Genomic DNA, 284381 nt, shown 5'->3' on the forward strand with positions numbered 1-284381 from the left:
AAATAGTTAAGGTTTATAAAAATCAGGCACACTTTGACAGGAGGAGAATAAATAGTTCTGAAAGAAATTTATAGTAAAAGATTGGGTCAGGGTTGGGAAAACAAATTTGTAGTGGTGCTGGTCTGTAGCACAGTAGGGGGAGGGGGTAAAGTGTGTCCAAGATCACCACTCCAAGAAACAGCCTATTTGAAACAGCTATTTAAAACTTTTCCTGATTGTTACCTTTAAACCGATTAAACCAGCAGGCAAGTGCTTGAGCAATTTTTCAAACTCGGGCAGCACCCAATCCTCCTTCAGCGAATTCCTGATGGACACTAGCTATGTATTTGCAATGTATCTACTCTCTCCCTCTTCAATGGTAGCGTTAGACAAGGTTGTTCACATTTTATTTACATAGATTTTTTTAAGGTGGGGAGAAAAGAGGAGAATATGTAGTTTATTTTCAAACACTTTGCCCTAACGTGCTATGTAACTGGTAGAAACTTTCTAGTTTCTGGCTTTGATTGAGCTCAAATCCTTCAAGAAAACGAACTTTGTAAGGAGGTTTGCTTGTGAAACTACTAACCACGTCTTCTCTAGATTAGGGCGATGGAAGGGAATTGGGATACAGGTATCACCCCTTTGGGAATACAAGGTTGCTTCCCCACCCCCTTCCTCCTGCATTTCTCCGGATAATTGCCCTCCCTCCCCTCACTAAATTGCTATTCTCAGGCCACCCCGATCCTGCAAGCCCCGCTGCCAGTTGGGATGCTGCTCTGTGTTCTTTTGGGGGTTCTCCACCTCTCTTGAGTTCAGGACAGGGCAAGGCTCTGCAGGTCTGGGCACTCACGCAGACAGAACTATTTTCCACTGCCGATGAAGCATTTGAAAAGCTGCCGGGGAGGAGGATGCGTTCCCTACCCTGCAGATCAGCTGGGTCAGAGGGACCCTGGGCGGAAAACTGACTATTGCACTGACTTAGCAGAAATCCACAAGGCAGAAAATAAAAGTCTTTGGCGGGATTTCACTTTTTAGATGAGAGGAGGGACACTCGGAGAAAAACCAAAACTAGTAAAAAATAAAATTAAAAAAAAAAAAATCCTCTAGTGGAAGAGCGTAGGAGGCAAGACCTAGAGTACATGCAATCCCATTCTCATATTGATCCGGAAAGACCCGGAACCTGGGAGGGAGCGCAGTGTAGACTTCCTGCCTGGAACTAAAATACAAAGTAGCAAATTTGAGCAGAGGGAGTTGGCGCTGATTTTCCGGGGCGATCTGCCGCTGTCCTGACTTAGGACGTTCGGAAGAGGAGGCGGGGTCGGCTCCCGGCCGCGCGGGGCTGGTGGGCGGCGCGGCGGGGGCACCCCCAGCCTCCCCAGGCCGCGCTCCCTGCCCGACCCGGCGCCATGCGGTGCAGCTCCCACCCAGCCGATCCCGCAGATCCTATCTCTAGTCCTGCTAACACCTATCATTTGAAGCCATCTTCGCTCTGTCTTCCAAATATCTCGAGCATTTTTGATTCCGCTCGCCGCTCCTTCTTATTGAGTTCTCCGTGTCTCTCTGCAACTTGTCATAACCTATAATAAAATGCCTTTTCCGTCGGGAGTTAAAGTCCAGAGGGCAGCGGTTCTATTTTCAACTGACAGCCGGGAAAAGGAGCCGCGGCGGCCTCCCTTTTGTCTGCCTCGGGGTTTAACTCCTGCGGGACCGGCCGTGGAGATCGCGCCCAGTGCCGGCAGCAGGCTCCTGGGTCCGGGGTCGGGGGAAGCCGCCACCCTAAAGACTACCCCGTCCCCAGCTCCCCGGCTCTGCTCCGCGGGGATTACAGCGCTCCGGGCACGGTTGCGGGAGAAAGTTCTGGTCCTCTGGGGCTGCATACACACGTGCTGCTCAGGCGCGTTCCTCAAAACGAGAGGCGCCTATTTGCACTTTTCCTTTTCTTCTTCTTCTTCTTTTTTAATTGGAGGGGGCCTGACCGAGAGCAACACAGGGGATAAGTGAAATAGAAGACTGATACCAAGGTCACGTAAGCCAGCCTCCCGGCAGCTTTTCACTGGGCTAGTGATGTAACTGGTTCAAACCATTTTCCTAATTAGCCAAACCCATCCTGTTATTATTTTCATAAACCTGGAATTGAAACATCAGTATTTGTTGGAGTTTTTCTGTCCCACGTGTGCAGGTGAAGGGCTAACTCAGGTGACTCTCTAATCAGATGGCCCGGGTTGGGGAGTGCGCAAATGCGGGGTTCAGTATCTCTCCCCCACCCTTGCAAAGGGATCCCGAGCTCAGGGTGTCCCGAGCTCAGGATGTCCCGTGGACCGCGTAGCCCAGGTGCGCGGTCCTCAGCACGGCCAAGTGCCCCTGAGCTGGAAGTCTGGCTTGGTCTCCTCCTGACCAACACCCCTCTCTCGCTACCGTTCCCCATTTAGAAGTTCCCCACCCCCACTTTCTTCTTACCTGACCACCTGCAGAGAAGTCGCCTTAGAATACACTAAGGTCTCCAGTGGGAGCCTGCGAGTCTCCCAGGCTTTTTTCATTTGTCTTCAACAGTTTGTGACAGAGAAGCCATGGCTTTGATGTCACCCGATATTTGGGAGTAGGCGGGTAGGACGTGGGTAGGAATAAAGAGGCAGGCAACTTGGAGAGGGAAACCAACGCAGAACCCGGGCAGCTGCCTTCCTACTGCTTTATTTTGTCCTTGGTTTATTTAAAGAAGGCGGTGGGGGCGGGCGCGGTGGCTCACGCCTGTTATCCCAGCACTTTGGGAGGCCGGGGCAAGTGGATCACCTGAGGTCAGGAGTTCGAGACCAACCTGACCAACATGGCGAAACCCTGTCTTTACTAAAAATACAAAAATTAGCTGGGCGCGGTTGCGTGCGCCTGTAATCCCAGCTACTTGGGAGGCTGAGGCAGGAGAATCGCTTGAACCGGAGAGGTGGAGGTTGCAATGAGCTGAGGTGGCGCAATTGCACTCCAGCCTGGGTGACAGAGCATGACTCCGTCTCAAAAAAATAAATAAAAATAAGAATAAAGAAGGAAGTGGGGCAGCCTCTGATGGAGATAGTGTCAGAGTGTCTCCTCCCTGACCCTTAAGGCCTCACATCCAACCCGGGAACTCCTCTTGGGGGGTTCCAAAACGAGGAGAGAGGCTAGGAGATTGTTCTCATTCAGTCAGCCATTGAAACGGAAACAGCCTACCCTGACCTGGCTTCATGGCCGGCCACCCTCCCTTCTCAGGGCATCTCGCCCCAAGAGAGATGCTCACAGTTTCCACCCAGTGCCCCCAATTCAGACTGCCTGCCTCTCACACCTCCTTGCCCACGCCTCTTACCCAATTCACACACTTTCTGCAAATTTCTTTCTGCGCTGGGAAGCTAGAAAACCTTAAGAAACAATACTTTCAAAATCCAAAACACATTCTATTCTCTAAAGGAAACCTGGAGAAATTGGCCAGCTGAATTCCGCAGATGACTTCCATTGAGGGGTAGAGTGGGAATTGGGGGCGGTGGGAATTTTGTGTCATGAACTGTGATAAGAGAGGGAACATAGAAAGATTCGATTTGAGAGTTGTGGTTATTTCACATTCCTCCACAAAGAAGTCAATTCTGCTCAGTCAAAAAGAAAAAACATTTCTGTCTTCTGCATCTGCAGACAATGGTGAGATATAGTAAGGAGAAGTTTAATATCTGGAAAAATAGGCAGAAGAGGTTTTTGTATCCGCCAAAGAAGAAAAAATTAGAAAGAATATAGAAAAAAATGCATTTGTGTTGGAGCAATCAGTTTAGAAATACTATATATACTTCATCGTTTATTGTGATCTCTCATTTCTCTTTTTATTTTATTTCTCAAGGTTGATCTCTGGGTCTCAAGCTGGGCTCTTATGAACATCTTAAAGTGGTATTTCATCATCAGTTGTGCAGGTGCTACTGACTTTATAAAGATGATTATTTCTGTCCTCTTTAATCTCTGGAAAAAGCCAGAATCCCCTTCCCCTGTGAGACCTACTTTTGGAGAAACTATGAAGCTGCAGTTACTGAAAACGGTATTCTTTTAAAATACTGGTCAGAATTACTCAGGATATATTTGAGGATCCATTCTCTCCCATTGGCTTATAGGTTCTATTCAAAGAGAAGCTATTTAGGGACATGTAAAAACCAGTAAATTTCCTGATGCACAAAAGAAAATGGTGCTTTTTGCCCACTGCCTATTTCCACTCGAAAGTGAATAATGCCCCAGTTACCACCAGGCCTGACTTGATTTATCTTGGTTAATAGGATTAACGTGTCAGCCTCTCTCAAGAATTTCTAAATGCAGATCCAGAGTGTCACTGACTCGCTGGTGTCTTTTTTCCTCTCTGATGGGCATAATGACGCACCTACAAGCAGAGGGGCCTTTGTCCGGTGGGAGCAGGCAGATTATCTGTCTCCAGTGAAATAAGGCGTGATGCAGCCACCTTTGCCAAGACTCAAAGCCAGAACCCAGTCACTATAAAATAATTGTGTCACTACCTCACCACTGTACTGTCTGTGTTTCATTTATCTTTTGACTGTAATTGAATGGTTGAAAAGCAAAAATGTAGACAAATTCCAGCTGTACTGAGATCTGTTTCTTCCTTTACTACCTCGGCCCATCATTAGATACTTTCCCTCTCTGCACAGGAGGTCAGAGTGTATAAATATAAATTGCATTTTGCATTACTTCTAGATGAGTGAAGCTGTCAAAGCAATAATATGAGCTTTCAGTCCCACATTCTACCATTTCTTTCCCATTTTTTGGCCAGGAGGTCATGTGCAAATTGAACGTGACAACCCAGAAGACATGTCCAACAGACTTGTATTGTTACTCAGTTCAGCCGCCTGGCTCATAACAACATTAAATCCACATTAGTTCCCAGTCTTCCCCAGACAGGAGCTCCTAAACACAGGACTCAGGCTTCTCAGAAAGTTTGCTTCAATGGCAACAATTCATTTCACCTGAAAGTAATAGGTGGCACTGACCTAAAATATGTTTTGCCCAAGATTCATGAAGATGTCAGACTTAGAGGGACCAGGGCAGTATCTTATTAAACAAGGAACAAGGTGAAGGGCCAAAGAGCCCTGCAACACACACACATACACACACACCCCGCCCCCCACAAGCACACACATGCGCACAGGGGAGGAGAGAGGAAAGTATACTGGCTTCTATTTGAAAGTATGAAAAATTTTGCAGTATCTGGTAGCGATGTGGTTGGAAATCATTTTTGTTGTTATTACAACAAGGAAAATGTTATTTGGGAAGCCATCTTAAAATATGGATTGGCCGTGTACTCTCATTAGCAGGTTCTTGATAGTATTGTTTTAAGAACTCACTTGCATAACAAAAAGAAATAAAGTTTTAGCAGCTTATTATCACTGTCATTAAAAGATACCCTTTCTAAGACTACATTGTAGGGAAGGGATCAGAAACTTTCATCAATTTGAAGAAAGCTGAATGACTTGGAGGATCAGTAATTGTCTATCCATGTGACCCATTCATGTCTTGCCCAGATTGCAGTGAACGGAGAGCTGTTGTTCGCTGACAGGGTGTTTGATGGTTTCTAGAAAATGAGTGGCTGTTTTCATTCTTGTTCCAAATGGACAGGTGTCTACATCAGAATTGGCAACCTGGTTGGCAGATTCAGAGTGGCCAAGGAGCAAATTGTTTATGGAGAATAAACTTCCCTCCCTCCTGTGATGACTGTGCACACGTGTGAGTGCTGGCAGTGGGGAGGAGGGAAAAGGGGAAACGTTGGAAATGGAAAGATGGATACAGGTCCGTAAAACATAAAGAGGCTGAAACCCCTTGGTTCTGAGTGGCGCCATATGCAATTGCACCTCTCTGGGAGCCCAACTTTTGCTTATCCACATTGTGATCTACGTGCATGAATAAAAGTTTGTGAAAGGCACTTAGTTTCCCTTCGGATGCTCATAACAATCTCAACAAATAAAACTAAATGAGATTTTTTGCACTTGGTTAAATCAGCAATATTTTCATTCATCTTTCTTGAAGAAAGTATCTTTATTTTCATTCCCTCAGATGAACTAAAAGTGCTTAAATACTGAATAGGAAGAAGAGGTAACTGTAAGAATCACACCTGGGAATGCCTAATCCAAAGAAGGAAATGGCCCTCTTGTCCTCAGTGGTTAAGGCCGCATGTTATCACATAATACCTAAGGGTGACCATTAGATATATAAACGTAGTTATCTCTTCTTTCACATTTACACATAATCCTTACAATCTCAAGTTATCATTCATGCTAATGGTTTTGGCTTCCTGAGTGTTATTCTAAAGCAATATATGATAATACTCTTTTAAAAAAGAAGTCATTGTAATACCCCAAGATCTGATATCTTTTATTGTCTAAGCTCTACTTTCACATGTATTAAAGTTGTGTTAAATTTTGGAAAATGTTAACAATAATAACAAAAATCTCCATGACTATGAAACTACTGCTGTCAGTATTGTTGACACTGAAGAAAGTTGCCCTTAATTTTGTGCAACATTTTATGGATATCTGTAGTTATTAGGAATGTTTAATTTTTCAATACTTATGATTGATAAACTTCCAGTCATAAGATTTTATAGTTCTTCTCCTTTGTCCTAACATTTTTCTTCTCTTCTTTTTTTTATTTTTTATTTTTTTTTTTTTTGAGCTGGAGTTTTTGCTCGTCACTGAGGATGGAGTGCAGTGGCACTATCTCGGCTCACTGCAACCTCCGCCTCCCGGGTTCAAGCAGTTCTCCTGCCTCAGCCTCCCGAGTAACTGGGATTACAGGTGCGCACTAACACACCTGGGTAATTTTTGTATTTTCAGTAGAAATGAGGTTTCAGCACATTGGCTAGGCTGGTCTTGAACTCTTAACCTCAAGTGATCCACCCACTTCAGCCTCCCAAAGTGCTGGGATTATAGGCATGAACCACCACATTTGGCCTCTTTTCTTAATAAAATAATTTGTGTAAACCTGACATCAATTTTCAGTTCATTTCTACTCTACTACACGGCCAGAAATTTTAACAATGAAGATGAAAGACTTTGGAGTGAAGCTAACTCCTCCTCCACCTCTGTATGATGCATTCTGTGACCTTGGGCACATCATTTAATTCTCTAGGCCTCAGTTTCTTCAACTGTAAAATGGGAATGTTAATAGTCTTATTTTACAAACTTGTTTGAAGATTTGTGACATGCTTACCCAGTTGTGTGAAGATTTGTGACATGCTTTCCATGTTTTAGGAGCAGAGTAAATTCTCAATCAGAGTTAAACACCGTTGTTTCTGTTGATGATGGTGATGGTTTTGTAACCTCAAAGTGTCGATATCTTCATCTTCATCCATGAAACAGAAACACCACCACCCAAAGGGTTATAGACCATATTTAAGTTTAGTTAAAGAGTGTAACGCGTTTGACATAGTGGCTGAAGCAGAGCCTTCAATAAAGAAGTGGTGAGTTTCTTGCTGCTTTATTCAGGGAACCAGTGAAAATCAATGAAGTATTCACTGTGGAAAGAAAGTCCATTCTTCAAGAGTTCCACTTGATAGTTCTTCAAGTTTGACTCTAGAGGCTTAACTGGTAGAAAATGGCATGAATGAAGCCAAAGTTGAGAATCATGCCCGCTTAGCCTCCTTTGTTCTGTGACCACAACTCATACCAGCTGTCACATGAATTCACACGTCTGGGTAGTAGTGAGACACCTCAGCAAGAGTGGTGGGGGTGGACAGCCCAAGTCCACTTCTGTTCCTGAAAAATAAATTACATGAAATAAAACTCCAGGTACATGGTTTGCTGATCCAAAAAACGTGTCTTAGAATCAGAAGGAGGATGTAGAGAGTTTAAGTGTAATGCTTACTTCCTCATATGATTAATTTACTTGTAGAGATAGGATCACACCTTTTTTATATTTGCATTTGCACAGAAACTTTGGTGCCATCTAAAGATTCTTCTTAAAGGACCCCAAAGGCACACTCAAGTCAACAGCCTTCAGCCCCTGCAGGAAGAATCAGCACTTCTCTGAAAGCTTTCTCTGCCTGGAAAAGAGCCATCAGTTTTGGCTCTTTGAGAATTTTACATTGAGCCAATAACAAAATTGTATCAAAGCCTTTGGGGGCTCCATATATCCCAAATGCAATTCATGTTGAGAATAATATTCCATAGCTTCAGAAATCCCTTTGTAGATCAGAGTTCATGAATATAACCTCCTCTGGGGAGAAAAGAAGAACGGAAAGTTTCCAATCCAAAACTGTGTGTAACACAACTAAATAAGATTCTTGTCATGACTTATTCTGTATTTAAAACCAAGGATTCCTCAACTGATTAGATAGAAAAATGGGTTGTTCAGAAAGCCCCAATTGCATCAGATTTGTGTGTGTGTGTGTGTGTGTGTGTGTGTGTGTCACTTGCATCAACACTGTTCAGTGATGTTTAAAACCTCTAATGTCTTCAGTTCAGCAAGAAAGCCAAATGGAATTGGGTTTGATCCATTTTCTCTAAACATAGTTGCCTCATTCTCTAAGAGTAAATTGGATTTGGTGAAGATTAAAAGGAAGGCAAAGAGAAGTAACTTCTCTACCAGTTATCACTGACGACCCACACAGCCAAGTGTTTGGCATGTGCCTGTTGTCTGTTTTTCTGACCGTAGGGAGCAGCTCAAATGACAGGCACACAGATGGACGCGTTGTGTGATTAATGGCGTCTCCCAGGCCTGGTGGAGGGGATGCAGGAAATGGTGGCATATACAAGCGAATCCTCTTTTTGGTTTAGTGCTCCCTCCACGGTTGGAAGTAGAGAAGAATCAGGAGAAATTCCAGCCTCATTGTTTGCTAGAAAATATGAAGGTACCCTTCTTTCTTTTTCAGGAATCACTTGCCAAAACCAGGACTTTAATGGGATACCACACCGGCTTCCTGATTTGCCATCAAAATTATATTCTCTCTCCCTCCCTCCTCCTCTTCCTTTCATCCTTTGTTCCTTCCTCTCTCTTTCTTTGTTCTTTTCTTTTTCTTTGCCTTTTTTTTTCTCTCTCTCTCTCATACACTACCTCACCTCAGCAGCCTCAAAGTGGATCACTAGAGTTAGCTCTCTGTAAAGTCTCTGAGGAGTGAAACAAAGTGTGTGGAGCTGGCTGGGTGTGGGGGCTCACGCCTGTAATCCCAGCACTTTGGGAGGCCGAGGTGAGCAGATCACCTGAGGTCAGGAGTTCGAGACCAGCCTGGTCAACATGGCGAGACCCTGTCTCTACTAAAAATACAACAAAAAATTAGCCAGGCGTCATAGTGCACAACTGTAATCCCACCTACTTGGGAGGCCAAGGCAGGAGAATCACTTGAACTCAGGTAGCAGAAGTTGCAGTGAGCCAAGATCGTGCCACTGTACTCCAGCTTGGGTGACAGAGTGAGATTCTGTCTAAAACAAAACAAAAAAAAAAGTGTGTGGATCTGGGAAAGGCAGGAGCAGGCGGCATGAAGGCCTAGGGACCCCCAACCTCATCAAGTAGATTCCCCTACCACTTTCTCACCAAGGGGATCATTCTTGGGTCTGGTGCTTCTAATGTGTCAAGAACAAGAGATCATAATTTCATCATTAAAAATGGGTCAAACACAAGGCCATATCCTCAGGATCATGAAGATGAGATTCTTTCCTTGGCTTTACATTTTAATTTATTTTGTTTTTATTTTTATATTTTGAGACAGTGTGTTGCTCAGTTGCCCAGGCTGGAGTGCAGTGGCAAGATTACTGCTCACTGCAGCCTCAGTCTTCTGGGCTCAAACAGATCCTCCTGCTTCAGCCTCGAAAGTAGCTGGGGTTACAGGTGGGTGCCACCATATCCAGTTAATTTTTTAAAATTTTGTGTAGAGACAGTGTCTCACTATGTTGCCCAGGCTAGTCTTGGACTCATAGGCTCAAGCGATCCTCTTGCCTCAGCTCACAGCTGTGAGCCACCTCTCCCAGCCTAATTTATTTTGAATAGCAAATATTAATAGAGACATTGAAATGGCTTTTTAAAAATTAGCTTCTCTTTGAAAAGATAATAAAAACATGCAAAAAGTAGAAAGGGGTGAAAATATTTTTCCAGTCCTATCTCCCAGCCCCTCTTACTCAAGTTCATCAATGTCCCTTTTAAAAAGTCAATAGGCTTTTTTTTTTTTGGTAAGGAGTTTTAGGTTTATAGAAAAATTGAATGGAAAGCACAGAGATATATATTTCCTCATCAGTTTCCCCTGTTGTTAACATTTTCCATTAGTCTTCATTTGTTACAACTGATGAGCCAATATTGATACATTATTATTAAGGAAGGTTCATAGTTTACATTAGGGTTCACTTCTTGGTGTTGTACATTCTATGGATTTTGACAAAGGTATAGTGACATATATCCATCATTACAATATCATAGAAAATAGTTCTACTGCTTTAAAAATCTTCTGTGGGCCAGACGTGGTGGCTCACACCTGTAATCCCTGGCGCTTCGGGAGGCTGAAGTGGGAGGATCACTTGAGGTCAGGAGTTCGAGACCAGCCTGGTCAACATGGTGAAACCCTGGCTCTACTAAAAACACAAAAATTAGCCAGTGTAGTGGTGTGCACCTGTAGTCCCAGCTACTCGGGAGGCTGAGGCAGAAAAACCGCTTGAACCCAGGAGGTGGAGGTTGCAGTCAGCCAAGATCGCACCACTGCACTCCAGACTAGGTGACAAAGCTAGATTCCATCTCAAAAAAATAAAAAAAAAAAAAAGAGAGAGAGAGAGAGCAAAAAATCTTCTGTGTTCTGCCTGCCTATTCAACCCTCCCTTTCCCTAAAACCCCTGGAAACCACTGGGTTTTTGTTTGTTTGTTTGTTTTACTGTCCCTATAGTTTTGCCTTTTCAAGGCTGTCAGAGCTGGGATCATACAGTATGTAGACTTTTCATATAGGCTTATTTTACTTAGCAATGTGCTTTACTATTATTATTATGCCTAAGCTGTGCAAAAGCTCATCTCTTATTATTGATGAATAATATTCCATTGTCTGGATGTATCACAGTTTGTTTATCCATTTACCTATTAAAGGACACCTTGGTTGCTTCCAAGATTTGGCAATTATGAATAAAGCTGCTATACACATTCATGTGCAGGTTTTTCTGTGGACATAAATTTTCAACTCATTTGAGTAAATACCAAGAAGTGTGATTGCTAGATCATATCGTAAGAGTATGTTTAGTTTTGCTTTCCACCCCAATGTCCCTTTCGGTAGTTTGCAAGTGCGTGTTAGCACAATAGGTACTTAGCGGAGATGGAGATGCAGCCCCTGCCAATAGCTCCAGATGGACACCAAGGCAAGCGCTGCCTCCATCTAGAGGAACATGGGGTTCACTGTGAGGAGCATGAACTCCATCAGGCTACAGGGGAGGTTTGCGATTTACTTGGTCTGCGACCTCAGGCAAATTGCTTACCTTTTTCATGCTTTTGTTTTCTCAACAGTAATTAGGCTTGGTAATAGCACCCAGACAGTAGGTTCTGAGAATTACCTGAAATATTCCATGCACATCTTAGTGCAACACTTGGTACAAGTAAGTGCTCAGTAAATGTTAGGCATTTTTATTTCACATGACGTAAACCAGCATCTTTTCTCCCAAAACAGCCAGTACGTTCTTTAGAGATAAATTCATGTGGCAGTGCATTCGGGAACACCCATGACAGAACAACTAGACACACTGAGGAATCTGGTGAGAAACAAATGTGTAGCAGTTAAAATAAAGGAAAATTAAAACTAGGAAGAAAATGTCCTTAAGTGAAATTGCTTCCTCCTCGGAGGTTTTGGTCCACGGTATAAATTTCGCACTCCACTCTCAACCCTGGTTCCCGTTACTGACTTGGTGGCTCAGGATCCCCTACGATCAGTTCTGGACTGTGAGCTGCCCTGTCTCTGGTGGTCTGACAAAGCCTGACCCCAGACACCCAGGCTAGCCTGGCACCCCCACAAGGTGAACAGCATCCTCATCCCAATGGCCTGGCTGATGTTCGTGCTTTTTCTTTTTTCAGGCAACTCTGCAGGCAGGTGGGAGAAAGGGCATAAAGCCATCCATGTGATTTTAAAACAATTTATTTGAGTGGTTCTTATGCAATGACATAGCGATAGGTGCTAACAATGCAAAATAAATGCGCCATGACTGTATCTTCTTTGTACTGGGTTCATTTTGAAAATTAACAAGTAAACAAAAGAAACAATTTTTCTCCTGAGCATCCCTGATTAATAATCTATGGTTCCCTACATTGCAGACACTCCAGTGGAAATGGAAACATTTGAGTTTGTCTACCAGCTGAATTGCCTTCATGATATCAAATAACTAGTTTTCCTGTTTTAACTGCACAGGCAGGGCTTAGGTGTCAGGAGGTCAGAGCATACGGAATTTTTTTTTTTTCATCTAAGATAAACAGTGAAACCCAATAACTTATGCAGGGCAAGTGGCTCCAAAACAGACACTCACTAATATGAGTTATATCGGCATTAATAAAGCGTGGCACCAAGGGCATATTTGGATCAAAATATTTGGAATAAGTGCAAAACTAAAAGATGACAGCAGAGCTCAGAATTCTGCCTAGGAATTACAACGTAGGCTTGACAAGTTGAACTGTAGGAGACAGGGGTCTTCAGGAGTCCCCCAAAGACATGACTATAGTCATGTTTTAGGATTGTTCAGCTCATTAGTCCCGTGGGAAGAAGGATGGAAAGAGGGCAGGGGATCTGAATGAGCAGAATCTTTCTTGTTTAGCCTCCTTACCCCACTCAGGTGTCCGTCATAATTCCTGGTACAATTCAATAAAGAGTTGTGAGACAAAGGAAAGGAAGAACAAAGGAAACAAGAAAATAATCAATCCCAAGGACAGGACTCTCACGCTAAATTTGCTTTGAGTGTAATACAGCCCAGAAAAATTTCTTCATTTCTAGAACCTTCTGTGCCTTAAGGTCCAGGCTTGTGAGTCTGGGTAATGACTAACGACACAGTCTCCAGAATCAGACTAACTTGACGTGGGGTCTGGGATTCATATTTCACTAACCCTGTGACTGAACAGTTCTTCCCTAAGGCTCAATTTCCCTAGTTTTGAAATAGAAATAAGAAATGTGAAATAGGAACATATTGCCTCCAGATTCTGTAAGGATTACATACAATAATAATGCTTAGCACAGTCTGATGCATAGTGAGTGCTCGGTCTAGGTCATTATTACATTATTGTTGTCATCATAGCTATTCTGAATTGACTACCCCCGTTATGGAATTTTTTCTATCTGAAACTGGAAATAAGAAAGGGATTAGGCCGGGCGCGGTGGCTCAAGCCTGTAATCCCAGCACTTTGGGAGGCCGAGACGGGCGGATCACGAGGTCAGGAGATCGAGACCATCCTGGCTAACACGGTGAAACCCCGTCTCTACTAAAAAATACAAAAAAAAAAAAAAAAAAAAAAAAAGAAAGGGATTAGAGGCAAGGTTCAGACATGGACACTGGGGCTGGATATTCGGGCATCCTTAGATGCCCTCAGCTGTGCTGGATCAGCCACTTAATTCAGTTTTGAGGACTTTCTCTGCAAAAGACTCCAAAAGGGGTTCTGGGGAATATGTAGGGATCCAGAGGAATATAGTGTTGTCCAGGCCTGATAAGCGCATTATCTGCCCAGGGTGATTCCACAAGCATTGCTGTCCAGTTCAAGTTGCTGTTATGTAAAGTTCACTTCAAAATAAATGATGGGCCTCTTTGAATCTGAATTAACACATATCATCCTGACCCTGAGATCAGCCTGACCAACGTGGTGAAATCTCATCTCTACTAAATACAAAAAATTAGCCAGGCATGGTGGCACATGCCTGTAATTCCAGCTACTTGGGAGTCTGAGGCAGGAGAATCACTTGAACCTGGAAGGTGGAGGTTGCAGTGAGCTAAGATTGCACCATTGCATTCCAGCCTGGGCAACAGGAGTGAAATTCTACCAAAAAAAAAAAAAGTGCTAAAGTCCGAAACCGGATGATGACTGAGGAGCCTACACTGACTCCCTCAACCGAGCCCCAGAATATATCCCTACCTTTGCAAAAAAGAATCTGCATGTTTGATAGTCCTTCTAACCATTTGTTTTTGTTAGCCCAAACAGAAAAAGACATTGAAGGCTCAACCAAGAGAGATAAGCAGATAGTTAATTAGACTTGAAATTGAAATGACTCAGCAAGATTTAAAATGATTTGGGAAAAGGGGATGGACCCAGGCCGCACTCTTTTTAGAAGCAAGTCAGGCCTCCATCAGGCAGAGCTATGCCCAGCTCTGAGGAGGCCTTTTCCAGCAAATTTTCTTCCCCATTTGAAGCCAAATGTCCCTTGATCTGCTGTCAGTCCTGGAGACGTTGTGAACGAAGAGTGGAGGGGTATTGGGCTTTTATCTCTCCATGCAATCAGAGCCATGCAATTATCTTTCTGCACTAATAGAAGGATGGGCAAAGAGAACATGACCCCAACCTTTAATTTCCTCTCATTGTCAACATAGTGACCCTTCCCCTGGGTGGGAAATCTCAAATTGCTTAATTTTTATGACTTTTATGGCTTCGGCTACCAAGTGAGAAATCGAGAGAGAGAGATGGAGAGAAAGTTTAAAAGTATTCAGGCCAGGTGCAGTGGATCACGCCTGTAATCCCAGCACTTTGGGAGACCAAACAGGAGGACAGCTTGAGAAAGGGAGTACGAGGCCAGCCTGGGAAACCCCTACCTGCACAAAAAAATAAAAATTAGCTGGGTGTGGTGGTACATGCCTGTAGTCCAGTCTACTTGGGAGGGTAACACAGGAGGACTACTTGAGCCCAGGAGTTTAAGGCTACAGTGAGCTATGATTGTGTCACTGCACTCCAGCCTGGGTGACAGAGTAAGACTCTGTCTCTAAAAACAGTTATTTTAGTTAAAATTAAAATTTAAAGTATCAAGTACCTGAAAAAGTGTTTTATATGGTATCCCTAAATTGTATGTCCCTAATGCTGAGAGGAGAGCCCTTAAAGACAAATCTCTCTGCACCTGGTGAGCCTCTTTGCCAATTCACAACCCTCGTAGCCTCCAGTGCACTCAGCTCACCCCACTGGAATGCCCATGTCACATGTTCATGTCCTCATTTAGGGAGAGGGGACAGGGATGCAGACATTTAGTATATTCTTGAATTTCTAATGTTCCCCTCTTTAGAGTTCTGTAGCTATGTCAGATAATTTTATTATAATGACTCCAACTCTACCTAATCTTCGCTAGATGTAGGAAAAAGAACACCCTATCTCCCCCAACTAGTTCTGGCATTAGTTTTGTTTTCAAAGTAATGACCAGCACTCCAAGCCTGGATAGACTTGCTGGAGAACTCTCCACCTGGAGCCCTGTCCATCAGCCTTGCTGGAATTCCTTCAGCTCCTCTGTGATGAACACCTTCTGGTTTGAGGATGATTTTTTATTCTTCCCTTACTTCCTCCCCCTGGCCACTTCCACACATCTTTCACACATTAGCTTTAGCATCATTTCCCACAGGAAACCCTCACAGCCACACGTGCTCCTTGTCCATGCATCTATGGCTCCTCCTGGATGACTCCTAATACAAATGCTTTTGGCTGCCTGGTTTTGCTCTGCAAGTTCAGGGATCATGTCTATCTTTTCAGTGTGCCTAGCACAATAACCTTTGATGAAAGTGAAAAAAAGAAGGAAAAGAGGGAGAGAAGGAGGAAGGCAGGAAAAGAAGAAGGAAGGGAAGGAAGAAGGTAGAGAGGAAGGGCAGAAAAAGAGATCAGAGTGGGGCGCAGTGGTGGCTCAAGCCTGTAATCCCAGCACTTTGGGAGGCCGAGGCAGGTGGATTAACTGAGATTAGGAGTTCGAGATCAGCCCAGCCATCATGGTCAAACCCTATCTTTACTAAAAATACAAAAGAAAAAAAAAATAGCCGGGCATAGTGGCATGCACCTGTAGTCCCAGTTACTTGGGAGGCTGAGGCAAGAAAATTGCTTGAACCCGGGAGGCAGAGGTTGCAGTGATCCAGGATCATGCCACTGCCCTCCAGCTTGGGTGACAGAGTGAGACTGTGTCTCAAAAAAAAACAAAAAAGAAAAGAAAAGAAAAGAAAAAGATCACTGCAGAGCCATTCCCAATTTGTCATACCCTAAATATGCTATCTCCCCCTTCCCCATTTTTCTCTCTCCTCATTCTTCTCACAGAAACTCCAAAATTAAAATAAAATTAAAATCAATCTGTCTGTGAGTACCCCAGTTTGGTCTGTATTGTGGGGATTTGTTTGTTTTTGTCATTCTACACCCTGCCTCCACAAATTCAAGTGTATTTCAAAGCCAATGTACTGGACGAGTGTGAAGCAGCAGGTCCCTCTCACACACATCCCAATAAATAAATGACAAGATCTGTTTTATTGAAATATGATTTTTTAATTTAGGGCTTGAAAATCTTACAAAAGTTGTCTTAAGCCATCAAATACTTCTATCTGGACAGTGACATTGCAAAACTAATAAAATGAAAAACACTAGAAATATTATTTGGAGGTGCAGGGAGATGAGGCACATTTTGGGGCAAATGTAAAGAAAACATAGTACTTGGATAGTTAGATGTTTTATTTATATTTTTGTTTCATTAGCAACTAATGGTTGAGGTGCCTATTTATTTAATAAAGTAGACGTGTATTTCATTTAATAAAAAGAAACTTCTCCCCCTCCCCAAGGAATGTAGAAATTGGAACAAAGATACACCAAAGCCCTGTTAGGACATTTTCCACGGGATTAAAAACAAATCCCAAACTGTACAATGCTGTAAGAGGGGGACATTACACTGTATGTAAGTGTGACTAGATAAAAATCTTTCATCATGGGGAGGGGGGAGGGGGGAGGGGGGAGGGGGGAGGGATTGCATTGGGAGTTATACCTGATGTAAATGACGAGTTGATGGGTGCTGACGAGTTGATGGGTGCAGCACAGCAACATGGCACAAGTATACATATGTAACAAATCTGCACATTATGCACATGTACCCTAGAACTTAAAGTATAATAATAATTAAAAAAAAATCTTTCAAGGAAACTTTCCGTTGCTTTGGATGAATTTCCCTCTTTTGTGCAGAGAAATCAAGAGAATGAAAAAAAGAGGGAATATAATACAATAGCATTATAGAAAAGAATAATACATGTTCACTTGGATTGGTGTCTTCATCTTTCACTTCTTCACCTTAAGAAATGTAGTGCAGGAATGGCTGAATTCCAGGGCAGAGCAAGAAATAAAGTGCAGTGTAGATTTGATCATGACAGGAGATTTCAAAAGTCAGAATTACTAAGCCTGGACTGAAAAATAAGAGAGATTTACTTAGGCATTAAAGGTATGTACTAGGCAGTAAAACCGATAGATCCTTATTACATTGTGCCATAAGAGACTGGGCCACTCAGAGAAGTTAATGCTAAGGAAATTTAAAGCAAGTTATAGGCAATACTTCTTCACTTGGTAGAATTCATGCTGAGGAATTTGCTGCCACCGGCAGCCATAAAATCAATCACTGAGTTGGATTTTTTCAAAGGGCCAGGATAATGTATGACCTACTCTTCTGGCTAGTTGGGGAGGACAGAAGCAATCAATTTGCCTGCTTCTAGGATATCACAGTTGATTACAAGTGGGGTCAGCAAAAGGATGTCCCCCACACTTGATCAGGATAATTAAAAAGTGTTTGCCCATGCTCACAGGTCCTAGAAGAAGACTGGAAATAGGATAGGATCAAATGGCCTGATCCAACTTGACAGATTTTGACCAGAACAAAGAATTAAGCAACACACACACAAACACACAAATCAATCCCAGCAACAAATTAAAGATGTTCCTCAAATATTTTTTCATAGAAGCAATTTTGTTCCTGGTAATAGAAATATTACACAGTGTTTTTGTTTTTATCTCACTCTCCAGCAAGTATTTTCAAAGTTCATCTGCTAAACTTGAAAACAGCTAGCATGCATAACTTTCTTTTCCCCAAAAGAGAGTAGAGTGTAGTTGAAAAGTTGTGAGTAAACTACAAATATCAGCAAGATGATGTTAATTTTGAGGTTATGTTGAATGTCAGTAGGAAAGTCCTTTGATAAAGTCATCACAGTTTGAATTCAGATTTTTGTTGTTGTTTTTTAGCTATTATCGTCCCCATCTCTTTAACTTTTTTTTTCTTTTATTAAAATAGGATAAAGTCGCCAGGACTTCACTTTGTGCTACTGCAAATGCATCAAAACCAATATTGTGTCTTTGGCATTCTAATCCATGAACTCCTGAAAGAGAAACCAAAAAGCATGTCAGGTATGGTTAGAGCCCACATTTTCATTTGGGGGCAGAAGCATGTCACACAGTCTTCTAAAAATATAAATTTTGCTTTAAAAATGACACAACAAAATAAAATCCTGACTAAGTCGTGGTAAAAAGTAGTCTTTGAATTTGAATAAAGTGTAGCAGTGCTGCAAAGGCAAAGAAAATGTTTCATTTTCACTTCTTGAGAACCAGGAAGCGTTACAGACTTTAACGGACAAAGACCTGTCTGATTTCATTACCTATGTTAAAGATAGAGCAAAAGTAAAGATAAGGGGAGTCTGAAATCTCTTCCATGGTAAACCACCATAATTTCCAATAGCTGTTATAATTTGTAGCTTAAATACATGCTTATTTTGATAAGCATGTTTTAGTGAAACATTGTCCTGACTACTCCACCGTTGCCTTCCACCACCCTTCCCACCCCACAAAAAGAGATGAAAGAGTTGCTGTCTTCATGTAAATGTCAGGGGAGTGCTCTATAGTTGCCATGGCACTGCAATAGAAGCTCTGCAGGGCATTCCTGAATCAGCTCACAGGACACCTAACTGCTACAGCCTTTTTTGTGGAGGGGGACTCTCTGGAGCCAGACCACCTGGGATCCAGTTCTGCCTCTGCCTGTCATCAGCTGGGTTTCCCTGTGGAAGTCATTTACCTCCCCTTGTCTCAATATCCTCACCTATAAAATGGGCAGAACAATACTGCCTACAGCATAGGATTGTTAGACGTTTAAATCACTATAATATAACTAGAATTGTGCTTGGCACGTCGTGAAGTGCTGAGTCATTGTTGCTTTCATTTAGTCCCCAGAAAGCCTGGTGCTAAGGGAATTTATCTTTCCACTGGGAGACAGAGGAACAGTGGGGTCACTTCCACTTTCATGAACTTACGGGTAGGCATGGGAGAAGTTTTCACTGTTATACTCTCTTAGGCATTAAACATATGTACTAGGCAGTAAAACTGATAGATCCTTATTACATTGTGCCATAAGAGACTTGGCCACTCAGAGAAGTTAACGCTAAGGAAATTTAAAGCAAGTTATAGGAAATACTTCTTCACTTGGTAGAATTCATGCTGAGGAATTTGCTGCCACCAGCAGCCATAAAATCAATCACACAACCAGCAACCTATTTTGGCCCTAATTCCTTATGCCCCTCTCCTGTCAGGTTTCTCCTAGAATTCTGCACGCCATAAACCAGCGAAGTTCATTCCATCCTCACAGCCCTTGCATCCTCTCTTTGGGCCTGAAATAGTTACCTCTTCCCTCCTCCCAGCAAACACTGACTTGCTAATCCACAGTCATTGGTCAGCCCTCTGCTTAGATGTCACCGTCTCTGAGAAGAGTTTCCACAGTCTGAGTTTGGTGCTCCTCATGCATGTGCTCACATTCTCCCTATACTTCCATCACCATCCTTCATTGCCTGTTTACTTTTCTGTATCCACCATGAGAATGCAAGTTCACTTGGCAGGGATTTGGTCTTGTTCTTCCACACTTGTTCTTATTCATTTCTGACAGGCTGTTCAATGGTCCTGAATGAATGAAAGAATCAACCACAGTCAACAGGAAAGACTGCACCTTCCCAGAACATGCTATTTTCATTTACCTTTACTCTACAAAACCACCAGGATCTACCGAATGAAACTGATGTTTTGACCATTACTATATTCAAAGCCAACCTTACAGAAGAACCAGTGTTGGAGGTATATGGAAATAATTGGTTCATCTCTAATAAAACTAACACTGGGAAAAATCTGTAATGCACTAAAACTGAGGAAAGTTCAAAACAAAGTAAAATAGGAGAAATGCTTTCATTGGGGCTTATTTAGTCTAGGAAGAAAGACTCAGATGGTTACTTTTGTTTCACTGTTTTTAACATGGCTATATACTTAATTATTTAATCAAATTGTAGAGTTCAGATTTATTTCTTAGAATATACCAATTACTCTTACTCTTACAATCTTTGGAACATATATAACATATACTTGGCTTTGTGATGGACAATCAGAATGGGGAGAAAAGCTATTAGAAGTTTAGCAAGGTAAACAACTGATTGGGGCAATTCACCCTTGCCCCCTACCCATGCTTGAAAGATGTGGTTAATAGAGGCAGAAGCTTGGCACAGTACAGATGAATGATTCAGTTCTTCATTTCTCTTTGTGAATGCAGGTTGAATCTGGATTTGGACATATACAACAAAAATGACATAACTGATACATTCAAGCAGGAGAGATATACGAGGCCCTGCCAAGTGCCATTCATGTGTTACTTCGTTTAATCATCACAAAAATCCTATGAGGCAAAGAATGATTTAACAATATAGATGAGTAATCTGAGGCTACATGATTAAGAAATCTGCCTGAGGTCACACAACAAGCAATCAGCAGAACCAGCCTTCAAACCCTTAGTCTTTGGATTCCAGAGTTTTTCCCAGTCACTTCTAGCCAACACTGCCACCCTCACCCAAACTCAGGCACCTTGAGAACAACCTGAGGTCTAGAATCTGAAGACTTACATTAATTATTGCTCATATCAGCTTGAGTAGTTCACCTCATCTCTCTGGATCTCTATTTCATCACCTATGATATGAGAATAATAATATGATCTGCCCTACCTGCCTTCCAAAGCTTCCATGAAAATCAAGTGAGATGGTTTACATGCCAGAAGTTAGAAAACAGGAATGTGTTATACAAATATCAGTTGATAAATTTTATTTAAAAGCATAGTCTGGGCCAGGCACAGTGGCTCATACCTGTAATCCCAGCACTTGGGGAGGCTGAGAAGAACAGACCACTTGAGTCCAGGACTTTGAGACCAGACTGAACAACATGGCAAAACTCTGCCTCTACTAAAAGTATAAAAAATCCCTGGGCACGGTGGCACATGCCTGTAGTCCCAGCTACTTGGGAAACTGAGGTAGGAGGAGCAATGGAAGTCGAAATTGCAGTGAGCCATGATCGCGCCATTGCACTCCAACCTGGGTGACAGAAGTGAGATCCTGTCTCACAAACAACAACAACAACAACAAAAAGCACGGTCTGTTGGGTTTGTATGAATTTAGCTGGTTTGTAGGGAGTATTTTACTTGTGACAGTTGAAAATCTGTTCCACCTAAGCCAAATATGGTCAAGAGATGATAGTGATGGACTTTGCCCACACAGATTAATGGATGTGATTTGAGGGAGGAAGTGGCTGTCCCATAACCATACACTCCAGGCTTGAGGAGACAGTAATTGCCACCTGTAGAAAAATAGGACAGAAAGACAAGGTTCCCATTGTAAACATAGTTGTGCTTGGAATCAACACTGCAGATTAAGCAAAGGTGAATCACAGGGATTTCCCGGGAGTTAAAAAATAATCTTATCTAAAGAACAGACCAGCATCTTTACATTCATATATTAGTAAATATACAATGATTATCTATTTGGAGAATACTGATCACTTACAAGGTTTAAAAATTTTGTTTTATAGCCTACATAACTTCTCTCCACCAATATATTTTTCTGTAAAAAATGCAAAAGCAAAAGATGTTGTCTAATCCTACTACATGTGCAAAGCTCTGGGGAAATGTAGTGTTAAAGAGAAGGTAACTTGAAAACGTTTAATCTATCAGATTTTTCCACCTGTCCTTAGCATCATAACCCTCTTTGCTTTCAGTTAAGCAAAGTCAGGTCACCCTTGACTATAATAATTTATGTTGGCCGGGCGCGGTGGCTCAAGCCTGTAATCCCAGCACTTTGGGAGGCCGAGACGGGCGGATCACGAGGTCAGGAGATCGAGAGACGATCCTGGCTAACACGGTGAAACCCCGTCTCTACTAAAAAATACAAAAAACTAGCCGGGCGAGGTGGCGGGCGCCTGTAGTCCCAGCTACTCGGGAGGCTGAGGCAGGAGAATGGCGTAAACCCGGGAGGCGGAGCTTGCAGTGAGCTGAGATCCGGCCACTGCACTCCAGCCTGGGTGACAGAGCAAGACTCCGTCTCAAAAAAAAAAAAATAAATAAATAAAAAATAAATAAATAAATAAATAAATAATTTATGTTCCCTCTTGCATTTGTTGAGTACTAAAGCATGTAGCTGAGTACTAGAATAGGTATGTGTAATTTTTCTCTGTCCAGTTCTTTGATTTTTCCTTTAGGATACCATTCCCTTTCTCCTTTTTTGGTCCTTAAGGTTTAAGTGGTGCTAACTCCACTCATTGTTTCCAGCAGTTGGCAGGTGACCTAAGCCCAGCCAATCAGAATGATGGTGATTTTTTTTCAAGGCTGGATATGTTACCCAATCAAGACCTATGGATATCAACTCTGAAATGTTTAATGCAACTATTGAGAAAGAGGCTAAACTAGTAAGATATAACTTTTGAAATGCTAGTAGCCATCTGTGCTGACATTTGAAGAGAATCTACTGGAGAATGAAGCCAACACAAAGAAAAGCAGAGCCAAGAGATAAAAAATAGTGTCCTATTGTATTTACATACTTAGCTCTTCTCTGATCTTTTCTATTATATAAGCTAATACATTCTTTATTAAATTAGGCCAGTCTCTGGTTAGGTTCTATTACTTGCAACTGAAGGCAATCTCACTAATCTAAAATAATTTATCAGTTGTGCAAAATTTACAGTTGTTACATTTATAGTCTGTCAGCACTCGGATAGTTTCTAAGGACTGGGGAGTAGAAATATAAAGAAAATATGTAGATCTGGATTCACTCCTTTTGTTTCACTACCTTCTCTGTTCCTGATCATCTCATTATGTTGAGTATTTTATACACAGAGCACATGCAATATAACAACTTCTTTCCATTGATTATGGCAAGAAATCCAAGCTGGAGCTCTCCATTTACCCAACCCCACCGCACCCCAGGTTTCCACAGCTGTAGCTGAGCCCTACAACTTCATCCTCACCACTCACACCACCCTAGAGCACTCTGATTGTGCTTCATGGCAGACAATGAGGCCATCTATGACATCTACCGTAGAAATCTCAATATTGAGCACCCAACCTACGTTAACCTTAACTGCTTTATTAGCCAGATTGTGCCTTCCATCACTGCTTCCTTCAGATTTGATGGAGCCCTGAATATTGATCTGACGGAACCTCAGACCAACCTGGTACCCTATCCCCACATTCACTTCCCTCTACTCACATAGGCCCCTAATGTCTCTACTGAGAAAACCTACCATGAACAGCTTACTACAGCAAAGATCACCAGTGCTTGCTTTGAGCCAGTCAATCTGATGGTAAAATGTGAGTCTTGCCATGGTAAATACATGGCTTGCTGCCTGTTGTACCATGATGACATGGTTCCCAAATATGTCAATACTGGCATTGTCACCATCAAGACCAACCACAGCATTCACTTTGTGGATTGGTGTCCCACTGGCTTCAAGGTTGGCATCAATTATCAGCCTCCCACTGTGGTACCCGGTGAAGACCTGGCCAAGGTACAGAGAGCTGTGTGTGTAAGTTGAGCAACACCATTGCCGTTGCTGAGGAATGGGCTCACCTGGACCACAAGTTTGACCTCACATATGCCAAGTATGCATTTTTTCACTGGTACATGAGTGAGGGGATGGATGAAAGAGTATCTCAAAGTAAAGGCTTTAAGATTTTTAAAAAGGAGAAGAATCTAGAAAAAGCATTCTAGATTAAGAGCCAAATTGTTCTTGTTACCCTGTTACTAAAGAGCTCTTGGTGCTTGGAAAACGTCATCCAACTATTTTCATTCACATCAAGAAGAAATCTACAATCCCAGGAAAAGGGAAGAAAATGACTGGCTTATGCTCTAGCATTGGTCTTGAAGATCAAAGTTCTGGATTTATTTTTTTCTAATATCAACTTATTTTAGACTCGGGGTACATGTGCAGGTCTGTTACATGGGTATATTGCATGATGCTGAGGTTTGGGGTATGATATGATCCCATTACCTAGATACTGAACATAGTACCCAACAGTTAGTTTTTCAACCCTTGTCCCCTTCTCTCTCCCCTCTTTATAGTAGTCCCCAGAGTCTAATGTTGCCATCTTTGTGTCCATGAGCACCCAATATTTAGCTCCCACTTATAAGTGAGAATATTCAGTGTTTGGTTTTCTGTTCTGGCATTAATTCACTTAGGATAATTGCCTCCAGCTGCATTCACGTTGCTGAAAAGGACATGATTTCATTGTTTTTCATGGCTTTGCAAAGTTTTGGATTCTAATCCTACTGTCACTATTGGCTGGTTTTGTGAGCTTGAGCACATTGTGTCCTTGCCCTGGGTATCTATAAAATTAAGTCAGTGACACCGAACCTGCTTATCTCAGATAAATTATGGGGCAGCAAGGAAGAAAATATATTTAAAAATGCTTTGAGAAGTTTAAGGTTCTGAGTACATGCACGATATTGTTACTAGTAGCAATAGTAGTAGTAAATGTCAATGTTTCACATTTGTCTGAATAAGAGAGAGAAAATTTCCCTCATCATGGCATTAGAGGATATGGCCTGGAAATCACAGTGAGGTCATTCTTCTTCTACTATTTTTTTTTGTTTGTTTTTGACAGGGTCTCTCTGTGTCACCCAGACGGGACACAATCACAGCTCACTGCAGCCTCAACCTCCGAGGCTCAAGTGATCCTCCCACCTCCTCCTCTAGTTCTTAAAAATGGAGAAAAACTAACCCTATTCATTTACTTAACAATGTTTTTTGATGCTGAGGACTTTCTGCTTTAATAAGGTATAATTTATATTTTTATATTTAATTTTTATTTTTTAAAACTGTATTTATGTTCTGCCTGAAAGAACTTTACCTACCCTATGTTCTTAAAGATATAGTCCCTTTTTTACTTCTAGAAATGTACAATTTTTGCTTTTATTTTAGATCTGCAGTCATTTGAAATTATTGTTTCTTCATGTGAAATATAGACGCCACAGTTTTTACTTGGATAGCCAATTGCTCCAGACCATATATGGCACACACACACAAAATTCACTGAATCACCTTGTGTGGTTGTTGAAAATTAACTGACCAGGCTGGGCTCGGTGGCTCATGCCTCTAATCCCAGCACTTTGGGAGGCCAAGGTGGGTGGATCACGAGGTCAGGAGATTGAAACCATCCTGGTCAACATGGTGAAACCCCATCTCTGCTAAAAATACAATAATTACCTGGGCTTGGTGGTGCGTGCTTGTAGTCCCAGCTACTCTGGAGGAGGAGGCAAGAGAATTGCTTGAACCTGAGAGGCGGAAGTTGCAGTTAGCCAAGATGGCACCACTGCACTCCAGCCTGGGCGACACAGGGAGACTCCATCCCAAAAAAAAAAAAAAGGAAAAGAAAATTAACTGACCATGTATGTATGGATCTATTTCAGAACTCTATTTGTTGCATTAGTCTACTTGTCTAACCTTGCATCATGCAACACTGCTTAATTATTGCATTGTATTGTATTGTATTGTATTGTATTGTATTGTATTGTATTGTATTGTATCGTATCGTATCGTATCGTATCGTATTGTATTGTATTGTATTGTATTTTGAGACAGGGTCTCACTCTGTCACTCAGGCTGGAGTGCAGTGGCATAATCACTCAGGCTCAGGCTCACTGCAGCCTCAAACTCCTGGGCTTGAGTGATCCTCCTGCCTCAGTTTCCTGAGTAGCTGGGATTAGAGGCATGCACTACTGTGCCTGGCTAATATTTTTTATTTTTTGTGGAGATGGGGTCTCACTATGTTGCCCAGGCTGGTCTCCAACTCCTGGATTCAAGTGATCCTCCCACTTCAGCCTCCCAAAGTGCTGGGATTACAGGTATGAGCCACTGCACCTAGCCAAGGTCATCTTTTCTATTCATGTTTAAGGATTTATCTATAGCTCTGCAACATGTCTGTGCCATCAGTTCCTACACAGAAAAGAGCAACTACTATACAACAACAAAAAACCTTACCTATTACCAAAAGAACTGGGTTCTAGTGCTACCTCTGCCACTAGCTTCCTTTGTGACCTAGTGTACCAGCTTTCTCTAGCCCTCAGTTTCCTTTATCTACATAATAAAAAGATTAAATTATGTAATGTGGTGGCCATCAAGAATGCTCACCGATGTCTGGCTCTCCTCTTCCTTTCAGGCACACAGAAAACTATATTTTTCATACCCCATTCTAGTTATGCCTAGCCAGGTGATTAGTTCTGGCCAATAGGATATAAGTAGAAGAGACATGTGTTATTTCTGGGTATTTCATTGCCCATAAGAACTATTCCAGTGCTCTCTTCCCCTGCGATTTGATTTGGTCCAGTTATTGATAGCATTGTCTCTATCATCTTGGGCCCTTTAGTGGGTATGTGAAATAGAATCACCATGTCAACATGAAATTGATATGTAGTGTGACTGAGAAATGAGCCTGAGAAATTGTTTTGTTAAACTATAAATATTTTAGTGCTAAGTTGTTACAGCAGCATAATCTGGCTTATCCTAACTAATACAGGTAATTTCTGTATTTTCTCTCAATTTTCATATACTGCAATGTTATGCATATTTTTTCTATACTTAATGAATTTAAAGCAAAAAGAAGCTGCAAACCTCATGGATCTGCTAGGATATTTTTTTAATAAGTGATGTGAGAGACGAGAGTAAGGAGAGGCACCATGGAGTTTGTCTACCGCTGTGAGAGGAGGAGGACATTCTACAAGATCTTGTTAAATATGTCTTCTAATTCTTCCCATCAGGACTTTAAACAATAAATTAAAAGATGTACTCTATATTACTAAGTATTGGAAAATAGATGTCAAACATGAAAGATACATGTGCTAATACAAAAATGTGCAGAATGTAAATGTAGGCTTAATATAGACATTGTATTTAATGCATTAGTCATATTTATTTGCAGATGTCATCCAAAGGACTTAAATCATAAGCACACTTTAATAAATCTAGCAAATAACATCATACTCCTAACTGTGCTCATTATATCTTTACCCTCCTACCAAGGAGTATGTTGAAACTGACTGATGTAAAATAAATTTCATGTATTCATGCTTTTTGAGGTATTTCGTTTGTTTGTTTGTTTGTTTGTTGTTTGTCTGTTTTTGCCAAAAGATGAGAAGACCGATTCAAGGAAATGCCAAATAGATGAGAATAAGAATAATAGTGTGTTTGTAGCCAAATAGCAAGCCAAACAAAAAGGATGTTTTGTTCAATTTATCCAAAGACTTACTTTATTTTTTTGAGCCCAAATAAGCCCTAGACCTCTACTCAAATATAAACGGATTCATCTGAAACAAGCTCATTCGCTTGGCAATTTCCAAAGTGCCTCTGCTATGGAAGTATGTGACATGAGTAAGAAAAAAGAAGAAAAGAAAGGAACTAAAATGGTTACAGTCCCTCTTGTTTTCTTAGCTCCTACCTCACCATGAGTGAGAGATGGACAGAGTAGAAAGGAAGGGGAAAAAATGAACAAAACTGGCTAAGAAGGCAGGAGGATTGCTGGACCCCAGGAGCTCAAGACCAGCTTGGGCAGCCCAGGATGACCTCATCTCTACAAATAATTTTTTACGAATTAGTTGGGTTTTGTGGCACATGCCTGTGGCTCCAGCTACTCAGGAAGTTTAGGGAGGAGGATTGCTTAAGCCTAGGAGGTCGAGGCTATAATGAGCCATAGTTGCACCACTGTACTCAGGCCTGGATGATAGAGTGAAACAGAAAGAAAGAAAGAAAGAAAGAAAGAAAGAAAGAAAGAAAGAAAGAAAGAAAGAAAGAAAGAAAGAAAGAAAGAAAGAAAGAAAGAAAGAAAGAAAGAAAGAAAGAAAGAAAGAAAGAAAGAAAGAAAGAAAGAAAGAGAAAGAAAGAAAGAAAGAGTAAGGAAGGAAGGAAGGAAGGAAGGAAGGAAGGGAGGAAGGAAGGGAGAGAAAGACAGAAAGAGAAAGAGAGAGAGAAAAGGAAGGAAAGAGAAAAAAGAAAAGAAAAGAAGAAAGAAAGAAAAGAAAGAAAGAAAAAGAAAGGAAGGAAGGAGGGAAGAAAGAAGGAAGGAAGGAAGGGAGGGAGGGAGGGAGGGAGGGAGGGAAGGAGGGAGGAGAGAGATTGAGGTGGGTGAAAGTAGAGGAAGATATTGGCAAAGCGAGAAGGGTTAGTAAGATTAACAGAAAGAAGGAAAATGCGGAGAGGCTCACAGTTTGAACCATGGTCAAGTTAAGGTAAAGCAGCCAACTAATGAACAAGAAAATATTTCTTGACTCTTTTACTAAATGGCCCTGAAATGTTTTAATTGAGCTATTTCTGCAATGGCCCATATACCTCACCTCTCAGAAGTGTAGGTTAGAAACATGCAGGAACCACCATTAAGGTCACTTTGGTACAAGAGGAGCCTCCAAATGGTCTCTTAAGAGAGACCAACCAACGGGCGGAAACACCGTGGGATGGAAGGCCATGTGGAGTGTGAGGACGCAGCATAGAGACTGCCCTTGTGTCCATGTTGCCTTTATCCCATCACATCAAGCTCCTCCTAGAGCAGCTGAGAAGGCCAACAATACTCCAATCATTCCTCCTGACTCTAGATTTTCAGACAATTCTGCCATACTGATGTTTAGCTAAAAGGAGGGAGGTGCACATAAGCAGGAAAGTGTTCTAACAATGTAGGAGACTTGAAAACCTCCAAACCCAGCCCGGCCAACATGGTGAAACCCTGACTCTACCAAAAATACAAAATTAGCTGGGTGTGGTGGCGCATGCCTATAATCCCAGCTACTTGGGAGGCTGAGGCAGAATTACTTGCACCTGGGAGGGAGAGGTTGCAGTGAGCTGAGATCACACCATTGCACTCCAGCCTGCGTGACAGAGTGAGACTCCATCTCAAAAAAAAAAAAAAGTAGCTAAATTTTTTTTTTTTTTTTTACAAGATAGGGTCTCACTCTGTTACCCAGACTGGAGTGCAGTGGCAGGATCACAGCTCACTGCAGTCTTGACCTTCCAGGCTCAAGTAATTCTCCCACCCCAGCCCCTGAGTAGCTGGGACTACAGGAATGTGCAACCATGCCTGGCTAGTTTTTTGTGTTTTTTGTAGAGACAGGATTTTGACATGTGTCTCAGGCTGCTCTCAAAGTCCTGAACTCAAGCAATGCTCCCACCTCGGCCTCCCAAAGTGCTGAGATTAGAGTCGTGAGCCACCGCGCCCAGACTTTTTTTCTTTTTTTTTGAGCTAACAATTTTTCAAGTACCTACTATATGCCAGGCAACAAGCTAAATCTTTTGCATGCTTTGTGTAATTTAAAATCTCTACAACTAGTCAGTCATGGTGGGTGTGCCTCTAGTCCTACTTACTCAGGAGACTGAGGCAGGGGGGATCACTTGAGCCCAGGAAGTCTCAAGGCTGCAGTGAGTCGTGATCGCACCACTGCACTCCAGCCTGGGTGGGACGGAAAAAGACCGTGTCTCAAAAAAACCCAAAAAACTCTAAATCATAGTGTTTACCTGATCAATTTATAGATGAAGAAAATAAGGTCAAAAGGATTCAATGAGTTCTACAAATTCTCATAGTTTGTAATGGCAGCGGTAGAATGCTAACCCAGATCTGACCCCCAAACTAACTTTGGCCACACTTCACACTGCAGAGACTATGAGTGAGCTACATTTTCCCCAAATTGTTCCAAGTAACTGTTGAATGCCTTGCATTATTTACACCCATCCTTATTATTCCTTATTAGTTCAGTGATGGATCTCATTCTCACCCATGATTACTTTAAGTATGTCAGTATTAAAATAACTTCTCTCCTTTCACTAACCCTTCACCTCTCTTGGTCATCTGTGTCTAACTCACCTGACAACTGGGTTTTAACCTCTATAGCAGAGAGTCTTTCAGGGAGAGATTCAATAAATGTATTTTTATGAAAGCTTGGCAGATACTTAACTGGGCTCACAAGTATTTCATAGTTGAAGAAAGTGGTTCATTGACAAATAATAGCAGTAATAAATATTTGTTGAATGATTGAATGTTTAATAATTAAAGAGATCCTCTCTCAGAAACACTCTTCTGTTAAGCTACTTTCAAAGAGGCTATACAAATGAGAAAGGTGTAGAAGGACATAAATTAAACTTTTTATTTATTCATTTTAATTCATGCCTTCCACAAATATTTATTAAGTGCCTTTTCTAGTCAATACCAGACACTGTACTAATTTCACTCATAGGGGTGTACTAGTTGTCTATTGCTATGTAAAAAATTAACCACAAGTTTGGCAAGTTAAAACAACAAACATTTATTTTCTCCCAGGTTCTGAGGGTCAGAAATCTGAGAATCTCGTAGCTGGGTGGTTTCAGTTCAGGGTCTCTCTGGAAGTTGCAGTCAAGCTGCCAGGTGAAGCTGAGGTCATCTCAAGAGTTGACTGTGGTAGAAGGACCTGGTTCCAAGCTCACTCTCACAGTTGGCAGGCCTCTGTTCCTTGTGGTGATTGGCAGAGACTTCAGTTTCTCACCATGTGGGCCTTTCTGTAAGGCTTCCCAGAGCCAAGGATCCAAGAGAGGAAGAAAGAGAAAGAGCATGCACCCACACCAGAGCCAGAATGGATGTTTTATTACCCAGCCTTTTATTACTCAGCCTCCAAAGTTGTACAATGTCACTTCTGGGACTCAGACCTCACCTCTTGAAGTCGGGAGAATCAGGGAATTACTGGATACAATTTTAAAACTGCCAAGAGGAAGCCTGGTCCAGTGACTCATGCCTATAATCCCAGTACTTTGGGAGGCCTAGGCAGGAGGATTGCTTGATGCTAACTGTTTGAGACCAATTTGGGCAACGTAGTAAGACCTCATCTCTTAAAAATTTAAAAATGGCTGGGCGCAGTGGCTCACGACTGTAATCCAGCACCTGGGGAGGCTTAGGTGGGTGGATCACCTGAGGCCAGGAGTTCAAGAACAGCTTGACCAACATGGAGAAACACCATCTCTATTAAAAATACAAAATTAGCTGGGCATGGTGCAGCATGCCTGTAATTGCAGCTACTCAGGAGGCTGAGACAGGAGAATTGCTTGAACCCAAGAGGCAGAGGTTGCAGTGAGCTGAGATTGCACCATTACACTGCATCATGGGCAACAAGAGCGAAACTCCATCTCAGAAAAAAAAAAAAACAGTAAAAATTAGTTGGGCACACTGCATTGCCAAGACACTCCTAAGCCAAAAGAACAAAGCTGGAGGCATCACACTACCTGACTTCAAACTATACTGCAAGGCTACAGTAACCAAAACAGCATGGTACTGGTACCAAAACAGAGATACAGACCATTGGAACAGAACAGAGCCCTCAGAAATAATACCACACATCTACAACCATCTGATCTTTGACAAACCTGAGAGAAACAAGAAATGGGGAAAGGATTCCCTATTTAATAAATGGTGCTGGAAAAACTGGCTAGCCATATGTAGAAAACTGAAACTGGATCCCTTCCTTACACCTTATACAAAAATTAATTCAAGATGGATTAAAGACTTAAATGTTAGACCTAAAACCATAAAAACCCTAGAAGAAAACCTAGGCAATACCATTCAGGACATAGGCATGGGCAAGGACTTTATGACTAAAACACCAAAGCAATAGCAACAAAAGCCAAAACTGACACATGGGAGCTAATTAAACTAAAGAGCTTCTGCACAGCAAAAGAAACTACCATCAGAGTGAACAGGCAACCTCCGAATGGGAGAAAATGTTTACAACCTACCCATCTGACAAAGGGCTAATATCCAGAATCTACGAAGAACTTAAACAAATTTACAAGAAAAAAATCAAACAATCCCATTAAAAAGTGGGCAAAGGATATGAACAGACATTTCTCAAAAGAAGACATTTATGCAGCCAACAGACACATGAAAAAATGCTCATCATCACTGACCATCAGAGAAATGCAAATCAAAACCACAATGAGATACCATCTCACACCAGTTAGAATGGCAATCATTAAAAAGTCATGAAATAGCAGGTACTGGAGAGGATATGGAGAAATAGGAACACTTTTACACTCTTGGTGGGACTGTAAGCTAGTTCGACCATTGTGGAAGACAGTGTGGCAATTCCTCAAGGATCTGGAACTAGAAAAACCATTTGACCCAGCCATCCCATTACTGAGTATATGCCCAAAGGATTATAAATCATGCTGCTATAAAGACACATGCACACATATGTTTATTGCAGCACTATTCACAATAGCAAAGACTTGGAACCAACCCAAATGGCCATCAATGATAGACTGGATTAAGAAAATGTGGCACATACACACCATGGATACTATGCAGCCATAAAAAAGGATGAGTTCATGTCCTTTGTAGGGACATGGATGAAGCTGGAAACCATCATTCTGAGCAAACTATTGCAAGGACAGAAAACCAAACACTGCATGTTCTCACTCATAAGTGAGAATTGAACAATGAGAACACTTGGACACAGGATGGGGAACATTACACACTGGGGCCTGTCATGGGGTGGGGGAAGTGGGGATGGACAGCATTAGGAGATATACCTAATGTAAATGATGAGTTAATGGATGCAGCACACCAACATGGCACATGTATACATATGTAACAAACTTGCACATTGTGCACATGTGCCCTAGAACTTAAAGTATAATAAAAAAATAAACAAAAAAAAAATTAGTCAGGCACAGTGGCATATGCCTGTAGTCCTAGCTACTTGGGAGGATCTCTTGAGCCCAGGACTTCCAGGTTGAAGTGAGCTATGATTGCACCACTGCACTCCAACCTGGGTGACACAGTGAGACTCTGTTTCCAAAAATTAATTATAAAAAAAAAAAAAAACTATGGAGGGGAGGTTGATTAGAAGGGGAAACTGTTGAATTTTATTCATATACTTTTAATATCTTAACCAATTATAATTGTAACCTAATTTTCCATTAATAGACAATATATAGCTGTATACTTAGGATGAGAAAGGAGATAATTAGACATGGATCAGGGGTGGGGTTGATCTTCCTCTACTTTCTCACACTCTCCACAGAAGACCAAGAAAGCTTCCATCTCTCATAGAGATCTTTGTTATCTTTTGATAAAGGATGTTATTTTCCATTCCTATGTCAAGGTATTGCGTAGACACAAAATTCCAGCAAAGTTGCATATCTTAGTAGTGCAGAGAGAGAGGAGGAAACTTAAGATGATACAGAAAAGGCCATCAAAATGATTATCAGGGAACCTAGAAACTGCCATATAAATGTATTTCCCAATGAATTTTAACATCCAAATTCATTTAACTTTTAGTGGTCTGACTATATTTTGACCTGCTGAACTGTTTCGCAGATTCAAATTTTCATCATTGTCCTTCACATCAAATAATGAATTCGGAAGCAGAATTTCCATCTGTCAGTTTAGAGAATGCAGCATCTCATCTCTGTATTGAAATCAAGTCCCTCTCACCTTTCAACAGCCAAAGAACCACTTCATCGTCAGCAATGTGGAAAGCCACAAATCAATTAAACTTACCTCGCGTTTATGAGTACCCATGATTTGCACTTACAATGGTTGTACAAAAGGGTATGGTAGTGCCGGGTTCTCAACAACGGCTCCCAAGTCAGGTAACAGCACATCTGGGGTCAGTGATACTTTCCCTATTTGTCCTGTCTGTGACTCAAGCAGAGTTCTTCAGTTTTTTTCTTGGGCTCACCGCCACATCAACATTGCAGTGTTCCTTGTCGCCGTATTTAAATCTAAGAAGAAAACCGCATGCAGGTTTTTGAAGAGCCACATGTGGCTAAGAAAGCCTCAGGTTGGAATGCGGCCCTGTAATCCTCTCACAGGGGTGGAGAGGAAACAGCTCCAGAGAGGGTTCCAAATGCACACCAATGCCCCTTCGAGCTACATTTTGCATTTCGTTTTCTGCTTTAAAATCTCTATTGGCTTCACATCTGAGAAGGCTTAAGAACATAATTTATTCCATATAAGGTTCCCAGTAATTTATGCTCAGTAAATTGGCAACATAGGAAGAATTTTTTCATTGACTACCATGGAAGATTATTAAAGGCCATCTTGTGCAAGTAGACAGTTCAAGCAGCCATACGTCATACAAAAGGAAATTTCCTAGCATCCTGTGTTTTAAATGAAAATAATTTATATCTTTTGAATTTATAAATGTGTAATTTTAGTTTTTACACAATTGCCCATTCACACAAAATTCTTCTCTAGACAGTCCAACTCCAGGATACACTTCACCTTTTATAGTCCCTCTCCCTCAAAACCAGGTAAATCCAAGAAAACCGCAGGTCTATAATTCACTCTACTTCTGTAATTTTTTTTTTGCAGTTTTAGATTTATGTCAAGATAATAGCTCACTGTCCTAAAATGCTGGTTTTCTGGACAGGTAAATATTAACTCTTTGTTCTCAGCTTTGTCTTTCTCAGCAAATGATAGAATAGTACCAGCTCTTCCATTGTTTTGTTCCTTGATGAAAAATGGATTGAATTTGTGTGCACAAGGCCAGGTTCTATGGTTGTAAAGTAGGAACTGTGTTCCATTATTCAGGCACAAACTCGCAAACATTTAGATATTTATAGTTTTTATTCCAATGGTTAATGAATGTTTCATTTTCCTCTCTTTTTGCTTTTGTATCCAATAAATACGGCTATGGGTTGAAGGATGTTATTTGTAACTATTCCATAATGAAGTAATAGAACTTCTGTCCTTATTATTTCTTAGGAATGTTTGCATTGAGAGTATTAAATTGATGTGTTTGTTGTAATAATTATTTAGATTCCTAGATATAGGCATCTGTGCATGAACATAATTCTCCAAAGTGGCAAAGGGTACTATATTGGTTTCATATTAGAATCATGAAAGTGAAGTTGTCAGCCAGGCACAGTGGCTTATGCCTGTAATCCCAACATTTTGGGAGGCCAAGGCAGGAGGACTGAGCATGAAGTTTGAGACCAAACTGGACAACATAGTGAGACCCCATCTCAACAAAAAATAAAAAATTAACTGGGTCTGGTGACAAGTACCTATAGTTACAGCTACTCGAGAGGCTAAGCTGGGGGGATCACTTGGTCCCAGGAGGTCAAGGGTGCAGTGAGCTATAATTATGCCACTGCATTCCAGTCTGGGCAATGGAGCAAGACCCTGTGTTAAAAAAAAAAAAAAGAAAAAAACGAAAAGAAAAAAAGAGGAGGGAAAGAAGGAAGGAAGGAAGGAAGGAAGGAAGGAAAGAAAGAAAGAAAGAAAGAAAGAAAGAAAGAAAGAAAGAAAGAAAGAAAGAAAGAAAGAAAGAAGAGAAGAGAGAGAGAAAGAAAAGTTAGTCATTTTTTTAAAGAAATTTTAGACATGGGGTCTCACTATGTTGCCCAGGCTGGACTTGAACTAATGAGTTCAAATGATCCTCCCACCTCAGCCTCCTGAGTAACTGGGACTACAGGAGAATGCCATGGTACCCAGGTAATCTATTTTTCATAGACTTGCAACTTAGTGCAGGAGGATTGCCAATTGACTGAAAGCTAGATTTCTCATATTTGGCATTTTTGTCATTCAATCTCATCTGAATTTCTTACAACAGGCTTTCAGGAGTCATATTTTAGTATTGATAATAAGAGAGTTTGATTCTGTCCTTGTCACTGGAGTCCCATAACCCTCAAAATTTGGCCTGTCTTTGAGTCATCTGTTGGTAACTGGATGATATTTGTACAGTACCTCAGCTGTCTGGATACAAAGACACAAGCCAGTATCTCTGAAATGATTAGCAAGGCTAACATGGTCTTTTCAACTCAAAGCAAACAAAAGTTATAAATTTCTTTACTGAAAATGTTTACTGCTCCCTAGAGCTATGAACAGCAGTAAACATAATGCTCAAAAATGTATTCTATTTCACTTGTGAAGTCCTCCGCAATTTGAATTTTTAAAAGAGAAATCACAAGAGAGACAAAGTGGTGAGGAGAATTTTTTTTTTAATGAAGAATATATTTAGAAAAGAAGAATGAGAAGATGTCTTGCCACTGAGCCAGTGGGAATTTGAAATTACTCCAAGCCAGGGAGCCAATAGAGTGTCTAAAACATAAGGTAGAATTCAGAGGGAGCTGATCGTGTTTTGATCTCATGTAATGCTTTTCTTCACACTTGTTTCCAAGATCCAATTGGTGGCTACCTTGGAAAATGTTAACTAAGGCAGAGCCATGGTGAAAAGAAGAGAATCAGAACTTCTTGGGTGAATTCCTCTACCTACGTAGATCTTGACCTTTCCCTGGGACGGTAACCATAAGATCCTAACTATTAAGAACCCAGGTTGGCAGGGCACACTGGCTCACGCCTATAATCCCAGCACTTTGGGAGGCTGAGGAAGGAGGATCACAAGGTCAAGAGATAAAACCATCCTGGCCAACATGGTGAAACCCCGTCTGTACTAAAAATACAAAAATTAGCTGGGCATGGTGATGCGTGCCTGTAGTCCCAGCTACTCCAGAGGCTGAGGCAAGAGAATCACTGGAACCCGGGAGGCAGAGGTTGCAGTGAGCTGAGATCACACCACTGCACTACAGCCTGGTGACTCCATCTCAAAAAAAAAAGGAGAACCCAAGTCATTGCCATTCCCTAAGTTTTCTAAACTTTATATGGAAGCCATGGGGCAAAGAAAGAGTGCAGTGGTGAAATCATATGTCACTGCAGCCTGCAACTCCCCACAACTCCCCAGGCTCAGGTGATTCTCTCACCTCAGCCACCCGAGTATCTGGGACTACACATGTATGCCACCATGCTAATTTTTGTATTTTTTGTAGAGGTGGCATTTCATCATGTTGCCCAGGCTGATCTTCAACTCCCGGGCTCAAGCAATCCTCCCACCTTGGCCTCCCAAAGTGTTGGGATTACAGGCATGAGCCACCTTGCCCAGCCAGATATTGTCTTCTTAACCCACTCTTTAGTCCAATTAAGAAAACATCTTGACTAATGCTCAGACTATACATAAAATGACAAATAACAACTACGAGAAAACATACACATACAGATTATGTTGCGGCCGGGCGCGGTGGCTCAAGCCTGTAATCCCAGCACTTTGGGAGGCCGAGGCGGGCGGATCACAAGGTCAGGAGATCGAGACCACAGTGAAACCCCGTCTCTACTAAAAATACAAAAAATTAGCCGGGCGCGGTGGCGGGCGCCTGTAGTCCCAGCTACTCAGGAGGCTGAGGCAGGAGAATGGCGGGAACCCGGGAGGCGGAGCTTGCAGTGAGCCGAGATCGCGCCACTGCACTCCAGCCTGGGCAACAGCGTGAGACTCCGTCTCAAAAAAAAAAAAAAAAAAAAAAAAAAAAAGATTATGTTGCGTTTCAGTCCTGTAAGATTCTATCATGCCTCTGAATGGTAGAACAACCAATATAAAGAGCATGATTGAGACTTTACTATCCCTCTGAGAAGTGACTAAAGCAACAAATGTGATGATATTGATTTAAAGCCTCTTGGCCAGTGATTTTCACATTGGGTGCTCTTGAGTTTCTTGGAGGTGACTGTCCAAGGTCAATGGAGAGTACACAGTTTAACATCTGCATTCAGGCCCTTCAGTTCTGCCAACCTGGTCCCGCCATAAATAATAGCCAGTTGGACAATGGCTACTTTATGCAATCCCAACTGCAAAACCCCAAATGCAAACATAAAAAGATATTCAGATGCTCCAGCTATCATTAACACAAATTAAAAAACAATATTCTTAAACTTGCATCATGAATTCATTCACAATGTACGGAGCTCTTATGTGACTAGCCCTATTCCAGGGGCTGGGAACATGAGTGAATCAGCCATACACCCAGCCTCCAAGGAGCTTCCAGCCCGGAGGGACAGAGAGACACATAGGGAACTAACCAAAACAGCATGTTTCATCTGTTCTGATAGGCACAAGCACTGAGGAGGAAGCCAAAGGTACCAATACTTCTGGCATTTGTGCAAAGTTAGGAATACATTCTGGCAGGAATTTTTTTTTTTTTTTTTTTTTTTTTTTTTTTTTTTTTTTTTGGCCGTAGTTCTCCATGTACTAATCTCCTCTGATATTTTCACAACCTCGTCTACTTTTGTGTGTCCTTCTCTCTGCCTTAAGCCTTCAGGTAAATGTCCAGGACACAAAGAGCTGAATTTACTCACTCTAAATGGAAATCTAAAATTTGACAAAAAGAAACTCTATCTTCTTGGAAACCATTTCAAATCTACTCCTGTCTTTATTCCCCATAAAATTTGACAGAGATAAGACACACCCTAATGAAGAACTATGTGACAGAACTGACAGGATGGCTCTCACGCCTGTAATCCCAACACTTTGGGAGGCCTAGGTGGGAGGATCACTTGAGGCCAGGAGTTCAAGACCAGTCTGGGCGACATAGTAAGACCTGGTCTCTAACAACAACAACAACAAAATTAAATTAGCCAGGCATGATGGTGCGTGCCTGTAGTCCCATCTACTGGGGAAGCTAAGGCAGTCCAGGGATCTCTTGAGCCCAGGGGTTTCAGACTACAGTGAGCTATGATCATGCCACTGCACTCCATCCTGAGCAACAGAATGAGAAACTGTGGTGGTGGCGGGGGTGGGAGGGAACCTATAAAGAACAATGTGAGAAACCTATAGCTTATTTGCACAAATGCCAACATCTTTTATTGTCCCCCCCAAGAGAAATAAGAACATGGTCTGGGCTGGGCATGGTGGCTCACTCCTGTTATCCCAGTACTTTGGGAGACCGAGGCTGGTGGATCACCTGAGGTCAGGAGTCAAGACCAGGCTGGCCAACATGGTGAAATCCCGTCTCTACGAAAAATACAAAAATTAGCTGGGCGTGGTGGCAGGCGCCTATAATTCCAGCTACATAGGAGGCTGAAACAGGAGAATTGCTTGAACCCAGGAGGCGGAGGTTGCAGTGAGCCAAGATCGCGCCACTGCACTCCAGCCTGGGCAACAAAGAGTGAAACTCCATCTCAAAACAAAAAACAAAAAACAAAAAACAAAACAAAACAAAACAAAAAAGAACGTGGTCTGATATCCTCCACCTTTGCTTTGTGCTTCCCTCCAGTGGGATTGCCATCTGTCTCTTATCTCATCCTTGCTCTGCTCCTACTTCACCCATCTTCTGAGATCCAAGTCAAAATCATCTGCACTGTGAAGTCTTTCCTAGGCAGTTATTCATGGCAGGACAGACCACTCTTTCAAACTTCCAAAGCTCTTTGTACTAATTACCAGGGTGTATTATATTAAATCATATCAGCTTTCTTGCCTCTCCCTCACTGATCTAAAAACTCCTGGAGGCCAGGGACTGTGACTTATCAATCTTTGTATCCACAAGTGCCTGGTACCATGCTGGCCACATCTTGCCTGCTTAATAAGTGGAGGTTAAATAAATGCACAAATGAGAAAGTTTCCATTTGTGTAGAAGAATTATTGTTTTTCACCCACTCGATTCCTGCATTCTCCATGCTGTACGTTCGGACTCATGGCTCCACCCACATTTCCATCTCCTCCAAATTTCCCATGACCCACTTCCCAAACCAGGAAGGTCTAAATCTGGAATAGGCCTGGGGCATAACCAGGTAGACACAGCTGATCTTGTCTTTGAATATTCCCCTAGGACAGGCTGACCATCTCCAGATGGTCACACACTTAAATGGCCAGATGAGTAACACACACTTGAATGGCTTATTTTTACAAGCTGAAGATTTGAATGCTGTCTCTCACTCTGTTGCTTTGAGTCAACAAAATAATAATTAACTAGGTACAATGATTTCTGCTTCACTGTGGCCTCAGGAATATTAGATGCTTAGCCTCATGGAGAGCTAACTTTTGTTTGCATCCAGCCACCAAATTTGAATCTGAGTCACCAGTTTACTTTGTTTGGAATTTTCCCTTCAGTTTCGCTGAACGTATACTTTCAGGTGGCTTCCAGTACTCTACTGACCAAAACAAAGAAAGTTGGGGTTTTCTCAACTTTGTGAACCAAGCTTCAAAATTCTGGTTTGCATCAATAGGCTCTGTTAGAACCAGCCTGAGCCAGCTACCAAGGGAACAAGGCGTTGACTCCTTAGCATCCTGGCATCTATGTAGGTCCCAGTCATCAAGGATCCTCTCCCAGCAAGGCCGGTATGAGCAGTAGCATACCTGTGAGGAGCAGGCAAAAATCCTTCTCACAGAGGAGAAAAAGACCCCAAACAGGCAGCAAAACAGGTAATAATTCAGGCAGCCTTCTGAACATTTGTGAAAACCTATGCATGTGGCATTACACCTGAGACAGAAAAGGCATTTGAATATTTTAAAGCAGTGAAAATTTTGAAGACAAAGTTATGGAATGAAGAGTTGAGGCAATTTGGGGTGGGAGAGGGAATACAACTATCTTCACATTCCTTGCCTTTCGATCCACCTAATCCCCACCAAAAGAACGTAATTTTGAAATAAATGTCTTTGCATATAGCTTTCCCATGGACTTGATTGAAATGTAAAACTTTGTGATATGGATTTTTTTTTTTTTTGAGACAGAGACTCTGTCACCCAGGTTGAAGTGCAGTGTCATGATGTCAGCTCACTGCCTCCTAGGTTCAACCGATTCTCATGCCTCAGCCTCCAGAATAGCTGTGACTACAGATGCACGCCACTACACTTGACTAATTTTTGTATTTTTAATAGATATGGGGTTTTGTCATCTTTGCCAGGCTGGTCTCGAACTCCTGACTTCAGGTGTTCTACCCGGCTCAGCCTCTGAAAGTGCTGAGATTACAAGTGTGAGCCACTGTGCCTGGCCTGTGATATGGATTTTATGAGCAGAAACTCTGTGGTCAGACGGTTTTGATTCAAACCTTGTCTCTGCCACTGACTAGCTGTGTATGACTGTGGGCATGTGAGTTTTCTGTGCTTCAGTGTCCACATCCGTAAGATGGGGATAATACAACTAGCTGTGTCATAAGTAGTTGCTAGAATTAAACTATATGACAAATAAATGAAGTAGGAGCCTGCCTGGATCACACAGCTGAAAGGTTCTTCAGATAAGAGATAATACTTGATGCTATAGGTTTTAATATGAGAAGTGATAGGATACAGATATAATTGGCCTGATATGGCTCACTTGTTTCCAGTTGCTTTTCCTGGCTCTACATGGCTAATATCAGAATAGCCATGGGCTTTGTTTGTTATTTGAATGAATATATATATATATACACACACACATACACACACACACACACCCCCTAAGACACACCCTATTTATACACACTTGTAGGGTATTTTAATATATGTGTGTGTGTGTGTGTGTGTAATATATAGATAATATAGAGTTCAGTCTGGGACCAGAGCTGGCAGGAGCCAGAAGGCCTAGCCCTGTTTCATCCAGACTTGGCCTGTTCCTAGCTGGCTGGGCTTGGTCAGGGCTCTTAACCTCACTGAGCCTCAGCTACCCCAGCAGCAAAAAGTTGACTATAGAAGTGTTGTGAGGCTATAAAAGAGATAAAGCAAGTAAGTGCCTTAACATTTTACACAGTTGCAGGGTATTTTATATATGTGTGTGTGTGTATGCGCGTGTGTGTGGTGGCTTAGCATTTTACACACTTGTATGGTATCATATGTGTGTGTGTATATAAGATAGATAGATAGATAGATAGATAGATAGATAGATAGATAGATAGATAGATAGACAGACAGACAGACAGCTGATAGGATATTCTCTTAAATTCACTAAACATGAACCTTCTTAGCATAAGAAACCACCCACATAAGAAAGGTGAAAAAGGCAAAACTAAAAAAGACAAAATTTTAGGGTGAACACTATCCATACCAATTTTGTAGGATAATTAGTGGTTTTCTGTCCTTGCTACTACACAAATCTGTTGTTACCCAAAAGGCTTAATCTGCTTTCCTGGCTGAAAAAAAAAAAAAAAAGTTTAAAAGTCTTTAATTCCTCATAAATCTGCAAAAACAGCATGAAAGTAGATTAAAAGAAAAAGTAGAAAGATGCCTTCTTTGCCATTTGTCCCTCCATTAGCACCTGCAGACAGGTAGTTATAAATGGACAGCACTGTGCCCCACCCTGAGAACATTCCTTGGGTCTCTTAAGGAAAATGGGATGTCTTAAGACAAGGAAAATTCTCCTGTGTGTGTTTCCATCAGTGTCTCTCCCCATCATAAAAGGGGGCATGTTGGAGTGTTTGAAATGTGCTTGTTTCCATGGGGCAGATTGCACCGTTAGCCATTCACCAACCTGTCTTCATCTCCCAGGAATAATATGTTGCCCTGTATTATAGGTGCTTTCCTTTATTTTTCTCTCTCCCCCTCTTCCAAATGCAAGTGGTCTTTTAATGGGGTTTCACAAAGGGATAATTTAATGGGGACATACTTGTTTAAGGGGTACAAAGCACAGCAAGTACCCCCTCGTTCATCTCTAAGATGCAAAAAGGTCACACTGACTCAGTACCCTGGAAGCAGCAGGTTGTGCCATGGATGGGGATCACTTGCCCTCCTTCCTCCTACCTCTCAGAGCAGTCAAGGAACTGGAGACTGCTAGGAAGCCTCAGTCCGGCTCCCTGCAGGCTGGGACAGCTCTCCTGGGATGAGCTCTGCTCTGCCTAGGAGAGAATCTGCATTTAGCCATCCAAATGATCTGATTTGTCTCCTGAGTCCTGTCTGGGACCACAGCTGGTGGCCAGAAGGGCCAGCCCTGTTCCATCCAGGCCTGGCCTATTCCTAGCTGCCTAGGCTTGGTTGGACAGGGCTCTTAAATTCACTAAGCCTCAGTTTCCCCAGTAGCAAAAAGTTGACTATAGGAGTATTTCTGTCTTGTCAGTGTTGTGAGGCTTGTCGGTGTTGTGAGGCTGTAAAAGAGATAAGGCAGGTAAGTGGCTTAGCTTTGAGCAGGGATCCTGACTTATGTCAGTTCTCCTTCTTTCTATTATTCTTCCTATCTTTTCCAAAAGAACTTTTGTAGCTGTTAACAATCGACTTTGTTGGCAAACATTAGGACTAGGCAAAATTTGCTCCAGAGGAAAGTCTAGAGATAGGAAGGTCAAAACTGGAAGGGCAAGGATTCTGTCAGGACCGGGGGAGTGGAAATGGGCAGCCAGGATAGATGGAGCGGTGCAGTGAGGTGGGAGCCGGAGCGGCTGGGCTTCCAGGTGATGAGGTTCCAGGTGAAGGGGTTCTCAGGTCAGCCAGACCACCACAGCCTTGCTATTGACCCAATGCGAGCTTGAAGCTTGGTCCTTGAGTCCTTAACACACTAGGAAGCATTTTCTCCCTCTGGTGCCTGCTAGTGCTGGCCACATTTCAAAGAGGCAGCTGCCAGCCTGCCTCACCTCTCAGACATCAACGTGCAAATTGAAGACTCTGGGGCTCCCTACAGAGAAAACCGAGTCCAGATCATTTGGGTAGGACCTGCTTTTTCCCTGCCCACAGGTGAGCCTTAAAGCAATCTACCTCCAACACGGCCTCAAGGCCTCCCCATCAAGCCAGAGCTTTGCTTTCCTGAATTCTTGCAGTTATTACCGCCCTCTCCAACTCCACCTCCAACCTGTTCCACTCCGCAGGAAGCCATGGATGGACCAGACAGCAGGGAATCCTCCCACACCCCATCTTCCGGCACACAGGAAAGGAACAGAGCTTTGTTTTGCAGAAAAGTGGATGTAGGTGTAGGTGTCTGGGAGTGGGTGCTGGGGTTGCTGCATGCCCTCCAGCTCTCAGGACCCAAGAGCAATGCTTCAGTTGCCGGATGCCTCCAAGAGCCATGGGCTTTTTGGGTGCAAAAACAACCTTATGTCTAGCAAACCCTATAGGAAGCTGAACAATCCCCTAGGAAAAGGGATCAACTGGTGTCATATTGGAGTGTGATGGATGCCAACCCCTCCCCAACCATCTTCCACCCATCTTCCCGGCACCGTCGCCCCGGCGCCCCGGGGCACACACACCCTATAGGTGAATCCCAAAAGACCGTTATAAGGGCCAGGCCCCACGCTGTTTCCTCTTCTCCAGGACTGTTTGCTCCTTCTCCCCACGTCCTGTCCTTGGATTGCAATCTCAACTCCCCTGGACAGTACTTTTGGGTTTTTGTTTGTTTGTTTTGTTTTGTTTTGTTTTTTTGAGACGGAGTCTCGCTCTGTCGCCCAGGCTGGAGTGCAGTGGCGCGATCTCGGCTCACTGCAAGCTCCGCCTCCCGGGTTCACGCCATTCTTCTGCCTCAGCCTCCCGAGTAGCTGGGACTACAGGCGCCCGCCACCATGCCCGGCTAATTTTTTGTATTTTTAGTAGAGACGGGGTTTCACCGTGTTAGCCAGGCTGGTCTCGATCTCCTGACCTCGTGATCCGCCCGCCTCGGCCTCCCAAAGTGCTGGGATTACAGGAGTGAGCCACCGCGCCCGGCCTGGACAGTACTTTTGAGACACACTTATTTCTACCACGAACCTTGCGAGTCGCTGGGGGTCCAGCGTAGTCGTGGAAGTCTCTGCCTTCTCCACCAGACCTGCGTGGGCAAGACTGAGCATCCCCAAGTCCATGGAGTACCCTCTGGGTCCCGTGCGCTCTTCTCAGCGGCACTCTGGACACCCTCCCAGCACTGGTGAGGTGCATTCTAACCTCTAATTATTTTATTTCCTTTGTAGATTAGTTTTGTTGTTGGTGGTAATGGGTTTTGTTTGTTTTTGAGACGGAGTTTCACTCTTGTCACCCAGACTGGAGTGCAATGTCGCGTTCCCGGCTCACTGCAACCTCCGTCTCTCGGGTTCAAGCGATTCTCCTGCCTCAGCCTCCCGAATAGCTGGGATTACAGGCGCCCACCACACGCCTGGCTTGTTTTTGTTTTTGTTTTTAGTAGAGATGAAGTTTCACCATGTTGGCCAGGCTGGTCTCGAACTCCAGACCTCAGGTGATGCGCCCACCTCGGCCTCCCAAAGTGCTGGGATTACAGGGGTGAGCCGCCGCGCCCGGCCTCCTTTGCAGCCTTTTTAAGCTGGACTTCGGGACCCGATTCAGGACGGCGGGGTGGGAAGACCGTCTTCCCTCTGCCACCCAGCCACTTCTTTCACCCTGTTGTGCCCCTGGAGACCGCATCCAAGGTGGTGCTGAAATTCAGAAGCCCGTGACTGCCCTGGGGAGCGTCAGAGTCTACGGTTTGCTCTCTGTGCCTGTGGAGCTCTGTGGAGCCGAGAAGGGCCTACTAGGGGCGAGAAGTAGCAGAGAAAAGGATTGGGCCCTCTTGTCCAAAGGAGAACGCTGCTGAGGGATAGAGGAGAGGAGACAACGGGTGGGAGAGGTGAACAAAGGTTTGGCAGGCCAAGAAAAGCGGCCGGAGGCTGTGTCTGAAAAACCGAGGTGGCGGATCCTGCAGCTCCCAAGTTCTTCCCCGACTCACAGAGTGGGAAACCGGCGCTGAGGAGATGGATTCCAGCGGGACTGGGCACCTGGGGCAGGGCGGGGAGCACAGGACTGAGCGTCACACTCAGCAAGGAGCCGCAACCTCGGGCTCCTAGCTCCAGGCCAGGAAGCTTTCCTAGTTCCTTAATGCGAGTATGTTGCCGGAGAGATCCTGCCAAGGCTGGGCAAAGGGGGTGGCAAAGGTGGCGCTGTCCAACCATCCCCGCGGCGGGCAGCTTCCCAGCGTTCAAATCAACGGAGAGAGGGAGGGCAGAGCCCTTGGTCGCGCGCAGTTTACTCCCGACCACGTATTGATTTTCTATGTCTCTGCAATTTCCGGTCCTACCCCATTCCTTATTCAGGTTCAGCTTCGGGTTCTGGCCCTCTAAGGGACCCCAGTACTCCTAGGCAAGCCTAGGGACACCGAATGCCCGGAACGAATTCGCCTGAAACCAGGCTCCTCGAGCCCCACCCGACGACCCACCGAGCCCTGTGTCCCCATCCCCGTGGGGCAGCTCTATCTAGCAGGCGCAACTGCTGGCCGCGCACGCAACTTTTTTTTTTGAAACGCATTGCTGTCCCTTTGCAAGGTGTTATAACAGCAATTCAATTACAGTAAATGGCGCGCATCGTCCTCGCAGCTGGAAAGTCGGTAACTAACTGTGACCGAGCAGTGTAAAAGACTCCGGCTAGACAAACGTTACTTTTATTTCCCCCCTTCCTTCTGAATTTTCTCCCTTCTGTCTTCGCTCCGTATTAATTGTGGCTCTACCACAGGTTAATTAACTCCAAAGAGCTTAGTCTATCTGGACAGAACACACTGGGAAATTGGCAAGAGATCCTAAAAAAAATGGAACGTGGCGTCAAAAAGATTGCCCAAAGTTCCTCGCGTTCCCTTCCGTGGCTAAAGTCCTTGCCTTCAAGGAACACAGCTTCAGTCCTCTGTGGCAAAGACTCCTGGGGGTGTGGTCATTCAGGCTTAGATCTGGGCTTAGATCATGAAGCCTCCTATGGGGAGATGGTGCACACTAAATCCCACTTGGCATGGTCTGCAGGCATCCAAGAAGAGTTCAAGTCTGCTCCTGATGTGTTTCCACTTCTAGTTCATTGACGATAACTCGCCACTTGTGTTATAGCACGTGCATTTCATGCTAAACTTTAAATAGCATTCCATGAAATTAATATCAACCAAAGGGGAAAAAAAGCAAGATGGGGATTGGGGAGGTGGCGGCTGGCTTTCCAGAGTGGCGGTAAATCGTGACTGTACTCCATATGTTAAAATCCGGAGGGAGGGCTGGAGGAAGGGGAGAATCCCTCACCAGTCAGCCTCCGCAATCATTTAAATAAAGGTAAAATTAACATTCGCTCTTTTGAAGTTGGAGTGAAGATGGCTTAGAGGATTTTATTTAGTGGGTGTCATATCAAAACGAGAAGAAAGGCGATGCCTCGCCTGCAGTTTTTAGTTTCATAATATTTTTTAAAACATTATTTTAGAAAAGGCCAAAATGGCAACTCAGGTATCCCACTGCGTTCTCACGGCCCCCTAGGGCGGTGGACCTCTCCCTACAGACACAGAATGCTTAGTTTTCTCGCGCTGGGGGTAGAACACCCAGAAGATGCCTCGCAGGTTCCTTTCTCCCGACTCTACATTTGACTAGGACCCGGAGAATGTTTGTGTCTGACTCCTGGAGGGGGCAGGACCCAGGACACCGCACTTGGGACCTGGCGGCTGCCCAGCCTCTAACCCCCGCTTGACGGTCCACCTGCGCCTGGCGCGTTTCTTGCTACCAGTGGCGCCCCCCACAACCAGCGTGTCGGGTCAGGAGGGGCAGAGCAGATGAGAAGGTTGCATTCGGGGTGTCCTGACTCGGGGCCAGCCAGACAGGAGCGAGCTGGGGCCGAACCCTTGATATAGCTCCTGATGGGGCCGAGCCCTTGATATAGCTCCTGACGGCCCCGGATCAGAGTGTTTGGCGACTGCCCTGCCCCAGGAGCACCGGAGGAGCTCTGGCCCATGCGTAGCCAGACTAGTTAGGGTTGTTTTCGGCTTTGTTTGCTTTTAAATCTACAGGCGCCGTTTCATCTCAAGCTCTGCTCAGCCTCTGACCTCCTGTTGGCAATTCTCCTCTGGACCCTGACTTTTTTGGAGGGGGGCGGGTTAAAGTGAGAATGGGGTGGAGAGAGAAATGTTACTCGCGTGTCCTTGGCTCCCAGGGCTGGCGATGGCAGGAAAAGAGGACTCATCACTATAACCGGAGGTCGCCGGCCGCCTGTGATCTGGCGTTGCCGCCCTCGTCCCCCTGAAGTTCCCACTCAGCACGCCCGCGGTGGCGTGCATCCCAGCGAACCCTAGCCAGGCTGCGAGGCCTTCCTGCTGGGGCCAGTTCTCAGCTCAGGCTTGGAGGCGGCACTGTCCCTATTCGGTCGAGAGTCCCCTCCTATCTCTCCCTGCTCCCTTGCGGTCATCCCGTCGCCCGTTTTTCTCTTCTAGAGCTTCTCCTGGACACCAGGACGGGCCCCATCGTATTTACTGCACAAAACCCCGCTTTTAAAGCCCGGTTAGGGGCCTCTGTCCTTTGTAGGAGACTTAGAAAAAGTGAAATTGAGCGCCCTGTGGGTGGCCCTTCTAAGAAGAGAAGACTCTCCTTCGTTTGCGTCTCTGCTCAAGTGCTTTAAAGTTACACTAAGGACCTGCTCTCTATTCCTTTACTGTGGACGGAGTGGGGTGGGGGGGCGCGGCGGAGGGGGGAAGGAGAAGGCGATCTGAGGATAGTAGCTGCCCTGTAGACATTGGCTGCTCTCCTCCAAAGCTCCAGGGTGGGAATTTCTCCACCAGAATTGCAATGTGGGTGTCTGGAAGGTTTTTGAATGTAGGACTTTAGAGGCACTCCTACTCCATTTCACCTCCCCAGCCCTCCTCCTGGAGTCACCAAACTCCCTGTCAGGGCCAAGTTGTCCTCCCTGGCTTTGCATACCAGAGCTGTTCATCTGGGACCTGTCCAGCCTGCCAAGCAGTTTTTGAGGTTCTGCCTCTGCCTCCAAGTCCTGGTGTTTTTGGTGGCTGCCCCAGCCTGCAGAAGTGAGAGGAGTAAAAGCTTTGAGCTTATAAATCCACTTAAAGCAACTATTACACTTTTCTCTTTCTGACCATGTGTGAAACAACACATATTATTAATGATTTGAGTCTATAATTCAGGAAACAGGAGATATTTTTTATACAGGTCTCTTCTTTCTCCACTGTGGGGTCCCTCCTCAACAGAGATCCCCTAATATATGCAGTCAAGGAGAGGTTTCAGGAATCCAACATCTGTTCCTGTTGGTTTGAAAGTTAATGAAACTCGACTATAATTCCAATTATTTCCAAAAGTATCTTGTTCATTTGTCTGAAACAGCCAGGTAAAAATTACAACCTGCAAACTGATGCTAAATTGGTCCTTTTTCTGCTCACCCTAAAGTTGGCCAAACTAATAGCAAATAATTTTAGATGATTCACATTTTGGCGTAATTGCCATCACATCTTGTTCCCAAGGTGTTCTCCAGTTGGTCGGCTGACTGTCTAGCCAGGTCTTCTGCATCTACTCAGCCTGGTTCTCTTCCAGAGTTCCTTAATTTGATTTGGTCTCATAGAATCCCCATCTCCAGGTCCCCTTATTTCCCACCCCGCCCCCCGCCACCAACACCACCAGATCAATCGCAGAGACAATTGATTTTTTTGTGTCCTGTTCAAACCAAAAAGTGCTGACATCTTGGGAAGTGGGCAACAACTCTCATGGACTATCAGACAAACAGGCCAATGTCCAGATTTAGGGATTAAAGTTGTGTGTGCACACATATATGTTGAAGTACATATGCATGTAATCATGTTCATACACCTGACTGTGTATACAAATGATAGTGTTGAGAAATTGAGACAAATTTTCAACGTAATGCTAGAATGTAAACAGAGTGAGAAATCATATTAATCTGGACAAATGAAGAGGTGAATCACACCTAAATGTCTAGGAGTAGATCATTAATTATGAAATCCGAGACTCTTTTGAGCATCCTATGCTTGCTAGAAATGAATCATCTTTTTTTCTCTCTCTTTTATTGAAAATAAGACCCTAAATTCCTTTTGACTGAAAGGAAGTTACCAGACAAGATGCAATTTTCTCTTTCTTTTCTGACAACTCTGTCATCCAAAGGATCACAGCCATGTCAGGGTGTCTGTCTTGGAAAGAAAAAAAGAGAGAGAGAGAGAGAGAGAGAGAGAGAGAGAGAGAGAGCTAGTGAGAGAAGCCCTGAAGCCCGTGGCCATCTTTGCATCAAAATTTTCCAGACCTCTATTTTTGATTGTGATCCCACTGATCTGAGTTTGAAATGCGAACGCAGTGAAGCCCCTAAGCCTTCAATCGTGTGAAATTTTCAAAAGATCTCTAGAAGCAATCTCAGGCTGCCTGACCCCTGACAGGCACCGATCTCTTTATTCCTCTCTCTGCCAGCACTTCATTTGTCGGAATATCTTTCAGATTTGCACCTCCAGATGACAAACCTGAGTGTTTATTATGTGTACATGAATCGGAAATCTTCAGGCCCGCACAAAAGCACCATTTTAAACATAATATTTAATTTCCCAGCCTAAGTGTCTGCTTCTTTATTTGCTTTTCATTAGCTTAAATATTTTTTCCAGGTCTCCCCACGTGTCACTTTGATATTTAGATGATTCTCTCTTCTAATCATCATTTCCCCCTTGAAAAATCCCCGGTTGCCCGCGACTGCTGGGCTCACACGGCAACGTCACCGTGTGGCGGATGGCGAGGACTCATAGCTCGAGGCACAGCAGTTCAGGGAGTGCGGGGTGGGGGGCGCGTCTCCAGACAAGGTAAGGGCCAGTGGGGTGCCAAAGAAAGACTTGCTTTTTAAGCCAGAGGCCAGGACTGGGGCCCAAGGCAGTGAAGACCCTCCCATCTCACTCCATCCTTCTGCTTCAGGCCTTTTTAATTCCCCATATTACTTTTGAAAAAACAAAACAAACCCTCAGGTGTCTTGAGAAAGTGCTGGGGGCAGCTTTAACTGATTCGCGTGTGCTCCGCTACTGGTCCTCTGAGCGTGGGCGTCAGGTTTAGCCATTCCACCCGAACCAGTTCGACTCATTCCTGTCTCGGGACTTGTTTTTCCGCCTGCCTTTCTGTGGGCACCTAAATCCTGGGAGCTTGAGGGCACTAGAGGGCAAGGGGATGGAGGGCGCTTCTTGAAAGAGGGCTGCTTTGTTAAAATGTCCCATGCCAAATAATTTCAGGGACAAGCCTTTGGGGTCGAGATGCCGCCCACCCCTCCCCCAACCTCAGCCCCAGATCGGGGCTTTAGATCCCAGCCTGGCACCCAGGTGGACTGAGTTGAGACAGGGACGAGCTCCAGCTCTGCAGAACCCAGAGGTGACTCGCCACTCTCAAGCACAGTCCCAGGTCGAGAGGTGGTGGGCTGAAGCCTGAACCCCCCTCCCTGTGCGTTTGGATGGGCCATGTTGCTATGATTAACTTATTAAACCCCCTGATAATTATTTTAATTTGACTCGAAAAAATACTTTGGGCGGCGTTGTGATGTGTTTGTATTTATCCATCCCCCCTATAAAACCTGTGTTAAAACAAATGTTACTTTTCTCTCTCTGTACATAGACCCTCCCTTTTTGAAATAGACCGCAGGGACTGCCATTAGATCGAATGGCAAGTCTTTATGGAAAGTGTTTTGCATAATTACATACCAAAGCCAGAACAGTCACCTCCACATTTTATGGGTCACAAACCATCAACAATTGCCACATTATTGTCCACGAAACCTTAGTCTCTTCATTGATGGAGCGGACTCCACTGCCTAATCTAGAACCGGAGAGGATGGAAATTTCTTCTAATAAGAACCTGAGAAGATTATGTCCCCACTGACAACGTGTTTACATGTAGTTATAAAGTTCAGAGGACCGACCAAGAGAGGAAAGGAAATCGGACTAGGCCTGATTAAGAACGGCGCATCGGTCTAATATAGATAGCGCATCAAAAGGAGCGGCTGAATGCCTCTCCCCTTTTCAGATCCGACCCCTTTTCTACCTTTGTGATGCAGTAATTAAGATATTCTTATTTAGACAGACAGCTTCTCTGGTAACTGAATAATATTAGCTCCTTTGATGTCAAACTTTTGACAGTTATCACACCAGCACTGGGCAATTTAGCACAAATGCCCTCCTTAAAAAAAAAAAAAAGAAAGAAAGAAAGAAAGAAAGAAAACCCCCATCGGCTTTGAAGAAATCTAATAAGTGTGATCCTTATCACCAAATGATCTAAATCGCCGCCGACAGACCGCCTAGCTATAATTTACATTCGGTTGTACATAATGAAGCCGAATTTGGGTTTTAACTCATTGAGGCAGCATTGGTGGAAAGTGGGGTCGGAGCCCCACACTTACAGCTCCCCCATTCCAGACACCCAGAACTGCTGACGAGTGCAATAGAAAAACCCCACATTCTACCCGGTCAGGGCGGGGATGGGGCAGAGGTGGGGGCAGGTGCGGGTAGAGTCCACCGCCCTTGCCCCAGCTCCGGAGAGTCCGGCAGGACCAGCCACCTACTCCCGGGATGAGCCGTCGCTGTTGCTTTCCGAGCTTGGTCGCCAAATTTGGGATTTGCCAGATGGCAGGATTATCTTCGCGTCTGTTATATTATGTGTGCGTTGCGGGGGGAGCGGGGGTGGAGAGCGAAGACAGGGAAGTCCAGAGACCGCGCTGATCCCTTTAAAAATACACGCATGTTCCCTCTTTGCCCACTCCCGGGCTGCAGCCGCCGGGACCCTTACCGGAGTTCCTGGCACCTCGGAGCGGCCACGGCAGGCAGCAGGCGGAGCCTCTGCCACCCCTGCCCTTCGGTTCCGGCCCCCTGCCCGCATCTCTAGACCTGGGGCCCTGTGCCCAGATGCGAGGAACTGGGGGTTGGGAGTGCGAATGTGAGAACTTACCCCAGAGGAGAAAGGGGGGAGGTATGAGAGTTGGAAGGGAAGGGGGCAAAGAGGGCGGGTTAGGAAGGATGGGACTGTGACAGTGGCACCTGGAAGGCATTGTCCTAACGAGCGACACCTGTCAATCTCCGCTCCGGGGTCCCGGGGCCGGGGGCGGGGAGGCCGCGGGTCTCTGTGGTGATGTCATCTCAGAGTCCTTTCCCGGCTAAGGGCGGGAAGGCTGGGAGGGGCGCGGAGCTAGGAGAAGGATGGGGGAGGAAAAGAGAAAATAAACAGAAGTCGCTCTCACTCGCCACATCCTCTGTTCGCAAATTACATGGAAATCAAAAATCCAACTTCAATGTTATTTCTAATTTTGATTGATCGTCTTGCCTTTTCACTGGGGGAGGAGAAATAGGGTTGCTGCATCTCATCCCACAACCCACACAATCTGTGGGGAAGTCTTGTTGCCCGAAAGCTCGGAGGTGACCGACTCTCCTAGACCCAGCTCCCCTATTTCCCTGGCGGTTGTTCCAAGCTTTAGGCTTAAAGAGGAAACACTTGGAGATGAGTTTTGAAAGTCTTCCGATATTGCAGGGGGCAAGGAGGGGGAGTTAATTAACTCTGGGTTTGTTCAGCGAGTGGGAGAGGGGGACTCGGCGTGGGTGGGCGGGCCAGGTCGAACGCGGGGGAGCGCAGTGCGGGAGGCTTGTGAGCCCAAAGCCCCTGCTTGCAGGCCCAGATTGGGGGGAGGAGGTCTACGGTGGCCTGGGCCGGGGGTGCGGGGCGGGGGTGTTGCTGAGGTACCCCAGGGAGTCTCCCAATGGTCCTAGAGAAATTCTGATCTCCCACCTACTGAGTCCCCACCCCCACCCCACAGTGCGCTACCGAACTCTCCCTCTTTCTATTCTTTTCCGCCCGAGCTAATTAGCAGCCTGCCAGCGGCCTGATTTATGGAAACGCTCGGGCGGGCGGAGACCCGCCGCTAGTCTAGCCGGGCTGCCTCGGGGCGGAGTGGAGGAGGAGTCTCGACCGGCCCCCTCTGTTGAGTTTCCCTTCTCGGGGTCGGAAAATGGAAGTTGTCGGTCCCCTACTGCCGTCACCCGGGCTGGTCTAGGAGACCCCCACGCCCTCGCTTCCCCCGCCTGGGGTGCAGAAAGCCCTGGCGCTAGCGGAGCGGGCGGAGGCCAGTGGCCGCACAGCGTGCTGCGGACACCCGAGGCCGCCAGGTTCCAACTCCAGCTAACTCCGAAGGCGGGCTGGACGCCGATGGGGTCCGAGCCGCCTATGCCCAAGTTGGGGGCCTAGCTTCCCACCTCCAGGTCCCCAGAGAAGGGAAATTAGACCTGCAAGGGGAGGGGCGCTGCCCAAGATCGGCTTCACCTCTCCGCACCCCTCCAAGGCCGCAGAGAATCACTAGGCCAGGGTGGGCCCGAAAGGAGCCACTGGCCCTGCTGGCCCGGGAGTCGCTGGCTAGCGCCTGGGGAGGGCGTGGTTCTCTCCACTTTCCCTCTGGTGCACTTTCTCCAGGGGCGTATCCTCAGAGGGCTCCTCTAAGTAGGAGTCTTCAAACAAGAGTTGGAATTTCTCCGAGGTGAGTGCAGGTCACAGGCCATTTCTGGAGCCACCCGGCGGGGCATTTGCCCGAAGACCCGGCACAGTCTCCTCGCCATCTTCGGGCTGCTTTGGATAGTCAAGGGGGTAGAGGGGTCGAGGAGTATTCCCTCTTTCCCATTTGATCCCAGAAATGAGGATGGAGAGCAAGCGGAGTGAACGAGCCGGGCAAGAAAGTGCAGCAGGACCTGTTGCTGGCGCTCAAGCAGCCTCACCTCGGAGGGAATGTTGGACACCTTGATTTCTCCAAGGAGCACCAGTGCTCTCCCCACCTCGGGGAGTCTTGGGGGAAAGAGACTAGCAGACGCAGAGGGCCAGAGGCCCGGGGAACTCTCCCGGGCTTAGGTTTGGAGTGCAGACAGGGACAGAGTGGGGTGAAGTCACTGTGAAAAGGATAGCGTCCCTACACCCGGCTAAGACTGAAATTGCAATTGTAGGGAACTGAGATCTCCAAAAGAGTGTGTAAGGTTTACTTTAAAACACCCAACCAGTTCATGTTTTTCAGAAGGCATTCTGGATGCCCTGACGGGGGCATGTCGGGAATGGGACCCTTCTTCCCTCCCCACAAGAACTTCAGACACCTGCTCTATCCTGCCTTCAGCCCCCAGGCCCCCAGGACCCCTCCTTCCCGGGTTTCCCTCACATAAGAGAGTCATTTAATGTGATAGATAACTCAGCCCCGGCTCAACTCACCCACCCACACCCTGGGGAAGTTTAGTCTCCTCATCCTCCTCACCCTGCTGCCACCATTTCTAAAGGGTTAGTAAGAGTCCAGGAGTCATGCAGGCCCTGGGCTTTCCCCAACCGGCTAGAAGAAGGAAGTAGACGCCCTTAGCCAGCTGGGGAGCTGGGCTGGGCGCCGATCTGTATTTCGGGGTTCAGTCCCATGGGTGGCAGCCTGGCTGAATTCCCAACTGTGCTAAGGGCTGGGGTCACCTGCCCAGATACGTTGCATAGCCCAAACCCATGACAAAAGTCTGAGTGGAAATGGAACCCTCTTTCTCCCACACACCAAAATGTCGCCTTTTGGCAGTGCGGCCCCTAATCCTGCATGTCGCCTGAGGGTCACACTGCAGGCGCAGGGCTTCGCTGGGTCCTGCCTCCTGGAAGGTGCTCACAGACCAACTCCAGGGTCGACAGCCGGCACAGCAAATGCTGGCGGTTAGGTGCTCAAATAACATTCTTCATTCCTCTTTTTCAAAGTTGATTTATAGCAATCGACAGGTTAAAGCCTCATCTGACTTCATTACTTTTAAAAGCTGTCTATTTCACAACTGTCACTTTTCATCACTTAGCTCAAATAAATACCTGAAGAAATGAATTGGAAGAGACTTTCAGATCATGTTTATAATTCTTGGTCGCTGCGTTAACATTCCTAATGACCTGACCCTCTGAGTTTCTGCAGCCTTCTAAATTGGGCCGAAAATTCCTCCTTATATACTAGAAAACTTCAAGGAAGGTGAGGTGGCCGGAAATGCGGCTCAAGGGAGAAGTGCAGCGGCTGCATGTCGAAGGCGCAGCAAAGCATCCCAGCAGCTGCGAGAGCCCAGGCCCGAGACCCAGGGCCACAGACAGAGGGACAGCTCACGGGTCAGGGGATTCCCTTGGAACCAGCTGCTGACAGGAGGGCCCCAGCCTCCCAGCCGCGCCGCCCGCCCGCGTTCCTCGGGTACCGCCAACCAGGCTGCAAAACCACGAGAAAATTCATACCAGAAGGAAACGCTGTTCATTGGGACTATTACTATTATTATTTCTATCACTGTTTCAAAAATGATTTTAAAGGGCCCCCACGACCGCAGATTAGGAGTGGCAAAGTGAGAGCCATTTTCTCCCAGTCATCTTTGACTCAGAGTTTGTGAGACACCCAGAAAGAGCAGAAGCGTGGAAACGAAATCGTACGCACTGAAGTCCGTTCAATAAATTGAAATAGTTTCTTCAATTTTGCCACCATTTGCCCAAGCCTTCTAGTATTACCAGCGGGTGGTAATACTTTCACTTTCTCTCTCTCTCTTTCTCTTTCAAGCTCTATCTCTGTCTCTCTCTCACACACACACAGACACACACACACACACATACACAGAGCTCTAAGAAAATAGGGGGAAGAATACAGAAAAAAATAAACGAAAGGAGAGGTAAGAAAAAAACTACAGAAAATAAAAGGAAAAGGAAGGGAAGAAAAAAGAAATGAGAGAAAAGAAGAAAGCCAGGAAAAACCAAAAACTATTTTTTTTTCTTTTTTAGTTTGGGGAACAACTATAGAACACATATTTTCCTTCTTTTATTTTTTTCTTTGAAAAAGAACAACAACAACAAAACCCTAAGCTGCGTCTCTGAGCTTTTAGTGGATTGGGCGCTTGCTCGGTGTGCCTGGGCCGAGGCTGACTCCAGCGCTCCGCTCCCCGAGCCTAGGGACCTGCAGCCCCAGCGTCCGCCCCGCCCGGGAATTTCGAATATTTCCCCCGAGCGGCGGCGCGCGGAGTGTGCCTCGCGCCTCTCGCCACCACAGCTCTCCTCGCCGCCGCCAACCTTCCCCAGTCGTGGCCTCCGACCTTCGCCCACCCTGCGGACAGCTCGGCCTAGGTGGGTCTGAGCGCTCCCGACTTTCCGCTCAGAGGCTTTAGGAACCCGGAGTTAAAGCTGCTCGGTGGCCGCTGCCTCGCTGCGGGGACGCGGCGGCGGATGCGCTGGGTGGCAAAAACCTGGGCGCGCTGCCGTACCTTGGAGCGCCACCTAGCCGCAGAAACTGGAATGACGCCGCCGAGCCTCCCAGCCTGCTGCAGCCTAACTTGAACGTCACCCGGACTTTTTCCCTAATCGAAACCCTCAGAGAAGTGCAACGCACAGGCCTTCTGACGGGTTAAAAACCATTATCTGTGACCGACAGATCCCACAGTGGCTGCATTGGGATGAAGGGAAAATAACAGGAGAAGGAGAAAAATATATAGGCACAATTTCACCAAGTCTAAAGTAGTCACTCAAGCTGGGGAGCTGCTTTCCTAGAAAGGATAAAATAAATGAGACATGGTCTTTAGGAAGCCACTAGTTCGGGCCGCCGTGTATTTCGGGTCACGCAGTTGCGGCCAATGCAGATATCTCCCATGAGGTGGTGCCTATAAAGTCATCCCTTCCCAATTATGATTTCCACCAAAATTCACTTATTCTGGTCAGTCCAGCATTAAAGGCGTTCTGCAGTGCCAGTCGCCAGCCTACTGGGACACTGCACCCACAGCTTTTGGCTTTGCTGACTAACTAACCTAAAATATAGCCCCCAACATGTACACCTATCCGCTGGTGAAAGTAGTAACTGACAAGAATTGCAAATTACACAGCCTTTCTTTCCAAGGTGCAACTGGGCATTTGACACTATTTTATCCAGTTGATGACAGGTTTGCCCCGATCTTACATCCACACGACCATAAAATACACAGAAAACTTAATCCACTTACATGGTGAGCCTTTGCTTCAATTTGTCTTCGAAGTGCACCATCCCAGAGATGGGTGTTTTAAGTTAAAACAAATGTTACATGCCAAAAATGGTTTTAAAGTAGAGCATCTCTCTCACAGTCCAGTGAGGATTTGTGTGGTTTCTTTGTTTTGAAGGAAGGTGCAGAACCTTTATTTAATGTAGTTTTTATTACAAATTTCAAATCTTTTTATTTTTTAAGGACCTCTGTGGACCCTACAAATAATAGGAACTGAACTGGAGACTATAGGGTGGGGTTACAGTTTATTTGGTGGTGTGTAAGCCCCTGTATTTCCCTGCCCGAGCAATCCCAACATAGAGATCGCTTCTTGAACCTCCGCAGTCCCCTGAGTTAGCGGAGTGAGCCCCCAAAGGGCAGGCAGGGTATAGACTGAGTGCCCCTTCTCCCTGTAACCAGGGCTCCTCCTTGCTGATTAGGAGCTCTCAGATCTTGCTCAGAAATTACGCCAGAAAAACAGCCAGGTTGGCTTTCTGGCTGGCTTGTCTCTTCTCCATCAGGCTAGGAAAGATTCCTGTAAGACCACACAGAAGAAAGGCCCCAATTTCCTAGCAGAACTTGAATGAGCATTCCTAATAACTGCCAGCTAAGGAGGGGTGGCCCGGGCCCTGGGGGTCTTGAGGCCTGGGCATGGGGGTGGGGGTTGGTGCTAACATGGGGAGAAGGCAGCTGATGAAACATAATAGGAGCGCAGGGGGAATTCCCAAGAGGGTCCTGGGGCCCACTGATGGCCAGCAGTGAGGAACTAGGACAAAAACGGAGGAGAGGAAAGCATAGAAAATGGTATGTGTGAATCTGCATGCCTACAGTTTGGAAAAGGAGTTCTGAACTGGAAAAGGTCTTCTCTCTCTCTCTCTCTTCAAACCCCCACCCCGCCTTCTTCTCTCCCTTCATTTCTCTCTCCTCCAACCCTTCCTCTTCTCACATTAAGGTTTTCTGTTTGTTTGTTTTTTTTTTCACCCAATAATGCCTGGAGATGAAAAATGATTTTTATTGCTATTACACTTCCTACCGCAAGATGCAGTGCAAGGCGGCCGAGTTTGTATTACAACTATGTCACAATGTTTCACTGATGCAAAACATGTAGCCAGAGGGTGTTGCTAATGACTCCTGGATTAGAGTGAGATTGAGACTGGGAGAAAAAGAGAGAACAAGAGACAGAGGAAGGGAGGAGAGAGACGAATTTCATTAGAGAACGGGGAAAATCACTGTATAATCAGCTCTAATAATCTAATCAGGATATTTTCAGATTTCCAGGTTCTCTCCACGCTTAAGAGTGTGAGCTACAGAGAGACCATTATCCTTTTAAACACCACAAAGGTTTTTTTGCATGTTAATAACTATTAATTATGTTTACAGCCAGTTAAGTGAAGAACTCTCCTTTGGAAAGAAACTTCGGAAAACGCTTAATAGCAGACTAAAGCTTTTTCCTGGAGCCAAGGTCGCTTGGAGGGAGGTGGGGGCAGGGTAATCACCCAAGGGTGTGCCGAGCCCCAGGCAGCTAGCAGAGGCTTAAAGCCCCTGCCCGTGGTCGTGCACACAAATGTGCAAACGCCTGTGACGGCCTGTTGGGGTCCAGGGTGCCCCGTCGGACCCGTGGCGGAACTCATAGGCGCAGCCAGCCGCCCGGGCTCGGCTTCCGCTTGGTCTTGGCAAAAATGTCCCTCCGGGCTCCGAACTCCCCGGCGCCCTCCCCCGAGACCAGCTCTATTTAGGGAAACGGGAGGTTTCGCGGTTCCTACCGTGGCCCAGGCCGGTCCCACCGCCCAGCAGTCCGCTTCTGCCCCCCGGGGCACAGCAAGGAGGGCGTTCCCTCTGGGCTGCGGCCCTTTGAACCCGGGAAGCCCTCGACTCCCGCCAGGACTCGCGGAGCTCGCTCGGGGCCCGGCTGCGGAGCCGAGTGTGGGTGGCGGGTGGCGTTGAAGGGGAGTGGGGGAGGCTGGAGGGGATGGAGGGGCGGGGGCGGGAGCCGGGCGTTAAGCCTGGAAGCTTGGCTGTTTACCCAAACGATTTTCCTTTCAGACCCGAGACGCCAATGAGACAAGATCAAACTCCCCTTCTCGTAGTGCGTGTGTGGGGGGTGTGTGTGTGTGTGTGTGTCCTCTTCCAGGAGGGGTTTTGTGAATGGGGGCTCCAGGATGTCGGCTGGGAGGGACCAGAGGCCGGCCCGGGCACCAGCGCCTCCTCCCGGGGACTGGGAGAAGCCGGTCGGAGGGCTCGAGGTCTGAGCGCACCGAAGGGCGCGGCGCCCCAGTCACAGTGGTCCTCTGGGAGAGAAGGGAAAAACAGGAACACAGGCCACGGAGAGCGAGGGGCCGCGTCCCCAAAGGCCCAGCCAGGAGACACACGGTCGTGTGCAGGAGGGGGAGGGGGAGAATAATATGAATCACATCCTCCTTCCAGTCCCTTAATTTCCGATCCCTCCAAAGCCACTGGTTTCTTCCCGACTCCCTCGCTCGAGATCTATTAGCTGCAAATTAGGCCAAGGTTTTGGCGATTACGGTGCAATTCAGGCCGAGTGACACGCGCCGCCTGGCCTGCGCCTGGGTCTCTCTTCGCACTGCAAAATGGTTAGAAACGAAGAGAGGATGGGTAGCCTGTACTGATAAGACATTGGTCATTTTAAAAAGGGCCCCGACCGAAGAATATCCGTCAGCCTGGGGGATCTGGGGAAGGGGGAAGAGGGAAGAGGAGCCGAGCAGGCTGAAGTCTGAGCTGCGGCGCAGCAGGTGACAATAGTCCTGGGCATGGCTCCTGCAGTTGCTCTGGGGACGAACCGGGACTAAAATCTCGTTTAAACAACAACAACAACAACAGTATTAATATCACTGATAAAAAGAATCAGAAGGCAGCATATTTATTAAGATCATAAATGATTAAAATCTGGTTACATGAACATTGTATGTATAGTTAATGGCACTACCTCCCACAACTCATTGCTCACCGAAGATCGATTAAAGGCTTAACTAAAGAATTCTTTCTGGAAGAAAAAGGTGTTATTGCGATGCTCTGACTCACCCTCTATTGCTTCTTCTGCATCAGCCTGGCCCTAGTGCCCCCCACTCTTCCCACATATGCATCCCTTACTGAAGGATTCTCTCTCTTTTTTAACTGACCAACCACCAACTCCCTGTCCAGAATATTCTTATTTAACCAGAATTCCCCTCCGCTGGTGCTGACATGGATGGGGCATATTAGGGACCTGCTAACCCTTCTTCAGGCCTCTGTGTCTTCTGCTCAGGTGTCCCAGGCCTGGAAAACACTCTAGGGGGGACTCTAGGGGCCTCTGGCTTTCTCCCACATGTCAGGGGTGGAGGGCTGCAGCTCCAAGGCTCAGAGGGAGCCGAGGCAGCTGATGGGCCTCTGAGTATGAGTAGAGGTGCTTAAGGACCTAGCTACGCATGTTGTTGGCCTGGAATAAATGTGTGTAAGAGGGGAGATGCTCATGGAGGAAACCGGATGTGCCTAATAATGATTGACACCACCATCTAACATTTATTAAGCGCTTACTACGTGCCAGTCACTGTGTCCACATCTCTGGGGCCTCCAAGCCTGAGGACAAACCACTGTGGCCAAGGGTAGGCCTCTGAGCCGGGTGGCTGGGCCAGGGCAGCCAGCCAGCCAGATAGGTGTCCTTGTGTGGCTGAGGTCAAGGTTTCCGCTTCCCCGTCCGTCCTGGGGTGGCATCCAGGAGCCAGACCGAGGCCTTCTCCCCACCTGCCCGCCGTCGTCCCCTGACAACCAGTCCGTAGCGTGTGGCCATGAGCTGTGCGGGCTTCCAGGCCAAAGGGGAGGTCAACAGGTTCTAGCCACGTTCGCTCTTCTTCGAGCTCAAGTCCTTAAAAGAACGTAGACCGGGCCGAGAGGGCCGCGGAGGCCAGGCTCGGGCAGATGGGGAGTGCTCAGTGCGCCGAGGCCAAGTCCACAGCCAGTCCAGGAGCCCCGCATCCTGTGCCTCCTCCCGCTCAGGTCGCGGCAACGCTGCACCAGGAGAGGTGCGCCTCCCTCGCGGTGCCAGAGGGCGCTTGACTGACTCCCGGGCTTCAGCAGCCGCGAAGGCGGCCCCCGGCTTTCGCGGCCTGGTGCGCACCCAGGGCAGGGGCCAGGCGCGGCACTCGGGCCGCTCTCCACGCCCCACCCCGCCGGGGTGTTCTAGCCTCCAGCTCCAGGCAGCCAGAACGGGAGTTTTCCTCCATTCTCCGACTCTTCCTCCCATCCCCCTAACGCAGGAGGCTGAGACTCGCCGGTGACCCAGTGCCGCGCCCCGTGAGAATGGAAAAAAGCAGGCGCTGCTCTCTGTCTGGAGACAAAAGGCCTCTGCTTTCAGGCTCCCTCGGGCTTGGCCACTAGGTCTTTCGCACCGGCTTCCACCTATGCAGAGGAGGCAGGAGCAGGTGAAAGCGGCGATGCAGCGAGGGCTCAGCCAGCGAGTCTTAATTGATCCCAGAAACTGAACACCTCCGAATCCACGGGCATAGGTACGACCAGGCATCTGCTGCAGAAATACACAGTCTGCCCCCAGCACCCCTCAGCAGCCCCCATCCAGCCATCTTCTTATAAAGGGGCCCCTGGTTGCCGGTGTTTTCCTTCTAGTCTGATTGCAAATCACCTGGCAGCTAGAAACCCTCGCCCCCTGATATCGACCTGCAGAGGTTACTCCTTTCCCTAAAAACGACTCTGGCTTGCTTTCTTCTACTAGACCCACGGGAGAATTCACTGGTTTTTACATTAAAAAACAAAAACAAAAAAAACTTTAAACGCTCTCTGGGTGTGAGATGTGGTTGGAACTCTCCGAGTCTCCTGGTTCACCACACTAACTCTCTGCTGCTCCTGAAAAGCTAGTCCTCTGAAGAAGAAATAGTCTTTTCCTGCAGTCTATCATTTCGGTATTACAAATAACTACCGTGGAGCGAGAAATACCCACGGCTTGAGAATATTGATAGATGATAGTAGCGATATTCACAATCGATCCCTTAATAGGCAGACGTCATAAATCATGTTCAATGCCCTGACAGCAGAGTACTTCACATAATAATATTATTAAGATTAAAACTCGAGAGGTATTGGAGGCAGCGGGTATTGATAGCTTCAAAAATTACATTCTGGATATGACGATGGCACGGAAAAGGACCTTGGGAAACTATAACCCCATTCCCCAAAAGTGGAGTCTTCTGGCTGCTCCTGTCTTGTGCTGAGCCCCTCCCGCCCTCCTGTCCCTGCACACACTCTTTTTCCCCACCAGTAACCCAAATCTCCCATAGGTCTGAGCAGAGAGTAGGCCCACTCTTTCTCAGAAATGCTATCCAGTAGGATAAGAATTAATAGGGTTTGGATGAGTTTCTTGGATTTAGGAACTGTTTAAAAATTCATTCCTTCAGCCTTGAATATTAAGTTTTAAAAAAATGTTTGGCAGACCTAGGAAATGATGCGTTTGTTCTTTCAATACAATTAGGTTCCTGAACAAAGTTTGCAAAATTACATATAAATAACTGAATATATGCAGATATGCCAATCTACTTCATCCCTGAAACTCAACTGCCTGTACACCTTCCGGGAACCTCGGGCCTCAGGACAAAACCCCAAACTTCACATTAAGAGTAAAAGCAGAGTGGTCACATCCCATGCAGCAGTGATAGTCTGCTCTTTGCTTCATGAGTAGAACTGATTATAAGTGCAGCTGAAATTATTTCAGAGTGGAATATTAATCAAATCAATCAGAGCTGACAAATGAGAAATATTTGAAAGTCAGTGGCAATTTACAACTTTGTTATTGGTTAAAAATCTTTTGCCTTGTAACAGTAATTAATAATGCTTAGAAAAGAACGATTTGGAAATCCCCTTCCCATTCTTTTTATTTTTCTCTGGCTCTTAAAGAAGGAAAGAGAAAGGAAGCAAATGAGTGATCAGTAGAAACAGGAAAAACACTGAGTCGTTTGTGGGGAGAACAAAACTGGAAAATATAAAAGAAAGGGAAAAAAGATTAACCCCATGGGAGGCCATCAGGAAATAAAGAAAATACAGGAGGAGGGGTAGTAAATCAGAAAATGAATTCTGTAACCATACCCCAGGAGCAGGCTGGCTAAAGGTTGAATTTCAAATGGCCCAGAAACCCCATCAAAATGAACAGTGCTGCTAAAATATCTTGAAAGTAGCTCAGCTCTGAATCCAGGCAGAGCTCAGGGTATTGTCTGTTTTGTTGTTGTTAACAATGTATTTCTTTATGGCCCAGGAGCAGCCGTGTGCAGGCTCTTTCCCAAATTCAATCTCTGGAGACCAGACTGGCTTTCATGTTTCTGGTGTTAACTCTTTCTTTTGGTCATAGCCAATCCCCCCACCCACCCATCTTACATTGATTATTAGATTGTCTCAGCCCCACCTAAACAAAATACCCAAATAATGACTTGTTGAATAACTATAAATCATTTTGGCCTCTGAGTTTGGAAAATCATTTCAGTGAAAAGGCTTTGCTGTGAAATGCTAAAGAAATTCCCAACCTTCTGCTCACTGAGGAAGAGCTGCTACTTTTATTTGTTGAGCTTTAATTTGTTGGATGTGGAAATTTTTCAGGTTGGTTAAAAAGGATGGAGGGGAAAAAACAACTTTGGCAAACTTTATCTGGACTTTACTATAAGCCCCAGTTTTGTCTCATTGAACCCAAGCTGGGTCTACAAAAAGTAGCTTGAGATTGAGATTTATTGGACTCTAAATGAAAAGATTCATTTGATATAAGAGGTTAACTCAAAGTTCCTACACCGTGACTAGCTTCAGCAAATGCCTTTGTTGGGTCAGCACAAAAGCAGTTCAAAGAAATCTTAAAAACACACCGAGATATAGACACACAAACACATTCTCCCAGTTAAGCCACAAATGCAATTCTCTTTTCTTTGTCATTTTTTTTCTGTCATTACAAACCTCCAGCTTCTTTCTAAATGGCTGGGATGGTCTCCCCTAACTCATCAAACTTTGCCATTTTGTATCTTTTGCTTTTGCTAGAACTCAATGAAAGAATGAGGGGGTATGAGAAAGTAAAAGGGGGGAAGTGAACTAATTTGGATAAAGCAGAACACTTTGTAAATGAGGTACATGGAGGATAGAGAGATACAGATGGAGGAGAGGGGCTCTAGGATTAAAAATAGGCATACTGGTTGGAAACTGATGAAATGGGTTTTCAGCGATCAGTCTATGGATTCAATAGGAACCTGGCAGAATGTAAGGATGCGATGAGGAGACCATGAGTGAGAGTGAATTCGTCAGAGAGAGTGAGAAGGGAGAAAATAGCAGCAAGGACCTGAGATCCCTTGCAAGGAGCAGACTATGGAGATGCTAATGAGGGAAAATTAACCTTGGGGTTGGGTCTGTGACATGGGCCTTCCACTGAATGTCTGATCCAGGGGCTGCCAGCAGCTTCCCTCTGCACCAGCGAAATGAGATAATCACTCTGAAACCTCCCAACCTTGGTGCAAGCAAGCTCTGAGACTGTTGTGGAGAGCAGCTAACTAACAGCTCCTTCCAAAGAGACAAACAAATAGCAACTAGGACCACAACCAGGCACCAGAGCAAACCTGTAGCTGTGGGTACATTTGTTCAACTCTAGAGCCCCTCTATGCTGGCACATTGAAGGAAGGGAGGAGCAGGTGTGGAAAACGAAAAAAATACCTTCATCTCTGTTTGTTCCAGTCTGCCACCAAAGGCCCTGGATAACCGGGCCTCAGTGAGGCAACACAAGGGATAAATGGATTTTATCTCCAGGAGCGTGGCCACTGGGCCAGGGGATTATTGCCTAGCCAGAGAAAATGTAGTGGGGAGGGGAATAAAGAAAAGAGAAGTTGAGGAGGACAGACACAAAAACAAACAAACAAAAAAGAAATTCAAAGGGAAATTCTGAAAGTGGTTTCCTGTCACATACACTGAGACATTAAAACACACACACACACACACACACACACACACACACACGGATTTTATTAAACAAACAAGCCAACAACCAAACGCACATCAAAACCACATTTGCTCCTGCTGTCATAGGAAAAGAGGGTTTGGAATGATTGTAGGGTTCTGGTAGGAACCCTTCTGGCCTTCACTACTATCAGTACCTCCCCACCGCCCCCACCCCCACCCCTCGCCCCACCATTTTCATAAATGCTCTGAAGTCCCCGCTGGAGAAGGGGCCGCACTAAGGGCTGCAAGCAAGGGGAGGACTCCCTGTTGGAGGCGAAGGGGTCGGGTTTCCAAGTAGAGACATCAGCAAACCACAATCTTAGTGACAGTGACAGCGCAAAATTATGTTTAATGTTGCAAGGGGAAAGGGGAAATATAAAATTAGCGCAAAGAAAATGTTTCCCAGACCTTCCTCACAATTAGGGCAGCAGCATATGGATGGGCACAACGGCGGGGTTGACAGCGGAGAGGGTGGGGCCTAGCAGGGCGACTGTGTTGGAGGGAGGCAAAGGCCGGAGTCCTCACTCCCCAGGAGGAGAAGGAAAGCTTCTAGAGAGAGATTAATGACAGGCCGCCCAATCACTTCACTGGGTTCGGAACCTTTTTTTGCAGAAGAGGGGATGTTCTAGATTTCCCATCCTGGTGGAGATGACAGTTCAACGACCGGCCTACTCAGTCCCAAAGCCACAGGGCGTTTTAATTAGTGATGAGGCTGGTGAAGGGGCTGACGGAGCCTGGAAGGCGGAGAAGGAAATGCGGAGGGGGAGATTCGCAGCCCCAGACCCCTCCCCCTCTTCGCCGGAGCCTCGGGAGCTGTAGGGAGAAGATGCTGAAGCGAAGTAAGAATTACTTAATAAATTAGCTGCCCCTCTTTAGAACTTGCTGTCAGCCCCGCCTCGGCAGACACACGCCGGCGGGCGAGACCCCATTGCCTTCTCACTACGTCCCTGGATCTCCATAGGCGCACCCCCACCCCCAACCAGGGCCTTGGACAGGCAGACAGCCGACAGCCCAAGGGATTGGCCCAGAGAGGTGGGAACGGTGGCATTTTCAAGGAGGAAGCAGTTTCTCTTCAATGCGGGAGATTATTTCCTAAGCTGCTTACTTAAAGAGACAGAGATGACAGAGAGAAAGAGAGGTTGATTCCCTTCTTGTGGTTAAAAAAGAAATTTTAATTTTGCCTTTGTCTAGAAACCACTGTATTATTGTGATTATTAAATAACATAGTTTCCCTTCTTACTGCCAGGCGAGGGGAGGGGGAAGAAAGAGAGAGGATAAGGAACAATTTATTTTAAAAATAATACATATTATAAATAAATTCATTTTTAAAATCTAAACCAGGCAGATAAAGGCAGATGAGAAACTGCAATGAGAGAAAAGGGTTGGGGGGGGGGGAAACAGTTTGATTATTTAAAGGCTAATCTATGCAGAAGAATCAGAAAAAAGAAACTTGGGGAAATAAGGCAGCTGCCATTTCCTATGTGATAGCTACATGACTTGAAAAAAATAGGAAAAGAAGCTATTCTTAGGTATAGCCAGGGTTGTAGTTTTATACTTTGATTTTAGCAACAAGTATCAAAAGATCTAAAGTAATTGATTGCTGAGTTCCTTGGCCCTTTTCCAAAGAGCAATATAGATTTAATTGTATGTTGCTTAAAACTCCATTTCTCGAACAGTGTGAAGCATGTAATAAAAGTCATAAACCGTATCGGAGATTTTTTTTTCCTCCACAAGCATAAATACCCAACTGACACTTGGAAATCTTAGCTAATATTCCTAATGGGTTAAAATAAAACAACAACAAGAAAAAAGGCATCTTCGAGGGGTAGCCACATAATAAATTCCAAACTGTTAATCCATTTTAACTCATTCAAAAGAACCTGCAGTTGCGGATGGATGTTTTGCAGAGGCGGGGTTGGGGTGAAGAGACCCCACATCAGACACTTGATTTGCTCAAATTTGGTCCATCTAAACCACACTCCCCCAAAGGAAAGAAGTCTGGCCTACAAAAAAGACACCAGAAATATCTCCACCAGAGAAAATGGATCTGAAAGTTGCAGCCGAACTGCCTGGCCAGAGATTTCTCTGGCCAAGAGACAGGGAAACCACTCCGCGGCTTTCGCTCTCCGCTGCCCCTAGCCTGGCATCCCCCAGGGAAAGAGACCGGCCTGGAGACGCCGCGGGAGCGCTCCAAAGCGGTGCAGCAAAATCCACCCCTCTCCTCCTCCTAGGCAGCTCTCCCTTCCCCATCGTCCTCCGTTATCCCTGACCCCCAGTTGTTGTTGGGGTCCAAAACCACCCTCGGCTCCCCCTCGGCCAGCTGTATCTTGGAGAAGCGAAGAGTCCCAGCCACGCCTGCAATTTGGTCGGAGATCTGCCGCTGCAGCCAAGTTCGCGGCCGCCATCAAGCTGGCGGCTGCGCGCGTCGCGGGCAGTGCCCTGGCGTGGCCAAGCGGGCCGGCTGCAGGCGGAGATCTGTAAAAATCCACGTGAGCCGCCCCCTCCTCCTGCTGCCCGCGGCCCCTGACACTGCAGCACTGAAGCCTGCCCGGAGGTCCCCGAGGTCTCCGAGTGTGACAGTACTCAGCATAGCGGGTAGATGGCACAATTTTCTAACATTTAGAGAGAGGAACCCACGCTGGGAGCAATAAGTCCATTTAAAAGCCCTTTATTTAAAAGGAACAAAGATAACTGACAAGCGAAGTACAGAGACATCTCAATGAAATTTCCAAAGAAGAAAGAGAAATCAGAGGCTAAAGCAAATGCGAACTGGGCTTGATGGAACAGGCCAGCACTTTCCTCCCCCTCGAAAGGAGAGCAGATAAAAGATAAAAAGAAAGAGGTGGTGGTCACTGGGTCTGTGCGGTAAGTATCACAGCCCAAACCAAATTCTGAAAGTCCACAGCCACTAAACTTTAAAATGGCCGGGTGGCCTCAGTGGGGGAAGGCAGGGGAGAAGCCAGATCAGTTTTGGGGAAAGAGATATGGAAGTTTTGCCCCTGCCTTGGAGGCTCTTTCCCAACCTTTGGTAACAGGCACCTCTGCTTTGGCTTGGGGTCTGGGGAGCCGCAGGAGGATGGGCATGCAAGGCACTCGCACTGGGCACACTTGAGCCCTTCCAAGGGGCGGGGCACCAGAGGCTTCTGTCCTACAGTCACCTTTCCTACAATGGGGCCCAGGGCTGGGCCGGGTCAGCCACGATCCCAGACCCTAACATTTGGTCAAAAGCAGGGCACTTAAGCTCACATTCAGAGACATGGGTACAATTGTGCCCCTTCCAAACTAAGAAGGCCACGATGGCACCCACTGATGTCTCCTGGCAATGCCAAGACAGCCCACACTTCATCTTGTGCTCTGGCACCGCCACCACCCTCTCCCTCCCCACCAAATCTACGCGCCAGATCCGATCCCCTTGGCCAGGAGAGCCTCAGGCTGAGAGGAGGAAACAGAGGAGGGGGCGAGAGGCCAAGGGATCCGTGAGGCCACCTCTCTGGTCGTCCAGGTCGGTCTCTGTCCCCGAGCGACCCTGGCCAACCAGGACCAGCGGTGGGAAGAGGCGCCCAGCTATCGCCCGCAAGGGGTCAAATGATTGCATTTGGGTGGGTGCTCGCCGACATATTTGCTGAGTAAACCTCCCTCGCTGGGCTGAAGGCGAATCCCCGTTGATAAATCCATCATTACTGTTCGGATTCAGGGAAGCAGCCGCGCCACTAAATTCATCTTACATTTGTAGCGCTTTAATAGACATTTATTAAATGCTTTTAGAGAGAGGCATGGGGCGCGTGATTACATCCTAGTTATAGACAGAACATAAAGACCCACGTTAACACCCATTTGCAGGAAGGAAGGAAAAGGTGGGGAGGGGGTGGTAAGGCAGAGAGATGAAGTGAGGAGAGGCGAGGAGAGATGGGGCGGGCAGGGACACGGTGTCCAGGCGTTATTAACGAGGGCTGCCTGGCGGGAGTAAGGCTAGAGCCTTGGGAAGTTGCAGGCTCTGGAGAGAAGTACTAGCTCCCCTCGCAGTTCCTGGGGCTTCCCTTCCCTTGTCCCCCACCCACAGTCCCCGCGTGGTGGACTCTCTCTGCCAGGGAACAAGGGACACCGCATTGCCGACCCTTTCTGTCCCTCCAACCCCCACTGCTTCTTCACTTTATTCCAGGCCTCTCCAACTTCGACCCTTTGGAGTGGCCAAACCAGAAAGAGAAGAAAGGAAGTCCCCACATGCCCAGGACTCCAAGAACCCCTTTAAAGCAACCTCTTCACCCGACATCACCCCCAACCCAGACAGCAACAGAGCTGGGCCAGGCCTCCTGCATCACAAAGCAGACGCCCAGGCCACCGGGCGGTGTAGATCTGCTTGCTCAGAGGGCTCCTTGGCCTGGCTGTCTTTGCGGAAGGGCCCCCTGCTCTACGCCAGGAGGAAGCCATGCCACTTTCGTGCCTTCGATCATCTCGTGCCTGGGAACTTGCCCTGGACTTGCCCCGCGCCCCCCGACCTCATCCTCAGTGAGCTAGTCCTGTAGGGATGCCTGGGCCTGAAAGGGCCTAACGCCTTCCTGAGGGCCCCATTAGCTTCGCCTAAAAGCCCAGTCCCCGAGCTCTGCCGGCTCTGCGTGCGCTCTCACCGCGCCCTCGATCCCCCGGGACGCAGCCACCAACCCTGGCCGGGACAGCAGGACTCCGGGCCCTCCCTGGCTCTTGGTAAAGAACACTTCCGCTATCTCAAAGTTGCCATAAGAAAATAAATACAACTGACATTGTACTGGGCCAAAGCTCATTAGTTCGTTGTCCAGGCCTAATAAAGGAACAGAAGCGCAAATTATAGAGTTCAGCTTCAACACACGCTCTGTCACCCGAGATCAGCGCACCGCGAGCCTGATTCCAATTGCTCCGAACTTGCTGCGCAGTTCGTCCCCCACCCCCTCCTCTCAAGCAGGAGGTTGGGTGGAAAAATATAGTTCCAAAGGGGGTAATGATCAAGCTTTTCCTCTCGGAAGCCTGCGCCACCTCATTTCCCATCAGTAATCCCAATAAAATTAACGTCGTGGCTGCAATTGAAAAGAGGAGGGCCCGCAACACTCCTGAAATAACACACTCTCCCCAGCAAAAGGTAAAAAGCAAAACGGCCCTTTGTTCAGCTAATTAACGAAGGCCCAACTCCGAAAGCAGATGTGTTTGCTTAGCTAATCACAAGCATGTTTCTTTCAAGGAACGTCATTTCGAGGGGGCCGCTCCGGGGGAGATGGGAGAGAGGGACACCACCCCTCAGGCCCATTCTGCCTCGGGTGTCTCACCCCAGTTTAAGATCCAGAGGCTGAATCCAGGCAGCCCGTCTTTCACACCTTTCTTCCCCTCAGCCCTACCCCAGAGGCCCCAGAGGCAGAGACTTCAGCGCTAGCCCCAAGGCCAAACCTGCAAGACACGAGGGGGAGAAAAATAAAAGTTTTAATGACACAGATGCCATATTAAATGAGGCAGTTTTACAATTCACTTTGAATAGGACGCTAACTTATTACAAGTGTGTTATCAGAAGGACGATAAGATTTATAACTCCAAGAGTCAGCTTTGCGCCTTAATGACAATGGATGTTAAGAGGAGGAAATCTGTTCTCTATTAGAGGAGATGAGAATCCCTTCCCGGGTTTGGGGGCATTTACAGAGGCCTCCAGGACCAAGCTCTTTGTGTCTCCATATGAAAGATTCTCCCTTTCCCCTTGGACTATGAAATAGGGTCTCCTTGTTGGGTTAGCACCTTGCTCAGCTTTTTAACGTGTGCTTGGGATAGAAAAAACAGAAGGAAAACGAGATAGAATTGGGGATAGAGATAGAGGTGGGTGGGGAGCGGTTCTTAGCCCTCTGGTTCCTACAGTAGAACTATTTCCCGGTCTGTCTTTACCATACAAAAGATAGCTTTCCCCTAAACCAACACAGTAAGCAAACTTTAAAAAACTGGGGTCCTATTACAAACCAACGCCCAGCACTAACTGCTTTAAAATTACTGCATAATTAGATTTAGTTGAATTTCACCATTAATTAGGCAGCCGCACTGCAGGGAGCCTTTGAAATCTGAGAAAATGGGAAAAATCATCTGAAGCACGTTTTTTAAACCCAACTTCAATAAATCTTGACGAGGCCTGGAATTCAGAGAGTACCTCGCTCCCCTCCCAGGCGGCTGAGGGATAGGGTTGTCCTGGCCGGCGCTGGGGATGGAGCTGGACGTAGCGGGGCGATTTCCCCATCGGCCCGAGAACGGGGCCTCAGCCCGGATCCACTGTCTCTGCAGAGGCCCTCGGAAGACCCTCTCTAGGAGGCCAGGTCTGTCCCACGGCCGCCCTTGCCCACTCTCAAACCTATTAGAGAAAGAGGATCCTCCGCTGCAGTCGCTCTCCTGCCAGGGGCACAGTCCACGCGGGCTCACACATTTCTAGGGTCTGCGACCACCCGCCTGGCACCGGCCCTCAGCCCCTGCTAGATCCTCCCACCTCCCAATCAACCCTCCTCCCGGAAAGCCACCTTTCCCACAACTCGGACGTGCAAGCAGCAAGTTCTGCCCAAGTCCAGCGGGGTTCGCATTCCGCCCTCCCCCCCACCGCCGCCCCGCGTGCCCCAGCTCCGCTCCGGCCCGCGCAAACCCCGGCGCAGCCCCTGCATTAATGAGCGCGAGAACTGACCGAGGTCTGTAAAGACCGTCCTCTCCCCCTCCCCCTATATCATTCAAACATTTAAGATCATTTGCGGATACAGACTTTTTATTTTTCTAATTTGGTTCTTGGAAGGAGAGGAGACAGGAAATCAACTCTCCTGAATATGGGAGGGGGAGGGGAGAGGGTACAGCGTTACCAATATTTTCCTTACGAATTCTGTTGCTTTAATTAAAGAATCGAGGATCGGACTCACTTGCCAGCAAGAGTTTAAAAGAGGGTTTTCGTCCTGCAGACGGAATGGCCTTTAGCGCCCCCCGCCCTCCTTTTTTCCTTTTTGGTAACCAATGTGTTTTCTATTACCCGGCCCTGCCGTGCCTGGCAGCTCGGCGCTCACGGTGCAATGGGAGACGCCATGTTGGCTCAGCTCATAGGACCAAGTCAAAAGCGAGCTTCGAGGCAGAGTTTCACACGCTCGAGCTCCCCCTGACCGCCCCCCGCCCCCGCCCCCGCCCCCCCCCCCCCCGCCTGTCGCCGCTTAATGCACATCCCAGGAGTGCAGCTCCGCGCGCTCGGCACCCCGGACTTTCCCGGGGCGCTGGCGGAATTCTGCCGCACGTAAGTGGGGGCGGGGGCTGGGGGGCAGGCACTTTCCCGCAGCAGCTGCCAACTCCAGGCCCCCGTCCCTACAGCCGGCTGGATGCTAATCCAGCCGTCTCCGCGGAACCAGCTTTGGACGTCGCCTGCTAACTTTGAGCCCCAGCTCCTCGCGGCCCAGGGAGAGCTAATGGTGAAAGGCCGAGGCAGGGCGACCGCGAGCCGAGCGAGCAGGCTGGAATCCCCCCCGGGCGCAATCTTCCCCTAGGTTTGTTTGAAAGTGGCGAGAAGCAGCGAGCGCCCCTCTCTCTCCTTGCACTATTGTTGCATTTCGCGTCTAACTGGGTTCTCTCACACCCCCGAGCGCCACGAGGAGGAGGGGGAGCGGGGTTGGGAAAAGAAATAAAGCGAGCTCAGATCAGATGAAAAAAAAAAAAAAAAAAAAAAAAAAAACCCAGCAAGGAAAAAGAGACACTTAAAGGGAAAGAGTCGCCATGTTTAGCAGCTTTTTTAAAGATCTCGTCAATTTCACACAGAACGCGCTCGCTGGGTCCCAGCCCTGGTCTTTTGTCCAATTCAGTCGCAGCAAAGATCTTTTGTTCTAACTCAGCGTGAAAAGAAAAACTTTCTTTAAATGCAATAAACTTAAACCGAACTCAAGACTCTAAACAGATCCTCCTCCGGCCACTCTAAACATATACAAGGGGGTTTGTTTTAACCGGTTGAAAAATTTTGGGTCCTGTTTTTCTGCCTCGCAAATCCCAAGCTCATTGCTGAAACTTAAGAGTGTGAGAGAGATTTCCAACGTCTAGAACACATGCTTAAAGCATAATAAAACAGGGATTGTCTTTTGCTTTGAAAATCATAAATTATAATTTAATGCCAATAATAATTTACAACAAATGGCTGTTTACAATAAACTAACACAAAACAAACAAGGAAAAGGGCCTGTGTTTTACTTATTAGAGAAACTTCACACACTCACATGGATAGCACTTGCAAGAGGAAGAAAATAAACAACAACCGACAAAACCTCGAACTAAAGGTCAGCAATACTGTGCCGTAAGAACAGACTTGTATTTATATATGTATGTATCTACAGAAATAAATGAGAGTCAGATGGAAAACTCTGCACAAATCAGATTTTACTGGTCTGCATGTATTGACTGGATCTGAATATTAACGTTTAATACACTTTACAAAATGATCCCTTTTCTTTCACCTCTCTCACTAGTTCCCCCCCCCCCCTTAAAATTAAACCGCAACATGAAGTACTGGCGGTGGGGGGTGGGTTGGAAACCTTGAATAAGAACAAAATTGCAAGCTCCCAGCACTGAGCTTCCTCCAAACCAGGAAAAGATAAAGAGGAAAAATGAAAAAAGACTCCAAAAGAAATAGTTACTACTTCTAAATCAGCACACCCTGTAAACTTTCCTTCCTTCCTTCTTTTTCTGTCCTGCTTTCTCTTCCTTAACTTGGCTTCTAAGGACAAAGGATCCCAAGAGCAGTATAGATTGTAGCTACACAGTCTGAAATGTCAAAATGTCGATGTGTTTTTATGTACATAACTCCAATGGAAAAGATTCCCTTGACCCTGTGGTTATGCTCTCACAGACTGAAGGTAAAGGGGGGAGGGGAGAGGGAACCCAACTGCAAGTTATCATATATACATTAAAAATAGACCCTTCAGTCTTATAACCTATATCACTGAATTTGAAACTCTATCAACAACCACGCTAGAGTAGAGCCACAGAATATTTTTAAAAATCGCACCTACTTAAGGAAAAACTCATTGCAAACAACTGTCCTCTAATTACAATGCTGTGATTAGCTTGCTTGAACGATCTTCTGAGTAACTGTCAGAAATGTACAAAAGAGTATTTTTTTTCTGATCATAAAATAGATACTGATCTCAAGATTTCTAATACTTTTTCACAATACCTTCCCTAAGCAGGCACTTAAGTGTGACAAATATAAGGGCCTTTTTTTTTTTCCTGGAAAATCCATTTTTAATTAAAAGGAGGATTAGGTGAATGGGGGTGGTTTACCATATCAGTATGGCACTTCCTAAACCATAGATAAACCATTAACTTCAGCTCCCCCCACCCACACACACACCCAAATTAAACAGGCAAATACACTAGTCCACCTTTGAACAAACTGACTGAGGGGAGTAAACAAATGCCCCCCCCCACTGCCCCCCGCCCGGCCAGCTAAGCGAGAGCTCACAGGGGCTCTTCTAGATGTAAAGACAGTGAGTGGGGACAGCCAGGTTTCAGATATCAAATAATATTTTAATTTCTGAATACTTTCAATTTTCCTTGGAATATAACACACAAAGACTCGACCAAACAGTTCAGTTATTATAACTTTTACAGTATACAGAAATGTTGCACTTAAAAAAAAAAAAACCTTCAGTTTTTTTAAAACACAAACTGTAAACTCTAAGATACTGAATCAATCACGTTACCTATAAGTGCCAACAGTGTTATTTTTGTCATGCTGATTTCAATGGTATTTTTTAAAAAGGGAAAATATCAACAATTATAATACAAAGGGTTTGCAAATATACAAACAGATATAGGATTTTCATAACAATTCAAGAACTAAGCGGGACCCAATTCAAATTACAAAAGTTCACTTTTTATTCAAAACCTCAGCATGTGTCTTGGACACATTCCTTGGCTGCCAATAAATTCCACAGTTCATTCTCTTTCTTAAAATATTTTTTAAAAGCTAGGTTTGTCATGGTGTCTTTTGGGGAAGGGCAGGGTAGGGGAAGTTAAGTGTTATATGTGGTTCCTCCAGTTCTCTAATTAGAGTGCTCAACTTCACCTAAAATTTTTGGTCACCACTTGTAAGTGCGTTTCCATCATCTTTGAGTTGCCTTTTAAAGTTTTATGTCTTCCTATGATATTTTCATGGACTCAGTTTTAATTCTTGCAGAACATATATTTTAATGATACACAGTTTTTAAGAAGCCAAGATTATATCAAAACTTATTATAGAACCACAGAATAAACTGGTTTGGAACCAGAAAAGTACAAAAAAGAACAGCTAGAGGTACATAGACACAGGACAATTAATAATTTGGAAAAAAAAAAAAGACTTACTTTCTCCATTCTGCTAATTTTCTCCCAATCTCCTTAAATGCACTTTTAGCAATGTTTTTCAAAAATTTAGCAAAAAAAGAAAAAGACTAATTTCCTTTTTATACAAAAATGATAAGTAGCAAGTTGTTCTGACCGACACAGGAGTTTTTTTTTTTTTTTTTAATGCATTCTGTAAAAGTTCATTTGACAGTCTTTTTTTTTTTTTGAAATTCACAGTCCATTAAATTCTTCCCCTCTCTTCTTTTAGCAAACTTGTAACATCCTTTTATATCCTTTCTTAACAGAAGGAAATTAAGCAAACAAACCAGTCTTTTGCCTTTTCTTTCTCTGTTTCACTCCCCCTTCTTATTTTATTTATTTATTGAATTGCCATATACGGCCAGTTAAAACTGCTGCCGGACAGTAACATATCCCGGATGAGGGTTTCGATGGGGGTTTTACCTACCAAACGGACGAAAAACAATTGCTCTATGACTGAGGAGGAGACGGTGCGGAGGGAAGGGAGGCGAAGCAAAAGCTTTCCGAATCGCGTCGGCTGGTTGGGGTACTGGCTCCTAACGTATTCTTCCAAAGCACACTGAGACTTTTCCTGCAAGCTTTCCACATGGGCTACATCAGAGAGACCACAGGCATCTGGAAGAAAGTTTAAAAACAGAAGAAGAAGAAGAAGAAGAATTCAGTCATCAGATTAAGAGGTTTGAATTGGGTCACATGAGGTGTGTGCACAGAGCTCTGTCAAACTGCCCCAACCGGAGTTGGAGCAAATGTCTATGTACTGAAAACTTAAGGAGAAAGAGCAAGAGATGGTCCTGAAGAAGTGTTTGCTTTAAAATAAAACATAGCTCAGTGTGCTAGAGGCTTTCACTGCCTGAGTCCTTAGCCTGGGTCATTGAGAGGCCCAAGCAAAAGTGCAGTGGGTCTATCTGGCCCAAGTCAGTAAACAGAAGAAACCAAAACTACCAGCACTCTTTCCCCTCCTCCTCTGTAAATAATAGTTTGGCTTATAATTATATAGGGGTTTGTGGGGGTTGGGAGTGGACAACCTGGCCCAGTCCCGAGTAATGGCGTCCACGATCCAGCCTCAGATTCTCCCCAAAGAGGGCGACTCATTTTTCTCCAGTCTTTGAAACTGATTTAAGTGGCCCTTTAAAACTGATCTTGTCAGTTTAGCCTATTGAAGGGCAGCCATGCAAACTGTGATCTCTCTGTTCATTTGAGCTGTTTCTTTTTCCCCCTTTTCTTCTCTCTCCCTTTTTCTCCCACCCCCCTTTATTTTTTAAAACCCAGGTCCCTCCAAGAAGCATCCCCCCTCCCTGTTATCTTCAGGAAAACACTCTTCTTTTTTGATATGTGAAAATACAATAAGTGCCTTTGAAATGAGAAGCTTCTTGGTAAAGGCGGTTCAGGTTGTGACCTGACCTTTCAGGGCTCCCCAGACAAGACTGGGGTTAACACATGCATATTGTGAATCATTAAAACAGATACTCGAAAATCAGCACCACCACCTCCACCCCAAGAACAAGAACACACATGCAACCTCCTCATATGTATATCTAGGACTCTGCATGTCTACAGAATGTAGAGGTGTCTGTGGACAGGAACTAAAAGATCTGTTTGCATAGGACTCCTTCCCTCTGCATCCTCGGAACTGTGTGTCTCCCTCTGAATCAGATAACAGGAACCTTTATCTCTTTGTGAGGCAATTTGCATTCTCCACACAGGCCTCCACATTTTGCAAATAGTCATAAATTAAACTGTTAATGACAGTATCAGGCATTTTTTTTTTTCCTTGAAAGACCAAGGGTAAGGCTAAGAGCTAGCAATGATATCAAGAAATTAACAACTACCTCCATCATCCAAGAAGGTGGGCTGAGTGTTGTATTGTGGGACAGGGATGAAGGTGGCTATGAGGTAGGGAAATATCTTGCCTGCATATCTGCAGCAGGCAAACGTTCTAGATATGAGGGGCTCTCGAGAAAAATAATCCCCATCCAAACCTCTGCAAACAGCTTCCCTGCCCAGACACTGGCCTTTAATTGATTACCTAAGGACTTCCAAAGGCAGAATTTGGGGTGGCTGTGCAGGGAGATTTTATGTGGAAAGCAGCAATGTACAAGACTTAGCAGTTTGAAGACTCAGAACCTGCAAGCCGTTCAGCTGATGACTTAGTTCCCCAGACTTCTTTCAAATAAAGAAGAGATTGTGGACCTCCTTTATGTTTGCCACATAAACTACACATTTCTCCTCGTTTCCTGTTACAAGCTTAAAATATCGTAGTGGGTGACTAGGTTCCAAGCCCTGCTAATGTCCAAATGTTTGTTATTCTTAATCTGGAACCCCTTTCCCCTCTCAGCCATGACAAAGGGATCAGCTGACAACTTAGTACAAGGATGTGAAAAGGGGTTGGTGATTTCCATCCACCTGGGCTATGCTGAACTCAACCTGGAGGCAGCCAAAAAGCTCAGGTGTGGCCCAAAATGGAAAGCCAGACACTTTCAAAAGTCATTTTGCCTCAAGAGTTAATTAATATCAGATCTATTACTCACACAGGTTAAACTACATGCAAACTAATTAGATTGCATAATGCAGTCAATGATGGTTTTATATCTCTAGCAACATCCATATCCAGCCCAAGTTGGCATACACTTTGGGATGTTTGAAAATTGCCTTAAGTGTTTGCTTGGGCAGGGGAAGCAAGAGGCCAGAGTCTTCAACCTCCTGCAGACATTCTAAAGAGTTATGACAGTCCCTTTCCTCCTCTTGCCCCCTTCCTGACAGATCTTTTCCCCTCTCCTGGCAGTCTGCATTATTTCAATAAGAATATGATTTTGAAAATTGCTGCCCTCAGGTTGGATTTGCCTGGAGCTCCAACTCCTACTGAGTTAGCAGGCAAACTTTTCCCCTGCAGGGGCAAACTTGCCCCTGTAGAGACACTGTCAGGGCTGCTCCAGTGTCCAGGGGCATCTCCTGGAGGCCCAGCCAGGGTGTTAGAGAAAACCCAGGTCTTGAAAAGATTCCCCGGGGCCCAGCAGGCCCAGGGGGCCTGGGCTCAGGAAAGGGAAGAGGAGAGGGCATCCCAATCTGGATACTGCAGGTAGGGGAACTAGGCAGCAGAGGCTGCCCTATGGCCCATTTGGGGAATCTATCTGAAGCATCCTTCCTGCAGTCCAGCCTTCCTCTCCTCTCCCCAGGACAGGCCTGGTGGTGCCCAACAGCTATACAAAGTTCCCACTTCAAGTTGCACTCAACAGTTTGGCCTTTCAAGGAGCAGTATGGGTTTGCGCTGGGGACTCCCAAGTTCTCTGGGCCCCACCTCTGGGCTAGGAGCCCGTGGGCACGAGAAGACAGGGCTCCTTCCTACCTGAGGTGAACAGGACTATGGCCTTGAGGCAGCTGTACTCGGCTGAGTCAACGTGCAGCGCCTTGAGCTTCTCCACTTGCTCTTGGAAGATCCGTATGTGGTCCATAAAGGCGACCACCCGGTCGGCAGACATGGGCGAAGCATGCAGGCCGGCGGCGGCCAGGAGCGGGGCGACATGGAGGGGCATGGAGCACTGCGCCGCATTCAACACAAACAGCTCGCTCCAGGTGAGGCGAAGCAGGGCCACCTGGTCCGTGATCTGCAGGTCGGGGAAGAAGGGGATGTTCCGGGCCCACTCGACGGCGCTGAAGAGCATCCTGGCGGCCAGTTCGCAAATGTTCTCGATACCCATGATGTTGTTGGGCTGCATGCATTGGCTGCCGAAGCGCGACGTGGGATAGGGCTCGGCGCGCAACAGCAAGGAAATATATCCGGACAGGTACGAGTGGCAGTTGAGGGGGTCCCCGTTGGTCAGCGCGAACTGCCCGTGGGTCGGCTGGGTCGGCGGCATCCTGCCCCTCTGCACCGCTGCGGGGAGGAAAGGAGACACTCCACAGTTAATGACCAGCCTCAGTCCCCAGGTTCCCCGGCGGGGTCTGCCCCAGTCCGACCCCCACCTGACCCAGGCCCTGAGCAGCGCAAGAACCAGGCAGGCCTGCCACAGACCTGGAGTCGCCAGGCTTTTGGCACCATTCCTTTGAAACCACCACCCAGGCGAGCTCTGAGGGTCAGAGGGGCACACTTGCCTCCGAGGCCCGCTCAGGGCTGGTCCACCGAGGACCCAGAATTGGCCACTTTGCCTCGGGGTCCCCGGCGCTGTGGGCGGGATGTAGCATTCTGAGGGCATCTTTCTTCTTTACTGCTAAACAGCTGATATTTCTTATTGATTGGAGGAGAGGGAGCGGGAGGGGCGAGTCTGGGGGGAGGGTGAGACGCTTTTGCAAAAGGCACGAGGGTTCACCCCAGACGGCCTGTGGCCACTCCGGAACGACTCTCCCACAAACCCCAAAGCCCCAGCCCCAGCCCGGCGGGGAACCCCCAGTGAGAGACAAGCAGAGAGCGGAGATCTGGCGTCTGTCTAATCAGTGTGCTCGGAGAAAGAGACCGAGGGAGAGGGCGGAGAGAGAGAGAGGCCGGCTTAAGGAGAGAGGAAGCCGGGAGAGACAGGGAGCAGGCGGCCGGCACTAGCGGAGCCTGAGCAGGGCCTGTAAGGGCCGGGGAAAGCCGGCGAGGCTTGGGCTCAGGCTGTTATCTGACTCCGGACCTGGAGAGTCGCTCTCGCAGAAACACAAAGAAACCCCGGCGTTGGCTCGCCCCAACCCGGAGCCCGCGCCCCGCGCCGAGCGCGCCATTGGTAAAGCACGGCTCGCGGCGCTCGGCGAATTTTATATCACAAAGACCCAACTCGCGCAGAGCGAAAGCAGCCGCCCAGGGCCCCTCGCCCACCCTTTCCTACTTCCTATCGCGCTCTCTTCGTTTCAAAAGTGAAAGGAAAAAAGCAAGCAAAGGTGTTTTTTTTTGTTTTTTTTTTTTTTTAGCAGAATGTTAATCCACGGAGGGTCACATGAGCGCTGCCCGGGCAGCAGCGTTAATACGGCGAAGTGCATAAAATTGCCATTTGTAATTTGAACCTCCTGTACAAAAGTACAATCTCAGGTTGTGTTTTTTTTTTTTTTTTTTTTTTGAGAGGGTGGGGGCTGGGGAAAGGGGTGAAGGGGAGGGACATGTTGAACATGCAGGAAAAACAAGGGGAGAGAGAGAAGTAAACTAGGCTTTAAAACAACAACAACAACAACAAACACCCCATCCCTTGCAGAAAGGCAGACTCCAGTGAACTCACAATCAATGCAAAGCAAATGAAAACAGCCCAAAGACAGAGTAAAGAAGGAAATCAGTCGGCCAAAGCATGCGGATTTGGGGTTTGGGTTCCAATGCAGAACTCGCTTCTAGTATAAAACCCCTTTCCGCTGCAATACGAAGAGAAGAGCTTGGGGCTTCTTGTCCTTACCCAGAGCAGGCTAGCCAAACGTACCCAGGACCCCGGGACCCAGGACGAGGGAAGGAGAAATGAGAGGCCGATACCTTCCCGTCTCATGCCCACTTTGAGGCACTTTTTGAGGCGGCAGTACTGGCACTGGTTGCGATGGTGCTGGTCGATGGGACAGTTCCGGTTGGCGCGGCACGTGTAACTCAGGTTCCTCCGCACGCTGCGCTTGAAGAAGCTCTTGCAGCCCTCGCACGTGAACTGGCCGTAGTGCTTGCCGCTCGACTTGTCCCCGCACACCACGCACTCGATGTGTTGCTGCTGCTGCTGCTTGTCGCTACCCGGGCCGCCAGGGCCGCCCTGGCCACCGGCTGCCGTCTGGGCTGGCGTGCTGGCTGGGCCCCCTTGGCCGGGCGTCTGTGGCGTGTGCGGGGCGCCGGGCGGCGGGCCGGGCACGGGCGGCGCCTGCGAGGCCTGGCTGCCCTGTGAGCCGGGCACCTCGTCCTGGGGGTCGCGCCACGTGCTGACTACCATTGCCATATCTATGGGGGCCGCGTCCGGACTTCCTGCTCCCCTGGCTGCGGGCGGCGGCGGGGCGGCGGCGGCTCCCCGGGTCTTGGGCTCCGGCGCGCCGCCTTTTGTGTGTGCGAGGGTGCAAGAGGGCGCGGGAGGGAGCCCCGGGTGGCTCGGGGGCTGGTTGGTTGAGGTTGGTTAGTTTTTCCTTTTTTGTTTTTGCTTTTGCAAAGTTTTGTCGATTGCTTGTCTGGCCCGGTGTGTTTGTTTTGTTTGTTTCCCTCGGCTCAGCTTTGTTGGTTTCGGGGGGCTTTCCGCCGGGAGGGGAGGGGAAGGGGACAGGATAGCGAGTGGGAGCAGAACGTGGAGAAAGAGGGAGGGGAGGGAGAGCTGAAGTCGATTGTCTGGCTTCAAGACAGAAGTAGGAGGCAAAAAAAAAAAAAAAAAAAATCTCTCCAAAGATCTCGCTCGCTCTCACTCTCTCCCTCCCTCTCTCGTTCACTCTCTCGCTCTTAGAGCTGGTGTGCAGCCGAGGAGTTGGCGGAGGAGGAGGAGGAAGAGGAGGAGGAGGAGGAAGAGGAGGTGGTGGTGGAGGAGGAGGTAGAGGAGGAGGAGAGGCGACTGTCCGGGGGCCAAGTCCAGGGCAGCCCACAGTCAGCCATTCAGGAAAGCCATCGAAATCAGGAGGACTAGGAGATCGGAGGCGCCGGGTGCGGGCGCGCCCAGGGAGCCAGGCAGGCCGGGGCGGAGGCCGGCGGCCCGCGGAGTGGCCGGAGCGCTGCCCGGGTCCGGGGGAATCAGCATGAAAGTGGTCCGCGTCGGGCGCTGCGCAGCGTCGTCCTGGCGCTGGGCCGCCGCCGCCGCCGCCGCCGCCTGCCCCGGGCGTCCGGCGCGCGCCTCGCTCTCTCCGGCCGCCGCTGCCCGCAGTCGCTGGGTGGAGGCCGCTCGCCGTTCCCTGCGGGCCGCCCGGGCCGCCGCTGCCGCCGGAGCCGCCGCCGAAGCCGCCGGGTCGGGCCCGGAGCCGCCGCGTCTAGCGCCGCCGCCGCCGCTGAAGTCGCTGCTGCCGCTGCTGCCGCCGCCGGAGCCGCTGCTGCTGCTGCTGCCGCCGCCGCCTCACACACATAGGGAAAGAGTCAACTCGCCGGCGGCGGGGGAGAAATGATAAAAGAGAGAGAGGAGGGCAGATCACCACCTAGAAGCACATCCTTCGTGCGCAGAGGGGGGAGAAAAAGACGGAGAGAAAGAATGAAAGAGGGGAAAAAAGGCAGCACGGCACCCGGAGAAAGGAGGCAACTCGGAGACAGGAGGAGGAGGAGAAGAAAACACACGCGCGCACGCACACACACACCGCGGAGAGAAAAGAACAGAGAATCAAAGTGATCAAATATGCTAAAAAGGGGGGCGCGGGAGGGAATGCGATTTATAGGCGCCGGGGCTGGCAGAAGTGGCTTCTCCGCGATCAGCTCACTGAGCTCTCTATATAGTGAACTTTGACACGACTGCTGCAACTTAGCGCACGTTGCCATGGCGACGGCGCGCCTTATAAGGCAGCAGCCGGGGTTGGCCTGGCCAGGCGCGCGCGCGCCGCCCCCTCGCCGTCATTGGCCGGACTGCGGCGGCCCCGCCATGGCGGCCGCGGGCGCAGCCCGGTCCTAGCGCGAGCGGCGTCGCCGGCGCGGCGCGGGGCGCCCGGGGGACCGGGGGTTGGGGGGGCGGGGGCGGGGGCGGGGTGGCCGCGCCGCCGCTGCCGCCGAGCGGGGGATGGGCCGGTGCTGGCCCTGCGAGCGCTGCTTCTACTCTCCCCACATCCCGCACCCGAGGTTCCGCCCCGGCGGGGAGACTAGCGCAGCGCGCACACACAACGTCTCTTAAAGGCTCCGCGAGAGGCTTTGGATGGAATCGGGGACTTTGCCTCTCGCAACTTGGCGATGTCATGAAATCCGCCGCTCGCGCACCACCCGGGATTCCTGGCGCATCTTAGTGCCCACAATGCCAAAGAAAAGTTCCCTGGTTTCTTTCCAGAGGGGTAGGGAGTGAGGGTGGGAAGGTGCCACGAACTGAGCTTGTAGGCATTTTCCAAACAAAGATTTGGCCAAATCCGGGTGATGGCAAACCCTTCTCTTAATTGACTCTGATCACTTGTTCGGTTTGGTGGCTCATGTGTATATATATACATATATATGTGTATATATATATGTGTGTGTATATATACATGTATACACACACACACACATATATATATTCTTTTCAGAGGATAAAAGCCGTTCTGTTTCTGCATATTCCTTGTAGGGTTAACATTTCACAGGTATGTGGCCTGACATTTTAATTGCCCAAATAAAGCATCTCGGATGCTGAGAAGCAGAAGTAGACTTCACCTCATTGTCATGACGCAATTAAAATCAATTTTCCTCAACTTTACCCTCTCTCGCTGGTTTTTGCTAACTGTCCAGCCAACATCCTGCCACACACCCAGTCATGGTGAGAGGGGAAAGACCTCTGCCCACTGATGGACAGGAGGAGGCAGCCGCCCAGCCTCCCCTGTGCACACCCTCTGTACACACATGTAAGCGCACATGTATCAGATGCACATTTGTCAATGTACACAGACAAAGACTTCACCGACTATGCTTCTAGGTCATAGAACAGTTGAGTACGGACTTCATTGTTCCTCAAGTTCCTTTTAAGCATTCATATAGTCATTAAAACGCACCCAGAGATTCTACCCCAAATGGGAAATAATACTAATACAGGTCACAAGAACCAAACACAAGTCGTATTCTACCTCAAGAAGTCACTGCAAAAAGAACAACTTCATAGCCCATTGCCATCCTGCTCCATGTGCTAAAATAATTGAGACAGTTGTGTCTTTGAATTCCAGGGTGTCTGGTTTTAAACATCAAACATGTAGAATTGCTCTCAGAACACACTATATTCCAACACAGTAAACTTGTTGTTTGATTATGACCAGTTAGTGAATTACCATTATTCCACATTTATACAAGAAAATTGTGTCTCCTTTGTACACACTTTGCACCAAGAGAAAACCTTATGCCGGTAAACCAACCAGGTTTGTGAACAATTAAAATATTTTACACAAAAGACGCTGAGCTCCAGGAAAAAAATGAACACATATGAAGAGTAATTTGACGACCACAGAAAACATCCTTGGTAGCTGAAAAAAAAATTGACAGGATAAAGATATTTTAAAAATAAACCATACATATAATTGACATGTATATATTACATTTTACATTCAATTTTCTTTACACACATAGGCAGAATATGAGGTAAGGACTAAAGATCTGGGCAGATAAGGACGGTTTTTAGGAAAGGAAAAGTCTTTTAAGCTTCATTCCTGAAACCTCCTCAACCCTCACTCTTTCTCCGATGAAATCACGTATTTCACTAAAGCTGCAGGTTCTCGGTTTATTTGAAAGTTGTTAAATAAATTTTTTAAAAGCCCAACAAACCTACAGTGGACACTGAACTATCATAAACCTGGTGTGTAATAAGATTGCCACAGAGTGAAGCCAAGTTGAGAATTTCAAGTTGATTAGAGACACAATATAACTTTCTCCTAAAGAGGATAAGAAGGATGGAAAAGAAATCATTACAGAGGAGAAGGTTTTTGGTTGTTGTTGTTGTTTTCCCTTTCAACCTCTTTGATTCAGGAATTGCTAATGTTACAAATGTCAGTAGATTAGGGACAAGCTCAGCTGAGATGTGATGAGACTGGGGTTGAGATAGGAAATATAATGGGCATTCCCATCTCAATAGAGGATGAAAATATTTGATTATAGGGAAATCTTAATCTCACCTCCTGAATGAGGAGACTTCCATAGCAGATTACCTTTTACAAACATGGGAAGGGACAAAATCGAGGAGGAAGAACTTCCCCAGTCCACTCAGAGATTTTTGGAATTTGAAGTACGCTCTGATGGCCTTAGATTGAAATGGAAGAATTTCCCAACCATATCTTAAAAAATTGGAGCCTGCTAGGCAAATGATCACAGGGCTGCCATAAAGTCAGCGTATATCACTCTGCATTTTAGGACTCATTCAGTTATGAAATGCTGTTACAAGGGGTAAAAACATCACCATATGAATTATACTTAATTTTAATGCATAGAAGAAGAGACAAGACTACAGACTGAGAAGAAAAAAGGCAAAAATATTTCAAATGTCTTCGCCAGAGATGCTCACTTGCTGTGCATCTAAGGTTGAAAAGCTCTGAGAAGACAAAATCAATATATTATTGTTATTTTTTTAAAATCCAACTCAGTCTTTTTTTGCAGATGTAAATTTATTTTAATGAGAAGAATGGCAAGCTTTAATTTGCCTAGAGAAAGGTGGGACAACATTTGCCCTAATCTAAAAAAGAAAAGAAAGAAACTCAATACCCAGCAATATAATTTTCTTGCAGAAAGCGGCCTGATGGGATGTATTTCTTTACAGATTAAATCACAATATGAATACAGAGCCCAGCAAATGCCGAGTTTAACTCTGAACTCAGTAGAAACCAGTTCCGTCCTCCAGGATTCATTGAATTCCTCCTTTCCCTCAATCTAGTCCGTGTGTGTTTTTCTCTTCCACCACACTGGAGCTCCATGAATAGGGAAAGGGGCTTCCATTGTGTCCCTCTGAACTTCCAAGTCAATGCAATTTTTAACCACTGGCTTGTGGTACTTTGAAAATCACCAGGGGCTGTCAGAGTTGGGTCCTCTGAAAAATTTACAGTGCTAAATCAGAGCATATGCTGGGAGGGAAAAAATTGCTTAAGATTGGAGCAAGTACAGTATCTGTCTGCCCCCTAGTGTAAGAGTCCTGGCTGCCTAAAATTCAACTTTAAAAGAAAAGGAGCTCTTAAAGGGAAACGACTTTGGACTCACGTAGGCATAGGAGAATGAAACTTCTGTACATTTTAATCTGAATAATTCTTCAGGATTTAAAATTAATTGGCTCTGGCTTGGTTGGACCGTACTCGGATCTCGCCACCTCTGCGTTTCCCGAGCCACTGGCGAAGAGGTGATTTTTTTTTTTTTTTTGAACTGGGTTTATGTGCGTCCCCCTCACCCCCTCCTCTCTTTTTCTTTCTCTCTGTCTCTGTCGTCTCTCTCGCTGGCTTTTTTAAAATGAGGAACCGCTCCTTGAATGTTCTGGACAGAGCACAGAATTGCTTCTTAAGTCAGCCCGGCGCGGTTGCAATAGACAGCAAAAAGGTAAACGTTTGCCTGAAACCCGCACGCCAGCTCCACCACCCCGCCCGATGGTGAGTACCCTTCTCGTCGCGATTCTCCTCCTAGCTTAACCGAGCGCTCGCCTACCCGAACCGTGGCCGAGGGCGCCGGGCTAGGCTTTTCTCCCTCCCTGCCTGCCTGTCAGTTGCACAAGGTTGCAAAATGAAGCGCAGAGGCAAAGCGAACAGTAAATTCTTATACTTAGTGCGAGCCTGGCAGCTCCTTTGCTAGAAAACCGAGTCATCTGCTGCTTGGAAAACCACGCTTATAGGACTGGTTTTTAGTTTGTTCTATGGAAGGAAATGAGTTTGAGGAGACAGGACGAGGAGATAGGAGGCTCCGCAGTCTTAACGCTTCGGTTTAATCATATTTTGGCAGCTTTGCAATTGTATTTCCCCCCTCTCCCCCCACCATCTCTCCTACCACACACATGTAATAAAATATGGCAATGCATTGAATTGACTCTGTTCCCCCCTTCCCCGAACCCCTTAAACCACAGTCCTCGGCATTTCATACACGTTAGCAAACCGATATTTTGAAAAACCCCAAGTCATCCCCAACCCCACACAGCACAAGGAGAAAAGTGAGAAAGGAAAGAGAGAGAAAAAAATACTGTAAGTAAACATACCAAAACCATATTTGCCTTGTTCAAGATCCCAAACCGCTTGCATCTTCCTCCTAAACTGGAATAACTCTCCTTTAGTTTGGCGGGTGAAATAAATGCTTTGTTGGCCCCCTGAAAAGATGTGTCTTTGATAATTAAAGAGAATCTCCTCCTCGGTGTTTATCTAAGCGATTGTGCAAACTGATAAAAAGTAGGCACTAGCCTGCAGGGAAAAAGAGGAAAGGTGAAGGGAGAGATCTTCCACCTCAAGGAAGTGCTTCCCCATGTATTAGGCTCTCTCAGCCTTGGAAAACCCTGCACACTAACTTTAGAGAGACAAGGTTTCAGGGAGCTTTGTACATAGCTGCTGAGGAATGCAAGCCTCGCCTTTAAGAAAAAAAACCCCAAACCGTAGGTAGGAGATGTCTGGAGTGATCCTTGTCTCTCATCTCATTCCTTAGAAGGAAGAGTGCGTTGTTACACCTTGTTTGGGGCTGGAAAGACGAGACTTTAAAAACACCCGTCCAATTGAAAAAAATCTCCCAACTTAATGAGTTTAGTCGGAGGCTGGAGCAAACGGCTCAGCCTCAGCAGAAAATCGCCAACAACTATAGGCGATATTGCAAAGCAAGACGACCCAAGGCACAGCCAAATTCCACTGTTTGGGGTCGAGAGGGATGGAGGCTAATCCTAAAGCAAGTTGGGAAAAAACAGAGGTGGAAGAGGAGGGGGAAAAAGCATCAGCCTCGCAGACTGGCAGACAGGCTTCCCTCATCCTGGATCAAAGATAGAACTTGAGACAGGAGGGCAACATTTTTCCTAGGAATCCGTTGGAATCCTCATTTTCTACTTTTAACTCAAGTCTCCCCAAGTGATTTTTTTCCCCCTCTCCCCTGTGGATTTCTGCCTCCCCCCTTTCCGGTCCTCATTCTAGAACTTTCCTGAGAAGGAAATCTATTTCTTTTGGGGGGAGGGGTTCCCCATTCCATGCCTTCAGATAATGAATGCTTGATTCACCCCCTCCCTTTCTCTACTCCCCAAAACGAATAAAGGAAGCAGGAATACGGTAACTAGTGAAAATTGAATATAAACTATGCTGCCTCTCACAGTTTAATACAGTTTTAACTAATGGATTTCTGTTTTGTTTTGTTTTAAGAGAAGAATAATGGGGAAACACGGATCTTTTATTTTAGGAAACTGTTATGGTAAGATGTATGTCAGACTTGACAAATGGAACTAACGCTCTTCGGCTGCTTCTTGTCCTTGTCTTAAACAGGAATTAAGTTAAACACAGTGCTGAATGTTAATTACATGTTTACTGGCTAATGAAAATTACAAATGGTTTTGCCACCTCAAACAATGATGAAAACTCTGAAGACACTGTAATTATATACTTTGAGCAAAATAACTCAGAATATTGATCATAAGAAGTGTAAATCTTTTTAAACTATTCATTAATACCATAAATATGGGCTACAGAAGTTTTTCCTTGCGGTTTGTCTCATCAGTTATACTGAGTGGATGGATGGTGAGGCTCCTCTGGGGAAGAGGTGAACTCATTCTCTTAGTAGAAGGAGGCCACTTGTGTAACTGGGGGGTGCCCCCTCCCTTTCGCCCCCGCCCCCTTCATCCCCAGCAGAAGGTCGAGGAATAGTTGAACAGGAAGGCCGAGCTCAGGGCAGGTGAAGGTGATCACAGCCTGGCCTTTTCCCTCCCCTCCCTGCCCATCTCACTCCTCTCCCTTCTCCCTTTCCTGCCAGTTCTGATCGATGACTGCCTTCCCCACCTCGGGCACCAGTGGGATAACCTGGCATTCGGGGGTTCCTAATGGAGGACCAGTTGGACCAAGAAGGTCACCCCACCCACAACTCAGCCATGGAGCCCTGACAACTTAAATTCCCTCCTTCAGAGATGGCTCAGGCAGTTCTTTGCAAAAGAAGGAAAAAAAAAAGTTAGGGATGGTGGTTGCTATTGGGTAAGGTGGCTCAGGCGGCTGAACCAGAACTGGTTTCCCTGGGTTTGGAAGCAGAAAACTTTTTTGTTGTGGTTTTCTTTTAACTTTGGCCAGAGTTGTAGTGCTGGCAGCCACTCCGATCTCGGAGGTCAAAGGTGAGGGCTACATTAACCCTAAAAGGCTGTCCTGGCCTGGCCACAAGGCCAAACAGGCAGGGGAGAGGGGGTTTGTCAGCCTTGCAACTTGGCACTTCGGAGGGGACATCTGTGGAACCCACACTTGGGGGGCACAGCATCAAGTGTGGGTTTTCAGTGAAATATTGAGGATTTTTTAAAAAAGTGCCCTAGGCTTGCGGGACTAGAGTCCTCTTTTTCCCTGAGAATTCCCAAGGCGCTGGTCTTTGTCTTAGAAGGAATGGAGTTTCTGAATGGTGTGAAAGGGACAGAGAGGGTCGCTTCAAATCGATTTTACTTGTCCTTTCTGTCTTTTCGGATCAACGCCCTTCAATGGGCACAGAGGTGCTCTTTCAACCAAAAACTTGTGCTACATTTTCTGCCTGTATTGGTGCTAAATACAATAAGCACTGGGCAGGGTTTTTTTTTTTTTTTTTTTTTTTCCTTTGCTCTCCAAAGCAAGAAAGCACCCTAATTAAATTGTTTTATATGGACAGTCAAGACGGACCAATTAAGTATGCATTAGTATAAAGATATAGTCTGCAGATAAGGTTGTTTAGAAAATCAAGTGTAGGACAAAGGAGAGGGCGCTAGCATTTTGGAGAGGTGCCTAGACTCAGCAAGGTCATGCCCCTTCCTCCTTGGGCCCCAGGAGAATTGCAAAGGCCCGGGCCCCAGGTGAGAAGGGAACAAGCTCGCTTACAGGTGGGCGACATTGCGGGAGACTTTCAGGCCCGAAGCCCCGGCCCAAGAGTAGTGGAGTCCGAGGATCGGGATTCCTCACATCTTACTCGGGCAACGTAGCAGACCTAGGTAGCGGGTCCTATAGGACGCGGCGGGACCCTGCAGTGCCCTACTCCAGGTCGAGCCTACTGCACGATGTCCCAGGTCCAGGGTGGGCCCTGCACTAATGAAATCGTCTGCGCCCGGGAAAGGCCAGGAGGGCCAAGGGACACCGACAATGTCACGGCCGCAGCCCTCTCACAGCCAATATCAGGGCAGGAGGCCTCCACCTAACACCTCCAAGCTAGGAGTTTTTTCTCGTCTAAGGAAAGGGGAGTTTTTCTGGGAGGAAAGTAACGTTCCCACCCGACGCCATCCGGCCCAATGGAAGTCGAGGATCAGTCTCTAGAGTAGGGGAAAGGCCGAGGGGTCGGAGAAAGGGTAGCAGGGAGAGCGGCTTGTCGTCCAGCTGATGCAGCTCTGGGCTTCCCCACCCCCTCTCCTCCCTCAGAGGTGTGGGCGGGCGGAGAGCATCTCTCCTCTAAGGAGGCGACCCCCATAGCAGGGGCCGGGGCCTCCCCGCGTCGCGGCTCAGGGCTGTGATAGGTGGTCCCAGGGCCGGGGGGCGCGAGCGCCGCGCGTTGCCGCTGGCAGGGCTCGCAGGGCGCACAGGGCACCCCTTAGTAGGGCGGGAGGGAGGAGTGGGGGCGAGAATTAGAGCCTGGGGAAGTGGCTGAATGTCAAAAGTAAAAGGTTGAAAAGCCAATTTTCCAGGCGCGCTTTCGCCCCCCTCAGCTGGTTGCAGGGGCCGTAAATCAGCGGCCGGTGGCGAGGGCGGGAGGAGCCCCCTTGGCGAGCTCGGCGCGGCCCCGCCCGGACCGTGCGCACCTCCCGGTGGGCCCCGAATCGATCCGAAGCCTAGCTGAGGATGTCACCGCACTAAATATTTACTGATCACACACAAATAGCCGGGGCTCGAACGATTTTCCTCTGTGAGGAGAGCGCGGAGAGAAGGGTAAATCATTTTATTAGTGTGGATAAAGCCCAGAGCACACTCCGGGCTGGAGTGTTTTAAGATGTGTCTTCAACAGGATGAAAAGAGTTAGGGAAATCGATACCGAGTGATTAGAAGCCCCCGGGGTGACGAAGGGGGACTGGGCTTTCAGGGATTTGGTGAGGCTGAGAGGGGGGAGCAGGCCTCAAGGGGGGCGGCCCGACCACCGCCAGGGAGCTCCCCGGCTCAGGCCTCAGTCCCTCCCTACTCGACGGGAGACGCGAGGGCGCAGCAAGCTGCAGGGAGTCCGCTGCGGCCAGGCTTCGTGGTGCCGGCGCCGGGTGAAGGTTGCGCGGGCCGCCGCGGGGCCGAGGGTTTGGGAGCCACTGGCTTCTCGCCGCGAGTGGCAGTGGCCAGGGGGCCGCGGGAGTGGATTGCAGGCGTGGTGTGGGAACCCCGGGAAGTCCCCCACACGCAGTCTCTCCAGACAGCCTCGGGGATTAAAGGTGTGGCCTAAACGGGTTGCATTTCTCCTTCTGGCATTTCGGGTACTCCTCCCAGCCGCGACCCGATGCACCCTCGAACTTTCTCCCGGAGAAATCTCTACCCCATCCTGTCTTTTAATATTTTTCAAGAGATCCAATGGCCCATCCCCTCCAGCTGCCTCTTCCTCCCACCCACTTGGTGTCAGGGGCGGCCGCCGGGTGGCAGAACCCGCTGGGGACTGCCGGGAGAGTGAATTCCAGGTTCCCTGCTCGTGGGCAGGTGGGACGACATCTGAGGCCGAGGAGGAAGGCGGGGGCAGGGTGATAGACCCCGAGGAAGCCCCAGGACGTCTGCGTCCTCTGCTAGGCGGGAACTCAGCTTTGGGGGTATCAGGCCACCCCCAGCGATGGAAACCCATCCGGGGCCCTTGGCTGGGTACTGCGAACCCAAGTGGCCAAGGAGTAAAGGTTGGCAGGGCTTGTTGAAGTTAGCAAGGCTTTGAGGGGAGTTTGCTGGGAGGGAGAGCAAAACCCCCAAACTCAAGCAGCGAAGTCCTGGCGCGAAAATGGCTTTTCACTTCTCCAAGCGCAAGTCTCGCTCGCTACTGTGAACAAACCTTGAGGTTCGAAACAGCTGCAAATAATCTAGTAGGCGCAAATTTCGGGAGGGGAGAGGAGGGGCGAAAGGTAAGAAAAGGGGAGAAGCTTTTTCGTTTCTTCTTCCTTTTCCCGCTCCTGGCCTTTTCCTAAATATCTGCGCTCCCTAAAGCAACTGATAGCGACCTACGTTTGTTTATTTATTTAGAAAGGTTCACCCCCACACCACCCTCCAATTACTCGATTTTCTTGGCAGCTTGAGGGATCCAATCCAGGCTGCCCGCTTGGCTCTTCGGTGCAACAGGAAATATAGCTGCAGATCCAATTAACCATTTTCCAGAAGAGAATTTATTTATTTTTTAAAATGAATCCCAGTGGATTGAAGCGACCGTGTTCAGGTGTGAGGGTATCGGGTACCTCGCATTCCTTCCTCGGTAATCCTCTAATTCCTGCGTTGGAAGTTCGCAAGCCAAGCTGACCTGGAGGGTGTCAGGAGTCGGGTCTCCATTAACCCTTCTTGGTCTTGGCCGGAACGAAGGTTAACTACACTAATCTACCAAAAGGAGACGTAGCAAAAAGGAAGCGAGGAAGGGAGGGAGTGAAGGAAGAAGGAAGAAAGGAGGAAAGGGTATATTCACTGTAGTTGCCAGAATTTTAGAGCTCTGCCCTTCACTGGTCCTCTCCCACCTCCACCCTTCCTATGAAAGCAGGTTTCCATTCAGAGAGACAACAGTCTCATCCATCACCCGCAGCACACTCCATGGAGATGGACTTTAGGGAATAAGAAAATATAATATAGTGAAATATTTTCTTGTATTTAACTGACCGCCTAGTCCATTTAAAAAATATTTCTAACCATGTATACAACAGTAGATTGCTGTGCAGGGAGTTTTAAAAACTAAAAAAAACTAAAAAAAAAAAAATACATGGTTTATTTCATTTAAATAAAAGCTAATTTTAGAATCTTGTCAGTAGCCAAATTACAGCCATAGAATCTGGATGAGATTAGAAAAATATATTCTGCTGGTTTCAAACCTGGTGGCATTCTAATGGGTAGTTGTATGATAGTTACATGCATGAAGGTGTATGCATGTGGGTGTGTATATTCTTATGGTGTTAGAAGTTCCTTGATGGATTAAAGGTTCATATACTCAAGCACTAGATAGAGGCTGTCACTCATGTGTACTGGCAAAAAGGCAGAAGGCAGTGCAAAAAAGAGTTTTGAATGAGCTCCTTAGAATCACCATTGTTGAAATACAAGCTGAAGCAACTTAGCTATGGTAGAGCTTTTGTGGCTTGCAAAATCACAGAAAGACACTTCAAAGTAAAATCATCAATTTTGCAGTTTGGTAGCTTTGGCAGGGCATTTAAATAAAAGGTGAGCATCTTTTGCCTAAATATTTAAAAATTCAGGGATATGCTACTCGGTCTATTTTACTTTTCAATGGATTGAAGAATTAAAGGAGAATAGGCTATAGCTAGAGATGATGGCATAAGGGGGCTCTCTGCCCATTTAATCAAGTGTGATGTGGCTATACATGCCTTTAATACCAATATTATATTGTAAGGCAACTCCTGCTGAGAAAGTTCCAAAGGCATCTAAAGCCATGTGGACATCAGTTCATACTTAGCAGTGGACAGAGTGAGGAATTATTGTCTGGTTCTACATTTTTCTCTTTCTCAAGAGCCTGGTAATGAAATCTTCTAAATGGCAGTTAATTTTTGGTATGTCAAGAAAAAGCATTAATCAAATGGTATCAAGTGCCAGTCATTTAAATGTGAAGGTGTTAGTAAGGCAAATACCCAGATAAATTAATATGGTTAATTAGCTGCATCAGTAGTACTTAAAGAAAATACAAGCAGAACAACAAAAGGGATTTAATTAAATTTTCTTAAAACACAAACTCAAGGTGAATTGTAGTTGGAGAAAAATAGTTTAAGGAGTGATTTCCATTCTATTGTTTTTTATAAGGTTTTTTTTGGGGGGGGACAGTTTCAATATAAAGAAGTAGGTGGACAGAGACAGACATAGTGTCATAATAGGAAAACATGCACAAGCTAGTTACAACCTCATTTCTCCTCTTAAAAGGCTGATTTCTGGAAAAGTTGAAGGTAAATGTTAAAAATAAAGAACTTCTGTGTAAAATTAAGAGAAGGCAGTTTAACATCACATTCAGCTTCTTGACCATAGGAAGTATTAGCTTGAGAGTTTACAAAGTGTATTGTTTGAATAAAATTTATACTTTTCTTTTTAGTTTGAATACAAGGTAGATAAAGATATTTTTCCTATCCGTCTATTATAATTCATAATAAATTAATCAACCTTATCTAGGAGATTTCTATGTACTTGCCTGAGGTAAATTGATTGAGAGGAAGTCGCTTCAAATAGTTTAAAGCAAAACTGAGAACCTTAAAGGAAGGGAATATTGAATTTAGTGAAAATGTCACATTGGTTATTTCTTGGCAGGACCACGTCACATCGCATCAGGGAGAAGTTAGCAAAATTGGGGAAGCCCATTTCTTTGTAGAATGTATGTTAATAACTTATTTACTTCTAAAGATATGTTGCAATTTCTTTGCATATACTTTGTTGCCACATTACCAAGTAATCAAAAAGATGGTAGTATTGTGATATTTAAGTAGTGGGGATTTTAAAGGTACTTTTCTTCTTAGCCTCCTCTGAGTGATAAAGACTGATGTTTATTTACTAATTTTAATTTAATGGCTTTTAAAATTAGATAATATTTTGCTAAAGTCTACATTGTATATAAATTGAAAACAAATTCAGAATATCAAATCTTTTTCAGGAAGTGCAATTTGAATGTTCAGTTATTGAAGAGCTACTACTTCAACCCCCCAGGTTCTATTAAAAACAAACAACTAAACCTGTTCTTCTTTCCTAACAACTCTTAAAATTGCAACTGGCATGGCTGTGAATGAATGAATATTTAATATGAGTCTTTAACCCTCCTTTCGCATTTACCCTGGAAATACCTTTAATTTGTCTTTTATGAGTATGTATTTTAAAAAGCATTAGTCAGTATACAAGAATTATTCACTCCCTTTTTAAAATCAGTGAATAAAAATTCTAATTATAGAAAAGAGGTGCGATGTTTATTCTGAAGTTTCAGTAACATACTAAGTTTTTTAAAATAAACTAGAAGAAACACTATCCTAGATAAATTAAAATAGGGCAGCTGTTGGGTAAGGTTTACATTCATATCCTTCTGCCTTTTGCTTTTGGTACAAAGGTATTGGGTTTTTGTCTTCACATACTGTCTATTGTTAACAGAGTGAATTTTTGAAGTTAAAAATATTTTCAAATTGTCTCGCCTTAAAGTCGAATGCATTGTTAAATTGAAAAACATAATATTCACTTTTGTGTTCAAGTTGGTATGTCCAGGCAGTAATGAGAAAGGTATGTTCTGTAAAATGTCTCCTCCCCTAAAAAACAAAACACATAAACATCACATAAACTAAGCCCAAGAGAAAAAAACAATTCTTAGGATTCAGTGTGTTTGAACAATGGAGCTCTTAATAAGTTTTAATTTCTTTTATTTTGAAAATCTTAACTATCTACTAAGATGGGACACTTCGCTTTTACAGTTTCATATACTTTTTGAATTTAAAAGCAAATTTTAACATTGCAGGATTTTTGAATTGTAGAGAGATTTGAAAAATAAGCCTCCAAAATAAAAGACAGACAAGTCACAGGGCATGATGTCTTGCCTAAGTTTTTAGGGATATTACAAAAGTTTTCTTTTAAAAACTACAATAACATGCTTTTTCATCAAGTACAAAATAAGATAGGAAGAAAAAAATGAAGAAAAAGTCTCCCTCTCACTCTCTCTCCCACCAAAAGACCCCAAACAACAACAAAACAAAATAAAAAGACACCCAAATCCTAAACCCCATAAATGAAGCCCCTTACCATGTTGGGAAAGTTTCTGCGCAAACTGAACTGTTTCTGTGGGTCCTGCCAAGCTCCTGGCTGGTCAACTTTTTAAACGCGGCAGGCAATGGTTAGAATGAGGTGAGCAGCCTGGCAGCCTAGAGAAGGAGGCAGACTTTTAGAGCTCAGCTCCAGAGACCTACCACTTAGGGGGAAAGTTGGGAAAGCAACTGTTGAGAGTTAACCTCTCCTTTCCAAAGGAGGTTTGCAGAGGCAGGACAGTGAGAGCTGATACCACCAATTTTATTATTTTCTCAGGCATTCCTAACTTTTATGATTTCCCCCCTCCTTCCTTTACTATCTGTCTTTGTGCCTCCAGGGCCAGTGAAAGAGCAGGGCAGATTCTAGATTGCTTTCGGAGTTTGCCTTCTCTGATGATGGATTACCATGTCAATTTAAACAGCATAGGATTAATTTGTTTCAATGATTTCTCTTTAGGCTGAATGCCAGCCGTTTTTCTATCTTTCTCTTTGCTCTTCAGAACAACAACAACCAAAAAAAAATAAAAAAAAAAACCTTCTTTCCATATTCTACGTTAAGACACAATAATAGAAATAGACAAGTTAGGTGTAATGTTGCAACACAGTTATAGGTCTGAGTGTTTTTTATCTCTGCCTAAGAGGCTGAAACATACAGTCAGTCACATTAAAATGAAATTGGACTCAACATTTATTCAATAAATACTTGTCTTGTAGATAATCCAGTGCCGAGTGCTTTTGACACATAAGAACTTAATTTGTCTTGGATAACAAGTTATTAATATGGCACATTTAAACTTGCCACCTACAATAAGGTTACTGAGCTCTACAACAAACTCAAATGATCATTGTGAAAAATAGTTTGTGTGAAGGAGGGAGACATTTTTTGAGAATGCTGATATTATTATATGTAAGTATATTCACATACAAACCAGTAACATATAGGGGCACACGTGCATGTGTACACACTCTCCCCAACATATGTGTGTGTGTATACACACACACACACACACACACATATATTCAGATCACATATGACAAAAAAGTTCAGTGAAATTAAAAAAAAGTCCATCCATTATGCAGATGTATCTAACCTTTCCTAAATAAGAATGTGTCAGAGAATTTTCTCTTTTGAAAGATTTCTAAAGTGCACAGGAAAAATGCTGTTCAAATCCAATTTTTTTGCAAGACCAAGCCCATTATGAGGTTGAAAATGGCACAAAAAAAGCACTTAGGTGCAATCCAAAATCAAACAACCCCTCCCCATTTTTCACCTAGTCTGAACTTGCAGACAGCCAGAGCATGTTGCTGGTAGAATAAAGGCAATTTAAGTGAAATAATCTATTACTAAAGTGATTATTTTATTTCCTGCTCTAACAGGAGGTCCTCCAATGATGCAAAAGGACAGGAGAGAGATTTCATCCTATGGACTGAATATATTAGGCAAACATATTTTGAATTATGGGCTTCTTTTTCTCCACCCTCTTCAAATTGTCTCTCCTTTTCCCAGCATTCCCTCACACTGAAATTTACATCATAGTTCAGAATAATAAAGTGCATTTTGAATATGAACACAAATGGATTCTAGAGCCTTCCCCTTTTCCTCAGTCTTCTCGATGCACAGGCGGGCTTTATTTGAACAGGTTCTACTTTCTAAGGACATGCATGATCAGAGGCCAACGAGTGTCAGAACTGGAATCTATGCAATTTTAATTTGTAAAAAATGTTGTTGGTTGCTAACCTTGGGGGAGATTGTGCATCTCTAAGAAACCAAATCTTTGAGTGCTCTCCCTGGAAAATGACGTTACACATGAGCAGAAAAATCCAGGCAAGAAAGGCTAATTGAATGAAGAGAGAGAATTAGGTTAAAAAATAGAGTACAATCTAGTATCACATTTTCACTAGTGTAACTTGAAATGAAGGTGTCTTCAAGTCGCCAGTGTTGCCAGAGTGTTTAGATGTTGGCCACAGATGGGAACACCTATTGAAATGTGTCTGAAGAAGATTAATAGGGCTTGTCACTGTTGGGAAAGCACTGTTTTGCTGTAAATTTCTACCAGCACAAGATGAATTACCGATGAATGCTCACTTATCAACCCCATCACTATCGTTCGACACTAAATCAAATTGAGAAGTTATCTGCAATCAGAAAATTTCTTTTTAAAATAGACATACACTTTTAGGCCCCAACTCTTTACTAATCCCACGTACAAAACAATTCCCCATCCCCTGATGCTTCTTTAGCTTAAACAAAATTATATCTCAATAATGAATATATTTTTAAGTTTATGCACAATAAGCAGCTGGTCAATAGCAAAGGTTGGCAATATTTTCGAGAGGTATGAAGGCTTCTTGGAGGTCATCATTTAACATTTCATAAAATGTTTGTGTGTGTGTGTGTGTGTGTGTGTGTGTGTTTTAACTTTTAGGTCTTTCTCTCCCTTACTTGGAAGGCAAAGAAGAGAGTGAGTTTACTGTTGTAAACCCTGTGACCTAATAGTCCTCTGATGCTCTGGTAAGATCTAATTCTAAGAGAACTGCAAGTTTAAGTAGAGAACAGTAGAATTGAATTCAATAGATGGCAGTGATACTTGGGGACATGCATTTATTTTATGATTTAATGGTATTTTTAGATATCTATTTTTTAGTTTATTTATTTGAGCAGGATTATCTCTTTATTATTATTTATTCAAATAGTCTTTATCTCTTTTTATTATTTTATTAACCAAACTCTGAGCATCCAGAGGCTTTCCAACCTAGGGATAATTACATTTTGATAAAACCATCAACACTTGTATTGTTATAGGGCTCTACCTGTTTAAAAAATGTGGTCATATGCATGATTCATTTGATTTTTACTAAAGTCCTGTACAAGAAGAGATTTTGAATTCCCATTTTGCTGATGAGTAAACTGAGGTCATGGAGCCAATAGGAGCACAGACGGACTTTGAACCTATTTAACCTATTTCTCCTGGGTTCCTTTCAGGATTTTTTCACTCATCATTATGTAAATAAAGGAGAAGATGGCTGGGCGAGGTGGCTCACACCTGTAATCTCAGCACTTTGAAAGGCCAAGGTGGGCAGATCATGAGGTCAGGAGATCGAGACCATCCTGGCTAACACGGTGAAACCCTGCCTTCACTAAAAATGCAAAAAATTAGCCGGGTATGGTGGCGGACACCTGTAGTCCCAACCACTCGGGAGGCTGAGGCAGGAGAATGGTGTGAACCTGGGAGGTGAAGCTTGCCATGAGCCAAGATGGCACCACTGCACTCCAGCCTGGGCGACAGAGCGAGACTCCGTCTCAAAAAAAAAAAAAAATTTATGATCATACTAATAACAGCTAACATTTACTATATACCAGAACTATGGTCACCATTTATTTATGTAACTTTATTTAATCTCTATACACCTCTCTGTGGTAAATACTGCTATTATTTCTATTATCCAAGAGAAAAAAATGAAAACCAAACAGAATGAGACTTACAGAGTTTAAAGACCTGCCTGAAATTCACATTGTTAATAAGGTGGAGGCATATTATTCAAATCCAGGAAGTCAGAATTCAAAGCTACTGCCCTATCCTATGTTCCTGTTTCCAATTACAAGAAGTCTTAAATTGTATTGAATGCTCACAAGAAACCCCACTTCTTTTCAGAATATAAAATTCTTTAGACTCTGCAGCAGTGTGCCATGGCAGAATAGGCACTGGTTTGGAAATAGGGAGACCTCGGCTTAAATTCTAGCTTTACCAGTTAACTAAGTAGGTGACCTCAACCTTTATGGCCTTGACTTTCCTCATCTCTAAAATGAATTCCTTGGGTCAAATGGATCTACAGACATTGCACTTGTGTACTTCTTTCACTTACGGTTCCCAAGAGGAAAGAAGAGGAACAGAGAAGCAACAGCCATCTCTGCAGAGGTGAGTAGGGGGCGCGTGACACAGTGCACTGTGTGAGGGCATGGCTCCTGCTTCTTGGAGACTGTCTTGAGGACACTCAGCATTAGAGGAAGTGTCCTTTTTCTTTTTCTTGCCTCCAGAGAGTACTGAATACTTAAAACAACGATGGTTCTTTAGAAAACCATAGAATTTAAAACTTGCAAGAAAATCCTTACCTCCATTATTTTCCAAGTAAGAGAAAGAAAGAAAGAAAGAAAGAAAGAAAGAAAGAAAGAAAGAAAGAAAGAAAGAAAGAAAGAAAGAAAGAAAGAAAGAGAAAACTGAGGTCTGTAAAGGTTAGAGGACTTACTTAGGGTCATTGACCTGGTTGGTGATGCAGTTGAAACTGGACCGCTTTCTTTTGGCCCCCAAACCAGGAATCCTCATCCCATGAAAGCATCTTCCTTACGCTATGCTCCTTGCTCAACAAAAAAGACACTTTAGATTATCTGATCATGTCCCTATCATAACCATTTCTCTATTTTATGATGTGATACTTTTATTGGGTTATTATTGGCTGTAATATAAAATTTTTCTAGGTCTCTCTCACAGTAGTTTTTCATAAAACCTATTAAACTCACCAGCTAAATAGTGGAGGCTGCAATGAAGAATCACACAGTAATAAGAATATTCTGTCATCTCCATTAAGTCACAATAATACTCCAATCTGTATTTATCACACTGGTCCTCTGATGCCTCCATCACCCAAATTGTTAGATTTATATTCTCTAATGGTTCCCCAATGGGAAAAACCTGTATTTTTTATTTTTCTTTTCCTGTCCCAAATCACCCTTTCATATCCATTGCCTGTTTTGGAACCCCCGTCTGGGTTTAATCAGAAGTTGCAAGACAAAATGTGCATTATTAAGAAATATAAATATTTTCAGAAGCAATCAAAGGGATGAAAGATTGATTCAGCACGCAGATTGGACCTAATTCGAAGCAGCTTTGTTCTAATGAGGGCTACTGGGATACAAAGTCAGGAGCCGTTGTACCACCAGTTAGTTGGAAATTCCAATGCATTAGAATAACCTGTCGGGGTTTTTTTTTTCTTTGCTAGATAGGCTGAAAACATTTTTTGCAAGCTATGTTCCCCAGTCGCTGGGCAAAACCACCTTCCGTGCCACCCTTAGGGACTTGTAATAGGTAATAGTCATCTTTGAGAAATTATGACTAATTTGTTCTTCTCTTTAGAGTTCAGATCAGCAAGTACCTCCCTTTTCCCAACTCAGAAGCTGGCTTAGCATTAACTTTCATAAGAACATTTTGGCCTCGAGGCATCTGTATTACAATTTCTTTCTTGGCATAATAAAAGGTATCACATTATCTACCTGGTCAATCTCTATTGGCTTTCAAAATAGAGACATGGAAAAACCTAATAAGCCTCATTAGGATATCTGCTTTAAAAACAAGGCTGCTTCATTTAGCACATTGCTGTGAAATGTCCCAGCAGAGCTGGGTGGTCATTGCTTGAATACAGGTATTGCTAATTTGGGATCTTTGTTAGTCTGGTAGCTCTGAAAAAAATGCCTAATGTGTAGGTGGAATTTTAATACACAAGGGATCAAACCCAGATCCTTGTATTTTGTTTTTGTTTTCTTTCTTTCCTTTAATCCCACTTCTTGTCCACATGGCCATGTGTGAGAGATGGCTTGATTTTCTTGATATGGTTCACCCATCCACAGCTGGAATTCCAAAGACGACTGAAAATGTCTTTAAAATCAACACAACTCAGGGAGCCTGAGAGAACAAGTTTTCCTTTGTTGTAGGGTATAGTATTATTTGCTGTAGGTTTTTTGATATACATTCTAAATTAGGCCTGCAAAGGCATGCTTCATCTTTAATTCATCACTCTCAGCTGAAAGAGATTAGCAATGTCTAGCACGCACCCCTCGTATGGTGCTGACCTCATCAAGTATGGCCTGAAATTAATTAGCCTCATTCATTCAAAATGGAAAAGGATAATGGAGCCGCATTTTAGAGATGACCATCACAAATTGTATGCAGCATATTTAAAAGGCCCCTATTTTCAAACCATGTAGATTGAAATTCTTTCCAGGGCTTACAATATGCCAGAGTTATCAAGGATCCAGAGCAGAGCCTGGTCAGGTTTCGTGTATATATGTTTGTGTGTGTGTGTGTGTGTGTGTGTGTATGCAGAGTCATATGTTCCATGAATATTAGTGCCTGTGTATGGCTGAGTCCATAGCTGGCTTGTTCTCTAGGATGACACCCAGAATATGTGACCAACAAAAATCTGATGTTTCATACTGTTTTATATGATCCAGTAGTAGAATAGGTTAAGTGAAATTTTTTGTTGCTATTAAGTGGAATATGCCAGCACAAACTTTGCTGCTATTTTTCAGATGCTATTCATGCTTTAATTTAGAAACAGAAAAGCCTCTTAAAGAAATGTTCAACTTTTCTATTTTGAGTTATTTTTAAAGTTTCTGTCTTTTCCCAGTCTCTACTGTTTGATCATATTTTGAAACATGATTTAGGACTATGTTAGATTACAGAATCACTTAAATTTACCATCTTGCTAAGATTAGCTGATTTTTCCCTTTTGGGGATTGACTAAGAACAGCCAAATTTTTGAATATCAAAACTGCTTTCTTTTCTAGCCAAAAAAATCTTGACCGGAGTTCTTTTGGATTCTCAAAGATGTTGTAAAGTTTATTTTTATGAGCAGTAGTTTTGGGACTACAAATTCGAAGAAAAAAATGACTTTTATGTTTCCAGGTTTTAATTTTTAAACTAGTATAAAATATAGTTAACTTACGAAAAGATAGTAGTGGTGTTTGAAGGGAATTTTACATAGTATACATTTCTAAAGGAAAAAACTTTATCCCTGTATAACTTTGTTTAGTTAAATTAAAAAGCAGGCATTTAGTGTAATGAAACTACAGAGCTTCTACTTAACTGTTGTAGTGAAACAGGCAGTTTTAGGCAAAATAATGTTTTCAGAGCTCATGGTTATACTAATCTCCATATGTAAGTTATTTAAGATTATTTTGCATTATAATAAAACAGAAACTGGAAGCATGTTGCCCATGTCTCTGCAAACTTAGGATTTAGAAACTTCTCTAAGCTCACTTTTGCTTAAGCTCCTTATCCCAGAAGACCCCTGTGTCTAATGGGCATATATCATTTATATGTACAAGATCATCAATCAGGAACTGTGAACCTATCATTTTGACATAAAATATCTGTCCTTAAATCTGCCCAAACCTCTAGCATATAATTTTAGGAAATTAGCTAGCTTAAAGTCTGGGCTTCTGACTTCTGGGGGATGAAATGAAAAAATGAAGAAAGCTTAAATCATACAAATTTGATTTTAAAATCACAGTTTAACTGAGCCAGGGATAAAACTGATCTGCAAAATGCAGATTTTTAAAAGTTGATGGAAGCAGACAATTTTGCTAATTATTATCTGATCAGTTTGGAATTTCATGGCAAGTAAATGTCATAGTAGATAAAGAAAAATATTCTCCAAAAATGGTTTGACTCATTGAAGCACATTTTACCAATAATATGACACTTTCTCCATAATTATTTATCATTGAGACAAAGGAGCATATGCATTCTGTAATATTGTAATTTGCTCACATACTGAACAGCATGTCTCAATTTTTGTTTAATTTTTTTATCAACTGAGGTGAAAATGGCAGAAAAACTGTAAATATGAGGATTAAGCTGTATGAAATTTGAGTTCATTCAAATGACAAACTCAAAGTAAAACACAGATGAACTTACCAAATTTCATTTGGTATCCACCTGAAACTGTAAATCTTCTCTTGACATTTGAGAGTAGACAGGAGGTTCACCTAAAATTCAAACCAGGTTTTCTTAAACCTAACCCAGACTTACTAACTTTGGGGTAAACTACGGTTGCATTTTGGGTTCATAATAAAACTTTCATCCCACTTTAGCTGATGATAAATAGATGATGGGCTGCATGGAGTAAACTAGAAGATGTTTTTGGAATTGCTATTTTGTCTCATTTCATAATGTTCTGAATTAGGGAAGAACAGTATATAAAGCACATTTTCAATGATGTACAGGGAAAGATGACCACATAAGACTGTCTGAAAGAGAAAATTAGGCCGGGCGCGGTGGCTCAAGCCTGTAATCCCAGCACTTTGGGAGGCCGAGACGGGCGGATCACGAGGTCAGGAGATCGAGACCATCCTGGCTAACACGGTGAAACCCCGTCTCTACTAAAAATACAAAAAACTAGCCGGGCGAGGTGGCGGGCGCCTGTAGTCCCAGCTACTCGGGAGGCTGAGGCAGGAGAATGGCGTAAACCCGGGAGGCGGAGCTTGCAGTGAGCTGAGATCTGGCCACTGCACTCCAGCCCGGGCTACAGAGCAAGACTCCGTCTCAAAAAAAAAAAAAAAAAAAAGAGAAAATTAGCAGCATTTGGATGTTAAGTATACATAGGGTTTTCTAAAAAGCAGAATGAGGGTGAAATATTATTAACTCACATTTCTTGGGTGCTTATGATAATCAGGCACTGTTTTAAGCATTTCACGCGTATTAACTCAGTTTGGTTTACCATAGATAGTACTAGGCAAATACTATCACTTCCATTTTGTAAAAATGAGAAAGACTACTAGGCATAGGGAAGTTACGCAACTGGTCCAAGGTTATACTGCTTGTAAAAGTGATGTGAGCCCCAGATGTCTGGTTCTGGAATCTCTGTACTTAAGTACAATGCCATACCTCCTCTCTAGAGAAAATGCTATTGCAATGTTGTTGGAAAACAAATTGCTGCAGACTGTGAATGGGAGGCATGCTTTCCCATTTTTTAATGACTGAGGGCAGTAGTAAATTTAATGGAAAAAGCCAAAGTAGACAAGCTCATTCTTGTCTAATCTTCTTATCCCAGAAGTAGGAAGGGAGTTGGTTTCCCAAATCTCCTGTAAGTCCTTGCTGAGCTTCCACTTGGAAAACTACATTACGTAGGATGCCTCAGTGCTGAAGAGATAGAGATAAACTGAGTGGAATTCAAAGAAAAAAATACAAAATTGACAGGGTGAGAGGGGAAGATAAAAAGAACTAGACAAGTAGAACGTTGGCCAAGTAATAGTTAATAGAGAACTCAATAGTGTTCTAGAAGTATTTAGAAGAAAAACAATGGCCTAAGAACGTCACTAGGGCGGTTGGAAAGAGGCAAAGAGGAAGGTCTAAGAGAAAAACAAATTAAGAGAACACTGTTAGATTTTGTCATTGTCTTGCAAGACCCACAGTAAAAGTTATATTTTCTTGGAATGCTGAAGTCCAAGCCAGAGATTTCACAGGAAAAGAAAATTTTGTTCCTTTCTTTGTGTAGGTTGAAGCAGAAGGATAGGCTTAAAAAATATAGTTTAAAATGCTTTACATAATAATAATGTGTAGAATGTCCCCCTAAAAGTAATAACCTTTACATTTACTATCTCATTTAATCCTCATAATAAATTTACAAGGTATATATTATTATCTCTGTTTTACAGATAGAGAAACAAAGGTTTGGGGGACCCAGGCTCAGACAGTTGGTATCCCTAGGAATCCTTCCCAAGCCTGGTCTCTTCCCAGAACACCATGCTGTCTTCTCTCACATGATGTCCCCAGGATTTTGTTCAGGAGATGATGTCACAAAACAACTGATTTTAGGCCAAATTCATTACAGCACATCACCCTCAAGGAATGTTTTGATAAGAGCACATTATGCTGGAATCAGACATAGCCCTGCTTCTGAAATCTGGCCGACATCTTCAAGAGGTGGCCGAGTCTGCTCAGCTCTTTCAGAAGCTGTGCATGTTAAGTAAACACACAGTGGTTGGCTTGAATGTGGGAGCTAAGGAGAGCTGGATGGACATGGGAAAATGGAGTGGAACTCTCAAAGTAGGCCCCAAGCCTCCTGTCTGCAGGCCCCCAAATGAAATCACTTAGCTGTTTATAAGAGTCTTAGTGCTGATGAAAAGACTGAATTACACTTCAAACTTTTCCCTGCCAATGGAGAAAAGTTCCAGATTCTTTAAAAAGTATGAAAACCATCGATCCGAAAAGTGGCAACCGCATTTGGGACCAATTATCCAGATTAAGAGGCAACAATGATCTGTTTACACTCTGTAGCCAAGAGCCCTTTGGCTCTGGTCCACAAACTGGAGATTGTAATTTACAGGAATTTCAGCCTAACATTGACTTCTCTTTTGACCTGTGTGTCTAAGAATAGAGGAAGGCATGTAGCAAAAGCCCTGTGTTACCTTCCCTAAAATGTTAATGGATGGGGAACTGAATATCATCTTCTAGGTAACACAGCACATAGATCCCCTGCCATGAAGGCATGGGTTTTGTCAACTCAGGAAGAGTCTAATTGACTGTGTCAGAATATAGCTTTTCAACTTGCCACTCCTCAAAAATGATATTTATAAAAGAAGTCAGAAAATAAAGGCTCCCTGCCATCTTGTGCTTAATTACCATAGCATTCCAATTTAACTCTAATTTTCAATACATTGTGGATTAATCAGTCACAAATGGTAGAAAGTGAAGTTATTTCCAGGAGAACTGTGCTGCTGAGAATGATCAGACATAAGATTGTGGCAAATACCGATATTACGGGCAAAAAGGAGACATTTGGAACATTTGGCCAAAACTCCAAAGTTGAAGTTGATAGAGATTTGAACCATTTGGGATGGAGATGCAGGTTTCTCCCTCTACAAAGGAAGATCAGTCTCCATTTTGCATAACCCTGATAATTCCAGAAGTTTTTGAAAATATTGGTCTTTCTTTTAACATAATCCTGATGTTAAGGGCTTGACCCTGCCAGTAGGAAAATAACCAAGTGACAAGGAACAGAAATAGGAGGTATCTATTCCTGAAGAGCAGGACTGCTCAATGCAGCAGTATTGAAAAGACAAGTCATGATTTTACCTGTAGCTATAGCTATGCATATGTATTCAAAGTTAAAAAATAATAATAATAATGAGGACTGGGAGTGGTGGTTCACACCTCTAAACCTAATACTTTGGGAGGGAGAGGCGAGAGGATCACTTGAGCCCAGGAGTTGGAGATCACCCTGGGCAATATAGTGAGACCCTGTCTTTACATAAAATGAAATTTAAAAAAATTAGCCAGATGTGGTGGCTCACACTTATAGTCCCAGCTACTTCAGAGGCTGAGGTGGGAGGATGGCTTAAGCTGGGGAGGTCAAGACTGTAATGAGCGGTGATCGCACCACTGCACTCCCGCCTGGGTGACAGATTGAGACCTTGTCTCAAAAGAAACGTAACCACACTGAATACCATCTTAGACCATCAAATTGGAAGTAAGCACAGGCAGAGACTGAGTTGTTTTTGAAGCTCTGTTGGTTGGATAGCCGTTTAGACAAAAAGACAACAGAGGTTGTGATTGTGGAGTATTGTGCAAGTCTTGGAGTTGGAAAGCACTTTTTATCCCATCATCCTGTGTGTACTTAATGCAGAGCCATCTTCTGAGGCAACTCCGATGTGATGCCATTCCAGACCCTTCACAAGTCAACATATATTTCTGATAAAAACTGGTCAAAAAACAAACTTTATTCAACTTAGGATTTTTCGGATCCTGGTTTATCTCAACAATTTACCATTTTCTGCAATGTCAGAGCTTCCTGACATTTACAATTAACTCACAAATTAACTTAGAAATGATAGTAAGCTCTCAGCTAAATGATCTAGTGGCCACTGGGGAGCAGACCAATTTTCTAGAATAAGGTTAGGACTAAGTTGCTCTGTAACGATGTTAGGGTTGGTTGTGTAGAAGCAGTTATTCAAGTGTGAGCAGGAATCTAGGTGTGAGAGGGAGTCATTGTCTGCCTCTCATTCTGGCTGGTTACTCAGCACTCTGACATTCCTCCATCTGTAAAACAGATAATCTGCTTTTAAAATTTTTTGGAATTCAAGGCTCCATAATGGAATCAAGAAGTCATGGAATCCTAGCTTGGAAGGAAGTTTGGAGGGCATTGGTCCAACTTCCCACTGAACCCAGAGTTCTGGAGATGGACAGATGATCAAACAGATGCAGATGGAGCGATTTTCAGGAGTTGCAGATTCAAGGAAGGTAACATAAATGTGACAAGGTCTGAGTGAAGGCTGCCAGTTTGGCCAGGGCCACCTGGAGAGATGGAGGGGAAGGGTTCATGCTCTCCAAGACTGCTACCACTGGGAAACTTTGTTTTTAGAAAGCTTTGTTCCTTGTATGAAAGCAAAAATCGATGTATTGGAAATATCTTTCTCTTGTCTGATTTTATCTTGAGAAGGAATAGAATGAAATCTCATCCCTTTACCATATGATAGACCTTTAAATCTTTGAAAACTTTCATGCCCCTCAATCTACTGCTTTTGTTTTAGTGGCTAAAGTTCCCAGTTCCCCATATGACCTAGACTCAAGAGATTTGCTTCCCTGAGTTGACCTTGGTTTGCCAGTCCCTTAAGAAGTGTCTGAAAGCAAGTACATTACTCAGAAGTTACATGACCATCAGGGACAGTGTCTGTCCACTGCACCGTGTGATTGGCTTTAAATGGAGCCTTTCATCAAGGAAGAGCCCCTATATCCTGGAGTCAAATCTTAATCATCTGGGGCTTGTACAAGGGATTTATTGCATTTAAGAATGTCTCACACTTATCCCCATTAAATTTCATTGTGTTTTGGCTTTTTGGTAGCTTTTAGAATCTGTCTCTTTTATATTTTGTTCCTTTGCAAATGTACTAGGAATGTTTTTTTTCTTTTTTACAGTTTTGCCCAGTCATTGAACGAAATATCGCAGATGCCAGGGCTTCTGGAGTTTCTGGGGCCTTCGGTGTCACGAGTGATTATGTTGAAAATAGTTGCATGTTTATTTCTTCAGTTAACTCATAAGTAGTGGTTAATGGCAGGGTCTCTGGAATGAGATTTGCCAGGGTTTAAGTACTGGGTCTGCCAATATACCAGGTGTGTGGCCTTGGGTGTATTAACTTATCTGTGCCTCAATTACCTCATCTCTAAAATGGGGATAATAATGTAACTATCACATATGGTTGTTTTGATGATTAAATGAGTTAAAATATATAAAGCACTTAGACTAGTGCCTGGCACATAGCATGCACTATTTGTTAATGAAGATAAAATAAATAGAAACAAGAGTCCTAAAGATAGGGTAGTCGCTTGTTTATATCTGTAGCTCCAGAGACTAATGCTGTGCCTGGAATACATTTGGTGCTAATATATTGAGGATATGATGAATGGGTTTCCATAGTGTTGTAGACACTGCCTGTAAGCAGATACTACAATCAATGCTATGGCTCCTAATGTTAACAGATTTTCAACATGATTATAAAAAAGAGGTCCTGACCATGGAAAGAGAAGTTGTGTACATTCAACCTCAGACCATCTCCATGGTGGTCATTTTGCCACTAATCTTTCTGTGAATGATAATAGCATCAGTGTCTTTATTGATCTAGTCTACCATGCCTCTTTTATCATGGAAGACTAGAAAAGACACATACTTAAGTCTACCCTCAACTCAGAAAAGAAGAATGCATTCTGCTTAATTTGTGCTTGCACCAGTCTGCGAGGGGATGCTTAACCAAGGAATGCTAGTGTTTCCTAACCAGATCTTCAGCTTGTTTCAACTTTTGTAGATTCCTAGGCCTGAGGCAGATTCATTAAAAAAATGATTAAAAAATAAATGTTTTAGTCATCGTTCATGATGTGAAAGTTTCTGCATCCTCCTACCTTTCTGTTTACATCACAAGTGAAGCTTTGCCATCAGGATAGGTCTTGATTTTTAGGTGCATAGCCATGTAACCCTCCCCTGGGTTCAGCTTCAGTATGTTAAAGCCGGTTCTCATCAGGTTGGAAATTTAAATCTTCCAGAGATATCTTTTACATGTAATTCCCTTTGAACTTCTGTCCATGCTAATTTAAACACAGTCGGTATTTTCCTCCTTCTATATTAATACAGTCAAGCTCAAAGAATAAAATTCACCAGTGTTTTCTCCTTTGAATGTGTTCAATAGGTAACCCTGAAGCAATTACCTACTGCAAGAGGTGGGAGGAGCCATTCTGTAGGAGCAGGGGCCACGGGTAATATGATATGTGGTTATTGTGTGTGTAACGTGCTAATACTTTTGACAGCAACCATCCTAAAGGGGTGTAGCAAGTCATTTGAAATTTGTACACAGACTGCCCTATCCATTACGCATGGCCCATATCATTCCCATAATCTCCCAAGGCAGATATGCTATTACACTCAGCGGGCCAAGGTCTGGGGGTGCTTATATACACATAACTCCCACTGACTCTGTGCCACCGAGACACTTCAATGGGGGTTGTCAGCGGCATAAATTTAGCCCGGTACAGTCACAACCACAGCGGGCGCAGCTGAACAGAGAGACCTGGCTGTGTGTTAAAAAGGCTGAGGAAGAACAAAAAAGCTGCCGATTTTCATAAGAAATCTTATCCCTTGAGCATTGAGAACTGTAGCCCGATACTCACCACACTCTTTATCCTTGTCCCACAACCTGTGGATCCCAGGCTGGGACTTAGAAGCAGCTAAAACAGAGTGGGCATTAAAAAAAAAAAAAAGTGTGCTACAGGGCATAAAACTGTGCTTTGCATCCAACCTTATTATGTGTGGGAGAAGAATTCCCCATAGATGATCTTCAGAACATTTATTTATCAAAATTTAAAGAAGCTTCTTGGAACCAATGGCCTTTAAATATAGAAAATTAAAAATACATAAAACAAAGGCACAAAGATGCTCACCTTTTGAAAATCACTAGTACATCCAAGTTAAATCACATTTGTTATGGGTGTTATAATGTATCCCATATATATTGTCATGCTAATATGATGATAGCTATATTAAACCTTTCACAGTGATTTCCAGCATGTTATCTCATGTGATTATTTGCAAGGTCTTTTTTGGCCCCTCAGATATCCCCAAATCATATCTTCTAAGTGATCAGCTTAGAAGCTCTGGTTGCAGCAAACACCAGGATTTAATCCTTCCTCCTTGGAGTCATGGCCCTCACAGCTGTAAACATGAAGCCTGTTCCTAATCATCAGAAGTGCCATCGTTTGGCAAGCAAAGCCTGGGTTTGAATCCCGGCTTCGTGCCACGCTGTGTGTATCTTGGGTGTGTTGCTGTTAAGCCCCATTTTTCTCATCTATATCCTAGGTTAAGACAGTAACTTCACAGTGATGCTGTGAGGACAACATCAGAAAGCGCTTAGTGCAACATACATGCACCAATGAGTGAAGGCCTGCAACTGTTACAGTGTGTGCTACTTAGTAGGCACTCAATACAAGCTTCTTTCCTCTTTTTCATCTTTTCTTCCCCACCATATCCTAACAATGCTTATGTGAGCCTATGAATATTGAGAAAATACCTTTAAAAAAACATAAATATTATTCCATAAATAACAAATGACTATGCATTAAACGGAACACATTTAAAGCTATACTCACCCTTTGATTATTGGTATAGAACAGGTAAGAATGATCTAATCAAAAGAAAAACGGAAAAATAAAGAGTAAACAAAGAACCAAATTAGACATTCAGTCAAGTATGATTAGTGTCTATTTCCGGTGGAGATTTTAGCTGAGTTTAGGATCCTGACTCTCTGGCTATTAAGGTACAGTGGTTTAGGGTGACCATTAAGAAGTTGAATGCCTAATTCATTCAGAGTTCCCATAGATTTTCTTTCTCAATTTGGGAAAGACCGAAAATCAGGTGCAATTCTGTGAATGCTATAAAACTAGTATGTTTAATGATAACGAACTTAGAAAAAGGAAACTATCTTTTTCCTTAATAAATTTAGCTTTCTCTTTATTTCTTCATTTAAAAAAAGTAGTTCACAATATGAGGACCCTAGTTTGAAGTCAAATTAATCATGTGTTAAATCATGACATCACTCATTCCACTCATTCTGAAAACAGTGGTCTAGGTCACATTAAAAAAAAAATGTGTTCTTGAATATGAAAAAATGCAATAGGTTAATTTGCAAAGTATAAATAATTCAATACAAAATTATGCATTTCTCTTTACATATTTTCCTATATAAAATATTGCCTCCTCATGGTTAAGTAAACTCCCATTGGCACGTGTAACTCCCTTAGAGCTCAGAGAGGAGATGCAATATTGTGTTTTTTTAGAAGAAAGTAACTGAAATTTAGTAAATTGAAAAGAGCATACGCATTTTTGTGTGTGTGTGTTGGTGGGGAGTTGATTTTTTTCAGTTTAGAAAACAACCTCCAGTTTGAAGTTGCACTTAGAAAAGGTTAGGTAAAAAAAAATTGAACAGAATTTGGACAATATTCAGGGACTTTAGAGAGTGTGTGTCTGAGAATTTGGTAGTGAAGATGGCAATGTAGCCACTTCCATTTGTGTAATACAATCAGCAAGAATAAAACAAGGCTTATCTAAGTATAAGATGAGGTGGTCAAACTCTAAATAGAACATAAAATTGATATACATATATCCAAATATACATGATAAATTTGTTAAATTCTTTTTGTCTTATTAAAGATAATAAGAAATACCAAAATTCAAATATATCCTTCTGCCTTCAAACGTCACTTCTTTTTATGTAGGGTTGATGATACTGGCCTCTCAAGTTCTGGGTAGTTTTGTGGTCAGTGAATCTTGTCAAACAGGAATTTGTTTTAAAAACAAGGTGTTCTCCCTCCTCATCCACATTTTGCCTCGATTTTAGTGATCCTTTCACCCTCCCATGCCTGTCAGATCATAGCATCATATTAGCCTGCATCAAATTGATTTAGGACAGTAAGCATTTCCTCCGGAATGAAATTCCCCATGAAAATGTAACAACACCACCCAACGTCAAAAAAATGTCATGGGAAAAGTGCCAGAAGTTGAGCTAAAATGAAGGCTGAATGCTTTATATCAGGGAGAAGGGGAAAAGGGTCAGACAGAAAGAGAAGCGAAAGGAAAAGCAGGGCAGGAGGAGAGGCATGAAGGAGAGGAGGGACCTAAATTAGAGCAAGAGGCGATGTTTATTAATAACCTTACTGACCCACAGGCCCCTGACACAAAATACATTAAGTATTCTTGGGACACTCTGGTCTGTCACTCACAGGAGGAGCAAATAAAATGGTGTTGGAAGCTGCAAACTTTCTGAGAACAGATAAAAAAGAAAAGAAAAAGCCAGAACAAGATGAAGGCATAGACTCACGAGCTCAAGAGGCCTCACGGTCCGGGTTCACTTTCTCCTGCAGCATCTTCTCCAGGCAGTCCACCTGACGCCTGCACATTTCTGGCAAAGTAGGACTGAAACAAACACAAGAAAATATTGAATTTTAGTTGCAAAGAGGTACAGTGGTTAAGAGTGACCATTCATGGCCATTGTAAGACATTTGGTAATTAGAGGAAAGCATGAAGAAGTAAATAAAAATTGCCTCTGATCTCACCATTTAAATATAATCATTGTGAACACTTTGATAGACATTTTCTAATCTTTTTCCTCTATTTTTTTTGCACATATGCATTTGCATCTCCTCTCTGAGCTCTAAGGGAGTTACACGTGCCAATGGGAGTTTACTTAACCATGAGGAGGCAATATTTTATATAGGAAAATATGTAAAGAGAAATGCATAATTTTGTATTGAATTATTTATACTTTGCAAACTACAGTGCAGACCCTGCTGTAGTGTACTATTTTGCAGGCTGCTTTTCCCATTTGATAAGTCATAGTAAATATTTGTTCATTTTGTTAAAAAACTATTCCAAAACATTATTTATTCCTTCCTTCCTTCCTTCCTTCCTTCCTTCCTTCCTTCCTTCCTTCCTTCCTTCCTTCCTTCCTTCCTTCCTTTCTTTCTTTCTTTCTTTCTTTCTTTCTTTCTTTCTTTCTTTCTTTCTTTCTTTCTTTCTTTCTTTCTTTCTTTCTTCTTTCTCTCTCTTTCTTTCTCTCTCTCTCTCTCTCTCTCTTTCTCTCTCTTTCTTTCTTCTTTCCTTCTTTCCTTCTTCTTGAGACAGGGTCTCACTCTGTCACCCAGGCTGGAGTGCTGTGGTGTGATCTGGGCTCACTACAGTCTCAACCTCCCAGGCTCAAGCGATCTTCCCACTTCAGCTCCCCCAAGTAGCTGGGACTACAGGCCTGCGCCACCACACCAAGCTAATTTTGTTTGTTTGTTTGTTTTGTAGAGATGGGTGCCATATTGTCTGGGCTGGCCTCGAACTCCTGAGCTCAAGAGGTCCACCCACCTCAGCTTCCCAAAGTGCTAAGTTTACAGGTGTGAGCCACTGTGCCCAGCCTCCAAAATATGATTTCAGTGCCAGCATTGCATTTCCTTATCTGTAGCGGCTGTAATTCATTCATTCCTCTAACCTCTAGTTAGACATTGATACCATTTGTAACTTGTTGCCTTTATAAAATCTTCCTGTATATCTTCATTTCCTCTGGATAAATTATTATATGTGAAAATCGTGGGTCAAAGCCTTTTTTCTGTTTTGTTATTTTACTTTTGGCTACATTTTGTAGAGTTGCCCTCCAAAGTTGCCGATTTATATTCTCACTCAGGGTGCATGCGAACAAATACAGATTTCAGGAACCATCATTAACACTTCCCCCCAAAAGATAAGAAACATAGCATCCCATTGTGTTTTGTATTATGTTGATTATTTGTGATGCTAACTTTCTTTACATTTCTTGACTCTTTGTCTTGTTTTCTATGTAGGTGATTTTGCATGCTTTTTAAAATATTTGTTTATTTAACATTTGCCCTGTAGTTCCAAGGAAATTTTCATTATTTTTCTATTAAATTATAAAAGTTCTTTGCACATTAAGTTTATTAACTCTCTCACTATCATATATTGCAAACATTTTCTCCATTTTGTCATTTGGTTTTTAATTGTTAATGGATATGTTGATGAATTTAAGTACTAAATATTTTCCTTTATTCTTCCTTCTGCTTTATGTTTTAAAAGGCTTTGCCCATCCCCGGAGTAAAATCAGTATTAACCAATATTTTCTACTAGTGCTTTTGTGGCTTCTTTTATTTATAGAAACATTTAAATCTCTTATTTATCTGGAATTTTTTTTGGTCATGGTAATAAGAATCTATTTAATAAAATTTATTTTCCTTATTGATCCAAATGTATGCTCTTGGGCCTGTTTCTGTGTTTTCATGTTTATTTTATTATCTTTTTGTCTCCATCATTTTTGTCAAAATTCTCCCTTTTTATTATTGTAATTTAAGAATATGTTTTTATGTCTAGTAAAGTAAGCTCTCCCTCTTTAAGAGTGGTATTCTGAATGATGCTTTCTTATTAGTTATTCCATAAGAATGCATCAAGTTTCAAATTTAAATGTTAGAAAATACAATTTAAGTCAAGCACGGTGGCTTACACCTATAATCCCAGCTCTTTGGAAGACTGAAGTGGGAGGATCACTTGAGACTAGGAGTTTAAGGCTTCAGTGAACGATGATATAGTCACTGCACTTCAGCCTGGGCAACAGAGAAAGATTCTGAGAAAAAAAAACAAAAAACAAAAAAGAGAGAGCGAGAGTACAATTTATAGATTAATGTGTGTGGATTAAAGGTCTTTTTAAAACTGGGTTTTCTCATGTGGAAATAAACCATGCCTTCTCATCAATCTTTTCATATAAACTTCTGTAAAGTTGTAGTTCCATCAGGTAGTTTCTCAATACAATCTCACATTTATTCAGTGCTATTGTGCATGCAATTTCCCTATTCATTTTCATGACTTCGCTGAGCAACATTTTTTTTAAGCATTTTAAGCACTTTTATTTCATATTTGCCACTTTACTGGTTTCTTATTCAAATAATTTGTCAATTTGGTTCTCTTGAATCATCTAGGTAGATAACATTATTATCTGCAAATAATGATCATTCTGTTCCTTTCCCAAAATTATGTAATTTCTTTATTTTTCCTGTCTTATTGCAAAGGATTAGAACTTCCAAATTATTTAAAAGATTCTTCATTAGGAACGCTTTTAATATTTCACTGCTACAAATACACTGTATTTTTGATAAGCTCTTGCCCTTAAATGCTTTTTTGACTTCAACTTTCAGTCTCCACTCCTGAACCTTCTGTACCCTAGTCCCAATGTATGGGTCCCAGTCCTCCCTGCTCAGTGCTGAATAAGTCTTACCCTTTTTGTATACAAGAATGTTCTGTCTCTATACATACAGCCTCATTACTTATCTACTGATGGCTTCTTTTTGAGTCATAACACCCATGGTTCACTGTAGGAGAACTCTCCTTCACTTCTTGGACCAAAACAATAAAAATTGGAATCACCCTTGATTTATTTAGCAAATCATAAGAAACTACCTCACTATTTTCTGCCACCTTAAAAGTTAGTGTCTTGCATATGAGTTTTTATTTTTCCATTTTAGGAAATGCTAAACTTTTTTCTCACATAGAAATGGTTATTTCATTTGAATTATGCTGGCTTTCTGCCAGGGAAAAGTAAAAATAACTTGGATTTTGCATGTGCCATGCAAAAAGAATTGGTTCTATGGGTTAGACTGGTTAGAACAATATGTGAAAATAGACTGAGGGGGAAAAACAGCAATGTTTAGCAAGAGTGTTTGGTTACATGTGGAGAGGTGGAATGGTGAACCTCTCCAAGTAGAGGTGGCCTTTGGGATGAGCCACGGCTTAAAAACCGTGAGACCTCAAACACATCTGTATATCACCTTGATTTTCCATTTTCTCAACTCTAAATTGAGCATCTTTCCCCTGCAAGGATAATGTAAAAATCAGAGACAACTTCTGGAAAGCATCTAGTTGGACACTTGGCACCAAAGCAGGCACTTAAAAGAGAAGCTGTTAGGTTCTGGCCAGGTTTGAAGGCAGGAACATGGGCCATGTTTTAGATAACAAATGAAGACTTTAGTATGAATTTCTACATAGAACTAACCCCAAACATGCTCAAGAAGTTTAGGATTTAGCCAACAGGCATTACTGTACTTGGGGTGCCATTAAAGGGTTCCCCAGCCTCTGCCCAAGGTAGTGGAAACCCTGTCTTCTCTTTTCTCCTCTGTCAAGGTTGGCCTTTGCCTTGACTGCTGACTTTATTGGATCCTACTTCCTGTCCCACCCTGATGGAACATGAACTGTGAATGTTTAGATTCTGTCTTCCTCTGAGGGAGACCGGAAGGGCTCCTAATTTTGGTAAAACAGTAAATTTAGTCATTATAGCCATGTGCCTGGCATTTAAGAACCTCCTTGTCAGCACCCCTTAATTTTTCCAATTTGTTAGCCTGGAAAGCACCCCTATTAGTATCAAACTTGTCTTAATGAGGTGAAATGAGAATTTACCCCTATCATTCCCCAAATGAAGATAGAGATCTGTATTTTTTTGAAACATAATGGGAGGTATCTGTGTTATTGTTTAAAATCAATTATCCTTTATTCCATGCTTTTTTTTCTCCTGTTGTTTATCTGTCCTGCTTTCCCAGAGGGGCAGAATTAAGGCCCCCATTTGGTTTTTATTATCATAATCAGTTAATAGCTGTTCTATAATGCTTTACTTATTGTGTTAATTTTCTGTAGTTATGTCCAGAGGCCGCTTACTGGAAGATCACATTTTAAAAAAAAATAGAAGATCTAACTCCCTCTTTAACAGGTCCAGTTTCCATCTGTAGTTTCAGCTGAAATTATCCAACACGATTGAATTGCAAGATCATTGAAAAAATATATAAACTGTAGCTAGTATTTTAAGTATATCTGTTTTGAGTCCAAACATTACATTAGTATGAGGACACTCCAAACACTCATCATAGTATTTCTGTTGACCACAGCTTATGATACCACTTCCTCAGATCAGCCCTAAATCTTTCAGAGGTATGAGTGTGTGCTATTGCTGGGCACATTGTTAATCATTGTAGTTCCATCGCATAGGTGCCTAACCTCTGGGTCCCAGGGACCATCATCCTATTGCTGTTGGAGATTTTAATGTGAATGTATCTTATGTAGATGTTGACAGTTAAAGAACTAGTTCTCAAGTTAAAATGGAGCTTCAAAGCAGACCATAGGGAGAAACAAACTTACCTGAAAGATGACAAAGGACATTTGTATAATAAATGTGATAGAATGGGCCCCATGATAGATGCATTCTGAATTAGATGAATGTACTGAAGTGAAAAGAGTTTCACTGGGTGGTCAGCACTGTGGGTTCTAGGCCTACCTCTAACATGAACTCACTCTTAAGACCTCTGGGGGCCTCAGTGTTCTCTTTTGTAAAATGAGGAGGAGTTGAGATGAAAGTTCTGTTTCCTCTCCACATTTACACTCTGTGTGATGTTCAGCCAGGAGTGATTCTGTTAAGCAGTTCAGTGAGGAAGAGTCATTAGCAGGTCAGGACTGGATCAGAATTAGAATGCTTCCGGTTCATTATTGAGTCTCTGAAGATGGGCATGGCACTTGGCATAAAACAAGGGCCCATTTGTAGTTTTATAATAAGTTAATGTTGATTGTGAGGCCTACATAAAACTCCAATTTGAGAACTGTTACTCCTTCGATGGCAGAGAGAGGAGGTGGAGAGAGGGCTAGACCATGAAGTCACAGGACCTGGCTGTGTGACTCTGGGCAGGTCACTTCATTTCTCCCATTCTTTTCTCCTTTACTTGTCACATAAAGGGTTTGGAGGAGAATTGTCAAAGTAGCTGCTTCTTCTTTTTTTTTTTTTTGAGATGGAGTCTCACTCTGTCACCCAGGCTGGAGTGCAGTGGTGCCATCTTGGCTCACCGCAACCCCCGCCTCCCGGGTTCAAGCCTCAGCCTCCCGAGTAACTGGGATTACAGGTGTCCACCACCACACCCAGTTAATTTTTGTATTTTTAGTAGAGACAGGATTTCACCATCTTGGCCAGGCTGGTCTTGAACTCCTGACCTCGTGATCCACCCGCCTTGGTCTCCTAAAGTGCTGGGATTACAAGCGTGAGCCACTGTGTTCAGCCCCAAAGTCTTCTAATTAAGAAAGTCAATGACCTTAGGAGAATGGTCATCCCTGTAAAGCAAATAAAAAGTTTCCAATGATTTACAAAATCCAGTGTCCAGAGCAGGTAGAGCACATTACCTATGATTTAATGCTCTCTGGGAAGAACTTCATGGGGATGGGCTGAGAAGAAGAGGAAGGAAAGGGGAACTGTACACTCAAGTTTGGCTGGGACTTTCATGCAATGAAGGAAATGAGGTCTCCTGTAATTGCCTCTTATTAAGGTAGAGAATGTATCAAATGCTGTGTTTAAATCAATTCAAGGCCGATTCTTAGCACAGTGCACCACCTGTTTTGGCTGTTTCCATATCCTGCCTACAGTGGTGATGTGTGAGAGCTTTTTCTTCAGGCAATGCCATCAGAGAAGGAAAAGAATGGCAACAACATATTGAAAGGAAGAGGGAAAAAGTTCATATACATTTCAATGGAGGCACATTTAAGGCATTTAAAAAGGGAGTCTGAGAAATAATGACAAAGTTTGAACAGAATCTTAACTTTGATCTGATTTTCTTCTGTAAAGCAATTTGGCACATAATTTTTCAAGTGCTAAACCGCAAATTCTACTAGCTGGACCTCAATGCCTTCATTTGCATCTTGGAACTTCTATTCCCCCAAAAAATGTTTAAGAAATTATTAAGGTGATTTTCCAGAGAGATTAAAGCATAAAGCATTTGCTGGTCAGTTCTCATAAAAACTACAGCAGCATAGAATAGCTGAGATTAAAAGCTAGATTTAAATCATGCGAGGGCTCAGTTAGTATCAGTGCCTAATTAAGAAATCTGTAAAGTTGATTTGATGGAGAAAAATTCTATCAAGGTGTGATTGGAATTTTCCCTTCCAATTGCTGTTGGGGATTTTAGGAGGAATATATCCTACATGGACTTTGGTATTCACAGGACATAGCTCTGAAATTAAAATGATGCTTTAAAGCAGAGCATAGGGGCAAACTAATTTACCTAAAGGGTAACAAAGGAGGTTCTTAACTAAAAATAAACATGATGGATTGGGACTCAATGTTAGACTGAATTTCTCCTTAGTTTTTTAACCCAAAATCTTTCCTAGTTCATATATGTAAGTGATAGACTGTCATCGCCTTGAGGGCTAATTGATATTACTCTTTTTTTTCGTTCCCAGTACTCCACTCATGGTTCTTACCACATAATAGATTCCCACTAAATGTTTGCACAGTAGATGAACTGAAATACTTTGATAATTTTTAAAAAGGTTCTTGTAGAGCATGGTGCTCTTTTGGGCCTATCTTGTTCAATAACTTGATTGGCCAGTTGTACAACAACTAGTGAGCATTGCGCAGGCAGCCTGCAGGCTGAATTGGGCCAGTGTTTATCCACACTTTAAAATCAAGAACCTTCAACTTTGCATAACAATATGAATTTCTAAATTCTGAAGTTGTGGCACTGTTTGGTCAACAGCTGTGCATAGTGACTATTAGGAATAGCAGCCCCCATTAGGAAGGGCTTCTTCACAGGTTGCCATTATTAATAAATGTGATAGATTGCCCCCTGCACTGGCCCCCCCACCCCGCCCCACCACGTTAGGTTGCATTCTGAATTAGATTTAGATGGATACACTGAATTCTGTGGCATATGACTCCAGGCTGACTTCACATTTTTTCTTTTTTCCATTTTTTTTTTGAGACAGTGTCTCACTCTGTCGCTAAGGCTAGGGTGCAGTGGTGAGATCATAGTTCACTGCGGATTCTATGTCCTGAGGCTCAAGCTTCCACCTCAGCCTCCCGTGTAACTGGAACTAGCACCACCATCCCCATCTAATTTTTGTATTTGTTGTAGAGACAGGGTTTCGCCGTGTCTCTACATGCAGGGGCATGAGCTCACTGCAACCTCCATCTCCCGGGTTCAAGCGATTTTCACGCCTCAACCTCCCGAGTAGCTGGTATTACAGGTGCCCACCAACACATCTGCCTAACTTTTGTATTTTTAGTAGAGACAGGGTTTCACTGTGTTGGCCAGGCTTGTCTCGAACTCTAGACCTCAAGTGATCTACCTGTCTTGGCCTCCCAAAGTGCTGGGATTACAGGCGCGAGCCACCACGTGAGCCTAGTATGCCTTTCTATGGTGTTGGCTTTGAACAAGTTAAAGATCTAAGTGTGAGCTTAATTGTTTTCTCCAGCTTCACAAAAAGAGAAGACTCTAAGTGCTAGGCTTGGCGTGAATCTGTAGTGTGAACATTTCTACAACCTCAGTGTGGCTCCAGTGGGAATTGAGCCGAATCCAAGCACTAAATAACCCTAATGATACCAAGTAGGAGCTCATCAGGGAGCTGTTGAAGAGTTTATCAGAGCATATTAAAATACAATACATTCACATAATCAAAAAAGGTACATCAGTCCATCTGTCTATATGTTCCTTTCTGATATTAAATTTGTCCAGGAACTTTTCAAAATTACATCACCTATCTCTACACTTTCCTTTGTGTATAAAAATGTGGCAAGAATGGAGAGCAAATCAGAATAATGCACGTTGGTGAAAGTCCTATAATTGAAATCATTATTGCTTAAGACACCATTGCTTTAATCAGCCCTATCATAAATCAATGCTTTTCACAAGTAAAGGTTTAAAATAAAATGCTGTTAAACAAATTGGGCCTCTTAAAAGGCATGATGCAATTGGGAAGCTACTGAAAATGGATAAAAAAGTGCTTTCTGAATGGATTCACTGGTTCCAGCATTTTGTCTTCCACTTAATTTAAAAAAAAATATTACCTGATCCTTTCTTAGAAATTACATATTGGAGGTCTATAATGGCCAAGTCTTTAACCCATTAAAAAAATTCACTCCCCGGAACAGTTAATATTTGACGTTTAATTGCTTTTTCTTGTTGGAGAGGAAAATGGATTTTTTCTTCTCTTCTTGATTGACTTTTCAAAAATCACCTTGTGAGCTATAAAGATGGAGATGATTTTCAAAAACTGAAGTACACATCTATGTGTATGCACGCATATATATGTTCATGTATAAATAAAATCTCCCATGTACCAGAAGCTGGTGCTTCCCTCACAATAACTCTGCAAGGCAGGTGTGACTATCTGCCTGTACTGGATGAGGCGGCAGAGGTCTAGAGAGGTGTCACTCAGGTAGTAAGTGGGGCAGTGGGTGGCTTGACCACAGAGCCAAGGAAAAAGGTCATGCCAGTGGTCCTATCTTGGAGTGCAAATCCTCTCAACCTCTTTAGCCAGCACCAGATTCAGGACTATAGCTGATAATCCACACCACGAGCAAATGTCAAGAGAGCCCAACTCTAATCTTTTCTAAGCATTTTAATGTGAGTCCTTCATGGTAACTAAGGTAGGAGAAGCTGTTGAATCAGCCCTATAAATCATGTCCACCTGGAAGAGAGTTCTCATCTGGGGATTTGTGTGAATAAGCAGGAAGGCTTTGGGAGGCTGAGGCAGGTGGATCATGAGGTCAAGAGATCGAGACCATCCTGGCCAACGTGGTGAAACTCCATCTCTACTTAAAATAAAAAAATTAGCCAGGCTTGGTGGTGGAGCATGCCTGTAGTCCCAGCTACTCGGGAGGCTGAGGCAGGAGAATTGCCTGAACCCAAGAGGCGGAGGTTGCAGTGAGCCGAGATCATGCCACTGAACTCCAGCATGGGCGACAGAGGTAGACTCCATCTCAAAAAACAAAACAAAACAAAAAAACAGGGAGGTCACAGTTTTCTTATTGGAACAGTAATCATACAGACATCAGATGAATTTTGGGCCTCCTCAGGAACTGTTTTAAAAGAAAGAGGGGGCCTGCCAGATGTTGGTGTGGAGGGGGTGAGGAAAAGCCTCCATTTGGCTGCCTAGAATTAGAATATTTCCAAGTCAACACTGTCAATCTCCCCACTTTGACATGCAGTAAATCCAGTACCCACAACTAAAGTGTTTTCTTGCTTTCTTTTTCTTTTTCTCCTTTTTTTTTCTTTTTTTTGAGACAGGGTCTTGCTCTGTTGTCCAGACTGGAGTGCAGTGGCATGATCTCGGCTCACCACAACCTCCACCTCCCCATTTAAAGTAATTCTCCTGCCTCATCCTCTCAAGTAGCTGGGATTACAGGCACCTGCCACCACGCCCAGCTAATTTTTTGTATTTTTAGTAGAGATGGGATTTCACCATGTTGGCCAGGCTGATCTTGAACTCCTGGTCAGGAGTGATCTGCTTGCCTTGGCCTCCCAAAGTGCTGGGATTACAGGCGTGAGCCACCATGCCTGGTCTTTTTCTTTCTTTTCTTTTCTTCTTTCTCTTCCCACAAAACCAGGTATTATTTAAGTCTCTTGAAAAGCTGCACAAACCAACTGTTCCTCTCAGATTATCCCTTTCAGAGCTCAGGTGATAAGCCTCCTTGGGTTACACCTCCCATGACTTGTGGTCAGATGCGGGCTGTTTCATTCTGCATTATCCTACCTTACAAGAAAATATTTGTATATTGGCCTCACCAGGTCCCAGTTCCTCTGGGAATCGTCTTGTATGCAACATCTTCACAAGGGTGGCAGGCAGTTGAATCTCTGGCCTTCATGGGACCACTGGACATCTGGCAGAGAACCAGGAAACCACGGTTCCCTTCTGTGAGTCCACTCAGCCGGAAAACTACAAGGTGTGTGACTGTAGGATGAGGCGTTTTGAAAGATGAAGTACAACACCTTGAGAAAGTCTCTGGAAAGAAACTGGCTGATGTCAAATGGAAATTTGACCATTCACAGATTTCTTTTCCTAGATATAGAAACACAAAAGCTTACATGTACACATTAAAAAAAATTTTAAGTTATCTTTTCTTTCTCGCCTTCCTTTCTTTCCCAACTTTTTTTTTTTTTTTTGGTCTTTTTCTTTTATTCCTGGTTGATAGTAATTCCCATTTTTAACCAAGGAATAGTAAAACTGACACTGTCATATTGCTATGATAGGATATATTAGCAAAACCCTTTTGGAAATTCATTTGCAGTGTGTATCAAGGGCCCATAAAAATGCAAGATAACTATGTGATAATAAGGAAACAGGATATGCACTCTTAATGCTTATAAATACATAGGCAAAATATACATACTATTAGGTAATATTTATCATCCACTTAATATATGACAAGCGCAATGCCACATGTTTTATAGGCATTGTCTCATTTATTTTGTACAAAGACTTTGTGTGGTAAATATTATTATATCTCCATTTTACAGATTATAAAAGAGAGGCCTGGGGAGGCTAATTGTTTCATGTGGAGCCTGGTGTGAGATTTCAACCCATCCTAATTGATTACAGAGCTTGTACTATTAATTTATAACACCTTATCATTCCTCATAATATATGGTTATAAGTAAAAAACAAACATTAACAACCAAAAAAAAAAAAAAAAAAAAACGCACACTAACAAACAAAAATCAGATAAGCTCTTCTCTTACAATAACCACGTGAAAAAATAACTAGGAAAGCATAGACTGAGAAAATGGCCAAACCTAAAAAAACTTATTTGCAACCAGTTAATGAAATAACAGGTAGCCTTCGACACTTAAATGTTTTAAGTTTTTTTTTTCCCCCTCTGGATGGGAATTAAGCCCTATATGAATAATTTTCGACCAAGAGAATCTAATTGATATTATTCCGCTAATTTAAGGAAACTTCAAGGGAACTAGTCTTACATGTAGTTGCAAAGGACTTTGTCCAGACTTAGGTGAGAATTTTCTTTTGGACTGGGACCTAGATTAGTCTTTCTTAACTTTCTTAACTTACATTGTGTGAGAACATAGCTGAAGATATTAATGGAATCTATGGTTTCTCTTTCTCTCTCTCCAGAAAAACACATATATTAACATTTATACAACATTTTGCTTTATATATTTTAATTTAATCTTCTTTTTTCAGGGAACTTTGAAAATTTCAGATATATTGCTGGTTTAAGATTTAAACTAAAATTTTTCTTTCTGTTTTGGCTTGCAGAATGTTCTTTATACCTCAGTTTGGGGGAAGTCTTTCTCTAATAATTTTTTTTTTTTTTTTTTTGGAGACAGTCTCACTCTGTCACCCAGGCTAGAGTGTAGTGTCGTGATCTTGGCTCACTGCAACTTCTGCCTCCCAGGATCAAGCCATTCTCCTTCCTCAGCCTCCCGAGTATCTGGGACTACAGGCGCACACCATCATGCCCGGCTAATTTTTCTATTTTTAGTAGAGACGGAGATTTCACTATGTCGGCCAGGCTGGTCATCTTGAATTCCTGACCTCAAGTGGTTCACCTGCCTGGGCCTCTCAAAGTGCTGGGATTCCAGGCATAAGCCACCACACCTGGCCTGTATCTCTAATAATTTAAATACTGATACAGTTTCTTCAGAATGTTGCCTACACCTGGAAAACTGAGGTTGATAAAGTAAGCAAGTATAATGCATAATTTAGTTTTGATGTTTTCATTAATATGATACCACACCTTTGTGAACACTTGTATTTCGTTACATAGCTAACAACTACCTTTTGGATTTTTCATGTTAGAATGAAAAAAATGCATGGCATACATCACCAAGAATCAAAGGTTGTGCCTGGCAGTGTGATTGACTCTGTAATAAAGAGAGAAGCTTCGCTCGGTGAGTGGACGGCATTCTGAGAGGCTTTTTTTTCACATCTGCAGAAATGCATTTTCGTTAAACACCTGTGTTAAGCACGTATGCATAAGGCACAGTGATAGATGGATGTAAAACATGGGTAGATGATGTCCTTGTATGAGATTCTACAAGGACTCCGATGCATTGAAGTTTGGAGGCACTCAGGCAGCCTCCTGGCACTATTGGCTGTGCTGCTAATAAGATTACAGGCAGGGCATGATTTCATTCCATGTAATATTTTCGTCATTAGGAAGAGGGAAGTTGTCTTTACCATTACTGTTTTCTGAAACTGAAAAATTCTCAGGTACGAATCCCAAAAGACTTTACATGCAACCTCCATCTCCTCTTCAGGACTGTTCAAGGAGAAGACAGAAACACCACGTTTAGAGGTCATTGGTCCATCTACTCTAGAAACTTCCCCTTGGCAGTGGTCCCTGCCTGTGTTACAGAAGATGGCAAAAATACGAGCCATTGTGCATCTGGCCAGTTCTGCAATGCTCCATCCCAGGGGGACATTCCTTCCTCACTCCAGCTGGTGAACAGCTATGCCCTGGAGCCCAGGACGGACATGCCTTGTAACTTTTTAACCCAGTTAGTATAACTGCCAATATTATTCCCATTCATATAAATGTCTAATCCTTTCTTGAATCTTGCTAGACTATTTGCCTCAATAATATCCTGCGGCACTGAATTCCACAGGTAGATTATACGCTGCTTTAAAAAGTATTTCCTTTTCTTGGTTTTAAATTTGTTGCCTTTTAATGTCACAAAATAGCCCTTGTTGTTGCATTAAGTGGCACAGTATAGAAACATTTCAAATTGACCCTTATTTCTTCCAAGCAGTTTCTTCACTAATATTAAAACCCTATTTTCCTCATATATTTCCTGTTTTGGCATATATAATCTTGATTAAATGAAATGATTTACGTAAGTAGTCTCACACAATTTTGTGAACATAATAGGCACTGGTAAAAAGCTTTCCTTGGTATTCAATGTCATTTATTGGGCAAATATTTATTGAGCATCTATTATGTACAGGAACTGTTCTAATGTTGGAGAGTCAGCTTCAAATAAGACTGGGTCATTTTTCTGAAGGACTTACTTTTCTAGAGAAGGAGATAAGCAGTAGTGTAGTGAATAAATCTATGAACCACATGGTTTCAGATGGTAATAAGTATTATGGGAAGACTGAAAGAGTGGCTGGAGCCAATTTGCATTGCACAGTCAGGGAGTGGCTCTCTGAAAAGGGGACAGTTGCCATCAGCCGTCAAGGAGCCCCCTATGTGAAATCTCCGTGAAGGTGAACTCCAGCTCTGGAACAATGCCCAGTAGTTTTTGAGGCTCAATCATTATTTATTGAGTGCATAAATGAATTAAGGTTGAGAAGGAAAGCCTTAGTTACTAAAATCACCAGGAATTTATTCAGTAGATTCAGGAGGATCATTTCTTGAATCCCTGTGTTCTGTAACTCCCAACACTGTGGGAATAAACAAAGCAGGGGCTGTAGTTCGACTGGGTTTCAAGACCTGACCATGGTCCCCAGCTTGCCAGCTGTGCGGCCTTGGGCAAGTTACCTAATTGCTCTAATCCAAAGAACCCTCCTTTATAAAAATGAGAGTAAACTTCCTTCTTTCACAGGACTTGGAGGTTTGAAGGCAAAGTTAATGTGGAAGTTCTTTTTAAACTGCCAAATGGTGTAGAGGTGTGGTTATTCTTGAGGGAACCAGCTGTTCCCACTGTCAGGCTCTGCTCTTTCATTCTTCCCTATCTCCCTTCCTCATGTTCCATTCCCTATTTTATCCCTGCCCCTGCCTAAAGCCCACCAGGGCATCCATGAGACTTAGCTTTCTGTCTCAGAGGTGGCTTAAGCAGGATGGACTTACCTTTCTGAAATTCTTATCTACGTCTTACGAACTTTGACAATGGAGCTGTTGTGTATTGATGCAGTGGACTGGATGTGACTTTCGAATAGTGATTGTTTGCTTTTATTTTGTTTACTGCTTAATCTTCTGGGGTCAGGTTATCCAAACTTCTACCTATAAAGACAGTCCTTGCCTGAATTTCCGAGGGAATCTTCCCCCAGAAACCGAGCCTTTGGTTGCAATGGGCTGCCTGGCTGCCTTCAGCAGCCTCTGTGTTCCAGCCTGACTGGCATATGCATACACTGTTTCCTCATGTTGCCTCTTGTTATTCTTTTTAATTGTCCCTTAATGTATGGTTCCCCCCAGTCCCCCTTTTAGGCAATTTGAAGTACAGGCATGTGCAGCTCTGCATAATAATGTATTATAGGAAACATTTCAAGGAATAAATTATTAGAATTGTTTACATGCATGGTTCAAATTCACTGGCAAATTGCTTAGGCCTCAGTTTTATGAGGTAGCTGCCAGCTAGGCTCCTTCAGGGTAAAACTCTGAAATAGGAGAAGCTGCCCAATGCTGTGCCTTCCGAGCACTTCCTCTGCCTTGTTCTGCCCTTTCAACACCGCCCTCCTTTCCCACCCCCAAAGAACTCTGTGGAGCTGCCAGGCCTTTTGCACCTTAATGTGAAGACATTTCATGGGTCCTCCCCGGACCCGCCCCCAGCAAAGGTGAGGTGCGCAAAGGAATAAATCTCCAATGGTATAATTTTAGACACTGTGGCAACTGGGAAGGGTGGCTATTTTTGGCCATGGAGCTTTCTCCTTGACCTGAGATGATATTGCCTGGCCTGCTGCTAGTTCACCCGGCTAACCCTGCCCGTGGTCCTTTTCACAACGTGTTTGCCATTCCTGGGGGCTGGCTTCCTCCTCTTTCTGCCAAGCAGCTCTGTGCTCACGCACGATGCTGTGTGTTTGAGCAAGGGTGTGAACCGGTCGATGTGTGCCCACCTAGGCTTGCCCCAGGGCAACACCCTCAGGCGGTGGTCAGGCTACCTCTGAGGGGCAATGCAGCTGGAACAGATGTCCTTTCACATTGGGGGTGGGGGAAGATTTCCGGTCCAGTTTCTGGGTCTCCCTCAGCCTCCATACTTTATCAGCTGCTCAGCGACCATTCTATGAGTCACTCCAGGCGAGCCAGGCAGCCTCCAGGCCACAGGGTTCATGCATTCCCGCCTACACTGCTTCATTTGAAGCCGCATCCTCACAGAGATTCTTCTGACCACCCGGCTTGCTGTCTTCCCACTCAAGCTCCTGATGCAGCTGCTGTCTGCAGACCCCCTGGACTGCCTGGGGAAGTGAGTTGGAGCTCCTGCAGCAGAGGGGTGGAACAGCTACATGAAGATCCGAAGGTGGCCAAAAATAACAGCGCTTCCCAGATGAGGGTAATGTTATAGCCAAGATCATCACTGGGGTAGGGTGTCTTGTTCTTTGTTTTACAACCTAAAAAGTACACAGAAGACTCAAAGATCATTCAGGAAGGAGGAATAAAGTCAGTACAGAACAGAGAAATGGGAGCAGTTAAAAACAAAGGAATTGAGTTTCCTTATGCCAAAAGAGAGAAAACAGAGGCCTTTTATAGATGCAGAGAGAGAGCCCTGGCTATCTGGATGGCAGTTCTGTTTTCTCCAGCTTCCATGGCCACAAAAAAAGGGGAGAATTATGAATTTGCAGAGAGAGAGAGGAAAAAAAAGTGAGAGAGAGAGAGGATATAAGGAGAGACTGACCAAGGAACAAAATAGCAGGGAGTTAGACAAAAAGGGAGAAAAAAATCAAGAGACAATGTTGCCTTCTCTTTTCTGCTATTGGTTGAAATTTAATAGAAACGTATTGAGAACCAACTCTATCTAATCCAGTTATCTATTTCTGCATGACAGATCCACCTGAAATTTATTAACTTAAAACCACAATAATCAAGTTATGATGATCTGTCATTGTTTTGAGTGTTGACGGGGATCAGCTGGGTGGTTCCCACACAGTCTTTCTTGAAGATAAGGATGAGGTCTGCTGGTGGCCAAGGCTGGAGTCATCACTGAGGCTGCCTCACTCACGTGTCTGCTGGTTGATGCTGGCCATGGCTGCAACCGCTCAGCTGGGGCTGTCAGTTAGAACCCCTGCACGGGGTCACTCCACGTAATCTGAACTTCCTCACAGCATCTCATCTTTGCACTTCTTACGTGGCCACTCAGGACTCCAAAGATGAGTGTCCCAAGAGAGTAAGGTTGAGGCTGAATGATCCTTTTTTTTTCTTGAGATGGAGTCTCACTCTGTTGCCCAGGCTGGAGTGCAGTGGCGTGATTTCAGCTCACTGCAACCTCCACCTCCCAGGTTTAAGCGATTCTCTTGCCTCAACCTCTGGAGTAGCTGGGTTTACAGGTGCCCGCCACCATGCCTGGCTAATTTTTGTATTCTTAGTAGATATGGGGTTTCAACATGTTGCCCAGGTTGGTCTCACACTCCTGACCTCAAATGATCTGCCCACCTCGGCCTCCCAAAGTGCTGTCATTACAGGCATGAGCCACTGCACCTGGCCCGAATGATCATTTTTGACCTACCAAGTCACCTTTTCTATTGTGCACCAATCGCTAAGGTCAGCTCAGATTCAAGGGCAGGGCATTTAGATACCTCCTCTGGATGTGAGGAGTGTTAAAGAACTCGTGGACATGTCTTAAAACTGCTAAAGTGTCCAATCATGGTGTCAGCTACTCTCAGCCTCTTGATCTCCAGGAGCTTCCAATCTCCAATCTTGTTGGAGCTATCAAAGTTAATTAAGTATTCTGTGAAAAGTAATAAAATAAATACCCATTCACCAGGTGAGTGAGGTGATAGAAGAACGTGTACCAAGTGGATACAAGATGAACCCTCGCATTCATATACGTCACAGGCACAGTGTACTTGGGAAGGCCTGTGGCTACTGATCATTTGGAGAGCTTTGAAGGAAAATAGGACAGCAGTGGCTGAGGTTCCCTCACTGTGGAGTGGGAGTGCTTACTTGTCTTATTCAAACTCCTATGACTGTGCTCAATGATTTATTTATCCTCCTCTGCCCTGCCTTGGTATGACCAACTGTCCTTTATTTCAATTTCATCATTCTGCAATGGTCCAAAAACCTTCCCTTTTTTGTTCTTCTGCTGTGACTTTATCCTTTCTGTGCATGAAAAAGATTTGGACTGGGCACGGTGGCTCACGCCTGTAATCCCGGTACTTTGGGAGGCCGAGGAGAGAGAATCACAAGGTCAGGAGATTCAAGACCATCCTGGCTAACACGGTGAAATCCGGTTGCTACTAAAAATACAAAAATTTAGCTGGGTGTGGTCATGGGCACCTGTAATCCCAGCTACTCGGGAGGCTGAGGCAGGAGAATCACTTGAATCCAGGAGGCAGAGGTTGCAGTGAGCTGAGATCGCACCACTGCACTCCGGCCTGGTGACAGAGCAAGAAATTAAAAAAGAAAAAGAAAAAGATTCAACTCCCCTTCTCCTTCCCTGCTTACTTGCTACTCCGTTGCCATTTTTCAGACCAGTGAACTTGTCTCTGCCCTTGTCTCATTCCTCAGTCAACTACTTGAAATATACATTTTCATCTTGTTTTCCTTCTTTATGGCCACTGTCTCTTACCTCCTCAAATCCTATCTTATGTTCCACGTGACTCACGCCCTTCTCTGCTCTGACTTGTCTTATCCCAGGAGCCAATTGTCCAGCACAGTGTAATGGGACGGTGGGCCCTGGTGCCACAATGCCCGACATCTCCACCAGATACAGCTTTGAGATCTTCATAATGAAGCTTGCTCCAATCCAAGGGCTTTGAGGTGGGGTTTGCTGTTCAACTGCTAACCTTTCTTTGGTAAGCATTTACTATATTCCATCATCACTGAAATTACCTTTAATCTTGATTTGGGCCTTTAGTCTCCTAATAGCACTCATTCTTTGTTTCTGTTTTGTTTTGTTTTGTTTTGAGACGGAGTTTTGCTCTGTTGCCCCAATCGGAGTGCAGTAGTGCAATCTCGCCTCATTGCAAACTGTGCCTCCCAGGTTCAAGTGATTCTTGTGCCTCAGCCTCCTGAGTAGCTGGGATTACAGGCTTGTGCCATGACACCCAGCTAATTTTTGCATTTTTAGTAGAAAATTTTTGTATTTTTCTACTAAATTTTTTCTGCAAAAAATTCTTGTATTATTCTACTAAACTCTAAAAATTTTGTATTTTTTCTACTAAAAATACAAATATTTTTAGCTACATTGGCCAAGCTGGTCTCAAACTTCTGGCCTCAAGTGGATGCCTGCCTTGGCCTCCCAATATGCTAGGATTGCAGGCATGAGCCACTGTGCTTGGCCGAGGGATATTCATTTTTAATCCCCATGTAGGTTAGATCTCTTTTATCCTCTTAGTATAAAGTGATATATGTCCACTTTAGAAAATTTAGAACACGCAGACAAGCAAAAATAAGAAAAAAAAAAAACCACTGTAGACAGAAACATTGTTAACAACTTAATGTGGGCCTTTCTCATCGTTTTTCTTTCTAATTATGGTTTTTATATCCAAAAATTTGCCTTACCACTTAGATGGTCAGTGCTTTCCTCCAAGCTACTTCCTATTTTACTGAATCAGTTCTACAGAACTCTATTCCCTGGTCCCAGCTGATTGGAACAGGCATGGACATCTGGCCCAGCTGGACTAGTCCCTGCTCTTTCCCTGGGATTGAATTAGATTGTATGCAGGATTGGTGCTATAATAGCACATTGGCATATGCATTAGTCTATTCTCATGCTGCTAATAAAGACATACCCGAGACTGGGTAATCTGTCAAGGAAAGAGGTTTAATGGACTCACAGTTCCATATGGCTGGGAAGGCCTCACAGTCATGGCAGAAGGTAAAGGGGAAGCAAAGGTATGTCTTACACGGCAGCAGGCAAGAGAGTTTGTGCAGGGGAAGCCCCCTTTATAAAACCATCAGAACTCATGAGACTTATTCACTATCAGGAGAACAGTATGGGGGAGACTGTTCCCATGATTCAATTATCTCCACCTGGCCCCTCCCTTGACACATGGGGATTATTACAATTGAAGGTGAGATTTGGGTGGGGACACAGCCAAACCGTATCAACAGGGGATTAGAATTTGTACCTTGAAAGCTAAAGCTGTAGTGGAGAAGGTGGTTTGCAAGAGATGAGTAGAGGAGATAGTAAGAAGCAGAGGAAGAGATGGCAGAGATCTAGGGGCAGAGACTCCTTGTATCCTGGCACTGATCCCTGCAGGGAATTTTGTGGAATAGCCTTGCATCCTTACCTCATATTCGTCTTTAATGGAGCAGTGTCTATGGGATTCTGATATTTTCATCTAACAATGCCTGTGCAGAATGACAGGCACAGACTTTGTTCACTGAAAAATACATCATCGTTTTTTTCTGAGTCATCATATGTCCTCCTAGATTATAATTTTCATGGTTGCACAGTGACTATTGTGGATGTCTCAATATTTATGGGAGAAGTGCAATTTGTGGGAGAAATTTGAGCTCTGGTGTTAAAGAATACTGAGTTCCAATGCCCCGCCCTGACACTTGCTGGGTATGTGATTTGGGCAAATTATTTAAACACCCTATGCCTCAGTTCCCTCCTCTGTAAGATAGGCACAACAATAAGGTTAAATGATGTAATGATTCTTAAAGCTCACAGCACATTTTCTGTCACATAAGTGAGGATTCAGTAGATTTCACCTCTCATTATTTATAACCATGAAACCAGTACTCTGTTACTGCTCCTGTAAAAACCCTTCTGTTTTCCTCCTCTCCTTCTCTTCCCCCTCCTCCTCCTCTTCCTCCTTCTTCTTCCTCTTCTTCTTCTTCTTCAAGATGGAGTTTTACTCTTGTTGCCTAGGCTGGAGTGCAGTGGTTCGATCTCAGCTCACTGCAACCTCTGCCTCCTGGGTTCAAGCAATTCTCCTGCCTCTTTTGTATTTTTAGTAGAGATGAGGTTTCACCACGTTGGTCAGGCTAGTCTCGAACTCCTGACCTTGGGTGATCCGACCGCCTCAGTCTCCCAAAGTGCTGGGATTAGGAGCATGCGCCACCATACCTGGCCTCTATTTTCAACATTATAAACAGAACGGCAGTGAACATCCTTACAGTCAAATATTTGCACATAATTATTCTTTGAGAAAAATGCCAAGAAGTTGCATTATTGGATCAAAGATTATGGACATAAAAATTATTTAAAACATGCACTAGGGGCCAGGCGTGTTGGCTCATGCCTGTGATCCCAGCACTTTGGGAGGCCGAAGCAGGCAGATCACAAGGTCAGGAGTTGGAGACCAGCCTGGCCAAGATGGTGAAACCCCGTCTCTACTAAAAATACAAAAATTAGCTGGGCATGGTGGCGGGTGCCTGTAATCCCAGCTACTCAGGAGGCTGAGGCAGGAGAATCGTTGGAACTTGGGAGGCGGAGGTTGCAGTGAGCTGAGATCACTCCACTGTACTCCAGATTGGGCAACAGAGCAAGACTCCGTCTCAAAAACAAACAGATAAACAAAAAACAATCAACAACAACAAAAAGCATGCACTAGGATGACTGTCTCTGAATCTTCAGTGTTATCCCCCACCCTAGCCTTATCCATTTTCTTCTTGGCCTCGGATTTAGAGAAAACATGTTTCTTTCTGAGTTCAGGATGTGGTCTATGTTCACTTTCCAACAAAATTAAAATGTCACATCTGACATTTGAGTTGGGACTCTTTGGGGTAAAGTTAATTAATTCATTTAGCCATTCACTTACATGTCAGGTATAGATTAGGTTTATATACCGCCTAGATTTATGGATTAGGCTTATATTTTGAGAGCTGGTTGGAATGTTGCTAATGATGGAGAGGGCTTTGCAGCCATCATAGGAAGCATTCCAGATGGTCCTAAGGAAGTCAGATGTAGACTAAGGCTTACAGTATCTGAAAAATCTTTCCTTTCTAGAAACAGGGACATGTGGAATATGAACATCTTTATCTTTTGATGTGCCTGGAATGACCGGCCATCGGCAGACCCTTCCCTGGCTTCAAGGCTCTGGAAAATATCAATATGAAGTTTAGTGAGATGCTTCTTTGAGCCACCCACTGTGCTAGGCACCTTGGAAAGACAAACGTAACCCTACATGATCCTTATTCTCAAGAGCATAGTTTATTGGGGAAGTAGATGTGCAAACAATTAGAGGGCCAGTTAAATTTGCCAGAAGTTAAATTTGCTAGATTGGTGCTGTGCACCTGTAAGGAAATCCCAGAATAAGGCATTCCATGAGCCAAGGTCTGCATGCAGTTAGCCACTTGATCCCCAGGGGGTTTTAATTGTTCTAAAGTTATAGTATTTGATTTTTCTTTTTAGTTACCAACAATGAACACTGGAGATTTTAGGTAAAAAATACAGATTTCTGTCTTACCTTGAAAAAACAAAAGAATTGACAATAATGAGCCCCTATTCCACCATGGCAACAGAGGCATGGCTGATCTTTTAGCCAGGGAATGAAATGAGTTCCTCTGCCAGGCACGGTGGCTCACGCCTGTAATCCCAATACTTTGGGAGGCCAAGGTGGGTGGATTACTTGAGGTTAGGAGTCCGAAACCAGCCTGGCCAACATAGTGAAACCCCTGTCTCTCCTTAAAATACAAAAATTAGTCAGGTGTGGTGGCAGGCACCTACAGTCCCAGCTACTCAGGAGGCTGAGGCAGGAGAATCCCTTGAACCCGGGAGGCAGAGGAGGAAGTTGCAGTGAGCCAAGATTGCGCCACTGCACTCCAGCCTGGGTGACAGAGTGAGATTCCATCTCAAAAAAAAAAAAAAAAAAAAAGAAAAAAAGAAAGAAAGAAATGAGTTCTCCTTTTTAATTACAGTCCCCACCACTCCTTACAGTTTTATCCTGTACTGCTTCATTTATTTATGTTATTTGTGTGGGTCCTGTGAGTTTAAGAGTATGGCCTAGTGGAGCGAGGCCCTTGTTCTTTCACAGGATATCCAGGAAGGTCAGAAAGATCTGCTAGAGGGGAGACCTGCAGGGTAAGCAGAAATTTGCAATGTAGAGAGGTAGAAGGCAGGTGGAGCACCTAGGGCAGGGGCAACAGCATGTGCAGAGGCATGGGACTTGAGCACAGAAGGCCTGCTTGGACAAAGACAAGCTGACAAGGATAGCAAGAAAGTTGAGTATTTAACAGAAGGGATCAAGAGAAAGAATTGGAGAAGTATGCAAGTGCCAGCTCATGAACAGTCTGGCATACCAAAATAGAGGCTTTGCATTTTGCTCTGTAAAAACTAGATTGGGCCCGGTGTGGTGGCTCATGCCTGTAATTCTAGCACTTTGGGAGGCTAAGGTTGGTGGATCACTTCAGGTCAGGAGTTTGAGACCAGCCTGGCCAACATGGTGAAACCCCTTCTCTGCTAAAAATACAAACATCTGAGCATGGTGGCAGGTGCCTATAGTTCCAGCTGCGAGGGAGGCTGAGGCAGGAGAATTGCTTGAATCTGAGAGGCAGAGGTTCAGTGAGCCGAGATTGCGCCACTGCACTCCAGCCTGGGCAACAGAGTAAGACTCTGTCTCCAACAAACAAACAAACTAGATTGGATGACTGATCGGATAATAGCTAAAAGAGTTTCCAACAGTGCCCCGACTTCATACTGACGTTGTGCAAAGCACATGGTGTGCAGCAGCTCATGAAATCCTGACTCCAAGCATATAATACATTTGCTATTAGGGAAGCAAAAAAGCAGATCGAGGGAGATCGGTTAAGTGACTTCTCCAAGGTCACAACCAATATCATCAAAGCAGGGAGTGAACCCCAAGCTTCATTACAGAGCTTGCAATCTAATAATCAGGGCACCCTACTTCCCAACTGGATTAGTGCTTCTGAACAACTACCCCGGCAGCAAAGTTGGGGTTGCGTGGGGTGTGACTGTGGGGACACTGAGAGAGCAAAGCTGCTGAGCATTGGCCAGAGAGCAGGAGGGCCTTCACCAAGGTGGCCTAGTGCCGTGAAGAGGAGGGGTGGGTGGGGGAGATGTTGAGCAGGATGGATCAGCGGGACCCTCCTTCATGGAACCTGCTGGCCATCGCATCGCGTTTTCTTTTCCTCCTTGGAATTCTTGAAGCACTGTGAGCGTCTTTCCCAGGGCTTGCTTGTACCATGTCCCCATCCAGCTGTGTGCATCTTATCACATCTAATATGTTTTGAGTTCCTTAAGGGCAGGAGGAATTATGCTTTATTTGCCTTAATATTTTTTTTTGCATTGCTGAGCATAGTGCTTTGGTAAATGAATGAATTCCAAAATTATCTTATTCAGATCATTTCTCCTTATGTCTGCATTTTATAAGTTAGTGGCAAGTTAAATACTTTTTCTTTTAAAATATGAAAATAATTTCCTTACACAATGTACTTTAAACTACATTAAAATATGAGGGAAAGTAAGACTGGGAAGTTGTTTAAAAACAGCAAACCCTTTAAGAGTCAATGTCACATTTATTGCTATAAAATATTTTTCTCTCTCTGTTAGACATCTGGTTCCCATTACGTACAGTATTGGGTACTTGAGTTCACCAGCCATTTTGCATACCAAGCAGTGTGCAGGCAAAATCCCCACCGTCATCCACCCAGTATATGCATTTGCACCAGGTAATTCTTCACATTTACAGACAACCCTTCCATCACCAACTTAATTCTTACCAATACATTTTTGAAGTTACTTTGCTCATAGGTATCTTAAGACCAAATTGCCTACATCTGAGAAGTGAAAAACTTTAAAACCCTGGAGTCTTTGCTTTATGTCATTGTACAGTCCAACTATCTATAATCTGGCATTGAAGTCAGTGAAACATCTAAATCTTAAGTCTATATTTCCTAGTAACATTGACCCAGAAATGAGAAACACAATATGGAATGTTTGCTAATGAGTCATGAATTTCATTATAATTGCTTCCACATTCAGGATAGCTCCCTTAAAACCATCTAATCTTGACATATCCTGCAACAATCCCATGTGTTGTAAATGATTTTGTTTTATTTCTTAGGTTACTGCTAAGGGCTTATTTTCTGGTTCATTTCATTTTCTTAAAGAAAACCACACACATGTGTGCATGTGCACACACACACATTCAGACATATACACCTCACCTCAATTTATATTTTTTGAAATAAAATAATTATGAAATAAAAAGGAGCCCTCATTTGGTTTGAAAATAAAAATAAACACATTTAGGGAGAAAGTTGAAATACAGTCCATTTTACAGCTCTAATTCAGGTCTCTGAGAATTAAAGCCAGAATTAACCAATGCCTAGGCAAGCAGTAGTCTGTACCCTTTGGAGACTTCGGAACCTATATCACAATGGACAGACACTACTGGTATTCAGTACTGTAATGATGGAAAATTAACTACAACTTTAAAAAACTGTTCACATTATAAAGTGATCTATTAGCATTATACGACTTCAGCACTTAAAGTGACTGATTCTAATTGCAAGATTTGGCCAGTAGCAAGCATTAAAGAGCTGCAGGATCTTGTATTTTTTTTCTTTTGGGATATTTTGACTGGATTTTCTTTGGAATGAAACTTTATTCTTACCACACAAAAGATAGTGTGGAAGAAATTTCTCTGTTCGATAGAATGAGAGGCAATTATAGTTTCTTCTTCTTTGATTCATGATTCAATATGCCAGATCCTAAAAAATTCTTGCATTTATTCTCCCTTTCCTTTACTAAGTAAAATTCTATTTTTACAGTTCATGGATATTGTCCTGAAGAAGTAAAGATGGATGCCCTTCTCTAATGAGCTTTAGCAAGCAGGGAGGCACTCTTTCCTTGCACCTGGTTATTTTACTGTGTCCTTCAGAATCTCTCCAGGATAAACCGGTGGGTCTGTAGGATGAAACTACCATGCCATACCTTGAGCTGAACTTATTTTACATATGTTATCACAAAACTACAGGGACTTCTGGGCAGGTATACTTCTTAGATGTACCTACTAATGAGTTTGCAGTTTCCAGAAAAGAAGGAAGTGTATGGGAGAATGTCATTCGTCTTTGAATTTGACTTTAGGTTTATGACATCTACAGGCTATTTCAGAATTTTCATTTGATTGACTACAGGAAGCTAATTAATTGAGTAGAATTGGAAACTGCAGCTTTTTATGCTAAAAGAGGTTTTTTTGGCAGGGAGGGGAGTGTTGAACTTACATGTTTAAGCAGTTTAAGATATATTGAAATTTTACCTTAATCTGCTGTATGGATTTTTTTTATTGGTGGCTTTCAGATCTCTCAGGTAGTAGAGGAATTGCCTACCACGTTTCAGAGTTTAGATGTGATGACCTACATTGTTATCCATGTAACCAACAGTGGGATCTTGAACATGTAGTTTAAAACTCCAGCAATACTGTAAATGCTAGCCTTATTTATTTAAAACATCGCTCTCTGAAACTGACATTATTTTCTTAATAGGACAACATTGGGTAGAAAGAAGTTTAAAGGCACTCTCTGACTTCTTGGTGAATTTTTCACTAACAGTTCCCCGTTGCTCATAATTGCATCCTCTCTTTCAAAACCTAGAATCTGCAGAAGAGAGCAGAAATACTTGTTATTGACCTGAATTACGATAAAAAGAAGAGAGAAGATAAGATCATAGCTGTTGGCACTTTGTTTATGAAAACATCATTTCGAAAATATGCTTGAATCAGGCAAAAGTAATGCATCTCCTTCCTCTCCTAGCATATTTTAAATGCCAACCTAGCCAGACAAAAAGAATAGTGCCCCAAATTAGGGCATTTTCTTTCCTGTATGCTAGTGTAATATATGACAACATCATTTAATTATTACTTATGACATTTTAACTACATTTTAGATATTATAGAAATATATAAAATTTATGTAAAAGTATAAATATAAAAATCAGAAAGTGTTTAAAAATTATCACATTTTATTTTGAAATAATACAGGACTCACTGAAGTTGTAAAAATAATTCAGTGAGATCCCCTGTACCCTTCACCCAGCTTACCCCAAAGACGGCGTATCACATAACCACAGCACATTCTAAACATTAGGAAATTGATTCAATAGTGTTAACTCAGTTAGAGGATTTATTCAGGCTCCAGCAGTTTTACATGCACTCTTTTCTGGGGTGTATAATAACGTGTAGAAATGCGTAAAACACCAGCGTTAAGAAAGCACCTCTCACCAATAAATATTGATGATATGCAAGGTTCTCAGACAATGTGGTTTTATGCATCTTGTGATTGACTAAAAGCGAAGTAGAGCTGGTTGCATTTAGGAAGGTCCTTTATACCTAATTGCTTTATCCATATGTTAATTAACTAATCAATTAATCAATCCTAATCAAGTGCCAACTATGAGCCAGCCTCTTTGATAAACTGGAGATGCAAAGATGGAGGCATGGATACTACTCGCGAAGAACTCACAGGAGGAGATAGAAAAACAAATCAACAATTATAACATGTAGCTGCATACCATAACACAAATGAAGCACACCAACATGACTAAGCACCTAAAAGTGCCCTGCACTGCACCAGGCATTAGGGATAAAGGGGTGAATAAGATGCATATTCTTCCTGTTCTGTGGAGCACACTGCTGAGTGCAGGAGATAAGACCGTTAACGAGCGATGACAGCAACGTGCTCTAACAGGGAGCTGTGGTTCGGCGTGGGTGGGTCCTAACCAGATCAGTGGGTATAGGAAAGTGACTCAGGAGTGTGTCATGAGGTCAAGGCCAGCATCTCAAGACGCTGAGCATGAGTGCTTTATGGGATCTTTGAACCAATCTCTGACTATATTTCATGCAGACCCCATAAAGCATCTTCTAGTTGTGCTATCACATTTTAGCAGATGGCTTGCTATCACAAGAGCAGTCAATGTTTCTCAGAACTGAATCAAGAGCTCTTTGAAAGCCAGACGTGGTGGCTCATGCCTGTAATCTCGGCGCTTTGGGAGGCCGAGGTGGGAGGATAGCTTGAGCTCAGGAGTTTGAGACCAGCCTGGATGACCTGGCGAAACCGCCTCTCTACAAAAAATACAAAAATTAGCTGGGCATGGTGGCATGCACCGGTGGTCTCAGCTACTCAGGAAGCTGAGGTGGGAGGATCAGTTGAACCCCGGGAATAAAGGCTGCAGTGACCACTGCACTCCAGCCTGGGTGACAGAGTGAGCCTCTGTCTCAAAATAAAAAAATAAATATATAAAAACAAAAGCAAAAACAAATAAACAAACTCTTTGATGTCATACCTGGTGTCAGGTCTTCTCCATTCAGTGCTGGCGGGCCTGGTGCTGAGCTCACACAGGACATGGGGTGAAGAAGCGTTTTCTTTCCCCCAGTGAAGGCGAAGTGTTTTCCTAGAGCATGGTTGGTTAGTTGGTGTTGGAAAAATATAACAGTGTGTTTTTCTTTCCTAACAAATTGAGGTTTCTTATTCAAAATGGGACAACACTATCACCCTCTAAGCTGCTGTGGGTCTGATCATTGGCCTTTCCTGCTTAGAACCCCTCAGTTGCTTTACACTAGACTTAAGGTGGCATCCAAAATTCCTACCTAAGCATGTGGTCTGCAAGGCCCTATGTGATGTGGCTCTGCTCACCTATGTCTCATCACATTCTGCTTTATATCCAGGTCCTAGTGGTCCAAGCATGCTGGCCTGTTTATTATTTCTTTAACTTCCAAGCTGTTTCCTACTCCTGGACCTTTCCACATGTTTTTGGAAATGTTTTCATTTTTCCTAATACTCTTATCTATAACCTCATTCTTCAGGCTTCTACTGCAACACCTTCTATACGGAAGCACTTGTTTATATGAAGCCTTCACTGTAAGCTCCACTTTATTCTTACTTTTACTTTGTGTATTTAGTATCGTATGCAATTTTCTATTCATTGGCGTGATTATATAATATTTATCTCTCCCATTAAACTGTAAGTTCCATGAGGGCCGGAATGATGTCATTTTTATGATTATCTCCTGAAGGCTCAATAAGCAGTTGTTGAATGAATTATTGAATGAATGAAAACATGAATAAATGAAAGAAATAGTGACATATACCGTTATTTCTCCTATGTTTAGGTAATGCTACACCTGAGATTTGGAAGTATTTATACAGTGTTTTGGGATCATTTCTGGAGTCATTTCTTTCTCAGGTTCAGGCAGCAGTCATTTCTTATAAAAATCATAGCCGAGCTGGGCGTGGTGGCTCACGCCTGTAATCCCAGCAATTTGGGAGGCCGAGGCAGGCAGATCACCTGAGGTCGGGATTGTGAGACCAGCCTGACCAACAGGGAGAAAACCTGTCTCTACTAAAAATACAAAATTAGAAATTAGCTGGGTGTGGTGGCGCATGCCTATAATCCCAGCTACTTGCGAGGCTGAGGCAGGCGAGGCAGCAGAATTGCTTGAACCCAGGAGGTAGAGGTTGCAGTGAGCCAAGATTGCACCATTGCACTCCAGCTTGGGGGACAAGAGTGAAACTCCGTCTCAAAAAAAAAAAAAAAAAAAAAAAATTCATGCTGACATGATTTTGTGTACTTCAGCGGTTTCTGCTCTAGGTGTTTTATTTGGTGAAGTTGTCATCTCAAGGCTACTCCAACAATGGGCAAACCATGGTTTAGGTGCCCACTGCTGACTGAAATCGTGGCCATTACTTTGCAAAGAACAGTTTAGAACTGCTTTGCTAATCCCGGGGCTTTGAACATGGCTCTTTGGCACACAGAGGGTCTTGAGCATGGGAGGTACCTTGGCAGACAGGTCCAGCACACCCTTTAAAAATGTTTATATCTGCTGAATTCTAGATCCAAATTCTGTCTTCACTGGCTTCAAGAATCCTGTCTTCACTGGCTTCAAAACTGGGATGAAGGAGGCTCCTTAGTGGAGAGCAAACCAAAGAGGTATTTGGAACAGGGATAAGGGGATGGATAGAAGTCAGGGAATGTCTCCAGGGAGAAGTGATCTTTGAGTTGAATCCAAATTGGTGGTCAGGATTGAGTTACTCAGATAGACATATGTGACATGGTATAAGGGTGGGCTGAGGGAATAGCAGTGCAAAGGCCTAAAGAGATGTTTGGCGAAAAGGCTCAACCAAATCTCTGGACATGCAAAACCAATTAATGGACTGTGAGAAGAGTGGTAATCCCTTGTCTCTCAAATTTGAATTATGTAGATAATTGCTTCAATTTTGTGCCTGGTATGTACCCAGTCTAAGCATATGTTTATTACCTAACATAGATTATCTTAAATTTTGGTTGGTAGGTAACAATGCAGTCTGAATTTCTGTTTTTTTTTTTCTTTTGAGACAGAGTCTCGCTCTGTCACCCAGACTGGAGCGCAATGGCGAGATCTTGGCTCACTGTAACCTCCGCCTCCCAGTTTCAAGCGATTCTCCTGCCTCAGCCTCCTGAGTAGCTGGGATTATAGGCATGTGCCGCCATGTCCAGCTAATTTTTGTATTTTTTAGTAGAGACAGGGTTTTACCACCTTGGTCAGTCTGGTCTCGAACTCCGGACCTTGTGATCTTCCCGCCTCGGCCTTCCAAAGTGCTGGGATTACAGACGTGAGCCGCTGCACCCTGCCACAGTGTGAATTTCATTAACTTTTCTCGTAGGTTTTTATCAAGAAGGGCATGTGTGTGTGTGTGCACATATGTGTCTTTAAACTCATTTGTTAATCTTGCTCATGTATAAATAAAGATCACAGATCTTGTTTATGTTAAGAGCTGTGAGATTTTGGCGAGCTGCTGCTTCTGGAATGTATACGTAGTGAAGAGCCAGCATTGCATACCAGAAAGAGCTCACGTTTTGGAGTTAAAGACCTGGGGACAAGGCTCAACTTGGCACTTACTAACCTGTGACTCTGGGCAAGTTGCATAATCTCCCTGAGTCATAATATTTCCCCTCTAACTTTGTGGTAATAATAAGGTTATTTGGCTCATTTATCTCATAGAATTATTTACATAAGGCAATCTATTTGAAAAATCTTTAAACATTATAAAGCACCGTGTAAATAGGAGGCATTGTTATTCTAGAAAAAGTATACTTAAAAATGTGACAGGTTATGTAAATGAATGGAGAGGCCCTACCCAAGCTTAATATCATTTGAAAATTGAAAATAGCATATTTCAAATATGGCAATATGGATAGACATTCAAAAGTTTCTGAGAGCAGTGAAAATTTATACTTATTGTGTTGCAGGTTTATAGTTCAGAAGGCAGTTCAATGTTGTACAAATTAAAGAGAAAGTCAGCCCCCTCAAATAAAGATTGATAAAAACTTTTGATTTTTAGAAAAGAAGACATAAAGTGAATTTTCATGAAATATTTCTTGGTAACTCACTTTGTAATATTTTTGGAAATTATGTAACAATAGAATTACTTTCCAGAATACAGTAACAAACTTTCCCCAAAATGTTTTGTTTAATTAAGAAGGAGCTAAGTAACTGGAGGAAAGGCAAGCACATTTTATATGTGACAAACAACTATCTCACACATTAGTTTCAAAACATAAGACATCTAAAGGTGCATATCAAACTCAGCATTAAAAGTTATTGAGATCCTTTGCCATAAAAATGATTTCCTTATATTTTCTAGAAACTCAAATTGGATTCACATTAAAGAAGAGAAGGATGGATTTTTTAGACAACACAAACCCAGGAAGGGTTTGAGGGGTGAAACAAACTGGGTTATGGATGAACAGCGGGTGATTGGAATATAGAATTGAAACAGTAATTAACATCTAGGTAAGTTATCCTCCATAAAATGCTTTAGAGCAAGATAGATTTTTGTTTTTCTGTTTTTTCTTCTATTTCTTCTTTTCTATTTTTTTCTTTTTTCTATATTGTCATGTAGGACACCCTTTTTTTTCCTCTAATTTTGAGATCCCCATGAATGAAAACAAAACAAATATTACAATATTGCATAGGAACAACACAAATGGCTTTGGTAATGCACAAACTGCAAGTGGAGTGGCTCTGTGTCAGCTGGTGCATATAGGAAGCTGAAGAATATTTTCTTGCCAACGTTTTGGATCTTGAAAATACAAGACTTATTTTTTGGCGGGGGGTGGGCGCAAGGGTGCAATCCAATTAAAAAAAAAAAAGACTGTATGACCATTGTGTAGGAAGAGCGTCAGCCACCCTACGGCAGACAGTGAGTTGGTGTTCCACAAGTAACTGGGGGAGATGCAGGGTACATTTTAGTCAGGGGGAGTCTCTCTGGGCCTAAAATCACTATAGAACATTTTCCCAAAGTATCCTGGTGTCTGCACTGATCCTGAGTGCTGGCACTTGCACTTTGTCACCACATCCATCCCAGAGCTGCCCCAGTGGCTTGAGGCCTCTTGAATATCAGTATCATGCTGTCCCCCAACCTGGGGGATTCGTTTTCCTCCCCTGCAGTAGACATTCACGTGACGGTTAATCCACAGTTAGGAGTTACTTAACTCAAGCCTCAGAAAGCATACACTGCATCTTTAAGAAATAGTTTACTTGTGAATCAGTAAACGTACTAGACAAAGCAGCCATTACTTATGCATTCCTGCATACCCAGCAAGGTGAAAATAATAGAATAAACATCATATACTTCATTATGATATCGGTTTACACTTCCAGGGTACACAAAAAGAGGCCATTTCATCAAGCTAATTGCCTGAAAGTAAAAGAGAGAGAACTTTAGCTATTAGTCTATTATGGGGCTTTTTTCTTAATCACAAATAGGAGCCGTGTGTCCCTGGGGGGATGTGTATTCTAATTTACAATTGAACTACAGATCAGAGCAATCAATCTTGGGCAGCACTTTTACAGTGTAATTGCTGCAACATAACAAATAAAAAAAAAAAAAAAAAAAAAAGAGAGAGAGAGAGAGGAAAAGAAGAAGAAGGCCTAAGCTGAGCTTCAGCTTGAGGTGGAGATATTTCCAGGCACTAGTTCAGGGTGGGAGGGAGGGAAGAAATGCCACAAACATGAATATGCAATGAGGGCTCATTAGCGGCCTCGTGTTGCCATGACGAATGGCATTATCCGCGGCCTGGTGCTGCCTAAACATGAATTTTATAACGACCCATTTATCATGACTTGTCATGGGCTTCTGTACTGTACTTTCTTCCAGCTCACACACCTTTCCCTATTATGACAGTAGAAATCTTTTCTTTTATTATTATTGTTTCCTTTTGTATTGATTTCTGGCTCTTCCAAGTAAGTTGCATCAAACAGAGCAACATGCTAATGAGTGATTTGTGCCTTCAAATTTGAAGAACTAAAACTTGATTATTCATCCCGTCTTCTCTGTAGTCATATAATTGAGCACAGAGTTGGGCTAAACTTTGAAAGAAATTTCTTGATGTGTGAGTTTTTGTTTTTTGTTTTTTTTTTTTTTTTTTGACTGTAGCATCTTGACACTGCAGATTTTTTTAAAATTTAAAATTAATGAAGTTATCTTCCTTTCGTTTATTTTATTCCCTTTTTTGTACTTCCAGAATCTTTTAATATCTTAAATGCACAACTCAAAAGTTTCCATATCTCTTCCCAAAATCTCGGAACCATTACAGAAAAGTGTAAGACTAAAATGTTTCAGAGATTTTTAGTGCTTAGCATTTTACAAGTGCATGAATTGATTTCTCACTTAGAAACCCTCTTATATTGTACTGAGGAATGTTGGTGAAAAGCTTGTTCTTTGATAATAACTTCCTAGGATATACATTTTACTAACAGAAAAAAAAAGAAAGTGGAAGCAATCTCCCATGATAAAAACCATGAGATCTGTTTGAATATTCAGCAGCAACAATTTGCTCTATGTGAAGGCTTGAGTCTTTGCCATTGGCCAGGAGGGAGGAGGGTGCGTGTGTCTGTCAAAGTTAAGTCTACCAGTCAGCCAAGCATAGGGTCCTAGATTGGCAGAAGTGTCCTATTGTAATCAGAGATACAGTGTGCCTTACGATTAGTCCGTTTAGTACCATGAAAAGGGTAACACTAAAACTATTTCTCAGATTTAGTTTGGTGAAACATGGCAGCACAAGGAAGTAGAATCTGGTATTGCTTTGCACATCCAGGGATTACAGTCATTCCTGTATTTAATTTGTGAACAGTAAATAGCTGACAAGGTCTTTTTAGCATGACTGTCTCTACTGTGCCCTCTTGGATTTCATTTTAATAGTAATGACACTTTTACATAGTAATACTATTTATGTAACAATGATATGTAAAACTCATGATAAAATATTCTGTGTATTACTGATAATTTTATATTCATAAAGGATTTTGCCCTCCCCCGGTTCTTGTTTTTAGATCCTTGGGTTCACTAGAATCGGGTCTGTTATTTAATTTTTTTTTTTTTTTTAAGGAAGAGAAAATTGGGGCTCAGAGGTTAAGTGACTGGCTCAAGGTCACACAGAAATATGAGATGCTGGGGCTCAGCATCAAGTTCTTAAGTCCCCGGGTCAGTGCTTTAATGTACCCAAAGTTGCAGAGCAGAAATTATTGCTAAAATGGCAGGTAATCTCTTTTAGGATTTAATGATAAGTGAATGAATTGGGAAAAGAGCCCATTGAAAAGATGACCATCATTTACACTTGAGAGCCTGTTATTTTCCAAAGCTGCTTTCTAGGACTGAAATTCGCATGTGCATGTCAATTAAAATTAAGTTACCATTCAAACCATTTAAGTTGAATTAACTTTCATCATTTAAAAATGCAGATATGAAATGTTTTCCAACATAAAGACTTGGGCATCATCCTGGATGGTGATCTTGTCTTACGAGTCCACTGGGCATTATATTTTTGTTTCTGAAGAAAATATCCCTGTTTTCCTCGTGAATGAATGACAGAGGATTTTTAGAGATCATTCTGTGAAGAAGGGAGTGAAATACTGGCAAATGATATTAAAGAACACTGTGATTGTGACTGAACAGATTAAGACTGTGTCTATACGACACCAAACATCTGGATGAAAATGGAAAAAAAAAAGTAAAAATCCTTGATGTTCTGTTTACTTGATACCATACATCTGGATCTTTAATAACATCTGGATTTTTGACTCTTTTCTCCTCCTAGGTTTCATCTGGGTGTTTGGCATCATGTTCAGAAATGAGAAAGATAAAATTCAGCACTATTATTACTGAATTAGATAAAATGATTGTATTTAATTAACCTGTAAATATTAACTAATTATTCTGTTTACCATAACATGTAATGAATATAATTCTCCACCAGGCAAATAAAGACAGAAAGATGTCATTAGGTGATTTAAGCGTAAAACTTGGCTTAAAGCATATTTAAATCTTGGTCATAGTTTACTAGCAGTAATTTCCTTGGGCAAAAATCTTTTTAGATCCTCAAGACAACCATTTTTTCTTCTGAGGAATAGATTTCCCTGGTTCTTATGAGGATCTGTTCATTTACAATGTGTTTTGACAGTAGTAAAATTTAGTAAACATTCAGTAACATATGAGATATATCTAGTAATAGATGTTTTCTTTGCCAAGTGAGTTATCTAGGGCTGATAAAAATCAGTGTAAAACCCACTCTCAGAGCAGCCTTCTGACATGCCCGAGGCTGAAGCCCAAAGAGGAATCTACTGAAACTGGATTTCAAAGCCTTTGTCGCAATGAAAAGCACCTTCTGTGACTGATGTTTTTTTGTGATCTCCTCTAAAAAAGTTATCATAATTATTGAACATTTCCTCTGTAGCTTATTCTCAATCCAATCAGTTATAATGAAAATAGTCTGCTTGCTTTTCATATTCTTAAGTTTTCAAAATGATTAGTGCTTCCTTGAGATATCCCATTAATTGGACACACAACCCAGATGAAAAGGCTGAAACCCAAGAGTATATAAAAAAACATAAGGTTGTTACAATTTAAGTGCCTTCAAAAGATCTAATTTGATTTCCAAAAGCAATTTTGCAGATGTGAAAATTAAAGGCCCGCAGAAACAAGATATAGTTTAATGAATGTGTAGGTTAAGAAACATTTAGAGGTTTCAGTAGTTTTACTCTGACTTTTTTGTTTGTTTGTTTATCTGTTATGTTGGAAAGACTGGGCCCACAATACAATACAAATTACTGAATTTTATGTGTCGCTATTTCGTTGATCAAATTGTCCCATTCTTCCCAACATGTTTCTGAAGGAACTTGGTATTTCTGTCTGCAGATTTTCAGGTCCAGGACCCGTCAATCAGATTTCAGATTCTAATAAAGTCCAAGAGTCTCTCCACTTTGGTTTGTCTTAGCTGTTTCATCAATGAGCCCCTCCCCTGTTCCCAGCAAATTGCACACTTATTCCCACTTAAAAAGAGAAAAAAAAAAAGAGAGAGAGAGAGAAAGAAAATAATAATAATTAAAAAAAGCCCTTCCCACTGATTCTAATGACATCTTCAGTCATTAATGAGTTAATAAAAATCTCGAAGTCATCTGGGCTAGATAAGAAGGAAGAAAGAAAAGTATTGTACTGTAATGACAGGCTCTCGAGCTGCCCTCTGAGATGTCATGGGTCAGTCATGTTAAGAATGTGTGCGTCCAATCATCTGCTGATTTTTATCAGCAAGCCCTCCAGCAGGAGCTGACAAGGGCCAGTTTGGGAGTCACAATGAACAAACAATGACTTTTTGGATTGTTGGGGGCTGTGTAATAGAGTGAGGGGTTTACATATACTAAAACATGATGACATTAGCAATCAATATACCAATTACTGGACAAGTTATTGGAGGAGGCATTCACGTGTCTTCAGCCTGCTTGCACTTTGAAGGGGCCTCTAGCAGGGAGAGTCCATGTGTCCAGAGGCAGGCAAAGGTTCAAGACCTCAGGCCCAGATCTAAAAGGCAAGCCCCTCTTCTCAGGATGAAGTAGCCCAGAGCTGCGTGATTTGAATCCCCTGGGGAGTTTATTAAAAATACAGATTCCCGACTTTCCTTCCTGGAGATTCCATCTCAGGAGTCTGGGGCTAAGGGTGGGACTTAGTGTTTTTAACAAAGATTCCAGGTAATCCTGATTGGGGGTGTTAGGGAACTGCTGTACAGTTGTAATTCCCAAAGTGCTGTCCCCCAGCCAGAGCAGCTGCATTCCTATCACCTGGGAGCTTGTTGCAAATGCACTTTCTTGGGGCCCTCCTTAAACCCACTGAAACTGAAACTCACTAGGGGTGGGGCCCAGAGATCAGTGTTTTAACACAGCCCCCAGGTGATTCTGATGCACTCTGCAGTTTGAGAACCAAGGCTGCAGTACAAAGATTCTGCCAAGGTGTTGCAACACAGCTCTGTCATCTGTAGCCTCTGAGGCTCCTCATGGGTAATTTGTTACTTGTACTAGTTAGAGTGCTGGAGTTTGCAAATGATTTACTTAAAAAAATTAAATTAGAGTAGATCCAAGATTATCTTCACAATCATGCCACTCTCACTTGCATACTGCTAGGCGTTCTTGAATGATCTTGATGTATGAGTGACTTTGATTATAGAATAGGAAGAATAAACATAGCTTTTGTCTATTATTTGAAGTAGAAAGAAAGAGTGGATTTGTACATAATCTTAAAAGAAAAGGAGTCCATAAGAAAAATAAATGTACATGAAGCATTTATTTGATGTATGACTAATATTTATCTAGGTAACCAGTGCCATTTGTGAAACCCGTGGGCAAATTAGTGAGGTCTACTGTTTTTGTCTTTGGTAGCCACAGACCATGCAACATGTCTTAATTAGAAGAGGAGAATATGCATGGCCCAAGGTCAGCATATCCTTAGAAGAGGAATGGCAAAGACCTTCTTGCAGTTGGGTTGGGACTTCCTTTATTCAGCCAAGGGTCCTCCTAAAGGGGCTTGCTAAACTTTCAAAAGAGGTGGACTCGTTTGTCAGCCATGCAATAGATTTAAATCAGTGTTCTCCAGAATACGTTTGAAAGAGTAATTCCGTGTCTCAAAACATCGATTTAAAAAAATGTCCGGGGTCAAGTTAGAAAGAGTAGATTAACCTGAGTTAAATAGGAGTGTCTGCAGCAGGGCTCCCAAAAGCCTCCAGCACATTACAACGCACTGTGAATCCCCAGGACATTTGATCTTCAATAGATTTGATTACCCAAACCATTTTATAAAGGAGAAGCTTGTAGCATTGGAGTTCAAGGAATAGACTTTCAGGAGACACAGATTCTTATCTCCTAAGATGGCAAATACCTGTCGGTAGAAGCTAGTTCTTTTATATGTTGTATAGTAAGGAACCTCTTCCTTTATTCTAATTTTTCAAACCCTCTGTGTCTGGCATCAGGATTCATTATGTGGTGGCTTGATGCCAGCAAAAAGGTTCATGTGACACTCACCAAAGAGTTAAATAAGTTGTCCAGTTGTTGATGGTTTGGTTAAATTATCCCTGAATTTTTGGCATATCTCCCAGAACAGGTACTCATAAAAAAAGAAAGAAAGAAACCAGGGTTTTACTAAGTGAGATTACATTGTGTTTTCATATATGAGAGATAATTCCAGTGCAACTACTTGCCTGTACCCAGAAACTGGTTGCATAAGCAGATGGGCATTGGACTGGGCCTGATGTTAGAAAGTACTTCTGCCCCCTCCATTGACAGTACTTCCCTGGTCTTTTCGAGTTCACAGGGCTCCAGATGGCCATAGCTGTGTCAGCCATCTTTGTCCCTGCACTGGCTATTTCTGAAGGTGAAAGGTTGGGGATATGTATTACAGAGGGCAGGCCAGGAGGGATATAAGCACATTACTTGTTGTAAAATTTCTTTTCTAGAAGTTATGGCCAGAACTGTGCATTAATGCCAAATGTTAATTCTTGCCGGGGACATGATGTCTTATAAATGTTATGAAAGAATATCATTTTTCCTGTAGCAGTGCAGGTACTTTTAAGGCCGTGTTAAGAAAAGGGCTAGTTTCCCCATAACATCTGCAGGTCACCTGCTTGCTTGTAAATCGCCTCTATGCTAACATCCCTTCCAACTGTTACACAATAGTTAGAAGAAATTGTCACATGGTAGAAAGAATAGAACTTAGCTGACATTTGAAAGATGTGTAAAGATTAAAAGCAAACAAACAAAAATTCCTCCAAAATAAAACAACCCCACCACCCTTGTTAATATTTGTCACCTTTTCTACATAGTTTTACAAGTCTCTGCAAGACTCAGAACTCATTAGGATGTGTCTCTCAACTAAAAATAATAGAGCAGATTCAACTTTGGGAGGTCCTAAAGCCCTTTTTTCATCTCCTTTGTAAATATATCCCCATAGACACCACATGTGTTTCCAAGCTTTCCAGACACAAGGCGTTTGTATGACGGGATTCACTCTACACCCTCGCAGAATAGAGCAGAAGTTCAACATAGTTAACAGAGATCTACCCACCACTGGTCTGGTTTGTTATGTAGTTGAATATTTCTCCCCTTTATATTCTTTGAAATGTTTTGAATTAAAATAGCTTACTCAAGGTCACTGAAGGCATATGGTCCTGCTCAAAACTTTAAACAAAACATTAGTTTTTACAACCTTTTGTAATTTGGTATTGTATACAACATAGTTATATGCAGAGTTTCTGTAATCTTTTCAGTGGGTGACAGAAATATGAGAAGCAAATTTATAAGCCATTTAGTGAAGCATTTAATCAATTTCATGCATAGGAAATAACTCCGATTGCTTTGCTTTATCAATCTTTCTCTCCAGCAAAACTCTTAAGTCAACAGGATCTCCAAACACTGCCTGGGTGGGGGAGGGGCTGGGGGCGGGGTGGGGAGCAGGCAGGCACCTTTCCCTGCACACAAATGTCAGCGACTTCAAAAGTCTGCCTAAAACGGGCTTGCCAGCATCTATGAGGCTTCTGGAGGCTGTTAATGTGTTTCAGAAAGAAAGCACGGGTCTAATGTTTAGAGGAAGTTTTCAAGGCCTTTTACTGTAAAGTTATTCATTAAACACCCTTTTCCCAGAGTGACTCTTACACGCTCAGCAGTGCAGACTGTGTTCAACATTAGGCTCGAAGAAGTAGTTTTGTAAAAACTGTTTCAGTGGTTATTACTTTTAAATACATGAAAACTGAAAGGACTCACATTAAAACTTAACTTCTGAATTAAGGAGTTGAAGCGATGTGACCAAAATACCTGAGATTCACCAAAGGGTCCTATTACAAGCAGAGGTGTTTTAGCGGTTTTCAGGATACTTGAATTGTTTTTTAGAGTTCATGTTCCAATTCTCTTTTTGAATTGCTTGAAAGATTAATCCATCTCTTGGCTACATAGTGAGTTAATATTTTCTTTTCTGTCATGTGCTAGAATGTCTCTTATGACATTTTACCCCAAACACCATCAAGTTTTTAAGTGAAAAAGTCATAAGGGAGCAAAAGATGATTTTGCCAATAATCATTATCTGCTAAACTGTATTAACATTGCATTAGCTCTACCTTGTCCTCTAAAATGGGAACCGATATAAAGGTATTGCAGATATAGTTTCTAATTTAGAAAATAATTTGCTTCCACTGATTTTTGAACCTAGAAAAATATTCCAGTGAATAAATTCTAGTCTAGTTCCGTTTTTTTTTTTTTTTTTTTTGAGACGGAGTCTTGCTCTGTTGCCCAGGCTGGAGTGCCAGTGGCATGATCTTGGCTCACTGCAACCTCCGCCTCCTGGGTTCAAGCAATTCTCCTGCCTCAGCCTCCCGAGTACTGGAACTACAGGTGGCCACCACCACGCCCGGCTAATTTTTGTATTTTTAGAAGAGATGGGGTTTCACCATCTTGGCCAGGCTGGTCTTGAACTCCTGACCTCGTGATCCACCAGCCTTGGCCTCCTAAAATGCTGGGATTACAGTCGTGAGCCACAGCGCCCGGCCTAGATTCTTCAGTTCTGATTTTAAATCGGCTTCATTCCTGGACCTCATCTCAGTCTCCTGATGTTTCATTCTGCTTTTTAAATATGACATATGCAAGGATTTGCCTGTGTTGGCAGTTCAGTGGCATGCCATTGATATTTATTTTGCTGTACTATTTAACTTGTGGGGGTCCCATCATTATATTGAACAGAGTTGCCTTGATAATCTTGCATAAAATTGGCAGCTCTTCGGGAAACTGGCTATGCAAGTAGCTTGGCTGATTTGTCTATCTCTCTGTCTCTCTGTCTTTCTATCTCTCTATGTATCTATTGTTCTATCTTTCTATTGTTATTCAACGATTAGGTCCTGCATTACACCAGTGCCTTTATTGACTTTTTTAAACAATCGTTTTGAAAGAAAGATATCTTTGGTGTAAGATCTGATATTTAATGCGAAAAGGGACTCCCTAGAACAAAGAAATTTAAAATTTTCAAATAAATTTTGAAACACCAAACAATTACCATATACTTATTCTACTTGTAAATATTAAGGTATTAGAGGATAAGGCTAAAGTGCTCTTTGCTATGACTTCTCTGCCTCCCTTGATGTGATCTATGTTACCAAGGCTATGCATCTTGCCAGTCCCTTTTCTGTCCAAATGAGTCAACAAAATGTGCCATATTGTATGTATCATTGTGCATTTGTTATTTTCACTTATGCGTGTTTTGGAGATCTTACCTGGTTAGGAGAAACAGGTATACCCCATTCTTTCTAACTGCTTAGAGAATTTCCCATGATGTGGGTAGACCATGCTCTCTGAGTTTTTCTCCTATGATGGGCATGTAGATTCCTCCTACCTTTTCACTATTACAAATAGCACATTAGTAAATATCCTGGTACATACTTCCTGTGTACTCTAGTATTCCTCATATGCCCGTATGCATAATACAATACTCTTATGCCATGAGTACTTCTCTACATGGACACTTAAAGTGAAACTGCTGGGTCATAAGTATGCATAGTTTATGTTTTACTAGTTACTGCCATATTATCCAGCAATTTTAATTTTAAATGAAAGTCCTACCATAATCTCTGATACAGCTTTTCTCAACTCTACTGAAACCTACACATTGCTACAGCCAGTCTCATTCTCTGTTAATAATTTTGCTTCTGCTTCTCCAAGAAGACGGAAACCATCCAGAATGTCTTTGCTACTGAGCTTTTCCTTTTCTAGGGCAAGCTGGGGCCAGGCAGGCTAATCACGGGGGCATAGCCAGATGTTCAGAAACAGGGCTGCTCAGGGCCATTGAGGTGACCAGACATTCAGAAACTGGGGGGCATCAGGTCAACAAAAGAAGCCTGTTTGTCTTTTAAAAATGCATCAATAAAGTCAGTGACACATTTTCATTTTGATCATAACACTGATGTCCAGATTCAAACAATTGTCTCAGCCAGTTTTATAGCTGAGGCCTACACATTTTTACTATTTTTCAAAGACAGCCTTGGGGCAAGGTAGAAAGACTTATAATCAGATTTGTGGTGATTGTTTAGGATTTAGGGCCCAGGAAGGGGATGCTCCTGGGTACAACTTTCCTTGTCCCCTTCACCCAGTGTTTTTCTGGTCCTCTGCACAGTGTTTTACACCCGTGACCTCCTTCCCAGTCTTATTGCTGCCTCTTCATTCAGACTCACCTTTAAATTGTTCTGGTGGCTTCATATTAATTTGTCTCTGCTAGTCTTTTCTTCCTTCCATCCATTTTACCCTGCTAAATCTTCATGAAGTACAAATCTGGTTTTTAGTATTTTTGTTTGTTTGTTTTTGAGAGACAGTGTCTCCCTCACTTACCCAGGCTGGAGTGCAGTGGCACAATCATAGCTCACTGGAGCCTTGAACTCCTGGACTCAAGTGATCTCCCACCTCAGCCTCTGGAGTAGCTAGTACCACAGGCATGCACCACCATGCCCAGCTAACTATTTTTTATTTTTCGTGGATATGGGGTCTCACCATGTTGCCCCAGGCTGGTCTCCAATTTCTGGGATCAATCCATCCTCCCACCTTGGCCTCCCAAAGTGCTGAGATTGCAAGCACGAACCATCCTTCTGGTCCCAATCTGGTTTTGATTGGCTATTGTATAACATAGCTTCTTATTACTTGTACTCTTTATCTTGCCATTCAAAGTCCTCCATGATTTTTTCCAAAATTGTCTTTTAAAACTTCCTTTCTTCTTCTCTTTTATGTATATTTTAACTTAGCAAAACGAAATGGTTACCCTTCCCTCAACTTTCCTGCTTCTTTACTCTTCCCTTGGCCAGAATGCCCTTTCCTCAACTGCAGAAAAATCCGTGTCTTCAAAGTCAGGCCACTCCATGAGGCTTTTTCTGTCTTCCTCATTTTCCACCAAATGAGTGTGACTGTTAATAGAAGACAATGACAGGGATTAAAATGGGAGAGGGAGGCCGGGTGCAGTGTCTCACGCCTGTAATCCCAGCACTTTGGGAAGCCAAGGCGGGCGGATCAACTGAGGTCGGGTGTTCGAGACCAGCCTGACCAACATGGAGAAACCCCGTCTCTACTAAAAATACAAAATTAGCCGGGCTTGTTGGCACATGCCTATAATCCCAGCTACTGGGGAGGCTGAGGCAAGATAATCGTTTGAACCCGGGAGGCGGAGGTTGTGGTGAGCCAAGATCGCACCATTGCACTCCAGCCTGGGCAACAAGAGTGAAACTCCGTCTAAAAAAAAAAAAAAATCAGAGAGGAAAACCAGAAGTCAGAGGTTGGGCTAACCTCTAAGTCCTAAGTGAAATGGCTTGATCCAGTATAACTTAAATAAGGGTTACACACATTCTAAGTGATGGATGTGTTTTCCACTCCACAGTCTAAAACAGAATGTGAAAATGTAATCTAATTGTAACTGTATTAAAATGTTATGCTACAGTTAAGTCTCTGTTCAGCTCCTACTCTAGTGCAGGCATCTAATCAGGAAATGGCCTCCTGTATAACCCATGGATTGTTTGTAACTCAGAACCCTTAAGTGCAATGAAGCTAACCCCATATATATTAATAACATATTTAGACTATGTTATGTATACCAATTCAGAGATGAAAATGATACTTTGAGTCTATTAGTAGAACATGTACTTTCAGCTGATTTTTAAGATAAAAAGGATCTGTTTTATACAGTTGTCTCTACCCTTTTCTGCCTGTTCCCCCTGTAACTAATGGTATACATTTATGAGAAGCCTCGTGGAAGTTAGCCATGGAATCCTGGTCTTGCACGTGCTTTTTTTTTTTTTTTTTCTTTAAGGATTACTGTCAAATATTGGGATTGAATCTCTAAAATTAGCTTTTAGAATTTATGTATAATAATGAAAAATTGGAAGCCAACTATATGTCCAAGAATAGTAGATTGATTCCATACATATAACATATCAATATTGAAATATTATATGCGCTTTAAAATGTTATAAACTCTATATTAATATTGAAAAAAGTTTTAGGGTAATCTTAAGGACAGTTAAAAGGCAAACCCATATTTAAACTTAACTTTATATGGACTGTGAACTTGTCAGGGTGATAGATTGAGAAGTTATTTTATTTCTTAAAAAAATTTTAAAATGTGGGCAAGCTGCATTGGCTCATTTCTGTAAACCCAGAACTTTGGGAGGCTGAGGCAGGCAGATCACTTGAGGTCAGGGGTTCAAGAGTAGCCTGGCCAACATGGCAAAACCTCATCTCTACTAAAAATACAAAAGTTAGCTGGGTGTGGTGGCACATGCCTGTAGTCCCAGCTACTCTGGAGGCTGAGGGAGTAGAATTGCTTGAACCCAGGAGGCAGAGGTTACAGTGAGCCGAGATTGTGCCACTGCATCCCAGTTTGGGTGACAAAGCAAGACTCCATCTAAAAAAAAAAAAAAAAAAAAAAATTAATGTTATATTGAGTGGACATTGAAATCCAAGCATTACAGTAGCTGTATTGCTCCTAGCTGAGTGGAGAGAGCTGGATCAGAGAAAGCGGATTCTGTCTTTTCCTAGCCTCAGAAAGGCAGCTGGAAGGGTTCCCCCAAAACTAGGGAAGAGCACACATTGCTCTTGCAAACAAGGAACTTGAGATGGGTAAACTTAAAAACCACCCTGATTTCACTTGAGGACACTGGTTTAAATAGACACTTATAAGAGAAACCTGAAGCCTCAGTATAAGGGTAGAACTCATTATAGCTATTCCTGCTACTAAAAACACACCCAGATATCCTGATTTTTATAGACTGATTATCTTATGAGAGAGGATGAAGAAAACTAACCAATGGGATTGCCAACGCACCTTACTAGTCTTTGAGGAACTATAAAAAATGGAAGAATTAGTGGAAATTTAGAGATATGCAAATGATGTTTTACTTTCCAAAAATATTCTGAAGGTGAATTTTGGAATGAAACACTTGATAGCCCATGAATTAGATGTTGAGCTTCAACAGAATTTAGTATACATTTTTAATTGGATATTTGGTAAACCTTTATCGGAGGATGATGGAAATCTAGAACATTAGACTGAGAAGGAAGTTGGAAATAGAAACAGTTCACTTAGATCCCTCATGGATTCACTAAAAACAGCTCAAGTCATGCTGACTTATTATTTTTTTTTTTTTCTGATAAGGTGAATGTGTGGTAGTAAGGGATACTATAAACCAGAAAACTGTAGTCTCTTCAAACTGTAAAGTCTAGAGGAAATCACCAGGGGATCTTGTTATTTAATCAAATGTAGATTCTGAGTCAGTAGATCTGGGGTTGGGTCTCAGTTTCTGCATTCTTAAGAGACTCCCAGGTGACACGGATGCTGCAGGCTCATGGGCCGTACTTTGAATAGCAAGATTTTAGACCATGGGCCCCTAACACAGCTTGTTAAAAACCGGGTTTATGCCCTCTATGTCCAAAGTGTCTGATTCCACAGGTACAAGATTCTACTTTTTTTCAAGTGTCCAAGGTAATTGTATTGCATGATCTCGTAAGGAACCATAGCATCAGATACTACATAACCAGTCACAATACACAATATCATTATAGTTCTTTTTTATTTGATTTGATTTTTTAAGACAGGATCTCGCTGTGTCACCCATGCTGGAGTGCAGTGGTGTGATGTCAGTTCACTCACTATAACCTCCGACTCCCACGTTCAAGCAATTCTCCTGCCTCAGCCTCCTGAGTAGCTTGCACTACAGGCACCCACCACCACACCTGCCTAATTTTTGCATTTTTTAAGTCGAGTCAGGGTTTCACCATGACCAGGCTGGTCTGGAACTCCTGACCTCTGGTGATCTGACTGCCTTGGCCTCCCAAAGTGCTGGGATTACAGGTATGAGCCACTGTGTCCAACCACTATCATTAGAGTTTTTATAGTCAGTTGTATTTATAATTGATTGGACCTTTTTTTTTTATTCTAGATAAAATTAATTACTTCTACCATGGTACAACTTCTTTACCTTGTACATTATTGCATATTTTATGTTTTATTCTTGCACACTTTGGCTCCCAATAGCCATGCTCTTTTACCAACACACCCTTAGTAGAATTTGTATGCACAGTTACATTTTTTGGAATGGAATTGAGCATTGACTTGTTCTACATCCCTAAGCCTCAGCCTCTCCTATGGTCAGTGAACACGATAATACCTGCTTTATTGGGGATCAAATAAGAATAACGTGAAAGAATGTCCACGGCCTGACCTTGTAAATCTGTAACTCTAGGTTCTAGGCTGTTCCCTGCCAAATTTGACATGGCCTCAGACAAGTTGTCAGATGTCTCTGATCCTCTCTCTTGCACCAATAGCAAAAGAGCTTTTAAATGTATAAAGTGCTAAATAAACTTGAGAGAGTTTTATTGTGAGCAGTAGAAAAATGCATTACTTTTTAATTTAATGAAACGAATATCCAAAATTAATTGAACAGCGTTAAATTAATTAATATATCATTAATTTTTACACGAATTCTCTCCATTAGCAGTGTGTCTTATAAATGTTTGCTAGAGGGGTCTTATATGTAAGCATTACTCACTGGCAGAACATTCTCACCTAATACATGTGCTAAATTTCCATCTTCTTGCACAATTCTGGCTGAGGATCATATTATTCCAGCCTTAGTTGTCCCCGAGGTATGCAGGAATTTCTTTCTTTTGTATTGTGCAACCCATTGTGAAAGCACAGTGCCATCAGCGCTGCTATGTGTGTGTTGCTAGAAGTATAATTTTCTATACCTGTTTGGCTTGGGCCGGAGAAAGAAACCAATAATTGCATGTTGACCTTGCTTGCTGTTTCTAGGGCCACTATATCCCACTAGGCTGTAAAATCAGCATTTCTGCGATGCCTATCTTATTTGTGCCATTCTTTACCTGAACATTCTTTCCTATGGTGAATTTCAGAGAGAAGAAATACAGATAACTATTTTTTAAAAGCTAACTGACCTAAATGAAGACCTAGACTGAAGGAAGTCCAGCTGCCTACGTTTAAATATAAATTCACAATGACCCAGATTAACAGACCTTTGAGCCAGAGAAAGGTTGAAAATGGTGAAGGCAACTGAGATACAGTAGGTGAAGAATAGGGGCTCTGGGGCCACATGGCCCGGGCTCTTATTCAGCTCCACTGCCTTCTGTGTGGGTAATCTTTGGTTAGTTAGCTCACTTTGCTAAGCTTCAGCTTCCTTCTCTGTGCAAACAGGATTTAAGGAGGTAATCAATTCTGCTAGAATCTATACCTGGCAGAAAGAGAGTTTAGTGTTTCCTCCCAAAGCACCACAAATGCTTAGAAAAGTCTCAAGCACACAATAGGTGCTCAGTTGATGTTTGTTGAATGAATAGCTTTCTTCCAGAATGATAGAAAATACGTGTCTTCCTTAAGGTCCTGCAAAATGTTTTTCTACGTGCCTTCTCTCCTGCGCACTCCTTCACTGGAATGTTTTTATTGTTCTTTAACAGTGAATGGCCCCAGCATTTTGTTTATCATGCCAGAGATAAACCAGGGCACGATTAAAAGTCTAAACCTTTCCGTGGGCTTCCACATCATCTGAAGTGTTTATTGACTTGAACTAAAGTAGATGCAACAATTTGAAGCTTCAACCAAGTTTAGTCTTTTTTTCTTTTTTTACTGTTTACAAAACAAGTTATTTTATGGAAGTAATTTATACATTGAATAGAAGAGGGCTATTCCCAATATTATCTTTATCTTGTAGACATAAATAACAAACAACTCCGGTAATCAAAATTTACTGCAATTGTAATAGATTTTGCCAGAGTTTATGTATTGTATGCAATGCTAACATAATGCTGAGTTTCAAGGATAGAGGCCAGGATTCCTAGTTTGGCTTTGTTAAATGGGGGGAAAAAATCACTACTGTATTCGTAGTGTTTACTACATTCAAGAGATTAATTCTCATAAATAAAATTGTTTATACCAGCTTCTAATCAGAAAGTTGAAATTATCTGTGGCAATGTAGCCCACTAAAAACTGGAACTTGTATACTATGAAAATATTTCAATAATTAATGCATGCTCCATCTAGAGTAATCGACAGTGAGGTCATAAATGTAATGGGCCATCTGTGTTTGATTTGTACATGAAAATGCTTAAAGGGATAGGCAGGTAATTCAAGCTTCCCTGGCAAGTAAGATTTGCTCCAACTTCTCCAAGTAGCAGTGCCATTTATTAGACTTTTTTCTTTTTTCTTAAAGTTTTCTTCAGGTTTTTATTTGATCTATGTACTTCTCACTGTTTCTTGTTCTAATGCAACAATCCCTTTTAGAGTTTTTGGTACTCTAAAACCAAATTAAATTGGCTCATAGTCATTCTTAACAATTATACTTGGTTCCCCTAATTTTTTTTTTTTTTTTTTGAGATTAGGGTCTCACTCTGTCACCCACAGTGGAGTGCAGTGGCACAATCATAGCTAAGTGCAGCCTCAACCTCCCAGGCTCAAGTGAACCTCCCACCTCAGTCTCCCAAGTAGCTGGGACTACAGGTGTGAGCCACCATGCATAACTAATTTTTTAGTTTTTTTGTAGAGACAGAGTCTTGCCATATTGCCCAGGCTGGTCACAAACTCTTGTGCTCAAGCAGTCCTCCCACCTCAGCCTCCCAAGGTGCTGGAATTATAGGCATGCACCACCACGCCCTGCCTCCTAATCATTTCAATGGCAACTTGAAAGCCACATGTCTTATTACAATATTATTAGAGGCTCACTCCAGTGACTAATTCTTCTCTGTCTGACCACTTCAAACTTTATTATTGCAGTTTTTGCTTTTTTGTCAGTTAACAATTAACCAGCCCTGCTTATACGTGTTAACGAAGAGTGATAGGACCAATAGGAATCTTAGTCATGGTTTTGTAACTCGCCCCTGTGAGCATGGAGCAGAATCTCTTATTTCTGGATGTAAGACAATCTCTATTAACATCAAAGGAGGTTTTAGGATTTTCTATGGAAGAAAACCAAAGAGCATTGAATAATTGCTGAGACCTGGACCCAAAAATGTGTCCAGGAACACACATTCAACTAGAATTTACCAGGATTTATCATCTGCTGGGTACTGTGCTAGGCACTGAGGACATAGTGAATGAAACCAACAAGGTTCCCATTCTCATGTTTCTTATACGCTAGTAAATGTGACTTCCTCATTAGAGGTACTCTTAAGTTCTACAACGAGGAAACTAAATAGATTATCTCCCTTCGTAGCCCCCCCAAATCCATATCTCCTCCTGTATTGCCTGTTCGGGGAAAATAAGCTACCATCTACTCAGTCACTCAATGCAAGAACCTAGGGTCATCCTGGACGATTCTCTTCCTCTTTCCTCTTCATCAAGGTGATTCACAAGTTCTGTCTCCGCTGTTTGTCATCACCTGACTCTTCTTCCTTCTCTTCATCCCTACCCATACAGCCACAGTCTTAATTCAGTTCCTAAAATTTTTTTTGCCTAGAATCTTGCAACAGCATCCAGTATTACTTCCTTACCATTCTATTCTTCATACTGCTGCTATAGTGATATTTTAAACATTATAATGTTAATAAGATAATGTCATTTCTCTGTAGAAAGTCCTTACTGTAAGAGTTCTACAATTGTCTTGGAGACAAGACTCAGACTTTTAACATGGTGTACAAGAAAAACTTTTGCTAACATGGCCTGAACCCGTTTCTACTATGCCATCTGTTGCCACAAATCCAGCTCTCCAGTCCTGCAGAAGTCTATTTACTAGGCACATTATACGTTAGTGCCTTTGACCATGCAATTCCCCTCGCCTGGAATCCCTGACTTTCCTTCATTCTCTTGCACAATCTCTCTTCACCTGTAAAAGCTACTCCTAGAGATGTTGCTCTTTCTGCACAGTTTCTCTTCCTTGATGCTCGCCTGGGTTATTAGTGGACACTTCTCAGAACACTTCGGGTTCAGCTCTATGGCAGCATGGTGCAGCTCTGTTTACCTGCCCCAGGTGGTCACACAGTGCCTGCATACATATGGGATGTATGCTGAATAGGAGGTATTGAAGGACATTCACTACATGTCCAGCACTGTGTTACATCTGATCAAAGACACGATAGAATCTAAAGACAATTCTCTACAGTCCTTGTCTTTAAGTGGGGTGGCAACAAGATGCCTACCCCCTACCAATCTGTTATTTATTTGGAACTAATTGTTAAATCACCCTTTTTCTCCACTTTTCCAGGCTAATATTTGTTCAAAGTTTTTAGTTTTTAAAGTAATTCTTAATATTCAGTTATGTCAGTTCTTGCAATTCTTACTTACAAACATATGCCTTTTAATAGCTTTAAGCTGGTGCCCTTAATATTTTTCAAAGGCACCTGAGAAAAGTATAAGAAAAATTTTAAATTCATTTTATTCTAATTTTTGAAGTAGAGATGAGCTTTTCGGTTTCACTGTGGCATTCTACATAATGCCAATCAACCTAACAAAAAGCAAAGCAAACACATACCAACACAGCTCTTCACGTATTGATATTAAACAGATATAATAGCTGGGACTGGACGCAGTAGCTCAGACCCATAACCCCAACACTTTGGGAGGCTGATCCGGGTGCATCACTTGAGGTCACGAGTTCGAGACCAACCTGGCCAACATGGAGAAACCTTGTCTCTACTAAAAATACAAAAATTATCTGGGTGTGGTGTCCTGTGCCTGTAATCCCAGCTACTTGAGAGGCTGAGGAAGGAGAATCACTTAAACACGATAGGCCAAGGTTGCAGTGAGCCAAGATGGCGCCACTGCACTCCGGCCTAAGTGAGAGAGCGACACTCTTCTCAAAAACAAAAAACAAAAAAAACAACAAAATAAAAAGCAAAAAGATGCAATATCTAGATACTTAATTGAAATTTTACTTTTTCAGATACATGCTTGGTTTTGAGCAGACATAATCACCCTCTTTGTTTCCTGTAGAAGTAAACAAAATACAAGACACACTTTTAATCAGAAAAATGTAAATTAAAAAATATAAAATACAAATTTAATAAAAATCTAAATTCAGCTCTTCACTATTTCCTGAACACATGCTCATTAGCTTTCACTATATGAAGTGTACTTCTAGAACGATAAGAAAAAGAGGCACTTTGAAAATTAATGAACGTGATTACAATATGTAGTGAGGCAAAGGGTAGTTTAAGAAACTGCACAGTTATACAAGGAAGAAAATGGGGTGAGAGAGTAAGTGCCCTTCATCCGAGGTTGCTTGTGACATGGCCAAGGGCCTGCAGTGTGCCCTGCATCCTAAGATGCTGGTGATGGGGCAGAGTGGGAGGACTCAGCTCAACCTTTGTTTTTCTTCATGCACCAAGCTAGGGAAGTCAATTTTGCCTTCAACACATAGGACTGATTGTTTTTGATTTCATTATTATGATCAGAAAAAATTTTATATACCTTTCTATGTATTCAAAACATGAAAAGAAGAATCTTAAACAGCTATAGACATTACCACCCAGATGTTTTGAGTTCAAAGTAATTAACAACATGATAGGACACAATAAACAGAGCCATCTTTCAGACAAGTGCACAGCCTGATGAGACAACAGATTAAAGGCTTAATGGGGCCAGGTGTGGGGGCACATGTCTATAATCCAAGCCCCTTGGGAGGTCAAGATGGGAGGATTGCTTGAGGCCAGGAGTTCAAAACCAACCTGGACAACATAACAAGACTCCATGTCTACTCACCCCCCCAAGAAAATTAGCCTGGCATGGTCACACACACCTGTAGTCCCAGCTACTCAGGAGACTGAAGCAAGAGGATTGCTTGAGTCCAGGAGTTTGAGGCTGCAGTGATCATGCCACTGCACTCCAGCCTGGGCAACAAAGTACGACTTTATCTCAAAAAAAAAAAGTAAAACAAAACAAAACATAAAAAGCTTTATTGAGGATGGTTTCAACTGGCTGAGATAAGTTCCAACCATGTTTCCCACCAAAATATGGTTTCTTGTACTTCTTTGTGACATTATAAAAGCAGTACATACTCAGAACAAAGAAAAATTAGAATATACAAAAAGCAAAACTAAGAATACCCTGAAAAAGAATTTTTGCCTTTTCTACAAGTTAGCCATTGTGATTGCTTTGGTATATATCTTTGCAGATGTATAAAATAGCATGCTATTCCACATATGTTTTGTAACCAGCTTTTCCTCTTAACATATCAAATACATCCATGTCACTGACCTATTTAAGGTTATGTGCTTGAATAAGAACCTACCGCCGGTCAAGAAGGCACATTACATGATACATAGCAGCTCACATACTATCTTTTTTAAAAAATTAAAAGATACAGACAACTGAGAATCATAATAAGTACGTTAAGTTAGCATGAATCTTTATTTTAAACATTTAGATAATGTGCCTTGTAAACAAATCAGTTCAGTGTTTAAGAGTGATGAATAAAAATGTTGGGAAGGTGAGGGGAATATTTTTAAATAATTTGGTAAAATAGGATGGGACTGGGTTTTGGAGATGAATGGATGTTTGCACCCAGCTTCCCCAAGCCCTAGCCTATGGATAGGTGAGAATATCTAGCACCGTGCTTGGCACGCTGCGGGCCTGGGGAGAGTTGGAACCCATTTCAGTTAGCTGGAAGAAGCAGGGATTCAGAACACAAGGATGGTAAAGGTAAGCAGTGTCAAGGGGAGGCAAGAATGTGATGGAAATGCTGAAATGACTGTGCCTCAAAAACAGGGAGAGTGTTCAATAAATTGTGCTGGGATCGCTGGCTAGGGATATGCAGAAGAATGAAACTGGACCCCTACCTTTCACCACATACAAAAATTAACTTGAGATGGATTAAAGATTTAAATGTAAGACCTCAAACTGTAAAAATTTTAGAAGAAAACCTAGGAAATATTTACTAGACATCATCCTTGTAAACAATTATTCGCTAAGTCCACAAAAGCAATTGCAATAAAAGCAAAAATGTATAAGCAACATCTAACTCAACTAAAGAGCATAACAACAGACTCCATCAACAGAGTAAACAAACAGCCTGCAGAATGGGAGGAAATATTCCCAAACTATGCATCCAACAAAGGTCTAACATCCAGAATCTATAAGGAACTTAAATAATTCAACATGCAAAAGGCAACAACTCATTAAAAAATGGGCAAAGGACAGGAACAGGCTCTTCTCAAAAGAAGACCTACAAGCAACCAAAAAACATGAAAAAAAATGCTCAACATCACTAAGCATCAGAAAAATGTAAATTAAAAACCACAATGAGATACCATCTCACACCTGTCAGAATGTCTATTATTAAAAGTCAAAAAATAACATGCTGGTGAGGCTGTGGAGAAGAGGGAATGCTTCTATAATGCTGGTGGGAATGTACAATTTCAGCCACTGTGGAAAGCAGTTTGGAGATTTCTCAAAGAACTTAAAAATGGAACTAGCATTCCACCCAGCAATCCCATTACTGGGTATATACCCAAAGGAAAATAAATTGCTCTATCCAAGAGATACATACACTTCTAGGTTCATCACAGAGCTATTCACAATAGCAAAGACATGGAATCAACCTACGTGCCCATCAACTGTGGACTGGCTAATGTGGTACATATACACCATGGAATACTATGCAGTCATACAAAGAACAATATCATGTCCTTTGCAACAACCTGTTTGCAGCTGGAGGCCATTATCCTAAGCAAACTAACACAGAAACAGAAAACCAAATAGCGCATATTCTCACATGTAAATGGGAGTCAAACATGTATGCATGGACATAAAAAATGGATACTGTAGACTGCTAGACAGCGAGGGAAGAAAGGGAGCATGGGCTATAAAAACTACTTATTGAGTCCTGTGCTCACTACCTGGGTGATGGGATCATCTGTACCCCAAATATCAGCATCACACAGTATACCCATTTAACTTGCATATATAGCCCCTAAATCTGAAAGTTGAAATTGCTAAAAAAAAAAAAAAAACCATAAATCAATAAACTTAGATATGCCACCCCCTACCCCCCGCGAAATGAGGAGAGTTTGGTGGTGGAATGAGGAGAGAAAAAATGCCCTCAAGTGCTATACCACAACAGAACCCCTGAAAGATGAAGGAGAAGAAGATGATGGCAGCTAATGGATAACATTTACAATAATGATGACAACACCGGATCATGCTTGCATTTACCATGTACCAAACAGGGGGCTTTAAGCATGTTGCATATATTAACCATTTAATCTTTACCACATTTTGTCTGGCCTATCTTCTCTTGTTTTTGAGATAGGGTCTCACTCTGTTGCCCAGGTGGGAGTGCAGTGGCATGATCTTGGTTCACTGCAACTGCCACCTCTCGGGTTCAAGTGATTCTTGTGCCTCAGCCTCCAGAGTAGCTGAAATTACAGGCTCACACTACCATGCCTGGCTAATTTTTGTATTTTTTTGGTAGAGACAGGGTTTCAACCATGTTGGCCAGGCTAGTGTTGAATTCCTGACCCCAAGTGATCTGCCCGCCTTGGCCTCCCAAAGTGCTGGGATTACAAGCCACAGCACCTGGCACTGACCTACCTTCTATTGCTATAAGAACTAAATGAATTTGTATTTGTAAAGTCCTTTAAATAGTGCAATATAAAAGTTTGTTAATAAAGCATCCTTTTACTGAGACACACAGAGGTTAAGTACCTTGCCTGAGGTCACACAATTACTCAGTGGAAGAAGTAGAATTAGAACCCGGGCCATCTGGCACAGGAACTCAGGCTGCTCCTGAGGGATCTCTGGTCAACTCAGAAAGTTATGGAGCTGTGGCTCCTCCTGCCCTGATTTCACCTTACCCATAAAGAATGTCGGCCGGGCGCGGTGGCTCAAGCCTGTAATCCCAGCACTTTGGGAGGCCGAGACGGGCGGATCACAAGGTCAGGAGATAGAGACCAGCCTGGCTAATACGGTGAAACCCCGTCTCTACTAAAAAATACAAAAAACTAGCCAGGTGAGGTGGCGGGCGCCTGTAATCCCAGCTACTCGGGAGGCTGAGGCAGGAGAATGGCGTAGACCCGGGAGGCGGAGCTTGCAGTGAGCTGAGATGCGGCTACTGCACTCCAGCCTGGGGACAGAGCGAGACTCCGTCTCAAAAAAAAAAAAAAAAAAAAAAAAAAAAAAAAAAGAATGTCGAAGGAGGTGCTGTCTTTCTCCATGCGAGAAATGGGAAAGACCATTAAAGCTGAAGAATTCCAACAATGGGCACCTGCTGACGAGCTGGGGACTGCATTACTTCTGCCCCATCTCACCTCCTCCCATCCACTCCATCCCTCTGGCCCTATTTGAGGTGACTGGGTGGGAAAGGCACTCTCTTAGGAGGTTTGATGTGATACTATTTAGGAAAATGGAAAAAAAAAAATACAGACCCAGTCTGTAGAAATATCACTATTACTGGAAAAGGAATTAAAATCTCCTTAAATAGCCAATGTTTTCAGGATCTCTGGGTGAAGACTCAGAGTTAAGGTCCTCCCTTTCTCATTCTTTTCCCCATTCCTCTTCCTCTTCCCTGGTTTCTGCCCCTCAACTATTGACCAGCCCATCCCCTCTCCCCACTGTAACAATAATGGTCATAACAAGAATGCTAGAAGCTCACAGTCCCTGAGCTCTTGTTATGTAGCAGACATGTTAATTCATGAATTAATCCCTGTAACAGCCTTGTGAAGAAGTAACTATTTTCTTAACCTATTTTGTAAGTGAATAAATTGAAGTTCAAAGAAGATAAATCATTTGACTGATAAGTGGAAAGACTGGAATTGGAGCTCCAATCTCTTTTGCTAAATCCAATGCCACACTTTCTCTCCTTATCCCCCAAGGTACTGGCATCAACTCCACTAAGCATTCAGTTTTCCAGCATCATCTGATTCTTGGAAGACAAGTGGGTAGGTGTGCCTGGGCCTCCCTGAGTTAGATACTCTGGCACATTTCACACATGGTATTCCAGCCAGTTGGACTGTTACTTTTAGCCAGAAAGGTTATGAAATGTGCCAAATAAGGTAACAGGATTTGTTGTCAAAGCGAGCCCCTGTTTATTGAGTGTCTACAATGGCCTGGCATTTGTGGTAGCTGCAGAGAGAAATGCAGTGGCATAGGTGATGTGATCCTGCTATCAAGAAACTTACCATTTGAAAAGGAAGATGAGACCAGCTCACATCAGAAGAAGAACCTAAGAAAGCATGGTGGGGTGGGGAGGATTCTTTGGGGATACTGCCTGAGTGTCCACCCCTAACACTTTTTCCCTTTTCATCCCCTTCAAGCCATGAGGTACCAAGGCCACCAGTGGGATAGTGAACCTGATGCTAAGGGGGATGCTGAGACATCTGAGGGTTGAGTTAGAGGTGAAGGAGCAAAGAAAGAGAAAGCCAGCTTCTTTTCAAGGTCTGGGCAAAGAGAGCAGATTGTGTGGATCCTGAAGGAGATGCTTCACATATCTTCATCAGGATGTGGTCCATGGTAGCCCTGGAGAAGTGAGGCAGAAACAAGCAGATGAGCTTCTGCATCTGGTAGCCTGAGTGTCCTGCCAGTCTTTTCAGTGCCTCAGCAGATGGTAACAGGAAGAGAAACTTCCCTACCATTTTGGCCTTTCTCCTTGCCTGGAACCAAACATCTGACCTGTACAAATCAATAGAACATGACCTTCAAGAAAAACCATAGCTTCTCCAGTGGGATTCAGGAACTAGATGAGAGAAACCCAAATGGTTAGGACATACGACTCATTGTTGATAGAAGAGACGGAGAGATGAAGATGAAAAAAATGAGCATTCTCAAGGATATGTCATTGAAACACCACAAAGATCTTCTATATCTACCTTCACGATGTCTGCATTGAAATAGCTATTAGATGAATGAGGGAAAAATGGCCTAATTCTTGATAGCAGCTGAATTAGAGATCTGGAGGATTAAGTAAAAGGAAACACAACACGCCACAAAGACGGAAACACATGAGTGAAAACGTAGGTGACTTAAAGCACAGATCCAGGAAATGGAACATGCAAATAAGCCATCCAGAAGAAAAAAAGGAAAGAGTGGAAAAGTGGTTACTATATCCAAAATGAAGGAACATTTCAGTGAGCTGAAGGAAGACATTAGTTTCCTGATTACAAGAGCTGAGTCTAAGTAAGAATGAAGACAAAACAAAACAAATCCAAACAAAAACGTGTAATTTGACATATCCTCATTAAATTCATGACTATTCAGCGTACTAGACACTGTGGAGTTTCACCTAGCTACCCCTTTCAGGACTGGGGCACCCTAACTCCCCACCCACTGCTGTCCATATCCAATACTGGTTGATGCTATGCACAAAGGAATGATTCTCTTGTCCCAATTTGAAAACTCAAACTCAGCTCCCATAAGATCAGCTGAGGGGGCACATGGCTACTGAGTTATTCCCTTTGCCCAGTCCTGCCTCTTTATCCCTTATAGTCATTGTTCTCAAGAGCACTCCTCTGTAAAATTCCTCCTGCCCACAAATCCCCATCTCAGAATGTTTCCCAGGGAACCTGACCTATGACACTTTATACCAAACAAAGCAAAGCAAAACAAAACAAAGCAAAAATCCAAAAACAAAAACAAAACAAAATTCTCCCTTAAGAAAACCCCTAAACTAATGGCATTTTTTAAATAAAGCATTCTGATTATTGAAAATAAAGGAGAGCTGGATGTGGCAGCTCATGCCTGTAATCCCAGCACTTAGGGAGGAAGTGGTGGGAGAATAACTTGAGCCCGGGAGTTCGAGGCCTGCCTGGGCAACATAATGAGTCCCAGTTCTCCACTAAAAGAAAAAAAAAAGACAAAAAAAATTAAAGGAGAATTGAACTAGTATTATACTTGTCTGCTATACTGAAAACTGAAAGATGATAACACTAAGTGTATAGAGAAAAGTCAACTGAAAGCTAGAGATGGTGAAATAAAATCTATTGTGAGAAAAGGTCTGAAGTCAAAGAAGCATATAATTAAGAAAGTATTATTTATTTGGTTCCAAAAAAATTATTTTGGAAACAGGTAAGGACTCTGTTTATTACTCCTATAGCCTTTCTGATGAAAACACTGCAGAAAATTATCTACCCAAATGACAACTGAAAACAATGGAGATCTCAAGACTAAAAGGATCGGAAACACTGGATCATGAAAATGATGTAATTGAGATGTTGTAAAATATTGGTGAGTATGGATTATTGGAACAGAAATAATGAGATGTTGGGAAAAACTCTGGAGTTAAGAGGTGTTAAGGTTGTGTTAAGTTAAGGTTGTGTGTGATGGTAGGGGGCAGGGAAATTAATATCACAGTGGGATGAAATATTTATTTAATAATATGCTAATAGGAGAGTCAACATTAACTTCAGTGGTTATGGAAGGAAGGTAATGTATAGCACATTTGACAAACAAAAATACCTCCCAAATTACCAGAAGAAATAAAAAAATGAAGAGAAACTTAAAGAGGTCAGCAAAAAAATATAAAAACAGGCAAAAAAGAAACAATAGCAAAATGTAAAAAAATAGAAATTAAATATAAGATTGAGGAATTCAGTAGATCAGTTATTACAAGAAATATAAGTGGGTAGAATTCCTTATCAAATGTCAGACTAGGTTAAAAAACAAAACCCAGCTTCATGCCCCACAAGAGTTATACCCGTGACAAAGTGAAATACTGTAAATTAAGGGTTGGGCAAAGACATCTTAGACAACTGCAAAGAATAACAAAACAACAAACCCCAAGGTATTTGATCAACTGGGATGCAAGTTTGAATTCATGAACCACTTCAAAGAAAGATACTATGTAATGATAAAAGGCATAACCTATTAAGGAAATATGATGAACACAAAATATCAAATAACACTGGAGACAAACACATAAAGTAAAACTGCACTCCAGCCTGGACAACAGAGGAAGACTCTGTTTCAAAAAAATAAATAAATACAATTGTAGTGGGGATATTTAATAAAGCACTTTCAGTATCTGGTAGATTAAGAAAACAACAGGCCAGGTGCAGTGGCTCATTCCTGTAATCCCAGCACTTTGGGAGCCCAAGGCAAGTGGATCACAAGGTCAGGAGTTTGAGACCAGCCTGGCCAATATGGTGAAACTCCATCTCTACTAAAAATACAAAAATTAGTCGGGCATGGTTGCAGTCACTTGTAGTGCCAGCTACTTGGGAGGCTGAGACAAGAGAATTGCTTGAACTTGGGAGGTGTGGAAGTTGCAGTGAGCCAAGATCGTGCCACTGCATTCCAGTCTGGGTGACAGAGTGAGACTCCATCTCAAAAACAAACAAACAAACAAACAAAAAAAACCCCCAAAAAACAAACAAACAAACAAAAAAAAGCCAAACAGTGAACAAAGATACAGTGGATTTCAATAAGATATCCAGTAACACAGAACACAGAAACATACACACAGATTATGCAAATGTGTGCCTGTGTGTGTGTGTGTGTGTGTGTGTGTGTGTGTGTATCAATGTACTCTACAGGAATTTTTATCTTCATCTGTGTCCATAAAATATTTGTAAAAGTTGATAGGTACCTGACCTCACAAAAAAATCTAAGTAAAATTTAAAAAGTAGAGGTTTTATAGGCTACGTTTCTGATCATAATGCAGCAAAACTAGACATGAGCATAAGAAGTTCACAAAAAGTTCTTAAAATTAAAAACACTCTTTTAAATAATCATTGGATCAAAGAAGATAACCAAATTAAAGTTATGAATTAGAGTAATAAAAATAAGAATATTTCCTACTATATAAGACATTCAAACAGCTTTTTACTGAGGCAAAAATTATACCCGTAAATTGTGTTTTTTTTAAAAAAAGGATTGAAAATAAATTTTAAAATACCGAACTTAAATTCAAAAGTAACAATAAAGTAGGAATGAGGAAGGAGGGAATTAATAAAGATAAAAGCTAAAACTAACAAAATAAAAGACAAACATAAAAAGGGATAAGTAAAATCAAAATTAGGCTCTTTGAAAATATTGATGAACTAGATACAATTCTGTCTATTATGACTAAAGAGAGAGAGGGAGAGAAAAAGAGAGAAAAAATGAAATTAATATACTATTATAAAGGAACTACAACCACAGATATGAAGAAGATAAGAAAATTTACTGGTGGATACTACGTACAACTCCACAGAAATAAATTTGGAAACCTAGAGTAAATGGATTTTTTAAAATAAAAATATAGACTCTGGAAATCAGTTATAGCATGAAGAGATAGGAAATATGAATAAATTAATTATTAGTAGAAGAGGCTGGAAAGTGAAAGACCTTACATTTAAAAAGGCGCCAGAACCAGATGGTTTTACAGATGACATTATAGTCTTTTAAAAAAACCATTTGCAGTATTATATAAATTTTCTTTGACCACAACAAGGAATGACATTCAAATTGTTTTGTGAAGATAACTTGGAAAGACAGTACAGAATGTGAAGACCAATTTCAATAAAGAATTATAAACAGATTTTAGCAAATTAAATTCCATCAGTGTATTAAAAACTTATGACACCACTATTAGATAGAGTCTGTTACCAGAATTCAAGAATGTGTCTTAGTTATTACAATTCTTTAGTAAATTATAGAAAGCCTTCCAATTAGTTGTAATGGATGTAATGGTGGTCAATGAATCCTTAAATCCTGATTTCTGAATAACTTGGCTATTGCAGGAGTGGGGTAAGGGTAGAGAGTAGACATTGGTGGAAAAGAGTCATTTAGCTTTAGACAAATGCATTAGTGCTTATTGATTTAATTTTTAGGATGAAAGTTGAAAAGACGAGTGATGACTAAGCCATGGGCCTGTGATGAGTGTCTATCATGTTCCAAACCCTTCACTAGGGTGCTTTGCATACAATGCCTTTTCATTTAACGATTTAATCAGGTTTGGGTTAATATGCTGAGCACACACTCATATTAATAGAATGCCTTCCAGAAATATTCATTGAGGACCAGAAATCAACATATCATTTTAGAAGAAGTTAGGTAAAAAAAGGGCTTATGCATAGAATGCGATTATTGAAATTGGTTGCAGATAAACACGTTAAATACTTTGCGGACAGATTTCATTCATAAGACAAAAGATATAGCAATTTCAACTGATGTGCGAGTTCACAGATCTTGACATTGCTTTACAAGTTCATTAGAATGGTTTTGCTGGCTGTAACTACAGAGGCATACATACTTCTGCTGCAAAGACATCAGAGTTCACCTAATTTTCCTAAGCTATTTTTTTTTTTTTTTTTTTTTTGAGACGGAGTCTCTCTCTGTCGCCCAGGCTGGAGTGCAGTGGCGTGATCTCAGCTCACTGCAAGCTCCGCCTCCTGTGTTCACGCCATTCTCCTGCCTCAGTCTCCCGAGCAGCTGGGACTACAGGCGCCCACTACCGCGCCCGGCTAATTTTTTGTATTTTTAGTAGAGACAGGGTTTCACCATGGTCTCGATCTTCTAACCTTGTGATCCGCCCGCCTCGGCCTCCCAAAGTGCTGGGATTACAGGCAAGAGCCATCGCGCCCGGCCGCTAGGCTATCTTAATAGGGTGTCTGCTGGTTGTACCGTCTCTGAATGGGGAATGTCTTAGTCACACAATGCAAGGGCAGAGGCTTTCTTTTCCATCTGGCATAGCTCTGTCTGAAGACCTTGGGGATCTCAGGGAGGAAAGTGATTTCCAACAGAAGGGAGAAGACCTTTGGACATGTTTTTGTCACGAAGCAGCCTCCCATCCTTCCTTGAGTATGCTTCCTGCTACATCTGTCTCTGGGTTTCTCCTGTTTGCCTTGAGAAGGGAGATTCTTTGGTACATTTACAGGGCCTTGAAAGCCTGGTGCCTTCCTAGAAGGAGGGGAATAATCTTTCTTGTACTACAGAAAAGCAACAGCGCACAGCTCTGTCTAAAGTATGTTGCTAAAGAAATTTAAACAAAGCGAACTATGGATACCTCAGATGCAAGATTTTGTTACTTAACAAGTTGGAGTAATAACTACTAAGTCAATGAATGTAAGTCTACCCTATAAACAAGGATTATGATCTTTAAACAGGGCTTTGCCTCACGACAATTATGTCGGCAGCCAATTGTGATAGCTACCCTGTCTTTCTGCTTCATCACTTAAAGCGACAGTCTCCAGCTTTCCACTCCGCATCTATCATAAAGACACATTGATTTCCTTTCTGGAGAAACACATATTTCTTTTCTCCTGCTAAAAAGATAAATCTGACAGATTTTAATCAAATGTAGTTGTACACAACTATAGAAATACGTACAGTGCCACATATGAAAACAAAAATACGACACTCCCAAAGCAGAAGGAGTTCTGTGGCCAAGTTTCTTTGTAGTAAAGACTTGCATTGATATACACACACACATGCACAAACACACACTCACACAGAAATAAAGTCTGAGAGTTGGGTATTTTAATATTTTTTAAGATAGTGCATTTGCTTGTAGTGACATCAGCAAAGGTTGGTGTCAATTAAAATGTTCACTAAAACTATATTGTCCGTATTTTTGTTGAATTCTAAGATTCTGTAATGTTGGGCTTTGGTCTTTAAAATGAAGTCTTTCCCAAGATAAAACTTGGCTTTCAGAGGAAACACCATTTGAAATATCATGTGGAAAAATGAAGAATTACCATGTCTTGTACCCAACAGACTCTACTAACTGTATTTTTGTTCAGTATGTGGCTATGACATGACCCAGTGTGTCATAGAGCACCTGTATTATTTCGTATAGTGATTCTGAGTAGCTTTTATTAGTAGTCTCTTCAGTGTGTCCAAGGAGATGCAAGATGTTTTATCTACATAAGATTTTTTTCTGAATTTAGGTAGACATTTAAATGGATTTTTTCTTAAGATGGTATTAAAACTCTGTGGGAGAGGGACTGAAAATTATCAAGGTTTGATGCTTTGTACCTCTCATTCATTGATTAGTTAGATGCCTCTCACTATGATTTATGCATAAGCTGAGTTTTAATGACAATTTTCAAAATATCTGAGTTGTTGGCATGTTTTGTCTTTTCTTCTAAGTACAGATATGGCTGATTGTGTTTTCATTAGAGTGGAGAGCTTGGATGTCTTTTGTTCGTACCTAGGGGCAATTTCCTGTCCAGGTATCTTGGCATAATACATCTTATTTCAGCTAATTCTCAGAGGTCAAAATAAAAAACAATCTACATCATGAATGAAAGTGTAAAGATACAGTTTTAAGTGACCGTTAATCTAATCCTGCCTTAAGTAGTCCATCATTTCAATAAAGCTTCAAAATTTTATTCTCATAATTTTGAATAATATATTAAGATATATGATTCAAGTAGAATCATATATTGGGAAGAAAACTATTGAAAGTTGCTTTAATAATCCTACATAGTGATTCATAGTGTATATATGTATAGAATTTCTTTTAATGGGCAAAAATAGAGAGCTATTTCTCTTTTAAAATGTGAACTTTAGGCTGAACGCGGTGGCTCACGCCTGTAATCCCAGCACTTTGGGAGGCTGAGGCGGGCAGATCACTTGAGGTTGGGAGTTTGAGACCAGCCTGACCAACATGGAGAAACCCCGTCTCTACTAAAAATACAAAATTAGCCGGGCGTGGTGGCACATGCCTGCAATCCCAGCTGCTCAGGAGGCTGAAGCAGAAGAATCACTTGAACCGGGGAGGCAGAGGTTGCAGTGAGCTGAGATCGTGCCACTGCACTCCAGCCTGGGCAACAAGAGCAAAACTCCGTCTCTAAAAAAAGAAAAAAAAGATGTGTGCTTCTGTTGTCTTTTCTAAGTCCCTAAAAATTGCAGACATTATTATCTATATGATAATGTACCCTAAAGTGCCCTGCAGTGCATTATTGGGTTAATTTTGGTGACCGCTTTGGTTTGAGAATGAACTCACAACTCTGTTATCTGTCCTTGATGTGCCATTTACAGATATTTCACTCCGAAAAGTGCAGGGTGATAGGAGAAAGAGAAAAGATAAAAAGTGGCCAAATCAGAAGTTACCTTGTTAGAATAATATTAGAAGAGGTTGCCATTTAAATTGTAAGAGGACTAAATTAACTTCTTAATGTAAAAATTAAGAAAAGGAAGCCAATAAAAGTGGGTGAACTTATTCATTTGAATATCGTGGTGTCCTCATTAAGCCTCAGCCAATAAATCAGTGGTTAAAAATTTGTCCCAAATTCCATCTGGTACTGGCATTATTTGAAAATTTAACCCAAAATGAAAGGCCATCCTGAGAGAGGAAATATATGGTATTTTCTTGAAAGAATATTTGCGATGCCCCAAACTACAGCCGCTAGAAGATACGAAGGCAAGCACAAAATATTACCTGGATCATGATTCATACATGCTGAACAGACAATAAACTCACTGCATTGCTTTTTCCCCACAGAAAGTGCTCACAGCTAGCTGTAGCTCCAGTGTGGTATTTCCAAGCAATATTTTCCAAAGTTACCAAGATTTTTCTTATTTACAAAGGAAGCAATTCATTTTGTAGGACATTTCAAACTGGCAAATGGCCAACAACAATTTTGACCAAAGCTGGGTGCAAAAGGTATTGCAAAACACAAAGCGAAAGAATATTTAGGAAAGATGGAAACAAAAAGGAAGATTATTCATCCTTCCATATGGCTTTTAAAAGCCATTTACAATTATGCACCGCTTATGGTAGTTTCTATAACATTTTCTCCATTGAGAAGGCAGAAGACTGAATATGTTTGTGAATGCATTACAAAAGAAAGAGAAAGGATTCAGAATGACAATGGAATTTAGCTGTTTGTTTGAGGATCTGCAGTGTGATAATGACACTGTTAACCAGGAGAATGGAGAATGTGATCTCATTTGCTTTTCCAGAAAGAGATTTCAAGAACTTAACCAAAAATTAAAGTTGCTAGTGATAGTGTGAAAAGTAAACAATAACAGGCCTACCACAGTTATGCATCTGATTGAAACAGGTACAGTATATCAGAGGTCTTAGAACCAGCGTTTTGTTCATCTGTCTGCTATACGTGGAAGTGTACTTCAAAAGAATGGAGAAAGTGTGGGCTTGCTCAAGATGTATTTAGATAACTTTACACAATACACACATTAGACCATGTGCCACGCCACCAATTCATGTCTTGGGCCTCCCATGGCTAAATAGTAAGGAGATTTATAGCTATTTAGGGGCTAAAAAAGATTCTGGGAGATTTCATAGTCCATTTCTTATTTGCTGGGGAAGGACTTTCTTACACACTTACACAATTCCAGATAAATTAAAAGATACTTTATTTGCCAAATTATTATTATTATTTGAATAGGATTTAACTCTGTCACCTAGGCTGGCGTGCAACTATGTGATAGTGGCTCACTGAAGTCTTGTACTCCCAGGCTCAAGAGATCCTCACACCTCAACCTCCTGAGTAGCTGGGACTACAGGTGCATGCCACCACACTTGGCTAATTAAAAAAATTATCTTTTGTAGAGATGGAATGTCACTATGTTGCCCAGGCTTGTCTCCAACTTCTGGACTCAAGCAGTCCTTCTGCCTTGGCCTCCCAAAGTGCTGGGATTACAGGTATGAGCCACTGTACCCATCCCAAATTATTTACAGATATTTACTAACAATCCCACTCCTCCAATATCACCATCACGTGACAAGTCCCGATCATCTGTTTTAAAGAAGATGGGCTGGGCACAGTGGCTCACACTTGTAATCCCAGCACTTTGGGAGGCTGAGGCAGATGGATCACAAGGTCAGGAGTTCAAGACCAGCCTGGCCAAGATGGTAAAACCTTGTCTCTACTAAAAACATAAAAATTAGCTGGGCATAGTGGCGAGCACCTGTAATCCCAGCTACTCAGGAGGCTGAGGCAGAGAATTGCTTGAACTCGGGAGGGCGAGGTTGCAGTGAGCCGAGATCACGCTGCTACACTCCAGCCTGGGCGACAGAGCTAGATTCCGTCTCAAAAAAAAGAAAGAAAATTTCTTAACCTCCTTGTTCCAGCTGATGTGCGATGTCAGACAAGTCATTAACATTTTTTTTTTTTTTTTTGACAGAGTCTCACTCTGTCTCTCAGCCTGGAGTGCAGCAGTGAGATCATAGCACCCTGCAGCACTGCCCACCTGGGCACAGATGATCCTCCCACCTCAGCCTCCCAAGTAGCTGGGAACACAGGTGTCCTGGCTAATTTTTATTTTTTTTTGTAGAGACAGGGTCTCACAGTTGTTGCCCAGGCTAGTCTCCTAGGCTCAAGTGATCCTCCCACCTCAACCTCCCAAACTGCTGGGATTATAGGCGTGAGCCACTGTACCTGGTCACGAACACTGTAAGCCTCAGCTTTCCCACAATGGAAAATGGAAATGACAATGCCTACCTCACAGAGGTGACATGTGCTAATGGATTGAAAGAACTAGCATAGAAAAGCTTACTAAACAGGCTGAGCATGGCGGTTCATGCCGATAATCCCAGCACTTTGGGAGGCTGAGGCAGGAGGATCATTTGTGGTTGGGAGTTTGAGACCAGCCTGGCCAATATGGTGAAACCACGTCTCTACTAAAAATACAAAAATTAGCCAGGCACAGTGGCACATGCCTGTAATCCCAGCTACTGGGGAGGCTGAGGCAGGAGAACCTCTTGAACCCGGGAGGTGGAGGTTGCAGTGAGCCAAGATCACACCACTGCACTCCAGCCTGGGTGACAAAGCAAGACTCTGTCTCAGGAAAAAAGAAAAATACAAAAGTAGCTGGGCGTGGTGGTAGGAGTTTATAGTCCCAGCTACTCAGGAGGCTGAGGCAGGAGAATTACTGGAACCCAGGAGGCAGAGGTTGCAGTGAGCCAAGATCGTGCCACTGCACTCCAGTTTGGACGACAGAGCAAGACTCCATCAAACAAACAAACAAACAAAAAAAGAATGAAAAGCTTACTAAACACTAGAGAGCTAAAGATAGAAGTGGAAAGAAAGCAGGAGGAAATGACTTGGCTTGTGGCTTTTAGGCTTTCCTCTCAATCATGTCTATCCTTTCATTTCTGTTAATTTCAAAAATGCTATTGACAGGAACGTCTGCCAGATTCCTGTGATTCCTCCTCATTTTTTCCTGACATACACCCTAGTCATCTTGTTTCAGACCATTCTACATTCGGTATCTCAGAACTTGAAGAAATTAAATCTTCTCTGGAAACAGAGTGACTTTCTACTGTAGTGGAAGCCACCACTCTTGGGTGTTCCCTGTAGTAAAATACGACTCTGATACAGCCCATGATGCCCTGGGGCTGGAGTAGCGAATCCCCTGTCCAAAGCACTCAGCCTTCCCAGAGATTAGTCACTTGGCCGTCTCACTCTGCAGCTAGTAATTCAGAGATAATCATGTTACCAAGATGCCATTTAATCTGTATTTGGCGTATCTCAAGTTTTTCATCTTCATTAATAGAGCCATCAAAGTTTCATCGGGCCTGACTGGTATTGGACACACCAGTGATTCACCCGGGGGGTGAGGTTTGCAGTTTGCATGGAGAAACTGTGCTTGCCAGATGGCAGCTGTTAATCTGCTTGCATCAGGGTGCAAGGAGACCTAAGTTTGCCTGGCCCCTAGCCAGTGGGGCTCTCCCTCACCTCTGATTGTACAGTGACCTTGCAGCGGGCCCTGTTCTCCACTCCCAGCAGGCCTGAAGGCACTGGGGGGAATGGATGCCTGATGAAGGGAAGGAATACTTTTTCTGGCCTTTTTACAAGAAAGATTCCTAACCAAATCTTTGCTACCTACAGCCTAGGATATTGAAACATAGCTCTCCATGGAAGTGTTGTAGGCCTTTCTCCTTAGTTCAGCTGAAATAGGGGTCTTGTCACACAACCATGAAGTATTAGGCTGGCAGACACTCTGAAGGGTTCAGAAAACGGAATTTATTGGGCAAAAGGGAATAAAAGGGAAACAGATTCTCAGCATAGTGAGAGTCCTGCTAGTATAGGCTTCCCACCTCACAGACTGAATCCCAGGAACCACCCAGGAAGAGAAGGAGCCAGGCTCCTCCCTCCTGCAAATGGCATGAGCTTCCCGAGGTTCCCCCCTAGTGCACACTCCACCCAGTGTGCGGGCCAGTCAGGGGTTCTCCGGGGCCCCTTTATACGTGGCTGTCTCAGAAGGCAGTGTGGTATGGTGGAAGGATGTGAACCTGGGAGTCAGAGAAACTTGGCTTTGAATCCGGACTCCAGCATTTAACTAGCTATGTGAAGTTAGGCGTATCACTTAACCTCTTTGAGCCCCGGATCCTTCCATTCACATGCTATGAACCTGATACTGTCATCATGGCGGGTGCTTCATAGTCAAGGCAGGGAAGTCAGATGGAGACCAATCCATGAGCCCCATGACCCAGCTGTCCTGCCCCTGGGAGTGGAACCCATCCCAGCATTGGGTGTGGTGGTGAGGATGGTGGTGACTGAGGTGTTTGTCACTGGGGAGATGGGTAATGAGGTGTCAGGGAGGCTCATCATACAATGCTATGCAGCGGTTTGAAGCAGTGCAGAGTAAATCTTAAAAACTGACCAAGAGGGAGGAAAACCACAAAAACGTCTGTGGGCACCATTTATGTATAAACGTATATATATGTATATATCTAAACGCATATGTGTATATATATGCTTATATGTAAACATATATATGTATATAAGGTACATATACAGACAGAACAAGGAAATTTGGGGCATCTTATGAGAATGCATACAAACTCGAGGATGTCATCAAACACAATAATGCTATTGCTTACAGGTTGTGGGAGGAAACTGGAAGGGGAAAAGGAGATAAAAGTTCATGAACAAATGAGTAAAGGGCTTGGTATAAACTTGTATGATGGCATGCTATGAGTTGAGAAGTATGACTTACTCAATGTTCTGTCCTGGGTCTAAAAGAAAAAGAAAAGTTCAACAAAAAGTCAAGGGAAGGGGGAGAAGATAATTCACAGTAATGCTGTGGGAGCTTCAGGGTCTGGGTGTGAGGACAGGCACCCGTGTGGCTATGGAATAGCTCTCCCTTGGATCTCTGTCTCTCTCTCTCTGTTGAGAGTGGGAAGAAGTTTCAGGATAAATGTAAGGCATGGCGTAAGATACTCATTTGCTGTTATCTGAACTCTCAGTCTCTCAGTTTCTAGTTGCCTAAAGGCACTTCCCTAATTTTTCCCAATTCTCAGTGCAGACCCGGTTTTTGTGACTTGGTCACTGCAGACCTTTCAGAAGGTGTGGTGCTCATTCTTGTTAAACCAGTTGAGAATTTCCCCAATCCTTTGGCCCTGCACACAAGTGTAGCTGCTCTTCCAGTCAATGGGACCTTTGTATGCAGCAGGGCAGAAGGATATTATTATGTGACAAATGACTACAGGGAAACTCCCATTATTTTCCTTGTGTCTGAGAAATTATAAGTGGCTAATAAGGCACACTTTGTAGTAACCCTTGTTAATTTATGATTTTAAATATGAATGTGAATTTATTGCAATGATACAATGAAGAGTCACCATGGGCACTGATCATAATTATCACCAAGTACAATGAAGCAGAGAAAGAAACTATCTCGCTCTTAAATGGCATCGTCCATGTAAGTGTTGCCTTGTTCAAAGCTAGTCTGTATTATTTTCTTTTAAATAAAATAAATAAGGCATAAATAAGGAACATAACCTAACGAGGGGATGGAATGGTCTATTTCTTCTTTTTGTTTTTTGGAAGCTAAATTTTTGTGATAACATTAAAGATAAAAATCAGCAAGACACGTCTGGGCTATGAGAGGCTACTCTTAATGTCACATGTCCATTTATCACCATCATCTTCTCTATGTTCTCTTCCCTTCCCCCACTTTCTCCTCCTCTTACTTCTTGATTAGCCAGTCAGATGTCTTATTCTTCTGAAGGAAGTGATTTGTTCAGAGATGGGTACATGATACCAGGCTCTGCCAATACAAGGCTTGCCCGAGACATTGGTTGGAGATGTAAAGAAAGAAGTATGCTCACTTCTAGAATAGCCACATATGAACCATTAACTGCAGTGAAGAGAGCCTGATTAAGGATGCCAATGAAGAGAGAAGCAGAGCAGCACAGAGCAGGAGCAATAGTGAGATGGGCATGATGACATTACTTGAGTACCTGGATCCAGCCACACTTGAAACCTGTACTTTCTAAACTCCTCACTTATTGGAACTAATGTGTTTCTCCTCTTTGGTTTTAGTTGGTTTGAGTTGACTTTTTACTCATGGCAAACCAAATTTTGTTTTTTTTGTTTTTTGTTTTTTGTTTTTTTGAGACACAGTCTCATTCTGTCACACAAGCTAGAGTGCAGTGGCGCAATCTTGGCTCACTGCAACCTCCGCCTCCCGGGTTCAAGCAATTCTCCTATCTCCACCTCCCAGGTGGCTGGAATTACAGGCATGCACTACCACGCCCGGTTTTTTTTTTTTATTTTTAGTAGAGACGGGGTTTCACGATATTGGCCAGGCTGGTCTCGAACTCATGACCTCAGGTGATCCACCCGCCTCGGCCTCCCAGAGTGCTGGGATTACAGGTGTGAGCAGTTGCCCCCGGCCAGAAAACCAAAGATTTCTGAGTAACACACCAAGAAAGGCAAACACTGCCACACTGGGAAGCACACACTCATTTATTAAACATTTAGCATGTCTTACTCTAGAGCAGGAAGGGTATTTGTACAGATCATATGACTCATTTGAATCAATTCCAAACAAAGAGAACAAGTCTGTGCGTTAGTTCAAAGATGCCTGCCATATCTTTGGGTATCTAAGTAAGTTCACGTGTGTGCTTTTACTTTAACAACCAAAAAGAGGCCGGGCGCGGTGGCTCAAGCCTGTAATCCCAGCACTTTGGGAGGCCGAGACGGGCGGATCACTAGGTCAGGAGATCGAGACCATCCTGGCTAACACGGTGAAACCCCGTCTCTACTAAAAAATACAAAAAACTAGCCGGGCGAGGTGGCGGGCGCCTGTAGTCCCAGCTACTCAGGAGGCTGAGACAGGAGAAGGGCGAAAACCCGGGAGGCGGAGCTTGCAGTGAGCTGAGATCCGGCCACTGCACTCCAGCCTGGGCGACAGAGCGAGACTCCGTCTCAAAAAAAAAAAAAAAAAAAAAACCAAAAAGAAATGTGGCCATAGGTTGGGTTACCTGGATCATATATTCTAACTAGACAGTAATTCATAAATTCTGTGCCAGCACGTTCATTTGTGACAACAGTTGCGTGAAGGCATGAAGAACTACTTTAATAGTCATAAGGTGATGAGCTGTATGACCTAAGGCAATTTACTTAGCTTCTTTGTACTTTCAGTGTTTATCTGTAAGGTGGAGATAATAATACTATCTACTTCAACCAAACTTCGACCAATTCTTGTGAGTAATAAATAAAGCAAATATATGTAAGTGGTTAGAATGGTGGCTGGCACACTCACTCAGTAAATAATAGTTATTGTTATTAATTATCACCACCACTATCAACTTCATGTAGTTTGAATACTTCACAAGTAGTTTGAATAACTTGCAAACATGCAGAACTTTATTTACCATTTACAAAGTACTTTTGCCTGCATCATCCAATTTGAAACAGTAAATCTACACTGCCACACAATATGCATTTTACAGTTCGGTTTCTTGCAATTGAAAAGAGCAGTTTTCTCAAATATTTACATAATATTTTGCAAGATCCACTGAATCTAGTATCACATATGAATGACTGATGAACACTTTTTTTTTTTCTGCAGAATAGTTAAACAGAAACATTTAAAATACAAATGTGGCCTGGTTCTGAATATCTTTTATCAGGATTGGAAATTGAACTGCTTAATAAAACTTTGGTTATACCTGTTGTATTTGTGAACAGACCTAATCACGGGAGATAAAATGTTACTTTGTTAAGAGTTACTTTATCTTTTCCTTAACATATCACTGATATCAAAAAGAAAAGGCTGAAGCAAATTCATTCTTTCATGTCATTGGTCATTTAAAATATTTTTAAAGGTGGACTTCCTGAAAGACTTAGTGTGTTTCATGTCACCAACATAAGCAGATTGTTGAATCTGACACATCTAAAAGTTTTCTTTGTTTATGGAATTTTCTCACAAAGGCTTGCTTTCAAAATGCTAAAATATTCATTCATAGCAAGAGTTTCCCCCCTCCCCGCTCACAGGAAAAAGCTTTTGAATTAACTGGGTAAAATTTTTCAATAGTCTTGTTTAAGGAGATGATACAATTTTTTTTCTTATATCAATTTCTATACTTTATCAAAGTTTGCTAGTAATTCTATCTTTTAATTTTGGACCTTGATGATATTTTATCCAATTCAGGGAAAACGCACCTGCTTTAATAACTACTAACGGGACAAGGATGGTGTGGGAGGAAAGATTCATATAATTAACTTCACAAGTGTAAATTTTAATAATCTCTTGTATAGCAAAACAAAAACTAAAAAGCATATACAATAAAACTTTCTTTGGTATTTAGATGGTTTCTTTTTTGTTAGGGCTTTGGCCAGAAGCTAGAAGAAACAATTCAGTTCTGAATTGTTCTCCTCTATTTAGGCGACTGTGTTACTAAGAGGCTTCTGATATTGCAACTTTTTTTTTTTCTTTTTTTTTTTTTAAGTTAGTAAGTGTTCCTCACTTGTATGCTTGACGGACTAATCTATTCCCCACCTAGATACTTTGGGTTATGTTCTCAAGAGTACTTAGTTCTATTTTCTTCATTGTGTATCACAAGGTAAATGCCAAATTCTAGACTTATATTGACACAATTATGGACACCCATCATTTTTTGAAGATGAGCCGCACTTTTTAGGTTTTATGAATATTGAATGCACTTTAAAAGCCAGATTCTCCCAGCGTTTATGCAATTGTACTAAATGAGTATTAATAACTTAGGTCTCTTAGAAGCTGTATGAAGATATGCTAACAAAATTGTTTGCTAATACACAGAAGAGGTTGGTGGTGTGTCTGTCCTAGAGAAAGGAACCTTAGGGACAGGCTTGCTTATTCAGTATCATATCATCAATGAGCATTTTAGGGAACTTAGTGCCAAGTATTCTTGAAGTGATGCTCAAATTTTAAATTTAAACTTAGAAACTTTTATGTACATATTTCAGGTGGGTAATGCATGTTCAATCCAACGTTCCATACACAAAGGGCACCTGCCTATTCCTAGTTCTCAGTTATGGGATTACATGAAGTCAAATGAACATTCATAGTTCTTGAGAGCCTCCCATGGCCCCCAACAAGACCACCTGTCATGGCTGGTCCCTCTTCTATTGCTTCATCAGGGCTCCACTGGGCTCAGCAGTTCTCCACTGTTGTTCCTGGAGGAGTCAGAGTGGCTGTGAAGTCTGTGGTGTAGTGTGTGGGGCAGGTCCCTCTGTCTGTGTGTCTCACTTCATCACTTCAGCCTGTAGGCAGTACAATTTGGACCTGAGTCTCATAATGGCTTTTATGAAAGTATCCCCTTCAGGGTCATCTTGCAGTGTTTCTCTGTAGAGAGCATCAGACTGATTTTCTGGCACTGTCTGGGAAACACACAGCATTCTGTTCCATCTTGGATTCCAATGTCTTCCCAGAACCTTGTGTTTCAAAGTTTTTTTTTAGTCCAGATCCCCAGCAATGTTGGACATAAATTCACGCAGATACATGTTTTGGGGATAGCAGGGTAGGAAGTTTGTAGCCCCATGAGTCTCAGCACACACTGCACTACTATTAATATATTTCATTTTAATGGATGGCTGAGGCATAGAGTGACAATTTGATCTCAAAATGTAAACAGACCCAGAGGTTTTATAAAAAGCTTCTTTTGTGATTTTTGTGGTGATGACTTTATTGGACTTTTAATAAATGTACCACCTATAGATGATGACTGTCGATACAGACACCAACACAGAGAGTGAATAAGAATGAAAGGAAACCTATGAAAGATCCAAATAACAAGGAGATTGTCATGATGTTTTTCCGGGGTGGTTCAGATATTGGAGAGGCGTGGGAGTGTTCAGTAGTCAGTGACATCTGCATGATATTTGCATAGAGAGAACTTTAAAAAGGTTGCATTTCTTGTCTACTTTCATATTTACTTTGGGTTAAGGTTATAGGATCTCCTTGGCAATGTTGCTGATGCTATTTTTGTAAACCCCAAATCAGTGTTCAAATGCAGTGGGATGGAAATTTTGAGCTACAGCAACAATAAAAACATTTTATGTCCCCGTAACATTCAAGCTGTAGTATGTCTGAGAGTCAGTGGAAGTTGTTCCCTGCCTTGAACTCTGAAGTAAGAAAGAAACTTTTGTTTCTAAATGTTAGAGATTTTGTTTTTGCACTTACTGCAAAGTTAAGTGTAGATATAGTCTAATTTAAGCAGTTTTGGCAAAATACCAAGTGTGCTCATTTGTTTGATAAGGGAGGAAAACCGCCAGCTTTTCATGAACGCAAGTCCTTTACCTGTGTTGAAGATACGTGACTTCTGTCCATCAAGTCTTTGATCTTGTGGACTCATACAGAAAATACAGGTCCTGTACAGGAAATGAAAGGCAGATATGTACTCCAGAACGTCTTTCTCATCCATTTTAATAATATCTGATTTTGATTTTATAGGATTTCACATAAAGGACCCTATTTATAAGTTTTTTATTCTTCTCTAAAGATGTAAAACTTTATATGCTGATTCGAGTGAAAATGAGAGTAGTCAATATCAATCAAACAAAGATTATTTAACATGTGCTTTAGCATATTCTATATTGGATTTCTTTACAAGGATATTTGATAAGAGAACAGGTGTGTGTGTGTGTGTGTGTGTGTGTGTGTGTTTCTATATCTTTCTATGTTTTTCAACTCACCATGCTTCTACACTATAATCTCCTTGAAGGGCAGGGCCATACGGTATTGTTCATTTTGTTAACCTTGTAACACCTAGTGGGAGGCTCTCAAGAAATGAAAACCAGTTTATAATTGTATCAACTTTACATTCCGGAAGATGCCTGTCAGTGTTCTTCTACGGTCCTTCCACCCATCTGGTGGGGTGGATTGAGCAAGCCTTACAGTCCTTATTTTATAGATGATGAATTTGAATTTCAGAGCGGGTGAGTGATTTATGATTCCCACATGTCTTTCACCACATCCATTTCTTGTGGCCCATCTCTGGACACTTTATGTTGAGGGAAAGGAGCATTACCCTGCAAAGCTGGCAGGAAAAAGGGCTGCTGACAAATGGTGTGTTTGAATTTATGGATTGGGTTAGTGACAGTTGGCAGAGCCTTCCTATACAGTCACAGGATTCTCCATCATCACTGGCACTTTGCCTCTAGGACCACAGTGAGTATCAAACCACATTGAAGACAACCATGGACAAATTTCAGTGGGATTGGCAATGAGATTTCCAAATGGACAGATCTTCTGCTTGAAGGTGGTCACCAGCATGCCTATAGTGTATAGAGTTCTCTACTAAATCCATAGCTTCTGCTTTACCTTACTTTTCTTTTTTAACCTGGTTTTGTTCATTGTAGATAGAGTTCTGTCTCTGATAGCCAGGAAGTTGTATTGAGAAGGGATCAGCCACAACAAGCTTGACTCACTGGGCACATGTTACCTTATGTTTTTGTTCAGCACCTCTTTACATAACAAAACTGTCTTATCTCTCAAAGTCATAAAAGGTTGACATTTAACTAAGTCTTGCATATCATTCTGGGATGGATATCGTGACAGTTTGGCATGTCCTTTGGCATTGTGTATGTGCTGATACATTTCCATCCAATTTACAAATGTTCCATTGAATGCATAATGTATGCCAGGTGGCTGTGCTGCTGCTGGGGAAATGGTGGGAAATCAGGCAGACACAATCCTTGCCCTCACAGAACCTAGTGGGGACAGATGAGAAGAAAGGAATGCCAGTGGAATTAGTGTGATGAAAGAACAATCCCATGAGATAGGAATAGCTTTTTTAGAGCGCTAGGCATTCTGAAACTTTCTGGTTATCTCAGATCTCAGATTGCTTAAACATCTTCATGCCCTTACAGGTAGGCTCTGGTCTTAGTAGATCTGAAATATTGCGAAAGTTTCGTGACCTCCTGGGAGCATAGTTTTATCATCCATGAAACATAGACATTAAAGTGGAGGACTTTAAAAGCTTTTGCAATCCTAAAGTATCATTGTTGTATTATTGCAATAGCTAACATTGATCAAAGTCTAACTAGATGCCAGGCACTGGACAGGGAGCTCTTATAAGCATTGTTTAATTTATTAAGTGATTTTTGTGGATCTTTTTGTGTAAACCTGGCTACAGGCAGCCTAAGGAGATGCATGGCAGGTACTCTGGTGAAATCCAGATAACCATCAAGGGAACAGATGACTTTGTCTAGATATCTTTCTCAATTCAGATGTTTTATACACTTTTCAGGGGAACTTGCATCGCATCTATACACACCTATGTTATATTTATATAATATTTGCATGTGAACTTTGTTCTATTTAAAAATGATCAATTTGATGCCTCAAATAATTTTTTAAAGGCATAAAATCTCTAATGACAAAAAAGCAGTTTTCAAAGCAAAAACGAAGTCCTCCCATCTGGTGTAGTCATTTATTTTAAAAGACAGATACATTTTAAATGCCCCTTATCCAGCTGTGCTCATCTATATCTCCTTTTGTAGAGTTAGTTAAGTCTTTTTGGAATTGCCTTGTGTCATTTTCAAATGTTCTTGAATTTAATAGCTGCACAACATTCTTAGGCAGACTTAGTCTTCCGCTACCTGCCGGGGATGAGTTCACATTCCTTTCAATAATGAGAGAGCAGGAAAATGGACAACACTCTTGCAATGGACTCAAAAACACCTGCCAGGGGAAAGAGATGAGCTGTTTGATGTCCTGTGTCCCACCAACCTGGTAACTCCGTTAACTAACAGTGATGATGAAGAAGATGTTGGCAGTGGTGGTGGTGATGACAGGTGCGAATGTGGATTGAGTGGATCAGGAACTTGGAAAATTAGTTTGCCTAGCTATTTCATTCATTCCTCATATCAACAAACTGAAGTAGATGTGAATATGTCCACTTTACACAGTTGAAACTGAGTCTCAATATTTGTAACCACCTTGCTCTAGGTTACTCAGTCAGTAACTGGACAAACTGAGATTTCAACCCAGGTCAATCTAATTCCAGATCTCAGGCTTTTAGTTTCTACATGACACTAGTTTAATCCCTTCTTGCCAAGAATTCTAAGAAATAAGGTAAACCTGCTGTACTATCTTTAATTCTATAATGATAAGAATAGAGTTATTATTATTTTAATATTATCAATCAGTAACTTAGAAATTCTCCCAAAGAGTCAAACAATTGGAAAAAGTACAAAGTTGCACAAACATCACAAACTTTTAGCAGTTCATTATTTGTTCCATGGGTGGGAAGGCAGCATGGCACAGAGGAAAGAACCAGGGTTTGGGCTGGCTGGGCTGGGTTGGAGACTTGGCCCCATATTGCTGGCTACATGGACCTGGACCATCCCTAACCCCTCTAAGTCCTAATTGCCTCACCTACAAGGTGTGCTAAAATGTCTTTGTTGAAAGAATGTTAGATTGATTGCAAATCATAAATTAAATGTGTCCGTGCAGTGCCTGGCAATGGAAGTTCTATGTTTTCTACCATTAACTAGATAAATGGTAGAAAAGCTCTTGGTAGTAACAATCCTCTCACTATCCTACTTACAAACTGCCCATGCCTACCATGCTCCTGGGATAAAACTCTACCTTAAAGGCCTGCCTGATTTGATTCCTATCCATGTCACCAGCCCCATCTTTAGCTATTTTCCTTTTCGTTGATTTTTTTTCTCATTTCTCATGTGGGATGGTGTCACCCTTCCACCCCAGGGCCTTTGAATATGCCATTTCCTTGGCTGAAAAATAATCTTTCACCCTTGTATTAACTCACTATTCTGTCTTGTCCTTAAGATCTCAGCTTAAAAGTCACTTCCCCAGGGGAGTCTTTTCTGAAGTCCTAAAGCATCGGCCCCCCCTTATAAATTCCCAGGGTGCCTTCTGATTTGGGATACCCTTCCCAGTGGTAATTAAGTACTTAATTCACCATTAATTGTTTAATGTCTGTCTCCATCACCAGCATTGACCTCCAACAGGGCAGAGGCTGCATCTGCCATATTTATTCTCTCTCCCCAGATCCTGGCATGGGGCACCGCTCCTAGTTGGTGCTTGATGAATATTCATTGAATGAATGAATAAATGAGTTGATGAATAAAGGATTGCCTTACTTCAAGTATTCCCCTTTACACTTCCTAACCTGTTTTTACTAAAAGAAGACCACTTGATGTGAGCCATGAAGACTTTTACCAAAAGTTTTTGCCCAAAGCTGTGCCCTTTTTACCCCTGATGAGAGCAGAACTTCCTGGGGGACCATTTGTTACCTGTGGTGCAGCAGCCTTGTGTACCAAATGAGCTGCATCCACTCCGTCCAGAGCGATACACTAGATGATAAAAAGATATCACCTCCCTGAAACAGATGCTTCATTTTATGATAGAAACAGAGAAGCTGAAGCCTGCAGGTGCCGGGCTGACACGCGCTCTGCAGAGAATCATTAGAGCCTCCTTAGAGAACTGGGTTTACTCTGTGTTTAATCAGCCCCAGGCAGAAGAAATGGCTTCATTTCAGCTCGACGAGAGCCAGATCACAAAAGGAAGATAGATGGCCAATACGGCTCATCACTATAAGCATATTGTCTTAATTTGAAGGAACAGCCTGGCACCTGTGCTAATCAGGAAAGAAAGTGCAATATGGCTAGCATTGAAGGCCAGTCAGTTTAACTCTCGGTGTACCCCTTAAGGAGAAGCTCTCATTTGTTTTCTTAATTAATATTTTAAGGGAAGTGAGAATCACAAAACACATTACTCAATCACTTAAGAAGTTCCTTGGCTTAGAATTAAAGATGCTCCAGGAAAGACTTTTTATGCCTGAAAACTTTGAATCTCTAGCTAGAAAAAAGTCTTAAAGCTGGTGAATGAAGTGGCTTAGGAAGGTAAGGGCTATTAATTTGCTGGTTGCTTTTATATTGGTCATGTTTGGCAGTTGATCCGGAAATAGCTACCAATAGAGACAGTATCAGATCTACTGTGTGGAAACTTGCTGGTCTCTCGCAGGCTCTTGTTTTTCATGACTCAGTCCTGTGCTTGTTCTTCACCACCCTCAGCTTTTTTGAGGTGTAATTGACAAATAAGGATTGTATATTTAGGCTGCACATGGCGGCTCATGCCTGTAATCCCAGCACTCTGGGAGCTGAGGCAGTTGGATTGCTTAAGCCCAGGAGTTTGAGACCAGCCTGTGCAATATGGGGAAACCATGTCTCTACAAAAGTACAAAAATTAGACGGGCATCTAGTAGTAGGTGACAGCTACTGGGGAGGTTTAGGTGGGGAATCACTTGAGCCCGGGAGGCTAAGTTTGCAGTGAATCGAGATTGAGCCAATGCACTCCAGCCTAGGCCACAGACCCAGACCCTGTCTCAAAAAAAAAAAAAAAAAAAAAAAAAAAGTTATACCTTTAAGGCATACAATATGGGGCTTTGATATACCTTGTAAAATGATGACCACAGTCAAGCTAGTTAACATGTCCATTATGTCGTATCATTATCTTTCTTTCCCTTATGGTCAGAACATTTAAGATCTACTTTCTTAGCAGGCCAGGCACGGTGCCTCAGGCCTGTAATCCCAACACTTTGGGAGGCCAAGTCAAGTGGATTACTCGAGGTCAGGAGTTAGAGACCAGCCTGGCCAACATGAGGAAACCCTGTCTCTACTAAAAATACAAAAATTAGCCCAGTGTGGTGGTATACTCCTGTCATCCCAGCCACTTGGGAGGTTGAGGCAAGAGAATCGCTTAAACCTGGGAGATGGAGATTGCAGTGAGTGGAACCTCTGCACTCCAGCCTGGGCGATAGAACAAGACTGTGTCTCAAAAAAACAAAAACAAAAACAAACAAAAAACCCCCACAAAAAACAAACAAACAAAAAACAAAAACAAAAAAACAAACAAAACAAACAAAAAACTGCTCTCTTTGCAAACTTCAAGTATGCAATACACTATTATTAAGTAAGTTACTTTCTGTACATTAGATCTCCAAAATTTATTCACTCTGCATAACTGAATTATTGTACCCTTTCACTAACTCCCCTGCGTCCCTCCTCATGCACAGCCCCTGGCAACCATCATTGTACCCTCTTCATCTGCATGCTTTTGTTCCTCTGGAACTTGCCTTCGTTAGGACTGCAAAACGGATATTCAATTCAGTCACCCTTAGCTTCTCGATTGTCCCAAAATACCAGAAAAGGGATTTTAAGCTTGTGAGGAGCAATAATACAATAATCTGAACTCAGCATCCTTGCCAAACCCCTCTTATTTGAAGTAAAAGTAGATAATGAGTAGTTTGGGTACTTACAAACAAGTGGATGTTTTAGAATCATTTGGTATGTGTCACATCCATGTTTTCATTATATCCCTTGAGCCTTAGCACAAAGAGCTTTAACAGCCCTTCCACCCCAGTGACTATTTTCCAGATGTTCTGAAACAACATCAAGTGACCCAGTTTACCCTTGAGAGATATATAAAGGTGCATTTATGGAGAAGACTGGATGAGTGAGGCTGAGATATTCGCTCAGCAGCTTAGTCCTAGATAATCTCCCATGAATGCAGTATCGAATCTTACTTTTTACCTAAGGCATATTGAGTACGGTTTCTAGAAAATGATATGCGAAACACTGCTAAAGTGAAGAAGAAACTTAAGAAGCTTAGCAATGGATGTAGAAATATTATCATCAGCTATCAGGGTAATAGTATCCAGTCATTCCCCACCTACAGGCACAAGATTTAGGCTTAAGCAGCTGAACAACACAGAAAGTGTGCAGTCTTAGAGTTTTTAAATATCGGCACGTCAAGGGGAAGGACTTTAAAACCTGGACACGTGTCATTTGCTTGTTGTGCTGGATGGGGTGAAAACAAAATCACAACTGCAGAATTGAAAATACCCAAGAGGCAAGCCAAGGTTCATTGAGAAGCCATACCACTGAAACAAGAGAAATCATCATTTGTAGATAGGAGATTGTTTCACTCTTTGCACATGGGCAGCAAAAACCAGAGCGCTCCCTGGGATCAGAACCCAGCTCTTTGCCTCTGTAAGGGAGGTGAGTCATTTCTCAAGGACCAACAATATGTTGCCTTATATTCAGTCATAGGGGAAGAGCCACTGATTCCCTCCAAACATGGGCATCAGGCCACATGTCAAAATCTGGCAAGAAGGTGGGAGAATTCTTCCATAGCACATCTGTTTGTGTAGATGACATTGAGTGAAAAAGGTGCCCCCTCCCCAACTCTCAAAGTAAGTAACATGCCAAAACCTTGATGTGAAAAGTACTTAATTTTCTATAGTATGTCAATCACCCAATGTCTGCTGTGCAAAATGAACAACGTTCTGGCATGATTTCCATTGCCACTGGCACGGAACTCACTACAGTCATACTGTTGAGGTACTTTATGCATGAAAGGGAAAGTGAACCCACGTGAGGGGGTCTGACAGCTCTCAGAATGCCTGCTAGTGGCCTGCTGTTTAGCAACCACTTACATGGGACCAACTAATGGATGACAGTCCTATTGCTGAGTTCAGAAATAGATGCCCTCTCATATCTTGGGTGGCTGGGAAGTCTTGCTTGGCACTGACATGTTTGTCTAGCTTAAACTTTGGTGATGAAGTACAACTCTGACTGCATAGTGAGGTGCATGCCCATTTGAGATAAAATGAACTACTCTTTGCTTTGAAAATTTGTGGTCTGGAACATCCAATATTGATCATTTTGAGTCAATTGTTATTGCTGGTGCTTTTCTGATTCCTGCCGCTGATTTGTTCATAGTTAGAAACATGAGTTAAATTACCCTTATCTTAACATCCTTAACCATCAATGTTGTTATTGGTCATACAATTAGCCACTTCCTCTCATTTCAAATCCACTGACAGTTTTGGGTGGTTTGAGTTGAGTGGGTTGGACAAGGGGAAATAGGTGATTTCCGCTGCTTCTTGCGGAGTTAATCTCTCATCTAGATACTGCTAAAGCATCTCTTTCAACAGCGGTCTTTATTCTTAATTTAGTAGCATCACTGTAAAGAACAAGTTTCTTTAGAATGCTCCAACTCAAAGTCCAAATGATAGATGGTTTCCCAGTCTTGAAGAAGTCATTTAAGCACTTATATTTCTTTTCTCTTTTTTTCTTTTTTTTTTTTAATGTTTGTTTGTTTGTTTGTTTGTTTGTTTGAGATGGAATCTCACCCTGTTGCCCAGGCTGGGGTTTAGTGGCGAGATTTCGGCTCACTGCAACTTCTGCCTCCCAGGTTTAAGCGATTCCCCTGCCTTAGTCTCCTGAGTAACTGAGATTACAGGAACCCACCACAAAGCCCAGCTAATTTTTTTTGTATTTTTAATAGAGATAAGGTTTCACTGTGTTGGCCAGGCTGGTCTTGAACTCCTGAACTCAAGTGATCCACCAGCCTTGGCCTCCCAAAGTTCTGGGATTACAGGCGTGAGCCACTGTGCCCAGCCTCACTTGTATTTCTTTCAGCAATTTGTTCCAGTTTGAACAAGATAGTCAATTTCTCATTTAAACATGGAGCAAGCAGGTTATGTGTGTGCAAACAAAAATATCTGGCACCCATTCAAAGTTTGGATGAAAAGAAGGATGTGGAAACAAGTTACAGCTAGAAATTATTACTTTATTGTAACTGCCATTTGATATTTGGGGGCTTCTCTCTTCTCTGCACAAATCTCTGTTCTTAAAAGTCCTTTTGGGGAAGCCCTGGGCACCCTTCACCATCCCTTCCTCCACCAAATAGCTGCTGGGCTGCTAACATGGTCAAGCTGGCCTTGAATCTAGAAAGTATTTGCACCTTCATCTATGCTGGCAAGTTTTCCTTTCGCCTAAGTAAGACATTTGTTTCAGCTAACATGTTTTCTTCAGTGTGGTACATCTTAGTTGCTAAAATGTCACTTCTGTGGCAAATATTTCCTCAAGGAAACATTTGTAAATATCTTCAAAAAGAAGTCCTTAGCCCTGACTCCAACAAAAATATAGCCAAATCAGCACATGTGTTTCTAAAATCTCCCTTCCTTTATAAAAGTCAGGCTTTTTCCCTGTAACTCATCAGCAGGAAGAAGTGTATATATATATATATATATATATATATATATATATATATATATGTCCATGTCCTCCATGTACTAAAGCTAAAACACCTTTGAGCATAGTATTGATCTTAGTAATCTTGTAACAGGGTGTATTAGTCTGTTTTCACACTGCTGATAAAGATATACCTGAGACTGGCTAATTTATAAAGAAAAAGGGGTTTAATGGACTCACAGTTCTACGTGGCGGGAGAGGCCTCACAGTCACAGTGGAAGGTGAAAGGCACGTCTTACAAGGCGGCAGGCAAGAGAGAGAATGAGAACCAAGTGAAAGGGATTTCCCATTATAAAACCATCAGATTTCTTGAGACTTATTCACTACCACAAGAACAATATGGGGGAAACTGCTCCAGTGATCAATTATCTCCCACTGGCTCCCTCCCACAACATGTGGAAATTGTGGGAGCTACAATTCAAGACTAGATTTGGGTGAGGACACAGACAAACCATCTCACAGGGTTTCCAAATGACAGGTTTTTGGAAAACTGAGACCAGCCCCTTGTATGGGTGCCTCTCAAGGGATCAATGAGAACTGGAAGTGATCAATGCTCTCTCATACTCATAGCATGTCTGGGACTCTGAGTGCCCGGAATTCTGCCCCATATAGAATAGAACCTTGCTAGAAGGTTGAGCCCCCCCCCCCCCCAAATCTAGAGGATTCACCACTGCACAGAAAACTTCTATCAACTCCTTTCTGTGCTGTGTGAACATAAGACTCATCTCAGCGTAATGTTGTGAGAAAATTCATGCTCCATCACTAAGAAACAGCTGTGTCTTGCCACAGTCATTAACTTTTGAAAGATGTTAAAGGAAGGTATTTGTTTGAAGCCAGTCACTTCAGCCAGAGCTTCCCCTTCAGGTTTCCTTCTGGTTCTCTAAGTGTTACCTTGCTTCTCTGATAGGAGTGGGGGAAACCAGCACCAGAAATTTATGGCTTCTATTAAGAGGGTTGGCTGGATGTGTGGACAATATGTCAATAATTATTTCTGGTGAGGCTCTAACAGCAGAGGAAGTTTCTTTGTAGAATGGCTTATTTTAACAGAAGACAGATCTGCCTGACCTGGGTTTCATGACAGATGTCAAATATATCGAAGTGTGTTGTGAAGCAGATCGCCTTATTGGCAAAGAAATGAAAGACCACCAGGAAGATGGATGGGAAACTTTCCTTGAGGGGTTTCGTGTCTCTTGGTGCAGGTGCGGCAGTGAATCTGGAGAAAGGTCAGTGGGCAGGTGAGAGTGGATACCGTAGGGAGCAGTTTGAACTTCTGCCTATCCATGAGACTTGAAAACAAAATACCCCAAGCCCCAGAGGGTTGATGGAAAATGGGGTGGAAGAAGGGGAGAGCAGGGCAGCTCACACAACAGCAGTTAGGGGACAAGGGTAAAGTGAGTGAGGCCACCCGAGACAGATCACCCCCTCACTTGTCTCATCTGAGGTGCCTGATCAAGAACAGGTTGTTCTCCAGCCTTCCTTCTTGAGTTCAGCTCAACAAGTATCAGTGCCATATGCCAAGAACTGAGCTGGGCATTAGAGAAGAATGCTGAATACACAGACTCCCTACTGCAGTCGCCAGTTTCCTTCTTCTGGAAAGAAGCTGGTGTCTTGGGGTCACTTATTAGCTGCTGGGTAGCCTGAGGCAAGTGTGCTCATGACTCTGAGCCTGACTCTGAGGACCACTCAACTGTTTGCCTTTCATCTCAAAAAGACAGAATTTCAGGCAATTTATGTGGCCCGTCACTGAAATGATCTTCCATTAGATTATAAGCTCCCTATATTCTTATTCCCTGAGCTTCCTTGTCACATAGGGTTAGCAGGAAACTGTGCCCCTTGGGACAGATGGATTACATAAAAGCCACCCTTTCTCTAGGCTGGTGTAGTGAGCACTGGAGTGCTGGCCTCAGTGGGAGGACAGTGTGGTGGTTTTCAGTTGCCCCTTCAACCGGCCTCCCATGTCTAGGCACAATCTACACCACTGTTTGTGGTGGCTCCGTGAGCCCTTAGCACAGCTAAGCCCAAAGTGCATAGTCAGCACATGTTTTCCAACTGAATTTATTACAGTCACTGTTGTGCATAAAATGATGGCATCATGTTTTCAAAGAGATTACTTTAGTCATTGGAAAAACAGAATAGAGAAATTATGGATAAAATGTAAAAAGTCACTGCAACAGTATTCTTTTGTGCTCTTAAAATGTTTCTTCTTTGAGTCCATCATGAGAAAGAATACAGTATTTCATTCCTTCTGGCTTTGCTGGCTATAAACCATTAAGGGTTTTGTGTGTTTTGTATTTGATTGGAGGATCCATGAACTACAGTTATGAGAAAAGCTTGGAGAAACTGAGGCAGGACAAATCATTAAAGAAGAATATTTAGACTGGATTCAGTGGTTCACACCTGTAATCCCAGCACTCTGGGAGCCTGAGGTGGGAAGATCACTTGAGGCCAGGAGTTCAAGACTAGCTTGAGCAACATAGTGAGACCCCATCTCTACAAAAAATAAAATAAAAAAAAAATTAAAAAATTTACATGTATGGGATTCCCCAGGATTAGGTAAGGTAGCTGAAATACAGAAACCAAGAAAAGCTCACAGAAAATGTTAGTTGTGATATAGAATATTGGTTTGAACTATTTTGTCTTCTACTTATTCTTCAAAGGTGGTCTCGATGGTAAAAGTAAAATCCTTAATAAATGGAAGAGCTGTATAGTCTTCTGTTTTGGATTTTTGGTTTGTCCCATTTTGTGGTAGTATCATAGGGAAATCTTTAGAATGCAGATCTTGTTTACTTGCCACTTCTCCCCCTTGATCTACTGGACTTTTGACCACTTCACCTACAAAGAGGAAACTCTCAGAAGGAGGTGGGATGCAAGCTATTTTCATAGATTTTATCCTCCAAACCACTTCCAAAGTGGTTAAGTGCTTTTTCTAAGAAGCAGAGAGTAGAAATGTCCATAAAGAAAAAAATAGCAGGATCTGCTTTTATGTTTAAAAAGTGGGGCTGGACATGGTGGCTCATGCCTGTAATCCCAGCACTTTGAGAGGCCGAGGAGGGCAGATCTCTTGAGCTCAGGAGTTCAAGACCAACCTGGGCAACACGGCAAAACCTTGTCTCTACCAAAAATACAAAACAATTATGGGGCATGGTGGCATGCACCTGTGGTCCCAGCTACCCGGGAGGCTGAGATGGGAGGATATCTTGAGCTCAGGAGGCAGAGAGGTTGCAGTGAGCTGAGATCACACCACTGCACTCCAGCCTGGGCAACAGAGTGAGACCTCATCTCAAAAAAGGAGGGTGAAGTGGGTAAAGTGCAAACTGAAAACAGGAATTTCCCTGGAAATGAAGTGACTGCCTTGAGTCAGATGCTAGGGATTAGATTTGTCCCTCCTAGGAGGGTTGCTGAAGTCCTTCATCTCTTAGCCTGGCTTGAAATGATTTTCAATTTGAATCTAGAAAGTGTAGAATCTGTCACTGGGCAGAACAAGGGGCACATGGCTTTTCAACCACAGGACTATTTCACAAATTCATATTCTTTTCTCTTCATTTTGACTCTTTTTTTGTCCCCCCTGCTCATTTTATTTCCCCTTGAATTTGTATTAAATTCGTTACCTGCTCTTAAGGGAGAGACGTTCTCAAGAGTGGGGAAGACGCTACCAATAAAAAAGTTGGCGAGGGGAAGAAGTCACTCTTGGTGCATTGAACTAAACTATAGTTTATCTCAAATTACTTCCCCCTTTTTGGAGAACAATATACTTTTCTCCTCCAGGAAGCTTAACGTCTCGAAGGCCTTTATTAACTTGATCTTTGGGAATAGTGTTTTAATTTTTCCATAATCATCATGCAAATTGATCATGATAATCTCTGGAAAGGAAAATAAGTGAACCAATGGCCTCATTAACTTCAGTGCTAGGGGGACCCACATTCCTGAGAGCTAGTGCCTTTACCCCATGGTGGCCCAGGACTTCATTGTGTATGACTTGGCCCATACCCAGTGGGAGCTGTGGATCATTCCCTGCCTGGCCTGTTTAAATTGCCTCATGCATTTTACTCCCTTACAAAATAATAGGGGAAAGGTTCCAACCTTACAAAAGAAATGTTGGCGTTCTACTCAGTTCTAAGCAGGACCTCCGACTGTCCTGTAACAGAACCATACTATTGATGCACATGTCTTTTCCAGAGTTTACCTTAATGACATCGAGGTCTCAAATTGCTAGACCTTGGGTGATAAATTGAGTCAGTCAGCATTAAAATGTATGGCTCAGATGCATAATTCTGAATGCTCTTCTGCTGAATTAGGAGGACTTTTTAAAGTGTGCTTTAATTTTAATTTCACAAGGACAATGGCAAAGACAAATAGATCTGTCCAAAATATACTTAGTAACAGATTTTTGAGTTGGTTATTAATTTTACATGAGTGGTTTCTCTTTTTGTTTTTATACACTATCAGATTCAGCAGAAATCAGAATCAAATGTGATACACTTTTATTGATTGCCTGCTATGTGTCAAGAAAGGTGTTGAATGTTTTCGAATGCTGTCTCATTTATCTTCATCTTACAGATGAGGAAAATGTGGTGTAAAGAGGTGAAATAGCCTGCTAGCTGGAGAGGGCGCAAAGTCATTTACAGATCTACCTCATCATTGACAAATTTTGGATGCAACCCTTTGAAAATTAATTTCTTCAGTGCTATGTACAGCTAATAACTGTTTCTCAGTAGACCTTGTCCTATCAGTGAGTAGAAAGGAAGTGCCTATAAGCCTTGGGGCACGGGGCACCATAAACCTCTGGGCGTGGATTGTCACTCAGTGGGTGTCCAGGACCATAGTTTGAGCACACCAGTGCCTTTCACTGGCTAGTCATATCTGTGGCCGAAAATTATCTCTTCCTCTTTTGGAGACAATTGTCTTCTAGGGAAGTACAGATGCAGGAAGATATGCACAAAGCTGGTGTTGGAAAGCAATAACCTAACAACAAGATGGGTTAGCCAAAGAAATCTGCCTCCTGAGACAGAGCAGGGCCACATGCACATCTCCTTCTGGAAAACCCCATTTATCTCAACTGCAGTGAGAAAATGGGTTATATGTTCTTTTAAGTCACTTCTACCTCTCTGGAGAAATTTTATATGAATATGCATCAACACCAACTACTTGTAAGCTATTACGTTAGAGTACAATAAAGTATACCTTTTATCAGTTTTGTTGAGTGTCTACTAAATGCTGGGAATTGTGCTAGGTGTTACAGTTCCAAAGACAAAAGGGCCTAATAATCTTGTAAGGAAGGTGGACTTATGAACAAACACCTGCAAAATTTAAGAAATGACCGGCAACAAGCACAAAGAATGACTTGAGGAAGGTGTTGGATAGGTAATGACACTGGGGCTTGGTCTTGAAGTTATTAGTAAGAGTTTCTTGGATGAAAAAGTTGGGGGAAATATATCCTATTTTGAGGAACTTCCTACTTAACTTGGCAAAACAAGAGTATGTTTTTGCCTTGAAAATAGCAATAAACATGGTGTCATTGGTTTAGGAAGGCTGTGCTCCATGGAGAAGAGCTGGTACTACATTTAATTTATCTTGTAGCATGGTGTTTTCTCAAACTATGCTTAGAAGAATACTGGTTCCTTGAGGTGCTGATTGGTGTTGACTGGAAATACAGGGAGCTTCTGAGGCCAAGTAATGTGGCAAACATTGGGGTAAGCCAGTTACCTGGGGTTAGCTTTCTGGTAGAACTTCTCAGAGTCTTTAATATGTTACTCTGCATCACATATTTTCAAGAGCTTACCCTGTACCTATTTGTCTTTCTCTTTTCATAGTGCACACAGGGTTTCATGGATCTCAACATAGAAAATGCTGCCTTAGGGTAGAGGCAGCTGCCAGCAGTCTTTAGAAAGTGAGTGTTTTCTATTTCAGAAAGGTAACACTGGGCACCTGGGAAGAAAAACTCCAACGGTGAGAAACTAGACTCAAGGCAACCTATAATGAAGCTGTTAAAATTTTCTAGGCAAAGGAAAATGACGGTCAAAATTAAGGCAGTGAAAATGGAAGGGAAGAGATAGAATTGAGAGATACTTAGGAAGTAGAATGGATACTCTATAACAACACGGATGGTGAATGAGAGAATAAAAATACTTGAAGGTGAATCCCAAGTTTCTAGTTGGGAAGCTTGGACAGAGAAGTGTTGGGTAGAAGATGAAAAACAATTTAATTTGGGACATACAGATAAAGATGGTCAACTCATAGCCAGCAGCAACTGGTGATACTAATGAAGCAAAGTATTTCCCTGACCCCTTCATGGGCGGGAACTGGAGTTCATGGGTGCTAGAACTAGCCGGCCACTTTGGCACTGGCAGGGGTGGACTCCACTCTCTTGGTCCTGCTGCATTTCACCCCTTGTTGGAGGGGGAGAACAGGTGAATGGGTGAGTGGGTGCAGGAGCCAGGGTGAGTGCTTTTGGGCACTGGCAAGAGCTAAACTTTGTGCGGGCCCTGCAGCAGCATCTAGGGGAGTGGCCACTACCTCTGTAGCTTCAGAAGAAGTGCTACCATGCTCTTTTAGCTTTCCCATCTGTGGATCGCTTAAGTGTTAACAGCCCAGTGGAAGGTCAGTGTGACAGCCTTTCGTACCTGCACTCGTGGCATCTGAATTCTTGTCTGGCATCCTGGAGTAATGAGGTCGCATGAACAAATTGGAAATGGTAAATGTGGGGGATTTTGTTGATGATGAGAGTGGCTCTTAGCTGGAAGGGGAGCTGAAAAGGGGAAAGAGCAGGAAGGTGAACTTCCCCTGGAGTCTGGTCATCCCCAGCTGGACTCGCTCCAAGGCTATGCTGTCAAGCTGTCCCTCTGAAGTCAAGCTGCTTCTCTCCAGTGTCCAACCATAGTCTCTGACATCCAGCTGCTTTTCCTCTCTCTGCTGGCTGAGCCTGGGGTTTTTAAGGGCATAGGATGGGGGATGGGGTGGACCATGGGTGGTTTTGGAAAAGGCAACATTCAAATGGGACAACATGGATTTTTACTCCCACTTTCTGCTGCGGTATTAGGCTTTGCAGCTTGAAGGTGGGATCCTTGCTTGGGACCTGCCCTCTTCTCCCCAGAGTTTCCCTGCCTCTGGTCCCTATCAATAATCTGCAGTTCAGGGAACAAATGAACTTATCCTTATCTTTCTGTGATGCTTCAAGTGACTCTATTATCTCGCAATGTCTTAGGGTCATCATAATTAACATCATGTTGTTTGACTGTAAATGTTTAACAATACAGGTTATAGAGAGCTGTGCTTAATGGAAAGCTGAACACAAATTATTCACTGAGTTACTAACATGTGCCTAGCACAACAATACTGGGTAAAGAAAAAGCAAGCAAACAAATAAACAAGGGAAAAATAAAAAGATGTATCCCTTGTTTAATTTTGTTATTATCTTAAGCCTAGAGAAGATATTATAAGTGGTCAGAATACCAATGTTAGGATTCTGACCTTTCACTTACTATGTGACCTAGGGCAAGATATATAACTTTTTAATGCTTGGGTTTTTTCATTTGTAAAATATTATTTGTAGACTATTAGTGTCTTTCTCATTAAGGAGTTATGAGGCTTAGCTAGGGTTAAACAAGATAAAACTATTTACTTCGTTCTGAAAGTATAAAATAAATTTCTTTAGGAAATAATGTATGCATTGTGATCTATTTAATAAGTTTCACTGTTACTTTATTTGGTTTCCAGGTAATACCAAATAATAATGTGTCTATTTGAATTGCAAAAATCAAGCTGGCTTGAATTAAAGAAGTGTGAAAAACTCCTAGGTTGGCAAAATATGTAACACTTCTATCAATTAAAAATAGCTAAAATGTGTTAAAAAATAATGAAAAGTTCATGCTTTAATTGAACTGGCTTTTTTCAAAAGCCTATATTTTTACGAAGCTTAATAAAACAAAAGTTGAAATGGTGCCCATTATGAAATCTGTGTTAATTGTTATTATTCCCATAAAGTTCAGATGACTAAAAAAATGCATACTACCTGCCTTTCATTTTCTCTGTATTTATTTTTCTGCATATATTCACCGTGGCAAACAGAGCATTTACTAAATTGAAAACTTCCTTTAAACACACTAGAAACTTTTGACACAAGATTGCTAGAATTATAGTGTATTTTTGTCAATCTAACAAAACTTCCTTCATTCTTCCCGATTTCAACTGCAAGACTGTTTCTCTACTTATCGCCAATACCGTCATCATCTTAAATATCATTGTGCTGGAAGGCATTGCAATATTAATTAAAAATACAGTCTAATTATTTACCCTAGTTGGTTCATACAAACCTCTTTGGTATAATCAGTGGACTCCCTTAAGGGGTTTCACGGTATTTCGGAGTGAAATAGAAAGGTTTGTTACTGACTTGCACTTGGCTCATGAGTGTAATTAAGTCTAACCTACAATTCACCTTTAGGTCACTAGATCAAATACAACTTATCTGGGCAATGTCCAAAGGTATGCGCTGATGTTGACTGAGTGCTGACAGGCGGCATACATAAATGAATGGAACTTTTAATTTACCCCCAGGCATCTCGGAGAACATTCCGGGTGTTTCACGGAGTCAGAGGGAAAGCAGAGGGCAGCCAAATAGGTCCTTCATTTTAGACAGTCCCCAGGACAAAGCAGCACAAACCAAGCTGAAAGAGCTGCTCAGATGGCTGAAGGCGTTTGGCGACAACCTCTTCCCACTTCTGGCCTTGGTGCTAATCTAAAGTTGCAGGACAACCTTTTCTAGCTGTTGGTGTTTTGCTACGAAGCCTCCTGGATGTGCCTGGGGCTCAGTCATCGGAGAGATTGCCTTCTCAAGTAAAGCAGTGAAGTGTTTCCAGGCCCAGCACAGTGCTCAGATCCAGGCTTCAAAACTATGTCCTTGGGCTCATCTGGCATAACAAGAGTTCAATTGATTTCTCAAGGAGACTCAAAGGGTCCATTTGTCTTTCTCACAGATGTGTTTTAGAAAGAGTGACAGTAAGGCCGGGTGCAGTGGCTCAGGCCTGTAATTCCAGAACTTTGTAAGGCTGAGGTGGGTGGATTGCTTGAGCCCCACAGTTTGAGACCAGCCTAGACAACAGAGTGGAACCCCATCTCTAATAGATATACACACACACACACACACACACACACAAAATATGTAATTTGTATATATAATTATAATATATTATATATTTAATATATGTAATAAATATAATGGCAGCATGTGCCTGTAGTCCTAGCTACTCAAGAACCTGAGGTGGGAGGATCACTTGAACCTGGAAGGTAGAGGTTGCAGTGAGCCGAGATCAAGCCACTGCACTCTAGCCTGGGCAACTGAGCAAGACCCTGTCTCAAACAAAAAATAAATAAATAAATAAAGGAATAAAATGTTCTTGACTCCCATTTTAAGACAAAAATCAGTGTCTGAAACCACTCAGTTTGAAACATTGAATTGCCTGGCCTAAGGAAGAAGAGAAATTCATAAGCAGCCCCATAAGGTCGTAAGAGCTTGGAAAATGGAAATCAGTGGTAAAAATACTTCTGAATATTGAAACTGATTAGAAATTATAGTGGCTCGGGCCAGGCATGGTGTCTTATGCCTGTAATCTCAGCACTTTGGGAGGCTGAGGTGGGCAGATCACTTGAGGCCAGGAATTCGAGACCAGCCTGGCCAACATGGCAGAACCCTGTCTCTACTAAAAATACAAAACTTAGCTGGGCATGGTGATGCACGCCTGTAATCCCAGCTACTTGGGAGGCTGAGGCACAAGAATTGAACCTGGGAGGCAGAGGTTGCAGTGAGCAGAGATGATGCCACTATACTCAAGCCTGGGCGACAGAGCAAGACTCTGTTTTAACAAAAACAAAAAGAAATTACAGTGGCTGAACTGTAAATTTCTTGGTGGATATTGTGGGAAATGAGAAGAAAATGGTAGTTTAGGCAACATATGGAAGGCTTTGAATATCTCGAGTGTTTTTTTGTTTTTTGTTTTTTTAAATATCCAAAGCCAGTGGTGTAGTTTTACCTGCATAAGCAACTCAACAGAAAGATTTCAATTAATCTAGAATTGAGTGGGAATAGGTATTTTGTATTATTTTTCCTAATTGAATTGAACTTAAAATTTTGGCTAAGAATTCCAGGTAGAAATGGACTAATTATGTTTCATAATTCAACAGGTGTTTGCAGTCAGAAAGGTAAATCAAGATGCTGTAGGTTTACGTGAGGAAGATAGTAGATGGTGTCTCCCTTGGGGTGATCTGTGAAGAGGAAAAAGAATAAAGCAACCAGAGATTGTGGCCTTTGGGTTTCTGCCTGCTGAGAAATGACAAATAGAATCCCAGCCAGCTGGAAACTCTGATTCACAGACACAGGAGAGGTCATGTGAGATATAAAGTCAAACAGAAAGGGCTACATGTATAGTTGCTAAGTTTTATTTTAAAACTTGTTAATCTTGATATCGGGGGATAGAACTGGACTTCGGTGGAATCTGCTAGAAAGCATTCTAAAACAAATCACATCTGTTCCTGTGAATAAGCTGTCCATCCACCCATTCACTTAAAATAGTTATTGAGCTCCTACTATGTGCTAGTTATGAGATAAACAAAAGCAGACAGCCCCTGACCTCATGGAGCTTACAGTCAAATGAAGTGCCCAAGGACTTGCTATACAGTGGGAATGTGAGCAGAGTGTGAGGTGCAGAGAAGAGGTGGTCAATGGCCAGACCATACAGGCCCTTGGAGGCCGGGGAAAATATTTTATTTTTAATATTAGAGGAAAGGAGGACCCATTGACTACTTAAAATTTTTTTTCTTTTCGTTGTATTCTGAAATGGAGTCTCGCTCTGCTGCTCAGGCTGGACTGCAGTGGTGCGATCTCAGCTCACTGCAACCTCCACCTCCTGGGTTCAAGTGATTCTCCTGCCACAGTCTCCCAAGTAGCTGGGACTATAGGCTTATGCTAGCATGCCCTGCTAATTGTATTTTTTTTTAGTAAAGGGAGAGTTTACTACGTTGGCCAGGCTGGTTTCGAACTCCTGACCTCAAGTGATCTGCCTCCCTTGGCCTCCCACATTGAAAACTTTTAAGTAGGGAAATTATATGATCAGGCAGACTAGTTTCTAGGTTTTTTGTTTGTTTGTTTGTTCGTTTGTTTTCCTCCTGCATCTTCATGGGATTTTTTTGGATGCCCAGTTTCTCCCTGCTGACCATGTAGATGCAGTTTTCTAATGACCTCAGAAAATTGACTAGGGTATGAAAGCTGTTGTGTTGATGAACTGCAGAAATGGAAAAGGATGAAGAGACCACATTTTTCAGTTTAGTTCGGACCCTCACCACTTTCCACTGTATCGCACCGTAGTTTCATTAGTTGGCCGGGGTCTGATGCTTGTCTTTCCTGCCAGACAAATTTTCTCAAACAATTGCTCATGGCATGGTCCTATCCAGAACTTCCACCAGGGCCCTAGGGCCACAGTGCCAGACCACCTTACCAGAGCAACTCAGGTCATCCATGGAATGGTTCCTGTTGGTCTTCTATATGTTATTGGCCATAAAGTTTGCAAAACATCACTTCTTAAACTCATTCAATGGATTGTCAGTTTAATGAGATGTTTACAGTTTCCCCATTAAAAAAAAAAATTGGCTGAGTTTGATAGCTTACACCTGTAATCCCAGCACTTTGGGAGGCCAAGGCAGGTGGATCACATAAGGTCAGGGGTTTGAGACCAGCTTGGCCAACATGGTGAAACCTTGTCTTTACTAAAAAATATATAAAAAATTAGGTGGACATGGTGGTGCGTGCCTGTAGTCCCAACTACTCAGGAGACTGAAGCACAAGAATCACTCGAACCTGGGAGGCGGAGGTTACAGTGAGCCAAGATCATGCCACTGCACTCCAGCCTGGACGACAGAACGAGACTCCATCTCAAAAAAAAAAAAAAAAAAAAAAAGAGGCAGGGGAGTCTATTAGTCAAATACATCAGGAAAACAAACCCGAAGTATAATATCCTCACTCTTCATGAGGCACTTAATGTACTTAGCCTCACTAAAGGCTCCAAGAAGTCCTGCAAAAATGTGATGAACTCAACACTTCCCAAGCATGATCAGTGTTAAACCCTTTTCTGCACCTAATCATGGTTACTTGGTTGAACAGTTTAGAAAACACTGCCCCAGTTCCCAGTTTAACCTCTTTGAACTTCTCTTGCTATGGCTCTGTTTATGCTGTTTCTCCCTTTTGAATGCCCAGTTTGGATGGCCTTTTGGATTCTCCCTTTGGGAAAAATCATCATTATCCCTGCTATCTTTCCAAGCTCATCCAACTGAGATGTCACCTCCTTTATGAAGCCCACTCCGATGATTCTAACTCAGATTGACATAGTTTTTCCTCTAACTCTTGAGGCACTTTTTTAGCTGGGCTATTTGGTGTTCGTTTACTACTACTTTATATTGTTCCTTTCACCATTTATGTTTATAATGGCATTCTTTTCATCTTTACTATGCGAAAACCAGCTTTAAAGTTTCTTGAAGGGATTGATGGTTCTAATTTTCAGGTTGGAAGGCAAAATCATGAAGAAATATGAGCTTTGGATCAAGACGGTTATTTCAGTCACATTTTGGTTAACCAGCTGCATGACTTTGGGCAAATTACCCAACTTCACTAAGCTTTAGCTTTCTTTTATCTGTAAAATGGGGACAATGAACTCTCCACCTCTTAGAGGTGTTGTGAAGAGTAAATGAGACTATGTACAGTGTCTGACACATTGTAAGCAATCCATACATGTCAGATGCTGTCATTATTGTTATTATCACATCAGTGACTAAGACTGTTACGAAAAAGGTCCCTTTTTTTGTTATAGTGACTGTACATGCCCAATATTCTGGGCAATCAAAATTCCTCAATATTCTGAATATTTTGGCATCCAAAGAGGCTCCCTCACTCTTTGCAAAGGCAGAGAGAGGTATGTTAGATATATTCATTGTCTAGCAAAGAATGGTCTTCATCCCAGAGACAGAGAGCCTGTTGCTGTGACTGCCACATTCACTGGATATTCTGGTCCATCCAGACTGTAATAGTGAATTTCACGTGCAAACACATAGTCCAGAGCATTCTGACTTCTGGTTCAATATAAGTGCTGTGTCTTTTTTTTTTTTTTTTCTTTTTCTGGCGACAGAGTCTCACTCTGGAGTGCAGTGGTGTGATCCTGGCTCACTGCAACCTCCACCTCCTGGGTTCAAGCGATTCTCCTGCCTTAGCCTCCCGAGTTTCTGGAATTACAGGCATGCACCACCATGGCCAGCTAATTTTTAAAAATCGTTTTAATTTTTTTAGTAGAGACAGGGTTTTACCATGTTGTCCAGGCTGGTCTTGAACTCCTGGCCTTAAGTGATCTGCCTGCCTTAGCCTCCCAAAGTGCTGGAATTACAGGCATGAGTCACCACACCTGGCCAAGTGCTGTGTCTTGCATTAAGACGTACTTGGTCCCTCCCTGTGGCTGGCTTGTCCACCTGGTATACCTGACCTGGACATCAGGGTACTTGTAGGTGTAAGTCAGTGACTGGGCAGATTCAGCCCTTTAGTTGATTTAGGTTAAATTTCGCTTGAATCCACGTGATTGTTTACAATAAAATAGTTCAGCAAAATAAAATGTCAAGAGTCCTTTTATATTTTGCATGATAAATATATACAAATCAAAGAAAAAGAACTTCTGTTTATTCACTAAATGTTTATTGAGTGACTACTATTTACTGGGCACAGTTATATGGCCGTTGTTATACAACAGTGTACAAAACACAGACATCCCTGTTGTAATGGAGCCGAATTCTGATGGGAGAAGAGAGAAATCAAACAAGGGAATGAACTAATATATTACATACCAAAAGGTGGTAAGTGCTGTGAAAAAATTAAAGCAGGACATGAAAGACAGAGAGTTGGGAAGGTCAGGGAAATCCTTTCTGTTACAATGACATTTGAGCACAGGCGTGAAGGAGAATCTGGGAAGTACGTGGGCTAAGGAAATTCTCAAAAGGTAAAGGATCATGTCACCTGATAGGCAAGAGAAGGAAGCTGAGATAAAGAAAAAGAGTGGTTTGAAGCTAGCTAAAAAACATGCCAGATTTTCTGGCCAAGTCAACAAGTCTTTTTGCAAAGGAATTCAAAAGCCATTGGTGGGCTTGAAGGAGAGGCACTACATTTGTGTTTTTGGAAGATTACTCTGGCAGTGCCAGGTGGAGAATGGGTTGAGGAGAGTGAAGTAGATCCAGAGGAAGAGGAAGAGGGAGGAGCTCAGGTGACTGATGGGTACTGTCATTTCCAGGCTGGCCACGCTGGAAGAGGAGTAGGCTTGCTGAGAAAGACGATCACTTAGGTCAGTTCTGGAAGGACAACATTGGGGCAGTCTGAGAGAGAGTCTCTCCAGTGCTGATGGGAGCAGTCAGTTGAAGTAGAACCTCCCTGGAGAGGTTTTTGTTTGTTTGTTTGTTTGTTTGTTTGTTTGTTTGTTTTGACAGAGTTTCTTTCTTGTTACCCAGGCTGGCATGCAATGGCATGATCTCAGCTTACTGCAACCTTCGCTTCCGGGGTTCAAGTGATTCTCCTGTCTTCGCCTCCCGAGTAGCTGGGATTACAGGTGTGGGCCACCACGCCCGGGCCCCTGGAGAGGTTTTAAAGCTGGTGGCTTCTGGATGGTGACTGGGGCCATAATGGGAGGGCATGGCATTATCAGGGAGCACCTTAGAGTGAAAAAGAAGATGACCGAAAATAGAGACGTAGGAAGGCTGAAGATCTAAGACCTGAAGGAAGAGCCAGAAAGGAGGCCAGAAGACACCCTGGAGCCTGTGAAAACCTGGAGGCTGCCCACCGGATAGCATGATGATCAAGACTACAGGTTCTGGTGTCCAACCCACCTGGCTTTGAATCCTGATTTCCCCACTAAAACTGACATGACTTTCGGTACTAAGTCTTGCAGGGTGATTGGGAGGGATTACATGTACCATGTTTAAAATCTTTAGCACTTTGTCTAGCTTGTAGTAGGTGCTCAGTAAAGTGGTACATGTGGAAAGGGATATGGAGAGGCACATGGATGGAAATGGAGATGGAGACAGAGACGGAGGTATTCTCTAAAAATGTTCAACTCGAAGTCCTTGGCAGCATTAACAGAAGGAGTGGCAGCATCTCAGCTAGCATGCCAGACTAGGATCTGCTGTAACTCTACACAGCCCAGAGCCTGTCATGCCCTTGGGTAATGTAATGAAAGGTGTTTTCCTCTCTTCAGAACAGGTGCTCAACTGATACAATTTAGAGTCTCAAATTCCAGAGCTTAATTGTTTGTTCTACATACAAGTTAGCCACGCTCAGAACACCTGTGGACTAAGTTCTTTTGATGCACCAAAGCCTGTCTTTTATTAAGCCCTTTGCGGGCAGTCAAAATAAGACCAAATGTCCATGTGTCGCTGCATAACCATGTGGACATGAAACAAGCCAGCCAGCGTGAGGACTGCACAGTAAGTGCTTAAAATAGCAAGTGAATCCTTAGGCTCTGGAAAATATGGTTACATGATTAATGTAACCAGAGTTAGAGATGAAATAACATTAAATATTTTACATATATAGAAACTTGCCTACACACACATAAAATTCCCTATTAGTTGTACTTGAGGTTTAGTCATGTTGAATCGATAAAAAATGATTTAGAGTGGATGGTTTTCAAAAGCTGGTTGTGCTTTCAGTCTCCCATAAAGAAGTTAAAATTAATTTTAATATGTTGATGGTGCTTATTGATGATAATATTCATAATAAATATCCATCGGAAAAATTCTCCGGCACATCTATGTGACAGAGAGGTCAAGAATGTTAATGACGATCAGGACTACAAAATGCAATCCAGTCAATTACTTTAATTAAATCTAAAACTACTTTATGTCTTCTCATTTATGGAGTAAACTGATAGTGGAGAAAAGGGCACCATCTTTATCTGGCTCATTATAGAGTCCAAAGATGCGGTCTCAGATTGTGTTTTAACATTTGTAGCTCTGATATCCTTGTGGAATATTTAAAGTAATTATGGGTCTTATGAGTAATGCTCCTGCTTCTATAAGAAGAAGAAAAGGTGGAGATTTCCCTTTGAATGCCGTTTTGTAGAAGCAGAGCTTTCTCTTCACAGACACTAATCTTGTATTTACAGACTGGGTTATATTTGGTAGAGCCAACATTCCAGGGTAAATGGTAGAAACGTCTACATTTCAGTGAATCCTTTTTAATTATATTGTTTGGGATCAGAAGAAAAAGAACACAGCTGTCTGAAGTTCTCCCTACCACAGAGGTTCAAGTGCTTATAACCCAGTCATCACAGCCATGCAACATGCCTTTTTATTAATTGTGGTGTCATACAAAAGTTGGCATCACCTATGTGTTTAGGTTATTAAACTGGGAGAATAGAAAGGTGAGTATTTTAGAAAATGAATCAATTAATGAATGAGCAATTCATTCAGTTTTTCCATGAATATTAATAGCATGTAGTGACTATTGTGTGTCATGTAATGTTACGGGCATCTGAACACAGCTGTAAACCACACAGACAAAATCCAGTCTGAACCTTAAGGGATTCACATTTTTGCTTGAAGGAAATGAGGAAACAACAAAAAAAGTAAACCGAGTTATATCAGATAAGGCAAAAACTATGCCAAAAACCCCCCAAACGAACACCAAAGCAGGATGATGGTAGGTTGACCAGCTTTTCCTAGTTTGCCCAGGGCTGCCCTGGTGTTAGCACAGAAAATCTTGTGTCTCAGGTAAGCCCTCAGTCCCAGGCAAACTGGGATGATTGGCCATCTTAGTAATGGGAAAGAGAGCAACTAAATGAGAATTTATTTTGGATGAGTGGTCAGGGAAGGCTTCTCTGGGGAGGTGATACTTGAGTTGGGATAATAGCAATGCAGGATCCAGAGCAGTGACTCACACCAGTAATTTCAGCACTTTGGGAGGCTGTAGTGGGAAGATCACTTGAGCTCACGAGTTTGAGATCAGCCTGGGCAACTTGGAGAAACCTTGTCTCTACCAAAAAATAATAATAATAATAATCAGGCATGGTTGTTACTGGGGAGGCTAAGGTTGGTAGATCCCCTGAGCCTGGAGAGGTCAAGGCTGCAGTGAGATGTGATAGCACCAAAGTGCTCCAGCCTGGGTGACAGCGTAAAACCCTGTCTCAAATAAATAAATGGAGCAATACAAAGGAGCTCCCTTCATATACCTGCAGATCCCTCAGGATGAGGTACATCTCCTGGTGGTCTTTCAAAAGAAGGGATTCATGCTTTGAGAAGAAGAATAAACATTTATGGAAAGTTATCTGTGAGCCAAACAGTGCAAATATGTTATCTCATTTAATTCCTATAGCCCCAAGTGGTAGGTAGGCTTTATTATTTCCATTTTACATGTTAGACATTAAGTGATAAATAATGTCTGAAGTCTTGAGGCTAATAGAAAATGGCAATAAGATCTTTCTCTGCTTGAATTCAAAGCCCACAGGAGGTAGTGTGAAAAGTGAGTTTTTGGGAAGAAAAACCACTTTCTGCTTGGAGAAGAGATGAAAATGGATTTTTCATTTATGGAGCTTAGGCTCTTGCTATACAGCCCATGAAACCTCCTCTAAACAGGACTGACTTGGACATTATCCTTTAACTACTCTAGATCTGACAGCCACGGGGCTAAGCAGCCTCTCTAAGATACCTCTTGAACTCAGGACTGCTTGTGGAAATAGAAAAGACTATGATGATGGGAACTGGAGTTTCTGCAAATCACAGGTAAGAGGGAAGGAATATAAATTTTTATCATTACTATGGTCCTACTTTATCTCTGGGTTAGTGCTGCATATGGATGAATGAGAGGCATGTATCTTTGTCTTATAATTTAGCTTTTGGGATGTGTGTGTTCTTTAAATCTTCTTAGAGAAGACCTCATGTATCATGTCTTTGGATTTTCCATTTCAGCTAACACAGATGCTTGCATGTAGAATGAAATTCATAAATATTTGTTGAAATTCAAATATTTGGAGGATCAGCATTGGCATACTGATGAAGTTAAGGTTTTGCTTTTAAAGTGATTTTTATAAGAGAATCTCTGAGGTGACTCACTCCTGGGTTTGATTAACAACTATTTTGGACTTTGAAAAAAAAATCCCTTGCCATAGTTACATATATATAGAGTTATATATATGTAGTTATATATATAGCTATATATATAGTTATATATATGTGTGTGTGTATATTTATGTGTGTGTATATGTGTGTGTGTGTGTGTGTGTGTGTGTGTATATATATATATATAAAATTATTATTCTTTAAAAGGCAAGGTCTCACTCTGTTGCCCAGGCTGGAGTGCCATGGTGTGATCACGGTGCTCATTGTAACTTTAAACTCCTAGGTTCAGGTGATCCTCCTGGCTTAGCCTCCGAAGTAGCTGGGACTACAGGTGTGCACCACCATACCTGGCTAATTAAAAAAAGTTTTTTTGTAAAGATGAAGCTCTCACTTTGTTACCCAGGCTGGTCTCAAACTCCTGGCCTCAAGCACTTGGATTACAGATGTGAACCATTGTGCCCAGTATCATAGTTATATTTTGACCCAACTCATGCCATGATGACAAACTCTGAAGGTATAAGCTTATTTAGCTTAAAATACAAAGACGTGAAAAAGCACTTTCGGAATGATAGAATGAGGACATTTTTAAAAAAACACCACTTCCTCATAAAAGCAATAAGAGCACTGGAAAAATAGCTAAAAGCAACTTTTTCAGAACTCTGAAAATTAATCAAAGGTTTTCAGTAATCTGAAGAGTGTTGATTCAAGAAAGGTAGCTGAATCTTGGTAAGAATAATAAGTGTTGTGATGTTTTAACTTGCCCTAGTCCCATTCCACCTCTCTCCAGTTCTGTAGTAACATTGAAAACTAACAGCCTCATAAATATGGTAGCCCTGAAAGTAAGCAGCCTAGCAACTACTGAAGGGGAGAAGTTCCATCTCCAGAAAACTGCCACTGTTTGACCTGTTTCACAGTTTGTCTTTGATATGACTCAGACTTAACTCTGTACAAATAGCCTTTTGCTAAACTATTTGTTGAAAACAGTCAATGGCAATTATTTAATGTGGCAGCTACCTGAGGTGATATTAACAGACGAGGCTACCAAGAGGCTGAGCAAAACATTTAAAAAGGAAAAACTAAAGAATGGTATGACCATAGAAGGGTTTGAAAAGCTCCAACATATTCCCAGGAATCTGGAATTCCACATGCAAGTTCAGGGCTATGCACCTGCTCCAGAAAAATCTGAGGAGATTCTGAGCACTCATCTGTGACTGACCTAAAGGTTCTGTGTAAGCAGGAAGTGAAGGCAGAGGCAGAATTCTCAATGACCTGACTAAGCATTGTAGATGCCCTTCCTCTTCCAGAACTTCTTACCGAAGCCTAGGGGACTCATTGTTTCATGTCATTTAAGAAAATCTCTGGGCTGGGTATGGTGGCTCATGACTACAATCCTACCTTTTGGGAGGCCAAGGCAGGAGGATCACTTGAGCTTAGGACTGTGAGACGAGCCTGGACAACTTGGTGAGATCCTGTGTCTTTAAAAAAAAAAAAAATGCTGGGTGTGGTGGTATGCCCCTATGATCCCATCTACTTGGAAGACTAGGCAGGAGGATCACCTGAGCCCAGGAAGTTGAGGTTGATGTGAACTGTATTTGTACCTTGTCTCGAAAAAAAAGAAAAGAAAAGAAAAAGAAAAAAAACCCCTCTGTCTAAGCATTAGCTAAGCACAGAGTTTCTAAACGGAGACTTTAGTGGCTATACATGACAAAGAATACAAATGTTACAGAATTAGTTTGGAAAAGTCACTGAACAAACAGCAGCAACAACAATAAACTTCAACAATAACAAACCTTGAAAGAATCTTCTTTCCAGAGTAGCCACATTATATAATTATATATATTTTTTATAATTTTATTTTATATTTATATTTTATATTATATATATATGTCCAGTTTTCAATAAATATGTATGAGATACACAAGGAAACAGGAAAAAGTAAAGTAAATAAAAATGGTACTTGAAGAAGTCCAGATGTTGGAATTACTATGCAAAAACTTTAAGTCAGCTACTATGAATAATTTTAAAAAAGGAAAGAAAAACATATTTAGAGAACTAAATGAAAGCATGAAAATAATACTTCACCAAATAGAGAATTTCAATGAATAGATAGAAATTATCAAAAAGAAAAATAGAAATCTAAAATCAAAAAATACAATAATTGAAATAAAAATTTGCTAGAGTTGCCCAACAGCAGATGCTAACCGACAGAAGAAAGAATCAGTGATCCTAAAGATAGTTCAACTGAGATTATCTAGTATCAGGAAGAAAAAGGAAAAAGAAATGAATAAAAATGAATCTATGGGACACTATCTAGTGTACTAAAATATATGCAATAATCACAGAAGAGGAGAGAAGAAAGGTTGAAAGTATATTTGAGAAAATAATGGCTGAAAACTTCCCAAACTTGATAAAAAATGTGAACTTGTACATTTAAAAATTTTAAAAACTCCAAGTAAAATTAACACAAATTGATCCACACCTGGATACATTATAAACTATCAAGACAGAGAAAATCTTGAAAGCAACAGAAGAATCATAGAGTCCACAGTAAGATTTAACAATTGACTTCTGATAAAAACCCATGAATATCAAAAGGCTACCGTTTACATATTCAAAAGGATGATAGAAGACTATTCATCAAGACTTCTATATTAAATGAAACTTTTCTCCAAATATAAAGGGTAAATAAAATCATTTCCAGAGTAGGAAAAACTGAGAGATTGCTACTAGCAGACCTGCCCTACAAGAACTACTAAAGAGAGAGTCCTTCAGGCTGAAATGAAAGGACATTAGAGAGTAACTGGTAAATGTACTACATAAGTAAATAAAAAATATAGTACAAATGTATTTTGTTTGTAAATCCTTTATTCTTTTATTTAAATACCTACTTCCTAAAGCAAGAATTATAAAACTGTGTTTATGGGCTTACACTGTGTAAAGATACAAGTTAATTGACAAAATTGCACAAAGGAGAGAGAAGAAATGGAACTATATCAAAACGAAATTTTAGTACTATTGAAATTAAGTTGGTAATAATTTCAACTAGATTGTTCTAAATTGGGTTGTTGATCATAATATATGGGGCAACGACTAAGAAAATTTTAGAAATGGTAAAACAAGCAGCAAGGATATTAAAACAATATACTATGCAATATATATAAAATAAGGCAATAATGGATGAATAGAGGAATCAAATATGGTATAAGATATATAGAAAACAAATAGCAAAGTGGGAGATATAAACTTACCTTATTTGTAATTACTTAATAGAAATGGGTTAACCACTCCAGTAAAAATACAGAGATTGGCAAAATGGACAAAAAACATAATCCAGCTCTATGCTGTCTACAAGAGACACACTTTAGATTCAAAGACACAAATTCATTGAAAGTTAAGGGATGGAAACAAACTAGGCAAACAGTAACCAAAGGAGAACTGGAGTGGCTTTCTTGAAGATGAAATAGACTTCAAGACAAAAATTGTTACTAAAGACAAAGATAGACATTTTATAATAATAAAAGGGTCAATCCATCTGAAAGACTTTAAAATTAAAACATATATGTACCCAGCCTGACAAGAGAGAAATAAAACTCTCTTTGAAGATGACATTATCTTGTTCACAGAAAATCTCAAGGAATTTATTAAAAATTCATTAGTGGCCGGGCGCGGTGGCTCAAGCCTGTAATCCCAGCACTTTGGGAGGCCAAGACGGGCAGATCACGAGGTCAGGAGATCGAGACCATCCTGGCTGACACGGTGAAACCCCGTCTCTACTAAAAAATACAAAAAACTAGCTGGGCGAGGTGGCAGGCGCCTGTAGTCCCAGCTACTTGGGAGGCTGAGGCAGGAGAATGGCGTGAACCCGGGAGGCGGAGCTTGCAGTGAGCTGAGATCCGGCCACTGCACTCCAGCCTGGGTGGCAGAGCGAGACTCCGTCTAAAAAAAAACAAAACAAAACAAAACAAAACAAAACAAAACAAAACAAAACAAAATTCATTAGTGCTAATAGTTGAGTTTAGCAAGGTTGCAGAATACAAGATCAATATATCAGTATGTAATAAAATCAATAAATTCTATTTTTATACACTAGCAATGAACAAGTTGAAAATGAAATTAAGACAACAATTCTATTTTAACAGTATCAAAAAGAATAAAATATTTATGAATAAATTTAACAAAGAAGAGCAAAATGTTTACACTAACAACTGCCCAACATTTTTGAAAGAAATTTTAAAAGACCTAAATAATTGGCAAAATATCCCATGTTCATGATTTGGAAGACTTGATATAGTTCAGATGGCAATACTTCCCTAAATGGTCCACAGATTGAAGACATTCCCTTTCAAAATCTTAGTTGCTTCCCCCTCTGCATTAAATAACTAGTTGGTCCTAAAATTTAAATAGAAATTCAAGGGATCGAGAATAGACAAAACAAAAACCCTTGAAAAAGAACAAAATTTAAATAGAAGTTCAAGGGATCGAGAATAGACAAAACAAAAAACCTTGAAAAAGAACAAAATTAGGGGACTAACATTTCTCAACTTGAAAATTTAGGTACAGTAATTAAGATAGTGTGGTTCTGGCATAAGGATAGAAATTTAGATCAATGGAACAAAATGGAAGGTTCAGAAATAACCCTTACATGTTCAGTGAATTAATTTTTTACTAGGGTGGCAAGTCAATGGAGGAAAGAATAATCCCCCAATATGATGCCAGAACAATTGGAAATCCACTTGCAAGAGTAAATTTAGACACTCTATCCTGCATCATATCCAAAAATTACCTCAAAATGGATCATAGACCTAAGAACGAGCCACTGTGCCTGGCCTAATTTGACTTTATTAAGGATAACAAAAAAACTGCAGTGCTTTAGACCACCACCAAAAAGGTAAAAACAGATTGGCATGTGGTTCATGCCTGTAATCCCAGCACTTAGTAGGCTGAGGAGGGCTGACTGCTTGAGCCCAGGAGTTGGAGACCATGGGCAACATGGCGAAACGCCCTCTCTGCAAAAATAAATAAATAAATAAATAAAAATAAAAAAATTAGCTAGGCACGGTGGTGTGCACCTGTTGTCCCAGCTACCTGGGAGGCTGAGGTTGAAGTATCAGCTGAGGCTGCAGTGAGCTGTGATCACAAGATGCATTTCAGCCTGGGTGACAGAGTGAGACCCTAGTTCGAAAAAAAAGAAAGGAAAACACAAGCCAGTGAATGTGACAGAATATTTTCAAGTCGTATATCTAAGAAGAGACTTGTATCAAGCACTTTGTATAAAGTGCTCTTACAACTGAATAACAGGCCAGGTGCGGTGGCTCACGCCTGTAATTCCAGCACCTTGGGAGGCCAAGGTGGGAGGATCACCTGAGTTTGGGAGTTTGAGACCAGCCTGACCATCATGGAAAAAACCTCGCCTCTACTAAAAATACAAAATTAGCCAGGTGTGGTGGTGTGTGGCTGTAATCCCAGCTACTCGGGAGGATGAGGCAGGAGAATAGCTTGAACCCAGGAGGCGGAGGTTGTGGTGAGCTGAGATTGTGCCATTGCACTCCAGCCTGGGCGACAAGAGCTAAACTCTATCTCAAAAACAAACAAAAAACAAAAAAAACCCTGAATAATAAAAAGACAAATATGTAATTAAAAATGGGCAAAGGATTTGAATAAGCATTTTTTTCTGAAGAAGATATACAGGTGGGCAAAAGTACATGAAAAGATGGTCAATATCATTAGTCTCTAGGAAAATGCAAATCAAAACCACAATGAGACTCCTGACACACCCATTAGAATGGCTGAAATTTAAAAAGACAGACAATAACAAGTGTTGGTGAGCATGCAGAGGAATTGGAACCCTCATATATTATTGGTGGAATGGTGAAATGCTACAACCTCTATAGAAAACAGTTTGGTTGTTTCTCAAAATGTTAAAGATAGAATTACCATATGATCTAGTAATTCCATGATTAGTATAAACCCAGAAGAGTTGAAAACATATGTCCACAGAAAAACATCTTCAAGAATGGTCTTAGCTGCATTACTCATAATAGTCAAAAAGTGGAAGTTGCCCAGATGTTCATCAACTGATGAGTTGAAAAACAAAATGCAATATACCCATACAATGGATATTATTTGGTCATAAAAGTGAATGAAGTACAGAATTAATGCATGCTACGACATAGATAAACCTTGAAAACGTTATGCTGGATGAAAGAAGACAGGCACCAAAACCCCTGCATTGTATGATTCCATTTCTGTGAAATGTCTAATGCAAGCAAGTTCATGGAGACAGAAGGTAAATTAGCAGTTGTCAGGAGCAGGGAGAGGGAAGAATAGGGAGTGATTGCTAATGGACATGGGATTTATTTTCGAGGAGTTGAAAATGTTCTGAAATTAGATAGTGGTGATGTTTGTATAACTGTGGATTTACTAAAAACTGCTGAATTGTACACTTTAAGGGGATATATTTTATGATATGCAAATTATATCTCAATGCTGTTATAAAATCTAGTAATATGCTTTGTAGGAAAATGTCTATAAAATAAACATCTTGGTAGATAAGTTTTTATAAGGTAAAAAAACAGAGGCAGGGGTTCATAATACCCACTAATATCTCATTTTCTCGTATCTGTTTTAGATGAGTGTAAGGCCATTTACTGGACTTTTTTCCCAGCTTCAGGTAGGTCTACTCATTTGACTGAATTCTGGCCTATAGGGTAAGAAAAAAATGTCTTGTGAAATTGCTCTGTTGTACCCTTAAAAGAAAATTGCTGGCTCTCTATGTCCTCCTTCCCATTTTAGGCAGGCTGAAGTGTGCACATGAGGGGTTGAGCCATTGTTTTGTTTTTATTTTTGTTTTTTTGAGACAGGGTCTCACTCTGACTCCCCAGGCCGGCATGCTGTGGCAGCCAGCCACTGCAAAAAACTTCAAAATCACATGGGTTGTTCTATAATCAGGATTAGCCTTCTACTTTAATTCTCTGTGTGCTGTTTGTCTTTCTTTCTGAAACAAATTATTCTTTTACAAAATTAAATAATTTTAAATTATTTTTAATGCTAAAAATATTGCACATGCAATGGTGTGCATTCCCCTCCCAGGCTCAAGCAATCCTCCCACCTCAACCTCCCAAAATGATAGGATTACAGGAATGAGCCAAGGTGCCTGGCTGCCATCTTTGAACTGGTCGTTAAGAGCAACAATGTCAGGAGCTGGGATGCTGGGCCACTTGATGAATGAGCCTACAGAATCACTCTAATGCCAGAGAGAAATACATTCTCTACCAGATATTGGCCATTGTTATTTTTGCCACTTTAAAAGCAGTCAAACCAATCTTCTCACTTATAGAATAACATCTTTGGTGTCATGATATATATTTTTTAAGATTTATTGTTCTTTCCCATGAATCTATGTTCAGATGGTTCCAGATGAAAAACTCTGAGGGTATCAGGACACATATGACCAGTCCTGATCCTCTGAAAGTTTCAAGTAGGAGTTGTCTGCATAAATAGCTAACAGAAAACACAATTTGAAACACAAGAGCGGAGTTTGAAATGGACTTTTGTGGAAGTGTAGTTCAAGTTGAGGGGAGCAAAGGAGTGCTGGAAGAAGACGTAGAGGAGGAAGGTGACCTCAGCCACCCCCTGGATGGTTAGGTGGAGAACTTCAGTAGGTGGAAGGGTGTGGCTGGGGGGAACAGAAGAGAGGTGAGTATAGTAGACACTACCCAAGGTCAGAATATAGCAGAGTGACTGAAGGGGAAACTGGTTGGAGATTATGCTGAGCTCTTCAAGTTGACCGGTGCTGTGAATGTTTGGATTGGAGCTCAGGACAGATGTCCAAGTGAGAAATTTAAGTTTGGGAATCATCTGCAAAAACTCACATGGACCACTGGACGTGGTGGCTCCACCTGTAATCCCAGCGCTTTGGGAGGCCAAGGTGGGCAGATCACAAGGTCAGGTGATCGAGACCATCCTGGCTAACACGGTGAAACCCTGTCTCTACTAAAAACACAAAAAATCAGCCAGGCATGGTGGCAGGCGCCTGTAGTCCCAGCTACTTGGGAGGCTGAGGCAGGAGAATGGCATGAACCTGGGAGGCGGAGCTTGCAGTGAGCTCCGTCTCAAAAAAAAAAAAAAAAAAAATCACATGGGTTGTTCTGTCATCAGGATTAGCCTTTTCCTTTAATTCCCTGTGTGCTGTTTGTCTTTCTTTCTAAAACAAATTATTCATTTAAAAATTAATTATGGTGACTCATGCCTGTAATCCCAGCACTTTGGGAGGCTGAGGCGGGCAGATCACGAGGTCAAAAGACTGAGACCATCCTGGCCAACGTGATGAAACCCCGTCTATACTAAAAATTAATAATAATAATTATTTTAAATTATTTTTAATGTTAATAATTTTATAAATACGAAAACAGTGGTAAAAATTTCACTTGTATGTGTTAATTACAAAACAACTCTACTTTATCAGGATACAAAAACACTGTAAGGAAATACACATTGGATGGCCGGGTGTGGTGGCTCACACCTATAATCCTAGCACTTTGGGAGGCCGAGGCAGGAGAATTGCTTGAGCCCAGGAGTTCAAGACCAGCCTGGGTAACATAACAAGACTCTATTTCTACAAAAATCCAAAAATCAGGTGGGCATGGTGGCATGTGCCTGTGGTGCCAGTTGCTCCAGAGGCTGAGATGGGAGGATTGCTTGAGCCCGGTGGGGTGGGGTGGGGTGGGGGATCAAGGGAGCAGTGAGCCATGCTCATACCAGTGCACTCAGCCTGGGTGACAGAACTGGACCCTGTCTCAAAAAATAATACTTATAAATTGGAAAAGGAAATTATGTTGCCTTTACACACCTGCAAATGTTTTTCTAAGGGGTTAGTTGAAAAATTATACTTTGCTTTTCTCCAGGAGTATTTACTTATAATTATCCCAGTGCCAATTTGGCACCATAATGTGAATACAATACACTACAATATGTTAATACATATAATTTTAAAGGTAAATTAGTTATTATCAAATTGTTTTTATTTTTAAATAATTTTAGAGTTACAGAAAAATTCAAAATAGTACAGAGAAGTCCTATACACTTTTCACCCAGCTTGCCCTTAAGTTAACTTCTTACCCACAGCCATGATTCCAAGGAATTAACTACAATTAAGCATAATACTATTAACTAAACTCCAGACTTTATCAGATTTCACCAGTTTTTCTTCTAATTGTTTTGTGTATGTGTGTGTTCCAGGATCCAGTCACCGATCTAAAATCGCTGGTAGTCTTTAAGTTTTAAAATCCTCCTTAGTCATTTAAAAACGTGGTAGTACAGAACATCGCTCTAGTCCATCTGAAGCAAAGAAGACTGGAAAGGGAACTATGAAGTGCCCGTTCGAGACCAGGATTGGTTATTAATAAAACCCTAGACCTATCAAGTGGATGGTTGTGGGAATCAAACATGAAAGCACTCTGAAAATTATCAAGCACTGCACTCTAGTAAGATCATTTATTCATTCATCAATTTTTCAGAAACGATTTCCTGAGCACCAGTCATATCTTAGGCACTAGGTTAGGCACAGGAACCACACAAAAAAGATGCCAGTTCTTGCTTGCTGGTAATTCTAGCCATGCAAAACTCATCATTAAGTATTTATTGAATGTCTACCACTGGCCCTGTGATACCAATTATTACCTTTCCATTAGAGTGCAATGACTGTTCCATTACAGGCTTGAAAGAGTTAATGTGCTGCAAATGCCTCTGTGCCTGGGGAGTTCTGCACCACCTCTGCCCGGGCTGCAGATGCATTAGGCTCCAAGTATGTATTTTCTTTTCCCTTCTGTTTATGTCTCTGTTTTCTGTGAAGTCTGCTAAACTGCAGCAGTATCTTCCAAGTTCTCTGACAATGTTATAAATTTCATTAAGAAGATGTAGCCTTCTGGGGCAATTAACTCCAAAAGTGGTACAAAGCCATAGCAAGGAGATACTGGCCTGTAGTACTTAGCACTTAGCTCTGAAATTGAGATAAGCCCTATCAACCCGGGGTTGTGTTTAATGTTCGCTGCAGCTTCCATACCACAGCTACAACCTAGCGGTCACCGTGTTAACACTCCCCAATATCTATTACAATTAGTTTTTGATTAAGAGGCCTAACATGGCTTTTGAAGCTTTTTATGTTGTGTCAAATGGCTAGTGATGGAGTGAGATGCACAGACACCTCCCGGTAACAAAGCATATTGTAAAAGGTTTCGAGTGAACTATTTTATCATCCTAATGGAAACCAGATGACTCGAACTCCCCCCTTAATTTCAACTATTTACTGAAGAGTCCTTGTTTTGAATTACTGAAAGATTTATCCTTAAATGACTAGCTCATGCATTAAGAATCGCTAATAACAGAGCCATTTGGAATTTGGGAAAGCTTTTAAAGATGACCGAAGCAATGTTCACAGAGGTTTTATTTTATTTTATTTTACTTTATTTTTCGTTTGATTTTTAAAGAGCAAATATCTTTGCTCTTTCCTAGTGTTTAATTATTACTTTAGTTATTTGTTTATGAGGCCTTTCTCAGTTGAGTTATACTGTCTCTGCCAGGGTTTCAGTCAGTAGTCTTGGCCTGTTGTTTAAGAAAGAGGTCACTGGTATTTTGTGAGAGAAACTTTGTTTAGTTATGTAAGATGTAATTCTTTGTGAACTGAAAATATATGCTATTTTTGTAAAGGCCATTCGATGAAACAAAGTACAATTATTTAAAAATTCCTTTGTAGATTAAAAAGCTGAAAATCTGAATTATTTAATATTTTATTACACTTAACATGAACTGTCACATGTAAATGTGATGGAAATGGTATAGAAATATGACTTAACTTGTGAGTGTGAATCATAAGAGCTTTTTACGGCCGGGCACACTGGCTCATGCCTGTAATCCCAGCACTTTGGGAGGCCGAGGCGGGCCGATCACGAGGTCAGGAGATTGATACCATCCTGGTTAAGATGGTGAAACCCCATCTCTACTAAAAATACAAATAATTAGCCGGGCCTGGTGGTGGGTGCCTGTATTCCCAGCTACTCAGGAGGCTGAGGCAGGAGAATGTGAGCCCGGGAGGCGGAGCTTACCGTGAGCCGAGATGGCGCCACTGCACTCCAGCCTGGGCAACAGAGTGAGACTCTGTCTCAAAAAAAAAAAAAAAAAAGAGCTTTTTACTAACATACTTTTTTACTGACTGTCTCTGGCCTCATTCATATACTTCCCTTTGAACCTCAGTTTCCTCCTCGGTGATCTGGGGGTTGAATAGACGTGCCCTGAGTTTTTGTTCATCTCTCGATGTTATTGACTCTGTGAGGTCAGATGTGCTGCAGACTGTCAGTGCCTGGAGTGTAAGAGTTTTACCACAGAGATGTGGTGTGATGTATTGGGTTCAAACCCTGGCTCTGCCTGTTATTGACCAGTCATTCATTGGCATAATACCAACTTATTAATGCTCAGAGCCCTTCCATACAAAATAAGGACAACATTAGCTATTTCACAGGTGACATGAAATAACCTAGGAAGTAAACAAAATCAGATATATAGGGTGCCTTGTAAATGTTAGCCTCTCAATCATTTCTGTTTCCCCCTTTTTGCCTTCACGTTTTGTGCTGTTTAATGGTGCCTTGTGCAGTTTGAATGAATGAAACGACCATGATGTTTGTCATGTACATCCTCATATTACAAACACTTAGTGAACACTTGCTATGCGCCGATGTTGTGCTAGGTCTGGGGATCCTAAGACTAGAGGCAGAGGCTTGCTCATACAAAGATTGGGTCATAGACGTAGGCAGAGTATTTTAATAGAGCCAGACAGTCAGAGATGAGTAGAGATGGCAGCTCTCAGGGGGGTCGCTCCCTCAGTGCAGATTGCAGTTGGGGCTCACTCTTGTACATGATCACATACATCATTTCAGGTAGTCCTCTCAACCACCCTCTCTGCCTAGCAAGGCAGGCACTATCAATCTCCCCTTTGTAGATTAAAAAGCCGAAGACCTGAATTGTTTGATATTTTATTACTTTTATTAATAAGATCCGTTCAGAATAAAACTTGCTGTCACAGATGTAATTGCAGCAAACACGTGCAAAGATTTAGACAAAGTAAAAAAAAAAAGCTGTAGCAGATTTACGCATTTATATTTCACTTATCAGAGTCTCTTTTCTAAGCATTATCACTTAGAGGCCCATTCATTTCCTTCATTTATGCATTTGTCCAGCATTAATATGCTGTTTTGCAAGCACAGGGCTAGGTGGTGGGGGTTTGAAGATGAAAGCAGTAGCCTCTGCCTTGAGCAAGGAATTTGCAGTCCTGTGAGGTGATAGGCACTTGCGCCCATGATTATAGTGAGAAGTCGTGGCTGGCCCAGAGGTTGACAGAGGTACTTGAGGGAACACAAGGGAGAGGCCCCCTGGAGGGCTTAGATGAGGCCTTCTGGAAGAGGGGAGGGGACACTTGAACTTAGTTGAACTTTATGGGATTCAAAAGGGACACGGGAAAGTAAAGGTGACATGGAGATACTTGAGGTGAAGAGAGTCTGGGAGACAGGAGAAAGCATGGCTCTCTGGGGCTATTGTCAGTGGTGACAAGGTACCATGTGGTGGGGATGTGACTGTGGAGAAGTGGAGAGGCACCAGGTTATGAGGACATTTGGCCAACAGTCCTCCTTCAACAAGAAACAAGTTCCCATACACACTTTGTAGTTCACATCTGTTGAAGTCTACCCCACATTTAACTAGTAAACAAGACTTGTATCTTATTTATTTCCATATCCTCTCGAACCCATCTCATTTGCTGCCTGTGGCTAGTCTGGGTTTATAGTCCACCTTAGCAGTTGGTTAGAGGCTGTTATTAGTATAACCAACCTTAAATAATTTGATTTTCAGGTTGGGTAAGTCACAATATCTCCTGTGGGCTTGATAGTCAAGCTACACATTTATTTAAAAATTGGTTTCTTCACATTATATTTGAAAGCAGTGCTACTCACTCATCTGTAAACCATTAGGCTATGTGTATAAAAGTATCTCATCTGACTTTCATCTACAGAGTTCTAAGGATCCGTTTCAGGTCCTTGCGGATATTCCAGATCTCTATGAAGTCTATTGTCTTATTTTATTAGCTTTCTCTTTAGGACAATCCTATAGTGAACTGTGTATTTAAAGGAGAAGAGAAACCGTAGAATAAATTGTAAAGATACACTCACGCTTTCTTCCTCCTTGGCAAATTTTCAGGTGTCCTTTTTTGTTTGTTTATTTATTTGTTTTTAATTTAAACGGGAGATTTAAACTGGTCTGGTGTGGCCTGCAGTAGATAACGTATTGTTTGGCCCATGAGTTATAAATCTAGAGATTTCACACAAAATACGGCTTCTTTAAAAAATCTAAAGATATGATGCTGTGGCTCTTAGGGGCTTTCTGTGGGGCTAAGGCACATTCACTCCCGGGTTCCTCATGGTCCCTGGGGCACCCACTTCACTCATCAGGATTCCCTGCCACACCCCCAACACATTTGCCTTTGAGTCTACAGCTTGGACTTGACCTTTTCCCATTAAACAACTGGGTGAATGCCAATCAGCGGGTACAAAATGTAACCCTCTTAGCGCAGAAGTTTTAAAACAAGGCATGGACTTAATAACTCAACAAGGAAGCCAATACTTTTAGAGAGGCTTTGCAGGTTAGTGATAAAATACATTTCCTGAGTGATTTTACACATTGCCATGGAAGGAAAACAAAAGAACCACAAATGTTAGACTAAGTAAAATTTATCATATCAGTGGTCATCCAGAAAATTTTCCTCCATCATTGCACTTACTTTTTATCATGACTGTCTCAGAACTGTTTTTTGGTGAGAATATGAGAAACGTAAAAAAGAAGAAGTAATTTTTTCACTCTCTAACAATCAGAAATCACCACTGGGGTTTTCTTATATTTTTGGGGGGTTTCCTCTGGCACCCACTTTCCTGAGGTTGGTTGGAAGTGCTAGTTTTTCCTGGTGTTAATTATTAATGTGACCTGTTTATGTACCAGTTATCCGGCTAACCATTAATATCTGTTTACTCATTGATGACCTTTGCAATTGCGTACCTAGCTCCTGGCTGTAAATGTCAACTTTTTGTTTTTATATGCTAAATGTTTTCTCTATATCTACTGAGTACCTGAAACAACTCCTTAACAAGGTAAAATAATATCAAGCAACACAAATATAACCTTTATGAATATGAAAAGGAAGACAACTACTATTTTTTTTGTGAGGCAACAGAACTTTCCTGTTTGGAATGAGCAAGAAATGTACACAAATGGCAAATACAAAGGATCCCTGAGGGTAAAAAAAAAAAAAAAAAATTGGCAAGAAAAAATGTTCTTCTGCTTCTCTGCTTAGTTTGGAGAGGCGGGGTCGGGGCAGGGGCGGGGACAAGGAAAGGACTCTGACCTAATCCTGGGGAATGAAACCCAATTTTACTTTTTCAAAATGTCAGTGTTAAGCACTTGCACATTCAAGCAGGCCTGCAGGATTTATCTCTGGCTACCCAGTCAGTCTACATTAACCCCAACACGAGCAAGACATTTCCATTCCACACAATTGTAATGGCTAAAGCTGAGATTAAGCAACGCAGCTTGGATTAGGGCTGCAACTGGTGACCTTAATTTTACCCATCATTGGAGCCTGTGTACATTTGACTCTTCTTAATTGCATTTGCCTAATTTAAACAGACAATAGTAGCCCAAGACATTTTTTCACCCCCAAATAATAAAAAAGGAAGAAGAGCGTTTTCTTAGAAATTAACCACAGGACAGTCTTATTATGTCTGCTGCTTGGGTAACAAAAGCAGCTGTTTTCTTTTTCTTGCCCCATTAACATACCAGCACTGGGAAGGACCCATTGAAATATTATCATCTTTGCATAACAATACAACTTTAAAGTCTCACAGTGCTTCTTTAGCGAAATATTTTAAAATATTAATATCATCCCAGCCATAAATTACCATGATGGCATTCATAGAGATTAAAGTTTTGAGATACACCTTAGGTGTACATTCACATTTTCTTGTTCATCGAGTTCTAACTTCAGTAAAATTAGTTTTTTTAGATAGAGCTCTGAACACTTGCTGTGACTGTCACTTCGTGTTGAATTTATCATATAGAATTTAAGGCGGAAGACTGGGGAGCAATCTGTCACAAACGATTGTATTCATAATCGTTGAGGGTTGGGATGGGGGCTGGGGAGAAGACAAGCATCCTAGGGCCGCTCTTGTCGTCTGCACCATTCATTCGGCTCCAGTGGCAGTGGCGAGGGGATTTGCGTAGGCTGAGTGTGTAATGTGTTTCCTTCAAGCCTGCCTTGATGGCTCTGTCTGTGCTGTACTTCATGCACATAAATGCCTCTCAGGTTTTCTCAGCTAAATGATAACTCAGCTTGTCTTTCCCGGTGAATTCGGTAATAAATAGATATATGGGCTAGACGTGGGGTGTTCTGACTTAGTTAGATCCTCTCGTGTCCTGGAATAGACAAGTGGACTCAATCATTGTGCTAGCAACAAGATACATACTTTCTGGGGAAGCACAGGGTTTTATGCTAAGTTTACAATGACATGAACTGAAAAGCAATTCAAAGTCAAGGTTAGTATTGCAACCTCACGTCTGTCTAGGGCATCTAGAGGGGGAAAACGGTCAAAATGCAACATTATTTTCTTTGAAAATTGAACATCTATTAGGGGATTTTGAAATGATAGAGAAGTAGAACAGTTGAGTTGCTTCTTGAACTCATTTAACGTGTACATTTTACTCTGGGAACTAAGTATTTTCCCAAGACTGCTATTCAGCGCTGCATTTTTTTTCCTCTGATGTGCCAGGCATTTCTTCACAACCTCTGGATGTTGGAAGTCAAGTACTCTTAATAGCCTGCAGATCTATATCTGGGTATCAAAATCACAGGCTTTTGAACTTTGCCAATCAGAATCCCACATTTACATTTCCTTTTTATGTCACATGCTCAATGAGCTTAATTGACACATGGAAAATTTCCTGTGTACATCTTACTCAAGGCAACACTGGAAATTTGGGTTTATGGAATGTGTCGGCAGCCCTGAATGCTCTTGGCTTCTTCGCTGCTGGCTTGGTCTGTGGCCCAGAATGATGCAAGTTATGCGTAGCTCAGAACTCTCAAATTAGCTGCTGGGGCAGTGTTAGGAGTGTGTTCAGGCTCAAGAGCCATTTTTGAGGGCTGGAAGAGGGAGGGGGGAGGCTCTGGCCCACTCCCCACTGTGAGGCAGTGGAGGTTACTGTTGTTTGTGAAGATTCGGGCCATTAACTTCTGCAGGAAATCTGCCCTCATTCCCAGCCTGCAGTGTGGCTAGGGGCCTCATCCTAGGCCCCTGTGGGATACTGGGATTATTCTATTTGTAGCACTTATCATATTGCACTAAAGATCTTCTCATGGGTCTCTCCTCCAACCAGATGGGGGATGCATTCAGAGACAGGACTCAGCACCCAGCACTGTGTCTGACCTACAGAGATACTCAGTAAAGGCAGCCTAGGTGCTGGGTAGGCTGTAGGACTAAGCAGGACTGGACATGGGGATGACAATGATAATAGCAGCTCCTAATTATGGAACAGGTCCTCAGTGATCATAAATGCTAGCCTAGGTGATTCCTTATACCCATTTTACAGATGAGAAAAGTAAATAGGAAGTAGCAAGGTCAGGTAGTGTTCACAGGGTAAATTAGGAAGCCAGAGAACTGAAAGGGGAACTGGGGAATTCTAGGCTATTCCTTATGCTCTGAACATACACACCTCTGATTTATCTGAAGAAAGATAATATTTCCATGATCAAAATACAATTGAACAGCAGTGACAGAGCTAGTGAAGCCTAGAAAGAGTCCAGGCCTTGCTGTGGTTTCGCTTCCAGTGGCACTCAGAGGGGTCTGTGTTTTCAGTTGCTGTATTATTTTTTGGCCTATGCAGTATTTCATTCTTAGCATTTTGCAATAAATTGGTGGACTCTCAATATTTCTATGTATCTGGCTTTACCATGTCCCAGTTCTGTGATCTTGGAAAATTTACTTCTGTGTTCCTGTTTCCTCTGCTGTGAATGTGGGGATGGGGGGTTGTCTTGAGGAGTGACCATTCTAATATTTGCCAAGATCCTAGAATGGTGCTTAGCACATTCCGAGTGGGCAGCAAATATTAGACGTTCTGATTTATAGTTTTAGCTGTCCCTGTCTCTTCTGCTTGCCACTGTCCCTACAGACCTGAGCTTCCCTCTTGTGGCTCTGCTGCCCGCAAGTGTGTTGGGTGCTGGGAACATTGGCTGGAGCGTTTGCTGCCTCTGTCAGTCTGCGATTAGGGGCCAGTGGTCCACGCTCACCTGACAGCCATCCTCACTGAGAAGTAGCCACTAGGGGCCTGTCTCTGTAAGTGGCCTGCTTCTCTGGCCTTCACCCCCTTTCTATCTATCAAAATCTCTCTCTGTCTCCCTGACTCTCTCCCTCCTCTCAAAGGCCCGAGCTTCTCCCCTCTTCCTCCCTGCTGGCATTATCTCCTCCCACAGCTTGAGCTTTGAGGAAACAAAAGCCAGGTGTCTTGGCTTTGGACTTTTAAAACAAACCTCCCTCGAGGCAGGGGAAAAGAGAGGCCTGGCTTCCTTTGTAGAGCAGAGGGCAAATGCTGAGATAAAAACACAAATTAATATATCAGTAAATTATCCTGTCCCACTGACATACTCTCTAATCAGAAAGACAGTGAAAACACGGGAGGATGCCAGGAAAGAATCCAGGGGAGGAAGGAGGAGCCACAAAGCCAGCAGCAGCCCAAGGAGAACAGCCCCTCGGGAGGCTGCAAAGGCTGAACTTTTCCCCTGAGATTTTACTGGATGTGCAGGGAGCACCAGCTTGCACCACCGTGGGGTGACAGGAAGAGACAGACAAGAGCAAGAGATGGAGAATGGAGGAACCAAGGAAGAAAACCGAGGCAGGGGCAGAGAGGCAGGGCTAATAACCATGTGGGCTAAGATCTCACTCCTTTGGACTCATAATCATCACAATGACCTTCCTTAGTGGCCATACTCACTACAGAAGTCGCCCCATTTTAAAGACAAGGGGCTGGGCGTGGTGGCTCACACCTGTAATCTCAGCACTTTGGGAGGCCGAGACAGGTGGATCACCTGAGGTCAGGAGTTCGAGACCTGACCAACATGGAGAAACTCCATCTCTACTAACAATACAAAATTAGCTGGAGGTGGTGGCGCATGTCTGTAATCCCAGCTACTCGGGAGGCTGAGGCAGGAGAATCGCTTGAACCTGGGAGGCGGAGGTTGCAATGAGTGGAGATTGTCATTGCAATCTACCCCGGGCAACAACAGTGAAACTCTGCCTCAAAAAAAAAAAAAAAAAAAAAAAAAAAAGATAAGGAAACAGGAAGTCCAGGATAAGTGGACTTTCCCAATGTCCTGCACCTGCTAAATGATGGAGTCAAGTTTTCAGCCAGAATGTGGAGAATGGTGATCATGCACTTAACCACTTTGCTATTAGTACAGCCAAGTCTGTGATGTGATCAAACTGGAGAACTCAGTTGGTATATATAAAGAATAAACAAAAACCTGGTAGAACCTGAAGAATTTGAGACTATTAAAGAGAATGAGCCAGAAATGGTGGTGTGAGCCTGTAGTCTCGGCTACTTGGGAAGCTTAGGCCGGAGGATCTCTTGAGCCCAGAAGGTCGAGACTGCAGTCATCACACCACTGCACTCCGGCCTGGGTGACAAAATGAGACCTCATCTCTAGGAAGATAAAAAAAGAGAATGAAGCTCTACTCCCAGGACTTCAAATATAAATGAAATTTTCAGGTGAAAGAATAAAATTGTCACATCTACCACCTGGTGAAGAGCTTGCACAAACATGCCCTCATTGGCTCCACTCAACCCCATGGGATAAATCAGGGCTTACTGCCCTTTTATAGATGTGAAAACTGAGGTTCAAAAAAATTAAGTGACTGAGCCAAGTAAATAAGAGGCAGAGTTTAAGATGGAACACAGTTCTACAGACTCAAAATCCAATGTTGATGGCATGGCATGGGGGACATTATTTGTCAGGGGGGCTCATAGTCCTATACTCAAGGGTTGCCGGGGAAGAGGAATGAACTAATATCCCTTTTCCCCATGCATGCTGGTGGGTTCACTTAGGAGAAATGCATGTTGAAGGTCAACTAGTGGGGATGCACAGATGGGAAGAGAAGAGGGATTTTCAGGTGGCTTTCAGCTGATGCATTTGATTTGGCAGGAGAGGAGAGGTAGTTGGGATTCATGATATGAAAGAAATATGCAGGAAGGGAGCAAGAGTAGCAAAAATTGCAAAGCTATGAGATAGAGAGGAAATGCAGGAAGGATTTCAAAGCAGAGTATAGGCAAAGAATGCCTGGCATACAATCTGGAGAGGAAAAAGATGGGGAAAGGAAGTAGGAAGTGAAAACTGAGGGAAGTGGAAAAGAAAGTGAACATGTGGATGATTTGGAAGCTGTCCTCAAAAAGTAGAAATGTGGGCTGGAATCTGTACAACACAAACTAAAGGGAATATAATGTTTGGGATAGGAGAGGAAACACCTGCTTAAGAAGGGTGTTTGAAAAGTCAGAGCCACACCCAGACCAGAAGATTCAGGCAGACTGATGGACATCATTATGATGAGAAGAAAAAAAAAAAAATCTGTAAGTTTCAGCCAAAATAAAAGAAAAAATGTGGAGTGAGGAAAGGAAGAACAACCACAAAATCAATGTTCTTTCTAGAACTTGCTAGAATCACAATAGAAATATTGAAGCACTATTAGACCAGTATTTTCTAAACATATCTGAGGATAGCACCTCCTCTAACTTTTTATTTTCTTTTTTAAATTTTTTGAGACAGGGTCTTGCTCTGTCACCCAGGCTGGAGTGCAGTGGCACGATCATGGCTCACTGCAGTCTCGACCTCCTGGGCTCAAGTGATCCTCCCACCTCAGCTCCCTGACTAGCTGGGATCACAGGCGCATGCCACCACACCCATCTGATTTTTCTGATTTTTAGCATAGAGGGGGTCTCACTATGCCATCCAGGCTGGTCTAGAACTCCTGGGCTCAGGCAATCCTCCTGCATTGGCCTCTCAAAGTGTTGGGATTACAGGTGTGAGCCACCATTCCCAGTCCTCTTTTTTATTTTTAAAAATCCTTCTTTAATATCTTGTGGAACTATAATTTTAGGAACATAGTTTATAAAATGCTAACTTGGTAGCATTAAGGTGGACTTTTCCACCCCTGAATTCCCTCCTTCCAAATTGTAGTCCTTTCTGATTTTTGAATGATGGCTAATAACTCTTCCGATTCTTGGTGCTTTCACCGTGCCTGCCTATATGCGACCTCTGTTAGATTATGAGCTGAAAACCCAGGCTTGTTAGAATTTTGCATAAATAAGCATCATAGGATTTTGAGCATTGGCTTTAGAGACTCTCCCATGAGCAAATATATGAGCTTGGCACCCTGAAGCTTTTGCAGCTATTTTGACTGCCCGCAGAATTTTTCTTGCTTACTTACTTGTTTCTTAGCTTCCATTCAGAAGGCAGAACTTTCCAGCTAATTGACCTCCAAATAGTTGAAGCATGATTGTATTATTGCTACTAATAATATTGGCATTGCATAAAAGCAACAGAACCAGTCTGCAGATTATACACTGCAGAGGCCCTTTAAAGAAACAGTTAATCCAGAGATTAGGCTGCATATTTTGAGGACTTTTTCAAATTTTTGTCATGCACATACACTCATCTGATGCTTGCAACAGTGTTGAGCATATTGTTTGTGAAGTGGTAGTGAACCTCAGTATGAGAAATACATGACCACCTACTGGTGGGGTTACAAAGGCAGAAATTCAGCTATAATCAAACAAACAAATGCATTCTTCTTTCTACACATTCATGAGACAAGAGTGTAAACTCACTTGTGGAATTTACAGTTTTCCACAAGTGGATTTGTTGGAGGCATCTGACTGGGTCTGTTTCTGTGTCTTTCACTGTATGCATCTCTTATCATAAAATTTAAACAAAGAAATGACAGTTGGCCTCTTGCCATGGAATTAGATTCCATTATAGAATAAATTCTTATCACTAGTCCCAATGGTTATACCCAAGATGTCTTTTTGGATACGTTTAAGGTAGATATTTCAGGGTCCAATCAGATACATCAAAGGAAAATAAATGCTAACATAAAAATGGACAAAGGAAGGGAAATAATGATGTTGCTTTGTGCAACTTTTAGAGTACTTTGTTTCATGCCAGACATTACCTTTATCTGTCTGTCCCATTTATCATAAAAATTTTACTTTGAAAATGTTATTTTAGAAGGAAATTTTGTTGTGACAAGACTTAAATGTAGGAGGTGAAAGAATTAGATAGTGAACATCCAGGTATCCATCACCCACTTTCGACAATGAACACTTTACTTCTCTTGCTTTTTCACATCTCTTGCCATCTGTCCTTCCCTCCACCCAATCATCCAACCATCTTGATTTTCCGACGCATTTCACATGAGTTGCGTGCCTTGATACCGTTACCACTAAACTTTTCAGTATACAGATCATTAACTAGAATGCAATATTTACTTACAAGGTTTGTTTTTGAGGTGGATACAGTATAATGTTCAAACTATGTACATTTTGGTGGATTTTGGCAAATATATACAACTATGTAACCCAAACAACTCTCAAGATCTGGGATGCTTCTAGCATCCCAAATTGTTCTCTCATGCCCATTCCACCAATCCTTGCCCCATTTTTTCCAAAGACAACCATTATTTTGATATATAATTTTTCACCCTAGATTAATTTTACCCATTTTAGGATTTCCTGTAGATACAATTATGCAGTGAGAAAAAGACGTGCAGGGCTTTTTCACTGAGAATAGTGGTTTGGAGATTCATTATGTTGTTGTGTGTCTCTACTGTAGTTTGTTCCTTTTTATTGTTGAGTAGTAGTCCATCGTAACCATATACCACTGAGGAGAATTTTGAGAGAGATAGAATCTGCACCAAAGAATGCCAGAAGAGAGTTTCCGGGATAATGAGATGGTGGTGGTTGGGGGGACCTGAGGTATTTTACTATAAAAAAGAGCACTTTTAGGAAAGGACATGAGAACCACCTTCTACTATTTAAGGCAAGAATCAGCACACATTCTAGCAATGGGCCAGATAGTAAATATTTTAGGCTTTACTGGGCCATGTGGTCTTTTTTCAAGTACTTAGTTCCGACTTATAGTAAAGTAAAAGCAGCCACAGACAATATGTAAGTGAAGTATGATTGTGTTCCAATAAGACTTCATTTATAGACACTGAGATTTAAATTTCATGTGATTTTCATGTGTCACAAAATATTATTCTTCTTTTGATATTTTCCCCAACCATTTGAAAACTTGAAAACCGTTCTTAGCTCATGGCCCATATAAAAACAGATGGTGGGCCAGATTTGGCCTACAAGCCATAGTTTGTCAATCTTTGATAAAAAAGCACTGTCAAATGGAAGAAGGAATAATTATTCTGTTTAGAACTAGTGGGTAATATGAAGACTAAAGGAGGCAGCTTTTGCTCAGAAAACTGAAGATCTTTCTATTAATTAAAGTAGTGTTGAAATGGATTCTAATCCCCTACTTTGTCTCTGTCCTTTGCCCCTATTGGTAGCATAGGATTAGCAGGACAGGCTACAGGGCTAGTCTGTCTAGTGCAATTGTCCAGCTCTTCTCAGTCTAACTTTGTGACCTCTGGCAAGCTAGTTAACTCTTTTCTGTTTCCATTGATTCATCTATCAAATAAGAGCAATAATAGAACCTGCCTCCTAGAGGCATTTTCAAGATTCAATAAGTTAAGTGTCTCTGAAGTCTTAGGAACAGTGCTGATTCACAATCAGTACTCAATATACTTAGGACAGTGTCTGGCACACAGTAAGTATGAAATATGTGTTTATTATTATCATTACTGTTGTTATTGCTTTAATCATTGGGAAGTTGGATAGGCATGTGTGAGAATTTTGTTGAAGGAATTCCTACTTTTCATAGTAGGCTGGACTAATAGATGCTTAAGTTGCTTTCCTGTCCTAATCATCAGCATTCTCTTCAATTTAGTGCCTGATACTTTGACCCTGAGGCTCAATTGTTATTGAAATCTGAGAAGAAATAACATAACATTCTAGTCATTAATATTAGCATAGCCTACATAATAAGATAAAAGTACAGTTGGGCCTCCATATCCCTGGGTTCTGCATCTGCAGCTTCGAGTAACCACAGATTAAAAATAATTGTAAAAAAAAAAAAAAAAGAAGAAGAAGTAATAATACAGCAATAAAATGAATACAAATAAAAATACAGTATGATAACCATTTACATAGCACTCACATTGTATTAAGTATTATAAGTGATCTAGAGATGATTTAAAGTATACAGGAGGATATGAGTAGGTTATATGCAAACACTATACCATCTTATATAAGAGACTTGAGCATCTGCAGATTTTGGCATTGAAGGGGATTCTGGAACCAATCTCCTGAAGATACAGAGCAATGGCTGTGTATTTTGTTTCTGCTTGATCTCTCCTTACCCTGGATCTTGGACCTACCTCTCAGTAGATCTGATTAATTATAAGGCCTCATGTGGATGCTGACTAGTTGTAATGCTACATGTGAGAAAGTGAGAGGAGTAGGGATCTTTGCTTTGTAAAGGGAAATGTGTCAAAGCATCAAGCAAGCATTAATTTTTCCTAGGAGCTTTATTCACATATTGGGCAATGCTGAATAACCAGATAGTTGTTCGAGTATTAATGCAATTATGTCTGGATGTCCTGTGATGTTGTGGGACTGGTGCTCCAAGTCCATTATGATTGCTGCTGCCTGTCGAGAACAGGGGAATTCAAGTAGAGTTGACTGTGGTGGATCTCCATTTGCAACCCCTCATCCCCCAGTTATAACACTTATACCAGATTGTTGTCTTTGTTTACTTGGTCTACGAAATGTATTTTCCCAAGCCTGATTATTTATCTTATTTTTCTCTGTTAGCTGGCTGGAATGATGGCCCCTGTTTCTAGGTGTGGTAAGCACGATATAATATCACAAAATGGTACTAGCAGAGACCTGTGTGATTATTTATGTCAACATTTCTGTTTTCCACGTAAGAAAACCAAGGCACAGATAAGAGAAACTTCATGCTTCCGGTCCAGTGCTCTTTGTATTATGCCAGATTCATCTTCGACTGTAAGCAGGATTGGATGTGGGGCGTGTTGCTGAAGGTGGCAGGAGGGCCAGATGGAAGCAAGCCCCATCTTCATGCCTATAATGTAGAGTTTTGGGATTATTTCCAAATAAATATATATAATAACTGGAATACTACCTCTATTATATTGAACACTCTCAGAAAACACTGTAAATATCAAATAATAAAGCCTAATTCATTAAAAAATCCTGCTAGGGGATGTCTTTATTATTTCACATATTGGAATCTCAAATGGTGGCATTGGTCTCAGTCTTTCTGTAACTCACAGAAGCCCTGCTGATGAGAAAGTGATACCATAGTATTTACATGGGTGCTTAAACATTTAGACATCCATGTGAACAGACAATTCCAGGAAGAATTGCTGTTAGGACACAGAGCAACATCAAGGCAGGCCTTGATTGATCCTAGATGATAAGTTAAAAAAAAAGGTCAACATGGACGTGAAGAAAGAACAATAGAAGGGAAGAAATGCTAGATAGTGAAAAGGGAAAGAAAAGAAAGGAGGTAGTGTACCCTGGCAGTTCCCATGAGGTTAAGGTGGCAGGGGAAATGCAAAGCTCTCTGATGGGGCTGAGTCTCCTAGTCTTTTGACAAAAGTAGAAATGGGGGCTTTCCCCATTAACCCCCACATTACTTAATGTAGCCTGTTCAACAGTCTCATGTGTTTTTTGAAGCATAAAGGATTTGAGTTGACTCTTACTATTTTCTAGCTTGACTCAAAGCACAGGAAGTTCCAAGGTTTCACATAAACAATGCCATGAGAGTTATTAATTTTTGGAGTTAAGATTATTGCCTCCTAACTGACTTTCTGAACTTTTTGAATTTAGTAACTACTGCTTTGAAGGTAAATACTTGCTTTCCATATTAAAAAAAAACTCCACTTTTTAGAGTATGTAAAATGACACACTAACATGAACTAAATTCATAATGAAGCCGAATTCTTTTAAAAAATATTATATCTATAAAATTAGAAAACCGTTTCACCCTTTTGTGTAAAATACCTATGCTAATGACTTGCTCACTCAATTTTTTTTTTAAATCAATTTTAAGAAGAATAAAGAATTATGCTGCAAAAACAAGTTGAAAGTCTAAAACTTGTTTATTGCAGCAGAGGCTCCAAGATCACACATGTCCATTAGAGGTATTCAGTGCAGGGTCACTGGAGGGTCGGCAAGAGACAGCCAATTAGATGTCTGTTTTTCCTTTCAAAGTCCTGTCTGTTTCCTTCGCTCTCTTCAAAACACCCAAAGTAGACATATATATCATGAGGCCAAAGCAAAAAAAATAAAAAAGCCTTAGAACAGTGGGAGTTGTATTATCCAATAGTCATATGCATTTTAAATACCCATCATTATCAAGAGGAAAAACGAAGCCCGGTGTCTGATAAGAGGATGTGCTACAAAGTAGAATACTATTCAATTCTGTCTAAACTTAGGCAGGAAAAGGCTACTGAATGCAATCCTTGGTTTTTCACCGTGGGAGATAGATGACTTCAAAGTTGTAGCAAAAGTATTTGTTTAGAGTAGGGAGGATCAAGACTTTCTGGTATTTACAGTGAAAAAACAACAACAACCCAGCCTATCTTTTAGAAAAGGAATGCATGGTTAAATTGGCTCAGCTTGTCCCTAGCAACCTGAACTCGGAGGCCACATTTTTTCCTCTCTAAGAAGCAAGTGGGAACTTGAAAAGTATGTAGCATGTCGTGAAAAGGGAGCAGTGAACTTTGCTCAGGTCTGCAGCCAGCACTGAAATCTGAACCTTCTGTAGTCCCTGGACTGGTGTCCCACCTCCCTGCCCCCCAACCTTCCTTTTTAATCCCTCTGCATAGAGCGCTTTAGCAAACTACCTAGGACTGGAAGCAGAGCAGTTGTGACTTCTAAGAGAAAACCTGTTCTCTAAGTATTTCTGATGCCATTAAGAAGGAAATGCTAATGACACCAAAAAAAAAAAAAACCCACTAAACCCAACTTTATAATTATGATTATGATATTCAACCTTATTTTTAATAATATGTACAGAGAAAATATAGAAAGATTTTGTTTTGTTGCATTCATTTTAAAGATAGCTTGAGAAGTTTTGGAGGTTCCCTATGTAGAGATTATCACTGCCTGGAAAGATTTTTCTTACCTTGTTGGCGGGGAACATCATTAAAAGCCCTGCATTTAGGCAGCTTGCAGTATGAATCTTTTCACAACAGTAAGTTACTTGGTAACTTGAGCTGCACTCGTTCCTGAAATTCTTTCACATAATTGAAGATTAACTTGATTCCCCGGATTGTTGAAGGTGGTTGACAGTGTGGGGCTGGGGTGGGTGGAAATAGATTATTCAAATCACAAAGAAGTAGGTGTACCCTAAGTGACTGCTCCATTACTGATCATGATGGTTTGCCTTCCTAAGTATTCATCAAGCTTGGTGCTGCAGGATCGTGTGGGGAGGGAGGAGAGTGCACCGCCAATGTTCAGAAAGCAGGTCAACCTCAGAGAAACTTAAATATTTTGTAAAGAGACTTATATGTAGTAATGGCTACTCCAGAATCCATTAACGCCCAAACAGGCTGACTCAAGGGTTCTGGCTTTCTCAAGTGGCTAATGTAAACAATATGAAAGTCAATAGTCGGGGACATTCCAAGATAGTATTAACACGATTGATTTATTGATGGTTGCACAATGGGAGGTTATCTTTTGTTAATTGACTCAGTAAATAAGCTCCCAGGCGTCAGTGCATAGGGGGAAAAGCAACCAGTGGAGGAAAAGGTGAGACACCTGGGTTATAATTTTTTTCCACTCCCAGCCTGTCTTAGTAAATTCTGTACCACTTCCTCTGCCAACCTCAAACACAGCTTAGCAATATTAATTTCGGCCAAAACTCTGCATCCATGTTTCATGAGGGGAAGTCTCAAGGGTGGTATGTTCCTATCAAACAATCAAACTCCTTCTTTCCCTTTCTTTCTCTCCTTCCTTCCTTCTTTCCTTCTTTCCTTCCTTCCTTCCTTCCTTCCTTCCTTCCTTCCTTCCTTCCTTCCTTCCTTCCTTCCTTCCTTCCTTCCTTTCTTCCTTCCTCTCTCTCTCTCTTTCTTTCTTTCTTTCTTTCTTTCTTTCTTTCTTTCTTTCTTTCTTTCTTTCTTTCTTTCTTTCTTTCTTTCTTTCTTTCTAACATTTGCTTCAGGAAGATATAAAGCAATAGCAGGTGTGTGAGAGAGTTCACTGACTTGGCTTATTTATTAATACAAATATAGAAATGGTAGGGAAGATGCGTGTATGATCTTTTAACCTCCAAGAAGTGATTGACCCACAGGGATAATACATTGTTTGCTGTTGGCAGTTATTTATGAAGCACTTCTCTATAAAGACTACTATAATTTGGTACTTCCTCCTCCTAGGAGGAAGGGGGAAAGAAAAAAAATGCTTTATAAATTTTGGCCGATTCCTAGTACAGCAGTCCCCTTTATCTGCAGTTTTGCTTTCCACGGTTTCAGCTACCTGTGGTCAATTGCAGTCTAAAAATATTCAGTAGAAAATTCCAGAAATAAACAATTCCTAAGTTTTAAATTTCACACTGTTCTGAATAGATGAAATCTTCTGCCATCCTGCTCTGTCTCACCTGGCCTGTGAATTGTACCCTTTGTCTAGCGGATCCACGCTGTATGCCCACCCCTCCCCGTAGTCACTTAGGAGCCATCTCTGTTACCATATTGACTATCACAGTGTCACAGTGCTTGTGTTCAAGTATTTCTTATTTTGCATGGTAATGGCCCCAAAGTACAAGTATAGTGATGCTGGCAATTCAGATATACCAAATAGAAGCCGCAAAGTGCTTCCTCTAAATGAAAAGGTGAAAGTTCTGGACTTAATAAGAAAAGGAAAAGTATCCTGAGGTTGCTGAGATCTACAATAAGAATGAATATATTATCCACAAAATTGCGAAGAAGGAAAGAGAAATCCATGCACAGTATGTATAGGGCTTGGTGCTGTCTTCAGTTTCAGGAATCCACCCAGGGTCTTCCAGGGTGTCCCTCAAGGACAAGGGGAGACTGCCGTATTATATCTGCTGAAGTGGGACCACCTGGATCAATTCCTAACACTTTGAACTTGGCAACATAGTTTTTTTTGGACTTTTACACTTTTATCAGCGATAGTTGAAAAATTTAAATTGCTCACTGTTTAACCCTTACTGTCTTCTAGAACAGTGGTCCCCATCCTTTTTGGCACCAGGAACCGGTTTTGTGGAAGATGATTTTTCCATGGACAGGGTTGTGGGGATCATTTTGGGATGACACTATTCCACCTCAGATCATCAGACATTAGATTCTCATAAGGAGCACCTAACCTAGATCCCTGGTGTGAGCAGTTCACAATAGGGGTCGGCTCCTTTGAGAATCTAATGCCACTGCTGATCTGACAGGAAGCATGATCCAAAGTAATGCTCCCTTGCCCACTGCTCACCTCCTTCTGGGGCCTGGTTCCTAACAGGCCATGGATTGGTACTGGTCCGCAGGCCGGGGTTGGAGACCTCTGTTCTAGAAAACTCAAAAAACATCAACTTCTCCTTTCAGGCTGTCTTTCCCTCTGTCTCCCTAAGGCTTTTCTTTTTTTGATATGGGCATTCTTTAAGCTCTGACTTCTCTTTTCCTCTTTCCTCTGCCATCTCCTGTCAATCTCTTCCAGCTGCTGGCTGCACTCTGCAGGCGAGTGCAGAGTGAGAGTGAAGTACAAATCAACACCTGCGCCCACTCCAGCTCTGTCTGCACCTTCCAACCATTTCCTGTCCTGACTTTTCTATTTCCGTACCTAACCCACCCCATCCCATTCTGCCATTGTTTTTGGCCCCAAAACTTGGAGTCCACCTCACTTTCTCACTTTCTTCTGTAAGTTCCCAAGTCCTGTAGATTCTGCTTTTAAAATGTATAGTTCATAAACGATAAGCTTTGCATCCCAGGTAGATTACATTGGACTGTGGATTGGCACACAGTAAGTATTCAATTAATTTCTGTTGAATGAAGGAATGAGTGAGTGGCTCCTCCTTAAACCAGGGTCCCTGCTCCAAAAAATAATCCTACGTAGCTTTGCATACCACTGTATTCTTCTTCATAATAATCATCTCTGATCACATTATTTCAGGGCTCAAAAACAGTCAGTAACTAGTTTTCTCCTGAATCCAGGGTAAACCACTCTTTTTTCAAGCCACCCACAGTGTCTTTTTGTTTATCTTCCACTGAACTCCTAAATATCCTATGCTTAATACAGAATATTGCTTATTTTCCTCTAAAATCTTTTTTTTTTTTTGAGATGCAGTCTCGCTGTGTCGCCCAGGCTGGAGTGCAGTGGTGCGAGCTCAGCTCACGGCAACCTCCGCCTCCCAAGTTCAAGCAATTCTTCTGACACAGCTTCCTGAGTAGCTGGGATTACAGGCATGTGCCACCACACCTGGCTAATTTCGTATTTTTAGTAGAGACATGGTTTCTCCATGTTGTTCAGGCTGGTCTTGAACTCCCGACCTCAGGTGATCCGCCTGCCTCGGCCTCTCAAAGTGCTGGGATTACAGGCATGAGCCACCACGCCCGGCCTCCTCTAAATTCTTTATATTGCTCTGCTCTCCTATTTTAGCTCATTTTATTTCTTCAATCAGAATGTTTGTTCTATCATTTTTTTAAGCTGCTTTTTTTTTTTTAACTGTTTTTTTGAGGTCCATTTCAAATGCTACCCTGTCCATGGAGCTATTTTTAGTTCCATATACCTCTTTTTCAGCCAAGCTAGATGTGCTCTTCCTCTTGGGGCATTTATCGTATTCAGCCTGTATCATAGATATTTCTATACTTGATTTATTCTTTCCTAATAGAAGGTAAATGCTTGGGAGACAGGAGCTAAATCTTACTTCTTTTTCCTATGCCTGAACTCTCAATGCCTTGCACAGAGTAGGCACACAGAATGCTATTATTGAATAACAATGATTTTTATATTCTCATCCATGTGAGTTTTTTTCTTTCTCCTTTGATTGCATGTTGTTGTTCAGCATTGCGTGAGTGTGTGTTTTTCTATTTGGTATGTCCTGCTTAGCACCTTTAGTTTTGAAAGACACATTTAATTATTTATCTTTCCCATTGTGACCTATCAAATAAAATGTATTTTTTTCATGTGAATATCCAAAGTGAGAGAGGATACTGTGAAATGTCTCATGAACTGCTGTTCCGAGGTAGTATTTATAAGCAATCCCTCTATCTGGATTTCTTTGAAATTTTATTTTTATTTGTACAGATTTAGGGGGTACAAGTGCAGGTTTCTTTTTTTTTTTTTTTTTTTTTTTTGAGATGGAGTCTCGCTCTGTCGCCCAGGCTGGAGTGCAGTGGCCGGATCTCAGCTCACTGCAAGCTCCGCCTCCCGGGTTCACACCATTCTCCTGCCTCAGCCTCCTGAGTAGCTGGGACTACAGGCGCCCGCCACCTCGCCCGGCTAGTTTTTTTTTTTTTTTTGTATTTTTTTTTTTTTTTTTAGTAGACACGGGGTTTCACCGTGTTAGCCAGGATGGTCTCGATCTCCTGACCTCGTGATCCACCCGTCTCGGCCTCCCAAAGTGCTGGGATTACAGGCTTGAGCCACCGCGCCCGGCCTTTTTTTTTTTTTTTTTTTTTTTTTTGTATTTTTTTTTTTTAGTACGTGCAGGTTTCTTACATGCATATGTTGTGTAGTGAAATCCACATTTATCATCATTATTTTAAACTGGTCTTTGGAATGCAGGGAGGTCCAGGAGCAGGGCTCCTTCAGTTTGCCCTGCTGCAGCCCGCTTCGGGTTTGCCCAGCTTTCTGTTCTTTCCCTACCCCTTTTAATGTCTGGGAATTAGTTACACTGAAGTTCCACTTCATACAGAGCTGCCTGCAACTTGAGATGCAAACTCCAACACTGTGGGCCACTTTTTAGAAGCATGTGGTCATTCGGGAAACAAAGGCACTCCTGTTTCCTCTTCTCAATAACAATTAAGACATCAGATTAATAGAATCTTTAAATTCTTGAACTATGCTGGCAGAATAGTTTGTGTTTGCTTTAACACAAAGGAATACTTTCCGAACCCTAAAGGTCACCCAAGAAATAAGAGAGAGACGGCTTATGAATCGTGTCTACTGGTAGATTTTTGGAGAATGGCATGTGTCCTAGGCAGGGCGCTCTGGCTTTGGAGGGACTTGGCATGGGAGTACTCTGTGATTTACTCTGGAGAGGCATTTCCTGGGCAGGGAATCCCCGGTATTGAAGGGGCATGCCATTAGGAGGAGAAGAAGAAATGGGGGCGGGGCAGGGTGGGGAAGAGGAAGGCTTCCTCGTTCACATTCTGGCATTCACTTAATGAGTGTAATGTTCTTGCTAATGGGATTTAACCACAATACCTATCCCTAACCTTGTCACCAAAAAGGTAGTCTACATGCCCCTTTTCTTCAATACCGTCTGCCTGGTAACTGTGCAAAAGTCTGTTCTCCCAATTTTCTAAATGGTAATCCTAGAATTATCTTGGCTCAGAAATAAATGAAGAACTCGTGTACAGGACTCAAATTTCCCTACAGGGGTTGTAACTGAAACAAGGATTAAGTGGCAGTACACAAAACCTCTCAAGCAATGGACAACCTGTCAATTGCTAAACATTCTATGGTGGAAGGCCTTTAGTTTTTCTCTTTTATAAAGCTTGAGATCAAGTTTTGGTAAGAAGTGAAAAAGCAAGGCAATTTAGCTCCTTTAAAGGATCGCTTGTTGGGAAGGACAGAGCTATATTTAACTCTGTGGCTGTGTCTCCAGGAAGCTAAAGCAACAAGGCAATTAAATGGTGAATTGTGTGTGTAGAGAGGGGGTTCGGGGGAGGGTGGGTTAAGGAGATGATAATATAGGCCTTAAAAAAGAGTCTGTTTAGAAAAAAAATTTTCAAAACAGTTGCAAAGTACCATGAAGATACAACAGGCTATTGCCTGACCACCTGTTGCACATCGCAAACCTTTATTTTGAAGTGGCACAGACAAAGCCTGAATAACTCCAAGTTAACCCATATGGTGATAGCAATAATAAACTCTGTGTCATTTATTGAGTATCTTTCGGCAGCAAATAACAACAGGGTCTTGCCCAAAATCACATAGCTGCTAAGTGGTTGAAACAGATTTGAATCTTGTTCTCTTTCTCTCCCCACTTTTAGTTGCTTATACACTATGCCTCCTATACTCTTCCCTGCTGCACCGGCATTTTATGATTTTTAAATTCTTATGTTACAGCACTTTGACCTTCTAGGAGAAAGGCATGAAATACACCCCCCTCCCACAATGTGCGTACTCATATACATGTGTGTGTGTGTAAAACATCTACATCTAAATCTACAATTTAAGTGGAGTGCTATCCTTAAAAAAGGAATAATGAGAAACTCATTTACACTGTAATTTACATTCAGATTTCCTGGAACTGTAGCTTTACTCTTTTTGCTTTTCCTTTTTTTTAAAAAAAAAAAACTCAAAACTCCTTTTATTTATAATAATTCCTGCAGATTTGGCTCTGCTCATGTCCTAGATACGGGGTTATGGATGTGGGGCAGAGATCAGCGAGATAGACCTGTGTCAGGAAACAAAACAGTAGGATAGAATTGAGTGTCATGTAACTAGCTCTCAGTGATCATTTTTTTTTCTTATTTTGTATGGTAAACCTAAGGCCTGTTGGATTTTGCATCTTTGAATTTAAATCCTGGGTAAACAGGTAGATATCAGCCAATGATCCCAAATGGAAATTATTGACTTACAAGAGGGTAAGTAATTTGACCAAATCTCAACACAAAATTCTTCTTCTATGAGTGGAGTTTAAAATTGCAGGACATTTTAGTGCATCGTCATTTTTCTTTTTCACACCTATTCCCTTATTGAGATAGGTAGGAATCAAGAATTGCATCTCTGGGAAGATTGATAAATATTCTTTCTGAAAAAATCAACAGTATATGAATAAGAAGTATATTTCCTTGAATGATATAGTTGTTAGTTTAATACCTTAAATAAATAAGGTATTCAATAATTTTTAGGAAAATCAAATTTAGAAATAAACATTTGGGTATGGAGGGCCTAACAAGGTTGTTCTCAAAGTAGACAAAGGGATACTTACAATCTTATTGAACCTCTTTGGGACCCAGCTGGACAAGATCATTGCTCAGGTCCTCTAGAGCTCTAATATTCTTTGAATCGATAATAGCCCAACGCCCTTTCATTTCTGGGCCCGTTCATTTAGGGATGGGATAAAGTAGTCAAGAAAGCAAAATTCAGCTGTTGAGTCCAGAGGTAGTTATAGATATAAATCAGAATATTTCTCCCTGCCAGATCAAAAAGAGAGAAGTTCTTACATCTGCTCGTGTTTGAAGCAGAGCAGCAAAAATGGTGGTGAATATAAAAATCTAGCCTTATTACAAGACCTGAGAAGCAGTTCTCAGGGGGATGGTCTTGCTATCAGTTACCTGAGATTATTTAATTACAAGCAACTCATGATTACCTGTAAAGGCGAGAGATATGGTGGAAAACTCAAACAATGGTTGTTGCAAAATCATATAAATTGGCTTAGGAATATCCCGTGTGACTTCACACCCCCCCTCCAAGAAATTTGCCTTCCTAATTATGTTTTGCTTAGCCCAATATTAAAAATTAGTTAGTTTCCCCAGAGTAGTTCTGAAGTTAAACTGCAGAGGGAGTTGGTTCAAGAGCATGCCAACTGGAATACGGAGGATGAAACATTTTCTGGCACTAATGTGGCAAAAATTCCCAAAGTTAGTTTAATCTTAAAGAAAAACATAATCTTGAGCACCTTACCAGCCTTCACATATTATCTGAAATGCTATAAACATTTGTAATGGTTACATAAATGAGATTATTTTTATTTAGATATGTGTGTTTTTACCTTGAGAATGTGTGTTCTCACTCTCATCCTTCTTGGCAGCTAAAGAAAATAATAAACCAATTTTCACAGACTCAAGCATAGTGCTCTGTACACACAATTGGGTGCATAGTGCATTGAAGACAGATTAGGCCAGATTTGGAAAGTTAGACCTAGAGGTGGCTTAGAAATCTTGGATCCTTGGGCTACAAAGTCATTGTCATAGGGGGTTTCTTGATTGAATTATTTTCTTTCTTTCCTTCCTTCCTCCCTCCCTCTCTCCCTCACTCCCTTCCTTCCTTCCTTCTTTCCTTTTCCTGAATTTAAATGACTTCATAGTCCAATATTCCTAGAGCATATACAAACTTGAAAGCAGGCATATATTCCTGAAATTTATGGTTTTTATACAATTGCAAATCCAAAACAAACTTACAAATTGATTTCAAACAAAATGACAAACTCAGCATTCATATTAACAACATTGACTTAACGTGATGGATATGGTTTGCTAACATTTAATTGCCACTCACAGCATTAATGTTGTTCCAACAGGTATGCTGATGATGTTTTGATTTTAGTATGCCTATATTTCCTCGTAATGTATAAGACAATTCCTTAACACTTCTCTTTAAACTACTGCAAAATTTTGGTACTCACAGCATGCTGGAACATCATTTAACCTTCACTTGGCACAAATGAATAATTTACTTGGGGGTGGGGTCCAGGTTTTGTGGAGCCTGAAGATTACACAATTTTTAGGGTTTTAAAAAATATATAAGAGTGTGTGTGTGTGTGTGTGTGTATATATATATATGTAATAAAAGTGAAATAAAATTTGCTAGGGTCCCTCCCAAGACATTGGAAGGAATCTGCATAGGAGTCGAAGCTCAAGCTTCATTAGCTTCATGGTAAATCCACCTGTGTTAATGTATCAAGCCCTTCTCTATTTTTTTCTTGTTGCTAATAAAGAAGAATGACCTGGCAACAATGAGTAGTGACATTTTTTTTTTAACTTTGGGAAGATCAATCTTAAATTACACATTAGTGTATTTAAAGATTATTCTCAACCTAAAAACAGAAAATCAAATATTGTCATTGATGACACAGAGACGACTGAGAAGTACCTTTTGGTTAAATTCATTTCCCTTGATAAATTCCAAGGAGGAGTTTCTGGAAGCAAGTTTTAGAGCTCTCACCATACTTTTCTTGGTTGGATTTACAGACGTCAAAGTTTGGAGTGCAACTAGAGAGATTGGCAGTTCACTTTTCCCAGCCTGCCTGACTTCTCATAGCTTAATCTTTGGGCACAGCTGCTGTGAGCACACAGTCCCTGGGACTCATATCTTGCCCTGCTCCTGGCCTGATGACGAGATTGGGAGGAACTGTGGGCAGGTAAGGCCACAAGAAACCTCAGGCCAATATTTCTCTGGAGGGCGGAGGGACAAACAGAATCCAGAGGTTGGGATCTACCTTGGGGACAATGTCTCAGAGTCCAATGGTTGCAATGAGATGTGTTGTGAGTTCGAGCCAGGGAGGGAAACAGCAGGCACAGGGGATGTTGAAAGGTCAGCCAGGCAACGGAAACCAGGGGTCAGGAAGAATTCTGAGCTATGATATCAGTTGGCATGCATGGTGGGGCATGTATTCATATCAAAACAAAGCGCATTTCATTTTTCAGGACCCAAGATCTTCCCGCCTTCCTTTCCTGGTAGGCCTCAGGGATTCTTCTTGGGCTCATAGACACTAGGTCTGAAACCATGCATAAGGACAGGAAGTGGGTGTGGCTCTTCCTTATTGAGGAGATTCTGGAATTATTTTTATCAGAGTTGATTGGAGAATAAAATATGGTAGTCAAGATCAGATCTCTCCTCTCAGGCTCTTTTCCTTCTAAGACAGGAGAACCTTCTGAGAAATCCCCATAGTAGAGAACCCTCATGCTGCAAGTAGCCAGGATACGCATTCTGATTTGAGCTGAGTTCTAAGAAAATCTTTATTTTGGGACATTTGAGGCTTGTCATCAAAGAACTCTAACTTTCTATCTCCCTGCTATCTGTCTATCTATCTATCTATCTATCTATCTATCTATCTATCTAATCATCTATCTATATTCTTTCTATATATTTTCTATTTTCTCTATATATTTATATTCTATATATTTCTATTTTCTATAGTATATATGTTAGATATATATTACAGAGAGATACATTCTTTTTCTCTGTATATATATGTAGGAAAGTGTTTTGTAAATGGTGAAGAACCACCATATATCAGGTTATTATAATCCCATTTCTGTCCAATGGAGATGCTGATTTTTATCTTGCTTGATAATTGTTTTCAGGTGAGATTATATCACCCGATATATGCTTTTAAAATTTCTTTTTCTTGTTTCCTTTCTGTTTGTTTTCTTTTTGCTTTTGTTTCTTTAGTTTTCTGGTGAAAAATGATTCCATTGGAAATTTTATATCAGAACAACTGTTTTCAGAAAAGGAAGGGATTCTCAGATTTAAAGGAAAAACTTTCCCTAAAAGTCAGAGCAGCCAGAGCTACTAGGAAACCCCTTTATCTAATCAATCAATTCTTAACTATAACACACTCAACTGATGCTTGGGTAGACTATAAATTCCAAGTCACATGAGGTCTTATCAGTTATAATACTGAGCAAGAATTAGCCACTCTGTTTTGGTAAGATGATAGCTGTGGGCTAATTCATTTTTTCTTGAAATATTTGGGGGATTTGAAAGCTTAAGAAGTAAACAGGTTATTTTGTTCAGGGAACCTTCTCTGAAAGAGTTACCAGGGTTCATCTGATGACATTAGCTTTGCCAGTAATTTCCATGATGTCAAGGGCACACGGGAGATTAAAGAGGGATTAAGACCTGCTTGCACAGTCAAAGCATCACAGTAAATTGACTTGACTTGGCAGGCTGCACTTCAGGTTGGCACCCTTTCACCACCTAATCATATACAATCCAGGTTTGTGGTGTTAGCTAGGCTACTTTCACAGAGGCCAAGAAATGTTAAGCAGACAAGGTAGGAGGTGAAAGTTGCTGGGAAGGGGTGGATGGACTTCCAGGAGAATGCTCAAGGCCAGGCTGCCACCATGAGCTGCCGAGGAGGATTAAAACATTAAGGAAAATGTTTGTTGTTGTTGTTGTTCTTTTTTCCCCAGAATCTTTCAAAAATGAATTTCATTTTCTATTTACCCTCCTTCCACCCACTCCCAAGTTTTCCAGATATGTGTTCCTCTTAAAACCTTTTTAATCCCTCAGGTTATTATCAACTCTTCTGCAAAAGGAGTCAGGTTTGCCCAGGAACTTCACTGAATAAAGATGAGTTTATATTTTAAAAAGGAAACAGCTGGATGGCAAAAGCCAGGGAGGGAGGCAGCTCTTGTTTCATTAGCGAAGGGAAACTCGAGGGCCCGGAGAGAACAACTGGGCTGGCAGCCACGGCGGGGAGAAGAAAAGGAAACACACGATCATAAAGAACTAATCATGAAAAATGGAAAGTGAGAAAGAGCCAAGAACAACAAGCAATAAATAGATTTGGAAGGGGGAAAAAGATGAAGGGGAATGAAAAGCCATGCTCAGGAAAGAAGCAACAGAGCATGTGCGTTTCATTTGAAAAAAATTAATAGTTCTGAAAATCATTAAACAGGCTTAAGGAAAATGTTTGAAGATAACTTTTCAGACCCAGGTTTTATTTCTACGTGTTGTTTAAGAGTCTATTCCAGTGCATGAAAAAAAAAAATCAGATGGAACTAGCGGGAGAAACTTAACATACAATGTGCCTGAGTGATTGGTTTCCTTCTGCTTTTTTTTTTTTTTTTTTTTTTTTTTTAATAATTTCTGCCTGATGGTGGGGAATATAAGCAATTAGTTTGGCTATGTAGGATCACTGAGAAATCAGGGGATTCTAAGATTAACTCGTACAATTCTAGCCATAATCAGAAGTATCAAATACATTTTCACCTGTGCAGTAATCATGTAATGTTCATTTGTTAGTCATGAGGGGGTGATAATTCAGCACTCACAGGTATATCTTTAAATATTTTCAGATGAAATTAGCATGGATTTAAGGAGGGGAACTAAGAGGAAAACCGGATCCTAGTCTGTCCTTCATCTTAAAGGAGGACTGTTGGTCATGTTTGTATATTTTATCATGTTGAATCTGTTCATCCAAACACGGCCAATAGTTTAGGCAATCCTAGAGAGAAGATATATATATATATATATATCTTCTACACACACACATATATTCTTTGAAGTTTCACATCAGTTACAGATAATACTTTACCAATGAGATGTTGCTGGTCCTTTATTTGGGGGATGCCTTAGTAGCGTTTTAAAAATTAGTTTTTAATAGCAGCATTTGTTTAAGGAGGAAGAAAAAACGCTTGGTGGTACCTTCTGGAATGTACATTAATCTTGTTAATGACAGTACAGTTCATGGTTGGCCAAACAGGACTTTTGAATCAACCTGTATTGTGTGTGAGTGTGTATGTGCTTGAGAAAGAAGGCCAGGGCACTAAAGATACATGAGAAGTGCATGAAGACAGGATGCAGGATTTCCTATGATTTTATGTTGTTCTTAATTAGGAAGCATATTGGCAGCAAATGCTAACATGTGTTAGGATGTTTAGCTGAAGCCAAATAAATGTTTTCTATTACAACTCTGAATTCCATGCCTGGTTGGAACCCGTACTGTTCTGCTCATGGCTTACAAAATCCCGTTAAAAGTCATCTCAAGGGCCAATTTTCTGTTGGCTCACAGAGCAAAACTACTTTCACCACATGTTTTCCTGAAGGGTTATCTACAACTCCGGGTGGAAGTCAAAGATTGGAAGAGGATGACCTCTGATCCTGGAACTGCATTGCTTGATGGTCAGGAAGCGTTCTTAGTAAGCAAACTCAGTTTAATCCCAGAGTCAGAAGTGGGTGTCAACAAGCCAAAGCAGTATCCTTTCAGTTCTGCTACTCTTTTGTCTTGGTGGAAGAATAGCCAACGGAAGAAGATGGAGAACCCAGACCAAAAAAAAAAAAAGATGAGGTAAAGTAGCTACACTTGTGTACATAAGGAACCATGTAAAAATATGCTATTTATTTATTTACTGTTTTGAGACAAGGTCCTGCTCTGTCACCCGAGCTGGAGTGCAGTGGCAGGATCTGGGCTCACTGCAATCTTCACCTACCGGGTTCAGATGATCCTCTCACTTCAGCTTCCTGAGTAGCTGGGACTGTAGGAACACCCCACCATGCCTGGCTAATTTTTGTATTTTTAGTGGAGACAGGTTGCCATGTTGCCCAGGATGGTTTCAAACTTCTCAGTTCAAGTGATCCTTCTGCCTTGGCTGTCCGAAGTGCTGGGATTACAGGTGGAAGCCACCGGGCCCGGCCATTTTTCCTATCGGTGTCTTTTTCATTGCTGTGTCTGAGAAATTTTACACACGCTCATATATGTGGCTGAAATGATGCAGGAGTTCCCTGGGACCAGCCGCTTGGTACTCTCATTTATTAATATCAATAAATCAATGAAACCAGGTTGCAAGGCAATCTTAGGTATTTATTCACCATGCTAGGACCGCATTGCCTGGAGCTCTTCAGCAGTTTTTCACTGCAGGGCCTTCACACAAGCTAGTCCCTCTTTCTGGAACATTCCTCTCCATGTTTTGCACGGCTTCTTCCCTCACCTGTTTCAGATCTCTTCCCAATTATACTCTCTCTCCCAGCTTTCCTTGATCCCTTCATCATTCTTTCCTCTATTTGTATTTATTTATTTTTGTTCATTGTTTTCTTCCCTTCTCTAGAACACCCATTTCAAGAAGGAAGGACATTTATTTTGTTTTCCCTGCTGTGCCTCAATGCCTAGGACAGTGTGAGGAACATAGAAGGTGCACAACTAATAATTTAGTCACTGAATTAACAGGTCCAGGGTGTTTTTGTCACTTGTTACAGATGTGTGTGTGTAACGTTTTCAAAGCTTTGGAAGTTATTAAATCACTTTCCTGCATTTTATATGCAAGACTCCTATTATTCTTAATAAGAGTCAGCTATACATCTAGACTACATTAAAAAAAAAAAAAAAACTACATTTTCCTTTGCCTTGTAAACAATCCCACATGGTATATGGGCCAAAAAAAAAGAAAATTAACAAAAAAGGGAGAATGTACCAAACCATATTCAGTTAGTAAAAGGAGATGTTTTTCCACATTCTTAAATGAAGATCTTTTAACCAATATATCCAGTCTCTCATAAACCATAAAATGAAGTGACTGGCTATCAGAACTAATTTTGAGAAGAAAAACTGTCATCTTTAAAGCAGTAAAATCATCATAAAACTGTGTAAACTAATTACTGGGTTAAGTAAAATCACTGAATTATATTAGGACCTTCCAATGTCTCCAGGGCAGACATAATACAGTAATTCTCTAATAGTCACTCTAGGGAGATACTGTAATTGGCGGGATGAAGTCATTGCAATATTCTCATTTAGTTTTGGTCCTGAGACTTATAAAGAGAATACTGGTGGCAGATTGCACATATGGAAGAGATGCCTATTCATTTCACATGATACTAGTTGGCCTTTCCAGGCTGTGGATCATGAGCTCAGGGGAGCCCAATGGAGATGGGCATACTTACTTATTCTGCAGAGAAGATATGCCTTTAAATCCATTTGAATGTTTCTTCTCATCCCTCCTCATCAAAGAGAGTGGAAAATATTTGTGTACAGTATTTTTTGCTTTAGGTTATTTAGATGCCCTCATGTATATTAGGTTTTTGCACATGAGTAAATAACTAAAAACAAGAGCAAGACCTACCAGAAGCTTCAACAGAACAGATGAACTATAGAAGACCTCATGTTCTTTTGAATTAGTAAAAAGCTCTGTAGTTTAAGTAGGTATCTTGGTAATCTAGGATAAATCACAAGGATTGGGTAAACTCAATGGAATATTGAAGGTTTATTTTATTAGGTAATTTTGTGTACATTTAGGCCATGTATGGTGGCTCACGCCTGTAATCCCAGCACTTTGGGAGGCCAAGGTGGGTGGATCACTTGAGGTCAGGAGTTTAAGACCAGCCTGTTCCAACATGGTGAAATCCCATCTCTATTAAAACTACAAAATTTAGCTAGGCATGATGGCACGTGCCTGTAGTCCCAGCTACTTTGGAAGCTGAGGTAGGACAATTGCTTGAACCCCAGGAGGTGGAGGTTGCAGTGAGCCAAGATCACACCACTGCCCTCCAGCCTGGGCTACTGAGCGAGACACTATCTCTCTCTCTCTCTGTCTCTCTCTCTCTCTCTCTATATATATATATATACACACACACACACATACATAAAATACATATACATAAAATATCATTGTTTTCTCAAACCTCAGACTAATCTTATACTCAATATGGAAGATAATCATAACTCATCACTCTGGATTATAACTGCTTACATATGTCTTTCTTATGAGATAATTCACCCTTGAAGGTGAGGCCTTCACTTTATTTGCTTCATTCTCCAGTGTCCAGTTTGTGGAATGAATGAATAACCCTTAACGGAAACCTGGCTGTGATTCCCTTCACGATTAACTTTTCCTAGAGTTATGAATTCCAGTTAGAAATTTGTTCAGAAAACCACTTGTCCTTAGAAATATAATTGCACAAGACACACAAGTTGATTTCCTCATAGTCTAACATGATGATTTCTACCCTGGCTCAAGGCTGTGATCCATGAAGAAGAGTGATAGGAACCAGACTTCTTAAAAGTGGTGAGTATCAGGCCACAATCTCAGAAGATAGTATATGAGGAGTAAAATCGGGAAGACACATTCACATTTACCCAAATGGCTTGCACATTAAAAGCTGTACACCCTCCCCAACTCCAATTAACTCGGAGGGAAATCTTTGTGCTGGTTCGGTTCTCTCTAATGTGTCTGAGCCTGCCATTGCCTGGCTGGCCCCTGTGTCCCTTTGGAATTGATAATGAGTTTCAAGAAAGAGGAATAGTCCTCACTAAGCATGTCACCCCTATTTAGCACCTTTTCCAGGATGGCAGCCACTATTGTTTTATTATGTCTCTGATCAGCTGTCACTATTCATAAAGTAATCACTGCCATTAACACATCATGCCTCAAGCCATCTGCTGCAGCATGGCACACACAGAGCTGTTGGTTGCAAGCAAAGCAGGTGTCACCTAAAAATGACAGTACCACAGTAAAGGTGGGAGGTCATCATGGTGAAAGAGGATATGTCATGTCAAATAACTCTATTTTTTGATGTATTATAGTGCAATGAGCAATAGTATTTCTTGCTCAATTTGCAGAAGGCTAAAATTAAAACTTCTTATTTGAGATACTTTTTTTCAATATTGGTAAGTTATGGAGATAAAAAATATCATTGAAGTTCTTAAAACAATAGCATCTAGATTGCAAATGGACTCTTGCATTAAATTTGCAGTCAAGTTTAAAGCATTCTTGAAGAGATCTGATCTGTCAAACCTTTATTTGACAAGTATTTATTGAGCACATACTAAGTGACACTGACATGTGGCTGACCCACTCGAAATATACAGTTGCTCCTTAAAAACAAAAATCACGAGTAATGTGTACAGTGGAGAGTCCTGATCTTAGCTGCATTTTTGAGCCTTGGTCTGTCCCTAACACTTATCTTGATTTTGGATAATTTTTTGGATAGTTTTCAGTTTTAATAGGATCCATATTGATTGGATTTTATGTGGGTGTATTGGAAAATAAGCTTGCATTGGAAAAATACAATGATTTCATAAAGTCTATTAAGAAGGACAATATCTTTATAGGACAATTAGTTCTCTTGACCACCTTCATTGTAAAGGGGCTTTATATTTATACAACTGACAGAGGAGATATAAATTTAATTGAAGATCTTAAATGTTGATAGAAAGTGAGACAAGGGATCATAATTGGGTTCAACTATCCTTCTAGCCCCTTCCCCTCCTGCATATACACTGGAATTGCATCCTGAGCTTAACTTCAGAAAATTCACATATTTGCCCTTGGCAAATATACACACATATACATCTATATGTATATGTAAAAAATTAACTAGGGTAGTTAATAATTCTACTCTCCATTGTATCGCATAAGTTTCTGCTCTTTTCCTGGGAGTGAGAAGTATTGGATGAGGGTTTGGATCTTCTATACCATCAGCTACTCTTAGCAACATTGCCCATCCTTCCCTACTGGTGATGAGAGCATCTTGCTGCATGGGTGGTGGTTCTCAGTTGTATACAACACAGTACTCTTCTCCATGATGCACATGTCCACATATCCTATATGCTACTGCTGGTTTAAGGGATTTTTCAAGGGTCAATTCAATAGTACATTTAGAATTTAACTTCTATGGGGCATGCTACTCAATTACAAACCAATTGAGGAAGGCTAAATAACTCCAAAGTCTATAGAAAGCAGATACCCATCTTCTATATCAGGATTTCTCAACTACTTTTGAATCCAACTTTCTTTGGGGAAACAAAAATCTCAAGCTTTCTCCCTATCCCTGACAATTTGTAGAATCATCTGTTGTAACCAAAAAAATAAAATCGAGCTTGAATTTTTGTAGTTTGCATTCAGAAAAACATTTTTTATTTTTATTTTTAATTCTGTAATGATCTATATGCTTTTCAAAGTGGGTCCCCTTTCTCCCTGGGGATTATGATATGCCAAGCATAAGGGGCATTTTAACTTTAAGGATGACATTTGTGAATCTGGGATGCACGCTTTTCAAGATACCAGTGAAACATCAGAGAATGAGCAAGCACGTGTCTCCTGATGACTCATGGCCCTTTCTTTCTTTCTTTTTTTTTTTTTTTTTTTTTTTTGAGACAGAGTCCCAGCTCTGTTGTCCAGGCTATAGTGCAGTGGTGCGATCTTAGCTAACTGCAACTTCTGCCTCGCAGGCTCAAGCGATTCTCCCGCCTCAGCCTCCTGAGTAGCTGGGATTACAGGTGCCCACCATCATGCCCAGCTTTTTTTTTTTTTTTTTTTTTAGTATTTTTAGTAGAGATGAGGTTTCACCATGTTGGCCAGGCTGGTCTCAAACTCGTGACCTCAAGTGATCCACCTGCCTCGGCCTCCCAAAGTGCTGGAATTACAGGCATGAGCCACAACACCCAGTCTGACTGATGGCCCTTTCTAAGGAGCCTGAGGTGGTACATCTGTGATTACCAGATACAGTAGAGTTGATGTTGACCGTTGCACTTGTGACTTAATAGTTTTTATAAAAAGCCCCCAAACTGTTTGATATTTCATTTGCATCAAAATGTAGCTCAAATGGCTTTATCCGATAGGCTCCTTGAAATATCATGTGCCCTTGTTCTAGGCTCAGAAGGAACACAAAGACAAAGAAAAATGGTTCTTGGGTCCTGCCCTCAAGGCACTTACAGTCCAGTTTCAGTTTTAGAAATTCAACCAAGAACATGGCTAATGACTGGTAGAGATTGTACTGACTATTATACCACTTCTGTTAAAATATTATTTTGGTTGAAATAATAAAATGTAGATTAAAAAATAAAATAAAATAGTATTTTACTGCATTTTTCTGTGAAAGAAATGGGGGAGTCTTGGGATTTCAAGATAATCCAACAAGCTGAGTAGGGCTGGCCATAAGTTTGGAACTCATGAGATCACAGTGGAAACCCAGGAAAATGTTCTCCTGAGGCTTGCATCCACATTAATATTTTCTGCCTAGGTAATGTGCTTGCTGTGGCTCTGTGAGTAAACAGGAGGGTAAAGAGGAGGCTGACTGAGTTAAAGACATCAGCAGGTTGGGAACTATTAACACTGAGGATCATCTTTCTGTTTTTATTTTCCAGACAAGGTCTCACTCTGACTCCTAGGCTGGAGTGCATCACGGCTCTCTGCAGCCTTAACCTCCCAGGCTCAAGTGGTTCTCCCACCTCAGCCCCTCGAGTAGCTGGGACCACAAATATGCATCACCACACCTGGCTAACTTTTTTATTTTTATTTTTTGTAGAGACAAGGTCTCCCTATGTTGCCTAGATGAGTCTTGAATTCTTAGGCTGTAGTGATCCTCTGGCCCTGGCCTCCTAAAGTGCTGAGATTACAGGTGTGAGCCACTGCACCTGGCAGTCGAAGATTATATGCGGATCATCTGAGGTCGGGAGTTGGAGACCAGCCTGGCCAACATGGTGGAACCCCGGGGCTCTACTGAAAATACAAAAAACATTACCTGGGCGTGGTGGCAGGCACCTGTAATCTCCCCTGCTCGGGAGGCTGAGGCAGGAGAATCACTTAAACCTGGGAGGCAGAGGTTGCAGTGAGCCAAGATCACACCACTGCACTCCAGCCCAGGTGACAAGAGTGAGACTCCGTCTCAAAAACAAAACAAAGCCAAACAAAACAAAAAGAAAAAAAAAAAGACAGTGGTCCCTTTAGGTTATAATGGTACCATATTTTTACCATACCTTTTATATGTTTAGATATGTTTAGATACACAAATACCATGGTGTGACCATAGGTTACGTCATTCAGTACAGAAATATTTGTACAGGTTTGTGTACAAATATGCACAAATATGTACAAATATTAGCCTGTATAGATTTGTAGCCTAGATGCAGTAAGCCATATCATGTAGCCTAGGTGTATTGTAGGCTATGCCATCTAGGTTTGTATAACTATACTTTTTGATGTTCACACAATGACAACAAAATCACATAACAATGCATGTCTCAGAATGTTTCCCAGTCATTAAATGACTCATGATTGCACTTAATCTCTCTGGTCTATAAAATAAAGACAACCAGAAGACCAACTACAAAGGGTTGTTGGGGTGATAATATAATACTTAAAATTAATGCTATAAAATACAAAATATTTATGATATTTATAAATACAGACATAAAACATAGTTTTACTTATAATACTTCTTTTTTTCTTTTTTTTGAGATGGAGTCTTGCTCTGTCACCCCAGCTGGAGTGCAGAGGAGCAATCTCGGCTCACTGCAACCTCTGCCTCCTGGACTCAAGCAATTCTCCCGCCTCAGCCTGCTGAGTAGCTGGGATTACAGGCACCCAGCACCATGCCCAGCTAATAGTTTTTGTATTTTTAGTAGAGACGGGTTTTCACCTTGTTGACCAGGCTGGTCTTGAACTCCTGACCTCAAGTGATCCTCCCACCTTGGCCTCCCCAAGTGCTGGTATTACAGGCATAAGCCACTGTGCCTGGCCTACTTATAATACTTCTAAGTGTGATAAAACACTTATATGTCTAGCACGCAATAAATCCTCAATAAATATAATGTACTAATATGGCAGATTAAGAGAAAAAGCCAATGAAATAAAGCTGCAATACTTGCATTTAGAAAATACTATGGAATAGGACAGAAGGCTTGGCTGGCTGAAATGAGGAATATATTAAAGGAAATGTCTTAAGAGTAGGTGACATTTGAATTGGCTGGTGAAAGAGAGAGAGAATAGCTTGTTAGAGGAAGTATCAAGAGCAACATTTTGGACCATGAAGGAGAAGGAACCAACTGCTTTCTTCCTTCATCCCTCCCACTGAAGTGTTTTTCTCAGTTTGCCTTAAATCTCATTTTATGGGTTCTTCAAACAATTTGCCCATTTTTGTGTTTACCTGAGCATAAGATCTGTCATGTAGATTTTCTTTGCGGAGACCCACCCATTTAAAAAAGACTCTCATAAACATCATTGTTTATTAATTAGTATTAGTATAGTTGATAGTTTTATACCTTAGGCTTACAATATAATGATTTTAAGGTTTTACTCATCCAAAATCAACTTCTTCAGCCTCTCTTACTATTAACTCACTCTTTGTATTTAATTTATTATTCAGTTTTCTATTTCTTTGGACTGAGTGAGCATGGGAAATAGAATGGGAGAGGAAGCATGCAATTACATAATATTGTATAAAACTGCTGGCTATTTTATATAGAAAATGAAATTTGAGACCTCAGGATGCAAAATTAATGCATAAGAATTTCATCACTTTGTTAGAAGATGCAATCGGAATCCATCCAATATGCTGTCAGAGGCTTGGTGGGTATTTGTCAATTTCGTTTGTCATTCAGGAGGAATACCTGGATTTTCTCGAGGAGGCATCCCTGCTTGGTCTCAGTCTACATGGTTTATGTGGTGCTTTGCCAAGTACACTCCCTATCCACCTTCCAGTCTTAAGCAGGGGGAATAGCTCAAGCTCAGCCACTCAGGCTTTCCCTTCTGGGAAGCTGAATTCTGAGTGGTGAGACACAAAAGCGGGAATATGCTTGGAACAGATTCTTCCTGTGAGCAGAACCTTGAAGAGGCTATTTATTCATTCCTGCTACCTGGAGCTCTGAAGCTATCTGGTTCTCATCTTTGTTCTGTCATGATCTGAGTATCCAGATTTTGGGTTCTCTGAGCCGCTCCATATCCTTCCAGGTCTTTTGCTTCATTTAGTCAGAGTTTAACTGATTGTCTAAGTGATAGAATAAAAATGTGAACACAGAAAAAGATATCACTAGATAACAGGTCAGATTACTAGACAGCATTTTCTCACTGGACATGTATTTTGAAAGCACATACCAGCACCAGGCACTGTTCTAGGCACTTGAGTCAGTGACAAACAAAATAAAATACTGAGAACAATAGATGTGGCTGGGCACGGTGGCTCATAACTGTAATCGCAGCATGTTGGGAGGCCAAGGCGGGAGGATCTCTTGAGCCCAGGAATTTGGAAACAATAGATGTTCTAATAGATATTGTTGTTGAGCTTTCAGGAGCTAAATGAATGGGCTAATGACATTTGTTCAACCTTAAGATAATTTTCATATGACCCTCTGTGAGAGGTTCTAATAATTTTTTTTTACAAAAGAATAAGAATATTAACAACAATCTAGGTAAATATTTCAAAAGAGTTCTTCCTCTGGAAAAGCAAGCCGACTGTTGATTTAAATTTCTCAATGATCAAAGTGTTAAAGTAACATGTTTTGAATAGAGCCATCTATAAAACATACCCGTATAAACAACAAGACTTGTAAATGCGTAATGGGCAAAAGTAATAAAACTATTGAAATAATGCATTTTCCTCATACCAACTCTATCCATTAATTTTTTACAGTTTTCTACCATGTAACATTACCCTTCATAAAAATGATATTTTAAAATGAGATGGGGTTGGTAAAAGAAATAAGGGGTAATAATGGAAGGAGGATTGCAAAGCTATGCTCTGCTGGATGAGGGAGAAGGGAAAATAGAATTCATTTGGGCTTTCTGTGAGCCAGAGGCCATGGTCCGTAGCCTTTAAAGGGGTGAGCAATGCTCAGAGCCAAGGATTTTTATATCTTTATTTTGATTATTTGTTTCTTTTCTCTAAAGAAATCAAACACAAGCTATTTAAAATAATGAAATTCACTTCAATATAATACTTTATAAGCAAAGTTGTGAATCTCTCACGTATTAAACATTTAAAAATTCTTCATGCATTCTTAGATGAGTTGTATAAAATCTAAATGTAATATGATGGTATTCTTGCATGAGGCAACTTGGTGCAGTCAGAGGGACATAGATTTTGATTCAGATGGATCTGAGTTCTAATCCTGACTCTGCTATATTCAAGTTATTTGACCTCTATGTAACTGTATTTCTTTACCTGAAAAGTAGAGATTATAACTCCTAGCAAGTAGTGAGTACTCAAGATAAGATGGTTTTCTGGCCAGGTGTGGTGGCTCACACCTGTAATCCCAGCACTTTGGGAGGCCGAGGCGGGTGGATCGCCTGAGGTCAAGAGTTCAAGACTGGCCTGGCCAACATGGTGAAACCCTGTCTCTACTAAAAATACAAAATTAGCCAGGTGTGGTGGCAGGCTCCTGTAATCTCAGCTACTCAGGTGGCTGAGGCAGGAGAATTGCTTGAACCTGGGAGGTGGAGGTTGCAGTGAGCCAAGCTCATTGCACCTTTGCATTCCAGTCTGGGTGACAGAGCAAGACTCCATTAAAAAAAAAGATAGTTTACTTCCACTGCCTTCATCCTTCATTCTGATAATACTTCCAATTAGAAAAGATTAGCTTATTTGCAACTAGAGGCCAATACAGTATTATTAAGAGTCCCACTTAAAATGCTTAATATCCTTTGATATTATGTGTCAACTAAGTAAAAATGTACATGCTTGCAATTCCTAAAAATAAAGAAATCAAAGGTTGAAATTTTTACACTTACATTAAAATGAGATTTCATACTGTAGCATACTTTTGGAAAATGGAATTATCTGGGATATGAATGCTTTATTTCTCCATTTATTCAACAAAGTCTGAGCACCATTAAACTCTTGGCCCCATGATAGGCATTTAGAATACAAAGATAAATAAAACATGATTCTGAATTTCAAAGAGTTACTTCACCCTCTTCCATGGTGAAGATCACATGCAGAGAACTAAACACAGAAATGTAGGATGAAGTGCCTTATGGGAACAGTGGGGAGGATCACCTCATTGGTGAGTGTGGGGTGTCAGATGACACAGGAAGTTTTCCAGCAGAGGTGGTGGTGATGGTATGTATGTCAAGCCTTAGGGAATGAGTTGAAGTTATCTAGGTGGACTAGGTGGGGGAGACTAGAGTAAGAGGGCATTCCAGGCAGTGAGGCAGGAAAATCATAGGGAGATGAAGCCACATGGTGTGTGTATGTGTGTGGAGTGTGTGTGTGGGGGTGGGAGGTAAGAAAGTACCAGCAATCAATGTTACGCTGCACAGAGCTAGCGGTAGTGGGTAATGAGAGTGATGCTATTGGAGAGGCAGGCGGTGGCCAGGTCATGGGTGTTTTCTTTCCCAGGTCAAATTTCTTAAGCTTTATGCAGAAGGACAAACGATGGCTTGGGCACAGCTGAAATGCCTCTGCTCAAACGTGTGTGAAGAATAACAAGTAGGGTGGTAAAGCCCATTAGGAAATGGGTAACGTAGTCTGTGGTCCAGGGCCAGGTTGTAAGGGCTTGGAGGAGGTGAGGTTCACTGGAACGCAGAACAGTGGGAGAGCTGCGTGGGTTGGTAGCAGATAGGGGTGAGCTCAGGTGCAGAAGGAAGAGAGAGAATCCAGGCTGACTCTCAGTTCTGGAGTATGGTACCTGACGTGGTGCCACCATCCAAGATAGGGAATACATGGATATGAATGAGGGTTATGGTCCAAGTTTAGGCATTCAATGAAATCAAACTGTGGGTCTCTTAAGAACAGGGCTGACTGTGGGTTTTCGAATACCTTGGTGAAATTTTGTTAAAGGGAGCTGCATTGACCACTTCTCCTGGTGCATGCAGAAGGCCTACCATGGAGTGACCATGGGGATGACAAGACAGAAATAAGCTTTCACTTTGCTCCTTAGTAGCTCTGGGATAGTGTGCAAGTCAATTTAGCACTCCAGATTTCCTGTCCCTCATTGAGAGAATAAGTAGGTTTGCCAATTAATCTCTAGTTAAACAATTATTCTTATTTGGTTCACTAAAACCATGTAATGTGGTTCTCCTTCCCCATTTGTTGGTTAACAGTAAACACCCCCCTGCCCGCCGACACACCATCTCAAAAGTTTTCCTCTCCCATATTGATGAGGCATTTGATATTTGATGTCATGAAGGGGTTTTTCTTGACTCAAGAATATTCTTAGCTCCTTCTCTTCAGGAATTGCTTGCAGCTCTTAGATGATGTGAATCACCTCCAAAGCATTTATTTGCATTTTTTGAAAACGAACATCAGCTGCTAACCAGAGCTTTCCCAGGTGCAGCAGAAACCCTCTTCCACAAGGCTTTACCTCCCTTCCCTACTCAGTAAACTGCCCACCCAAACAGGGGGCCACTTCTGGGGCAGTAGCTTCTGACATGAAAGAATGCATTCTAAGTAAAATAAAGTGTTTTTCAAATGAGCACACACATACCAAAAAAGATGTATTTACTTAGTACACCTTAATGGCTTTCGAAGAGCCATTAGGCTCAACTGAGTGAGTACTCTGTGTATTACCGAAAGATGCACAATGTATCCCAAAACAGCCATTTTACCTGTAAATATAACAGCACAAGCTCATTTCTCTTTGAATTTTCCTTTGCTCCTTTCTAAGTAATTTTCTTAGTCCATTTGAGAGCAAAGGGAGACATTTTTTCAAGGTTTGGGTGTTTGCTTGCTTCATTCCAAAGTTCAGGGAATAACTGAGAAGTGTGTTCATCTACCATTGAGTGGCCTAAACGAGGTGGCATTCTATCTGGTCAAGACCTGCCTAAGTTTCCTTATTAACAGAGACACTAGGAAAGAGTAAGTAGCCTAAGGAGATTAATGTAAAATGTCTGCAGGATAGAAATATTGCTTTAGAAACAAAATAATATACCCTCTACCCCCCATGAATTAGTACCTGAGGCACTTTAATTGGACAAACTCAGTGTCCAGATCAGGAGTCTGTCCAGTTGCTATCTGTGACCACAGGAAGCAGAAGCAAAGGGGTTAATAGTTGCTGACAATTTTTTTTTTTTTTAAACAAGCAGTTTTATTGCAGAAATGGGAGTTGAACCGGAACATTCACAATCAGAATGAAAGGGCAGGCAGGCAGATCTGGAAAACTCACCATTGTATGTGGAAAGGAAAGTTTTCATGGATTTTAGAGAGACCAAAGAAAAGGGCTTATTTTATATTTGAGAACATAGTTTAATTTAGATTTTTAAGGACCAGTCACCCAACATTTGAAATCCATATATAATTCTCTGGAGAAATGCAACAATGCCTCCATTTGATCATGGTAAGGAAAGCATTCAAATCTGACAATACCTTATGCAATGCTTATAAGACATATGTCTCTAGGTGGTTTCACGAGAAGTATGTGCAATTTAATGTGTTGACTTTTATTTCTAAAGAATTGTGTTGTTTACCTGCTATCTTAGAGATCACTGTTCCACCTTGAACAGTGAAGGTGAAAGGGTACCAATCAGCCAGTGTGTATCTTCTGACAATTTCCAGATTTTTATCTAGAGACATCCAGCAGCAGAGAATCATTCATGGGTGGCATGTTATAGTAAAAAGAACACTGCACTTGGGAGTCAGAAGATAGAATTCAAAGTATCGGCTCACACCTGTAATCCCAGCTACTTGGGAGGCTGACGCACCAGAATCTCTTGAACCTGGGAGGTAGAGGTTGCAGTGAGCCGAGATCGCGCCACTGCACTCCAGCCTGGGAGACAGAGAAAGACTGTCTCAAAAAAAAAAAATAAAAAAAAAAAAAAAAAAAAATTACAAGGCCATGGGGAAATAGTTTCTTCCAATAGTTCCCAAACATTACTATACGACAAAAACATCTGTTGAGCGCTATATATGCGCATATACACCTGGATCATCCTCCTGAAATTTTAGCTCAGTAGGTCAGAGATTGGTCTCCATATTGCTTAAAATCAGCGGGGGTCAATAACTACTAATAAATCCCTCGCACTTGAGTGTCCTCATTTGTAATAGAAACAACATTTTCTATTCAGTGTACAGGACTGTTGTGAAGACTAAATACAATGATATACTTAAGACACCAGTGCAATGCTCAGAAGAGGGTCACTTATTTTTCTTCCAATGGGCCATGATTGTTCTAGTTCAGAGTTCCCCAAAGTGAATTCTAAGGAGCGATAACCCCATGAGATGGTCTGTGGAAAAACTGTGTACCATCAATCATATTTGGCAGCTGCACATTATACTGCCTTCCAGACTGTTAATGGGACCATTAGCTCCTTAAAGTTTCTGAAAGAACCTGACAAAAAGAAACTGGCTAAGTTGGTTGAACTCAGTGTTTCTCAAAGTTATTTAACTACCCAATTCTTTCTTCAAGTGGCAATTATTTATTGATGTTCGATGGAACATGCTTTAGTGAACACTCCTCTTTACGATCTCTAACTAATGTCCTACCTTTCTATAACCTCCCTCAAGGAATTTCCTGCTTGTTTTTGGTCTGACTGAGACCCAGCCTTTCTGGTCATCTTGAAGGATGTCTGCTCTTTTCTTGAACTGCTAGTTTAAATGGACTCTCATATTGAGCATGATTCTATTTAAATACTGTAGTTTTTACTTTAACCGAAGTAGTTATGAGGGTAGGACACAAATGATCTAGAAAAAATTAAACTATTAATTTAGAAATAAAATTCCTGCATAAAGAGTAGAAATTCACAAGTCCATGGCTGTTAAATAAAGGGAAGACAATTACATTTTGAGAGCTCCTACTTTACCCTTGAAACCTGTGGAATGTGATAAAATTTAGAAATGCTATGCTTCAAGCTATATTAATCTAATAATCAAAAATAGGTGGTAGAAATGGATATGGATGCAGTAAAAAATTTGAGGAGTCTTGAGGATAGCACTATTTCTCTTAAGTCAACAATTTAAGAGCTTTTGGGAAGTTGAATATAATCATGTAGATTTTTTGGTGACCTCATTTGCCTGGTCTGTACTCTTAAAGAAAGTAGAATAAATGGCTTCTAATGTGTCCTTCTGGGAATGAAAAGCAAAATAGCAAAGTGTACCTCTGAGGTGTATTTGTAAAAGAATCACCTAGTCATTCAAGCAGAAGAGGACACAGACATAGACACATGGTCTTGGGATGGATGTATAGACATCATGGGTAGGGGTGGAGAGATGTGATGTGGAAAGTCAGGTCTGGCAGAGTTCACAGTAAGAATTTGCTTCAGATAACTACTCAGAGGAAAAAGTATATATATTTTTGCAAGAATCTTGCTTTTACAGGTTTCTGAGATAAAAATCTCAGAAGAACAGCTTTTGCTCGTGAGCTTTCCGATATTTCCACTGTGGTCCTGGCCAGAAACACTGTGAGAACACCCTTTCATTTGGTATTTGAGCCCTTCTGCCTCTGTTCCTGGCTGCAGACCAAAGGGAACAAACGCAACTGAACATTTCAGAACCTCAAAATAGTAAACCAAAAATGGTTTGCTCTGCTTTTGGTTCTAAAAATGATCGACCCCAAAGCCTTGTTCCAAATGATCTGGTGGATCCATCTCTAATATGGATTACAGGATTTTAGAAACCTTTGGAGGATGGTGTTTTTAAAATAGATAACTAAGAACAAAGAAAACAATCAATCCAAATGGTTGTAGTATAGGTGTCTGACCACCACAGCAGAGACTAGACTTAATAAACATATTTTACATTCTAGTGTAAAGTAGTTAAAAGAAGGGGATTAGAATTTGGAGTGGGATATCTGGGCTTGAATGTTGACTTGGTTCATGACTAGCTGAATGTCTAGGGCATATTTCTGAGTCTCAGTTGTTACCTGTGAGTAAAATTAATAATACAAATGAAAAATAATTATACCCATTTTAATTGGGTCATTATGAGGAGCAAAATTATAAAACTACTTCTAAAATTGAAGTGTCCATGATAATATGAAAGTCAATAAATCCCAGTGATTAGAAATTTGAACTTTGCAATGCAACACATCTAGGTTCAAATTTCTGCCCCTCTGTTTTCTAGCTCTGTGGCCTTATATGGGTCACTAAAAATTTTTGACTATCAATTTTATAATCTGTGAAATGGGGTTAGTGTTGTTGCAGAATGAAATCAAGTAATGTGTATAAAATATTTGGCACACAGTTAATGCTAGAAAAATTGTTGGCTATTAATACATGTATAAATGATGATCATGGTGATTTTATATACTCATAATTCTAGGTGCCAGTCCAAATACAGACATATGAGAATGTGGATAGATCCTCGAGTTCTCTCTGAACCTTCCTTCCATGAAGTTATATATGCTATAGAATCAGTGGGTGAGTTGACTTAGGAGAGGTGCCAGTATGAGCCTGGAGTAGCCTACTTGGTCAGATCCAAGTAAATCTGGCTAAATATAAGGATCTAGGGGAGAAGGTGGAAAACGCTTGCTGGGCCAATGCCAAGTATGAAGCAATGCTGACCTTGGCAATTTTTAGCATCCAATTTTCACCCGTTAAGAGAGGAAGGTTAAAAGGTATAAATAAATACAAAGGCCATAATAAAATCATTGTGGAATTAAAACATTAAACCCATGGGCTTTTAATTATAAAATAGCAATATATTGTTTACAAACTTTCTTATATTAGGGACTTAGGGATTTCACAGAATGTTTTTCTTTTTTCCCTTCCCTTCCCTCCCCTTCCCTTCCCTTCCCTCCCCTCCCCTCCCCTCCCCTCCCCTCCCCTTCCCTTCCCTTCTCTTTTCTGGGACAGCATTGGTTTTGCTCTGTTGCTCAGGCTGGAGTGCAGCAGAATGACCTTGGCTCACTGCAGCCTCCACCTTCTGGGCTCAAGCAATTCTCCCACCTCAGCCTCCTGAATAGCTGGGACCACAGGCATATACCGTCACACTTGGCTAATTTTAATTTTTTAAAAATAAAAACAGGGTCTCAATATGTTGCCCAGGCTGGTCTCAAACTCCTACCTCGGCTGATCCTCCTACCTCAGCTTCCAAAAGTGCTGGGATTACAGTCACAAGCCACCGTGTCTGGCCAGGATGCTTGTCTTAAAAACAAAGATTTACCACCAGCAATCTGGATGGCCCAAAATGTGACTGGCAGCTTATTTTATATTCCCCATTCACATTAAATGTAGAAACTTAGTAACTATTAGATTTGATTAAATATTAAAATGTCATATTGTTCAGCCAATGAAAAAATTGTTTTCAGGCTGCTCTCGGGGGAGTGACTAGCCTGCTACCTTTTTATGGTATTAGTTACATACTAATACCATAAAATTTCTCTTCCTCCCTTCATAGTAAAAATCCTTGAAGTCTTACTCTCCTTGGGAACACTTCCTCATGGGTTTTGAATCCCCAGCTCTTTCCACTCCCAGGTACTGAAACCATATTTTTCACAGGCCCCTTTACCTGCCCAAGGGTCAACTTGATTCTTCTCCTTTGCCATTTTGCACCATTGACCATGTTGAAAATCCTAGGACTTGCTGTCTCCTGCACTCTTCTTGTATTTCGTTTTCTTCTGAATTCTGATGAATACTATTCTGTTGCTTTAAGGTGCATGCTCAGGGTTCTGTTCATTATCATCTTCTCTTTGCCTGATGCTTTATCTTTAAGCAAACCCATCCATTCTTGCTACTCCAGTTATCTCCTCTATCCAAAGAGCTGGGCCACCATGATTTTTCTCCTAAGCTTGTTATCTTCACCTGGATTTCCTCAAGCTCAGTATATAAAGCCAAAACTCTTCAATTGTCTCTGTAAGCCACCTCTCCTATCCCTTCCCCTTTGTCTCAGCCATTTTGTTTGTATATGGAAATAAACCTCCTGGTGTTAAAACCTCAAAACTTCAGCATTATCTTTGTCTCTACACTCTTGTTTGACCTCTAGATCCAGGAAATACCCCAGCTTCATTGTAAGGCCTGTCAATTTTATCTCACAATGTTTTTCACACTTATAAGCTAGATAGACCGAAGCAAGGGTGTGTGCTCATTCTCTGTGATGCTCATTCCTATGTTCTCAAGATAGTTGCTGGAGCTCTAGCTGCAGCTTCTGCATTTCAGGCAGAAAGGAAGAGGATGATCACAGAACCAAAGGGCATCTGCCAACTGAAACTGCCACCCTTTAAGGGGAGCATTCCTGAAAGCAACATGTAATAATCTTTGCTGACATTGAATTGAGCAGAGTAGTGTCGCATGACCACCCTGATGTACAAGGGAGGCAGAGAAATGGAGTTCAAAAGATCGGGACATAGTGCTGTTTCAATAAATGGGAGTTATATTAGAAAGGAAGAAAGTCCAAAATGTTTTGGGGTGGGCAATTAACAGTCTCTACACACCTTTCTTCTTAACTTTCCTATGTTTACTTGAAATAAATTTCCACTGACTTTGAATAAAACACTCCTTGTTTCCCACCATTATCATCTAACTTCACATCTTCACTGTCCTTTTGCTTAGATTTTTAAAAAGCCAAGTGGACTCTGTGTGCCTCTACTTCATTGCTACTGAGAGGTGAAGCCAGCTGGGCTTCGGGGTTGGGCGGAGACTTGGAGAACTTTTCTATCTAGAGGATTATAAACGCACCAATCAGCACTCTGTAAAAACGCACTGATCAGCGCTCTGTGTCGAGCTAAAGGTTTGTAAATGTACCAATCAGCACTCTGTAAAAATGCACCAATCAGCCCTCTGTGTCTAGCTAAAGGTTTGTAAATGCACCAATCAGCACGCTGTAAAAACGCACCAATCAGCGCTCTGTGTCTAGCTAAAGGTTTGTAAACACACCAGTCAGAACTCTGTAAAATGGACTGATCAGCACTCTGTAAAATGGACCAATCAGCAGGACATGGGTGGGGCCAAATAAGGGAATAAAAGCTGGCCACCCAAGCCAGCAGCAGCAACCTGCTCAGGTCGCCTTCCAGGTGGAAGCGTTGTTCTTTCACTCTTTACAATAAATCTTGCTGTTGCTCACTCTTTGGGTCTGCACTGCCTTTATGAGCTGTAACACTCACTGCGAGGGTCTGTGGTTTCATTCCTGAAGTCAGTGAGACCATGAACCCACCGGAAGGAAGAAACAACTCCAGATGCACCACCTTTAAGAGCTGTAACACTCACTGTGAAGGTTTCCAGCTTCACTCCTGAAGTCAGCGAGACCAGGAACCCACCAGAAGGAAGAAACTCCGGACACATCTGAACATCTGAAGAAACAAACTCCGGACCCACCATTTTTAAGAGCAGTAACACTCATCTGGAAGGTCCGCGACTTCATTCTTGAAGTCAGTGAGACCAAGAACCCACTGGAAGGAATAAATTTCAGACACACTACTACTGGCCCTGTTCATTAATCTATTTATTCAGCAAGAAAATATTGAGAATGGGCACTGTCCTGTGTGCTAGAGATGGACAGAATCATGACTTTTGACTTCAGGGCCTCACAGTTCAGTTGGAGAGAGCAACATGGCACCAGTTGATTCCAGGGCAACACAATTAGTGACATAACAGACAGATGAAAGGGATTGCAGAAGCAGAGAGAACATCCTGACTAATTCAATCTGTGAATGGTGAAGAAGACCTTCCAGGGCTGATGCTGTGAGCTGAATTGTGTATTAGTAGGAATTTCTCGGTTCAACACACAGAGAAATAACAAGTTTTCTGTTGTTGTAAACTATTCCTTACTAATTAAAAACAAAGTGGTTATATTCTTGACCTCACTCTGAATTTACTTTTATAAGAATGTAATCATAAGTGAAAGCAATTTTAAATATAGCATTATAGGGCACAGTATTGATAAATGAGAGGAAAACTTGTTCTTAAAGAGTGTACCACTCACTTACCATGCCCTGAAATTAACTGAGAACTCATTTGTCAAGAGAGCACCTACCCTATAGAGAATTCTTCCAATTAACATCAAAAGCGATCATTCTTAACCTCCCATGCATTAAGAAAATCTTGTCTGCACCCAATGTTCTGTTCATAATCAATGAAGCCCTTTATGTTATTCCAAATTTATCACCCTGTATATTACTAAAATGGATGAATTAATAAATGAATCTGCTGTAGGTCCAGAAGCCAGATTTATTTGTTGTCTTCTGGTTCTCATGGGATTTTTCTTTGGTCTCCAAGACATTTCACTCTGCACTCTCTCATAGTTTGCGATATTTATTGATAGCTACTGACAGCATGAGTTGGTACCCATAGACTCACAATGGCTGTATCAGAAAAGTGGTTTTGAGGGGGATTAGTTAAATTCTAAAAATGTCACTCTCAGGCTATGCTAAAAAGTCAGTGCCAGTGTTGTGCTATTATCAGTCCTAACAGTATTATATTGCTATAAAAAGCATACATCAAGATAAATTAAATGATGCTTAACACTGGTGAGGTCATGGTAAGCTTGATATATTCATAAACATTAGTTAAAGAGTGAAATAGTGCATCATTCCTAGGGGCCAATCTCATGATATGAAATTAGAATAGGTTAGGATATATTCTTAGGATCTGAGCCTTATTCCACCCACAAGAATCTACCTGTTGAGATGACTACAGATGTAGAATTGTAGGCAAGGCTGGGTGCAGAAGGATGGCCATTGAAGTATTATATAAACTACAGAATACCCATGAGCTAGAACACTATGTACTCATCAAAATTGGTGCTTTCCGATAATTTTGATTACATGGAAAAGTGTCTACTATGTTCAATGAATAAGAAGAAAAACAGTTGTATCAAGGTCTGATCCATATGGAGGGATACGTATATCATATATGCATACACATCTTTCAAATGATTTGCATCAGAGTGCTAACAATAGTCTAAGTTTAACTGATTTCTATTATAATCTTTAAAGTTTTCTAAATTTTATGAATTTCTAATCAAGATGCATGAGTTTCACAATTAGAAATAAATCACTCATTTTTTTTTTTTTTTTTTTTTTTTAATTCAGTGGTGCAATTACAGCTCACTGCGGATGCTACCTCCTGGGCCCAAGCGATACTCCCACCTCAGTCCCCTGAGTAGCTGGGACCACAGGTGATATTGTTTGGCTGTGTCCCCACCCAAACTCTCATCTTGAATTGTAGCTCACATAATTCACACTTACTGTGGGAGGGACCTGGTGGGAGATAATTGAATCATAGGGGTGGATATTTCCCATGATGTTCTCATGGTAGTGAATAAGTCTCATGAGAGCTGATGGTTTTATAAAGGGGAGGTGCACATGCTCTCTCTTGCCTGCCACCATGTAAGACGTGACTTTGCTCCTCTTTTGCCTTCCGCCGTGATTGTGAGGCCTCCCCAACCGTGTGAAATTGTGAGCCAATTAAACCACTTTTCTTCATAAATTACCTAGTCTTGGGTATATCTTTATTAGCAGCATGAGAAGTGACTAATACAACAGGCATGTGCCACCACACCTTGCTAATTTTTTATTTTTGTAGAGATGGAGTTTTACCATGTTCGAGACCAGGCTGGTCTCAAACTCCTGGGCTCAAGCGATCCTCCCACCTTAGACTCCAAAAGTTCTGGAATCACAGGTGTGAGACACTTTGGCCAGAAATTAATCACTCTTAAAAGGAAAACTGAAAAGGACCATGTAGTAGAAGATGAAGAGATTATTTATAGGTACTTTTTATATGTATATATTCTACACGCCTAATACGCAGACCCACATACAGTGTGAGGTCAATTTCTTTAAGGGGCTCAGCACAGGCTCTGGCCAGGGAGGGTGCTTCGGGCCTAACCGCCTGCCATCACTCTCTCCCCTGCCATCCCATTCTCCAGGCTGCCATCAGATTTCTCTTTCCGAAGCTATGGCCCTGTATCCTCTCTCTGGAAACATTGTTAAAACCTGTTATCATCTCTCTGGAAACATTGTTAAAACCTTCCCAATTGTGCACAGAATACATTCTCCCCCTCCCCTTGGCTCCAGTTCATGTCCTCAGTCTGATATCCCTCATATCTTTCAATCCTCCTGCACTCCAGCACAATAGAGCTACTTTCATGACACTCTTCATCTCCTCCTGCCCACCACTTTACCCTCATTTTCGCCTGTCCTACTCGTTCTTTAAAGCCCTGCTCAAATTCCCAGAGTGACCACTCTAAATTAATCTTTCCTTCCATTATTTCCTCTTTGCACTTTATTGATCTCTTTCATTGCATTAATCAGAATTTTACTTGTATTATGGTTCTTTGTGTCTTTCTGTTCTTGTACTGATTTTTAGCCACCCAAATCATGTCTTCATTCATAACCTTTATGGAGTGGTTCTCAAACGTTAGCACGAATCACAACCATCTGAGGGTTCATTAAAACAGATTGCTGGGCCCCATCCCTGGTGTTTCTAATTCAATACATCTGGGGTAGGGCATGAGAACTGGCATTTCTAATAAATTCCCAGGTGACGCCGCTGCTGCCCCAGTATGGCGACCACACTTTGAGCACCACTGCTTTTCAAAAATGGGAAATAATGAACTAACATAAATGAACTTGCTATAGTAGATAGGGAATGGAAGTTCAGAGGGCAGGATTTAGAATCAGAGGCTTAGGTTTGAATTCCAGTTCTGCCACTTAATGCTTCAACAAGTCACTTAATCCCTCTGAATCTTCATTTTCTTGCCACAAAAATTGGGATATTATTACAATAAGTCCTCAATGTCACCCATAGGTTCTTGGAAACTGAATTTAAGCAAAATGATGCATTAAAAAAAAAAAAAACCCAATCTTACCATGGGCTTATTCACATACTCAAGAGTTAATGGCCTAGGAAGTACTTCCGGTCACAAAAACATCGCCAAACTTCTAAATAAAAACTAGAACATGGCTGGGCGCAGCTCACGCCTGTAGTCCCAGCACTTTGGGAGGCTGAGGCGGGCAGATTGCCTGAGCTCAGAAGTTCGAGACCAGCCTGGGCAACATGGTGAAACCCTGTCTCTACTAAAATACACACACACACACACACACACACACACACACACACACACACACACATATTAGCCAGGCATGGCGGCGTGCGCCTGTTGTCCCAGCTACTCCGGAGGCTGAGGCAGGAGAATCACTTGAACCCGGGAGGTGGAGGTTGCAGTGAGCCGAGATTGCGCCACTGCACTCCAGCCTGGGTGACAGAGCAAGACTCCATCTCAAAAACAAAACAAAACCAAAAAAACCCCAAAAAACTAAAACACTTCTAATATTAAACATTGAAATAAATGCGATTACACATATATTTAAGAAAGATTAATAAACACAAATAAGGTCATTATTTAAATGCTTTTTCCAATTCAGGGTTAGGAGTGATCAGAACCCATTCTGGCAGCTCAGAGCATAAGGTTGGAACCAGCCCTGGGCAGGATGTCACCCCACTGCAGGGGTCACTCATACCCACCCACGCTTACACTCACTCACACTGGGACCGTGTGGATACATCGGATAACCTGACGTGCACATCTTTAGGGGATACCTGGAGAAAACCAAGGAAGATTGTGGCCCCAGCTGGGATAGACATTTTTTCCCATCCATATTGTAAAGAAACAAAACTGAATGAAATAGTTATTCAAGAACCAGCTGTACCTCTTACATAGGGTTGTTCTGAGGGTTATATGAGATCACTTTTGTAATGTGCCCAATAATAGATGCGCAATAACTTTATAAGATAAATTTTGTCACCATTTCACAGACAAAGAGACTGAGGCAAATGGAGGTTCCATAATTTACTGGAAGTCCTCTACCTTATGAAAGACTAGACTGGTATTCTAATTTAAGTCATTTTGATACATTCTACTCTACCTACCACAGCATACTAAATATAATGCACACTCAAAAATATTGGATTTCTGTATTTTTTTTTTTTTTTTTTTTTTTTTTTTTTTTTGTGGCGGAGTTTCGTACTTGTTGCCCAGGCTGGAGTGCAATGGCTCGATCTTGGCTCACCGTTACTTCCACCTCCCAGGTTCAAACGATTCTCCTGCCTCAACCTCCTGAGTAGCTGGGGTTACAGGCATGTGCTACCACACCCAGCTAATTTTGTATTTTTAGTAGAGATGGGGTTTCTCCATGTTGGTCAGGCTGCTCTCGAACTCCCGACCTCAGGTGATCCTCCAGCCTAGGCCTCCCAAAGTGCTGGGATAACAGGCGTGAGTGTCACTGCGCCTGGCCTAGATTTCTGTATTTCTTTATGTGAAATCCTCTATTGGCATTACCATCTCTCAAAACATTTTCCTGGACTTTTAACTAAAGATTATTTCCATTGTGATGGGCACAAGTGTAATTTCCCTTTTTTTTTTTTTTTTTTTTTTTTTTTGAGACGGAGTCTCACTCTGTCGCCCAGGCTGGAGTGCGGTGGCGCGATCTCGGCTCACTGCAAGCTCCCCCTCCAGGGTTCGCACCATTCTCCTGCCTCAGTCTCCCGAGTAGCTGGGACTACAGACACCCGCCACCACGCCCGGCTAATTTTTTTTTTTTTTTTTTTTGCGTTTTTGGTAGAGACGGGGTTTCACCATGTTAGCCAGGATGGTTTGGATCTCCTGACATCGTGATCCGCCCGCCTCGGACTCCCAAAGTGCTGGGATTACAGGCGTGAACCATCGTGCCCGGCCCAATTTCCCTTTCATTTTAAGAGACTAGGAGAAGTAACAAATCAGGTAAGTAAAATTAATTATTAAAGAAGGAACTAGCACTTAAAAATATAATTTATAAAACTGAGTTGCCTAAGAGAAGCGCCACCTTACAAGACTTTGTTACTTCATGGCATTAATAGTTTCAGGAACATTATAATACATAGTTTAATAGTTTAATTTTCTTTGGTGTTCTTTGTCGTGTTTGGGGGGGTGGAGGTTTTTTTAATTATAGATTTTATGATAAATAACTTGGTTTTAATAGCACTTTTGAATTTGCTAGACACTAAAATAATAGAGAAAAACCATTTTATAAACTGAAAATTCACTTGTGTGAACACAATGCTGGGATTTGATTTCTTTGTTTCTATAGAAACAAAAGAAAATTGAGATTAAAATAAGCTAAAATGGAATTACATTTTATGAAACAGTAAAGAAGCTTATTTTACTTGTTCCCCGTGTAGTGTGGTGAAATAAAATTTTTATTTAAAACCCAAGCTGTCTGTGGGCCCTTCTGCCTTCTAAGAAAAAGTTTCCTTGGAACAGGGAGTGGCAAGATTTATATAGTGAAAAAAAAAAAATACCCCCATCTCTTTGGTGTTTCATTCCAATTTGAGAAATCGCTGGTGATGGTTTGGAGGAGATAGGGGAAGATGAAGAGTGTTTTCGCTGTGAAAACTTAAACCAGTGCTCTCTGTATTGTTCAAATAGTAAGAGTAGGTTTAGCAGAAGCAGTAATGTTAATGTCTTTGGGTCGGTAATGACAGCCCACTAGGGTAATAGGTCAAAGAACCAACATTTTCTGTGATAACGGGAAGGACAGCCAACTATGAGTTGGGGCTGAAGAGCTTTAAACAAAGTAGGCGCTTAACACTTGTTTTTGACTTATTTGTGTTGCTTCAATGTAAGACTGAGATAGTTAGTACAATGCAAGTACTGCCAGGCATCGTGGCTCACACCTGTAATCCCAGACCTTTGGGAGGCCGAGGTGGGAGGATCACTTGAGCCCAGGAATTTGAGGGTGCAGTGAGGTGTGATTGTGCCGTTGCACTCCAGCTTGGGTGACAGAGCAAGACCCTGTCTCAATTTGAACAAAATAAAACAACAATAGCAAAAAATGTGAATATCCATGTGGTTGGTTTTAGGGAAATTAAGGGAAAGGGGGTAGGTTTAAATGCTGGGTTGGCACAGTTCAAATGAAACAAATAATGTCTGTGATAGACGAGATGTGGGGAATTGGGGCATTTGGGAGACAGAAACTCAGAGAGAACAAGTCACCATGAGCCTAAGTCCACAAGAGTTTACAAAAATATTGAGAAGGGTATCTGACAGCTGACATTTAGGTTATATTTCTACTACTTAAATAATATTAAAACTAATGTGGTTCTAATATTAGAGTCCTTTGCCATTTTTGTTCTTAGTCATCTTCGAGTGTCTAGTAGAATAATATTTTCATGTATTAGAATAATTCTAATCTAGGCAGAAAAGGATAGGTCTCCACCTATAGCATGAATTTACTGACACCATTGAATTAAATTGCAAATCAATAGAAAAAAAATTGAAGAGGGAGAAAATCTAAATATCATTACCTAAAACAATGATGAGGTTCATGTCTTGGTTACGTAGAATAAGAACATCCCCCACCCTCAATTCAAAAGACTTGAGTTTGGAATTGCTGGATCTGTAGAATTTAGATGACAATCCTTGTCTCCTCAAGCATGTTTTTCCGTATATAAAATGGAAAACTTATATCTTGGTATCATGAGGATGTTGTGCAAATAGTAGGCCCTCAGTACTAACCTGGTAAACTTTGTCATTACATTGTTTTTATTTTTTACTTTTTTTTTTTTTCTTTTTTGAGACAGAGTCTCACTCTGTTGCCCAAGCTGGAGTGCAGTGATGCGATCTCAGCTCACTGCAATCTTTGCCTCTTGGGTTCAAGCGATTCTCCTGCCTCAGCCTCCCGAGTAGCTGGGACTACAGGTGCATACCACCATGCCTGGCTAATTTTTTGTATTTTTAGTGGGAACGGGGTTTCACCATGTTAGCTAGGATGGTCTCAATCTCCTGACCTTGGGATCTACCGGCCTTGGCCTCCCAAAGTGCTGGGATTACAGGCGTGAGCCACAGCACCCAGCCTATTTTTTACTTTTACAAGGGAATGGTAGAAGGCAATTAGGGCCAGCTTTATGGGCATACAACCTGTGCTACCACACAGGGCTCAACACTCCAAACGGCCTCACGCTTAGCTTAAGACTCTGCTGCTTGAAAATCTTCGCACTAATTTTATTTATTTATTTTTTTTGAGATGGTGTCTTGTCTTGCACTGTCACCTGGGCTGGAGTGTAGTGGTGTGATCTTGGCTCACTGCAACCTTTGCCCCCTGGGTTCAAGCGATTCTCCTGCCTCAGCCTCCCAAGTAGCTGGGGTTACAGGTGCCTGCCACCACACCCAGCTAAATTTTTTTATTATTATTTTTGTATTTTTAGTAGAGACAGGGCTTCACCATGTTGGCCAGGCTGGTCTCAAACTCCTGACCTCGTGATCTGCCTGCCTTGGCCTCCCAAAGTGCTAGGATTACAGGCATGAGCCACCGCGCCTGGCCCCAAAAATCTTCGTAATTTTTAGACAAAAGACCCTGCATTTTCATTTTGCACTGGGTCCTGCAAATTATGCACCCAGCCCAGAAGGTAAAATTACTCTGTAAGCTTCGGCTTTTCTGACTCTTTCTTGAGCACTTTCCCTCATCCGTTCCCCACTATGAGGACAGCACAGGTAGCTATATTGCTTAGCGGGACTTAATCTCTGGCTATCATTGATTGGTTCAGAGGAGGGCACCTCACTCCAGATGGTCCAACTTAGCCCATTCCCATAGTCAAAAGTGATTGGTCCAAAGATGGACACTTGAGCAAAACTGAGCCAAACTCTAGGAATTTTGACACTTGGATGGCACGACTGAGCTACTAGACTGTTGATGGCAATATTTTCCACTATTTGAACTAGGAAGGAAAAGAAAATTGATTTCAAGAGAGAATAAAAAGGAACCTGGCTGGGCTAATATCTGTAACCCCGCACTTTGGGAGGCCGAGGAGGGTGGATAGCCTGAGGTCAGGAGTTCAAGACCAGCCTGGCCAACATGGCAAAACCCCATCTTCACTAAAAATACAAAAATTAGCCAGGCTTGGTGCTACATACCTGTAATCCCAGCTACTTGGGAGGTTGAGGCAGGAGAATCCTTTGAACCTGGGAGGCAGGGGTTGCAGTGAGCTGAGATCATGCCATTGCACTCCAGCCTGGACAACAAGAGCAAAATTGCATCTCAAAAAAAAAAAAAAAAAAAAGGAACCACCAGGCATGAAGACAGTTGCAAAGGAGAGGACTGGAAAGAGGATCTCATGAGCATTCCTGGATCCATTTGTTTCTGAGGCCCAACTGCTTTCCTGTAGTTGGATAACTATTATGGGAATAAAGAAAAATTCTTCCCAATCCATTCCCATTTTGTCAATTCAGTTCAAGATAGGGTTGTTCTTAATTTGAGAGAATTGTCCTTCACTGTGCCACATGTAATCCTTTACCTGGTGTGACATTCCCTTTCTGATTTCTTACTGACTCCGTGATCCTGTGCAGCGAAGGCGCAGCATGTATTCTCATGCTTGCATTTACATGGGCTCTGATTTTTTTTTCTTTTGTTCTACATATGTGGCATGGATAATTTGAATCTGATAAAGGATCTAATATTTTTTAATCAGATAATATTCAACTCAATCTATCTTTAATCTGAAACTTTGCTCAATAGGAACATATAGGAAATGCAAAAAAAAAAAAAAAAAGTAAAAAAAGATGGAAGACCTAAATCCACCTTGAGGCATAAACTATGGTGTTACTTTAAGAAATGCACCTGCCAACCCTAATAATATCTGTAATAGTATATAAAACACCTCCATGCCTCATTCTTTTAGACAATATGGTCCAGTGGGAAAAGTTTTGGCTCTAAAAGATACTGTTTTCTAGCTTAGTGATATGTTCATTCCACCTTTCTTGATCTCAATTGGAGGATCTGCATAATGTAATTCATAATTTTGTTCTGCCAAATCTGAAAAACAGTACCAGCACCTATAGATAGCAAGTTGTAGAAAATGGCAAATATATGCATAAAAATGGAAATGGATCCTAACTATCTCACCTTACTTGTTCCTAGAGAAGCCCAACAGGTAAGTTGGAATAATTTATTTTTTCTTCCCCAGTCAGGCAGGCCTAGTTACAATTGATACACTTTTCCGTTTTGTCCAATAGTAAACAGTCTGAAATGTAACTTAAAATACAGTTTTCCTATGAATTATAAAAAGTTCTGAGAAAAACTCGTTTACCTAATGGTCACTGGATATCCAACACTGTGCTGTTGAGAACTTCCTTAGCAAGAGGTGATCAAATCAGGAAGAGCTTCCTTTGGAAATCATGATCAAATCAGGAAGACAAACCGAGCAGAAGTGAAACCACTTTTGACCAAAACATATGTTTAACTGAATATAAGATGTTGATCAAGATGTGTTTGGCAGCCAATAGAAATATTAATTCAGCTGGTTTAAATGATTAGGACTTTTATTATCTAATATAATAAAGTTTGGAGGTGCGTCCGTATCTGAGTGAGGCTTCTTCAGCAGTTCAATGGCATAATTAAAAATCGAAGGCTTTTTTCCTGCTCTGCTATTCTCAAGGTGATAGTCTTGTGTTCCCAAGTTGCTACAGAGCTTCTGCAGCTCCAAGCATGACCACTATATTTGGCTGCTGAAAAGCATGACAAGGGCAGAAATCATAAAGACTTTACCCAGAGGGCCTTGACGGTCCTTGCCTTCTGGTACTTTAGCGAGAACTTCATTGGTGGTAGCTCCAAAAATCAGTAGACTTTCTGTGATGAATTCACTGTAAGAACTGTGGGACCCAGCCTTCCTTGAAGGACATAAGTACCCGATATCTGATGAAAATAGAGGTTTTTTTGTTTTTGTTTTTTGAGTTGGAGTCTCGCTCTGTCACCCAGGCTGGAGTGTAGTGGCGTGATCTCGGCTCACTGCAACCTCTGTCTCCTAAGTTCAAGCGATTCTCCTGTCTCAGCCTCCTGAGTAGCTGGGATTACAGGCATGTGCTGCCATGCTCAGCTAATTTTTATTTTTAGTAGAGATGAGGGTTTCATCATGTTGGCCAGGCTGGTCTCGAACTCCTGATCTCAGGTGATTCACCCACCTAGGCCTCCCAAAGTGCTGGGATTACAGGTGTGAACCACCGTGCCCAGCCTCTCCTGGCTTTTGTAGACTTGCATTTGATTCAGCTCTAGGGTCTTGTATGATACTGTTTATCCAAGTCAACTGCTTGGTTCCATTTTTCTTTTCTGTTCTCCATTTGGTTGGTTTTATAATCTACAAATTCACATCCAGAAGGTATGTATTTTTTCATCTAGTAAATGGATAAACTTATTGTGAGATTTTATTAGACTTTTTTGAAACTTCCAAAAATTTTAAATTGCATTTACTGCTTAAAGGAATAATTTGAGATATAACTCAAATCAGTAAGTACTCTTTTTAAGAGAGATTCTTATTAAATATTTTTGGTAATGTTCCATAAGGGACATGTTGTAAAATTCTACTTGATTTAAATAGTATTTGTTACCTTTCACTTTTCTCAGCTGCACTTTCTCAGTTTACACTCTAATCTCCTTTTACCTGGACAATTCTAGTCGCTTCCTAACTGTGCAATGTACACATCCTGTTGCTGACCATGGGAACTCTCAAAACACAAATATGATGCCCTCTTCCTGTTTGAAATTTCAATCAAGGTTACTTGCAAAATCAACTTCATAGTTCTTGGTCTAATGCCTGAGACCCTGACTGACCTTGCAACTTCCTTCCTTTACAGCTTCAAAAGTTGCTACCTCAAAAAACCTTCCAAGTTTTTGAAAAGTACTTTAAGGATGAACCTACTGTAGGCATGAGGAGCTGTTGGTGGCTCCCCAAACATCCCATGTTCTTTCAAGTTTCCATGCATTTGCACATTTTGGTACTACTGTCTGGATCATGATTTTCTACCTATCCTGCTTTATAGGAGAATTTATTTATTTCTCAACATGCAAATGTTCTCTCCTCAATGAAGATGTGCCGAAACTCATCTTTAGCCCATTTCCACGTAGCCAGCAGTTAATACTTTTGCAACATCGTATATGTATTTCTAATACAGGATCCAGATCTGTACATCACATGTACATTTAATATAAACTCTAATCCCCACTTTAGATGAGACTTCATTGTCCGAGCCTAAGGCATGGTTAGTAGGCTCTCAATAGGAAATAGAAAGCTAAGCAGGTTGGTTCTTCTTTGTGACTTTTAAAGACACTGGATAAGTAAATCTGATGAAGATAGACTTCGGTTCAAACCATGGATTGGGCAACATGCATTTCACTCATATTATCACTTTTACGAAATACCTGTATCATATTATGGGTATTTCACTCATATATCTCAGAAAAATCTATTCTATGGTTTGTGGAGGTAATAACTGTTTTAGAAACTGAATTTTAATGCAAAATTGATAAATTCTGGTATGCAAATGGTAATATTTAAAGAATTTCCACCATTCTCCACACATTACTGGGACTGGATAATTATCTGAAAGGCAGATTCTGGTTTTGAAGGTCTAGACAACAGCATAGTAGACTTTCTTTTTAGTACTTACTTTGATTATCATTGA

General features: G+C 42.0%; 3 protein-coding genes and 1 pseudogene across 27 annotated transcripts; 2 read left to right on the forward strand and 2 right to left on the reverse strand.

Moving 5' to 3' along the window:
* Positions 1-3433: 3433 nt before the first annotated feature.
* LOC139364368 (uncharacterized) lies at positions 3434-65722 on the reverse strand. 6 transcript variants are annotated; one of them, XM_071100601.1, is made up of 3 exons: positions 59379-65722; positions 33734-33957; positions 13448-19830 (listed from the first exon to the last, which is right to left on the reverse strand). In XM_071100601.1, the coding sequence occupies exon 1, from the start codon at positions 62126-62128 to the stop codon at positions 61442-61444; it is 687 nt and encodes a 228-aa protein (XP_070956702.1). In that variant the 5' UTR covers positions 62129-65722; the 3' UTR covers positions 13448-19830; positions 33734-33957; positions 59379-61441. The 6 variants fall into 6 exon arrangements, 4 of the variants coding, with proteins under 4 accessions (XP_070956700.1, XP_070956702.1, XP_070956703.1 ...); XR_011626097.1 differs by lacking the exons at positions 13448-19830; positions 33734-33957; positions 59379-65722 and adding exons at positions 3434-7736; positions 9293-13372; XM_071100599.1 differs by lacking the exons at positions 13448-19830; positions 33734-33957 and adding an exon at positions 3434-7736.
* Positions 23094-23942, forward strand: LOC112426258 (tubulin alpha-1C chain-like; annotated as a pseudogene).
* A 7932-nt stretch (positions 65723-73654) lies between the features above and the next one.
* LOC105479377 (nuclear receptor subfamily 2 group F member 2) lies at positions 73655-88444 on the reverse strand. 3 transcript variants are annotated; one of them, XM_011737321.3, is made up of 3 exons: positions 87648-88444; positions 79286-79813; positions 73655-76557 (listed from the first exon to the last, which is right to left on the reverse strand). In XM_011737321.3, the coding sequence occupies exons 1-3, from the start codon at positions 87688-87690 to the stop codon at positions 76283-76285; spliced, it is 846 nt and encodes a 281-aa protein (XP_011735623.1). In that variant the 5' UTR covers positions 87691-88444; the 3' UTR covers positions 73655-76282. The 3 variants fall into 3 exon arrangements, with proteins under 3 accessions (XP_011735623.1, XP_011735621.1, XP_011735624.1); XM_011737319.3 differs by lacking the exon at positions 87648-88444 and adding an exon at positions 81368-83312; XM_011737322.2 differs by lacking the exon at positions 87648-88444 and adding an exon at positions 80032-80624.
* LOC112426266 (uncharacterized) lies at positions 86120-238621 on the forward strand. 18 transcript variants are annotated; one of them, XR_011626100.1, is made up of 11 exons: positions 86120-87051; positions 123872-124026; positions 125901-125992; positions 126362-126601; positions 129177-129310; positions 131611-131768; positions 142718-142813; positions 144508-144656; positions 210879-214145; positions 221110-221151; positions 238536-238621. XR_011626100.1 is itself a non-coding variant. In XM_071100615.1 (11 exons), the coding sequence occupies exons 3-6, from the start codon at positions 125747-125749 to the stop codon at positions 131701-131703; spliced, it is 354 nt and encodes a 117-aa protein (XP_070956716.1). In that variant the 5' UTR covers positions 86120-87051; positions 123872-124026; positions 125429-125746; the 3' UTR covers positions 131704-131768; positions 142718-142813; positions 144508-144656; positions 210879-214145; positions 221110-221151; positions 238536-238621. The 18 variants fall into 18 exon arrangements, 13 of the variants coding, with proteins under 13 accessions (XP_070956716.1, XP_070956706.1, XP_070956709.1 ...); XM_071100615.1 differs by lacking the exon at positions 126362-126601 and adding an exon at positions 125429-125781; XM_071100605.1 differs by lacking the exon at positions 126362-126601 and having other exon boundaries at positions 210879-211850; positions 213864-214145.
* The last annotated feature ends 45760 nt before the right edge of the window (positions 238622-284381 follow it).

This window comes from Macaca nemestrina, chromosome 7 (genome assembly GCF_043159975.1).
Source record: "Macaca nemestrina isolate mMacNem1 chromosome 7, mMacNem.hap1, whole genome shotgun sequence".
NCBI classification, from domain to species: Eukaryota; Metazoa; Chordata; class Mammalia; order Primates; family Cercopithecidae; genus Macaca; species Macaca nemestrina.

What these genes read in the sequence shown, in the direction of transcription:
- LOC139364368 (XM_071100599.1), bottom strand. Translation starts at nt 62,128, where the DNA reads ATGCCTGGTCGTACCTATGCCCGTGGATTCGGAGGTGTTCAGTTTCTG.
- LOC105479377 (XM_011737319.3), bottom strand. Translation starts at nt 81,809, where the DNA reads ATGGCAATGGTAGTCAGCACGTGGCGCGACCCCCAGGACGAGGTGCCC. An exon ending in AGTGGGCATGAGACGGGAAG is followed by an intron (nt 79,814 to 81,367) that starts GTATCGGCCTCT and finishes TCCTCCCCGCAG; the next exon opens with CGGTGCAGAGGGGCAGGATG. An exon ending in CATAGTCCTGTTCACCTCAG is followed by an intron (nt 76,558 to 79,285) that starts GTAGGAAGGAGC and finishes ACTTTCTTCCAG; the next exon opens with ATGCCTGTGGTCTCTCTGAT.
- LOC112426266 (XM_071100603.1), top strand. An exon ending in CTCAGCCGGAAAACTACAAG is followed by an intron (nt 124,027 to 125,900) that starts GTGTGTGACTGT and finishes TTTTCATGTTAG; the next exon opens with AATGAAAAAAATGCATGGCA. An exon ending in ACAGCGCTTCCCAGATGAGG is followed by an intron (nt 129,311 to 131,610) that starts GTAATGTTATAG and finishes GTCTTATCCCAG; the next exon opens with GAGCCAATTGTCCAGCACAG.